Genomic DNA, 231,375 nt, shown 5'->3' on the forward strand with positions numbered 1-231,375 from the left:
CTTCTAAGAAGGGACCTTGAATGGGGACGTGATGATAGCCATTTGATTCTTGATATTTATCTGCAAATGAGGAAAGCATACTGAGCTGTTCACAACTGTTGGTGACTACATTATAATTATTTCATTTGTGTAGAGACTGGCTAAGGCAAGACCTTAGAAGGATCTCAGGGAACAAACCTCAGGTTCAACCTCCCAGGGGCCCAGCTACACTGTGCAGAAAACAGAACTATAATTCACTCATCTGCTATGACATTACATCTCTTAAAATTGCTTCTGTAGGCCGGGCGCGGTGGCTCATGCCTGTAATCCCAGCACTTTGGGAGGCTGAGGCAGGGAGATCCCTCGAGCCCAGGAGTTCAAGACCAGCCTGGCCAACATGGCGAAACTCTGTCTCTACAAAAAAATACAAAAATGAGCCCGGCATGGTAGTGCATGCCTATAATCCCAGCTACTGGGGAGGCTGGGGTGGGAGGATTACTTGAGCCTGGGAGGCGGAGCTTGCAGTGAGTTGAGCTCATGTCACTGTACTCCAACGCTCTCTGGGCAATGGAATGAGACCCTATCTCATAAAAAGAAAAGAAGAATCACTTCTGTTGTCTTGGGGATCTATTTTTTTTTTAATGTGCTTCTCACTACTTTTGTTGTTCTCACCCGATCCCTTCTAACTTTTCGTATTAGGGCTGATATGTTTTGTTAGTAAGAACGATTAGGTGTAATGGGAGATAGTGAGAACAGCATGTATTGAGTGCCTATTATTTACCAGAGACTGCATTTAAAATACATGATTTAGTATTTTCACAATGATTGTGCAAGGTAGTTATGATCACCACTTTGCAGAAGAGGAAACTGAAGCTCAAATAGATTGAATTTACCAAGACAATTCAGCAAGTCACAAAGCCGGGACTTCCTCCCGGACCTCTGAGACTGAGGCCCGGCCTGTCTGCGGCCCTCTTTCTCTCCAGTGCTCCTGGAGGTTGAGTGTGAGGACACCAGCGTATCTGCTTTCCAGCTCCTTTCCTTAGGTTATCAAGGAGTTTTCATACTGAAATAGAAAAATGTAGGACTCTCTATTTTTTGTACATGTATTTATATAGATGGGCATTTTCTTAGAAAAAAAGAAAAATTAAAATCTGACATTGGCCTTTAAAATTATCTACCAATTCCTGTGAAAAAATGGGGTCCTAGTATATTTTGTCCCAAACTGATTTCTTATCTACATTGTTTACCTCCACTTCCCTCATAGATGGAAGCAGCTGAAAAGCACAGGCCTGAAAAAGGAGGCAGAGTCCTGCCCTGGATGTGGCCTGGAGGTTGGACAGAAGCAGTTCTGAGTGCTGGCTCTGACAGTGTGATCTTAGGCAATGCTGTGAAGCCTTCAGAGCCACTGTGTCCTCACATATACACTGGAACCTTTCCTAACACATAGCTCGCACCCAGTACATGTTTGATCTCCTCTTTCCCTTTTTCCTTTGTCAAATTGAATCCTTAAGCCTTCTGGAATCTTGGTAGCCACAGTCCTTGTAAAGAGCCTTATAAAGGTCAGTGCCAGGACCCACAGGACAGACAGGGCAGGGGATTATTACCAGGGCTTCTTCTGCTTATAGCAGAAATGGCTGGAGGCCTGAGCGGCCCACACTCACGGCTGCAATCTCACTGGACCTGTTTGCCTGGGGCAGGGAGAAGAGCCAATTCCAACTTAGACAAGTGGCTCCAGAAAGCACTAGGCAGAGAGAGGGGGCTGCAGAGACCTCTCTGAGGCAGCCAGTGGATGGATAGCACTGATGTAACAGTGAAGCAGGAAAAAAACTAACACAACTAACTCCATTTGTTTAAAGGGCCTGTTCCCATTCCTGCACGCAGCCTAGGATAATTTTAGAGAACTGAGATAAAACACAAAAACAGCAATCATGTAGCTTTTGAAACCAGCTCTGAGATTAAAGGGGAAGTATATATGTACTTTTTAAAAAATAAACCAACTACTTTGGTAAAGGTTTACAGGAGCATTGTGACCTGACCAAGGACCAGGAAGTTCTGAAGCCCCTGGAACCCTTGCTGGCACTCAGATGTCGGCGATTATTGGTCACCTCTTGATCCAAAAAAGTTATGTTGAGGATAACTTTCTTTTTGTTTTGAGACAGAGCCTCCCTCTGTTGTCCAGGCTGGAGTGTGGTGGCACTATCACAGCTCACTGCAGCCTTGATGTCCTGGCTTCAAGTGATCCTACCGCCTCAGCCTCCCAAGAAGCTGGAACTACAGGCACGCACCACCACGCTTCGCTAATTTTTGTATTTTTTGTAGAGACGAAGTTTTGCCGTGTTGCCAGGGCAGGATGCTGATGCCGCTGTTAAGGGAACCACATTTTGAGGTCCTCTTGACCACTTTGAGGTCTGATCATTTGAGTCTACCTCCTGCACCCATTGGGCAGATGAAAAACACAGCCAGGAAAATGGAACCCAAGAAAAACTAGAACCCAAGTATTCTTGTTCGCAGTCCAATTAAAAGCAGCTTGTATTTATTGGCTCCTGGCCAGCTTTCAGACTTTTTATAAAAGAATCACTCAGGGAACCAGTTAAAAGTCTAGCTCCAAGAGCCCACCCTCACAGATGCTGATGCAATATACCCGGGACAGTGGGTTTAGCCTGGGGTGCACATTGGGATAAAAGATTCGAATGCCATTCATCTGGGCATCGGGAGTCTTAAAAGCTCCCCAGGTGATTCATATGGATGGGAACTTTGAGAAACTGGTCTGGGGTGAGGTCCAGGAACTTCCTTGCACAAGCATGCCAGGATTGGGTAGAACTCCTGGCAGGTCCAGACTTTGCAGGCTAGTGCATTCATAACCTTGCTTCCCACTGTAAGAAACACAACCAGGCGCAGTGGCTCACGCCTGTAATCCCAGCACTTTGGGAGGCTGCAGCAGGTGGATTACTTGAGTCAGGAGTTCCAGACCAGCCTGGTAAACATGGTGAAACCCCACCTGTACTAAATATACAAAAATTAGCCAGGCATGGTGCGCGCCTGTAATCCCAACTACTCAGGAGGCTGAGGCAGGAGAATTGCTCGAACCCGGGAGGCAGAGGTTGCAGCAGTGAGCTGAGATTGCTCATTGCACTCCAGCCTGGGAAACAAAGGAAAACTCTGTCTCAAAAAAAAAAAAAAAAAAAAAAAAAAAAAAAAAAAAAAAAAGGCCGGGTGCGGTGGCTCACTCCTCTAATCCCAGCACTTTGGGAGGCCAAGGTGGGTGGATCACGAGGTCAGGAGACCGAGACCATCCTGGGCAACATGGTGAAACCCCGTCTCTACTAGAAATACAAAAATTAGCTGGGCGTGGTGGCATGTGCCTGTAATCCCAGCTACTCGGGCTGGGTAGCTCCCTCCCACAACACCTGGGAATTATAAGCGCTACAATTCAAGATGAGACTTGGGTGAGGAAACAGCCAAACCATATCACAGAGTCTCACTATGTTCATCAGGCTGGTCTTGAACTCCTGGCCTCAAGTGATCCCTCCAGGTTGGCCTCCAAAGCACTGGGATTTCAGGTGTGAGCCACCATGCTTGGGAGAAGCTTTATATTGCTCATAGCTTGAAAGGTGGGGGAGAAATGTATGGGATAACAATGCAGTATGATTATTTAATGTAACTGAATGTTTACAGTCCTGTGGTTTCTTATTACAAGAAGACTTTTAGAAACACTTTTTTCTAGACGAGTTACCAATATCTGATTATCTCTTCAGTATTGTGAACTGTGTTGACAGCCCATCTTCTCCATAAGAGCTCAAAAGGCATTACTTATAATTACACATTTTTTTCAGTCAGAAAATTTCCTATGTAAGTTTATCAATCATATGGATATTCAGATACTCAAAAGAGTATTACAGCTATGAGGGGATGTAAAATAAAATGTTTCAGAGAGCAAGTGAAGAGTGCCCTCTGGTGGTGTCAAGCAACAACTGACGTGCATCATGTTCAATCTTTATTCAGAATTAGTAAATTCCAGTTCTACGGTTTCTTAAAAGTCAGACTTTCACCTTAACCATAAGGAATTTTTACACTTCTAAAGGCCCACTGCACATTGGAGTACATTATGACATGCTTTTTAGATTGTGTTATATAAGACATCTTTTACATAAGCCTTGAAGAAAATTTTAGTAGGGATAGTGTTCCATTAAGAAATAATGTCTTACTAAAAAGAAACACTGCAGGTTGTCAATATGGTCCCTTTAAATGGCATCTCTTTTTAAATTATTTTTTAGTTTCTGTGGGTATGTAGTAGGCGTATATATTTACAGGGTACATGAGATATTTTGGTAGAGCCATGCAATGCGTAATAACCACATCATGGAAAATTGAGTATCCATCTAAATGGGATCTCTTATATAATCTGACATTGGCCCACAGTCTGTTATTACTTATTTTTGTTGTTGTTGTTTACTGATTCCCTTCTAAAGAAACTCGTGGAATCTTCTCCAGCAGATTTTGGAAATTACCATCTAGGATGGTCAGGTATGATCCTAGACGGAGACAGACTACTGAACCAGATGCCAGTCCAGGGTCCCTTCCCACTGTTTGGTTTTATGTTACATTTTCCCCAGCCCCATTAGTGCTGTGCAGTCTCAGCAAACAAAAGCCACCTAAGGAAACAGAGCGTGGGCCGGGCACGTCGTCAGAACACCGCCGCAGGAGCTTCTCACGTGGCAGCCCCTCCCCTGCATTTTCCAAGATTTTTAGTGAGGAAATTGATTATTATCGAAATTAGATTTTTATTAATATTGTTTTAAATGGATTTTTTTGGGCAAGTTTGATTGCTTTTGGGCAGAAGCAGTTTAACATGGGACTAGCGAAACTAATATCTGAACTAGTTAATGAAAGTTGTGGAGAATTAATTTCACGAAGAAATGAGAGAACTTAAGAGCCGATGTGGAGACTGATAAGGGTTTAATATGTGGCCCGATGATCTCAATGAAAGAGTGATAAATGACCAGGCACAGTGGCTCACATCCCTAATCCTAGCACTTTGGGAGGCTGAGGTGGGTGGATTGCCTGAGCCCAGAAGTTCGAGACCAGCCTGGGCAACATGGCAAAACCCTGTCTCTACTAAAAACACAAAACATTAGCTGAGAGCGGTGGTGCGCACCTGGAATCCCAGTTACTTGGGAGGCTGAGACACAAGAATAGCTTGAACCTGGGAGGCAGAGGTTGCAGTGAGCTGAGATCATACCACTGCACTCCAGCCTGGGTAAGAGAGCGAGATTGCGTCAAAAAAAAAAAAAAAAAAAGAGAGAGAGAAAAAGAAAAAGAAAGAAGAAAGAAAAAAGAGAAAGAAAGAGAAAGAAAGAAAAAGAAAAGAAAAACAAAAAGAAAGAAGAAAGAGATAAATAACACTTGAAATATCTGACATACTGGCAGTGAGGGAGAGGCCACACTTCTAGAAGTAAAGGTGAAAAAGCAGCATGAAAGGACAGGTCAACACTATGTCTATTTGCACCAAGTCAGACAGAAATGTGGTTTGATTCTTAAGTGTGAAATAGTCTTTCCCTGGACTTTGACTTTGGGCATTGTCCTTACTTTAACAGGCCTCTTCCTTCTTCTTGACAAAAGAAAACAAATCATGTGATTTGGGATGTAAGCAAAACCTCCAAGGTTGGAGTTTGTGTTTTAAATAACTTTTACAAACTGGAGCAGGCGTATATAGTTACAGATGCTGAGCAGCTCAGAAATCAAGTAGAAATGGAAGCCCTTGGCCTTCAGAAAACAGCCCACATCTTTCAGAAATTTTGAGTAATTTTAGAAACAAAACACACTATAAATATAATAAACTATCCTCTACTGTGTTAAGAAACATGCCTGCTATGCAGCCACAGAAACATTTACCATTTCCCAGGCAGTCCAAACTAATTCAGAAAGAGAGTGTGTGTGTGTGTGTGTGTGTGTGTGTGTGTGTGTGTGTGTGTGTGTGAGGAGACAGGATGAGAAAGGGCAACATACTGATTTCTAAATTGAGGATGACAGAAATTACATTTGAGCAACTGTGAAAGTTTTAAGAATTTTCAATTATTTCTAGAAAGCAAAGCAAACAAGAAACCCCACAGAGTTTTTGAGGAATGTTTTACAAAACTAACAGGCAATCAGGAGCAGAATCGATCACAAAACGGTGGCTATCACACAGCACTGCTTTGATTTAGTAGCCTAGCAAGCAAAAGCTTCATACAAAGGCCCTTACAAAAAGCTTACACGGGAGACACAGACAGGGGCAGGAAACGTAGTACTCTGTACAGAGAAGGGCAGCCTGGAATTCTGGCTGGGTCTTCCTGTTATCCTGAATGTGCCTTACAGCTCTTCTTTATTCAAAAAAACAAACAAACAAAAAGCAACATTAATTATGTAAGCATATTGGACTATTTGTTTTAATGATCACATTCTTCTATGTATCAACTCTGGTAGGGTTTGGTGGTTCACGCCTGTAATCCCAGCACTTTTGGAGGCCAAGGCAGATGGATCACCCGAGGTCAGGAGTTCGAGACCCAGCCTGGCTAACACGGTGAAATCCTCTCTCTACTAAAAATACAAAATCAGCCGGATGCAGTGGCATGCGCCTACAGTCCCATCTGGAGAATTGCTTGAACCCGGAAGGTGGAGGTTGCAGTGAGCCGAGATTGTGCCACTGGTCTCCAGCCTGGTGACAGAGCGAGACTATGTCTCAAAAAAAAACACACTCTCGTGTATATATGTGTGTGTGTGTATACATATATATATAACCAGAAGAAAATTAAAAATGCTAATGGTTATTTCTAGGCAATGGGATTATGTGTATATATATGGCTATATATGTGTATATATATACACACGTCTATATATATTTTATATACATATGTCTATATATATATATATATATATATATATATATATATATTTTTTTTTTTTTTTTTTTTTTTAAGCTTTTCAGCCAGGTGTGGTGGCTCACGCCTGTAATCCCAACACTTTGGGAGGCTGAGGTGGGATCCTTGAAGCCAGGAGTTAAAGATTAGCCTGGCTAACATAGGGAAACAGTCCCTACAAAAAATTTACAAATTGGCCAGCGGCGGGGGTGGTTCATACCTGTAATTCCAGCACTTTGGGAGGCCAAGGCAGAAGGATCAATTGAGCCCAGGAGTTCAAGACCAGCCTGGGCCACAAGATAGTAAATTTTTGTTTTGTGATTTTACCATCTCTACAAAAAATGCAAAAAAATAGCCAGGCATGGTGGTGTAGGCCTATAGTCCCAGCTACTTGGGAGGCTGAGCTGGAAGAATCACTTGAGCCTGGGGAGGTTGAGGCTGCAGTGAGCCGTGGTTGTGCCGCTGCACTCCAGCTTGGGTGACAAAGCAAGACCCTGTCTCACAGAAAGAAAAAAAATTTTTTCCATATACTAAATATAAATAAAAGCTGTTGTTTACTTTCAGATGATGGGATTACATATATTTTTAAGGTTTAAAGGTTTTCCATATTCTCGAAAGCACAAAAAGCCCTTCACATTCAAAAGAAAAGTGAATCATACATGGTTGTACAAGAATGTGAACATACTTAACAATCAAAAATGGTTAAGGCTAGGCATGGTGGCTCACTTGTAATCCCAGTCCTTTGGGAGGCTGAGGAGAGAGGACTGCTTGAAGCCAGGAGTTCAAGACCAGCCTGGGCAGCAAAGCAAGACTCCATCTCTCTTAAAAAAAAAAAAAAAAATTAGCTAGGCATGGTGCGCATCTGTAGTCCAGCTACTCAAGAGGCTGAAGTGGGAGGATCGCTCAAGTCTAGGAATTTGAGCCTGCAGTAAGCTACAATTGCACCACTGCACTCCAGCCTGGGCAACAGAATGAGATCTCATCTTAAAAAAAAAAAAAAAAAAAGGTTAAGACAGTAAATTTCATGTTATGCGATTTTACCAAATTTTAAAATAAAATAAGAAGAGTTATAACAGATCATCAAAAAAAGAAATCATCCAGTTGTAGAGAGGAAAATAAGTTTGATTGTGGAACTGGCCAATTTATAGAACTCAATAGTTTTGCCAAATGGTTTGTTATAGTACATCAATACTGCATTCATGGTTTGATAAATCTACATTCACATTTTAGATATTTGGTACTGATATAATTTGCCTTTTTCTTTTCAAATTCTTTATTAGAAAAAAACCTGTAGAAAAATTCTAAAATGATTTCTTCAATAGGCTTTGAATATTTTGCTTCAAACCACTCTTCCTGCCCATGTGAAGTATGTGCCTTTATTCATTCACAAGCTTGCACAATCTCTGCTGGACAATTCTGAGTGATGGCAGCTTCCACCTTTCCTTCTTCTTTCACTTAGACTACATTTATTCAGCATCTGTATTGTTGGAGTAAGTTCCACGTTAATACTCACCACTGAGGATATGTGAATACCATTTAACTTATGCTCCAGCTGATGTAAAACACCTGCCTAAATGGTCTTTTATCCTTTCACTTAGTAAGAACACACATCATAAAAAATCTCCAAAACCCATCATAAATGCCAACGTTATATGTTTTATTTTTAATCAAGTAACTTTTTAAAACCCCAGCATATCCATAATTGACAGAGTAAGACATTAGGCATGAAATGAGAATATAAAACCCAGAGTGTACAGAAAGGCAAACAGTGCTTCAATCCCTCCAGATGACTGCACGCAAGTGAAATGCATTCCAAACATCTACCCCTTATCTTTTAAAAACATACAGTTCAAGTGTTTTTATTTTCACTTGTAAACAGCATGAATCAAAATGGACAATGAGGTAATCTAAATACTACACAGGATAATTTAAAAACACTAGATAAAACACCATTATTAAAGACATATAAAAATCAGGGTTCACTTTGGTCTCTAGTATGGTTAGAGTTGTTAATACCAAAAAGCAACACATACTAATTGAAGCCAGCTTGGTGGTAGGTGCCAGTGGTTGATAGATGGAAGTGATTCAAGAGGTAGTCAACACCATCATTTTCAAGCTGGTAACTCTCACAAGTGTTAAGCCACAGATGCATTAAATATCATAATACTTTCTCACAGTACAGTACTTTACCATAACTTGCAGCTTTGTTCCAAATATAAAATTTAAAAATGAATCATAGGTCAACTTCTCACTCTAACTGAACAATTATGACACAGATCATACAACCACCACGTCTTAAAGAGGCTGTTGACAGCTATGTAAGACAGAGTTTGATGCTTTTAACAAGATGTTCTTCTCTAAAACAAACAAATCTCATTAAGACATCTAGAAAATTAAAGTCAGTGCAGCTGCACTTGTACATACTTTCCCAAATTTTCTAACCAAAGGGGAAATACACATATATATTTTATGATAAACATTTCTTAGAGAAAACAGATAAATTAATTTAAATTAACTTTAACACTTAATGAGATTTCCCATGTCCTGTATAATTCATCTTACAGTGAATGTTACAAAGTCTATTAACACTTATGGGCTCCTATTCACAAACTAAATACAACCAGCAGTAACTTGGGGCCGCCCTGGTGCAAAATAAAACTGAGCCAGAATAAAAATAATATTGGCAATATTGGAGGTGGACTGATGCTAATAACATGACATTTCTTGATCTTTTTTCTTACATTGCACACTAAACTTCCAAGTTATAAGCAGGTAAAAATCTTTCTAAATCTTTCAACTGCAAAAATACATCCAAGGTCTTCTAGTGAAGACTAGAAATCCAAGTATAAAAATGTTTTCATTATAGTCTGCCATGTAGCAAATGATCAGCTTACAGGGCTGAGACTGGCAATGCATCTTCTTTAGGAATTACATTTGTGTTGACATGAGGGTGAGGTCAAGAGATAACTGAATTCACAGACCTGCTGCCCCACCATTAGTAATCCCTGCAAAGTGATGCTTCACACAGACCCTTTTCCCTCAATAGCTAGTAATGGCATTGCATGTTCATTCCTTGGCAAGCCAGTGCTAGTTAGTTATGTGCCTGGGGCTATAATGCTGCAATACGCTTGGCTTCAGGGCAGCACAGACAGTAAATGAAGGACATTGGCATCTTTTAAACTCTTTGCCTAAGCACGAATACCTGCATAAACCAACCCCTCTCCCTGCTACCCCTTCCAACCTCCGCCTCTGGGTAAAGAGATGCTTCTAAGACTGCTTCCGTGTTCTGTTTTGCTTAAGTTCTTAAGTTGAACAGTGCCCATAATTCTTTAAACTAAATACATGATTATTTTAAGGAGATGTTTGGAGACTTTGCTAACTAAAAGGAGATGCTTCATTATTCACAAGTGTTTGTCAGAAACATGCAGTTGTGGATTGCTGTTTATAATACAGATAAAAAGGTTCTGTACTAGAGAATTATCAGCCACCTGTAAGGCTGGAACAGCATACATACAGGTGTGCTATGCATCAACTATGAGGTAGCCTTTTGCTGTAAACAGAATATTTTACCTATGTAAATGAACAATGTGTTCACATCAGTGATACTCACATATGCATGGAGTTGAGGGAATCTGCTTTAGAGGAGTTTTCACATGAAATAAAAATAGGATAACTGATATCTGATATTCAAAAATGTTGATCTATGTCAAACTCAGAGGTAGTTACTATCATCAGTACATAATACTTATATAAAGGTATAAGTTATTTGGTTTGTTTTGAGTAAGCAGGACTGTAGACTAGTCTGTAAAGAAACAAAAATATTATATGGTATGTTCCCTGAGCAAAGTTCTTTGTCCTGAGTATGTTATGTAATAGTGATAATATTCTCATATAAAAAATAAACCCCAACTTCCAACCATAAGATAGGTTTGGTATGTGCTCTTAGTTCAGTCTGGTAAGATGATGAAAAGGATTTCAAATTGCACCCATAAAGACCATAGTTCTCAAGTGTTTCTATTTTTTACCATGATTTTAGCTCTAAATTTCTTTTTGTAAACAGGAAATGTCCAATTTTCAAGTCCATAATTTCCTATTTCCATAAGGTGAAGGAACTTTGGTTTGAATTTTCAAAGTGACTTATCTATCATGTTTTGCATTTTTACTGTTAACCTGCTTATTATACCTGCTAAAAATTGAGCAATGCTTATCATGTTTTGCATTTTACTGTTAACTTGCTTATTATGCCTGCTAAAAATTAAGCAATGCCACTTTGATTTGTCTACATAATTTAAATAAGCTTGAAATCCTCACATAAGGCAAGGAAGTACTTCTCTACAGCTATATCACATTCAATATCGTCAAAGGTAAGCTTTGCATCACAGCACACCGATATTTCAGTGTATACCACGCAGATTCTCACAATCACTGTTGTGAAATTCAAGCTGAGTTGTAAAGGACTGGCAACCCAACCTGAGGCATTTTCTTCTTATGGTGGCTTGCTGAAACAGCAGCAACTATATACGTCTCCCATGACAGGACAGGAGGGAGAGGAAGTAGAAACTGTTCAGCAGAATATGTCTCATTTGAGTCATGCTATTTTTATTTAATTATCTGAGCTTACACCAACAGGCCCATACATTATAATTATAATGCTTAGTATTATTCCCAATATTAAGCACTATAATTAACTGGTACCTTCTTGCAGATGTTTCAGAAATTTGCCCATAACATCTAGAGCCAGGATGACCCCAAAATAATTTTTTTTCCATGACCGAAACCTAATGGGACCAATACTATGACTGGTCCCTAGCCAGTTTATCACTCTGAGAACCAACCTGAGAAGATTCTCCCTAGCACTGAATGTTCATCCTGTATCCACCATATAGGTTACTTCAGAATAAGCATTGGAGGTAACTTCCATAGGTTCAAAGTTACTGTATAAAATACTTTCAGTTCTCTGGTGGGAGAGGTTTGGTACCTCTGCCCCAGGCTTGTCACTCTTGTTAACTGCCACTGAACACTGCCTTTTTTCATATCATTCACAGGTCATATATATTGGGCAATTGTGAACATCCATTTAATTTTAATTCTCAACCCTGGTATTTCATTCATTTCTGTGCTGCTTGTTTGTTTTAGAAAGAAGTTAGATAACTCTCCAGGAGGAACAAAAAAAAAACAGCCACCAAAAATATACGTCAAACAACTGGAGTTCTCTAAGGTCTTCAGCAGTAAATAAGGAGGGCTACCTGCTCTAAGCAATGGGTAGAAGATTGACTTAGCCAAGGGAAGCTGCTGTTGCCACACAATCCCTTACAACCCTCACAACATGGAAAAGGTTACAAGAAGCTGGTATTAAAATACTACTGAAAACAAGTCACTAAGATTATCCTCCCCTTCATTTCTCTTAATAGGCATCTAATTTTACAATCAAACACAGAATTTAAAACAGTGAAATATCGGCACAAATTACACATTCATTGTCTTTTGTGGAGTTATGTATCCCAGAATCAAAAAAGCTTATGGCAGTTAGAGGCATACGAAGTTAAGGTACTGCCTTCAAAGAGGGGGGGAAAATATCACTCCAGAAATTTCAAGAAAAAGAGGCAATCCCAAATTCAGGAGAACTGGATGTCTTAAAAACCTATAGTGTACCCTATAGTTGGCAGCTCTGAGATCTGAAGTATCCTTTGGTTCACACAAAAAGTAACAGTCATGTTTTTATTTTTATATAATATAAAAGAAGTGGTATTTCAAGAAAACTCCAGTGGGTGAAATTTAAAACTATCTATAATGCTTCACATGGGTTTTCAATTCTTGGAAATATCCAATTACATGAGGGAGGGTGTGTGCTTTGATCTATACACAAATATATAAAGACAAAGGCTCTTTATATATGTGTCTACATTTTTACATAAAATTCTCATGTGCACACAGACTCAGGCTCTCCCCCTCTCATACATGCACATAATGACAGACATAGTATTTTACTCTCTGAATTAACATAAAACATGACACCCTGCTCAAATATAATTTGCCTAGAGTGATTTGTCTGTTTAAAAATTCACAGTTCCCCAATAGTAGTTAAAATCCCAGGTCAGCTACTGCTTGTGAAATACTGTTCCCCTATACTTGCATGAGGTAGACTTTGCAACAGGGTAAAAGGAAAGAACATATGAAGAAGACCTGTTATGTCTTTTTCCTTTTTTGAACTGAAGGCCCCTTTTTGCTTTGCTCTTCTGGTGCTGTAGATGACTTTGTGGAGGAAGCTTCTTGAGGTGACCTGCCTGACCGTTCTGAGATCTCTACCCTAGCCTCCTGAGGTGGTGATGTACAGCCATGCCCGCCTCCCACTTCTCGAGGGAGAGCTGAAGTGCATGGCTGGGATTCTGCTTCCTGTCTTCCCTGAGAACTCACAGGTGGCTGTGCAACATTTTTATGTGGGCAGTTTGCCACCATGTGCATGATGCTCTGACAGTAATGGCACTTCTTTGGCTGAGGAGGTAGACTACATTCCTTAGCATGATGATCAAGGCCACCACAGTTGTAGCATCTGCAAGGCAAAAAGATGAAAATATCTTAGAAGTAGGCAGCATGTATCCAAAAACACATTTTAAAATGTGAAGACACACAAACTATCAATGAGACAAGCTTATTTTAATGTGCCTTCTTAAAAGTATTTATCATTGTTTACACTGGTTACACTGTTGGTTCAAAGACTATCTCCAAAATGTTCTCGTGAGGTTAAAAACTTAGTTGTGTGAGACATAACTAAACACAGTGAAAAACAAGAGTATTAAAACACGAAAGAATATTTAATCACTTCCATATAGAAATGATTCCTTTAAATTTGACACTATCTGGTCATTTTAAAAGAACCATTTAGCCCACTAGAGGGCAGCGAATATTCAACAAAAAACCACCAGCCAGTTTTAAAAACAAGAGTGTAGAAATACAGCTGTTGGTATGATACAAAGTGGCAATTCACTCAGAAATTGGGAAAATTTTAGACCAAATTAAATTTTAAGAGTTTAACACTTCGTTGAATGTTAATTATTTTGACTGCAGAAACCAGCTTAAATGGAAAAAAATGTTTTCCTTTGTATAAAATTAAGTAGTGCAGTGAAATTTGATATTTAAGAAAGTCGGAGTCTAGTCAGAAAGTCAGGATGATATCTGGCAAATTACCAAGCAATTTTAGAGCAATACAGTAAATGTCTGAATCAGAACAGTGCTAAAAAAAGAAAGCTTCTAAATACTTAGATTGAATTAATAAAAGTTCATGCTAGTTCAATGATGAGAAAAGTTTACTTTCTTTTCCTTTTGTAAGAAATTAGCTTTCTTTCAGGGTGATCTCTTTTAGTTAAAATAAATGGAAATCTATCCATAATATGTGAATGCACACTGAAGACATGGCTTTGTATTAGATGTCTGAAAGTTCAGCTTTTAGTTTGGCAAGGAAAAGCTACGCAAGAAAATTTATTCAGAGGTATATTTGTTCAATTTCAATCAGATTTTCTTCTAAAATTTTATATTAAAAATAACAAAAGAGCATAAGTGGAAGAAACTAAGAAAAATTTATATTTACTAAAGGTTTTAAATCTGATTGTTAAACATGGAATTTGTTTAATGACTTGTCTCCAAATGAAGTATTTTAAGAGCTATTTTATTTTCCAAATACATTTATGACTCCATAAATTTCATTTATGAAGCACAAAGAACAACAGGTTATAATTTTTTTTTTTTTTTTTTTTTTTTTTGAGATACAATCTCACTTTGTTGACCAGGCTGGAGTGCAGTGATCTTGGTTCACTGCAACATCCGCCTCCTGGGTTTGGGTGACTCTCCTGCCTCAGCCTCAGGAGTAGCTAGGATTGCAGGCATGTGCCACCATGCCCGGCTAGTTTTTGTATTTTTGGTAGAGACAGGCTTTCACCATGTTTGGCCAGGCTGGTCTCGAACTCCTGACTTCAAGTGATCCGCCTGCCTCTACCTCCCAAAGTGCTGGGATTACAGGCGTAAGCCACGGCACCCAGACAGGTTATAACGTTTTTAAAAAATAATAAAATGTGTTAACTGGTTGGGCGGCGGTGGGTCACGCTTGTAATCCCAGCACTTTGGGAGACCGAGATTGGGAGGCAGATTACGAGGTCAGGAGATCCAGACCATTCTGGCCAACATGGTGAAACCCTGACTCTACTAAAAATACAAAAATTAGCTGGGCGTAGTGGCACACGCTTGTAGTCCCAAGCCACTCGGGAGGCTGAGGCAGGAGAATTGCTTGAACCTGGGAGGCGGAGGTTGCAGTGAGCCGAGATTGCGCCACTGCACTCTAGCCTGGTGACAGAGTGAGACTCCATCTCCAAATAAAAAACAGAAAAACAAAAAACAAACAAACAAAAAATAAAAGGGTTAACTGAGGAAATTGGTTTAAATCCAGACTGACAACAAAAAATGAATTATGATGACTTACATTTGTATGTGTGTGAGAACATCAAACAATAATTTATACTACCTTATATTTCAAAGACAAACTAATGTACTAACAACCTACTAAGCAGTATATATAGGATATTTAGTATTTTATCTTCTGGGATAAATTAAACGGTGAATTTTTTAATTGGCAAAAATTAGGGTAACTATTGCCTGCTTCTCCAGTTAGCAATGTTACCTTATGTAATTTAGAATAATGAATTTATAAGATGGGCTTTTATTCTTTGCAACAATTAACAAGTATTTATCTTAGGACAGACTGAATTATATTTTCAAAAAGGGGGAAAAAAATCACATGTTGTAGTTAAATTATTCATTGTACAATTACATATCTTAATATAATATAGCAGATTTAATAGTTTCAGCCATATGTTCTATGAGAGTGTAAGATTAAATAATCAAGATTACTCGCTAATGCTTAAAATTCAGGTTCTCAACAACACTCAAAAATGACATATTTGAAAGATATAACCACATTATTTATAATAATATATTTTCCCACACAGTTCTCCTCTACAATAGAGAAGTGAATTCTTAAATTAAATTTGCCCATCTATAAAGTATCTTCTTTTGAATTAAATTCACTTCCTTGAGGATACCTTCCACTCAGGAGCTCATTTTCAAAGAGAGAAAAAAGAGGTTAAAGGCTTCAGTAATAGGCTGGCTCTCCGGCGGACACATCGGTTTTATCAGTCACCGTGGTGGGCACTGCGCTATCCAATTCAGGGAACCATTCTGCCTGCTCACTGACCAGGAGCCTGATGTCAGTACTCTGCTTTCACAACTGCGATCTTCAATTACCCTCTATCTGTGCATTCACCATTAGATTTGAGCTATAAAAGTTATTTTTAAGGACGCTATGTAATTTTGGTTTCCTTACATTTTGATCTGCATAGTTAATTCACCCCCTTGGCTTTTCTGATATGTGCTATCATTAGGCCAGACTGTCTTCCGCACTGAAAAGATTTGCATTTAGTGTCTATGTGCTTAGCCTTAAAAGGGGAGGAGTGGTATTTATATTCTCTCCTATTTAATCATTCCGTGTCAATCACTCTTACTAAGAGTAGAGATCACTCTCCATTATGAAACCTCTTCCTTCCCAAGGGACTGACACCAAAATAGAAATGTTCAGCTACGTTGCAGCTCACAAATTATACCACAACTATATACTCCATACAAGCTATACATGATTTTAGTCCCCTTTGTTCACCCTCCATACTTTTCCACATCAGTTTGCCTTTGTAGTCTGAATGAATTTTACACTGTGATGTGAGCATAAAAATAGCATGTGTGTCCATGTTTAGCTACATGCTTAAGAAATATAAGGACATAGTCTCACACAAGCAAAAGACCATACAAAGAAAACTATACTCATACTTTATTATATATTCCCATAGTCCAACATAAAAAATAAAATTATTCATGTTAAGTACTTTATTAAATGCTGAACCAATAGCACAAAGGGTATTTTCTCATGCATTACAAGTAAAGACAAAATAGGCCAGGCGCAGTGGCTCACGCCTGTAATCCCAGCGCTTTTGGGAGGCTGAGGCGGGCAGATCACTTAAGGTCAGGAGTTTGAGACCAGCCTGGTCAACATGGCAAAACCCCATCTCCACTAAAAATACAAAAAATTAGCCAGGTGTGGCAGGGCACACCTGTAGTTCCAGCTACTCAGGAGGCTGGGGCAGGAGAATTGCTTGAACCAGGGAGGCAGAGGTTGCAGTGAGCCAAGATTGCTCCACTGTACTCCAGCCTGGGTAACACGGCTAGACTCTGTTTTAACAAACAAAGATAAAATAAACAAAAATGTTCACTTTAATCTTAGAAAGTTATCAAGTTCTTCATAAAATCATTTTATAAATACTGTTATTCTAATGAGCTAGCACATTCTACAAGTATTATGTCTTATTTAAGGAACATTTAAAGATAGAAGATAAATAACAATCAAATCAAAGCCAACTTTTTTGAGACACTAGCAAAATAAGATTTAAAACTTAATATTTTAAGACCGGGTGCGGTGGCTCACGTCTGTAATCACAGCACTTTGGGAGGCCAAGGCGGGCAGATCACGAGGTCAGGAGATCGAGACTATCCTGGCTAACATGGTGAAACCCTGTCTCTACTAAAAATAACAAAAAATTAGCTGGGCGTGGTGGCAGACGCCTGTAGTCCCAGCTACTCAGGAGGCTGAGGCAGGAGAATGGTGTGAACCTGGGAGGTGGAGTCTGCAGCGAGCTGAGATCGTACCACTGCACTCCAGCCTGCACAACACAGAGAGACTCCGTCTCACAAAAAAGAAAAGATTTTAAATGAAAGAATGGCAACAATAGATAGAATACAGGCACTTATGATGGCCAAATAAATAAAAACAAATTGTTTAGGCCTTTAGAACCATTTAATTATATTCTGAAGTAATTACGAGTTTTTAAAAACCAAGTCCAAACACCTACACTAGTTAATAAGTTAATCAAAACATACCCAAATTTCTGAGGATTTCATCAAAAAATGAAAACTCTGATTCAGAAATCAGAATTCAGATCTGCTACGACCATTAAAAAGTTTGCATTTTTTGATCCAAACAACTGAGTAAGCAGATTATATTTTCAAATGATATCAGCAATAATGGAGCTGAGCACAGCTGACAATCACTAGGTTAAAAGATAGACATTAATTTTTAAATAATATTCCAATAGTGTAAATGAAAATACTCATCAGTTATATATTCCCCCTTGATCCAGAGAGTGATTAAAAAAATTGGGAAGAGGGGCGATACCACAGAGGAAGATCCAGATTTGCTTGTCTAAAAGTATAATGGAAAAAAATCTATCTTAGGGTTCTTCTCAGTACTTGAACATTTTAACTTAGTAAGAATTTATATGTAAACTCAAATCCACATTCTGAGGGTCTGATGCGGGCATTAAGGATAATTTTGACAGTGATCTGTAAGCTTCTGAAGGGGAAGGAACTGTTGAAAGATAGTACGTAAAACAGTATCAGGGACAGAGAAAAGAGTAGTGAAAGAAGTGCGAGCTTTGGGCAGGAAGAAGGTACGAACATAGAAAAGGAATTATGTAAAAATTCTTGGGAAAAACAGACTAAAAAAGGATTAATAAAGTTTCCAAACGGGAGGCAGAGGAGCTAAAGAAAAGTCACAGATTGAAAAAAATTTCAGGAACTAAATTGGAGGAAAAATAATTCTTTGAAGACATCATTTTAAACCTTGGTATAGTTCAACTAAAATCCAGAAATGATACTAATAACATTCCTAAGCTCTATTATTTTTTATTCTAATATGTTTTAATACTTGTTATTTAATTAAAATTGTGTGCCAATCAACTGAACACATGGAAGCCAGCTGGTGGTGGGGAGGTGGGTGGGCAGAAAGGTTATTAGAGAACCACACAGAGCTGACAAGCAAAGGATCCAGAGCATATGATGGAAGCAATCTGCCTACCCTGTACCTCCTGAAGGTAAGAGGGGCAGATCCTGGAACCAGTCTTCCAGAAGAAGGCCCCATTTTGTTCTGACTGATTCTACACAATCTAAATAAACATTTGGGTAACTCCACAGGATCCGCCCCAAAGTACCAAGAGAGAAGTCAGGAAAGTTTGATGAGTCACAGAACTAGTAAGTCTCTTTAATAGTGTACATGTCTTCTGACCTCCATCAACCTATGTGTTAATGAATTAGTTTCTTTTATTTCATTCTTCTCATAACCAAATTCATAAGACTGTAAGCCAGTTAAACAATAACAATTTTAGTAAAGTTAATTTTTATTTAAGTATGTTTTCCATAGTTAAATTTTTATATATTCTAAGTACAGTGGTAAAATACTGAGTTTTCAAAAATAGTTGGTGATAATGATGAATTACGTTCTTTTAAAAAGTTTCCTAGATAATAAATACACATTTAACATCAGAAAAGTTTTCATTTGGATCACATTTAACATCAGAAAAGTTTTCATTTGGATCTTCAGGAATATAGAAGCCAGCATCATACCCCTCTTTTACCTTAATTCATGCTAAAAACAAAATATTCTATATACAGAAGGACTAAACATACTTTAACATACTTTTAAGATAATTAAAATGGTTAATAACAGAAATAATAAACAGGTTCAATTCACTGAGAGCTTACTAAATTCCAGACACTGTGCTAAAGGTTTTTAATGTGTTACATAATTTAATCCTCCCCCAAACCTTATGAATTGGGAACTACAATATCTAAATTGTATGGATGAAGAAATTTAGAGATTACCTAGAAGGGAATTTTAATTGAAAGCAATTAAATTTCACTTTTTTGATTATATAAAAATGTTATACCCAAGAATATTGATGTAATTTTATTATATGTAAGTCTAAAATATCTAGGATCTGGAATTTAAAACACTAATACACACACACACACACACACACACACACACACACACACAAAGAAGTGAAGTAGATTTTTCTTGAGACTTTGTTACTGGGGAGGTCAGCGTCTTTCTTTGAGCATCCCATCTATAAAACAAAAGACTGGGAGTAGTCCAGTCCAGATTTTTTTCACTGCCAAGGCTGGATTTTCTTTTCATCTCTCCTACACTTTACATGTTGAAAAACTTGGTCTAAAAAATGTGTGAATACTTTTTCTATTCTCTTTAATCAATATGTTTAAGATTGTAAATTGGAATTTCAAGCTGACATGCTATATGATCAGTGCTATTAAACTGACTCAATAAAATTCCAGTCAAAAGAGAGAAGATGGAAATTTTAGTTAGCCCATTAAATCATACTGCAGTATGAATGATTTGTTTAGGCTCTGAAATATTGCAATTAGATTCTATTGGTTGGAGTGAATGTAAATTGAGACTGCCTCTCTTGGAGGACAATTTGACAGCATATTTGAAAATATTAATACATATACTATCTGACCTAGTAACTCTCACTCTAGGAATTTGCTCTATAGGAATATTCACTGATAAACACAATGATTCAGGTACTAAGATATTAATAAGAGCATTGGCCATACTGGTAAAAAGTTAGAAAAATTAAATTATAATAACAATGCTAACAATAACCAATTGTTATTATTAAGCTATAAACTTGTTAAAATAAAAAATAAAGCCACATATACCAAAAAACATTTGCAGATAGTAGAATAATGAAATAATTTTTTAAAAATTGAGGTAAATTTATATGTATTGACATGGAAAGATCTCCAAGACAAACTTTTTTTTTTTTTTTTTTTTTTTGAGACGGAGTCTCACTCTGTCGCCCAGGCTGGAGTGCAGTGGCCGGATCTCAGCTCACTGCAAGCTCCGCCTCCCGGGTTCCCGCCATTCTCTTGCCTCAGCCTCTGGAGCAGCTGGGACTACAGGCGCCGCCACCTCGCCCGGCTAGTTTTTTGTATTTTTAGTAGAGACGGGGTTTCACCGTGTTAGCCAGGATGGTCTCGATCTCCTGACCTCGTGATCCGCCCGTCTCGGCCTCCCAAAGTGCTGGGATTACAGGCTTGAGCCACCGCGCCCGGCCAAGACAAACTGTTAAGCAAAAAAAGCGAACCCCGGCATAGTAAGTAAATACAGTATGATCACATTTATGTTTCAAAGACATTAGACACGATTATAAGTAATTGTGTGCATTTTCAAATGCATGTAAAAACCGGCCAGGTGCAGTGGCTCATGCCTGTAATCTCAGCACTTTGGAAGGCCTAGGTGGGCCTTCCTCATCACAAGGTCAGGAGTTTGAGACCAGTCTGGCCAACACAGTGAAACTCCGTCTCTACTAACAACACAAAACTTAGCCAGGCATGGTAGTGCATGCCTATAATTCCAGCTACTCGGGAGGCTGAGGCAGGAGAATCACTTGAACCCAGGAGGCAGAGGTTGCAGTGAGCCGAGATTGCACCACTGCACTCCAGCCTGGGTGACAAGGCAAGACTCCATCAAATGAATGAATGAATGAATGAAAAAACCATTGGGAGGGAAGACAGTGAATTGACAAAGAGTGGCTACATCCAGGGAAAATAGTATAGTGAAAGGGCATTTCATTTTTTTTTTTTTTTTGAGACAAGGTCTAGCTCTGATGCCCAGGCTGGAATGCAGTGGTGTGATAACGGCTCACTGCAGCCCGGACCTCCCAGACTCAATCATCCTCTACCTCAGACTCCCTAGCAGCTGAGACTACAGGTGTACACCACGTGTGTGTGTGTGTGTGTGTCGTTTTATTGGTAGAGATAGAGTTTTGCCATGTTGCCCGGGCTGGTGTCTTAACTCCTGGGCTCAAGCAGTCCCTCCCATCTTGGCCTCCCAATGTGCTAGGATTACAGGCATTAGCCACCATGCCTTGCTGGCATTTCACTTTTTCTCTGTAAATTTTTGTATAATTTCTTTTTTAAATAACAAGAAAGAACTTATATATTACTTATGTAATTAAAAAAGAAAAAGAGCAATTATAATTATAAAACTCCATTGCCATTTTGTAATTGACCTTCATTATTATTGCTAGTTATCTGACAGTGAGCCTGTCTACCAGTGACTCAGAATCATTTTGGAAGCTTTCAAAAAATACTAATGCCTGGGTCCTACTCTAGACCAATTAAATCAGAATCTTTGAGGATGATGCCCTAAGCATAACTACTTTTTAAGTTTCCCAGGAGATGGTGATGTGCAGCTACTTGAGAACTACAGCTATTAACAAACACAAGTGTTGCACTGACAATCTTACCACTACACTTCCCACTACAAGGAATGTGGTTCAAAAGAGAATACATGTCTCATAACAGTTTTCAACAGGTTACTCACTCATGCCTCAGAAAGGAAAAGAGGGGAGGAATGGAAGGAGGGAAGGAGGAAGGGAAAGAGAAGGAAAGAAGGGAGTAAGTGAGGGAGGGAAGAAGTGTGTGTATATATCTCTTATTTCCTTATTGAGAATGGATCCTTGAAATTTCTGGTTGTGATGGCAGAAAAGCTCCTCAACCTTTTACCATCACTGATCCCTGGAAGGTACACACTGCAAAAACCCACTGAATTTAACTTCAGATATGGTTTCTCTGTTCAATTTATAATTTATCAATCAAGAACAGGTTCAATGTATACTTGTGTCATCAAAATGGATGATAACTTACAGCTTTTTTTTTTTTTTTTTTTTTTTTTTGAGACAGGGTCTTGCTCTGTTACCCAGGCTGGACTGCAGTGCCACAATCAGGACTCAGCATCCCTCAGCAGCTGGGACTACAGGTGCGTGCCAACCCGCTTGGCTAATTTTTTTTTTTTTTTTTTTTAATTCTTTTTGTAGAGACGGGCTGGCACTTTGTTACCCAGTCTGGTCTTGAACTCCTGGGCTCAAGTAATCCTCCCACCTTGGTTCTCCAAAGTGCTGGGATTAGAGGCACGAGCCACTGCACCTACCCAATTTACAGCTCCTTAATCAATAACTACTTTCCCTAAATTTCACCATCATTACAAATTAACAATTACTAATTTCCCATAACTCTTTTATTTCTCCATCTTCTATTGCCTACATTTAAAATAATTTTGACCAGCATATAAATTTGTTTAGTATGGACATGCTCTTGCAAACATTTCTCCTCATGGCCAAATTCTGATTTTTTGTTTGTTTTGTTTTTTTGAGATAGGGTCTCACTCTGTCGCCCAGGCTGGAGTGCAGTGGCATGATCTTGGCTCACTGCAACCTCCACCTCCCACGTTCAAATGATTCTCATGCCTCAGCCTCCTAGGTAGCTGGGATTACAGGTGTGCACCACCACACCCAGCTAATTTTTTGTATTTTTAGTAGAGTCAGGGTTTCACTATGTTGGCCAGGCTGGTCTCAAACTCCTGGCCTCAAGTGATCTGCTTGCCTCGGCCTCCCAAAGTGCTGGGATTACAGGTATGAGCCACTGTGTTTGGCCTCTGTTGGCATTTAAATAGAAAATTACTTTCTTGTCAGTATAAATATAATAACAAGATCTCTTTTTTATAAAAATGATTAAGTATGTAATTTTTTAAAACGCTATCTAATGTCTAAACTACATTGTGCTTAAAAGAATGCCATTAATAAGATAACTACTGCTCACTTTGTTTTCTATACCCAAAGAAAAGGAAGTCCATAAAAGATAGTATTTAAACCTATTTAATCAGACCACCCTATGGGTAGGTGCTCAATATTATTAAACAAAAAGCAAAATTCAGTTAGTATAATTGCCATTTGGTTCTTTCTGCTGCATAACAAATCGTGTGTTTGGATAGCTCTGTATTGTCTAGTACTATTCAGTGTAACAAGCAGGGATCAGCCTGTGGTGACATGGCACCAAAGTAAATTCAAACTCTGAACTGCTGGCAGTAGAAATGAATGTCCTATGTCTCCCCTAAAGCTCAGTTTTCAGATCAACTAAACTAATTTTTTAAAAAATTTATCAACTAGTGTTCTAACCTCTTTTATCATCTGATTATATGATGAGAAATTAACTAGATACATTGTTTGCTAGTGGATTCAACTGCTTATAATATTCATTTAATCATTTTCATAGAATCAAATGAAAACCAAATGGACAAAAAAAAAAAACTGAAGAATATCTTCTATGTGCACAACTTTGTATTAGATGCCAATGAAAGGTATGTGAATAGTTAGCTGGATGGTTAAGATTTACACATTTTATCTCATTTAATATCTTCTCCTGACTGGTTTTCGGATTGCCTTAGGTTTATTAGCTTTTGGACACTTTCTCTGATTAATGCCATTAACTATCTCATAACATCAGTGAAAATGCACCGAAGTATACTGAAAACCAGCTAAAATACAGTAATAGCTCTATTCACAAACCTTTCATCATCTTATAAAAACAAGAAGATAAGATGAAAAATGTGGGGAATGGGTATGTAATGAATGGTGGTGCAGGTCACTGAGAAATGGGGATGAAACATGTAGCAGTTTTAAAAGCAAACAAGACATGGAAGGGGAGAGAAATCACTGGAGGCATGGGGGCAAAGGGCAGCATTTTTCATATAAGGGCACTTCAATCAGGCATAGTTATAAACCAGACATTTTTATATATCATTCCATTATGTTTAAAAGTACTTGGTAGATTCTGTGTCAAATCAATGGAACAATACTCATTTGTTGAAAGTTTTCTACTTTGCACTATAACTTGAGAAGGAGCATAATAATGAATTCTAGGTCATAAGTTAAAACTTTATTTCAAATAGAAATGTTATCTCTCTCTTACATGACAAACAACATCTCAGACAGATAATCTGTTCTGGCTAATGGAAAAGTTTAGAAAAAAAAGAGAGAGAGAGAAAGATGTACTCAAACACAGATAACTTCATGCTTTCCAATTTCCTGGGAGTAAAAGCAGTTTGTTATGAAATAGGACCCAATCTCATATGCAGTGGGCACTCGGCCAGTGCTGCTTTCAGAACCCAAGATAACTAAGAAGGAGTGTCCAGTTCAGGAGTAACACATACACACATACACAAATAAATAAAAGCCACATGCATTTTTGCTGTTGTAGTGTTGTAACTATCCTAACTGCAGGTATACATTCATCCTTGTTGGAAGCAAGGTCAGTTTATTGACTCTATTTGGTCTTACTGACCTTTAAGTTAAAGTGTTTTAAAAGGTTAGTACTACTATCAATTATGAAAGGAAGGGAACACGTTCAATGTTTAACTTATCTTGAAATGGTTAAAATTAGCTGCTTGCTTAGATGGAAGAATCAGATTATAATACGCAGTCTGGAAATGTCTGTTCATTTATTATAGCAGCCTTGCCGAAAACTTAAACCACCAGGGCTGCTTGCTTTTTTCACCAGACTATTTCAAATTCACAGTGTCAGAGGTGTGACATCTGCTGTAAATAAGCATCAGCTCAGCCTGAAGAAATACAATTCCACTAGAGCTTTGTGTCAACTCTTATAAAGGTTTTTTCTTCTCATTGCATGATTTCTTTTAGGCTTTGGTTCTGTAGCCAGCATTCTTTTTATCTATTAATATAACATTATTTTGTAAGTCATTCTAAAGTTGTATCTTTCATACGTGTGTGTGTGTGTGTATGTGTGTGTGTGTGTGTGTGTGTATATGTTGAGCCTTTTATTCATATATATATATATATATATATAATGTCTTTACTATTAGGACATTTGACCAGAGCAGAAGAAATTTTAAAAGAAGAATTTCATCATGATTACCTGATAAGTGAGGCAATAATTTGTTATCTAGAGAAGTATATGTAAATGTCCGAACAATATACACAAAAATTTTAATACCATATTAAAAATACCTTAGGTATACAAAATAAGGACTACAAAATAGTGACTAGCACATATTTTATCACATACACTTCTCCATTAAAACACAGAAGAAACAGAGAACATGAGAAATTCCAAAGGAAAGAAAGATGTATAGAAGTCAAGAATCAATTTTGTTGGCATGACTGATGTACTGTACATAGAAGATTAGATAACAGCTTCAAATTTATACTGGTTGTTTGCAAGCCAGGGGCAAAAGGGCGCTAGATTAAAAAATGTTACCCTAGTTTTAGCAAAGTAAATATCTTCTGGGTTACTCAAAACTTTGAAGTTACCTATGACTGAGTTACCTTTGATGCAACTAATAATGCTGGTAGAATCTCAGTTTTTATGAAGACAGAATGTTAAAACACCTCTCTATTGCTGTATGACTGACTTACTACTGAATTACTAGCACTTACTACTAACTACTAGCACTTCCTACTTACTACCTAATTATTTTTTGAGACAGGGTCCTGCTCTGTCACCCAGACTGGAGTGCAATGGCACCATCACAGCTCACTACAGCCTAGAGCTCCTTGGCTCAAGTGATCCTCTTGCCTCAGCCTCCCAAGTAGCTGGGACTACAAGTGTGTGCCACCATGCCTTGGCTAATTTTTGTATTTTTAGTAGAGACGAGGTCTCACTATGTTGCCTAGGCTGGTCTCAAACTTCTAGGCTCGGCTCAAGTGATCCACCTACCTTGGCCTCCCAAAGTGCTGGGATTACAGCTATGAGCCAGAACACTCCCAGCCCCCTGAATTATTACTATATTATTGAATTAGTAAGAAATATTAATAATCTGTCCATTTTGACAATGTTTATATTAATAGCATTAAAAGTATTTATAGAGGGCCAGTGGTCTTAGAACACAGTGCCTGGTATGATTTAACCAAAATGTGTTCTTGGTACGAATTCATGTGCAAGAGTCAAAAGAAGACTGTCCCAAGCCATCACCTGTCTCTACAGCTACACAGCAATCAGAAGCACTTAAAACCATTTTGCTCAAGTCAGAAAGCAAAGGCTTCTAATGATCGATAAGTTTGATCTCCCATTCCAGCACCAGCTACCGCTGAGGAAAATGATGAAGTATAAATGAGAAGTAAACGACCTCTGTCCATTTCTCCCTCCAGTCCAATTGGTCTTCCAGTGACAGACTACATATTGCCTTTTGTCAAGAATCAGCAGTTCTTCAACTGTTTACCATATAAGTAAGTAAAAATTAAACAAGGAAAACTGTTACCAGGTTCAGATAACCTCTGTAAACTGTGTAGGTTTTACTTTAAAATTAGAGCTCAAGACAATGTTCTTTGCCTCATGGCTACTTCCTTTCCTCCTCTTTGCTGATTGAGGATACCTTTCATGTCATAATCTTTCTATGACTAAAGCCTGATGGTCAAGCTGCTAAGACAGCCCTATAGATCTTTTCTCTGATCACAGATCCCTTAAGGGATCTTATCTTCCTATTTGAACATTTCAAGGCTGTGACCCTGTGAATACACAGCCACTAGTGGAGGTAAAATTTGAAGGTAAGTATGGGAAGAGCAGTTGAATCCCCGGATAGAACAGATTGTTTATAAAAGTCCAAATACTCTTCATAACTTCTAATCATTAGGGCTAGATTCTACAAGTTAACAGATTTATTTGCACATATTCTGTAAGCCAAAAAAATGGCTTTGTTATGAGTACAGTTCCTTAAGTATTTGAATGATGAGTTTTCATCTCCTTTGGTCACCCTCTAGATTTAGCTGGAGGAACTTTTCATGAAGAACTTGGCTTATTCTCTTAGTGGAACAAGAGAAACAAAGCCACTGGGTATTTTTTTCTAGATTTTTCTTTAAAAAATATTAAATGATACCCTGACTGGTGTGATAAAAGGAGGTAAATTTGCTTGGGCAATACTTGAGCCTTTTATTCAAAAAATATATTTATTTCAGAAAATAAACATTTGAAAATATGATAGCTACAAATGGCAGTGTTGTTTATCACTCTGAATGTAAAGTTCTCTTTATGTGCTTGACATGTAATTTGAATGAATGCAATATATGTGTGGGGGAAAGCTGTGCTTCAGTGGAAAACATCTGGAACCCAGCTTCTGGATTATCTGATTCTGATTCTAAGAAGGTTATTTTACAGCTCTTTCCATGACTGACAGAAATACAACATCATTTTTCTCTAGAGAGGGGCAAATTCTATCCTGGAGAGTGCAGAGTCAATTGATTTCCCTTGCCCACTGTGGAAGAAGCCAGTTTGGGTTTCATTTGCATATTCATGTCAATATACCTGATCTACAAATATGTCTGTTCTTTGATTCTCCTTTGAACAAATTACAACATTTGGTTCTCTTACTGAACTGAGTTAAATAAATTCTTTAACACTTGTTCATCTGATATTTGCATAAAAACCATAATACTGCGTTTTAAAAAAATTATCCTTTAACATACAGTAAATATGCACCACAGAGCCACTACATGAGATGCAATAAACATTTACAAGCACTTTTAGGCACAAAGACTTCTAGATCACCAACTAGCTTTAACATTGAGTTACTGGACCCAATTCTAGTTTTTTTGTTTCTTCTCAGTGATTTTATTTTTCCTATATCTTGAAATAATCTGACCTTTCATAGTATTGGGACTTATTTCCAACTACACAAAAAGATAAAATAATTATAATATAATTATAACTATTATATTTAATAAGACATATTGGAAAATATTATTTGGAAAAAAAAATTTTTTTAAGACTGAGGCTATGTTGCCCAGGCTGGATTGCAGGGGTTATTCATAGGCGTGACTGTAGCACAGTGTGGCCTCAAACACCTGGCCTCAAATGATCCTTTCAAGTAGACATGTGCCACTGTGCCCAGCAGGTGATGATACAATAGAGAAATAAATCATCGCTATTTTACTATCCTTTACTTTACTTTTCTTACTTTTATTTTGAGATGGAGTCTTGCTCTGTTGCCCAGGCGGGAGTGCAGTGGTGCGATCTTGGCTCACTGCAACCTCCGCCTCCCGGGTTCAAGCAATTCTCATGCCTCAGTTTCTCGAGCAGCTGGGATTACAGGCATGCGCCACCACGCCCAGCTAATTGTTGTATTTTTAGTAGAGATGGGGTTTTACCATGTTGGCCAGGCTGGTCTTATAACTCCTGACCTCAAGTGATCCACCCTTCTCAGCTTTGCTTAAAGTATTGCCTGATGTTCCAAGAATGTACCAAATACATTGGGACAGTGTTTTTTATAATCTTTTTCTTTTTAACCTTACATTGAATGCGGCTGAGAATCAGAAATTTTCATTTCTGTCCATAATAGCAGAGAGAAGATGAATAAGAACATAAATACAAAAAGATAGCTAGCAGTACTCTAGACTCTAATGATAATGATAAAATTGTATAAACTAAATCTCAGAGTATGAGCCTTTATATAAGACAAACAAATAAATATTCACTAAATCAATGAGTAAACAATATTATTTCTAAGGACAAAAAGGTAATTTGCTACCCAGTAAGTCATTCTACAGGATGTCATCATGCAATTATTTTTGGACAAAAATGTTTACTAAAAGAACACGTGACCGTATTTTACCTTTTATGAGGTTTGTACTAAGAAATTTACATAACAAACTGTACATAAGAAATATGGCTCGTAAGTGGACAAATGCTTAAGGCACTGACTGAAAGGAAATAGCATAGAAATGAAAAAAATCAATTGAATATATCATTCTAATCAATGTCTAAAAATGAAAATGTTTTGCTATCATCGGCTAAAGAAAATGACCACCTTCTGACAAAATTACGAGCCATGAAAACTTCCAAAAGTATTTCATTTTGAGGATGTAAATGCAAGAACCATCAGGAGCAATAAGCTGGAACCTCTTAGAAATGTATTTGAAAACTGAATCAGTATTTACAAAATAGGTATGTTCCAGGGTCATCCATGCACAATTACTTGCATTCAACGGAAATCACCCATTATGAAAATGAGTATCTTCATACCAGAAACACATGCAAGAAAAATTTGAGTTTGTTAAATTCTTGCTAATTTCCAATGCAGTTTTTAAAGCAGGCTTTGATTTACATATCTGTAAATTACTTGTAATATCACTTAAAAATATATTTTAAACAGTCCATTGGCTCAAATGGTAACTGTTGCTGACGACTGTTCTTCCTGTATAGCAATAGCTAATAAATGCAGACTTTGTTAAATGCTGTAAGATAGAAAGTGTTACGTCTTTTCCAAAAATGACATAATCAAAAACAAAACAAAACAGAACATAACAATAACACAAGCATAATTACTGAGAGTGAGAGGGATGACTTTGTAAAAGAGTTGGCCTAGCTGCAACATAGTACTTAAAAGTTATTTTAAAATGAGTAAGGTTTGCCGGGTGCGGTGGCTCAAGCCTGTAATCCCAGCACTTTGGGAGGCCGAGACGAGTGGATCACGAGGTCAGGAGATCGAGACCATCCTGGCTAACACGGTGAAACCCCGTCTCTACTAAAAATACAAAAAACTAGCCGGGCGAGGTGGCGGGCGCCTGTAGTCCCAGCTACTCCGAAGGCTGAGGCAGGAGAATGGCGCAAACCCAGGAGGCGGAGCTTGCAGTGAGCTGAGATCTGGCCACCGCACTCCAGCCCGGGCGACAGAGCAAGACTCTGTCTCAAAAAAAAAAAATTTTAAAAAAATAAAATAAAATGAAATAAAATGAGTAAGGTTTAGGCTGACTCTGAGAGCCCTGCCTTGGAGTCAGCCCTGCTTTGCAAGGAGCAGTACCATTTAAGAAAAATTCCTGTCTAAAATAAATAATTACATTAAAATAAAAATAAAAATGAGTAAGGTTTAAACAGATGCAGAGATGGGAAAGAAAATATACCAGGCAAATAAATGGCCTGAGTATGACACCAAAGTAGAAAAGCAGAGGACATGTTTAGGAAGGCAAGTTGGCTGGCTTGGAAAAGAAAATGGAAACAAAGACTACTGAGCAGAATATTAAATATATTTTACAATTTAACATTTTTTAAACTTTGATCTTACAGTAGGAAAAAAACCCTAAGTTTCAAAGTTTATGTACACATTGTTCATGACCTCAAATCTAATATAAAAGGGAATCCAGGATTTCAGCCTGTAACTCAGGTGGTAGTCCATGATAAAACCACCTAATCTCTCTGGGTTTCCTCATCTATAAGTAAGCTTCATACTTCAAGAATTCATTTTTAAAGATGAACATAATTTCCACTTACTTCATTTGGTTGCTGTTGGTCTTAAATGAGATACATATTTTAAAATGTTTTGTGAACTATAAAGCTTCGTATATAAATGGTAGGTGAAATTTCTCTACTAGTGGTAAGACAATTCATGGTAGATGAATTGAAGCCCTCATGAACTGGGGGGTGGGGTGGGGGGAGCGAGAGCAAAAATAACAGAAGCTTAAAATATTTTTCTCTTTACAAGAATCCTACAGAGATCAAACTAAATAGCCCAACAATGATACTACATATGTATATCTTATGAATGCTCTATAATTAATTTCTATTTTCCATTGCTTGTCTACTGGGATTTTCTTGACCATCTCCTACTCTTCCATTTTGATGAGATATTAGTAAATTAATTTGCTTTGTTGCAGATGCCGTGCATTTCTTCCTGTATGTAGTTCACTGTCTAAATATTTAATATTTTTCTGCTTTATCCCTTGGAGTCCCTAAAAATAAAATTGCAGGGTAACTTAGTTTATATAAATTCTATCAGAAAAGTTGCAGATAAAGAAAATGATAAAGTAGACTATCTTTGTGTAGTACAGTTTTAAGTACTGGGAATTTGCTGACTATTCCTATATTCTAGGGACTATTCTTTCATCTGGTTTTCAGAACATTAAATTGGTTTTCTTTCTACCTTACTGATATTATTTTCCTATCTTGTTCTCAGTACCTTTCCAGAGTCACCAAGATCTAGACTTATATTTGTCTACCAACTCCCTTTTGAAAAATTAATCAACTTCCTATATACAAACTACTTTCTTTAGTCTGACACTCACAAATTATTGCCACTTTTATGTTTCCTTGTAATCTCAAACTCAGCTCATCTCTTCCAGTTCATTTAGACCCCCTCCTAGTTTCCAAATCTCTTCCAATAAGTTCTACATTTATCATTGCATTCACAGTGTGTACTGGTATAATGCCTGGTTGGTTCAAAGAAATGGAAAAGGCACTATTGAAAAAGTCACTATATTCTGGGCTTTAAAACATCATGCTTACTGGAAGTTAACTCTTCTAAACCATGAAGTCATCTCAGCTTTCTGTCCATTTGGGAGTAGATTCTTGATCTCTGGCCTTCAAGGCATGTCACAGATCAGTCATGGTAACTGATACTCCAGGTGCATCTATCAGTCTGCTTGTACCACTCAGTCACCAACCACTGTGACCATATTTATATTACTGTGGACAATATAAATGAAACGAACAAACAAAAAATTAATTATAGGTCAAGCACAGTGGCTCACTCTTACAATCTCAACAACTTTGGGAGGCAGAGGTGGGCAGATTGCTTGAGCCCAGTAGGTTGAGGCTGCAGTGAGCCATGATCTGCACTCCAGCCTGGGCAAAAAAGCGAGACCCTATCTCAACAAAGAAACAAAAAAAACGAATTAGCAAATCAGTCATCTTCACCTTGTATTATTAAAAAATAAGAGTAAAAGGTCAGGCACAGTGGCTCACGCCTGTAATCCCAGCACTCTGGGAGGCCGAGGCAGGTGGATCATCTGAGGTCGGGAGTTGGAGACCAGCCTGACTAACATGGAGAAGCCCCATCTCTACTAAAAATACAAAATTAGCCAGCTGTGGTGGTGCATGTCTGTGATCCCAGCTACTCAGGAGGCTGAGGCAGGAGAATCACTTGAACCGGAGAGGCGGAGGTTGCGGTGAGCTGAGATTGCACCATCGCACCCTAGCCTGGGCAACAAGAACGAAACTCTGTCTTAAAAAAAAAAAAAGAAATAGAGTAACATTAGAATAAAAAGAATGAAAAGGGAAAATATTATAAGATGCTGGAATGTAAGGATGAAAAAATAATATTTAGTACTAAAGGACAGCATCATTAAAGTGGAAGAATTGCAAAATGATTAGTGTCAAATGTAATAAAAACATGAATTCCTATTTGCCATACTTTTTGGGCCAAATAGTATTGTCATACATTTTAGTAATATTTTAGAGTAACAGGCACCCACTGAGCTATAATGTAACTCTATGGCAGAAGCTTCATCTTCTGGGCAAAACTACCACACAGTTCAATTTCCCTTCATCTAATCAATTTTTTTGTCAAGTCTTACTAAGCTTCAATTACCACTATAAGGATTTTTCAATAAAATAGTAATGGAAAAACTACAAGTTAACCACATGTGGATGTGCATCTCTGGAGACACAGCGAGTCTGAAGCTTGAAGACAGATGCTAAGGTTGAAGTCACAGACTTGGGAGACATCACTAAAAGAACAGACAGTAGCTAAAGCTCAGAGATCACCTAGCAAAATGTGAAGAGTGAAACAATAACTGCAGCCAAAGCTTTCAGGAAATCCACTATTTAATAACTTTCAGGTGGAGCAACCAGTTAGCAGTTCTAAGAAGGAACAGTCAGAAAAGTAGAAGGAAGACAAGAAAAGAGATATTTCCCTAGTTTAAAAAATATATATATACAGTTTTGCATTCGAGAAAGTGGCTAATAGAGAGATCAAACAAGATGAGGTATTAAAATAGGCTGCTGGATTTAGCAAGTAGGAGATAGTAAGAGGCCACAGATAGAACATAAAATGAATACAAAAGAATTAAGGAACTAAAATTAAACCATAGCACCAGTATCAAACTTCCTCAAAGTCAGACAAGCATATCTTAGGAAACAGATCTTCCTAGGGGACTCATTTCCTCAGAAAAGCAGCCCTTTCCAAAGCCATGTACTATATATTATTTTGAAAATCACCAGAGTCCAACAGAAAAACAGACAATGGACATGAACAGGTAATTCACAAAAAGAGAAAGAAAAATGGCACAAATACTTTAAAAATATCCACAGGAGGAAAAGCGCAAATTTTAAAAGGCAACAGCCACACATTAAAATTACATTATATATAACATAATTACATTACATACAAAAATACACTTCATTTCCTTCAAAGTAGCATATAAAATACTCTGAACAACCACACACACCACTTAAAAACAACTAAATACTGGAAAAAACATTTCTAAAGCATCCTTTGAACTGCTTTGCTGATGGCACTGAAAAGTCAGTGATGCTCAGAAGCCAAAAACAAAGTGAAAGCAGAAAACTAGGGAGGTAAGTGGAGCACTGAAATAGCCTCTCATTCTGGAGACATCTACAAAATACTAGCAACAATCTGAAGCTTTCACCTTGTAAATTGGACGATGCAGCAGAGGAGTTAGAAAACAAAGCCTAAGATCTGTCCAGAATTAGGAGTCTAACAGAAGATCCTGTCCCACAGAAAGCTGGAACCTCCACCCAAAATTATACTCAGAATGTAAAGATCAATGAAAAGTAGTTACCTCAAAGACGGGAAAGGCAAGATAACTTTTCTGCTCCCAACTATGTGGTGGGAGGAAGAGAAAACGATCTCCCCCCTTGAGAACTGATATCACAAGCTAGATGCTATATGGTGTTGCAGCTCATGTGGGGCTACAACTCAAGCTGAGAATTTCTTTTTAAATGGTTCCCAGTTGGTACAAGTACCTCTAGGCACATGATAAAATAAACACATACCCTCCTCAGAGAAAATGCACTTTAAAGCCAGGAGTCAAAAAATTCCTGTAGACACAAGTTCAAGAAGTATGAATTTCTGGTTAAAAAAATCAGAGAAGACAAAATAATTAAATAAATAAGGGACCATGAGCTGCAGCCAGTACAATTAGATCCAAAGTGTTCAGATATTGAATTGCTCAGACTATAAAATAAGTATGTTTTAATTTGTTTAAAGCAACACTTCTTAACACTACTAGATCAATACTTCCTTTTTATAATAAATATTTTTGTAATGCCCCATTCTTATACTGAAATAAATTTAAAGTAATCTCTATATACATACAATTTAAACTATCTATATTCCTTAACCATAATATATAGAAAAAAGTAATTTATAGTAAACCAATACATACTTCAATTTTAAAATGTAGTGGTAAAACTACACAAGAATACAGTAAAATAACAATGCTTGTACTTATCTATGATAAATAAATTGACTTTAAGCCATTCCACGCAAGTAAAAGAAAATGAAAGAAGAGGTACATGGGTATACCAAGATAAAAATTATCCTGAGTAATATACATATATAGAAAGAGGAAGAAAAATCACCTTGATTGAAGCAGCATTAACATGTCACGGCAAATTAAACACTCAACACTGCAAAAATGAGAAATATAACACTCTTCAAATGAGCTACATGTTAGGTATAAGTGTAGGAGCCAAATAATTTCCTATGCTGTCAGATGGCAGATGATAGTGATGATGTGTGGCAGAAAACATACCACATCTATTTTAATTCAACCTCATGCTGAGACATAAATTCGGCGTCACACATATAAAAAGACTTTAGAGACCAGATCCTTTAATAGGTGATGGGGAATAGCTGATGGATTGGAAAACAAAAACTAATACAAGAGGTTATAAATAAATTATCTCTGGAAATGGTACCACAGTCAGGCTGTAAAACAACTTGTAACCCCCAAATAAATTTCTACATGTAGTTTTTACATTACAGATATTTTATCTCTGTATTACAAAAAAGTTATGAATACTGTATATAGGTTCAATGGGCTTCTGAATATGATAGACTTAGACTTACTCTTCTGCAGTCTACAGCTTTAACACTGGGAAAGATATGAGGCAACTGTTTATTGTCACTGGACAGGACACTAGGTAGTAAAAAAACTGTAGTGCTTGATAGAAGGGAAACACTCAAAGTAAGCCCAGATGTTTGCCCTAGCTGTCTGCCTGGGTAGACTTTTGGGACTAAGAGGCAAGAAGACAATGAAACACAAGCACAGCAGTGATCTCAGTGAGCCATAAAGGCATAAATTTCAGCTCAGAGTTTCTAAAGCAGTTGGAATTCATGGGACAGGATACTGGAGAGAAGAGATCTGTACAAATCCTGTACCTTTCCCTCCTTATTCTTAATTAAAGACCAGGTTGCATGTGTACAGGTTGAGACCCTTCAAAACACAGCAGCAGACTTTGTTGTTTGGCAGAGAGATAAGCAAAAATATCCAAGGCCACAAAATGCTGGGAGATACTGGACTGACCTAGCGAGAAGTAAAGAAACCACACTGGATTTTAAATCGAGAAACACAGGCATTTCACTTGAGATCCTAGTAAACTCATGACTTAGGAATGAGGATTATACTCTATGTACCCTATGACTGCATTCTAGGACTAAGCAAATGAAAATAGATCTACCATAATCTAGAATAAAAACAAAACTGGCAGAGCAAAAACTGTCTACCAGAACAAAAGTCAACATCTTGTAGAGAAGACAAATGACTCGGACTCCCTACGATCTATCAGCCCAACATTCTACATACAATAAAAAAATTACTAGGCATGAAAAGCAGCAGTAAAAAGTGACTCATATTTAAGGAAAAAAGTAGTCAAGATCTTAAAAAGACCCAAATGTTAGAAATAGCAGGAAATAACTCAAAATAGCTATCATAAATATGCTCAACAACTTAAAAGAAAAGATGGACATAATGAATGAACAAATGAGGAATAGTCATAGAAAAATAATAAGAACAGCGGCTGGGCACAGTGGCCTATGCTTGTAATCCCAGCACCTTGGGAGGACTGCTTGAGCCCAGGAGTTCAGACCAGCCTGGGCAACATGGTGAAATCCTGTCTCTACCAAAAAAAAAAAAAAAAAAAAAGCCAGGCACGGTGGTGTGCACATACTCAGGAGGCTGAGATGGGAGGACTGCTTGAACCTGGGAGGTTGAGACTGCAGTCAGCCATGATCATGCCACTGCACTCCGGCTGGGGCTGGAAGGAAGACCCTGTCTGAAGGAAGGAGGGAAGGAAGAAAGACAGACTATTAAAACAACAACAACCAGGAATATTAGAACTGAAAACTACAATATCTAAAATGAAAATATTCATGGATTGAATAATAGTAACTTAGAAACTGAAGAAAAACGTAGTGAACTTAAAAAGCAGATTATAAAGAAATAGCACAAACTGAATCAAAGAAAATAAAGAAATTTGAATATAATAAATATGAAGATATTTTTGCTTATCTCTCTGCCAGACAACAAAGCCTGCTGCTGTGCTTTGAAGGGCCTCAACCTGTGCACATGCAACTTGGCCCTTAATCAAGACTAAGGAGGGAGAGGTACAGGAGTTCTCCTTTGCACAGATCTCTTCTCTCCAGCATCCTGTCCCATGAATTCCAACTGCTTTAAAAACCCTGAGTTGAATTTTACAGTTCCAAATATGAATCTATTCATATTTTACAGTTCTTTATTTTCTTTTTAAGATACTGTTATTCATAGTGACATGAGGGACAATATGAAATAGTCTGATATATATATATATGTAATTAGAATCTCAGATGAAGAAGAATGGAGAAGAATAAAAAACACATGAAGAAATGATGGCCAAACATTTCCCCAGTTTTATGAAAAACATTGTGGATCAACAAATCCAAAAAGCTCAGAGAACCCAAAACATAATAAATACAAATAAACCCCCCAAAACCCCACACTTTGGCACATCATAATTCAGCTACTTAAAGCCCAAATAAAGGAGTAAGAAAAAAGATACATTTTATACTATGGAACAAATAAATGAATAATATATAACATCCTCTCAGAAATAATGAAGACCAGCTGACAAGGGGACATCTTAAAAGTAGTTAAAAAAAAACCTTTCAATTGAGAATTCTAAATCTATTAAAAATACCTTTTAAAAACGAGGGCAAAATAAAGATATCTGAGTGAATTTTTGGCCAGCAGACTTCACAAGAAGCAATGCTAAAATAAATAAATCAATAAATAAAATTTTTTAAAAAGATGTTCACATTCAAGAAAAATGTAAACTCATGGAAACTCACTGGTTTGCACCCCGGGTGTATGACTCCCCAATGGGGGGCACCCCAAAGTGGCAAGAAGTCCCCCAGGGCATGGGGATAGGACAAAACGTGATGAATGTCCCTCCATTCCTCAGAGTTCCTAGGACCTAAGTTGATTGCTCTCCAGGTTTCAGGTTGTTACTCTCCCACTCCCTCCACAGAATCAGTCAGTCCCACTCCAGTACCTATGGGTTCACCTTTTTTTCATCATCCCCTAGTGTCTCCAAGACATTTTGTCCATAAAAGCAAGGTGAAATGGGGATAAAGACAGGTCTACAGAAAGTAATAAATAAAACTAGAAATGAGAGAAGTGTACAGGAAATGCTATCTATTTAAAGCAAAAGTAATAACACTGAATTGTGGGACTTATCAATTATGTCAAAATAAAAAATGTATGCCATATGCACCGAGAATGACACCAGGGTGGTGGTGAATGGAATTGAATTTTGGTAGCACTGTTACATTTTATAGCAAATGAAACAATATTAACCAAAAAGATTGCAGAAAAAAAATACAAAAACAATTATAGCATTGTTACATTGTATTATCTTTTTACATTTTATAGCAAATGAAACAATACTGACCAAAAAGATGGCAGAAAACAAATACAAACAAAACCAAAAGAGAAAAAGACAAAACAGAGCAAAATGGCAGACCTGCATCTAACCATATCAATAATTACATTAAGTACAAATGGTCTCAAATCCCAATTAAAAGGTACAGATCATCAGGTTTGATTTAAAAACACACACACTAATTATATCTTGACTGCAAGAGACATATTTTAAATATAAGTCACAGATATGTTGAAATTAAAAGCAAACAAACAGTAGACCGGGTGCAGTGTCTCACGCCTATAATCCCAGTACTTTGGGAGGCTGCGGCGGGTGGATCGCCTGAGATCAGGTGTTTGAGACCAGTGTGGCCAACATGGTGAAACCCTGTCTCTACTAAAAATATAGAAATTAGCCAGGCATGGTGGCAGGTGCCTGTAATCCCAGCCTGTAATCCTGAGTATGGTAGGCTGAGGCAAAATTACTTGAACCTGGGAGGCGGAGGTTGCAGTGAGCTGAGATTGTGCCACTGCACTCCAGCCTGGGCAACAAGAGCGAAACACCATCTCAAAATACAGACACACCCCCCCCCCCCACATATATACACACCCACATACACACCATACAAACAACCATAAAAAGTTGGTGTGGCTGTATCAGTGTCAAACAAAGGATATTACAGGGGAGGTGGGACATTTCATAAACATAAAGGGTCAATTCATCAGGAAGACATAATATTCCCAATATGAATGCAATGAATCTGCTGTTAATGCAATTTCAAAGCACATGAAGCAAACACTGTTAGCACTCAAAGAAGAAACAGATAAATCCACAATCATAGTTGAAATTTAACATTCCTTTCCAGTAACAAGTAAGTTTATGAGTGCGCACACACACACGCACCATAAAGACATAGATTTGGGCTACACTATCAACCACCATTATCTAATTAACACTATAGAACCATGCACTCAACATCGGCTGAATATTCATTCTTTTCAGGTGCACGTGAGCCACTCTCTAGGATAGAACATATCTTGGGACAAAAAAAGTCAGTAAATTTCACAACGTGGAAATCTTACAAAATACACACGTTTTCTGACCACAACAGAATTAAGTTAGAAATAAATAAGACATAGAGAAATTCCAAAATATTTTAATAATACAATATACTTTAAAATAACACTTAGATCAAAGAAGAAATCACAAGGAAAATAAAAATGAAAACAAAATAAATTAAAATTTGCGAAATGCAGCTAAAGCAGTGTTTAGGGGAAAATTTAAAACTTTATCTGTTTATGTTAGAAAAGAAGGTTTAAAAATCAATGGTCTAAGTTTTTACCTAAAGAAGCTAGAAAAAGAGAAAAATAAACCAAAAGTAAATAAATTAAGTAATTAAGAGCAGAAACCAATGAAATAGAAAACAATATAAAAAAATTAACAAAGTCAAAAATTGGCTGGAAAGGATTAATAAAACTGAATAAACTCCTAGTTAGAATGATCAAGAAACAAGAGAGAAGAAATCAATTGCTATTATCAGCAATGAAAAAGTGAATATTGATATGTGTCTTGTAGTCATTAAGAGGACATAAAGGAATATTATAAACAATTTTATGCTAAAGCATTCCACAGCTTACATAAAAAGGACTCGTTTCTTAAAGAAACAAAACATAAGAAAACTGATCTTCAATGCAGCAGTATTGGAAAGCGGGGCCTAATAGGAAGTATTTGGGTCATGGGGGCACTGTCCTTATGAATGGATTAATGTTATTATCCTGGAAATGGGTTCATTCTCATAGGAATGGGTTCCCTGTAAAAGGACAAGTTTGGTATCCTTTTCTCCCTTTGCTCTCTCACCATGACACAGCAAGAGGGCACTTGCCACATGTCTGCCCCTTGATCTTGGACTTCCCAGCCTCCAAAACTGTGAGCCAATACATTTTTTTTTCATTATAAATTACCTAATCAGTGGTATTCTTTTATAGTAGCACAAAATAGACTAAGACACCATCTCACCAAGAATAAAATCAAACTTCATAAACCATGGTCTACATGACCCTGCCAATTTCTCAGCCCTAATCTTGGACCTCTCTTCTCATCAATCAATTCACTCAGTCATACTGGCTGGCCTGCCACTCCTCAAACATGCTCAATTCATTAATGCCTCAGAATCTTTGCACAGGTTTTCCTTTTTAATAAAAATCACTTCCCCCAGATCTTTACAAGGCTTGTTCCCTTACTTCATTCATGTCTCTGCTCAGATGTCACCTCTTCAGGCATTTCCTGATCACTTAATCTAAAACATTCCAACTATTACTTTGTCCTCTTACCCTGCTATAATTTTCTTCACAGCATTTATCACTACCTGACATCATATTATATACATTTATTAATAAATCTGTTTTTACTTATTTGCCTCACATTCTAAAATCTGTGCTACAGGACAGCAAGACCCTTGTATGTCCCATTCTCTGCTCCAACTTCATTGTCTAAAACAGCTCCAACTTCATTGCCTGGTCCATGGCAGGCACTCAAAAAAAATTGGTAAAATGAAAGAATTTACAGATGAGAAACTAGATAGAGGGAAAGATAACTGCCCAGGGTTATTACAACTACTTTAATAAATATTAACTAAGTAGTTACTTTGTACCCATGACACAGTAGTGAATAAGGCAGATCAGGTCCTTGTTCTCATGGTGATTACACTTCAAAAGAACTCGTATTATAGGTCTTTCTATTGCAGACATTTCTTTGAAACTTAAAAAAAAAAATTCCCGGAGAAGGAAAACAAGCTAATATACAACATTCCTCAGCAATTCAATTACAACCAGTTGTCCCAGCTTTTTCTTTTTCTTTCTTTTCTTTTTTTTTTTTTTTTTTTTTTTTTTTTTTTTTTTTTTGAGATGGAGTCTCATTCTGTCGCCCAGGCTGGAGTGCAATGGCATGATCTCAGCTCAATGCAACCTCCACCTCCCAGGTTCAAGTGAGTCTCCTGCCTCACCCTCCTGAATAGCTGGGATTACAGGTGTGCGCCACCATGCCTGGTTAATTTTTGTATTTTTAGTAGAGATAGGGTTTCACCATGTTGGCCAGGCTGGTCTTGATCTCCTGACCTTGTGATCCACCCGACTGGGCCTTTCAAAGTGCTGGGATTACAAGCATGAGCCACTGTGCCTGGCCCTCAGCTTTTTCTTTTACTCATTATTAACTACTTTTTTTTTCTTTTAGATATATTTACTTATTAGTCTACATGAATCCGATGTACCATTTCTTTTCTTTCTTTTTTTTAATCTAAGGTCTTGCTTTGTTGTCTAGGCTGGTCTCAAACTCCTGGTCTCAAGCAATCCTCCCACCTCAGCTTCCCAAACTGCTGGGATTACAGCCACGAGCCACCACTCCTAGCCCTATATACCTTTTAAAGCATCATTTGTAAAACACAGTCTTACATATTTTATATCGTGTCTTGAACTTCCTAATAAAACCAAGTACCGAAATCAACATTTCTCAGAGATTTTGGTGATCTCTATCTAAAAGAAAAAGAATTCTAAAGGAAATTTATGAGGCCATTCATTGTCCTGAAAATATAAAAATATACAGTGATTTAAAAACATTGTAAAATCATTTAGTATTAGTTACAATTACTAACTATAAAAATGCCACATGAAAAAATAGAACAAAAACCATATAGAGATGAAAGAAGAGATGGGTTTTAATTTTTAAAAAGGTGTTATTAGATAAGCACATTATGTACTGATCACTTGGAGAGTCATGGTAAAGTTCACAGCTCTGAGTTCTGGCAAGGTTTTGCTCAGCATCCTACCAACTGGACTTTGAAAAGAAGCCTAACCATGCACTACAGCACACCCAGACTTCCCTCCTAAGGCAAAAAATGAGTAACTGGTTTAGCATTGTCCAAGTGTGTACCGATATGGTTAACTTTTTTAATGTACAGTGAGTGGGTGCTTGCTTTGCCAGCACATATACTAAAGTTGGAACAATACAGAGAAGATTAGTATGGCCCCTATACAAGAATGACATACAGGGCCGGGCATGGTGGCTCACACCTATAATCCCAGCAGTTTGGGAGGCTGAGGCAGGTGGATCACTTGAAGTCAGGAGTTCGACACCAGCCTGGCCAACATGGTGAAACCCCGTCTCTACTAAAAATACAAAAACTAGCTGGGCACAGTGCTGCATGTCTTTATCCCAGCTACTCGGGAGGCTGAGGGAGGAGAATCGCTTGAACCCAGGAGGCAAAGGTTGCAGTGAACCAATATTGTGTCCCTGCACTCCAGTCTGGGTGACAAGAGCGAGACTCCATCTCAAAAAAAAAAAAAAAAAAAAAAAAAAAAAAAAAAGACATACAAATTTATGAAGTATTCCATATTAAATAATAATAGTTATTATTAAATAAATAAAGTGAGTGGATTTAGGAATACTCAGGATTTAAACAGGCTTACCTACATAAGATATACGTAGAATAAAAAGAAAATAGTACCTTCAGGTATTTCTGAAACTTTTATTAATCTATGATGTGATTATTTACCTGCTTCTTCTATTACTGCTCCTAACAGTTTAGCGTTAGACTATTCATGGCACATATACTTGTAGCTATAAATGTCATATGTATTTTTTTTAAGAGATAGGGTTGGCCAGGTGCAGGTGGCTCACACCGGTAATCCCAGCACTTTGGGAGGCCGACACAGGCAGATCACGAGGTCAGGAGATCGAAACCATCCTGGTTAACATGGTGAAACCCCATCTCTACTAAAAATACAAAAGATTAGCTGGGCGTGGTAGTGGGCGCCTGTAGTCCCAGCTACTCGGGAGACTGAGGCAGGAGAATGGTGTGAACCTGGGAGGCGGAGCTTGCAGTGAGCCGAGATCGCGCCACTGCACTCCAGCCTGGGTGACAGAGCGAGACTCCGTCTCAAAAACAAACAAACAAACAACAACAACAACAAAAAAGAGATAGGGTCACACTACATTGCCTGAGCTGGTCTCAAACTCCTGGGCTCAAGTGTTCCTCCCATCTCAGCTTGCCAAGTAGCTGAGATTACATGTGCGAGCCATTGCACTTGATCCAAAAATTCCAACGACTAGAAATACAACTTTAAAATGTTACCATTAAGATCATTTCCATTGGGTATAACGTACACTATTCGGGCAACAGGTACATTAAAGTTAGGCTTCACTACTATACCATCTAACCAAAAGCCACTTGTACCCCTGAAACTACTGAAATGAAAATATTTTGAAAACTAAAATAGTAATTTCCAATGACTATATTAAATCAATTTTTAGAGCATGAAAAAATTAGATCAAGTCATATGAAATAGTTTATCAGCTATCATTAGATTTATATCTCCACTGTGGGAATTGAAATTTCTATTTATAGTACTATACTTTGGATTTACAAACTGCAAAACTGAGATTCCTGTACCACAAGTATTTCATGAATAAAACAATTTGAATTCCTATCAAAATACCAATGAGAGTTGATAATAATGAGAAGAAAGTGATTTTGAAGTTCATCTTTAAAAATAAATGAAAATAGCAATAACACTATCTCAGAACAGTAATAAAGGGAGATTTACTTCTTGAGGAATTAAAAGGTATTACAAAAATACAGAAATTAAAACTAGTGGAAGAAAGAGTAGGACAAGCTGTAAAAGTAGAGAGCCCTGAAACATACATATTAGCAGTAACACAAGGAAGCAATCATCAAATAACAGAAGAACTTTCACTAATCAACAGAGTTCAACAAGAGATGCTGAGTAAGGGGGAATTCAGAACAGAGCTTCTTAATCTTTATATAAAGTAACAAATAAAATTTTTGATGGATTTAAAAATTAATACAAGGAAAACAGGAAAAATGTAATTATTTGATCACTGAACAGGTAAAACACAAAGGCGGAAACAAAATGGAAAAACAATAAAATGGATATACCACAAAGTATCATAGAGGATACAGTTATTATTATTTGTGGGTAAAAATGTGTCATACCTTGAAATCCATGAATATATTGAAAAACTATTAAAAATCAACAAAAGAGCCAGGTGCAACACTTTGGGAGGCTGTAATCCCAGCACTTTGGGAGGCTGAGGAGGGCAGATCGCTCGAACTCAGGAGTTTGAGACTAGCCTAGGCAGCATGGTGAAACCCCATCTCTACTAAAAATACAAAAATTAGCACGGCATGGTGGTGCACACCTGTAATCCCAGCTACATAAGTGGCTCAGGCAGGATAACTGCTTGAACCCAGGAGGGGAGGCTGCAGTAAGCTGAGATCCTGCCACTGCACTCCAGCTTGGGTGACAGAATGAGACCCTGTCTCTAAAAAACAAAAAACAAAAAAATCAACAAAAGAAGTTTTTAAAGTAGCTGGTTAAAAATTATCAATCTTATTAAGTTTATAAAAGAGGAGGGAAGATTTCATTTTTAATAGTATATACACACACACAGACAAACATATCCCAGGGTAGGCTTCATACTGAGCTTAGTTTTACTCATGTTTTCTTTTATACTAACTCTGTATAGTTTTAGTTTTTTTTTTTTTTTTTTCGAGACAGCGTGTTCTCGAGTAGCTGGGACTACAGGCGTGCGCCACCATGCCTGGCTAATTTTTGTAATTTTAGTAAAGATGTGGTTTCACCATGTTTGCCAGGCTGGTCTCGAACTCGTGACAAGGGATCCACCTGCCTCAGCCTCCCAAAGTGCTGGGATTATAGGCGTGAGCCATCGCACCTGGCCAGTTTCAGTTTTCTGCATTTAGATTCTGTGTATCTCTCATTAAGTTTTATTCCTAGGTATTTTCACTCTTTTGTTCCTTTGGCAAATGGAATATATTCTTCCAGTGAGCAGAGGACAGTTCAGAGGTTCTTTCCTTGGTTACCCATCCTTCAGCCCCCATCTCCCAGAGCAGAGGGGCTGGGCTTTGATAGTTTGCTTACTGTCAGCTCACAAGAGCAGAAATCACAAATCACTTCCATAAATCAGAGGTTTGTCTCTGTTTTAAAAGAGGCTAAAAGTTGCCTCTGTACTCATGTTAAGGGAAGAAAAAACACAATGAGAGGGGAGAAAAACTCCAGTATTTCATAGGGACAAAGTAACCTGAGGGAAAGAACTGCATTTTTAGAAAACGTGGCTCCCACTAACATCTGAAGAGAATTTTTAACATAAACCAGTTTAGGACAGAAAAGAAGGCTCTTTGGAACTAAAAACATGATCTCAAATTTTGAAACTAAATAGAAAACAAAACAATGAAAGAAGACAGTCACATCTGAGAAGTCAGTCGATGTTCTAGAAGAACTCAATTAATGTTCAAAATAATGATCTTACAAAAGAAAGCAAGACGATAGATGAAAATGCTGAGAAAAGACATGAAACTTTAGGAGCACTAATAGCTGTATAACCAGATTTTCAGGAGAAAAGGAAAAAAATAAAGAAACATATAAACAAATAACACAGGAAAATTCTAAACACATGAAGAAAGGAATATTTAGTACAGGTGACACTGTTTTTGTAGCAAGGCCTTCCAGTGAAGGAAGTGGTATATTAACTTAGATTATAGTACAAGCTCATTGTCTTCTTGAAAACCAGTAACAGTTTACAGACTGGCTACTCTGTAATCCAGTGCTATTTTACATGTATCAGTTATTTTTGCCTACCCCCTCATTCAGTGCCTCTATTCATAATGGCACTTTTTCTTCTGGAGAATCCTTTTTCCCCTACTTTTAATCCTTGTAGTTTAGATGAGGGTGGGAGTTCACCTGACTCCCCAGCATAGAGCGGGCAAATGATTCATGTCTAGCAAATCAGATTATCACATTCTAGGCTAGATCAACAAAATTAATTCTGAACTTCTGTAAGAATTGCTGGGGATTCTATCCCTCTTGGCAGTAGGATTGAGCACTCAAATCCAGATGTATCTGAACTATTTTAATTCCTGGAATTATAAACTATGTGATTCAACAAATTTCTTCCCACATCACCCTCCCACGCCAAGCCAAGGGATCTCAAACTTAGAGTATATCAAAATTACCCAGAGGTTTGATGGAAAAAAGAAGAAAAAAAAACACAATAGCTGAGCTCAACACCCCAGGTTAAGTCTAGGGTCAGGCCTTGGAGTGCGCATTTTAAACAAGATCCCATGTGATGCTAATGCTGGTCCAAAAATGACACTGAGAACAACTACCTTCAGCCACAGTGAGTTCATTTGTGTAACTTGCACCTGAAAGACTTATGACCAATATACCTCCAGTTAGATGATAAACAACAACCCTTTAACAGCACTGGATTTCAGAGTAGCCAGCACAGTGAAAATCAAAACTAAATATCAAATTATCTAGAAAATAACAAAAACACCTAGAACTTCATACTGAAACCTGTGCAAAACAATTAAATTTTTCCTAAAAGAGTATTTATGGTCTGAAATCCTTATTACCTATAAAAATAAAGATTGAAGATAAATTAAGCATCCAACTTATGAAAATAGAAAAAAAAAACAAAATTAACAAAGAAGACATTATACAAGTGAGATCTGAAAGAAACAAAAAACAGGCAAAATTGGAGATAAAATAAAAGGTAATTATTTGAAAAGGTAAACTCATGAGATGCCTAAATGAGAAAAAAATAAAATAAAAACATAAAACATTAGGAATTATTAAAATCCAATTGTAGGCCAGGTGTGGTGGCTCACACCAGTAATCCCAGCACTCTAGGAGGCTGAGGTGGGAGGATTACTTGAGCCCAGGAGTTCAAGAACAGCCTGGGCAACATGGTGAAACTCTGTATCTACTAAAAAAAAAAAAAAATATTGGTTGTGTTGGTGTGTGCCTGTAATCCAAGCTGTTCAGGAGGCTGAGGTGGGAGAATCACCTGAGCCCAGGAGATCGAGGCTGCAGTGAGCCAAGATTCCACCACTGTGCTCCAGCCTGGGCAACCAGAGTGAGAACCTGTCTCCAAAAAAAAAAATTCCAATTGCATATAAGGAAGAAATTTAAGTAAGAAAATCTTATTTCAAAGTTAGGCACAAATTAGAAAATCCAATGGAAGTAAATAATTTCTTAGTAAAATATACTAAATCTGATCTAAAAGGGAACAGAAAACTCTGATATGAGAAACCGCTAGACAATTTTTTTAACTACAAAATGTGAAGGGCTTTGGTGTTTACAGCTTAGTTCTATTACCTTTTAAAGTTGTAGGGCTTTAAATTATTTTGATCATGCACACCTATTAGTAAGAATTTTTTTTGAACACCTACCCCATTATATGTAGATTTGTGTGTATTTATATATCAGGTACAAACTAGTATACATTACAAAACATAAAAATAAAAGGTATAAAGTAAATAAATATAAACACAAGTTGTGATGTTTTTCCCATGAAAGAAATCTATTATTTATCACTTAAGAGGAGACTACTACTTAAATTCTTATTATGTTAAACTATATAGCAACACAGAGACAGAAAACCCACTAATTCATGAGACTAGAATAATCTTAATATAACTTACTAAAACTTGAAGAGGAAAGTACACAAAAAGTCCTAGTTCATGCATGACTGATAAATATTATGAAACTGAATAATCAAATGACTAAAAAGGGTCTCACTCCCCCACAGAAATGTAAGAATGCTTTAACTTCATAAAATCTAGAGATGTAACTCACTTTATCAATATACTAGAAAATTATATAAATTATGTCAAGAGATGCTGAAAACATTTTTGATATAATAATTTAGCAGCCATCCATGGTAAAAACTCTGAGTAAACGAGAAGAAAAAGAAAGCAATTTAAACATGATTATTTACTGAAAAACAACAGCAAACATCAAACTAAACTTGAAATACTAAAGCCATTTTCATTACATTGGAAGACAGAATGCTTGCTGTCATCAGCATCATTCAACACTGCTTAGGAAGTTCGAGTGTATTCCTAAGAAAATAATAGGTATAACTCTTGGAGAAGAGACAAAACTTTCCCCTAAATCTTTACACAGCTTTTCTCTACAGTAGGCAAGAACCATTTAAAACTGAAGAAAAAAAATTCATTCAAAATAGCATCAAAAACTACAATACCTAAAAATAAATATAATAAGGTATGGAATCTATTGTATATGAATATCCTACTGAAGGATTCAAAATAACTTGAACAAATGGTTAAATATAATCTGTATACTCCCATAATCCCATTCTCTTCTCTGCCTCTTAAGAGTAAGTTCTAGCATGAATTTGGGGTTTATCATGTTTTCACATTTTTTGCCACACATGTAAGTATCCATACATAATACACAATATCATTTGATGGTTTTAAAAAATATAGATGGAGTAATATTTCACACACTGTGTGCAACCTACATTTTTATTCAACAATACAGTGGGGTTTTTAAAAAAGGAGTTATCCTTGAGATATAGCTCTAATATGTTCACTTTAACTGCCATATCATCCTAAGAATACACTATAATTTAAAAATTCTCATTTACAGACATTTAGGTTGTTTCTAGTTTTTTGTTACTACAAACAATGCTATAAGTAACATTTTTGGATAATTCTTTGTGTGAAAATGACCATGACCCACATTGAGAAAACATTTTGAATCTTGATTCAGTACTCACACAAATACACACACCACAACTCGTAAGTTTATGAAACAAGTTACTCTTACTACATGCAATGTACGCTGATGATTTTTATTCTATCTCATTTTTTAAAATTAATAACTCTGGTCATAATCCATCAAATAGATCTCAAGGCCACCAGGGGCTCCCAACCCAGTTTGAAAAACACTGCCATGGAAAAGTCTACCCAGAAGTGGAGTAAAATGATATGAACAATCTTCCACCAGATATTGCCAAATTGCTCTAGAAGTGGTAGTGTCAAGAATCCCATCAGTATTGTGGAACATTCTTTACAATGCTGGTATTGTCAGACTTTGAAATTTCTGCTAGTTCAACGTGAGTGAAATGATGTCTCATTAGGTTAGCAATGCCACACATTTTTTCAGTGAATACTTTTCTTTATAAATTACTGTTTATTTGTTCATTTCTATCAGGCTTTGTTTTTTTCTTTTTGATTTGCAGTGCTTTTTGGATATTAATTCTTTATCAATTACATGCATTGCAAATATCTTTTCCCACTCTGTCTAAGTTTATTTATATTACTGATGCTAGATTGTTTAATATCAGTTTGGTTACGGTTAGCACCTGCATTTCAGAGAATCTCCTTCTCTGGATGGTTCTGAGGTAGAGTCAACCAAAAGAGAAACTTGTACAAGATTTGGAAGTGAAGAAGTCATTATTCTTGGACCTGGCCAGACTTCGTAACAGACACAGACCTGCCCAGCAGGTCCCAGCTGTTCTCTCTGGTGCCCTGTGCTCAGCATGTCTTCCCAACTGTTGGCCCTGCTGACCAACAGCAGCCTGCCACTAGTCCACTCGGTGGCAGTAGCTTCCATAGGCCTCTCCAGAAACTCCCTCTTCCAGTTCCCTTTTCATAATCAGATGTGCCTGGCTTTTGGAATTCCCTGCAAGCTCTGATTTGTATCCCCAGCACAGTGCTTCTGAAGACTGGTTAATGACTATTTCTCTAATCCACTGACTCTTCCATTCCCCTGCAACTCCCACATTATGTATAACGCATACATCCCTAATTTCTATAGATACTTTGAGTGGTTTTATCTGTCTGACTGAAACCTTTGCCTGGTAGATTAAATTTTAGAGCAGCCAATTTTATTAATCTTATCCCTTATGGTTTGTACTGTTTGTACCTTCTTTTAAAAAGATCTTTCCCAAATCTAAGATCACAGGAATATATTCTCCTGTATTTTCTTCTAATATTGCAAAGTTTTGCCTTATGTCTTTAAAAATGGTATAAGGTAGGGATCCAATCTTACTCTTTCTCTACAGACAGACAATTTTCCCAGGACCATTTATATATATATAATGAATTTAATATAAATAAGGTAACCCTATTATTCCAACAAAAAGAAACATCTCTTTATGAGAGCAGTTCAAGTTGTAGCTCTTGGTGGGGTGCAGTAGCTCACATCTGTAATCCCAGCACTTTGGGAGGCCGAGGCAGGCATATCACTTGAGGTCAGGAGTTTGAGACTAGCCTGGGCAACATGGCAAAACCCAGTCTCTAAAAAAAGATTAAAAAATTAGGGCATGGTGGTGCACATGTGTAGTCCCAGCTACTTGGGAGGCTGAGGTGAAAGGATCACTTGAACTTGAGAGGTGGAGGTTGCAGTGAGCTGAGATTGCACCACCGCACTCCAGCCTGGGTAACAGAGTGAGACCCTGTCTCAAAAAAAAAGAAAAGAGAGGGGAGGGGAGAGAAGGGGAGGGGAGGGGACAGAAGGGGAGAGGAGGGGTGAGAAGTGGAGGGGAGGGGGAAAAAGGGGAGGGGAGGGAAGGAGAGAAAAGTTGTAGCTCTTAATCTGTTATTTTAACCAAATTTCAAAAATTTAAATTCCAATGTGAATTTGGAAGAATCTTTACATAAGCTCTTCAAATTTATCAGACCAGAATCTGACTTGCATATCCTTATTATGTAGAATTTAAAAAGTCTAGCTGGAGACTGCTGAAAACTTTGTGATTCCCCTAGATTGTTACTTGGGTTTGGGATGCAGAACTAGTATTTCAGTGGAAGGATTCAGCAGTGCAAGTAACAAAATTTTCTGTTAATCAGTCTTCATCTTGATCAGCTCTTATTCTGTTCACACAGGAACAGATTGGATGTCATAGTTAGCAGATATAAATCATGATAATTTATGTTTAAATTTAAGATATTTAAGCATAATTTTTAAAATTTAAGTGACATTAAAATTCACAAGTGATACTCTGAACAATGTCATAATGTTCATTTAAACATCTACATACTTAATATTAGAGGCTAAATTAATTTCCTTTTTAGAACGGATATCAAATTTCTAAAGTACTACCAAATTATCACAATACCCTTGTACTGAAATCATACAATAAATAAATAATCTGACTTCACCAAGGCTACAGTCTAAAGGAAGAAAGCTAAGTTACTTCTTAAATCCATAATTTCTACTTGAACTATTATTAGACTTGCTTCTGGAACTTTTCTTCTGTAGGCATTATTTTATTATTTATTATGCTGAGACTACAACAGCAATCAGAAAATCAACCTAAAATTCTGATTATTTGCCACTTGGCTTCTGACCATTCCAATAAGGCATCTTGGGAGACCTATGCAGCGCCAAATGAAGCTCAGCTCCACACAATGTCTGGCAGAGGGTGATGAGAATGGCACATTGTCTGCCCGGTCTGAACAGAGGTCACAGCAGGGAGAGCATCTGCTAAGATAATGTGAATGAAGGAAACAACTATAATTGCCTCATTAAGAGATCCCTGGCCAAATAATCACAAGAAGAAAGGACTTGGATAACCATCCTAAAATTAGGCTATAATAAAGAAACTTGGGATAGAATTACAAATACGGAAGAATTAAGAAGACTTGGGTATTCTATCGGTTTTACTAATTTCCTTAGTCACCATATGGATAACTGAAAATTTGGATGCAATAGTTCAGTTATTCAGCCCGAGCCTTTGCCAGTCATTAGTAGGAAGTACAAGATGCAAATTCACAGCTGTCCAGGATACAAACAAATGTAAAATAAAGAGTTGTGGGGAATTTCTTACGGGGATCAAAATAGAGAAACTAAGAAGGGATACCTACTGATCTATGGTTCAGAATTACAATGAAAAAAGGCACACAACTAAAAGACATAAGGAACATTTTAAAGGGGAAAGACAAAATTTAAAAGAGCAGTCTCAAAAAGGCAAAGGAGAAAAATGAATGAATTGTCTCTGCCTAATCAATTTACCTTCTTTGACTTTCTACCTCCATCTTTTAAAACGACTTTTTTCCCAAAAGTCAACATTGTATAATTACAACTAAATCCTCAGTCACTTCATATTACCATATGTATATATTTTATGCAAGTGTTGATAAATTAAATATTTCATAGTAAAAGCTGAAGTAAATATTTTCCCAATTTAAATTTAAATTAAGTATACAAACACACACAAGACTAAAATGTACTGATATTGTGACAAACTATTTTCACATTTCCCGATATTTTGAAGGTAAGCTATGTGAACTTAATTTGTATTATGCAGCTAAAATTTATTACTATATAAATAGTACCTTGAAGTAAATTATAGTTATTAAACTTTTCTAATTCCAACAAACACAATAAAATTAGCTTGTTATAATCATAAGCTAAGTTTAAAATAAGCAAACTGTTTGATGACTTTGATGTTTTGCACCCAAAATGTGCTGGCTAATTTTTCCATTCCATTTGCCATTCCAGTCTTTAAACTGCCTTAATCTTCTGCCCTCAGATGTTGACCTTGTAAGAATAGGGGTCATAGGTCAGAATAGACAGACCTCAAAGGATCTGGACTATCAATTCATGCCTGAAAGATTTCTCTGCCACAATAGGAACCTACTAAACAGCAAATTCCTAAATCTAATCACACAAGTATCAGGGTGAAACAGTTATTTATTGGAATTTGTTGATCTACATTTCAAACATCTCTATCATCTAAAAAGCATTTTTATTTTTATTTTGGGAACAGAATCTGGGATATAATACATATAAAAAGTAAAATCACTGACACAATTTTTAAAGTAAAACAGATATTCTTTAATAAAATGACACCATAAACCTAAACATGGGTTTTTTTCTGTTTTCAGGAATGCTATGGAGATTTCAAAAATATAATACTAGATTTCCCAAGCATAAAGTACCTGGAAAAATGTCAAATTATACCACTGAGATAATGAGTGGAAGAGGTTATATTGCTGTAGAGGTGGGTGGGAGTGGGGCAGAATTACCACTAGTTAGTTTTCAGCTTACTTGCCCTAAAACTGAATGAGGACAATAAATAAATATTTTTCTGTTTAATAAACAAATGTGAATTTACAGCACCTCAATAAGGAAGCCTATACTGATTTTCTTAATCCCCAAAACAAAAACTTCATGGCTACTAAAACTTTCTTGCAAATTTAAAGAATTTAAGGCCACAAAATTATGGCTCTGCAAAAGTAACTTTACTACCACACATCTCCACTTTTTTTAAAAAAAAGGCAAGTTAACTCGTGAGCTAAGAATGAATTAGACATAATTGGTTTCTGTTTCTGTTCACCTTGGTCTTTCTGATCATAAATGATAAACACAGCATGATGTACCATTTTAGTACTGATTACAAGGAATGTTAAATTTCACAATTTTTAAATCTAAATAAGGAGCATCTTAAAAATGATAAATTAATGAATTCTTCTAATATGATCAAAGTAAAGAAATTCTCCATGCTTCCAAGCCAAAAGTAGTAACATCAAACATCTTTTTCTTTTAACAGTCTATTAGCCTTCTTTCTAAACAAAATATATTACCACTTTAACTCATGTAGAAAATCAAAAAGCTTACTCATACTAATGTAGTTATAAAAACTAAATATTGAACAAAATGAAATAAAAGCAGTAGAATGTATTATTTTCTAAGTTATTTTTAAAAACTCAAGTCAACATTATTATGAATAACACTTCTTGGAATATGTGGTTGGGTCAAAATATGTAGAAGGTTAAGAAGAACACAAAAGACAGTCACTACACTAAAAAAATTGGAATTAAAAGAGGAGGTAAAAAAATAAACCATAAACAGTTAAAAAATAAAGCTATATGTATACACCCAATATACACACTACATATCCATGCACTCTGTGTTCTTTAAAATTATACACATTTTTATTCACCAAGTATTAAGGAGTATAAACATTTAAACTATATATAAAAAAGATTTCCAGACCAGTCATTTTAGTCTAAATCCTTTTTACATATTTAACATATCTGTTAATATAAACTAAAATTATATACTTAATTCTGTACTATAGGCTGACATGATTATTTCATATAAATAATAGAAATCAACTGTGGCAAAGAAAATAATTCTACCACCCTCACCCACAATTTCATTATGTTGGAAGTCACTCACTTCTTTTTCTTCATAGTAAATTGTGTTTGTAAAGAGAACAAAAGGTCCCAAGTATAGGCTAGTTTTATAGAAGAAATATAATGTTTCTTAATTTTTTATTAACAATCTTCACTTTATTATAAAGAGAGCTGTATAGAGTTGTTAAGTTTCTTTACTCTTTTTGTAATGAACATAAGAAAAACTAAATAGAAAAAATAAATCTTAAATTATTTCATTTGAAATGTTAAGACAACTTTTCAAATGTGGAGGATTTAAAATAACACAATATTTACTACCTTGAGTAACTAGACAGTAGTAAGTGGACACTAAATTGAGCAGAATTTTAAGAGAGAATAAAATAATCCCATTTCCTTTTATAAACAGTCTACTAATAATTAAAGTGGAATCTTCAAAATTATTTTACATTTTTTTGCCACAGGGAGTAAGTCTTCACAAAACATGATTCTACCTTATATACAAATATTAGAATTGAACAAATAATTTCTCAAGTGATGAAATCATATTTGGAATTTGTTAAACATATTAATTCCATGTAATCAAAACTTCGGAATTTCAATTTTTAACCAAAAATGACAGAAACTAAACTTTCTAATCTAAAAATATTTCAAGAAAAAGGATATTCTTTTCAATAAATGATGTGTGAACAATTCATATTACACATGGCAGAAATGAACCTCTACCTAGGCCTTACACTTTATATAAAAACTAACTCTAAATGGATCACTGATGTAAACAGAAAATGTAAAGATTGATAAATCGTCTTCAAAAACTTTTGTTCTATAAAAGATATTTAAGAGATTGAAACGACAAGCCACAGATGGGGAGAAAACATCTGCAAATCATGTATCTGGCAAAAAACTTTGTATCCACAATATATACAAAGAGTTCTTAAAGTACAGTAAGAGAACACACAACCCACCAAAAAATGCACAAAACATATGAAGAAACAGTTTGTCAGAGAGTATATGAGGATGACACAAAAATAAATATAAAGATGCTTAATATCAGTAGCTATCAGATAAATAAAAATTAAAACCATGATGAGGTATCACCACACGCCTAACAGAATGTTTTGAAAAAAAATTTTCTTTTTTTTTTGAGACAGGGTCTTGCTTTCACCCTGGCTAGAGTGCAGTAGCCTGATCATGGCCCACTGCATCTTTGACCTCTCAGGCTCAAGTGATCCTCCCATCTCAGTACAAGTAGCTGGGACTACAGGGGTGCACCACCATACGCAGCTAATTTTTTTACTTTTTACAGTGACAGGGTTTCTCCATGTTGCCCAGGCTGGGTTCAAACTTCTGGGTTCAAGCAATTCACTGGCCTTGGCCTCCCCAAGTGCTGGAGTTAAAGGCGTGAGCCACCACACGGGGCCAAAATTTTTAAAAACTGGCAATACCAAATGCTGGCAAAGATGGCAGGCAGCTGGAATTCTCACATACCGGTGGTGGGAATGCAAAAGAAAATAATTATTCTGGAAAACAATTTGGCAGTTTTTTATAAAGTTAAACATACATATATGACCTTATTATGCAGCAATCCCACTCCAAAACTGAAAACAAATCTTCACACACCTGTGCATAAATGTTTATGGCTGTTCTATTCAAAATGGTCACAACTGGACACCACTCAAATGTCCTTCAATAGATGAATAAGTAAACAGTGTTATAGCTATAAAATGGAATACTATTCAGCAAAAAAGTGAACTACTGATACACTCAACAGCTTGGATGAATTTCAAAGACATTATGCTGAGTGAAAAAATGCAATTTCAAAAGGTTACACACTGTATGACTCCACTTACATGTCATTCACAAAAACACAAAACTACAGTGAAAGAATAGGTCAGTGGCTGCCAGGGGTTATACGTGGGGAAGGGGTAACCATTATAGATTAGAGGGAGTTTTTTTGGGGCAATAAACCTTCTGAATTTGGATTATGGTACTGACTACAGGGATGTATATGTGTGTTAAAATTCATCTAACTGAATACCAAAAGAAAAAAAGTTAATTTTCACTTTGGGAGGCTGAGGTGGGTGGATTACGAGGTCAGGAGATCGAGACCATCCTGGCTAACATGGTGAAACCCAGTCTCCACTAAAAAAACACAAAAAATTAGCCGAGCGTGGTGGCGGGTGCCTGTGGTCCTGGCTACTCAGGAGGCTGAGGCAGGAGAATGGCACGAACCCGGGAGGCAGAGCTTGCAGTGAGCCGAGATTGCACCACTGCACTCCAGCCTGGGCGACAGAGCCAGACTCCGTCTCAAAAAAAAAAAAACAACAAAAAACAACAACAACAAAAACAGAAAAAAGTCAATTTTACTATATGACAATTTAATATTATGTACATATTTATATACAGAAATATACCAATGCTTACTTCCAAATTTAATGTACATTAACTGGAATTCTAGCTTTTTGGTCATCAGCAGACCAAATCAATTATTTAATTCATTATTTCAAATATTTTGTAGCTATAAGGTCAGTATGAAAGTATCTTACACCAGTAAGAAAGTACTCAAAAAATGATGAGGACCCATCAAAAGGACACAGAAACCAGCCTGAAGGGGCCTCCTACTGGTCACATCTGGGAAATTTGAGCAGTAAAATAAATAATGATGGTTACAGATTATAACTTTCAGAAAAATGCAGAAATCCATGGTTCAGACTAATAATGAAAATTTAAGTTTGATGGTGAGTGGGATATTTACATAGTCTTAAAATATCTCCCCACAAAATGCTTATTAAAAAAGGGAAAAGAAGCCACTTTAAATATATAAGGTGGGCATACATGTTTGGTGGCCATACCATTTTTCCTACCTTTTTGTATTCTAAAAATTTTCGTAATAAAAGTCAAAAATAAAATAAAGTAGAAGGAAATAAAAATAATCACAGGAAGTATTAGGGAAAAAACAGTGTAACAGAAGTTAATCCAAGAGGCAGGGTGCAGTAGTTCACACCTGTAATCCAAGCGCTTTGGGAGGTTGAGGCGGGCGAATCACCTGAGGTCAGGGATTCGAGACCAGCCTGGCCAACATGGTGAAAACCCATCTCTATTAAAAACACAAAATTAGCCAGGCCTAGTGGTGCACACCTGTAGTCCCAGCTACTCGGGAGGCTGAGGCAGGAGAATTGCTTGAACCCAGGAGGCAGAGGTTGCAGTGAGCCTAGATCACACCACTGCACTCCAGACTGGGCGACAAGAGCAAACCTCTGTCTCAAGGAAAAAAAAAAAAAAGAAAGAAAGAAGAAATTAATTCAAGAGCCTGTTCTTTGAAATATAATACATTATCTTATCAAGAAAAAATAGCAATAGGAAGTAACTAGAGAATCAGAATATTTTATAAGATTTTTAAGGCTGCTTCACATAATTGTACTAATAAACATAAAATCTGGATCAAAGCACAATTTTATTCTCATTACTAAAATTGTCTCAGGAAATAACCATGAAATAAATCAAGAAAGTTATCAAAGATCTTCGCAGTTTTTTAAACATTTGGGGAGCAAATCATGCTTTGGTAACTGTTCCAGCCATCAGCTGACAAAGATCCATTTCTTGCTACCACACTGTCAAATCTCGTTTTTTCATGATGTCAGTTTCTATGCAGGAGTCTCTATGTTTATGGAATATTGTATTGTATTGTACGTTGCCTCTACATCATTTTGTAAAAACAAGCAGCACATGCAAAATTGGAATTGCTAATCCTATTGACAAAAATTATGGATACCCTTAGCTTAACAGAAAGTTGGAAATTATTAGATACTAAGTGTATCAAAGCTTTAATCACAGTAAGACACACAGTAAGAGTAAGCGGTTGGAACAGTTATTCACTTCTGACCACCACCACCTCGTACCTTGCCAGATCAGTAACTCAACTACAATTCTTTGACTCTACTGCAACCCACACCCCATGTGCTTACTTATCACCTTTTCAATGTCTTCACTCTTCATACCGTTTATATTCTATCATCCATCATTACATTTGCTGCTCTGCATACATCTCCAGTGCCCTTTGTCATTCTCAACTAGGAAAAACCCCAACTCTAGTTAAATCATTTTAATGACTATTTCACAGCTATAGCCATGAAGTCAACAATGGCTGGAGAAAGAACACAATCTTCATGCCCACTATTCTTATGTGGGTCTTTGGCACAGCCTGAAATTCTACCTCTTTTCTATAATATGTTCATTCTTCTATTTTATACGTCTTTCTTGTTAAATTTCCAAACCTATTCTTCTACCATTACTCTCAGCTGATGACTGTGCTTCAAATTTAAAAAAAAAAAAAAAAAAAACAGCATAAAAAAGAGAAATCTCGCCTTATCCTACCTTTATATCTATCTACCACCTGCATCTGTGTCCATAAGCTATGCCTTTCCTCCAGGTTTGTAAGAATGAACTTTCTGTTATCACATGACCAGCTCCTCCAGTTGTGCTTTAAATCCCAATACTGTCACCCACTCAAGGAAATCACTCCAGTAATTGTTCTCCTCTCTCTTGCATGTTCAATCTTTCCTTTGCACTAGACCATTCCTATGAACATATAAACATGTTATAAATTCTTCCATTTAGCTACTGCTTTGTTTCTCTCCTCTCATTTATTATAGAAACACTTCTCAAAAGATTGTATGTACTTACTGTCTCTGCTTCCTCTGTTTTCATTCTCTGTATTGAATACAACCCACGAAGGCTTTCACCCCCACCAGTCCATTGAGCCCGTTCTTGTCAACTTCAGACCTCAATAATGACTTTCATGTTGCCAAGTGGTCAAGTTTCAATGGTTATCTTCTTACTTGATCATTTCACCATCAGCACCATTTAACACACCTGATACCCTTTCTTGAAATATTTTCTTTCCCTGACTTCTGGGACAATATTCTATCTTGATTTCCCTCCTATCTCTCACCTTCTTACTTAGTGCCCTTTGCTGTTCCTCCCTCTTCTTGACTCTTAAATGCTAGAGTGCCCCAGGGCTTAGTACTCTTCTTGCCTGTGTATACTCACTGTGATGGTGATCTTATTTCCTCTTGTGGCTGTAAATACCATCTTTTTGCTAAATGTTGTCAATTTTTTAACTCCACTGCTGGGACTCTATATAGTGCATCCATCTGCCTAACACACATTTTCACTTGGATGTGCATTATGTATCTCTAATTAAATGTCTGAAACTATACTTTTGATTTCCTGCTCCTTCTATAGGTTTCCCGTCTTGATAAATCTCCATCTTTCCTGTTGAATAGGTCAAAAAACCTTGGAGTCACCCTAGACTCTTCTCCTCTGATAGTCCACATCTAATCAATCCATCAGTAAATTACATGGTCTCTTCCTTCAAAACATATCGGAATTTTCATTCACCACTTCTACTGCTACTACCCTTGTCCAAACCACCACTATCTCTTTTCTGTATTATTGGAACTGCGTCTTTACTGGTCTTTCAGCTTCTATCCTTGCCTCTCCACACTGTGTTGTCATCACAGTTGCCAGAATGATACTCTGAGTAAATCAGATCATGTTACTTTTCGACCTAAAATTTCCCAATGACTTCCTATTTTCTCTAGGATCAAAGTCCTTACAATGGTTGACAAGATCCAATATGAAAAAATGTCCTGCTGTCTTACGCTTCAAATCTCAACCTCCACGATTCTCCCTCTCATATTGATTCTAACCCAGAATTGGAAAGTAAAGCATTCTAGAACTACTTTGTTAAAGATTTTATTTAAAGACATCGAAAAATAAAGGACTGTTTTATTTTACTTTGCTTTACTTGTACATATTTAAGTATGTATACAGGTATTATCTCCATGGGAGCAGAAAACCACTTTAATAGCTAAGTGTATCATTAAACTTTCACACATATTCATGGACTTCCTTTTGTACAAAATGAGCTCCTAAAAATGTCAATGAAAAAATTTATTGTCTCACTGATTTTCAAACCAATAGGAAAATATGAAATAGGCAACAAGTGCTACAGAGATAACTGGTTACCAATTTGGAGAGAAAAGAAAAGCTAGACCTTTACAGTCCTTTCTTCAAGAGCAAATTAGATTACAAAGAGAAGAGACACTTAAGTGTAAAATATAAATTAACTAAAATAATATTTAAAATATAAATGAATGTAGTATATTTTGAATTTTGTAGTTCGGAAAATGAGATAGCAATCAAAGTCAGATAACATCAAGGAGAGAGTCACAGACTTGTCTGTAAAAAATTCAAAACTTCAAAATGCTTTTAAAAAAAACTACTATCATTAAAGCTAAAATATATTTCACAAGCTAAAAAAAATTCTTATTTTTTATTTGAGAAAAAAGATTCATATCCTAAATATATCAAGAGAACTTAGAAATCAATAATAACAAATGAACATCTCAACAGAAAATGGTCAATGGACAAGAAATGTACAATTCTTGGAAGAAAAAATAAAAATGAAAACATATAAAATATATTCAACCTCCAAAGTAATCAAATAATGTAAAAACAAACAAATAATGAGCTGCATCTCTAACCTATGTAACTGGAAAGGGTTTAAAAAACGACAACATTCAATGAGCTGTCTGACTTTCAGAGGTGTTACATACTGGCCCACTAATCATTTCTGGAGAGCAGTTTAGAAATAGGTATCGAAATTTTTAAAATACATATTTTTTTGATCCAGACTTTTCACTATTAAGTATTTACCCTAAAGATACAATCAGACTGGCTGGGCGCGGTGGCTCAAGCCTGTAATCCCAGCACTGTGGGAGGCCGAGGCAGGCGGATCACGAGGTCAGGAGATCAAGACCATCCTGGCTAACATGGTGAAACCCTGTCTCTACTAAAAATACAAAAAAAAAAAAACCAGCCGGGCGAGGTGGCGGGCGCCTGTAGTCTCAGCTACTCGGGAGGCTGAGGCAGGAGAATCGCAAAAACCCAGGAGGCGGAGCCTGCAGTGAGCCGAGAACGCGCCACTGCACTCTAGCCTAGGTGACAGAGTGAGACTCTGTCTCAAAAAATTAAAAAAAAAATAAAAAAAAAGATATAATCAGACAACTTTTCAAAAATGTACATCTGAGTTCCCACAGTGGTATTATTGATCAATTCAAAATACAAGAGGTAGCTTAAATATCCATTAATATATTATTATTTATATTTTGGTACATTCATATAGTAAAATTTATGAAGTGATAACAATTGACATGAAATATTCTATAATATACTATTAGGTGAAAAAAATCAAGTTTCAAAATATGATATATATTATAATCCCTACCTCTAATTAGGATTTCAAGTGATTTTTTCCTCTTTATGGTTTTTTTACATTACTTGGACTTTCTATATGTGAGCTGTCTTCTAAAAACAGACAAAACAATAGGTACATTTTCATTTGAAAAAAGCGGTGAGGTGTTGGCAAATTCTGGGTGTAAAAAGGGACACCTCTGTCTACTGGGAACTTCAACTCCTCAACTGTTGTCTCAGAACAGTCTGGTGGAAAAGGTGGTCAAGGGACTATTCAGTGCTTAATGCTGAAGGCTCAGTTCAGTAATTCTGTAGATAATTCAAATCGCAAGATAATCTATATTTCTGATATTTAATATATTCTACATGATGGTGGTTTCCTTTGGCTAGACAATATAAAATGCAGTAAGATAAAAACATTTTCAGAAATCCTTTCCAAATACAATAAACTGATAAATTAACAAAGTAAAAATGATTACCTATCTCCCTTTGGTTTTCTTTTCTGTAGTGTCTTCCCTTTGGGTCTTCTTTCACTTCCTAAACAGGGGATCCCACCAGGTCCTGTTACCCGTATTGATTCAAGGCCTTTGGAAGATTTTTTAAATGTGAATTCCACTGGTTCTCCTTCTTTTAGGCTTCTAAATCCTTCCATGAATAGTTTGCTCTGTAAAGAGCAGAAGAGGGTAGGGGAGAGAAAGAGAGATCAACATTATTATTGCTTTATAAATTATCTCTATAATTTTAACAAAGAAAGATACTCTGTTATACATTACAAAAATATAAAGTCTTAAGTTCAGTGAAACACATACCATTTTAAAATTTCTTTTTGCAATACTGGCAGTGGGAGAAAAAAATTTTTAAGGCAATTTGGCAATACTTAGAAAAATTTAAATGTGCATATTCTTTGTCCCAGCAATTCCACAATTAATAATTCTACTACAGACATACACAAAGGCTCAAAAAGACACCACAACACTGACTGGTAAAAAATTACATCTATCTGAATGTCTATCAATGGGAAACTGATTAAATAATTAATATAATAGCACCACATAACATTATTAAGCCATTAAGAGAAGTTTTATTAGTTCTACACGTTCTAATGTAGAAAGATAAGCATGTAATACTGTTGAGTTAAAAAAAAAAAAGAGTTAAAGAACTGTGTCTACCATAATGCTATCTATGTAAAATTTTAATTTTGTTTATTTATTTTTGATATGGGACTCACTATGTTGCCCAAGCTGGTCTTGAACTTCTGAGATTTTCTAGCCTCAGCCTTCTGAGTAACTGAGGTAACAGGAACATGCAGAGTCCAGCTAAAGTTTTTAAAAGATGTATGTTTATTATATAGAGACGTGGTCTGTTTAAACAACAGACACTAAAGAGTCGTTTTCTCCAGTCCTATTCTAGAAAGCTAGAAAAGTTTTCTGGTATATACATTACTGCATTGTTTGAGCTTTTTATAATTTGAAAGGAAACCAGATTTCATATTTGAAAGATAGCTGATTTTTTGTAAAAATAACAATGTTCACCAATTACAAAATTGTTAACGTTGGTTTCAAATATTATTTGGCTCTTTCAATCCTCTTTTCATCAAAGTCAATGTGCCAATTCAAAATACACTAAAAATAATTCAATTAGTAGTTTTATTTTTTCAAATCCCTCTGTGTACATTTTACAGGAATAATTGAGAATATCATGTAGTTTTTAAAGACTCTTCTGAATTGCTGGGGCAACAGAAATAAAACGTATGATGGGAGAAATCCTTAGTTCAAGTCCAGTTCTTTAAATAAACTGCTATATTGCTTTGAATAAGCCATTTGCTATCTTTTCTGTTTATTTGTAAATTCAAAAGATTTGAGTTCTGAGTAACAACAAGACCATGAGAAAAAGGTTTTGTGGTCAAGTAAGTTTGTAAAACACTGTATGTTGTTTCTCTGTGAGAGACTCATGTTAGCACATTAAAGTCTCAGAAATGTTCTCACCTCCCCAACTCCCACGAAACTAAGAATCTTGTTTAACTCAGCAGTTTCCTGACCTAATTGATCCCAGAGCCCCTTCTTTAAGTACAGATGATGAACATACTTAGAAAAATACTGAACCAGAAAATCTTCACTTCTCCAAGTTCATGACTCTAAAGGCAACTAAATAATTACATGGAACCAAATTATTACATAGAACAAATAAAAATAAAACTTAAAAAAATTCATTGCAAAACGAGACCATTCATTGTGAAAGCAAGACAGCCCATGAAAACAGGGTTATTAACCTGCTTCTAGTGCAGGTCACCTGACAGAGTGAAATCCTTCATGTGGAAGTCTGCAATTTGGCAGCACCTTTTCTGCTCTCTGATGAAATGTTGGGGGAAAAAAAAATCACAACTGCCTACATTCTTTAAAATAACTAAGTATTATTATTAAAGCTATTTTAACATTTCTAAAGCATCTTCTCATTTTTTTCCTAAGCTTTCTCTTCACTAATTATAAATAGCTATTTTGCTTTCATTTCCTTTCTTCCTCTTCACTCAAGAAAGTACAGATTATTTCTCTTTTATGGATGAAATGGAGCACAGTTCAACTACTGAAATTACAAGAACAAAGAAACAGCATTTTTTATTAGAGCTATCATATGTTCATATGTTTTGTTTCGGTAACAAAAACTATCACTGGGCTAAGCGCGGTAGCTCACACCTGTAATCCCAGCACGTTGGGAGGCCGAGGCAGGCAGATTGCCTGAGGTCAGGAGTTTGAGACAAGCCTGGCCAACGTGGCGAAACCCTGTCTCTACTAAAAAATACAAAAAATTAGCTGGTCTTGGTGGCACCTGCCTATAATCCCAGCTACTTGGGATGCTGAGGCAGAAGAATCGGTTGAACCTGGGAGGTGGAGGTTGCAGCAAGCGAAGATCAACTTCATGTCACTGCACTCTAGCCTGGGCAACGGAGCAAGACCCTGTCTCAAAAAAAACCAACCAACCAACCAAACAAACAAAACTCTATCACTTATCTCCTCATAGCTCTTAGTGCACTTTCCCAGAAGTTGGTGCATAGTTCCTAGTGAACCCAATTAAGCTGGTATACTTTCTCTTAATTTAATTTTCCATTATTAAGGTTTTTGATAGGCATAAGTGAACTGCTTTTCCAAATCTAAAGTAAAATTCCAGCTCTTACAAATCAATAAATTCTAGCTGTTCTTCATGATATTCTGAAAGAATACTTTAAAAAGATCTGTCATATATGTCCCCCTCCCCAAATTAGTACAAAAGGCAATTTAGTTTCATAATACTTCACAAAAAAATATATATATATATACATATTCATAAGAAACTATAATGGCTTTGCAAGAAAAAGACAAGGATTCACAGAGAATATTCTGTCTTTGCTATTATACCAAAATAGCTGCTACATAGATGGGAAAGATTGTTGAAAGGTAAGGAATTAGTTCACTATATTTGTTCCCCCAAAAATCAACTTATCCCCTTAACTTGCCAATTTTTATTAAAGGTTTCTCCATTTTTCCAATTACACTGGTTCCAATGCTTACTTTTACCCAAACCATTTATGGAATCTTGTTTATTTTTGCTTCCTATCTCTCCTCTTTCATCTGCCCCATCTAATTCATTGGATTGCTATGACCCTACTTCAGGTCTTAACTATTGCTGGGATTCAGAAAACAATACAACAAAAAAGAAAACTTTAGAAGCTAAAGTTTTTCTCTGACCTTCTCCAGTCTTCCTGTTTCTCAGTCTCATCTCCCCGCAAGGCTAGTCATAGAAACTGGGGATTCCAGTTTCTATATCCCTCTTCCCCAACGTAGGGTATAGAAACCAGAACCCCCTTTCCCCAAAGCCGCCATAAAACCTAAAAATATTACTCTAATTCCATCCCCACCCTAACCTTTCTGTGCAAAAACTGACCTACCTTGTTTGACTCTAGGTCAATAAGACCTCCAATCAGAGAAGGTCCTGCTCATACCCAGAAGGCAGGAATGCATGCTCAGAGAGGCCAAGAAAAATCTAGATAGACAGACCTTGCTGGGCTTCCCTACTCAGTCTATTAGTATTAGATCATACATAATCTTTTTGTCCAATTATATTTCTTTACAGCTGTCCATACTTTGTTAGACACATGCCTAAAAATGTACAATTCCCTCTGTATTTTTGGATCCTCATTCTGAAGGCTCCTGTGTCACAATAAAACTATGATGAAATAAACTTGTAAGTCTTTTCTCCTATTAATCTGCCTCTTGTCAGTAATTTTTAGTGAATCTTCAGAAGGCAAAGGGAAAGTTTACACTATCTTCTACTAAGGTAAGTGTAATAGTTTCTTCAGTGGCATCTCAGCATCCAAACTGCTTGTTACTCTACATCATCTTCCATACCTGCACATTCTCTCTCAATAAATCTTAGCCTGTTAGTCCCTTGTCTCAAAAATCTACAATTCTGCTTAGGCTGTAGGTGAGATCCGTCATAATCTTACCTTACTTACATTTTCCACTTCCTTTCCCATTACTCTAAAACACAGTCCCTCCATTAGTAAAACTGGATAACATATTTCTCTGAATATTTTCTCATTTCAGTATTCTAGCTTATTCTGGTAGGGGATGTACTCTCCTAGTTATGGCTGTCTATTAAAATCTTGCTTGGTAAGACCTCAACAGCAAGGCAAAAATAGACAAAAAAGACTTAAACTAAAAAGTCTCCTTCTTCACAGCGAAAGGAATAATGAACAGAGTGAACAGACACCCTGTGGAATGGGAGAAAATATTTGCAAATTAGTTATCTGACAGGTGATTAATACCCAAAACATACAAGGAACTCAAACAACTTAACAAAAAATAGTGAGCAAAGAACATGAATAGACATTTTTCAAATAAGACATACAAAAGGCCAACAGGTGTAGGAAAAATACTCAACATCACATCACTAATCATCAGAAAACCACAATGAAATATCATCTTACCACAGTCAGAATGGCTATTATTAAAAAGATGTTAGCAAGGATGTGGGAAAAAGGGAACTCCTATATACTGTTAGTAGGAATGCAAATTAGTACAACCTTTATAGAAAACAGCATGAAGATTTACCAAAGAACTAAAAATGGAATTACTATTTGATTTAGCAATCCCACTACCGGGTATCGACCCAAAGGGAAAGAAATCAATATATCAAAGATAACCACACTTGTATGTTTTGTGCGGCACTATTCACAATAGCAGACATGGAATCAACCTAACTATCTATCAATGGATAAGTGGATAAAGAAAATGTGGTATATACATACACAATGTATATTATTCCACCGTGAAAAAGAACAAAATCGTGTCTTCTGCAGCGTTAATGGACTGGAGGTCGTTATCTTAAGTGAAAAAAGCCAGGCACAGAAAGTCAAATATCACATGCTCTCACTCATAAGTGGATGCTAAAAAATTTGTACACATGGATGTACAGAGTGCAACGATAGGCCAGGCACGGTGGCTCACGCCTGTAATCCCAGCACTTTGGGAGGCTGAGGTGGGTGGATCACGAGGTCAGGAAATCAAGACCATCCTGGCTAACACGGTGAAACCCCGTTTCTACTAAAAATACAAAAAAAAATTAGCCGGGCAGGGTGGCAGGCATCTGCAGTCCCAGCTACTCAGGAGGCTGAGGCAAGAGAACGGTGTGAACCCAGCAGGCAGAGCTTGCAGTGAGCCGAGATCGCGCCACTGCACACCAGCCTGGGCGACAGAGCAAGACTTCGTTTAAAAAAAAAAAGAGTGGAATGATAGACAATAGAGACTCAGAGGGGTGAGGGGTTGGGAGGGAGGCAGATGATGAGAATCCAATTTTTAAAATTCATTCTTGCACATATTTAAGAATTATATAAATATTGGTTTTCAGCCTGGGTGCAGTGGCTCATTCCTGTAATCCCAACACTTTGCGAGGCCGAGGCAGGTGGACTGCTTGAGCTCAGGAGTTCCAGGCCAGCCTGTGCAACGTAGCAAAACCCCATCTCTACAAAAAACACAAAAAATTAGCTGGGCATGGTGGCACACATTTGAGGTCCCAGCTACTAGGGAGGCTGCAGTGAGCTGAGGTTGCAATACTGCACTCCAGCCTGGGTGACAGAGACCCTAACTCGGGGTGGGGGGGAAAAATCCTTGCTACATTTGCTTTCTGCCTCCCAATCAACCATTTCAAAATTACTTTTAAAGAATATTAACAGGGGACAGGTGCAGTGGTTAATGCCTATAATCTCAACACTTTGGAAGGCTAAGGTGGGAGAATTGCTTGAACCGTGGTCAAGGTTGCAGCTCCCCATGATTACGACACTGCACTCCTGCTTGGGCAACAGAACAAAACCCATTCTCAAAAACACTTAAAAGAAAAAAAAAAAAAAAAAAAAAGAATAACATGAATAAGGAGTCAACTGAAAATAGTCCAAATGCTATCATTTATTTGCCAAGTATTTCTACCCAGGGCTCCAGATAGTAATGGGTTACTTCTCTCTCTTGACACAGGCTTTTTCTCTCCAACTAGATTGGGACGTGGCTACAGTTTAATAACTGATTCTCCTTAGAAATAAGAGTAATTTTTTTTCTGTAGGAGGCATAAACTGACTTCCAGTTCAAGACGGCATGCTGGACAACTGAGGTGCCTCACGTTACTGTTTAAAAGCCATCAAAATGACAAACTAGTAGAAAGAAATATTCACAATAAAGAAGGGAATGAGAGAGATGCATCAGCAGAAAACCAAATTCGATAAATTTCTAGAAGTTTGAGTGCTGACTGATAACTGAGTTGAAGGAGCCACACCCAAGAAAATTAACAAAAGGAGCTGCAGCAGAAGTAGGAACCAAGATTCCTAACAGAACACTGAGAAACTCTGCTTACACACATGTATGATGAAGGGCAAGAACGAGCAATGGGCTTGAAAACAGGGAGGTTAATGAGCAGTTTTGTAAGGACCAGATTCCCATTTCATCCTCACATACCTTTCCTACCTACACACGTGAAAACAGGCAAACATGGCCTTAAGGCAAATAACATGAGGCCCTTCTCTAAAGAGACTGAAGGAAATATCCAGGCAAGTGGTAAAATATTGGATCCTGTGCATACACCCCTATTCATTTTGACAATAAGACCACTGGTGTAAAAACTGGCTCTCTCTCCACTGGACCTTAAATCATTCCTATCCCTCTTTCATGTATCTGAAGGGTCAACCAAGAATCATAAAACATACAGCATAATTAAGAAAGACCAGATGGGAGTGGTGGCTCACGCCTGTAATCCCAGCATTTTGGGAGGCTGAGGCGGGTGGACTGCCTAAGGTCAGGAGTTCGAGACCAGCCTGGCCAACATAGTGAAACCTCGTCTCTACTAAAAATACAAAACAATTAGCTGGGTGTGGTGGCGGGCGCTTGTAATCCCAGCTACTAGGGAAGCTGAGGCAGGAGAATCACTTGAACACGTGAGGCAGAGGTTGCAGTGAGCCGAGATCGCACCACTGCACTCCAGCCTTAGTAAGAAGAGAAACGAGAAATACAGAGGATGAATCCAAAAAGACAAATATTTAACTTTAGCTTGATTTCCAGGGAAAGAGAATACATAAAAAAGAGAAAGAAAAATTATGAAATCAATAATAAAAAGTAGGGGTGTATACCATGTAGAAGCATTATAGAAGCTTTACACATGAGGTGTATTTTTGAGTGCATGGAGAGAGAGTAACATTCTAATGGAGACTGGAGACTGAAGACAGTAGTCCAAATTGAGCTAACGGTACCATAAACTTGTGCAGCAGGAATAGTTAATACAATGTTTGAGGATGGCAAGGAGAGTAGTTTAAGTGTATCACTGTGAAGGTAGAAACCAAAAATGAGGTTGAAAAATGCAAGCTAGAGTCATATCACGCAATTTTATTTTTTTTAAGAGGCAGGGTCTCACTCTTTGCCCAGGCTGTAGTGCAGTAGTGTAATCACAGTTCACTGTAGTCTTGACCTCCTGGACTCAATCAAGCAATCCTCCTGCCTCCGCCTCTCAAGTAGCTAGGACCACAAGTGCACCCTACCATGCTTGGCTACTTTGAAAATTTTTCTGTAGAGATGGAGTCTCACTGTGTTGCCAAGACCAGTTTCACTAGGCTGGTGTTGAACTCTGGCCTCAAGTAATCCTCCTGCCTCAGGCACCCAAAGTGTTGGGATTACAGGCATGAACTAGCATACTCAGCCACGGAAATTTTTGATTTACATTTTAAGCACTTTATTATGTCTAACACAAATATTTCTTTCTAAAATTATTTCTCTATTTTCAAATTTCAACTTATTTGAGATTTACGGGGTACATGTGTAGGTCTGTCACATGGGTATACTGCACGATGCTGAGGTTTGGGGTATGATTGATCCCATCACCCAGGTAATGAGCATAGTACCCAACAGTTTTTCAGCCCTGGCCCCCCTTCCTCCCCTCCTTTTCTAGTAGTCCCCAGTGTCTATTGTTGCCATATTTATGTCCATGAGAACCAATGTTTAGTTCCCACTTATAAGTGAGAACATGCAATATTTGGATTTCTGCTCCCTCATTAATTTGCTTAGAATAATGGCCTCCAGCTGCAAAAACTGAAAAAACACCCAGAGCCCCAGTTTCCTTGTCTGTAAACTAGGGATAATACACAAAATATCTCATAAGGTTATTATTGGATCCCAAATAAATGTACAATGCCTAGAACAATGCTCAGTACATTGACCAGGAGTTCAATAAGCACTTTAAACTATTTCTATAAGTATCCCGTCTGCTTCCCTATCTGCTGACACAGTGATGGAAGAGGTGGGAGAAGACAAACATGTATGGAGAATCTAGTCAGTAACAGGTACTGTGCTGAATGCTTTCACCTGCTATCTCATATGCTCAACCCACCCTTTCCCCTCACCCACACTTGGCAAATATCTGTACATTACTGTGTTTCAGTTTAAACATTACCTCATCATCAAAGCCTTTATGATATTCTTAAGCAAATACGGGTACTCCTTTTCCAGTGCTCCAATTATATATGGTATATATCACCATTATAACACACCATACTACATTATAATGTGTTTTCTTTTCCTTTCCTTTTTTTTTTTTTTTTTTTTTTTTTTTTTTTTTTTTTTTTTTTTGACACAGGGTCTTGCTCTGTCACTCAGACTGGAGTATAGCAGCACAATCTTGGCTCACTCCAACCTCCACCACTCAGGTTCAAGGGCTCCTCCCACTTCAGGCTCCTGAGTTGCTGGGACCACAGGTGTGTACCACCACAACCAGTTGGTTTTTTTTGTTTTTGTTTTTTTGATTTTCATCAAAAAAAAATCAAATGGGGTCTCACCAAGTTGCTCAGGCTGGTCTTGAACTACTGAGCTCAGGCGATCCACCCAACCTGGACTCACAAAGGGCTGGGATTATAGGCATGAGCCACCACACTCGGCTAATGTGTCTGTTTTCTTATAAAGCTACTAACTTCTTGAAAGGAAATATCATAATTTTTCATTTACATGTCTAAAACCATCCCTGAAACATAGCAGGTGTTCAGTATATATTTGAAGCAGAGAGGGAGAATCAGGATGGTGGGGAGCAAGGGAAAGAAGGAGGGAGGCAGAAAAAGTAGCTGTGACTTTTTCTCACTTAGATGAGGAAATCACGAGTCCCAAGGTCCTATCTTATGAGAGGCAGAACAAAGACTCAATGCCAGATCATTTGACATAAAAAGCCCTTGTCTATCATGATGCTTAATATAACATTCTCTGGAATATTTCAAATGTCCCTCAACAACATAATCACAATATTAAAGTTTAGAATCTTGAAACTACATGCCACAGGTAGACCACCCTACTCAACCCATGCTCACCTTTTATCCTTTAATTTTCTGAACTTTTAAAAATTTACTATAAAACTTCTTAGCTGACACAATGAATCATAAGAAATGAGTGCTTTTATGATAGAGTATTTTGTTTTATTGCTCCTCTTTGAAAATAAGAGGTATTAAATCGATGATGGCTAAAGAAACTTTTTAAATCCCTATCAAATCTATACTTTTATGGTATTAATGTTGCACTGTTGAAATAATACTATATTTCAAGTAGATCTTACAAAAATATCTCTGATTTTACATGGAGTGGCAGAACAGTATATCTACGTACACTATCTAATTTAAGGATGTATACTATAAGCCTAGAACACTGTTTTTCATTATACTCCCCATAATGAGCTTTGTTTCCTATTTTCCTCTCCATGTAGAATTATAATACCACAGATATACGGAATATTTACTTACGTACTGTAGCTCTGTGGAAGACTACAAACCACTACAGTATCTGGGATGGTACTGCCTCTACGAGAACCAATTTTCATTTCTCTGTTGTGATATCATGCTCTGAGAATGCATGTCCTCAACCACTTAAAAATGCAAAAATGTGTAACTGAAAAGCCAGTGGATAAATTAAAATGGAATTTTAAAAATATCATATTAACACAGCAGCAGAAAGACATAAAAAAGTTACCAAAGAAATGAGATAAACAGAAGAATATCAAAGTGGTAGATCTAAATCCAACCATATGAACAGTTTACATTAGGTGTTAAATGCAGAGATTTATCAAATTGATAAAAAGCAAGACCCGACTATTTGCTGTCTACATCTACAAAAGAGCCACTTTAACTATAAAGATATAAAAAAATTAAAAATCAGAGCATAGAAAAAGACAACCATGTAAACAATAAATAATAAGGCTACAGCTGTGTTATATTACTAAAAGCAGACTTAAAGAGTATTATCAAAAATAAAGAAGGACATTTCCTAAAGGAATTTTTAAAAACTCATTAAGAAGGCATAACAATTATTAATGTGTATGTGCCCAGTAACAGAGCTTTGAGATGCACAAATCAAGAATTGACAGAATTATAAAGAGAATGAGACAAATTCCAAGAATAGCTGGAGATTTTTTTATCAGCCACCCTCTACAGTTAACAGAACAACTGGCGTAAAAATTCATTTAAGACACATTAGCTATTAAAAAATATCAACAAGCAATTTAATCTATTTGAGATTCATTTGTTCTCTGATCAAAAGAGAAGTAAAACAGAAACCATCATGATAAATAAAAAGATAATTATAAATATTTGTAATTACACAGTATACTTTTAATTGATCTGATAATGCAAAAAAAAAAACACAGGAAATTTAAAAATTTTTAAACTGATAATAAAAAATACAACATTTGTGGGATGCAGCTAAAACCATTCATGAAGGAAAATTTAGATTTAAGTTTATTTGTTTATTTATAACAAGGCCAGGTACAGTGGCTCACATCTATAATCCAACACTCTGGGAAGCCCAGGCAGGAGGGCTGCTTGAGGCCAGGTGTTCATGACCGCCTGGGAAACTTAGTAAAACCCTATTTCTATAAAAAAAAATTTAAGGCTGGGCACAGTGGCTCACACCTGTAATTCCAGTGTTTGGGAAGCTGAGGTAGGCAGATCACCTGAGGTCAGGAGTTCAAGACAAACCTGGCCAACATGATGAAACCCCAATCTCTACTAAAAATACAAGAAAAAATTAGCCAGGCATGGTGGTGCATGCCTGTAATCTCAGCTATGCAGGAGGCTAAGGCAGGAGAATTGCTTGCACCCGGGAAACAGAGGTTACAGTGAGCTGAGATCGCGCCATTGCACTCCAGTCTGGGCAACAAGAGTGAAACTCTGTCTCAAAATATATATATATATTTTAAATTGGCTAGGCATAGTGGCACATGCCTGTATTCCCAGATAACCTGGGAGGATCACTTGAGCCTAAGAGGTTAAGGCTATAAGTGAGACGTGATTGTGCCATTGTATTCCAGCCTGGGCAACAGAGTGAGATCCTGTCTTAAAAAAACAAAATAAAATAGAGAGGTTTCAAAGAACATCACAGGGTTTCACATAAAGAAGCTACAGAAAGTGCAAAGGAAACCCAAAGTTTGTAGAAGAAAATAATGAACATAAATTAATAAAAGAGGGTAAAAAACAATAGAGCAAAGTAAAGACAGCTAAAAGTCAGTGTTTTCAACAAAATTGATAAACCCTTAGGTATAAAGACAAGAAAAAAATAAAGAACACAAATTATCAAAATCAGGAATCAAAGAGGGCCTTTCGCCACCAATCCCACAGACATTAAAAGGAGAGCAAAGAAATATTACAAATAAATGATTGCAATAAAATTGATAACTTAGATCATCTCTAGGAACAAAAGGTCACTTAAAAATAGATTAAGTTGTATAAATTCTTTTTTATTAAAGCTAACAAAATGTAAATTCTTTTTTTTTTTTGAGACAGGTTCTGACTGCCATGGCCCAGGCTGAAGTGCAGTGGTGTGACCCCACTCACTGCAGCCTCAACTTCCTGGTAATCCTCCCACCTCAGTCTCTCAAGTAGCTGGGACGATAGGCACAAGCCACCACACTGGGCTTATTTTTTGTAGACACAGGGTTTCGCCATGTTGTCCAGGTTGGTCTCGAACTCCTAGGCTCAAGCAATCCTCCCGCCTCAACCTCCCAAGGTGCTGGGATTATAGGTATATAGAGCCACTGCACTTGGCCAGAATGTAACTTGATTTTTAAAAGTGAGCAAAAGACTTGACTTGATATGCCTACTAAAAAAAGATACGTAAATAGAAAATAAGCACATTAGTAATCAACATCATTAGGCTTCAAAAAAAAAAAAAAAAGGGAATTAAAACCACAATGCAGCCGGGTGCAGTGGCTCATGCCTATAATCCCAGTAGTTTGGGAGGCGGAGGCGGGTGGATCACCTGAGGTCAGGAGTTTACGACCAGCCTGACCAACATGGAGAAACCCCGTCTCTACTAAAAATACAAAATTAGCCAGGCATGGTGGTGCACGCCTGTAATCCCAGCTACTCGGGAGGCTGAGGCAGGAGACAGGATAATCGAACCTGGGCAGCGGAGGTTGCAGTGAGCTGAGATCACGCCACTGCACCCCAGCCTAGGCAATAAGAGCGAAACTCTGTCTCAAAACAAACAAACAAACAACAACAAAAAAAAACCACCATGCAATACACAGTCACTAAAACGGCTTAAAAGTTGGTGAGGATGTGGAACAACTAAAATTCTATACATTGCTGGTAGGAATATAAAATGGTAGATCTACTTTGGAAAAAGTTCTGCAATCTCCTATAGAATTAAACACATACTCATCCTATGACCCCAGTTTCCACAGTTAGGCTTTTATGCAAGACAAATTAAAACACGTGTTCACACAAAGACTTGTGTGCAAATGTATATTAGGGGTTTATCCATAATAGCCCAAACCTGAAAACAGTGTAGATATCCTTCAATGATAGAATAAACAAATTTTGCTATGTACAATACTACTGAGCAATAAAAAGGAATGAATCATCGGGATATACATCATAATCGTTGTCAAAAACTGTGAAGGGTGTTTGGTTTTACCTCAAGTACAGGCTAGCAAATAAATTAGCCTGCCAAAATTTCACAGAAGGTGGTAGAATGTATGATACTACAAGGTCAGGTCAGAAACAAAGGATAGGCTTTTTTTTTGGAGATAGTCTTGCTCTGTCGCCCAAGCTGGAGTGCAATGGTGTGATCTCGGCTCACTGTAACCTCCACCTGCCGGGTTCAAGCGATTCTCCTCCCTCAGCCTCCTGAGTAGCTGGGATTACAGGCACCTGGCACCATGCCCAGCTAATTTTTTTATTTTTCAGTGGAGATGGGGTTTCACCATGTTGGTCAGGCTGGTCTCGAACTCCTGACCTCAGGTGATCCACCCGCCTCGGCCTCCCAAAGTGCTAGGATTACAGGTGTGAGCCACCGCACCTATCCCAAGGTCAGTTTATTTTATTTTTTGTTTGAGACGGAGTCTTGCTCCGTCACCCAGGCTAAAGTGCAATGGCACAATCTCGGCTCACTGCAATCTCTGCCTCCCGGGTTCAAGCAATTCTCCTGCCTTAGCCTCCAGAGTAGCTGGGATTAAAGGCACCTGCCACCACACCCAGCTAATTTTTGTATTTTTAGTACAGATGGGGTTTCACCATTTTGGCCAGGCTGGTCTCTCCTGACCTTGTGATCCACCTGCCTCGGCTTCCTAAAGTGCTAGGATTACAGACATGAGCCACCACGCCTGGCTGACAGTTTGTTTGTTTGTTTGTTTGTTTGTTTATTATTTATTTATTTATTTATGTATTTATTTATTTATTTATTTTTTGGAGATACGGAGTCTTGCTCCTTCACCCAGGCTGGAGTGCAATGGCACGATCTCAGCTAACTGCAACCTCCACCTCCCAGGTTCAAGTGATTCTCCTGCCTCAGCTTCCAGCTGGGATTACAGGCGCGTGCCACTGCAACCTCCACCTCCCAGGTTCAAGCAATTCTCCTGCCTCAGCTTCCAGCTGGGGTTACAGGCGCGTGCCACTGGGCCCGGCTAATTTTTGTATTTTTAGTAGAGATGGGGTTTCTCCATGTTGGCAAGGCTGGTTTTGAACTCCTGACCTAAGGTGATCCGCCTGCCTCGGCCTCCCAAAGGACAGTTTATTTTTAACAAGAGCAGTTGCTTCAATTCCCACAGGGTGATGTAAAGAAGGTCAGAGACAGAGAGTTGCATTAACAAGAGAGGAACATTGCCGGGCAGGCACAGTGGCTCACGCCTATACTAGCACTTTGGGAAGCTGAGGTAGGCAGATCGCTTGGGCCCAGGAATTCAACACCAACCTGGCAACATGGTGAAATCCCATCTCTACAAAAAATACAAAAATTACCTGGGCATTGTGACATGTCTGTAGTCCCGGCTACTCTAGAGGCTGAAGTGTGAGGATCACCAGAGCCTAGGGAGACAGAAGCTGCAGTGAGCCATGATCATGCCACTGCACTACAGCTTGGGCAATAGAGTGAGACTCTATCTTTAAAAAAAAAAAAAAAAAAAAAATGTGGCTGGGCGCAGTGGCTCATGCCTGTAATCCCAGCACTTTGGGAGGCCGAGGCAGGTGGATCACGAGGTCAGGAGATCGAGACCATCCTGGCTAACACGGTGAAACCACGTCTCTACCAAAAATACAAAAAATCAGCCGGGCGTGGTGGTGGGCGCCTGTAGTCTCAGCTACTCAGGAGGCTGAGGCAGGAGAATGGCATTAACCTGGGAGGCGGAGCTTGCAGTGAGCAGAGATCACGCCACTGTACTCCAGCCTGGGTGACAGAGCGAGACTCCGTCTCAAAAAAAAAAAAAAAAAAGCAAAGAAGGAGGAACACTGATGTTAGTTAGGGAACCTGAATTTTTTATAATGGGCAGTAAGCATACTGGCCCTTTATTTTGGAAGGAAACACAATCTCTGTGTTCCAAGGCTGTTAGCATATTATAAACATTTGGGAAAACATAGTCTGGAACAAAGGAAAGTCAGCCTCACTCACAAGAGATGCAGCAATCTGAGAGATGTAGGGAAAGTTATCTCCCAACAATAGGAAGTAAAAACAGCTTTACAAAAAAATGAGTACACTGTAATTCCATTTATTTGAAGTTCTAGAACAGACAATATTAACTTATAGTATGAAAAAAATGAAAATAATTGTTGCCTGTGGGTGGTATGTGAACTGACTAAAGAGGGACATGAAGGATCTTTCTGGAATGAGATAATGTTCCATGTCTTGAGATGGGTTTGAGTTACGAAAGGGTAGCCATGTGTCACAGTTATTGAATGGTGCACTTACAATTTCACTGTGTATCAATTTTACCTCAAAAAAGATAGTGAACTCTAGTTAATGATATGCATGCTGGAAAATTTAGAGATTATATTGATGTCTGCAGCTTCTTTTCAAATATAGCAAAAAGATAAACAGATGGATCCATAGAAGGATAATAGATGCAGAGTTATATAAAGTATACAAAAATGAGTATTGTGCTCCTTGTTAAAATTCTTTCAACCTATGTTTCAAAAATTTGTTTAAAAATATTAGAAAAAATATCTTTGATACAGATACTTTATGGGTGAGAGATATGTTGGTTTGCTTAAATTTAAAAATGAGAAAGTAGTAAGTTGACACTGAAACTGTTATCATTCTAACTTTTTTTTTTTTTTTTTTGAGTCAGCGTCTGGCTCTGTTGCCCAGGCTGGAGTGTAATAGCATAGTCTCAGCTCACTGCAACCTCCACCTCCCAGGCTCAAGTGATCCACCCACCACAGCCTCATGAGTAGCTGGGACTACAGGTACACACCACCATGTCCTGCTAATTTCTGTAAATTTTTTTGTAGAGATGGGGTTTCATCATGTTGCCCAGGCTGGTCTCAAACTCCTGGGTTCAAGCGATCTGTCTGCCTGGCCTATTCTTACTACTATAAAGTATTCAGTAAGAATAGCATGTGCATGGAACTTATATTGGATGCTACCAACAGATTTTAGACAATATTCGAGTGACTGACAATCTGACATTTTATATCGTTCACGTAATTGGAAAATGGGAGAAGGCAGATGAAGAGACAGAGAGATGAACAAGAAGAAATGAATATGAATATGAATGAAACAGAATAAATGAGTATAAGAACTTTGAAGTGAACCTGCGGAATTATTTTCAGACTAGAGTCTTGGCTGCTGAGCTGATGAATGAATTCGAAAGGCAGCAGGAAAGTGATTTAGACATCAACAAATGAGAATACAGATCATGAAACTAAAAAGAACAATTGATATAGAGAAACTGCTTTCCTTTTTAGCATATTTTCTGAGGAGTTATATTTGATTCTTTCCTCCAAGGCAGTTTCAGCCATCCTCATAGAGCTGATCTGGCTTTGAGAACATGTGCTATTCACCCTTTGTTGTAATGATGGTTGATGGGACAGGTAGTACAGAAAATGAACAACAAGAAGTGTGTCTACTTTTCTTTTAGAGCTCAGAAAAATTAGCTGTACTCAATACAACTGTACAGGTAATAGAAAAATTCAAACTTATCTCTGGCTTTACTTAATGTAAAAATAATAACACGCCTCTCCCCTAAAAATGCTAAAACTTTGGCTTTCCACAATCTCCCCACCATCATATGAAACAGTGATTTTGAAACTGTTCTATCTTTAAAACTCTGGAGATCAGGGAAATGCTTCAAAGATTCTAAAACAATTTATTTGAATTTATATTTTTAAATATATTTTTAAAGTATCTTAAAATCTGTGACATATAACATGCACTATTACACACTCAAAACTAAGTCAATGGAATCCCTAACACATAACTTGGTACCACCAGGTTCATACATTTTTTTGGTGCAGATTTCAGAATAGTTTCTACTGGTAGCTTTCAGTGCATATGTTTTGATTTAGAATATTACAGCTCTGTATTTCTCATTCATTAAAGTCCCTGGCTTGTGCATAGCCATTTACACACACAAAAAACATGAAAGAGTAGTTAGTTCTAAAGTTCTTGTGATATTAAATGATGTGGTAAGTCCCAGACACCGAATGTAATCCTCGGTTGTTGATAAACAAGTGAACATAAAACATGCCTTATTATAATAACTTGTTAGTTCCTCGTAGTTGAATGTCACTGTGTATGTGAAGTAAAAATAATTACCCTTAGAGCTAGAAGTGGTTTCTTTTTTTTTTTAACCAAAATCCGGACATTTAAAAAGAAATGTGTCAAGTCTTCGGACACAAAGTAAAACAAATTCCATTAAATTAGCAACATTGTATTCTTCAACTGCTTCCACTATGTAGATAATACACAAAATAACAAAAATAAAGTTGTTATTCAACAGCAAGCAAACATTATGTTACCTGATATTGGCATGCTTTTTTTTTTTTTTTTTTCCTGAGACAGAGTCTCACTCTGTCCCCCAGGCTGGAGTGCAGTGGTGCAATCTTAGCTCACCACAAATGCCACCTCCTGGGGTTCACACCATTCTCCTGCCTCAGCCTTCCGAGTAGGTGGGACCACAGGTGCCCACCACCACACCCAGCTAATTTTTTGTAGTTTTAGTAGAGACGGGGTTTCACTGTGTTAGCCAGGATGGTCTCGATCTCCTGACCTCATGATACACCCACCTCAGCCTCCCCAAGTGCTAGGATTACAGGCGTGAGCCACCGCACCCGGCCTGGCATGCTCTTTTATGAAAATAAAAATTGTCCAAACATACATGAGTTTCAAATAATGAAATTTAGTGAAGAGTTTGTATGGTCACTCTCAAGATACAATGTCATTTTCAAACACAGAATGAAAATAATTCCGTTTATTTATTTTTAGTGTACATTTAATAATTTAGTGGTTTGGAAAGCAATTTTATTGCTTAAAATAACCTACTATATTGAATATGGGGGGGGGAACAGGCATAGACACGGAAGAAGCTCACAGATTTAGCAATGTGGTGGTATAATGTTACTATGTCAGCAATAAAATTAAAGTTTGGACACAAGGCACGAAATTAAACATGACTGAAATTTTATCTGACAGAGGGCATTAACATACTTGAGGTGTTTCTTAATGACAACATAGAACAATTTATGATTTTTAAAGGGGCTGGGTGTGGTGGCTCATGCCTCTAAGGCCAAGGCAAAAGGATTGCCTGAGGCCAGGCGTTAGAGACCAGCGTGGGCAACACAGTGAGACCCTTCTGTCTACAAAATTTTTTTTTAGGGGGCAGGCATCCTGGCTCATGCCCATGATCCCAGCACTTCTAGACCAGCCTGGACCATATTGTGAGACCCCATCTCTACAAAACAAACAAAAATTTGCCAGGTGTGGTAGTATGTATCTGTAGTCCCAGTTACTCAGGAGGCTAAGGTGGGAGGATCTCTTGAGCCCAGAAATTAAAGGCTGTTGTGAGCTATGATCACATTACTGCACTCCAGCCTGGGCAATGGAGTGAGACACTCTTAAAAAAAAAAAAAAGAGGTATATGTAAAAATATACATGGTTTATTTTCAACAAAGAAAGAACATTTAAATTAGCTGAGGAACCTGGTCGTTTAAAATCTCCAAATTGGACATTTATAATTCAAGAATGCAAGCAGTTATTAAATATTGCCAATGATGCAACACAGAAACAAAAATGTCCCACGATTCTTTCAAGCATCTGACTCTGTTTCAATAAAGCTACCACCTCTGAATTATTTATCTTAAACTACTATTGGGGAAAATAGCTCCCAAATGATTTCATTAACTGTACATTTACTTAACACAGTAATTTTTAACAAGTTGTTAGGGTGAATGGCAATTCTCAAGTATTGCAGTCATATAATTTGAAGCTGAAAGAGACTTTAGACATCTCACTCTTAGAAGATATGTGTATTATAAAATCCATTAAAATGGCAAGAGCATATATGAACTATAGAACATGTGTAAGTAGAATGCCATTACAGTTGTTACAAATATTCTGGTCGCCCTTATCTTCAGGACAAAAAGCAGGCTTGCATTTCCCTACTGTCTTTTACATTAGGCATGGCCATGTAACTTACTTTGGCTAATGAAAGGTGAGTAGAAATAGCTTAGGTACTTTTGGGCAAAAACCGTAAGAGCTAGCTAGTGCAAACTCTGCTGTATCCCTTTTCCTGCTTCAAAACTTATGGAAGCAAGTTTCAAGATCCATCATCTGGGTCCTGAAGTGAGAAGACCATGACTAGAGGACCCTGCAGACCACACTAAACATGTAGTGCCAGAGAGATAAAACCTTTATTGTGTTACGGCACTGAAAATGTGGGGTCATATGTTACCAAAACATAATCTAGGCCAGGCGCGGTGGCTCACGCCTGTAATCCCAACACTTTGGGAGGCCGAAGTGGGTGGATCATCTGAGGTCAGGAGTTCGAGACCAGCCTGACCAACATGGTGAAACCTCGTCTCTACTAAAAACACAAAATTAGCCTGGCGTGGTGGCAGGTGCCTGTAGTCCCAGCTACTCAGGAGGCTGAGACAGGAGAATTGCTTGAACCTGGGAGGCAGAGGTTGCAGTGAGCTGAGATTGTGCCACAACACTCCAGCCTGGGCAACAGAGCGAGAGTCTGTCTCAAAAAAAAACAAAAACAAAACAAAATAAACAAACAAAAAACATAATCTAGACTATGCTGAGTGGAACAAAAATTGGAACCTAAAAGTGAATTATGGCCACTTGGTGTTATCTTAGGGTAAGTAAAAAATACACTGGTTGGCAATCCATGCTATGTAGTGTTAGTGTTTAGTAAAAATGTCATACATCAAAAAGCTAGGTCACTCTTAAAAATGGACAGCCAAGAATTACCAATCACTTCAACATGAGAGAAAGGAGCTCAAACAAGCAAACAGAAAAAAGGAACGTAAAAGAAACAGACACAAAGTCAGGAGAATAAAACTTTAACAACTGCAATTAATATTGCTCAGCTGGATGAAAGATTGTAATGCATCTATGAAATGAGTCAGAAGTCTCCTGAAATCAAGAAAGAGCTCTTGAAAATTAAACTATTATTAGAGAAATTTAAAGAATCAACACAAATGTTAGCAAATTGATTAAATCCTCCAAAAAGAACACAGAAAAAATGATGAACAACAAGAGTGTATTAGTCCATTCTCACACTGCTATAAAGAAGTACCTGAGACTGGGTAATTCATGAAGAAAAGATGTTTAATTGACTCACAGTTCCACAGGCTTCACAGGAAGCATGACTGGGAGGCCTTAGGAAACTTACAGTCATGGCAGATGGCAAAGGGGAAGCAAGCACTTTCTTCACATCGCAGCAGGAGAGACAGAGAGAGAGCCAAGGGACAAGTGCCACCCACTTTTATTTAATAAAGCATCATATCTAGTGAGAACTCACTATCATGAGAACAGCAAGGGAGAAATCAATTTGACATGAGACTTGAGCAGGGACACAAATTGAAACCGTATCAAAGAGCAAAAAAGGTTAAAGTAAAACATCCACCAGTAGGAGTTACAAAAAAAGAGAACTAAGAAAGGAGAATACTTTATTGAGAATAGTTCTATGAACAGAAGGATATGAGTTTTCACAATTAAAGGATCAAGTCATAAAAAAATTAATTAAAAACCCTGCAAAATCACTGTGAAACCTCGGAATAACCCAGGGAGGAAGAAAAAAGAAAATCCCTAAAAGCTTCTAGGAAGAGAACAAAAAAGGTAGAGGGGTCTCATAAAAAGAAGTAAGAATCAGAAGGGCACCTGAGTTGTCAACAGTAACAGCAAACACCAGAAGATAAATAAAACAATACTTTGAGAACGTGGGGGGAAAAGTATTTCCACATTAATTCTATACCTGGCCAAACTATCAGACAAATAGAGTCTTTAAAAGTTTGCCTCCTTATTTCCCTTTCTATGAAGGAGTTTAAAGATATGTTCAATCAAAACCTGGGAGAATAAATATGATGAAGACATGTGATCTAAAAGTAGTAAAGAGGAAAGGAAATTCCCCAAGATGAAACTAAAGGAAAGCATGAGACAACAGCTATCAAGCAGGCCTATATAAAACAACAGAGTCTGGATTGGAGCAGGAGTATGGTAAACTATAGGGATGATTTTTCAAGGAACAACAACAACAAAAATTGGCAGATGCCCTGATATGTTTGAAGCTGAGTAGACTTCTAGTTCTGTTAAGATTTTAGAGACATATTAATGATATTTACATGGGAAATTAAGCAAAAGCAAAAAGCACTTATAACCCTAAAAGTTGTTTTTCACACACAAAAAAATAACTATATACTGTGATTCTGCCGCAAACAATATTTATGTAGCTACAACAAAATAAATACTCAATGTTTATCTAACCAAAATATGGGCTAAACTTTATTTTTGGAAGAGTGGTGAAAAGTGGTTTGAAACAGCTAAATTCTCATTTTCTGCAGTAAGAAGTTCATGAATAATATCTGAGGGGAGAAAAAAGATACAGCAGTATGAATACCATATACCAAAAGAGACAGCTACCCAATTTAAACACGGTTGTCTGTACAAAAAAGAAAGAGGGAGTGGAGAGGAAAGGGGCATAAAATTGCTTTTCCTTTTTCCTTCTTAGCTGTGATAGTTAATACTGAGTGTCAACTTGATTGGATTCAAGGATGCAAAGTATGGATCCTGGGTGTGTCTGTGAGGGTGTTGCCAAAGGAGATTAACATTTGAGTCAATGGGCTGGGAAAGGCAGACCCACCCTTAATCTGGGTGGGCACCATCTCATCAGCTGCCAGTGAGGCTAGAATATAATGCAGGCAGAAAAACATGAAAAGATTAGACTGGCCTAGCCTCCCAGCCTACATCTTTCTCCTGTGCTGGATGCTTCCTGCCTTTGAACATCAGACTGCATGTTCTTCAGTTTTGGGACTCGGACTGGCTTTCCTTGCTCCTCAGCATGCAGACTGCCTATTGTGGGACCTTGTGATTGTGTGAGTTAATACTTAATAAACTCCCCTTTATATATCTGTATATTTACATCTATCCTATTTAGTGCTGTCCCTCTAGAGAACTCTGAGAAATAACGTTAGCCTTGTAGAACAATTGATTTTTTTTAAATTATTGCTTTGTAAAATTAAATTGAAAAAACAAAGTCAGGCTGGGTGCAGTGGTTCATGCATATAATAACAGCACTTTGGGAGGCCAAGGTGGGTGGATCACTTGAGGTCAGGCGTTCGAGACCAGCCTGGCTAACATATAGTGAAATCCTGTCCCTACTAAAAATACAAAACTTAGCTGGGCGTAGGTGGCGCACCCCTGTAGTCCCAGCTACTTGGGAAGCTGAGGCAGGAGAATCACTCAAACCAGGGAGTGCTGACCAACAGAACTTTAAACAATCATGGATATGGTCTATATTTGCTCCATCCAAGATGGTAGATACTAACTAGTCATGTGACTATTGCACACTTAAAATACTGTTAGTGCAACTATGGAGTCAAATATTTTATTTAATTTTTATTAATTTCAGTTTAAATAGCCGGAGATGGGCAGGAATTACCATTTTGAATAATGCAGTCCTAGAGTTATATCACAATCTGAGGTAGTCTGCAGAGGAGGACTGAAAATAGATTCCATCTCTACCCTGTTCAACCCTACTAATGTAAAAGAATTATCATAGACAGTGATTATGAGATATCATATTATTTTAAAATGTATTTTCTTAATCCTGAACACCTTCATCTTCCAATCTACGTATCGGAGAGTAGGATCTTATATATCACAGGAAAAAACCTTTATGGCTAATGCAAAGTTGGGTAAAAAATGAACCAACCCTTCTCCTGCAAAAAAAAAAAAAAAAAAAAACAGAGAATCTCTTCAAGTGCTCAGCCTGCTCCAATGATCACAGAAGGGTCAGAAAGCCCCGGGGGATCTTTCCAGGCATAAAACAAGTTCAACAACTCTGCTCTAATTCTTTCACTAAATTCGCTGGATACATGTAAGTCAAGGGCCCAGCTTCACCATAATGCAGTTTTTACATTACTGCAAACTGTTCCAAATAACCAGACACAAAAGAAAAATATGCAATTTTAGACAAGGGCTGCATTAATTTATAATTGTGCTATGTACTTTCTCCCCTCCCCAGTTTCTAATATTTGAATATTTGTCTAAAAATAAATTCTCTTCCAGCTAGAGATCGAGTTTTTTTGTAATATAAAGAAAAACTTGAAGAGCTCATTTTATTCTTAAGGATATCATAACATCTTCTTAATTGGCTCATCATCTTTCAGTAATACTGATTTCATTTCTATGATATTTTCATTAGCACATTTCCCCGTAACTTCTTTCTCCTTGTCTTCCCTACTGATTTGTTCATCGCAGTTCATTGACCTTGCTAATAATTCTTCCATTCTCTTACACATGTCCCTTTTCCCTTAGAATCCTGGTAATATTTTTATTCCTGATACTTATCAAACCTAAACAGTATTTTGGAAATGCACTGACTATCTGCTATAGGAAAAAAGCATATACATAGTGATTATTAGTCTCCAAATGCACTCTGATTTCTCCCAGCTTTCTCACCTAGCTCTGAGAAGACCCACAAGGTCGTAGATAAGAAAATATGTAGATAGATGGTCCAATGCAGTTAGTTACCATCATAAATAAGTCAGGCATAAACATCACTGACAGTCATCTTCAGTATAAAAAAGTGTGATTTATGTATATCCCAAGGCCAAATGATTTATATGTGTTCCACAGGCAGAGCATGTAGACACTGTTCATACCCACATGACTGTGGTAGTCAGCTTGCTTAAAAATATATATAGTAACTCAGGGTCAAAGCTACCACAGACAAAACTTCAAAAATATTTTAAGAAGAAAGGGCATCTGATCAACCTAGAAGATCTACTTGTTTACTATCTGCATATGATGGTAGCAATGACTGAAGCAACAACAGCAGTTGGTCAAAGCCTTCTAACAAGATGATTTTAAAAAAATAAAAATACAAATAACATAAAATATATACATATGTCAATATATATATTTTCATATCTGCCATCGATAAACTATTTTTAAAATTTAAAAGAATTAGTTATCTGAATTGGAGTTCAACAAGGTGAAACTCGGAATACAAAAGTAACATACCAAGGTAGTTTGAATCAGTAGTGTGACCTTAGTCATATTACTTCAGCTTTCTATACATAACAGTAATTCTGAATTAGGGTTGTTGTAAGAATTAGACGAGTTAGGGCCGGACAAGGTGGCTCAAGCCTGTAAACCCAGCACTTTGGGAGGCCGAGACGGGCAGATCACGAGGTCAGGCGATCGAGACCATCCTGGCTAACACGGTGAAACCCCGTCTCTACTAAAAAAAAAAACAAAAAACTAGCCGGGCAAAGTGGCGGGAGCCTGTAGTCCCAGCTACTCGGGAGGCTGAGTCAGGAGAATGGCGTGAACCCAGGAGGCGGAGCTTGCAGTGAGCTGAGATCTGGCCACTGCACTCCAGCCTGGGCTGTACAGAGCGAAACTCCGTCTCAAAAAAAAAAAAAAAAAGAATTAGACGAGTTAATATATGTCAACTGCTTAGAACAACTGGCATATCGTACATCTTATACTTAGTGATTATTATTCTAGGTCAAGAAAGGATTTTCAATTTTTTATTTAATAAATATTTAACATTTTTATTCTCTATTATTTAAATTATTTTACCTATTAAATTAAAACACTAGTGCAACAGAAATCCAGTTACAACATAGCTCTTTTATATATAAAAAGGTCTCTTGAACAATTAGCCTTGAAGGGCAAAACTAGTTCTGACCAGACCAGCATTAAAATAGAATTTTGCATGCAAATGTCCTAACATTTTAAAGATATTTATAAGTGACTGCTATTGCTTTGTTTTCTAATCATCACAAATACTACCCATTCACTTTAGAAAATATAGAAAAGAAAAACAGAAAGTAAAACACACCTCGAAATCTCACCACACTACTGTGACCATTTTATTTTTTTAACACTCTGTTACCACTATATACCCAAAACTTGCATTTTTTCATACACACAGAGAGATGGAGATATAACTGTTTTTTTAAACACGGCTCCTTCTATACCCAATGCTTCATACTATACTTTTTTCATTTAGGAAGGTAACATGCATGGGACTGAACATTTTAAAACCATGGTTTTAGCAGCCAAATATGCCCCCTCCCCCCACCTTTTTGGCACATAAACTCTTATTTGAATCTTCTGTATTAGAAGAATAGAGACAAAACATTCTGGTTGAAGCAGAACGGATATGTGCTCAGCTTTCCCCTTCCCTGGTGGTCCTCAAAAGGAGTGCCAAGGAAATCAAAGGAACTTCTGAATAAAGTTAACAATGTAATCCCAGCACTTTGGGAGGCCGAGGCGGGCGGATCACCTAAGGTTGAGAGTTCGAGACCTGCTTGACCAACATGGAGAAACTCCATCTCTACTAAAAATACAAAATTAGCCAGGTATGGTGGCACATGCCTGCAATCCCAGCTACTCGGGGGCTGAGACATGAGAATCGCTTGAACCCAGGAGGCGGAAGTTGCATTGACCTGAGATAGTGCCAATGCACTCCAGCCTGGGCAAAAAGAACTCTGTCTCCAAAAAAAAAAAAAAAAAAAAAAAAAAAAAAAACTTCCTTTGTTCAGCGCCAGAAGACAGGGTAAAACAACAATAAAAAAACTTCCTTTGCTTAAATTGGCTACACAGTATACACGCCATTACACTGATGTTCATAATTTAATCACCTCATGATGAACATTTCTTTCTAATTCTGTGTTGTAAGTGCTATAATAAATATATTTGTGCATATCCATTCTAATTTACATGCTTTTGATATAGATTACAAATTATTACCTAGAAATTTGTATCAGTATATAAATTTCTGTCCATTTCTCTTCAACCTTGCTAGTATTAGGTATTATCATTAAAACAGGCCGGGTTAGGTGGGTTATGCAACATTTTAGGAGGCTGAGGTGCGATGACTGCCTGAGGCCAGGAGTTCAAGACCAGCCTGGGAATCACAGCAAGATCCTATCTCTACAAAAAATACAAAATCAGTTGGAAGTCGTGTCACAGGCCTGTAGCCCCAGCTGCTCTGGAGGGTGAGGCAGGAGGATCTCCTGAGCCCCAGAGTTCAAGGCTGCAATGAGCTATGAGTATGCCACTGAACTCTAGCCCCCACCTCAAAAAATAAATAAATAAATCAGATAATAACATTGCCAAACTTTCATCTACTAAATGTCATTTTCAAATTTCAATTCTTTAATTTCTATATTTGTATTTTCATGAATGTCCATATTCCTGTCCTTTGCCCATTTTCGATAAGGATGCCTGTTTTTTCTTACTAATTTTCAAGAGTTCTGTACACTGCAAGGATTTTACTCTTTTGTCTGTGCATTATAAATCAGTTTCTTACTTTGCAATTGGACTTTCAATTACCTAAGTTTCTACAAGCTATTTAAGTCTAATAATAAAAATACGGTTAAAATGACAAAGATCCTTAGTCATGCACAGTATCCAAAAAATTACCTGGTTTACCATACACACATATTTAATTTATACATAATTTACTCACTTTAGTTAAATATTTTAGACCCCAATGTGTAAGTAATCTGTCTTTATGACATTAAAATATATTTTGAATAAAATATTTCACTCATTAAATGGCCATCATTACTTTTATAAATAATAGGTTATCTAAATATAAAAATGACTTTAAATGTCAACATCAGTGAATGATAAATGATATCGGATTCTAAGAGGAAATGAATGGCAAGAAGAAATTAATTTTTTATACAGGCAGTTGTAACACAACACAGCTGCCAAGTATGGAGAGAAAAAAGTAGTTAAAAATAAATGGTGACGGTAAACAAATTTTAAAATCACAAATAATTATTATTATCTATATTTTAACAATAAACTACTATATAAATAATACAATTAAACCAGCTAATCCTAAATTATTTTGGAATATGCTCAATGTTAAGTATGTTCTGTTTAACACTGAAAAATCTAAACAAAATGATAATAAAATGTTAACAGATTTACATCCCTCTTTTAGTTGAACTTTATGCTTTATGAATAAAATGTAGTCACAGGACTTCAATTACATAATAGGTTAAATTTTACTGCAATGAACTTCAATTATTTCTGGGTTTTAACCTTGTGGGGTCTTATAACATGAAACACGTCTTAAAAACATGGGTCTTGAATTAGGTGTTTATTTTAATATTCTGTTATTGTATGGTTTGATCAGTATTATACATTTTAGCTGAAACTATTCTAATTATGACTAAAACAAGTTAAATGGATAACAAAAGGACTTAATTTTACAGCATAAAAGAGTTTAAAACAGTATTTCAACAATAAAGCTTTTCCAATAATGAAATCTTTTTCTCCTCAGTTTATTATTGTATTTAAATAAGACAGTCTTTTCAAAAGCGTGTAAAAGAAGACAAGCTTATCAAAAAGGCACAAGGGAATAAATTAAGGATAAAAGACTACTGCTGCTTCCGATGAATGCCACCAACACTAATGGGGATGCTAGGCATATAGATCCAGAAGGGTCAGCCTTAGCTAATGTGCTAAGACTAATTTTTGCGGGATATGAACCCAGCCATGTGCAGATTATCAATTCTGATTTCAGTACAAGTATGAGCTTCTTACCATTAGAAATTCTACCATCATTATTCTCTATCATCATCACCAAATGTCAAACCTCTCAACCTGAAAACATTTTATCATTTTAGAAGTCAGGTCTATATTTCAACTTTCAGGCTATCTCACAGAAATAATGTGTGGATGTGCGGGGGTGTTACATATTTTTGTTGGTACTATATTACATTGGTCAACTGAGAAACTAAACATATAGATACAGTTCAATTTTGTCATCATCAAGGTTCAATTTTTTATTCTTCCTTTCGCTCCATCTTATCTATATATATAAAATACAATATAGATAAATCACAATATTTATATATCAGAACAATAAAATTAAAATTATAACCATGTAAAAATGTTTTATGGACAAACTTTTTTTTTTTTTTTTTTGAGATGGAGTCTGGTTCTGTTGCCCAGGCTGGAGTGCAGTGGCGCGATCTCGGCTCACTGCAAGCTCTGCCTCCCAGGTTCACGCCATTCTCCTGCCTCAGCCTCCCAAGTAGCTGGGACTACAGGCGCCCGCCACCACGCCTGGCTAATTTTTTGTATTTTTAGTACAGACGGGGTTTCATGGTGTTAGCCAGGATGGTCTTAATCTCCTGACCTTATGATCTACCCACTTCGCCCTCCCAAAGTGCTGGGATTACAGGCATGAACCACTGCGCCTGGTCTTTCTTTTCCTTTTAAGAAACAAGGTTTCACTCTGTCACCCAGGTTGAAGTGCAGTGGCTCATTCGTAGCTCATGCAGCCTCAAACTCCTGGGGTGAAGTGAACTTCCTACCTTAGCTTCCCCCAAGTAGCTGGGACCACAGGTGCATGCCCCCTTACCTGGCTTGGACAAACATTTTTAAGAAAAATAAAGTTGGCCAGGCGTGGTGGCTCATGCCTGTAATCCCAGCACTTTGGGAGGCTGAGGCGGGTGGATCACGAGGTCAGGAGATCGAGACCATCCTTGCTAACACGGTGAAACCCCATCTCTACTAAAAATACAAAAAATTAGCCAGGCGTGGTGGCGGGCGCCTGTAGTCCCAGCTACTCGGGAGGCTGAGGCAAGAGAATGGCATGAACCCGGGCGGCGGAGCTTGCAGTGAGCCGAGATCGGGCCACTGCACTCCAGCCTGGGTGACAGAGCAAGACACCATCTTAAAAAAGAAAAAGAAAAGAAAAAGCAAGTTATCTGAAATAGAATTACAGGCAAGGTAAAATGTTCATTAAACGATTAAGGGGGAGTTTTGTCCACAAACACTACTTTCATCATACCTGGTTAAGGAATCTACATGAAGGATATTCCAAAGTTTATCAATTAAAACCATATACTACCTGGTTTTTCCTTACTTTACTACCCCTCTACACCTCCTTAATCACTGTCCTTAGTGTATTCCCAATACAGACTTACTAGAGCACTTCCTAACAACACCAAAAATTTGTCTCTGCCACCAAGACTTTGCTAAATTCTTCTCTTCACTTATCACTGTTATATACTGAGAAAGACAAAAGCAGCCCTTCACAGTCAGGAGCTATCTTGGCACTATCTGTTAGGCCAAGAGTGTTCTGCTGAACATAAACAATTTCAGAGAACACTAACATCAGACAAGAACATTCTGTGACCTTATCTGAACAGAGACAAAAAACAAGAACACTGTCCAAACCAGAAATGATCAAATGCTCCCCTCTTCTGGCTAATAAAGTTGTTTAACAATTTCTAGTTTTGGCCCTGCTATATTCCTCTTTCTAGATAAGAATTATTAAGATACCCAACCACAGAATGACTCCTGCTTTCTGATGAACATCCAATCCAAAGCAAATCCCTGCTTCCTTAACCCTCTGCAAATCCCCTAACATAAACTCAAGTCCCACAAGTCCTTTCTAACACCCTCCTATTGAGATGCTATAAGATTCCACATGATGTGCCATGTGTCTCATTGCTGCAAGTTATAAACCTGATTTTGTTTGATTCACATGTGTTTCTAGTGGGGTATGCATGTGTGTGTGTGTGTGTATATATATATATAGTATATAATAATTTTTAAATATTTTTTAAAACTTACTCAAAAGGCATGGTATCAAAGAAGCTTCCCTTCATTATATAAGCCCAAGCTATTTTTAGTTTGGCTTTAGCTCTTTTTTATTTTTAGTTTATTTATCTTTAGTTTTTCATGTTTTTACAGTTCTTACTACATGTATTTATTTATATGCTGTTGAGAAAAATGTTTCCATTAAACGCACATATATATTTGCCCTCTACTTCCAAAACAGAAGATAAGCTTTTTGTGGATCCAAACATTTATATCTTTCTATCACTATGAAGAAAGTATGTCACTAATCCCTCTTATTTACTGGTACTTTGCAAAGTTCTGTTCTGCAACGTTTAGAGTGGGAAGAAAAGGATCCCTTGGATCCTTTTCTCTAAATTTTCTATTTCACTTCCACTTAAATCTGATGATTCCCATATCTATAACTAGAACCCAGATCTTGACTTCTCAGACCCACATGAATATATCCAACTGGATGGTCACAGGGCCTGCATAGTTACATTTCTAAAATAGATTTCATATCTGGCCCCCCCAAATCTGACGATCCCTCTCCTTCACTATAATTTTCATGCTTCTGTCTATTCCACTCAATCAACTCAAGCTAGAAATGTAATAAGTCATTCATATGCTTGCCTCCTCTCTCACCCTCTACAACCAATAGTTTACCAAATCCTAAGTATTTTCTCATTAAATCTCTAATGTTCCTGTTTGTGTACAGTGTTACTGCTTTGGTTAAGGTCTCCTTCACCCTTTTCCTAGAAATGCAGTTCTCTTACCTTCCTTCAATGCATCCTCAATATACAGGCTGAGTATCCCTTATCCAAAATGCTTGGAACCGGAAGTGTTTCAGATTTTGGATATTTCTGGGATTTTGAAATATTTGCATTATACTTACCAGTTGAGCATCCCTAATCCCCAAAATCCAAAATGCTCCAGTATTTCCTTTGGACACTAAGTTGGTGCTTAAACACTTTTGGATCTTAGAAGATTTTGGATTTGAGATTTTCCAGTCAGGGATAACTCAGTTTGCAAGACAGCAAGAACCATTTATAGTGAAAATCTGTTCAAACTAGTTGCCCACTTAAAATCCTTCAAAGGCTCCTAGTGTCAATCAGTTCAAAGCCAACCTTTCAATAAGTTAAAGGCCAACCTTTCCATCCCTCTTACCTCTTCAACCAACTGTTTCACACCGTCCTCTCATCCTTTGCCCATACTCAACTATTTAAAATGTTCTAAAAATGCCAGGCTCTGAATGTAATGCTGTCTCTGTTGAGAATTACTTCCTGACAAAGACCCTTCTCTTACAAGGTTCAACTTAATAATCACCTCTTATATAATATTTTTAACACCCTGATAAATGAAAAACCTTTCCCTTTGGGATTCCAATATACAAATTTTCCCAACAGGATCTACGTCACTTTTATGAACGCTTTGTAGCTTTCTCTCCTATTCCAAACCACAAGGTCCTTGAAGACAGAGACAATGACTGAATTCATTTTTATATCCTAAATTTCTAACACAATGCCTGGCACAAAACAAAATGGAACGGGTAAGTTAAATAACTGATTTGCTAATTCTTAGTAAAACAATTTTATTTTGTCACAAATCTTCACTTAAGAGTATGGTTAAAAGTTTAAAAATGTTTCTATCGGCCGGGCGCAGTGGCTCATGCCTATAATCCCAGCACTTTGGGAGGCCGAGGTGGGCGGATCACAAGGTCAGGAGATTGAGACCATTCTGGCTAACACAGTGAAACCCCTGTCTCTACTAAAAATACAAAAAATTAGCCGGGCATGGTGGCAGGCGCCTGTAGTCCCAGCTACTTGGGAGGCTGCGGCAGGAGAATGGCGTGAACCCAGGAGGCGGAGCTTGCAGTGAGCCAAGATTGCGCCACTGCACTCCAGCTTGGGTGACAGAGCGAGACTCTGTCTCAAAAAAAAAAAAGTTTTTATCAAGAACTGGTATAGTTTAATGATACCTTTAGAGATAAATATTCTCTGCTCAATGCTATAAGAAAAAGTAACTTTCCAAGATGATCGGTTTATGGCTTTTGGAATTATTATTTGTACTGACGCTCACAAAATTAAGGCTCTTAACTTTTTTTTTTTTTTGAGACAGTCTCACTCTGTCATCCAGGCTGGAGTGCAGTGATGCAATCTCAGCTCACTGCAGCCTCCGCCTCCCAGGTTAAAGGGATTCTTGTGCCTCAGCCTCCCGAGTAGCTGGGACTACAGGTGCATGCCACCACACCTGGCTAGTTTTTGTATTTTGTAGAGACAGGGTTTCACCGTCTTGGCCAGGCTGGTCTTGAACTCCTGGCATCAAGCAATCCACTCACCTCGGCCTCCCAAAGTGTTGGGATTACAGGCTTGAGTCACTGCCCCCAGCCAAAGCTCTTAACTTTAAAATCCTGAAACAAACAAATTAAACAGTGGCCTTTTATTCAACAATAAAATCTTGTTTTGTTTTTTTTGAGAAAGGGTCTTGTTCTGCCACCAAGGCTAGAATGCAGTGGTGTGATCATAGCTCACTGCAGTCTTGAACTCCTGAGCTAAAGTGATCTCCTGCCTCAGCCTCCCAAGTAGCTCAGACTACAGGTCCACTCCACCATGTCCAGCTAATTTTTATTTTTTATTTTGGTAGAAACAGGGTCTTGCTATGTTGCACAGGCTGGTCCTGAACTCGCCTCATGTGATCTTCCCACCTCAGTCTTCCTAAGTGCTGGGATTACATGAGTCACCATGCCGGGCCCCAACAGTAAAACTAATCTTAATACTACCAATAAAAACACATCATTTCAGGGACTTTTAAAAGTTAAAGAAAATATTTTAAAGCTTTAAAACTAAGATGAAAGAAAACAGTTTAATAATCTCAGAATAAGAAAATAATTCTGAAACAAAATACAAAAGGCAAAAGTCATATACGAAGGCTGATAAATTCAACTATATTAAAATAAACAACTCAAGAGACACCATGAGATTCTTGGGAGAATAAAAAAGTAACAATTCAAAGTTGTCTGAAATAAATTGAGGATGCACAGTGTAACCTCCAGTGTCACCACTAAAAAAACAATTGAGAAAAGTAAAAATATAAAACTAATAGAGAAGAAAAACATAGTAGTAAAAAATACTTGATCAGGCCAGACACAATGGCTTGTGCCTATAATCCCACAACTTTGGGAGGCCAAGGTGGGAAGACTATCTGAGCACAGGAGTTCAAAACCAGCCTAGGCACCATAGGGAGATCCCGTCTCTACCAACAAAAATTTTTAATTATCCAGATGTGGTGGTGCATGCCTGTGATCGCAGCTACTCAGGAGGCTGAGGTGGAAGGATCGCTTGAGCCTGGGAAGTTAAGGCTGAAATGAGCCATGATCATGCCACTGCATTCCAGCCTGGGTGACAGAGTGAGACCCTGTTAAAAACAAAAACAAACAAAAAACCCACACACACAACAAAAACTTAATCCAAAAGCAAGCAAGAAGGAATAATGACAAAGAACAGAAAAAACAACTTGAAAACAAATAGCAAGGTTGCAGACCTAAACCAAGTAATATTAATTGTTATATAAGATGTAAACGAGGTCAGGCACAGTGGCTCACGCCTGTAATCCCAGCACTTTGGGAGGCCGATGGGGGCAGATCACCTGAGGTCAGGAGTTCAAGACCAGCCTGACCAACATGGAGAAATCCCTGTCACTACTAAAAATACAAAATTAGCCGGGTGTGGTGATGCATGCCTGTAATCCCAGCTACTTGGGAGGCTGAGGCAGGAGAATCACTTGAACCCGAAGGCGGAGGTTACAGTGAGCTGAGATCGCACCACTGAACTCCAGTCTGGGCAACAAGAGTGAAACTCCGTCTCAAAAAAAAAAAAAAGATGTGAACGAATTAAAGACTCCAATTAAAAGACTAAAATTTTCAAAATAAACAAAGTAGTCTCATATATACGACGTTTACAAGAGGCACACTAAACATAAGGTAACAGAAAAGTTAAATTCAAAAGGATAATAAAATTACACCAGGTGAAACACTCATCCAAAGACAGCCAGTATAACCATATCATTATCAGATGAAATGGACTTTAAAGCAAGAATATTAAGAGAATATAGGACATTTAACAATGAAGTATAATTAAAACAGGAAAATATAACAATCCTAATGTGGATGCACCTAATAACACAGCTTAACAGTTAGGCGGATGTTGATGGAACTAAAGATACATAATCATTGTTGAGAATTTTAAACACATTTCTCTTAGAAATAGACAGAAAAAGCAAACAAAAAAATTAGTAAGGATATAGATTTGAATATGACTAATTAGCTTAACCTAATAAATATATGTAAAATGCTATGCCTGCAAACTGCAGAATATACATTATTTTCAAATGCATATACTATGACCACATTCTGAGCTACATACCAGATCTCAACAAATCCTGAATGGATTAAAATAATACAGAATATATTATCCAATCATTATGGAATTAAATGTGGCTCAATTACAGAAAAGTGACTACCAAAACTCCAAATATTTAGAAACTCAGCAACATACTTTCAAAATGGCCTATGAGCCAAAGAAGAAATCACAATGAAAATTAAAATGTATTTTTCACTGAATGGTAATGAAAACACAACATATCAAACTATGAGAAATGTGGTTAAAGTAGTCTCAGATGGAAATGAATAGCTTTAACTACATTTACAGAAAAGAAGGGTTTAAAATCAATAACCTAAAATTTCATTTCACTGGCTGGGCATGGTGGCTCAAGCCTGTAATCCTAGCACTTTGGGAGGCCGAGGCAGGTGGATCACTTGAAGCCAGGAATTCGTCACCAGCTGGGCCAACATGGCGAAATTCCATCTCTACTAAAAATACAAAAATTAGCCAGACATGGTGGCGCAGGGCCTGTAATCCCAGCTACTCAGGCTGATGCATGAGAACTGCCTGAGACTGGGAGGCGGAGGCTGCAGCAAGCCTAGATCGTGCCACTGCACTCTACCCTGGGCAAGAGACTCTGTCTCAAAAAAAAAAAAAAAAAAAACCAAGTAAAATAAAAATAAAATAAAATTTCAGACAGCTAAGAAAGCACAAAGTAGTGGGACCAGGCATGGTGGCTCAGGCCTGTAATCCCAGCACTTTGGGAGGCCAAGGTGGGCGGATTGCTTGAGGTCAAGAGATTGAGACAAGCCTGGTCAACATGGCACAACCCTGGCTCTACTAAAATTACAAAAATTGGCCAGCCATAGTGGTGCACACCTATAATCAATCTCAGCTTCTCAGGAAGCTGAGGCAGGAGAATCACTTAAACCAAGAGGTGGAGGTTGCAGTAAGCCGAGACTGTACTACTGCACTACTCCGACAGAGAGATATGCTGTCTCAAAAAAATAAAAATAAAATAAGAACAAATTAATCACCAGGAAATTGGATGGAAGGAAATATTCAAGAGCAGAAATCAAGAAATAGAAAGCAGAAATAAAATACAAAAAAAATCAACAAAGTCAAAAATAAAATAAATATATCCCTAGCAAGATTAATCAAGACAGAGAAAACACAAATTTCCAATATAAGGAAAGAAGGCAGGAACATGACCGCAGATCATATAGAAAGTATGAAGAAAATGTGAGGCCATTATGGACTCTTTGATGGTGACAGACTTGAAAATTTACATGAAATATGCAAATTCCCTGAAAAACACAACTTGCAAAGGTTGACATGGGAAGAAAAGAAAATCTAGGTAGTGGCTGGGCACAGTGGATCACGACTATAATCCCAGCACTTTGGGAGGCCAAGGCAGCTAGATCACCTGAGGTCAGAAGTTTGAGACCAGCCTGGCCAACATTGGGAAACCCCATCTCTACTAAAAATACAAAAAAGTTAGCCGGGCATGGTGGCAGGCACCTGTAAGCTCAGCTACTCATGAAGCTGAGGCAGGAGAATCCCTTGAACCTGGGAGGTGTAGGTTGCAGTGAGTTGAGATCGTGCCATTGCACTTCAACCTGGGTAACAGAGTAGACTCTGTCTCAGAAAAAAAAAAAAAAAAAAAAATCTAGGTAGTCCTCCCATATGTAGTTTAAAAACCAAATCGATTAAACTTTCTACAAAGAAAACTACAGGCCACATGGCTGCACTGGTAGACTCTTCCAAACATATAAGGTAAAAAAAAAAAAAATACAAGTCTTACGAAAACTCTTTCAAGGAATAGAAAAAAGATGAAAGGCTTCTCAACAAATCTTATAAATTAGGCTTTATATCTGGATACCAAAACAATTTACCACATTAACAGAATAAAGCCAAATACCATAAGGTCATCTCCATCCATGCAGAAAAGGCATTTGATAAAACATTTGTTCATAATAAAAACTATCAGCAAACTAGGAACGAAAGGCCATAATTTGACATATTTATAAAAACTCTATAGCTAATATCATGCTTAATGATGAGTTATTAAACATATCCCCGAGTTGTGAACAAGAGAAAGATGCCCACTATCATCACTTCTAGTTAATAACCTAGTGAATGAAAAAATTTTAAAAAATAGAAGAATATTGATGGCCAGGAATGGTGGCTCATGCCTGTAATCCCAGCACTTTGGAAAGCCGAGGTGGGCGGATCACTTGAGGTCAGGAGATCAAGACCAGCCTGGCCAACATGGTGAAACCCTGTCTCTATTAAAATTTAAAAATTAGCCAAACATGGTGGTAGGCACCTGTAATCCCAGCTATTCAGAAGGCTGGAGCAGGAGATCACTTGAATCCAGGAGGCGGAGGTGGCAGTGAGCCAAGATGGCACCACTGCACTCCACCCGGGGGGAACAGAGCAAGACTCCATCTTAAAAAAAAAAAAAAAAAGACGAGTATTGAGATGGGAAAACAAGAAACAAAATTATTATTATTTTAAAATGACATGACTGTATACACAGATAAATTTTAAATCTACAGGAAAAAGAGGTATATAAAGTATTTATAATAATTTATAAAATGATTGGGTGCAGTGGCTCACACCTATAATCCCAATACTTTGTGAGGCCAAGGCAGGAGAACTGCTTGAGCCCAGGAGTTCAACAATGCCAGCCTGGGAACAAAGAGAAATAAAAAAAAATTTGTCTTGGCATAGTGGTATGAGCCTGTAGTCCCAGCTACTAAGGAGGCTAAGGTGGGAGGATCCCTTGAGCCCAAGAGTTTGAGGTTGCACCACTGCATTCCAGCCCGAGTGATTGAGCAAGACTCTGTCTCTCCATCCCCACCAAAAACAAGTGTAAAAACTACACAAATCAATAAGAAAATTTAGCAAGGTTGCAAGATGCAAGGGCGATATTAAAAAATCAATTATTCTTATGTAGAGTAAAAAACAAGTGGAAAATAAAATGTGAAAAAAAAACTATTTAAATAAGAGCATCAAAAAATCAAATATACAGGAATAATCTAATTAAAGACTTATAAGACTTCTGTACTAAAAACCGAAAACATCTCTCAGAGAAATTAATGAAGCTTTAAATAAATAAAAGGACAAACATGTTCATGGATTTGTTAAAGTCAAAATAAAAATGTAGAAATGATGAGTCTCTAAATTTAATGTTTTACTTGGGAAAAAAGAACTGCAATTCAGGGTATACATGCTTTGCAATTCAGGGTATACATCTCTTTGTCTGAAGAACAAAGAGAAGGTGAGACGATTTTTAAAAAAAGAAAAGTTAGGTATTGCTCTTTGAGAAAGTTTGTTGACACTAGTGTGTGGGGAGCTGGCAAGCTCAAACTGGTGAGTGGTGAGCCAGGGTAGTGGGCAAAATTAGTCCCAGAGTTGCAGCAAATTATTTCAGAATCTAAAGGTAAAACTGGTTTCGGATTGCAACAAGCAGTTTCAACTGTCAGGCTTACAGAGAATTACATTCTTGGAGCAACGTTTTGTATTCTGAGAGCTTTTTCCCGGTTTCTCAACTCTATTTTAGTTGGGTATGACAAGAATGACCAATTCTTACAACTAGCTTTCACAGATTGAGCACCTCAATATGAAGATGTCATTTCTCCCCTAAAATGAACCACTGATGTAAAGCATTCACAGCCAAAACCCCCACAGAGATTTTTTTTTTTTTTTTTTGGGAGAAATGAACAAGTTGACTATCTAATTTGTAAGAAGAAGAAAAAGACCTAAAATAAAGAGACAATATGGGGAAATATGAGATTGGAGAACTTAAAACTACCAGATGCTGTCTACTATAAAGTAATAATTGGGAGTATAATGCCAGAACAAGGATAGATAAAAAGGCCAGTGAATTAGCAGAACCACTCTATTAGTCCGTTCTTGCACTGCTATAAAGAAATAACCTGAAACTGGGTAATTTATATAGAAAAGAGGTTTAAATGGCTCACGGTTCCTCAAGCCGTACAGGAAGCATAGCTGGGGAGGCCTCAGGAAACTTACAATCATGGCAGAAGGCAAAGGGGAAGCAGGCACATCTTACATGGCCAAAGCAGAGGGAATAGAGCAAAGGGGGAAGTGCTACACACTTTTAAACAACCAGATCTCGTGAGAACTCACCCACTATCACAAGAACAGCAAGTAGAAAATCTGCCCCCAGGCCGGGCGCGGTGGCTCAAGCCTGTAATCCCAGCACTTTGGGAGGCCGAGAAGGGCGGATCACGAGGTCAGGAGATGGAGACCATCCTGGCTAATACAGTGAAACCCCGTCTCTACTAAAAAATACAAAAAACTAGCCGGGTGACGAGGCGGGCGCCTGTAGTCCCAGCTACTCGGGAGGCTGAGACAGGAGAATGGCGTGAACCCGGGAGGCGGAGCTTGCAGTGAGCTGAGATCCAGCCACTGCACTCCAGCCTGGGCGGCAGAGCACGACTCCATCTCAAAAAAAAAAAGAAAAAGAAAATCTGCCCCCATAATCCTATCCACTAGGCCCCTCCCCCAACATTGCAGATTACAATTCAGACATGAGATTTGGGCAGGGACACAAATCCAAACCTTATCACCCACACATATGCAATCACCTGATTTATGACAAAGGTTCCAGTGTAATTCACTGGAGAGAGGATCATATTTTAAATCTAGGGTGTTGGGTCAACTGAATACTCATAAGACAAAACAAGTAAGCCTTGACAGTTACTTGACTAGGTGCTCAAAAATTAACTGTATATGGATCATAGATGTAAATGTAAAGCTAAACCTGTAAAATGTGTGGAAGAAAACACAGGAAAATGTCTTCATGACCATGGGGTAGACAAAGATGTCTTAAACAGGACGTAAGAACACTATCTGTAAAAGAAAATATATAATATGATATATAACATAAAATATAACAAATTGGACTTAATCAAAATTTAATAAAAATTTCTATTTATCCAAAGAAACTATCAAGAAGGTAAAAAAGGCAAGTCACATATTGAGACGATATGTGCTGAACAAGTATATAAAAAACTGTATCATATCAAGATATGTACTATCAAGAATATATAAAGAACTCATACAAATCAATAAAAAAGAACAATCAATTAGAGTATAGGCAAAACACACTTAAACAGGAATTCGAACAAACACACCTTAAGTTCCTCCAGTTTACTATATTTAGCTCATATCCCTTTGTCCTGTCATGTTTTTCAATGACTTTCTACTCCTCATCAAACCTAGTATTAAAAACACTCAGGCTTAACAGTTGCTTCAGGTCTTAATTTAACTATGAATGCTTCTGTGTCACATAAAGCTTATATTAAATAAATGTATATGCTTTTCTTTGTTAATCTCTCATTTGTTAGTCCAATTTACAAGCTCTAGCCTGAGAACCTAGAAGAGTAAGACAAAAATATTTTTTTTCCCTCCCCTACAGTTTGTCACTGTGCATTTTTTCTCAAATCCACATTCAGTGATTTCACACTGGTAGCTTAAAATTGGCCATGGTGGAAGTATTTATACCATGGAAATTAGGAAATGCTACAAATCAGGACTTGATTTGTTTTCTTAATTGTCTAGACACTTAAGAAAGTGATAGAGAAAATGTTAATAAGGCAGATAAAATTTAACAGTGTGTCATGTCTATAGCAGTTACATTGTAAATAGCACAAAAATTTAGGAAACATTCCTACAGTATTCAAAAACTGTTATCTAATTCAGCAAACAAGTCACTCATAACATTCTCCATGAATAAAGTTCTGACATACATCTTTGTCTTTGTTGTTTTACTTTTGTATTACTAACTAATATCAAAAAATATTACTTAACATACATTTAAAAATTATACTACTTTGGGAGGCCAAGGTGGGAGGACTGTTTGAGGCCAGGTGTTCAAGACCAGCCTGGTCAGCATAATGAGACCCTGACTCTACAAAAACTAAAAAATAATTAGCTGGGCATGATGGTGCACAGGCAGAGTCCTAGCTACTTGAGAGGCTCAGGTGGGAGGATCGCTTGGGCCCATGAGTTGGAGACCACAGTGAGCCACTGCACCTCAGCCTGGGTGACAGAGTGAGACCCTGTCTCAAAAAGAAAAAAAAAAGAAAGAAAGAAATATACTCATTCATTAACTGCAAACATAGTCTGGCTAGAGATACAAGAGTTGAGGTAAAGCTAACAAAAGCATTCCAAGACAATCGACTGACTACACAGGATTTATAATGGGTACTGTATGTTTATTATTTACAAATTGTGTGCTATTTTTTAATCAGTAAAATGTGTAACACATACACACAATTATTCCTCTGGAGAAAAAGCTAATTATTAAACATTTAACAAATCACCTATTTTTTTTAAATGCATACTGGGCTACAAAGAAAAATTAAAATCACTTATTCAGAGAAAGTTCTTATATATCTAAATCACTTTTCTTTCTAGTTGCAGAATGAAAGGTGTAGTCTACAGTAGGAAGAATTTTAGGCAGCTGTTACTATAGTCACATTTTCAAATTGCAGCTGGATACTCTAGTACAACGGTAGTGTGGTATGAGGATTGGTGCCAATAAGTAAGCTGTTTGTGATTTACTTGTCATGGTCCATAAGTACATAAATTGAAATAAGCATTTGTATACAAGTATTTGGTGTGTAGTCGATCAGAAAAATTTTTAAAAACACCTGGAGAACTGGCCAGGCATGGTGGCTCACACCTGTGATCCAAGCACTTCGGGAGGCCGAGGTGAGTGGATCACTTGAGGTCAGGAGTTTGAGACCAGCCTGGCCAACATGGTGAAACCCCATCTCTACTAAAAATGCAAAGTTAGCTGGCAGTGGTAGTACGTGCCTGTAATCCCAGCAACTTGGGAGGCTGAGGCAGGGGAATTGCTTAAAACTGGGAGGTGGAGGTTGCAGTGAGCTGAGATAGCACCACTGCACTCCAGCCTGGGCAACAAGAGCGAAACTCCATCTCCAAAAAAAAGAAAAAAAAAAAACAAAACAAAACTTGGAGAATCACTGTGCTAGCACACCAAGATCTGTCCAAGATTTGACAGTAAAACTGACAATAATCTGTTAAGTAACTAAGATAGCTGCCTTTAAGCAAATTTTGCTGCTACTCAAGGAAACGCAGCCAGCTGCTACTGGGCAAAGGCCATTCCCAGAAGCTACTAGTGAAAGAGGAATGTATATCATTTATCATTGTTTTTCTTTCTGTTTTTCCTCACAGAAACTACCCCAGCCAAATTTCAGCTTCCCTACACCATCACCACTACCACCATCTACCAATTTTGAGCTATCTTCACTCCCCTTTTAAGATACCCAGATGCATGGTTGATGCTTTCTAAATATTCACCTGATGTTAGCTCATGTGTTATGCTATTTTTCTATGATGAGCCATCTCCTTGCCAGCTTTTCTGCATACCTTGAATATTACTTATGTGTCTGGCTTTGTAAAATAAAAACATATAATTGAAAATGTTTAGAAAGACCAGGTGTTACGGCCAGCAGTTTGGGAGGTCAAAGAAGGATGATCACTTGAGGTCAGCAGTTCAAAACCAGCCTGGGAAACATAATAAGACCCTGTCTCTACAAAAAAAAAAAAAAAGAAAGAAAAGAAAAAAATTAGCCAGGCATGGTAGTGTACACCTGTAGCCCTAGCTACATGAAAGGCTGAAGGTGGGAAGATCACTTGAGCTCAGAAGCTTGAGGTTACAGCAAGCTATGATCACAACACTGTACTTCGACCTGGACAGCAGAGCGAGACCCTGTCTCTAAAATAAATAAATAAATAAAAATGTTTAGAAGATGTTTTAAAGACTTTAAATTTTTTAACTTAATAATTATAAGATAAACAGTCAAGGTGTTAATATTGATTAATATAAAGATTACTGTCAGCCAAGAATTTCCCAGTACTTGTCTCTATGCAACCACATATGGCCCATGAGATGATTTTTCAAAATGGGAGGGGCGGTCAATGTTCAACAAGTATGGAAAATACTACATCTTATCTTCCTATTATGGAGACTGACAGCATACTATAGTATGATAAAGCACTGATATGTCATATATTAAATAAAAGGATTGAATTTTGTATTGCCAAGAATTTCCCAAACTTACTTAACAACTTTTGCTTTTCTTTCAGGAATTTACAATAACTAATGCACCACAGAACTATTTATTTGTAAAACATGCTTTTGGGGCATTAACTGTCATTCAGTCTCATCACTGAACTGGAGGCCATTCAAATTAGTAATTAATTCCTCCTTCTTTTTTTTTTTTTTTTTTTTTTTTTGAGATGGAGTCTTGCTGTATCACCCAAGCTGGAGTGCAATGGTGTAATCTCAGCTCACCGCAACCTCTGCGTCCCAGGTTCAAGCGATTCTCCTGTCTCAGCCTCCTGAGTAGCTGGGACTACAGGCGTGTGCCATCACGCCCAGCTAGTTTTTCGTATTTTTAGTAGAGACAGGGTTTTGCCTTGTTAGCCAGGATGGTCTCTATCTCCTGACCTCGTGATCTGCCCACCTCAGCCTCCCAAAGTGTTGGGATTACAGGCATGAGCCACCTCGCCCAGGCCCTAATTCCTTCTTATGATAATCCTAGTATATCCATTATCACTATGCACAAACACCTTTATGTAAAGTCTAAAGGATATTCTAAATAAATCTATCTGACCAGTTTGTAAATAGTCTTATCACACAACCTTACTTGTAGGCTAACTTGGCTGCTCAAACTTGTTCATGACCTAATGACTAGCTCTTTTAACTCTGTTTAATTCTAAGATGCTTGCCATGTTTAAATAAATGTACCTATAAAAAGAGCAACAAGTAAACGTCCCTTGTTTTTCTGAGTATCCTGGGATCGATATTAAAATTGCTTTCTCTTCCTTTTTGCTGGAAAGTCAGTAAGAGCTAGGAAATAGATACACTCATTTTGATTTGCAGTCACTGTCTTTTGAATTGGAAGCGGCTTTACAAATCGCCCTGTACAAGTATACACGTCATCTAGAATTGCTGAGGATATATGAATTACAAGAAATTAGCTCTTTACACTCTCCAGTACAAATGAGATAACTGAAAACCAAGAATTAAAAGTTTATAATAAAAGGGCAAAGTAATAGGAACAGAAGAAGAGCAGATGTAAGCAGCCATGGGCAAATGAGTAAAATTTCCGGTTAGTTTTCTTTTGTTAAGAGCAGTTTCTCCTGTAAAGAACAATTGATTAATCAGAGAACTGACAAGGATCACAGGAACCTGGTCAATTTCTGTTAGCAGCCAGCTCCATGTGTTAAAGACTTTGAAGCAGAAAGACATGGATTATCAATTCCCTACAGAAGCTTTTAACACCAGAAAAGAGTAAATGGGGGTAGAAGCTGAGGAAAAAGGGGAGGAAAAAAACCCAAGTGGTGAGAGGGGCAAATATGGGTAGAATGATTTTAAAATAGCAGTGTTTTCAGAAGGATGGGAAATAATAGCACACACACACAAAAAAGGCTAAGGTGAATTATAATGTGAAAAGCTATGTCCTGCATCCTTTATGACACTGTATTTTTACCAGCTAAAATAAAATGTTCCAGAACCTGTTGTGGTGTCCAACCTTAGTTCTGCTTGGCATTATCTTAAGAATGGGCTAAACACCCAGAAGACAAGAGAGAAAATATATAGCATGAAATATACACCAGAATATAACATTTGGCATATATTTTAATATATAGTAGGAATAAAATTAGTAACAGATTAGAAATGGGCTGTTTCTAGTGGCTCTGCTGATAAAATGAGTAGAACAGCCAACAATTTATATGGATATGATATGAAAAGGTTAATTCAGTTTGTGTGCAGAGGAAGTATCCCAGTGTATAGAGAAGATACATGAGTGACCTCCAATAAATATGTGGATAAGCAGATAATGAATCCATCACTGTAGAAAAAGGAACATTTACAAAAAGCATAAAGGCTGTTTCCTTTCATATTGAATGAAAATTCTTCCTTTAACATCAGTTTTAAATATCTGTGATGCAGGACAGAACCTGAAGTACATTTGCCATTTAAATTCAGGTCAGCATATGACCTTCTAATCATAAAAGGAATATATACATTTGTGCATCTCTGAAACCAATCTGGGATGATAAAGTTGAGAGAGGCTCCTGGGAACTCCCCTACATCACACAAAATTTCAAGATCAAAAGACTGTTAACACCTACGTTTTAACACCTGCATCATTTTTGCTACCAGAATGCTTTTCCTCATTGCTGTGGTCAGACAAAACATCTTCCTTTCTCAAAGAAATAAAAACTCATCTCTCTCAACTGCAAATGACACTACAAAGGTACTTTATATACCACGGTTACACACACAGATCCAACAAAACTTGTATAAAGCTATATATTTTAATAACATAATTACTTCATGCATTTTATTAAATTTAGGAAAACTACATTATGGAATTTTAAATACATTTTGGGAGTGAAACTGATCTCTAAGTATAGTTAACAGAATTGAATTCCGTATTAGCTAGGAGTAAAAATATTAACTTGCCTATTAAAGAGGACCTATTAATAAATTTTCATTCAAAAGCACATCAATCCTTTCTATGTTTCTCATGTTAAGATAAAGACATATTACTATAATTTTGTTGTTTTTCTTCTCTAACCAGGTGACAAAATTTCCCAAAGCACTTAAATTTTTAAAAATAATAAATGGCTCACATGTTCAGAATAATGAAATTACAAGTGGACCAAAGTAAGAAATAATAGAGAATATCAGGTTTACTCATTTTTAAAGATGTATACTTCATGAACAAATATAATTTAGAATCTGTCACTCAAATGCAGAGTGTGTGTTTCTCTACATTTTCTTTTTTAATTTCCAAATTCATATATCTGTTTTTCTATATAATTTAATTTTAAACTCATAATTTATAATATGACAAAGTAAATTGAAAGTTAATTTCCCTATTTGTATAAAAAGTCTTAAGCTAATAGCATAAATACCTGATTCAGAAATAGCTTTTTTTTTTTAACAAGAAAAATAAAATATACCAAAGGATAAGCAGTGGTTATCTCTGAGTGATAGAATAATGCATGATTTTAAAAATCATTTTTGGCTGGGCACGGTGTCTCACACCTGTAATCCAGCATTTTGGGAGGCCGAGGCAGGTGGATGACTTGAGGTCAGGAGTTCGAGACTAGCCTGGCCAACATGGTGCAACCCCGTCTCTACTAAAAACAGAAGAATTAGCTGGGTGTGGTGGCGCACACCTGTCATCAGATACTTGGGAGGCCGAGACAGGAGAATCACTTGAGCCTGGGAGGTGGAGATTGTAGTGAGCCAAGATAGAACCACTGCATTCCAGCCTGGGCAACAGAGTGAGATTCTGTATCAAAAAATAATAATAATAAATTAAATTTAAAAATAAAAATAAAAATCATCTTTATATTCTTTTTCTCCAAATATCCTATAATCACATGTACTACACTTATAATCAGCACAATATATAACACCCTAAAAATAAAAATGCTAAAATGTTTCATGTTTAGTCCATATCATTACTTAAATCTTAAATAACTTACTGGTAGTTTCTTATGTCTAATGTTTAGACCCTCTAAAAACTAGTAACTAAAAACTAATAACTGCTCCCTTCAGACTGAATAGGCCAACTTATTCTAGTCTAGGAGAGTGGCCAACTTAGGCCACTCTCCTAGACTTACAATAGTTGCCAAAATAATGCCATATTTACACTAAAAAGTCTATGCCCCTTATACTGGGGGTGGAGCCACTTTTCCCAGTGGCATATGGGGATACAGGTAAATACATGAATAAAATAACCCGGGGTTTTGATCAGAAGGAGGAAGGGAAGAAATGGATATTGGATATGCAACCAACAGTGTTCACTACAAAAGTCTTTGGTGCCAATTTCTTTTATTCTATTAAATTTCACCTTGTGTGGTTAGTCCCACTTATCTGCTACAGGGATTAAGATTTGGCTCTGTCATCCCTTATATCAGATTCACTCTGCATTACAGCAATTGTAGCATATCTACATTTTTTTAATTAAAAAAAAAAGACAGGATACCCTTATTCTCCTTTCAGATACTGGAAGAGACACTTAAAATACATGAACACTAATCCTCACAATCCTATAAAATTAGTATTACTGATTTCTATAAATAAGAAATCTGAGTTAAAGTAATTTGGCAAAATTCAAGCATCTGATAAGCATGAGAGTTGGGATTCAAACACAGATCTCTCCCATTTCAAGGCCTCTACTAGTTACGTTTTATACCATCTCATCTTCCCAGCGAGACTGCCACTTCAAAATATTTATTGAACATCCAGTTCAATGTTTTTTGGACTTAAAAAGAGAATCAGACAGATAGCTCCTCCCCCTCCAATGAACTGCAGATACTTTAGACTTAGCGGTAAACTATAGTAACGAATAGGACACAGAAGCCACCATCTTTTCCACTTAAATAAAGAAGGTGGGGGGCAGTAGCCTAAAAGTATCTTGGATTTCTAGAGTTTACCATATATAACTCAATGCATAATGAACATGTAAGAGTGGTATTAAAAGCAGATGGAATATAGGTTAAACACTTCGTTTTCTTAAACAAGAAGAATTAATATATATTCTCTTGGACACTGAATCCAGTTTATGTTCTAGAAACTCTATCTTTTTACCCAATGGAAGACAGGAAAAAAACTCCTAATGTATTATGCTTTTTTTCATTGTTCAAGAAATGTTCTGCAGTAATCCCAGCACTTTGGGAGGCCAAGGTGGGGGGATCACGAGTCAGGAGTTCAAGATCAGCCTGGCTAACATGGTGAAACCCCATCTCTACTAAAAATACAAAAATTAGCCAGGCATGGTGGCACACGTCTGTACTCCCAGCCATTCAGGAGGCTGAGGCAGGAGAATCACTTGAACCTGGGAGGTGGAGGTTGCAGTGAGCCAAGATCACATCACTGCACTCCAGCCTGGCTGACAGAGTGATAGTCTGTCTCAACAACAACAACAACAACAAAAAGAAAGGCATACACCTAAGTACTGCTAGAATACCAAATTTAATAAAACAATTTCCACGTAGAGTTTACAATTCAGGAGAAAAAAGGAAACAAAATAATAATAATAGAAGACAGTCTATGACAAATGACCCATTATTTACAAAGGGTTTTAAAGTTTATAAGAAGGAAGTAAGCAATTCTGGCTAGAAAGCCCTTGGAGAAAGAAGGTTCTGACTTTGGGGCGAGGTTCTGAAGGATGGCAATGATTTCCAAAAGTGAATGTAGGAAGGAATTTGGGAGAAAATACTGTTTATGCAAAGGAAAACTGGCAAAGTGAAGGGTATGTTTACAAAATGGCAGGCCCTATTTGACAAAGCAAACAATTTAAATAAGAAATATGAGAACAAAGATTTTAAAAGTGGATTCACTCAGGAGGCTGAGGTAGAGGATCACTTGAGTCTCGGAGTACAAGATTATACACAGTGAGCTACAATCATGTCACTGTACTTCAACCTGAAAGACAGAGCAAGACCCCTCCTCAAAAAAGAATAAAAAACAAAAAGTACATTCAATCAGATCATCAAGAGCTTAAATATCTGGCTAAGATGTCTAAATTTTATTCAGAAAACAAATAGGCAATGAAACTTTACGGAGAGTGAATATTTTAAATAAATTCTCCAACAGCAATGTTCAGCATAAGGGCTTATAAAAAGTATAAGCCTGCCCATCACAAGCTGGTCCCAACCTTGGCTTAAGCTTCATCTTCCACCTCCTTCCCCTTTGCCCTTCACCCATCGAGTCCTCATGCTCTAACCAGACATGGGCCTTTCCAAGAGGCTCTTTAACCTCTCCACATCTTTGCTCACTTACAATATGAACTGCCTTCTCAGGCTGACAGTTTCCTAGGTGTTTTCAAGGCCCATCTCAAATGGACTCTTCCTTTGTAAAAGCCTTCCCTGCTACTAAAAGCATTGGCAATTGCTACCATAATGCTCTTACCTTGGCACTTAACACTCTGTGGGAACTGTTGGTCACATGTGCATACACATGACTATAAGCTCTTAAAGGGAGAGACTGGATATTACTGATCTTTGTCATCTCAACACTTTGTAAAGCTAATGTTCAATAAAGTTCCATCGTCCTTCCTGCCACAATTCCTCTGCACACAACTCCTTCTTCTGTTAGAATGCTCTTTTTCTTGTTTTTTGCCTACTCATTCTTCATTCCTCATCACAAATTTACTGCCCCAAAGCAGCCTTTCTTACCCAGAGACTAGGCCAGGCCCCTCACCATTATACACTCAAAGCACCATGTACCTTTGCTTCATCACACTAATTCTACTTTCATTTGTGTGATGTAATTGTCTGATCCCTTAACTGGTCTTTAAGCTACAGGAGGTCAGAAACCCTCTGCTTTTTGCTCATACCTGAATCTCTAGCATCTAGCACAAAGTAAGTAATTAATATAAAATTAAAACAGCTACATGTGGCTAGAACCCAGAGATTTAACAGCTCTATTCTGGGGTGATACTGCTGGCTCAACTGTGTGAAATTAGGCAATTAGCCATTCTATGATCATTTTCTTCATCAGGACACAGCACAATAGGCTAGGCACAGTGGTTCATGCCTGTAATCTTAGCACTTTGGGAGGCCAAGGTGGGGTAATTGGATTGCTTGAGCTTAGGAACTTGAGACCAGCCTGGACAACGTGGTGAAACCCCGAATCTACAAAAAAAAAAAAAAAGAAGAAGAAGAAGAAGAAAACAATTAGCTGAGCATGGTGGCACACACCTGTAGTCCCAGCTATGCAAAAGAGGCTGAGGTGGGAGGTTCACCTGAGCCTGGGGAGGATGAGGCTGCAATGAGCTGTGATCACACCACCACACCACTGTACTCCAGCCTGGGAGACAGAGCAAGGTCTTGTGTCCAAAAAAAAAAAAAAAAAAAAAAAAAAGCATAGTACTTGGCACATGCAAGCACTCTGTAAAAGTTACACTATCATCAATGTGTTGTCACTATGTATATCATAATTTTCATAATTACTATAATACTGTCTTCAGTTTAACAGTTCTCTCAGGTGGCAGAACAGAAGGCTTGGTAGACAGAAGTTAAACCAGTGGCTTTGGATAATCAGTTAAGAAGAAATGGAGGCAAATCGGGGTCTATGCCTAGGGATTGGTAGCAGTGGGGATTTACTGTTAGCAAGCATTTAAAACAAAATATCAATGTTAATCTATAAAACTATATAACTATAAATGTTAATCTGCAGAGGAATTAATATAGGGAGGAACAAATGATTATAATATAACTATTTTTAGATATTATTAAATATTAGATATATCTATTTGATAGAATAATCAAAGATATTACTCTATCTTTTGACAGAATAATCTATTTTTATATTACCTTGAATCTACTTAGCTATTATATGTTTGTATTTATCCTTTAAACAAACAATATTCAAAAATTTCAAAATATCCAGGGCTGGGCACAGTGGCTCACTCCTGTAATCCCAGTACTTTGGGAGGCCAAAGTGGGCAGATCACTTGAGGTCAGGAGTTCAAGACCAGCCTGGCCAACATGGTGAAATCCCATGTCTACTAAAAATACAAAAATTATCTGGGTGTGGTAGCGGGTGCCTGTAATCCCAGCTTAGGAGGCTGAGGCAGGAGAACCACTTGAATTCGGGAGGTAGAGGTTGTAGTGAACAGAGATCATACCAGTACACTCTAGCCTGGGCAAGAATGAGACCCCATCTCAAAAAAAATTCAAAATATCCTTGATTATTCCATAAAACATAGGTTTTATGCAATATTTATTTTTATTATCTTTCAAATATAGATTGTGACTACTAAAATCCTGTTTGAGCTAATTGTGAGATTTATAACCATACTGTGTAAGTTTTTCAAACTAGTCAACAAGTATAAGAGCCTTAAATCCATGTGGAGCTAAGTAAAGAGATTACCCTTTAAGATGAAGAAACGCCAATAGCAATACCTATACCACAATGGAAGAAACTTGGGCCCTTCAGGGAGCTTACACTATGGTTTATAGTGTTTATTCCACTGAATCTGCATTTTCTTTTTCTTTCTTTTTTTTTTTTTTTTTTTTTTTGAGATGGGGTCTCGCTCTGTCGCCCAGGCTGGAGTGCGGTGGCGCGATATTGGCTCACTGCAACCTCTGCCTCCTGGGTTCAAGCGATTCTTCTGCCTCAGCCTCCAGAGTAGAAGGGACTACAGGCACATGCCACCACACCAGGCTAAATTTTGTATTTTTAGCAGAGATGGGGTTTCACCATATTGGCCAGGCTCATCTCGAACTCCTGACCTCGTGATCTGCCCACCTGGTCTCCCAAAGTGCTGGGATTACAGGCATGAGCACTGTGCCTGGCCTGAATCTGCATTTTCTTACTCGTCTTGGAAAACAACCAACTTCTCAGTCTTTTTAAGGAAGTAAGCAATTAAAACATTTCTAGATCTACTGATATCAATTTATTTTCATTATTAGCCTATTTTATGAGTCAGTCTGTGGTTTTAAAAGCTTTCTTCTAGGTAAAAATATGCTAGAAACACAAACACTAGATGACAAATGATATACAGTAAAATACTTCATATATGCTTTCTTTGGAAATTCAGGTAATATCAATAAGTGTGTAGAAATGTTAAAACTACTTAATCATCCAATGCTCTTATTGAGAACTCTCTTTTCTTCCATGTTGGAAAAATCATTAGCCTTTAGAAAAGGTATAAAAGAATTAACCAAACCTAAGTAAAGACAGAAATGTGGTAAAGAACTGGATTTGACTTTGCTAATACCTAAACAGACAGAACAGACATCTTTTTTCATGACAGCAATAGCCAGCTGTATCAAAAATAAATTCTAAAGTAATTTAGGATAAATTCTAAAACTCTATTATCTGTTATTAACTTCTTCTAAACTACACTCTTTGTCAAGGAATGACACTTCTGCTATAGACAGACACTTTCTGCTGAGTGATTGCTTTTTCCTGGTGTCTCTAAAGCCAGGGCCTCAGGCTTCCTTCCCAAAGGGGAGTGGGGGTAGAAGGAAAAAAGAGAGGAGAAGGAGACTATAAAGAAAGAGACCACTTAAGGCTGTAGTATCCTGGTGGCAGATCAAATTATAATGATAGGGCAGGGAATAATTTGGGGAGAGCATAAAGCACCAATAATTTGGGTAATTTCATTTTTCTATTTACACTGAAAATTGAACAATATAAATCAAAATAATGAATGCTATTCTATTAAATTTTCACTCTGAAAACATTCCCATGTTTTAAGAGATTTTGGAGTATATATTCAACACTAAATATCAAAGGAAATTCTGAATTACTATTAGGAATATTAATGGCTTAACAGTGACCAGACATTTTTAAAACTAAAGACAGAGAGGATGGAAAAGTGGTCACTGTCTACAGAGAGGACGGAAAAGTGGTCACTAACAAGACAATTTCCCAAACATCATTTGTTAAGTCTCTCTTTTTTTTTTTTTTTTGAGACAGAGTCTCACTCTATCCCCCAGGCTGGAGTACAGTGGCATGATCACAGCTCGCTGCAACCTCTGACTCCCGAGTTCAAGTGATTCTCCCACCTCAGCCTCTTGAGTAGCTGGGATTACAGGCACCTGCCACTACACCTGGCTAATTTTTGTTTTTTTTTTTTTGAGATGGAGTCTTGCTCTGTCGCCCAGGCTGGAGTGCAGAGGCCAGATCTCAGCTCACTGCAAGCTCTGCCTCCCGGGTTTACGCCATTCTCCTGCCTCAGCCTCCCGAGTAGCTGGGACTACAGGCGCCCGCCACCTCGCCCGGCTAGTTTTTTGTATTTTTTTAGTAGAGACGGGGTTTCACCGTGTTAGCCAGGATGGTCTCGATCTCCTGACCTCGTGATCCACCCGTCTCGGCCTCCCAAAGTGCTGGGATTACAGGCTTGAGCCACCGCGCCCGGTATTTTTAGTAGAGATGGAGTTTTGCCATGTTGGCCAGACAGGTCTCGAACTCCTGACCTCACGTGATCTGCTCACCTCGGCCTCCCAAAGTGCTAGGATTACAGGCATGAGCCACCACACCTGGCCTCATTTGTTAAGATTTTTAAATATCATATCCTTAAAAAATAAATACTGAACTCTAAAAAATATGTACTGAAACAGATATCTGCATCTATTTGGCTGTTCACATATTTCAACTATTTGAAAATTTATTTATTTAGTATTAATTTTATTTTAGAAGAAACAAAATCCAGAAATCAAATAATTCATTAAACTTATACTTACAGTAACCCACATGAAAACAAGTAGCAACACATCTAATGGTGTTACCCCCCTAGCAAACTAACCTTGTATTTTTGACAAAACATGAAGACACTTAAAACCCAAATACATTCATTTTAAAAACTACTTTTCTCCACAGAAGTTAAACAAAAATTTGGAAGGAAGAAAACAGGTGTAAAGGGGAAAACCCTCAACTTTTCACCTTTTGCTTCTAAGTTTTGTTATTAATTAGTACCAAATTTTGTTAGGTTGTTTTTTTTTTTTTAAAGCCTGTGTCACACAAAAAAAATAAGGTAGCACTTCTTTAAAAACAGGCTTTTGTTTACCTTTTTATTTTAAAACTCACAGTAGGCCAGGCATAGTGGCTCACACCTATAATCCTGGCACTTTGGGCGGTCAAGGTGGATTACCTGAGGTCAGGAGTTCCAAGACCAGCCTGGCCAACGAAACTCCAGTCTATTAAAAAATACAAAAATTAGCCAGGTGTGGTGGCACACGCCTGTAGTCCCAGATACTCAGGAGGTTGAAGCATGAGAGACTGAGGCTGCAGTGAGAGACTGTGCCACTGCACTACAGTTTTTGAGACAGAGCAAGACCCTATCACAAACAAACAAACAAACAAACAAATAAATAAATAACACTAATTCTAGGGTACAAATAATTTCAACAATAAATGTTAGTACTAGATTTAAATGCTTAATAATAGTTGTTAGTGTTTTCTGGATAGCTTGCTAATCAAAATAACAAATGAGAGAGGATCATGGATTTGAAAGATTTAGTATTCTAAACCTTTCCAAAAAGCAAAATTTCAGTGACAACTTAAGCATTAATTAAAATATCAATAAAAATTTAAATTTAATTAAGTAAACAGAAGACACATTCAACTGTAGACGACATAAAAAATAAATCAATTGCTGTAAATTTTAATGTCAATGAAAGCACAGACCAATGCATTAATTACAGACTTCATACCTGATCCTAGTTCTTGAAAGGCTGATAACTCACCGTTATCAACAGAAACTTAAGTAGCCTTTCTATGTACCTCAACAAATCTTGTATTTAACTTTTAAAGGTAAAATAAACTTACCACAAAACACTATTAAAAATTAAAAGATGACTTTGTTTCTCTCATTATTCATCCTAAAAGCGGACCAAAAGATTGTATTTATAAATCTGGTTAACTTAAAAGTTATCTTGGATTGATAGGAAGATCATATGACCAAATATCATTGTCTTTTAAGATCTACAAGACTATGAAAATTTAAGGAAGAATTTTTTACATAAACAATAAATACTCATTGAAATAAAATATTTTAAACAAAAATGCCTATTAGATTTTAAAATATAATTACTTATGTCAAGAGTGGTCTATACGGTATTCTTAGAAGTCTTTTAAAAATACTTATTTGCATAAAAATATGCCAATAAATGACATATTTTAAAAATCAATGGCAGAGAGGGTACTATTTTTGAAACTATTGTTGTTTCAAATATTTTAGTTATTATTTGGAGACAGCTATACTATTTACTAAAATAGAATTTAAACATTTAAATACAAGTAGCTTAAGAACAAATTAAAATAACTTTAAAGATGGAATATTTAATGGTTCACAATAAACTAGAACATCATGACTAAGTCACCAAATTAGGAATAAGCATCAAACAGGTATCCTCATTTAACTTTATAAAAACTTATGTAAATATCATAGGAGGTGGATTGGATTTTCTTCCAAACAGCTAGCTACCCTATGCTAACTGTTAGGAGGTAGGTCTGAAGAGCAAGAAGAAATACATCTAATTAATTCCCTCTTGTATTTTACATGTAGTCCTATAATGTATTTCTTTCTTTTGTTCTGCCAGCAATTATTTCTTGCTAATGTCTCCCAACCACCACTTCTACTTTCTCTACACTATGAGTTCTGGGAAACAAGCTACAGTTTAGAAATCTCAAATGATACTAAAAGATAACTGATAGAAAAATAAGTAACTAAGAAACTACCACGGTATAGATTAGAAGGTGCATATTATTTTAAAAATCTATGTAGTAGTAATTTTTTTCAGCTTCCTAAAAAACTACAGCATGGAGGTAATGTAAGGTAAAGCATATGAAATTAAACAAGACACGTATCAATAAATATTTTCTCAAAGTTTTATGCTTCATTCTGAAATTCACTTCAATCCTATCTGTGACCAACTAAAAGGGAAGTCACATGACTTAAGCAATGAAAGAGAAAGTTTTCTTTCCTTTCCTTTCTACAGGAAGAAACAAAAGCTTGGTATTAGCTACCCAAAGCCAATGGGTGGGGCCTGAAAACCAAAAAATTATACTGAATTAAGATTAATCTTAATAGAGGCCCACTTTAACCTTCTGAAAACATCAAAAATGCGAAGATTGCAGCCAGCACTTAAATAAAATAACAAGCATTTAATACAAATTAGGTTTTACAACTAGAAAATTCTTCAGAGATAAAATTCAGTTTATAAACAATGTTGAAGCTTTTATTGGGGTAAAATCACCTAACTGTGATTCCTTATACAGATACACACACCATCCCCCACTGGCACACAGATATTTCACAAGCCTCTTGAATAAATAGGAGTATCCAATGTCCAGGGTGATGGGTGGTCCTGAGGTCCTGAACCAGAGCTGTATACTTTTAAGGGATGCTAAGATAAGAACAAAGTGTTTTGTGTTTGTTTAAACCTGGGTCTAGATGTAGTCTTTGCACCATTATTGGAACAGCTCATAAACTTGTGCTGTTATTAATTCAGAGAAGCTTTAAATGTCTGCATAAATGCTAGAAATTAAGTACATCAAAATAAAATACTTTAGGGCTTTTTATAGCTCTCATTCAAATTAATTCAATTTACTTAAAAGTAATCATTACATTTCAAAAGTGGTAAATCTGAACCTAAGAGAAAAACATCACAGGACCGCACTTTCACTACCAACAGGATACCATACCATATAAAATAACATGCATTTAAAGTATATACATCAAATAAGCTGCAATGCAATGAAAAACTTCTTAAGATAATGAAATTAACCCATGGACAGTCCCAATAAAGAATCAACTACTATGCCCATTTTTATGCTGCAGGCTTTATGTATGTCCAATATAAAGAGTTGTTTGTGGGGCTTTTTGTTGTTGTTGTTTTGTTTTGTTTCCCAGAGCAGAAAGCAGGCTTTACAAGTGGCCCAAGGAAAAGATAAGCAATGAATAGTTCTGACCCTGGCTTCTGTGGCTTGATCAAGTGGGCCTGCAACCTGAGCCAAAGGGCACAAATTCCTCACCATTCAAAATTCTTCAATGGCATGGGGGAGGAAACAGTGAAAGGGGCAAACATGCAAATCCAAGTGTCCTTAGATTGAGTATTCAATGAAAATTTTTAATTAGAGAGCTAAAACATGAGGCCAATACTGTGACTAAATTTCTAACGCTCAGTTTAATCAATCCCTGAAAAGAGAAGCTTTTTTTCTTGTGAAAACTGAAAAAGATGCACTTTAAAAAAAAAATGTATGGCTTACACTGAGCTGTGTTATGTATATGTCTCTAATATCATTTAATCTATTTAAAGGAGCTGTTGAAAAGTGTGACGAATTTGGAAGGATCAGTGCTTATATATCATAAAAAATCATGTATTATTAAAATCACACAGGAAGAAAAGTTGATATAATTCATTCCAAGCTTTACAATATATTAATGATCTATTAAATATTTAAAGTGATAGCTATAACTATGTTGCCAGACTTCTGTTACAGACTGAACTAAGGATAAAGACAATTCATTTGAATGGGAAAAAAAAAAAAAAGCTAAGATAAAATAATTTAAGCATTATAGGATCTGGGAACATTCTATTCACTATATCTAACGGCCTAGGAAATTGATTACAAAAGCTTAAAAAAAAATGATCATTAACAAATCTTGGCCAAAGTAAAAGTAATTTGAAATTTATATGGAGTCTTTGTATCCTATAACACCATAAAATGAAATAGCAATCTTAAGAGTTATTACCAAATTAAACTTACAAGATTTAAAAATAGTCTAACTTTAACAAAAGTAATAAATTAAAGTGGGTTTTGATTTTTTAAAGTGGGCTGTTATGACAAAAGATTTAAAGCAGCTGGTAGAAATTAAGTGTATTATTAATAGCACAATAAATTAATGATTCTAAGCACTGGCAAAAAGTTTCTCCACATGAAATGTGAAAAACATTATTTTAATACTATTGGAAAATCATTGCATTTAGCTCAAAATTTTAAAACTAATATTTGCTTTTTATCTTAGCTATCCCAAAATTAAATTGGTAGAGGCTGTATAGTTAGACTTCATAACAGGAAGTGAATAGAACACAGGAAAAGCGATCCTTTGCTTTTATGTCTTATATACAATTAATGAGAATTAACTGGAAAAAACTTAAAGTTTGCTAAAATGAAAATACCAAACCAACAGTGTTTCACTTAGTAAGTGATCAATAAAAATTAGTTAACTTTACTGAACCACGATTTTTATAATCATTTTTTAAAAGTTAATACTTTTCTATGACGTTAAGCCATCTTGTTGATTCACATTTCTAAAAATGTTTATACAAGCTGAGCAAAGTGGCTCACATCTGTAATCCCAGCACTTAAGGAGGCAGAGGCAGCAGGATCACCTGAAGCCAGGAGTTCTAAACCAGCCTGGTCAACAAGGCAAGCTCCTGTCTCTACAAAAAATTTTAAAAATTCGCCAGGCACAGTGGCATGTGCCAGGCATGGTGGTGCACACCTGTCGTCCCAGCTACTCTAAAGGCTGAGGTGGGAGGATCCCTTGAGCCCAGAAGCTCGAGACCAGACTGTGAAAGAGGGAGACCACATTGCTACAAATATAATAAAAAACATCAGCTCGGCATGGTGGTGCACGCCTGTAGTCCCAGCTACTCAGAAGGCTCAGGTTGGATAATTGCTGGACAGGAGTTTGAAGTGGCAGCAGGCTATAATACCACCACTGCACGCCAGCCTGGGTGACTGAGGAAGACCCTGTTTCTAAAAAATGATAATAATAATAACAATAATAATTAAATAAAAATTTTAAAAATGTTTATACAAAAACCGAGTCGGGATCGAAATTCAATAAATTTCTTTTCTTTTCTTTTTGAGAGGGAGTTTTGCTCTTGTTGCCTGGAGTGCAATGGCATGATCTCGGTTCACTGCAACCTCCGCCTCCGGGGTTGAAGCGATTCTCCTGCCTCAGCCTTCCAAATAGCTGGGATTACAAGCATGCGCCACCAGGCCTTTCTAATTTTTTGTATTCTTAGTAGAGACAGGGTTTTACCATGTTGGCCAGGCTGGTCTCGAATTCCTGACCTCAAGTGATCCACCCCCCTCAGCCTCCCAAAGTGCTGGGATTACAGGCATGAGCCACTACACCTGACCAATTCAATAAATTTCTGACAAGAAACATGAACATCAATAAGCCTAATTATGCACTTTAAGTAAGCAATGAGATTACAGCACATGAAAAATTATCATAATGATAAATGTAATTAATATTATATTGAAGATCAGTAAAATGTATATGAATTAATCTCATTCACAAGCACAGAAACTACTAGGATAAAGGTTAATTTTCAGGCAGAAAAAAACTAGAGAAAATCAAAGTGAGGTCAGGCTTGGTGACTCATGCTGTAAATCTCTGCAACTTTGGCAGGCTGAGGTGGGAGGATCCCTTAAGCCCAGGAGTTAAGAGACCAGCCTGGGCAACATAGGGAGACCCCATCTCTACAAATATAATAAAAAATATCAGCCAGGAATGGTGATGCACACCTATAGTCCCAGCATCTCAGAAGGCTCAGGTGGGATAATTGCTTGAGTCAGGAGTTTGAGGTTGCAGTGAGCCATGATCCCACCACTGCACTCCAGCCTGGGCAAGAGCAATACACTGTCTCAAAACAAAAACCAGAAAAATTCATAATTAAAATGATTAATAAAAACACAGCTCTTGAAAAAAAGATTAAAACTAAAACCTGAGATCGTTAGGGTTTTTAAATTATTTTCATGTGTATTATTTCAATTGACCCTTGCCATAACCCTCTAAAATGAAGAGGAAAATATTATTTATCACATTTTACCCATGAGAACACTGAAGCTCCCAGGAAGTGACCAGCCAAAAGTTATAAACCAACCAAGTGGCAGAGCCGAAGTCAAATACTCATTCCCATAGTTTTTTCTCTCACAATACCACACTACTTCTCCTTTCTAATAATAAGTATGTATAATACACCTTGAGTCCCTACTATCTGCCAAGTTTGTGTTAGGTGCTTTACATATGTAATAACATGTAATCCTCCTAACAGCCCTATACAAAGTGGGTACTATTTTTGTCCTCCCATTTATAGGCCATTGAGACACTGACAAGGTAACTTATTTCCCTCACAGGTATCTAATAAACTGGGATTTGAATACTGATTTGACCAGAATCTTTATCATTCTATACTATCTTACAAAGATTAAATAATTATTAATCAAAAAATGGTATTAAATTATCACAGCAGGCCTATTTAAAACAGTATTTTTCTTTAGCTTATAATGAACACACAAAATACATATCTACACAGGTAAAATCTTAAACAGGTAAAATCTTATGTTACAACAATTATTAAAACCAAAATATCTGTATAACAAAAATATTTCCAAGCTGCAGTTCATATCCTGATATTTTAAACAATATTCTAGGCCTGGCGCAGTTGCTCATGTCTGTAATCCCAGAACGTTGGGAGGCCAAGGCAGGAGGATCACTTGAGCCCAGGAAGTTAAGGCTTCAGTGAGCTATGATCCTGCCACTGCACTCTAGCCTAGGCAACAGAGTGAGACCTCATCTCAAAAAAAATAATTTTAGAGACCGTATTGCTCTGTCATCCAGACTGGAGTGCAGTGGAGCGATCTCAGCTCATTGTGGCCTCTGCTTCCTGGGCTCAAGAAGTGATCCTCTTACCTCAGCCTCCATGACAGCTGGGACCACAGGTGCATGCCATCATGCCTAGCTAATTTTTTTGGTAGGTACGGAGTTTTGCCATGTTACCCAGGCTGGTCTAAAACTCCTGGGCTCAATCCGCCAGCCTCAGCCTCCCAAAGTGCTGGGATTACAGGCATGAGCCACCATGCTCAGACAAAAGAATTATTTTAAATAACAAAAACAATATTCTATACCAGAAAACTATAATAAAAAGCCTTAGCGTCAACTGTAATGGAAATTAAACTATTAATATACAACACATTTTGCCCAATTTGTAAAAAAACACATAAAAGACCAGCTTAATTATCCACCATGAGTATACACCACTGACAATAATTTAACCATGATTCTTTTGGCAAAGACCAGTTTACATTAGTTTATTTTCTCAACAGACACTTAGTAGGCAGTTTATATAACATTACCTCTACTCTTCAAAACAACTTAAAAAGTTAGGTATTATTACTCCAACTAACAGAAAATTATAGAAAAAATTATAAGACTAAATCTATCAATTATTTGTAAATCTTATTTAGCAAATATTTCCAAATTGTCAAATATTTAGATATTGAAAAGGAAGAAGCAATAATCAGACTGTCCTCCAATTTGAGATAAACGATTAGATGTATCCTGATGTATCAAAATGCAACACAGGACTTTCATTACTTGATAAGCTACTCATTAAAAGATCATTTTTAAATGTACCCCACTCACCTGCAATGTACTTTCTTAAACACATTACTGTTATCAACTTTTATGATATTAGAAGATGCTATAATCAAATTATTTTAAGGAGGAATATAAATCAGTTAAGTTTCTTATGCACTGTAAATGGTACAATGCCATCTATTGTAACTATATATTAAATAAGCTGAATTTCCTGTTACTCAAAACTCAGGGGAAATATCTCAAGGTATAAAGAATGATAGTCTTTGATAATGATAAAATATTCCATATTTCATTCCAAATCAAGTATAACATTTAAGATAACTTTCCAGTTTAATTCATCAGAAGTATCTTCACTTTGTTTAGGTTATTCTCAGTTTAGACGTAAAAATACAATACATCAAGCTAGGCATGGTGGTGTATGCCTGTAGTCCCAGCTACTACGGAGGCTGAGGAGCAAGTATCTCTTGAGACTAGCTAGGAGTTCCAGGTCAGCCTGGACAACTTAGTCTCAAAGAAACAAAAACAATACAGTGCATCTTATTTCTAACTAGCAACTTTTAAGTTAATCACAACACCAAAAGAGCTGGTCAGTTAAAGTAGACATAACTATCTGTAATATTTCTAACTATCTCTGAAGAGGAAGAATTCAACCAAATCCAAATAATGTTTTGTTGCTGCCTGAAAGCAACAAAAATTACAGTGAAGGACTCAATTTTTAATCTACCAAGTTGAACGCAGGTAACAAACTTTTAATTTCTCATGAAACCTAAGAACTCTGAGACAAGTTAAAGACATGTTTTAAAAGGTTACACTGAATACTTGTGATTTGACACTCACATTTTTATTTAAAAAATAATTATTTGATTTACTGCATTCATTTGTTGTGAATAGTCTTTTAAAATAAAAGAGGAATCAAAAATTAGCGAGAACATGCAACACCAAAGGCTAGCACTAATGTAAGCTATGGACTCTGTGTGATTATGATGTGTCAATGTACATTCATTAATCGAAACAAATGTGCCACTCTTGGTAAGGGATGTTGATAATGGAGGATGCTGTGCATTTGAAGGGGCAAGGGTACATGGAAAAATCTATGTATTTTCCTCTTAATTTTGCTGTGAACCTAAAACTGCTCTTTAAAAAGGTAGGAGAAAAATATTTAAGAAGTACACCAATAATCTTTAAAATAGGAGGAAGGACTACATCTTCAATATGTACCTAATTCACATTTCACATTTAAATTGAATCCGAATATCTTTGTAGAACTTAAATACATGAAAAAGACTCTAAAAAATGCACCACCACTTGAAAATCAAAAGTATCTTTAGGGCTACATTAATAAATCTTATAAAATTTTGTTTTATAATAAATGCCTTTAAATGTGATGTTACGATTAAACGACCTTAAAGCACTTAGCCTAGGATTCTCTGAAATTGGTGAACTGGGCGAATCATCTTAAAAATCTGGTAGGTTATAAACCATTTTAAAAATATTAAAATGCATAACTCACTATACAAATGAGCTGTAACTGTTTATGGTCACATTTTTAAGTTTCCGAGACTTTTTTTTTTAACTGGCATATTAAGCAGTCCAGAGAATAATAACAATCACACATATTCTTCATGTGAAAAATGATTTTATGCTTAACTATAACAAAACTAAATATGGCTAGTTAATCAGCAATGAAATATTACGAAAAGACCTTAATGAACATACTGAAATAAATTTGTTTTCCTACATTGTATAATTAATTAAATATATAAGAACTCTATATTAGAGCAACTGATTGAACTGTAAGAAATTTTTCATATATTTAAGTACTAGTCATCTCTAAATGTTTTCATATCTCTTACTGTTAATGCTTTAACTCAGTAACAATAACGATTCTTATTTTTTCTATTTCCATTACTCCTTGAGATGTTTTTGAAGCAAAGGAACATAAAATAGATAAAGCCTTTCTAATGTGGGCATTTGAATTATCCATAAACATCTAAATCTAATTCAAAAATAAAGACCATAAGAAGAAAACACAAATATTTGTAAGGTAAATGAAGATGAATAAAGGTAAATTACTAATAAATATTTAGGCCTACTGAGTAATGGTAGCTAAATTGCAGTCATTTTGAAATTACTCTTTTTCCTTGAGAAAAAAAGAGATACAAACATTATGCATACATTATGAAATAAATGAAATACATTTACGTAAACAATTGCATCATATTTGATGGCAAGGAATTCCAAGTATATATACACCCAATTATGTGAAGAAAGTATTATTATGCACATAAGCTGAGGAGACAGCAATAAGGAGAACGTATTCTACACCTCCCTAGAACATAATCAAATTCAAATGATCATTTTATCTTATTAGGCAAGATAACGACTTTGGAAATAAATATTAAAATCTATAGAAAAACCTATATAACAAACATCAATAGGTAGTTATTAGGTTAACACTGCCCTCCTCCAAAAGAGATCTAATATTTAATTACCATTCTATTCTTCTAAAGTACCATCGAACATTTAAGTCTTATTAAGAACTTTTAACATTTCAAAAAACTGCCAGTAACATTCTCCAGGTAATGTAAATGTTATCCTAAATCTAACCGTGATTTTAAAAAATGTAAGAAACTGGTAGGAGTATTAATTACTGGCACTTACTAAATAATCATATTCTAATTTATGAAATCACCTTAGTAAGAATCTATACTTACAGCCGGGCGTGGTGGCTCACGCCTATAATCCCAGCACTTTGGGAGGCGGAGGCAGGCGGATCACGAGGTTAGGAGTTCGAGACCAGCCTGGCCAACACAGTGAAACCCCATCTCTACTAAAAATACAAAAAATTAGCCAGGTGTGGTGGCAGGCACCTGTAATCCCAGTTACTCGGGAGCTGAGGCAGCAGAATCGCTTGAACCCGCGAGGCAGAGGTTGCAGTGCCAAGATCTTACCACTGCACTCCAGCCTGGGTGACAGTGCAAGACTCCACCTCAAAAAAAAAAAAGAATCTAGACTTAACAAATCTGTATTAACCACATATATCCTTACTTCATTTGAAACAAATCTGTGTTTGCATTAGATACTTAAGAAATTCTTAAGAATTTATATTTAAAAATAAAATAATCAAAAATTTCCTATTTTATTAAATATTTTTTAAAAACTTCAACAGTGAGATATGACAAAATTCACAAATATAATACTTATATATTTTGTTAAATATTTAAAAATAAAATATTCATTATTGAACTGTACCAACGTTTCACAATTAACATGGGTCAGAATATATATTTTCACATAATAAAAATAGGAACTAGTTAAATTACAAGTTAACATTAGAAAATCAAATGAATACTGTCATTTTAAACCATCAATGGTTACATACCATCCTCAAACAGCAGAATCTCACAGCATTTATCAACATGTCTAAAGAGAGATAAAGTACAGCACCTAGGCATGTGTTTCTTTTTGAGGATTTGGTGACATCACAGGAACTACAAGAAAGTTTGACTGCATTACTGCCAATAAATTTTAAGTAGAATTATGTAACTATAATTATACATAACTACAAATACACAGCTCAATTTTAAAACACACATATATACATTCTCTTTATTTTGAAGCAACTGAATACGTTTTGATATATGGTTACTTGCAATCACTATTTTTAAGAGAAAAAGTATCCCAGGTGCCTTAGCACAAATTTTTATATATTTATTAAAGACACAAATAATTTGTTTTTTATTTCCCCAAATACACATTATTAAAAATGCTTCAGAATACTTCAAAAGAAAAATCCAGTGACACATGTGCTTCCAAACACTCCAAATAAAACTGTCATATATTTAAAATATTTTGAGTAGATACAGGTACAGTTGAACATTTAAAATTCCTAATCATCTATGATACATATCCTTTCACAACAAAATAGTACATAGATATAAAACCTGGAATGTTTTCAAAAATGCTTATAGAACTAAAATGGCTTCTCAAATAGTAATAAAAATTTTTTTAATTCTATGAAACAGTCTTGAATTGCAACCTTATTCCACAAGGGATGCACACATAATACCTATATCATTTACAACCATCTAACTGTTACTTGTAGTTGCTTGGCTAACATCAGTAGGATTCCTGCCTTCTTCAAAACAATTATTCACACAATTTATATACAATGTATGTAAATTACCATATAAGAAACCTCTTTAACTAGGCATCATTTAATACTGTCCTTTTAATATACACATGAACTGTATGTATATACTGTATGTAACTGAAGATTAAGTCAACTATTTAAAAATCAATGTTTATAGTCTAGAAACAGCTATATATTAAAAAAACTTTAACAGCTATATGTTTTAATTCAGTGAATAGAGGAATGTTTACCAATATATAATCATTAAATAGTGTAAACACAAATGTCTCATGGATCTAAACATTAACACTGGTTAATAAAATATCTTAACATTTGAATATTTTAGAAGGTAAACACAGAAAATCAAATTACAAAAAGGTGTGACCAGACAAAGAAGAAAAGGGCTATTTTTTCATTCATCTATAAAACAAATTTATGAGATCGTAAAAAACAATTTAACAGCCTAAAGAAGGTTCAAAGGGGGAAGAAAGAGCCTGAGAGAAAATGGATTTGTCAATGATTTTTGTCATCCAGTCTTAGAAGGGAAAAAACAGAAAATGTAGCTTCATTTTGCACTATAAAATAGGAAGCATAAAATCCAGTAGTCTGTATGTGGACTCGTACTTGTGTATTTAAACCCTGTTTCAATTCACAGATTATGCTGATCCTTCCACATATAAACAGCCAATAATGATGGCCAGGCCTTCAGGAAAGGAAAACACACACCACACAGCAAGGTCAGGAAGCTACCAAGCACCAAAGGACAACAGATCAAAACAGAATGGTTTCATATGTTTCTATTGTTTATATATTTAATTTGAAGATGATATTCCTTAGGGAAGGGGGTATAAATATTACTAGGAACATGCAACACAGTCCCAAATATATACTTTTCAAGCAAATATACCAAGTATTTCATGCATGTATCTGTCAGTCAGTCTGCAGTATTAACAGTCATTCATTCAATTCTTTTTAACTTAGATATCATGCCAAAATAAACCTCTTTAGTCTTAAACCTCTTTATTTCTAACTATGAATTCGCTACAGAAAATTTATATTTACCTTTTTTTGAGGAAACAATCAGGCTTCCATAAAAGTATCTTTTTTATTATAAAGGGATTAAGCAGTAGAGAGGAGTAAAGGCAGAAGAAGTATTAATTCATTATTTCCTGGATAAAATTTTGAAAATGGGAAGCAATGAAATTCTGTTTGGTATTAAAACATCTTTAAAAATTACAACACAATATAAGCAAAGATTGAATCAGCACATTTTAAACACACAAGCTAGAGCCGCCTCTGGCCACATGTTTTTTTGAGTTCAGTCTCTTAAAGAGACAGTATACTTAGACCACTGACTACATGGAGCACATTTCTAAAATGTTTGTCAAGCATCCCTCTATTGCACGCATTTCTTTAAAATCATACTAGGTCAACAGTGTTCTATTTTATTTTACTATGAAGTCAAATTATTTTTATCTGAGTCTACAAAATGACTACTGGACAGGCAGCGATGAAATAATAAAGGGAGCTACTGTGACTAGAGGTGTCTAAAATAAGGCAATCTATACATTTCTTTCCACAGCAAACTGCTTCACTTTGTTTTTTCAACCTTAAAATGATCATGTTTCTTCATGTTTCTACCCATTCACCAGATACTGGCGACAGAGTATATTGTATAGATAATACCGGAAGCTACATGAACACTAGTTCGCTGTAGAATGAAGCAGGGGGAAATGCTAATAACATCAACCTGAATATATATAGTGAAATTTCAAATATTTTCTTTTCTCTTTAGACAGAAAACCCAGGAAAAGGCCCATACACGTACCCTAAACGCTGCACTACCTAGTGATTTCAGGGAAGATTTTGTCTTTCAGTATATCGAAGGGCATCTTCTTGTACGTCTACTGGCATAACTACTGATCAGCTCCTCCACATGGAAAAAGATGAAGAGGGGGGGGAAAAAAAAGCGTGGCTTACTTGGTGTACAAATACATCGACTGGAATATCCAAGGGGCTTCCCTCTCGGTTTATCATGGAGATGAATCCAAATCCCATGCGCACATTGAACCACTTACAGTGGCCAGATCCGCGCAAAACCTGGGATTCCTCCTCTGCCGGCTCCGGCAGCTTCCCGGGCTCTTCTCCACCACCTTTGCTCGCCCCGCCTGAGAAGGAACAGGACAAAAAAGTCAGTCTGTATTCCCATTCAATGTGCATTCAAAGATTTGAAAAAAAAAAAAAAAAAGTTGCCTGCCTGGGGTTGTAAGGGAAGGGTAACAAAAAAAAAATTTTTTTAAATGGCTTGATTTCTTTTCTCCTACAGAAAATATTTAAAATATAAAGGGTTAAAAGGAAAGCGGGGGAGGGGGAAGCCACACTGTTCTATCGATCACACCAACTTCCACGTTTCTATACATACGTGTACTTTTTCATTTAACTCCATTTTTCAGCCACATTTTACATTACAACATGCGATACTTTACTTGTATATTGCTGATTTAATACTGATCCCATTGACAAAGAGAAATTTTCAGCAAAACTATTCTCTCCGGCGGGCACGAGGAGGAAAGAAATCGTGAAGATGGTTTAGAGCTACTAGTTAAGGCACATGGGGCAGCAGTGAATCCAGTGTTATTTGCAATGTGCATTCCCCTCCCCCCTATAACTTTCAATTAAAGTTGGGGTGGAATGGGGGAGGGGGCAGGTGTATAAAAGTTTTCTTGGGCTCACTAACTGAAACTGCGCTTAATCACACTCACACAATTCAAACAATAGCCCCCTGAAAGCTTTTCAAGTTGTGAATCAGTGTGGGCGGTACAAAACATTTTTGGAGATCTATAACAATAGGTTTGCAGAAAGCCCCACTGCGTGATGGGGGGTTGGGAGGTAATGCCCAGTATTGGGGTAAAAGGGGAAGGGGGGGACGGTCAAAGAAGGGTGGGAGAGGGGGAGGGGGAGGAGAAAAGAAGAAAGAAATTCACAGTAAAACAATAGAAAAGAAAATTAACCTTCGGCCATGTTGCCCCACGGGCCCTCAGCTCCAAACTCGTGAGATGAAAACTTTCCCTTTGGAACGGAGTGATCTTCTGCATCAATCTAACATCTTGATTTTGTGCGATCACAAATTTAGCTCGCATGGTCTAATGTGCTTTCCTTCTTTTGATTTTTTTCTCTCCTCTCTCCAGTTTCTGGCCCCCTGAGCACACGTGACTTTGTCAATTACATGCTTTCTTGCTACTAATTTCACCTCGTATCCTTAAGGGGCTGGCAAGAGGAAGAGATAACCAATCGCCATTTCATCTATGCTGACATCAAAATAATTTATGAATGAACACGAAAAACTCAAACATGCTATCTTAAAGACAATTTGGAACGCTTCTTTAGGGTAAATCAGAATGCTGATTTTGTGCTTCTACTTAAACACAATGGAGGGTCCTTGTGAATCATAGATTTAGAAAAAAAGGCACAGTCATATATGTGCACACGCGTGCCTTACACACAAGCCAGACTAAATAAAATCATGGGAGGGGGTCGTTTAAATAAAACAACCGATGTTAACGCTTTTTTTTCCCCTTAAGAATTCAGCTATTCCATGGCAGTAAACCTGCTTGGAACGCTAATTTCATATTTAATTCAATTCTTAGAGGAAAATATATAATTTATAAAAGATCTAATTAAACCTAATTACATCCCCATGAAACTTTAGATTACGAAAACCTACACCTAGGAAAAGGCAGAGGCACATAAGTTACCTGATTATGCCCGAAATATTTTCAAATTTAAAATAAAATCCTACTAGAAAAATCGTTATCACCTTCATATAGTCAAATTGTGTTTAAGTAAACCATTTTGGAAAATTTTAGAGGGGGTTGGTAAGGAATTGTACTTCACAGGTTTCTCTGCCATCTCTTTCCGGGGGAGGAGATGTGATTAATGACTTCCTAAATAACAGCCCAGTTTTCCAGCCTAACATAGAGTGAACCTCAATCAGTGGCGATTGTTCCCCAAGAGCCGGAGGACATAGGGCAGGAGGGGGAGGGGATCTCCAGGCAGGGGAGGTGAAGAGGAGCCGCCAGGATAGGCGGCAGCAGAGTCAGAGAAAGAGGTGGGAGAGAAAAAAAGCCGGCGCAGGCAGGGGGTGGGGTGGAGAAAGAAGGACAAGTGGGAGAAAAAAGGTAAATTCATATCATATTGACTTGTACCCTGACATTTTAAAAGTCCACTACCAATGGCCAGAAGAGTTGAATAAACGAAAATGTAATAACGGATGAAGCTCCTACTGTCCTTCCTCGACTGACCCCAGCTTCAAAATGCCTACCCCTTTACCTTTCAAACTGGTTCAAACGATTGATTACAAGATGCTGGCAACAGTATTACTGCCCTTATTGAATACAACAATAAATATTATAGATTAAAAATGCTTTTTCTTTTAAAAAATAAAATATTACCTGTTTTAAAACCTTAAAACGCACCACCAGACTTGCCTACCCCACCCCCCATTTTCTTAAACAAGCAGTTTACCAAGAAACTAACTGTTCAGATACCACTTCCTTCGACAAAGCTACTGAGTTGACCCTCCCCCACCATGCCAGCAATCCCCCTCCCAGTCTCTTCAAACAACGTCCACACTCCAGCACAGTTTCACACAAGCTAAAATGTAGGGATTATGAATCCAAGAGCTATAGAAAAAGCTGTATCCACTTATTTATACTCCCTCCCCATATTAAACAACTAAATATAAATTTAATTGGTTCAGATTGGAAAATGGATGTATAAAAAATAGAAGTTATTTTCAGCTGTTTGTGATAAAAGGTTTAATCAAAACTAATCAATTTGGAAAGATTTTTTTTTTGTATGTTACTCCTTTTGTTATTTCTCTTTAGGAAAAAGGGCTACTTTCTCATTTTATTTATTTTGGGAGGAATAATCATGTGCCAGCTGTTAGGGAGAAAAAAAAAGGTGCAAAAATCCAATGACTTTGAAAGTTTAACAAAAGCGCAAGGCTATGAAAAAATTATTTACTAACAAAACATTTACTAGGCATTATTTTGATGGTAGAAATTACTTCTATTATACTGATTACACTGACAAGAAAGCAATCTCAATGATAGCATTACAGGCTAAGTTTGTGACATAATATGAAATCGAGAAAGTAATTTATATGTTTTTCATATTTTAATAATCACTTTAAAAAATCAACATCCGGTATCAGAGGAAAAAATCTCAGAAAGTATTCAGGTAAATTGAGGTGAAGTGCTATTATTTACATAAAAGTAATGATCACAAAATTCACAGGCCAGTATAGTTTAGCTTTGTAAAATATTCATTTAAGTTTGCTTTTAATTAGAAAACAGTTTAGTCATTATAAAACCAAAATCATAATATGTAGGTAGATCCAGAATCTGTTTATTGTTAAATTTGATGAAATTCAAATTTATTTTGAATGTGGATGCAAAGTGTGGAATACCACAACTGAACTACACTGTACAGCAGAGTTATGAGATTCACAGTCTTGCCTGATTGGGGGCCTCCAGTATTAGTGGAATTAAGGTAAGGTTCACTGGAGTGGTCACTGGTGTCAGAGGTTATCGACTCATTCATTTCCTGAGAGGGACATCAGCCTTTCAAGTTGTGTAGAAGGCTTTTTCCAACTGGGAACCCTGAAAAATCCTCTAAAATTCGTTCATGAAGAATTTAAGACAAATGCATTTACATACCTTGGGGGAGGGTAAAAGAAAGGGGAAGAGAAGAGGCGAGGGAAGGGTAGAGGGGAAAAGGAGTAAGAAAGCAAAGAAGTTGGAAAGGGAGAGAAGTAAAAGGAGACACATTGAGAAACACAAAATAATCACTCAGCAATTTAAGAATAGGGCACTGTCTTTTCTGCGCCTTCCCCCCAAACTTTTGAGCCTAAGATCCTTTTAAAATATAAATTGCCCATAAGCTCTTAAAGCTCCTAGAGTGCTTCTTTCACATAAAGTCGTCCTATGAGTTTCCTAGAATGCTTTCCAATTTGTCACTTTCCTGAAGTCTTCTGGTTTTAATTTTTTTCTCATTTCCTACTTGTTTTTAGTCCCTGAAAGACCTGTGTTTGACTCAAAAGGCGTGTTTTATTCCTGCAAAAGCCAAATACTTTATAGCTTGACTTACAGTTCTTTCAAAATGTCTTTAAAATGAGTTCAAGTAGCCACAAAGAATCGTCAATGTACTGGGGGGGAAAAGCCTGTTGGCTATCACAATCTTCCCCATTTAAAAACAAGGTACACGTTTTCCCAGACTTTTTTCCCCCAACAGTACAAGGAGCCGAAAGAGGTGCCAGAGCCCACCGTCGTTGTTTTCAACTATAAGGAATGAGTGACTTCTGTTAAAGCAGAAACAATGCTTCGGTTCTTCTTAAAACTAGGAGGAGGGGCTGTGGCAATGCGGCAAGTGACTCCACCCGTTCTCTCCTCCCCGCAAATAAGGCGGGGTCTGTAGCCCAGCGCTGCCATCGCAACCCGCCTCTCCAGGCAGGTCGCTCCCCAGGCGGCCCAGACCTGAGACCCCAGACCCTGCGCCAGCAGATCTGAGCTTTCCCTCCACCTTCTGCAGCTTCCTCTCACCTTTCTCTCCCCAGTCACTTTTCCCTTTATTCCTCACTTTACCATCTCCTCTCCCTAAGCGGTGTAGATCCAAAGAAGGCTGGTGATTTCTCACTAAGGGACTTTTACATTTGTCATCTTGCCCCAAGAACACCAAACAAAAGAAACCCCTGCCTTCACCACTATGGCAAAACACTATGCACAACCTACTATTTTTACTGAATTTCCAGACGTGTATCATTTATAATTTGATCCCTTTTCCTATGAGATGCCAGAATCTCCTAAAGCTAAGATAACTGCAGTCAAAGAGAGGGAATCCGAATCCAAGAAAATGACCACCCCCACCCCCACCGGGCCATGCCTAAAACTGAGCTGTCTTCCAGCAAACCCGGCGCCGTCCTTTCGGGAAGCCGCGATGGCAAACGTCGCCCTGGGCCTTCGGAGGATCAAGAAAGAACGTCGGCGGGAAGGGGCTGGACGCGCGGCTGGGGGCGATTTTCGGGATCTCTCTCTGCCCCTGGCAAGATCTCCCCTGCCTGAAAGCCGCCGACCCGCCCGTCGGGCAAACTGTCCTGATTCCTTCCACCCCGTTTCGGTAAACCACTTGGCGGTAACTTTCTTGACATTCCTACGACATGGAGTCAAATGCAAGGCGCGCCCGACTGGGTGCGTGGGTCTTGCAGCAAAGGCACTTCAGAATATAGTTGGGTCGCTTTGCTTTTGTTTCCAAAAAGCGAAATTCTATTCTCATTTAATTTCCTTGTCTGGAGGCAAAATGCTCTGGCTTCACACAATTGGTCCAATGTTAGAAATTGAGACTTTCCTTAAATACCTTAACACACTTTCCCCAGAATAATAAAGTAAAATTATGGAAATACAGAAACGGATTAGCATAAATTTTAAGTTTCCCGGACAAATTGCCTTTATATTTCAAAATTTGCCTTTACATTTCAAAATTTGCAAATGCTTCCTTCTCTTTGGTCAGTTATGTTTCAGTAAAACATTGAGAACAAAATCCCGAAAAGGAGCATTATTTTAAGACTGACATTTTGTAGAAAAAGTATTTTTTAACTCTTTTTAAAAATTATACATGATAGCTGTAGAAAGTATCTTTTTAAAAACTTGGAATAGCAAAAATCCTATTACGTTAACATACTTCTCTCCCAATAAGCAGGAAAAATATTTTCCAAACTGTGCTCAACAAATACTTTCTTAAATGACTTTAATTAGAATAGTAACAGGTTAGAAAAATCATTTAGTACTAAGTTTTACATTACTTTGCCCAGAATGGCACAAAAGTAAGCTTCATGTTTTAGCTGCAAAATGAAAGTATTTTTCAACTGTACTACTTGAACATGTATGTTTCCTAATTTAAAGGTCCTTTTTGCAATAAATACCATGAGTCTGTGGAGCAAACACTAAATAATGTTAATGTACTATTCTTTCTTCCTCCCTCAAGCAATTAATAAAAGTATTCTTTTAAGTTCTATTTCATCAAAAGAAGTAATCAACTGAAATAAGAATGTGGACCGTCTCCCAGGTATTTATTTCAATATTTACCCTTTGGGTTTATTTGGAGGGAGAGGGCAAGTATATCAAAAATGAAAGAGGAAAGAAGAGTGGCAGGGTAAAAGATGAGACAAGTTAAAATAAATCTTCAGGCTTTAAAGATGCCTGAAGCAAATCAGCATGTGTGAGAAGCAAATCTGTGGAGAAAAAGCATCAGCTAGAAAATGGAGGCCAGAATTCTGGTCCTATTTACCAATCTGTGGCTTTGGGCTAATCACTAAACTTCTCTGGGACTCAGTTTCTTCATCTGTAAAGTGAGGAAACTGGACCAGCGAATATTCAAAGTCTCTTAAGTTGAAACGTAATCTCTAGAAATAACCATTCTTCTGGTGAAAGTGGTACCTTTCCCCTCCAATCCTTTTTAATCACAAGGAAATACAGACATGAAACTTTATTGCAGTCACTTAACACATTGGTGTTAACATTATTTCCCAACAGAAAAGAAAAAGGTCTCTGAACTGGCCCCAGCGAAAAACCGCAGTCGATAATAAGGGAAAAAAAAAAAAAATAAATAAATGAAAAGAAAACAATAATAAGAGAAAACTAGCTGGTATACTAAAACATTTGTAGCAACTTTTGAGAATCTTCTTTTTCATGATACTAGAGTATCATCTCTATGTCAAGATTCACTCTAAAAAAAGCAGTTTCTCAAATGGAAATCCTATCATGGTTTCCTCATTAAACTTTTTGATCCTTACTGCTTTCCTCTTGCTACTCACAATCCTATATTGAAAAGTTTAATAACAGAATAACATCATTTTACTTGTAGTTATTATTAATATTCATATACTTTGCAATATCACAGCTCCTATGCATGCCTTCAAAGTGGTACTTTGGTCAAGCCAGAGTAATAAATTATTATCAAAATAAGATTGTTACTAAAAAATGGTACTATAACTTTTAAGTTAATTTTAATAATATAAGAAAACATGTCAAAAGTCTGAGTTTAAAATATTAAAGTTTAAATGACTCAGTTTTGCAGTATCAAAACAAGGAGCAAATTCTGATATATGTTCATGAAAAGCAAGACAGAGCTTCCTGGATAAGAAAAATTTCCTCAAAATGTCTAATATATTATATTGTGCTATTTCTGTTATGATAAATTATTTTAAAACAGCACCATGTCTCCATTTTTAATTTAATTCAGCAAATATTTGTTAGTGCCTATTTTACTTTGGGAGTTACAAAAATGACCAAGCCATGAATACTTTTCATTCATCTCCATAAGCATTTAAATATCTATTATCTATGTTGCTTGAGTTACAGCAAAAGATATCACAAAATACAATACTGCTAAAAGTGGGGTTGGGGGAAAGTGGTTAATTAGAAGAGGTTGTCCACATAATTCTTATGGGAATACCAGTTTTTTAGATGGAGTGATCAGGATGGAGTATAAGAGGACTTGGTACCCATCTTGCCAAAGTAGAAAGGATGGAGAATTCCTGAGGGCTGTCAAGTTCTCATATGCCTCTAGTGATCTTGATCTTTTAAAACATTAATTAAACAAAATATTTAAAAAAAAAAAAAAAAAGACTAACCTGGGGCTGATGAAACCTGGTTGAATGACCTCATCCTCTTCTGAAGAACCTAAAATCAGAGAGCTCAAGTCAGTACTACATTAATTGCCTATTTAATTGCCTCTTCTTCATCCTAATGGCCATTAGAAAGCAATAAAATGCCCAGGTTTAGACTCTGTGAAGAGACCTGTAAACTTTTTTTTACAGTTTAAGACTCACCTAGCAAAATTAGATAACCAATTGGCATATACTTGCCTTTTATATCTAGTAGAGGACACTAATTTAAAGAACATTTAAAACATTTAAAACCATTAAGATGCAGTCAAAAGATCCCAATTTCACGAACCATGCAGTTTAAATTTTAATATTTAATTTTACACTGTAATTTTAAAATACTAATATTTTTTCCAAGCACAGTTAAAATCTACTTAACCTAGAATATCATGTTTCTTGAAGAACTAACTTATTTGACTTTTTTCAGATATATTTTAGAAGATAAATCATGAGAATCTAATGATGATACTATAAAATTGATATTGGGGCTGTTGCAGTCAAGTGAATGAAAAATTACATTAATGGTAATACATTTAATCATTAAGTATATTTTAAAATATCTAATACACATTTTAACTCATTTTTAAGTGGATTAATATTTTTTAAAAAGCAAACAGTTCTCATTTTTTAAATATGAGCAAATACTGATGTTTCTAATATATCCATTGGCAGATGCCACAACACAATAAAACTTGCGATAAAGAGGCCACATAGTAATGAAGTATAGTGATTGGAAGAGGAACTCCTGGTGACTACTAAATTATTGTTTTTATCCTTGGGTCAGTTATTAAGGTTTGCAAAACAGATTGATGTGAACATGCATGCACTCACCTGCTACACCAAGAGTTGTCTTTCCTTAACTAAGTTTTACACACTATACCTACTATATCAACTCACACAAAAAAAGTAAAACCATTCTGTGAAAATTCTTTAAGTTGCAATCTCTCTTCTCAAAAGGAAATGGAGAATTTTCCAAGTGCAGAGTTCTACTGAATGTTGACCCAAGGTTCTTTTTACAAAGGATGACCATCCCACTGAGTCAGATTTGAAAAGAATAGAGGAAGAATATGAACAAAAGGCACGTGAACCTCTGTATATTAAATCCTTCAGTTATCCTGTGTTTTCAACCAAAAGACACAAGATAATGACAGATCCTAACTATAACAAAATTCTTTACAGACACTTAATGAAATAGAGCTTTCCTTTACATTGATCCTGTATCAAGTTTTATTTTGCACATACGGCTTATGTCTGAGTATATTTAATTATCGTACATAAATATTTCAGCACAACTGTAGCTTATGCCTTTCTGTTCTAATAGTCCACAGCCTATTCTTAATGCCACCTGCTTATATTTAGAGAAGAATTCAAGCCAACACATTTTAAAGATGTGTAAATACAATAGATAAGGTTAGTAAAAAAAAATAAATAAAATCTTTGCAAATAATTTGGACAAATTACCACACATAGTAGGTTTAATAAAGTCAAAATCAAATAATGCAAGAAAGTTGGCTAAATAATGCTGCTTAATTCAAGAGCTCTAACTGTTAGCTTTTGGGGTTTTCTTTAAAAAGCCAATTTGATAATAACATTCAGATTTTTCACTATTCAAACTTACATATGATGTCCTTGGTTATACTAGTTTTAACAGTAATGTCCACTTCAAAGGAAAAGTAACAGGAAATTATTTCACAGTTAATGTTTTTCACTATTAATAGTTTAAAATCGTTCAAAAACAAGAGTAGAAAAAACAGAATTAAGTTTAAATAGAAATATTATCATGTATCCATCCAATATTGACTGAACAACTATGATAGGAATGAGACAGGTATAAGCTGTAAAATATTTATAATTTTAAATGTTCATATTCTTATTCTAGGTGACTTTTTTGAAATGAAATATCAGGAGTTAAAATAACTCTTCAAATGCATGAATACTCCAAAAACAGCCACTCATATTTTATACATGAGTATTTATATTTAATTTTTTTTTTTTTAGACAGTTTTGCTCCTGTTGCCCAGGCTGGAGTGCAATGACGTGATCTTGGCTCACTGCAACCTTTGCCTCCCAGGTTTAAGCGATTCTCCTGCCTCAGCCTCCCGAGTAGCTGGGATTACAGGCATATGCCACCACGCCTGGCTAATTTTTGTATCTTTAGTAGAGACGGGATTTCATTATGTTGGCCAGGCTGGCCTCAAACTCCTGATCTTGTGATCCACCCACCTCAGCCTCCCAAAGTGCTGGGATTACAGACATGAGCCACCGTGCCCGGCCTTGTATTTAATAAATTTTGGTAAAATATTTTATTTAATAGAGTTAATTACGTTTTCTTAGAAAACAAAAACCTAAACCTGTGAAATCCCAAAATACACTTCTCTGCCCCTATACTAGAATAATCTCCGTTCATCATTTAGATCTCTACTTAGAGCTCTTTTTCATACTGTTCCATACTGAATACAATGTCTCTACCATGTAATAGTGTACTGTGGTTTAACAGTCCATGAAAATGTTCTCTCTCCCCACTGAACTCTATGCTCTGTGATTAGAGAGACTGTGTATATTTAGCTCGTTATCATAATTCTGGCATTATTTTGTGTTCATTATATTTTTTGAACCAATGACAATGAATTCCTGTACCTGGGTTGATTATTCCTAGGTTGGCTTTTACAAAAAAAAAAATGGACTTGTACACAAAATGTTTTGTTAAACTATCTTTTCATAAAAAATAATTGGATAGGCAATTCATCACTTATAAATATAAAATACATATATTATAAATATAAAATACATATATACGAAATAATTCCAATTATTTTATTTTAAATATATGACTTACTGCTATAGGAGTGCCTAACTTATAAGGAGTATCCATCACAAACATTCTTAGATTTCACACTTCTTCCTATTAAAATATATAACAATATTCTTCACAATTATACATTGTTCATTATTAAAATCCACTGTTGTAACTAAATGTAAAGGAAACTGATTGCTATTATGAATTATATATTGTAATTCATTCAAAAATTGCCAGTTGGTGCGGTGGCTCATGCCTGTAATCCTAGCACTTTGGGAGGCCAAGGCAGGTAGATCACCTGAGGTCCAGAGTTCGAGACCAGCCTGGCCAACATGGTGAAGCCCATCTGTACTAAAAATATATGAATTAGCCAGGCATGGTCATGCATGCCTGTAATCCTAGCTACTCAAGAGGCTGAAGCAGGAGAACTGCCTGAACCCGGGAGACAGGGGTTGCAGTGAGCCAAGATCCTGCCACTCCACTCCAGCCTGGGTGACACAGTGAGACTCTGTCTCAAAAAATAAAAATAAAAATTGCCAAGCTGTTAAGTTCAGAGAAATGAAGTGATGAATAAAAATAAAATACTACTACATTTCACATTACTCACAATTTTATTTCAATTCACATCACGCAAACTTTTACTTCTAATACTAACAAATGCAAAAGTTAAAGTTGCAAAAATGATTTAACAATCAGGAGTAGTATTCACCATAATAAGAAAAATTATTTCATTACTTATTCTCATCCCCAGAATTTTTCAACATTTTAAAAAATACTTAAGATAATTTTTAGTTTCTGTTATGGTCAGTATTTTCTAAAATAACATAAGTGTAAATTAGATTATAACTTACTATAATAAATATTCACTTTATGGTTCAAAGAAAAATTAATCTACAGTATGTCTCAACTATCACTAAACTACATTCTTTGGAAGGCAACATAGATTTTTCTTTCCTAGCAAGAGAAAATGTTTTAAAATAACACTACTTAAAATCATATAGCAAACATATTAATATTATACTAACACCAGAGTAAAACCCAAAGTACAATACTGATTTAAATTGACTATAACTTAAAATATAACATACACATCAGATAAAATATTAAACATGAAAGTTCGACACTGAAGTGAATGCCGGTGCTTTATGAAAGTTGTTTCCTTACATTGTCCTTTAAACAAACATTTAATATTATTCGCAATTAGTCAACAGACTAAATTCAAATGCTGCCTCAGTAAAATCAGGATAAATTATTTTGCAATTTAACTGAACATCCTACTTTAATCATAGATGTAGCTGGAAATGTTGCTAATGTACCCTCAATCATACACAGGAACAGAAAATCTAAACAAAATAATCTACTTAAAAGTAAGAGAAATAGTTACACATGACTTTGTACAGTTTAAAAATATTAGGCTACTGGAGTTTGAAAACAAGCTTCACATTCGGTTAAATATTTTTAAAATTACCAAGAGAAGAGAAAATTTTATATTAGGAAAAAAAATCTCAAAGTTGCATTATTTCTTGTATTTATAGAGTATATGATTTAATTTATAATATATCATATGAAACACTCAACCTTAAATTGGAGGGTAGTATTTTGGCACTGCTGAATCATGGAGATAAACTTAATTTTCTCAACCATATTACAATTATAAATTTTATTGGTTTCATATAAGATATGGACAGCTCTATCATTCTCTTCAAATACTGTAATAAAAAGAATTATTTTGGAAAATAAAAACAAATGAATAATAATGAGACGACTGGCATATTTTCAAAATTGTTTAAAGACAATATTATGGCACAGATAGCAGCTGGTAAACACAATTCTTTAGCTTAACTGTAAGCTACCATACAGTTGAGCCACAGCACAGTTAGTTTTGCTAATGTGTTTGTTTGTATTTCCCAATATGAAATAATAGCTTTATGTAATCAAGCTCACAGCCCAGTCATTATTAGATCACATTAAAGAAAAGTAAAAGAAAGCTATAGTGGTTTCAGATCAAAAAGATCAAAATAATGGCAAAATTCCTGCCTTAAAAAAGGTAATCACATATACTTTGAAGGCCCATCATAACTTTAAGACAAAACTTTAAAGTGGCTTTTTGGTATAGTAAACAAAAATGATTCTAGGTAAAACTGAACACTTCTTTTAATTACAATAATAAGAACATTTTATTGACATACATTTTAAGTTTTAATATACAACATTATTAATGGTTCAAAATTTATATCATCACCAGAGATTAACAACTAAATGAGAACTTTTAGTGTATTCTAAATATTTTCAATAAACATTTTAATAAAGATAAAGAGACACTTTACAAGTACTCATCCTTACAACACTGGGTGACCTACTGATGTAATAAATGTAGTATCAAATAAAAAAGGATTTTAACTAACAGAGGAGATTATAACAGACTAATATAAAAGATAAAACATAATTTACAGATTTTTTCTAAAATGTTAAATCCACAAAATATCTATTTTTAACCTATACAGTCTAGAATATTTTAGTTAAAATGTTTTTGTAAAGTCTGAACAACTGACGCAAAGAAAAATGTCTGAAAAACATAAAAGTAGCATTTCAGCTCTTGCCTTTCCAAACAACTCTGTAAAATACTGATTTGAAAATATCTAGAAAATTGTAAACATGTTTTTCCACCATTAGAACTGGCCATTCAACATCAAGTCTTTTTCTCCATATAATTAAGCTTTTGTTCCACTAAGAAAAAACTAGAAACTGATTGCTTGAAAATGAGCTGCATGCCCTTTGTCCTGATTTGTCACCTTTGACCCTTAATTTGATGATCCTGCATATCAACCCATTCTATTTTTAGAAGAATCATGTCAATGTTCTATGCTTAAAATAGTACTTTTTACTGATATATTAAATGTATTACAACATTCCTTTTCAGGTAATTTCTACAATGGTTTCATACTAGTACTCATTTCATATAACGTAGAGCACAGTAATATTGTAAGCAGTGAAAGCCTGGTGCTTGTCCTGTTTCAAACAATGGAAAATTTCCCCCAAATGACAGGTCAATATCACCATAATTTCAAAATTTATATTCTTATTTTAAAAATTATTTAATGTTTTTAAGTGGAATTTTTTTCATGAATGATTTCTAATTTGATTAAGTTTGATATCACATATTTTGATGTTGGTTTTGATCGTGCCAGAATATGAACCTAAATCAAAAACTGCAAATATCAAGTTCATACTCTACCTTACGGGTAGTGTCAATTAAAACTGTACAGTTTTTGAGTTAAATAACTAGTTGCTTAAACGGGTTTTAAGAATCTTGGCATCATCTCCAAGTGGCAGCTTTCAAAGAAAGAGAAAACCTCTAGCATTGATTCTATTGATTTTACTGACATTATTCAAAATCAATGTTACACAGTAAATTAATATACTTCAGGGATAACATTTCTCTATCACAATTTCTGATGATTCCAATTCAACTAGGTGAAAAGCAAAAAAATAAAAGTATTTATGAAATATATATGCATATATTTCCTATAGTCACGATGCTACTTAATCCCTACACAATTTCTGTGTACTGTACAGTTTTCAGTCAGATTTAGCAGGGACCAATATGGCTGTCTTGATTCAGCACTGTGGCCAGCGACTTTGTTGAGCATCATCGTGTCAGAGAAATCCAACACAGTAATGTACATGTATACAAGTACATGGTGGGCAAAGTTCCTCAAAACAATAACATTCTGTATTTCATATATTTCAAGACTTATTCATATAAATCAACCTTAAGTATTTGAATGTAAAGAATTTCCATTGTTCTTGGCAAGCTAGAAATTCCTTACTTTATGGTTCATCAAAAACAGTAGCTATTTGTAAAGAAAATATAGTCCCTTTAAAATGCAAGAAAATAAGATACAGGTTCAAAAGCATTTAAACAAGAAAACTGAGTATTTGAGAATTTTAAAAGAAAATTAAATTCTATTAAAAAATAGTTAATAAGAAAACTCTTTAGTTGTCCAAAAATTTTTAACGCCACTTTCATAATCAATAATTTAATTACTTCTAAATTGATTCATCTCTGTATCCTCATGTTTCATTTTTTAAATCAATTCAACTTTGGATTAAGATAAATGTTTATAGATCATCTCCTGACCTGAACTTGCTAATATAGTCCCCAAATTTAGTAGCTGTGCCTAGCGCTTCAATTATTTTTAAAGAGACATCGGTCTCACACCTGAAGACTGTTATTCATACATGTTTTATTCAATAACTTTTTTCCTTTAATCATGATTTGTAAATTATGACAGCAGTGTGTCACAAATCCCTAATAATGTTACCAGATGAGATACCAAGCATTGTCAAACTTTTAGGCAGTTAAGATCTGTTTAGTCTTCTCTTTCTTCAGAATAAACCGGAAAAAAAAAAGCCAAACTTAAATTCACTGTATTTTGGGATTTACATGTGCAACACACTTAAAAATTATTCTGAAGACTGACTTTGAGCACTACTATTTTAAATCTCGATTTGCTTCCCTTACAAAGCATAAGACTGACATATCTCGCCTCACAACCTAGCGATTTTTAAATTTAAATCCTGACTAATTTCACAACAAACTTTTTATTGTTTCTGAAAGAAGTCTAGCAGAGAATATATATAATAAGACACCATACAGTCTGACAAGGATTAATGAGAATATAATTATTGAATCATTTGGTTCCAGATCTATTAATTGAGAAGCAGCTATAAAGTTACCAAGAACCAATATGCATTACAACCCGATCCAATTCCTTAAATTTTTATGACCCTATATTGTCAAGCAAAGATTAGCTGATCCTACTTGTAAGATGGAAAAGTCAAATAAAACTTTTTTATTCATTGGTAGTATAGCTCCTTCCCCACTAAGTGCTAGAAGAGGCCTTGTGTCAGTTTCATTTCTAAAGCTCTGTAGGAAATTAGGCACACTGCAAAGATAAATAATTTGGGAAGCAAGAACTTTCCCTAAGATGGACAAGGGTGTAATTATTATTGAAAATGGAATACTGATTATTATGTTCACTTTTGTTAATTTATCATATGACTCCTCTATAAAATCTATGCAAATTCACAACAGAAGAAAAAAATGGCATAAATTTCATAGCAAATTTTATATTTTTAAAATCATACGAATTGGCATATATTTCCAAGAATTCACCCTTAAATTTTAAAATTTCCCTGAAAGCTTTCATAAAACTGCGATGTTTTGTACTTATTGTTGGACGTAAAAATGTGCTTTTTAAAAAAGCACTTTTGCATTATCATCTAAGTAAATATGGTAATAACTAGCACCCAAAAAATGAAACATTAAGATTTTCTTGATTAGAGTAAAAATCACTTTACGTCGTATTTTTTCCAGCAATGTTGTAAAACGTTTTAAATTCATTCTAACACTAGTTGTCAGGTGTAATTTTCACTTCCATAGCACTTGTGATCGAGAAATAAAAAACTACAATAGAATAGGAGCATAATTTATTTTTCCCTTGCATTAACAATAATAGGTATAAAAATCTTCAGTGGAGAATTTAGGTCCATGAACAGTAATACTTGGCAACCTTAAAAACCTACGATGAAAACAAATCCACAAAGAACTGAAGGGAACTCAAGGAAACACAGGCACCTAAGATTTCATTCTGTGTTACATGAAACAATTCAAAATGGCGGACTTACTATTACTTACATTTAAGAAATTTCCGCAATAAGGGCACTAAATACATACTGTTAGATTTTACCCAAAAACACTCAATATTTACCAACGTGCAATTTTTAAAAAAAGTTTTTGGAGTACAAATCCTCATAAAGCCCCGCATCCAATGTTCCAGTCAGTAGTCAGTTAATGCTCCTGCAAACGTATCATTTCTTCTTTGGTTTTTCCTTTTCAAAAACAACCTAAATCCAAGTGCGTTGTTCCCCGTTCTTTTCAAAATCCTTAATTTTAATTCATGAATTTACATCACCGACACCGAAGCAAAAACGATCCCCGACGCCTGCCCGGTACAAAGCAGCTCGGTTTGCGGAGCGCGAAAGGGAGGTGCGCACGCCCCCTGGCGGCGCGGCCCCGTGCGTCCCAGAGGAGCCCGCACCGGCCGCGAGGACCAGCCGCCGGGACCCCAGCCCGCGCCGCACCCTCGCGCCCGAGTGGCCTGCGCCCCCGCCCTGCCCCGCCCCGCCCTCCCGCTCCAAGCCGGCTTTGGCCGCCCGGCAGCATCCGCAGCGGCGAGTCCGGGCGGCCGCTCTGGCAGCGCGGTGCCCATACCGGGCGCCGACCCAGCAGCACGGAGCGGGGAGAGAAAGGTGTGAACCCGGAAGTACATCGACTGCCCGCGTCTTAGTGGCAGCACCGGGGCAATAAATCAGGGCCAGCGAAGGAAAGACGCTGCGCGCCGGCTCCCGAACCGCAACTTGTTGCGAGACCTGTCACTTCCCCGCGGTGCCCAGTCCTCGCCCCTCCCAGGCGCTCGCGCCTCCTCTTTTCTTCCTGCTCCTCAGCACGGAGCTCCCCTCGACGTTGCTCACGTGCCAGACTCGGGACCGCGAACGGCGTCCGCACCCGCACGCACACCCGGCCACGCTCGCACTCGCGCGGCCGCGGGGCCGGCTGCTTACCTCCGGGGCCTCATGGTCGCGTCGCTAGCCTGGGTGTGAAAGGGGGAGAGGGTGTGAGGACGTGTGTGGCGTTCAGTCCCGGAGGACTGGGCGGAGGAAGGGGCCTGGAGTCTGTCACTTCCTGAGGGAGCGCGGAGGTCGAGAGACCTGTGAGGCGCGCGGCGTGGCCGGGAGGGTCAGCACATTGTGAGCCGGCAAGGGGACGCGGAACAGCGGGGCCGCGCGCGGCCACCGGGCGGAGAATCCGCTGTCGCCACCGCTCCGCCGCCGCAGCCCGGCGAGTGGCGGGGCGCGGGGAGGAGGGGGCTGAGCCGGGTTGGGGAGCGCGGGGCGCGGCGGCGGCACCAGGCGGTTCGACTGGAGCCCTGCGTCAGCCGGCGGCACGCGCACACCTGCCCGCCGCCGTTCCCGGCCGCGTCATTGGCTGCCGGCGCCGAGCGCGCGAGATTGAACCTTCCATTCATTCCAGGGCCGGGCGGGCGCGCGCGGCCGCGCTGGAGCTTTACCGCGGGCGCCCCCGAACCCCCGAGGCGCGTTCCCGCGCAGGCTCGGGCGCGCACGGCCGCTGCCGCCGTTTGTTCTGGTGGAGGCTGCGAGTGCCTGGGCCTGTGACTCCCGGCTCTCCGCGCGCAGCGTCGGTCCGGGAGGGAAGCTCACATGGCCGTCCCTGGGGTGTGACTGGAGGGAGGCGGGACGATGCTACTACTTGCTCCCCAACCTGACACCCTGGTGCGGTAAAAATGTAAGAAGGTAACAAAATCATATCTGAAGCCCAGGTCTTTTCTTTTACTACAGATGCCCTGGACATCATTCCGAACAGCACAATTCAAGGTAATAATAGTCATGTATTTTAGAATCCAGTGAGCATCATAGACAATGCCAGAAGTTTGGGGAACCTACTGTCAGCTGTTCCTATTCCTAAACAATAAGATACTCAACATCAAATTGGATGATACAAACAATAATCATCACTCAAAGAGCCACAAGATCTGGGGCCCAAAATACTGTGATATACACACAGTGTTGGTATTTTGGTATATGTTCACGAAATATCACTGCTTTCTCTCCTGTAATTTTCCACCTGATAATTTTATAGTTCTTTTTTATACTTTGGTTAGTTTCTCATCAGACTTTCGGAACTAAACAGTACTAGTCAATCATTATCTGACCAGCTACAAAAATCGAATATAGCCTTGTAATCTGGACTGTTCTGTGGAACTGATTAAAGGGATTAAATATTTCAGCAAACTAAAAATGTGTTCAAAAATTTAAAATATAGGACATAAAAACAAAAGTGGAAAACTTTTCAAATGAAAACAGTTTCATTTGAAAATAACTAATAAAGGCCAGTTCACTGGCTACTATTGTATAACTAAAAGGCAAATCTGCAAACCGTTGCTGTGTGATGATACATTTCTCCCTTTCAATTTCTGGATTAGGATTAAGAAACCAATTTATCTATCAAGGGTAACCACAGTCTAGAAAAAAGCATCTCTGGCCTGGGAGTGAGATCAATGCAGACAGACTGATCAGAAGCAAAATCCTGTTGTGACCCCTCCTAAGAATTTTCCACATGGGCTACCACCTTCAGCAGATTCCCTGGATGGCTGCTCAACTTTCCATTGGGTTAGTGGAGTGAATACCACTTACTTTAAAGATGCTTTTTCACTGGCAAGTATGTAAAGTATCTCTTACATTACTTTGCTAAGTAGTACAGAGGATTCTTTCAGATACAATTCTTAGTTATAATCATTGTATCAATTTACACTATGATTCCAAATATAATTTAGAGGAAAAAGATGTGGACATAGATTACTGGAAATGAAAAACAGCAATTAATTATCACCATCTGAAATGTGATATGCTTTGACTTTAAAGCATTATAGTAGGTTTTTACTTTTGAGTAGAGCTTACAAATGCACTTATAGAATGAGCTCTTTTTTTTAATAGCTATGTTTTTAGGTATTTTGTAAGCCTTTCAGCATTTAAGTGTGATGCATATTTATGCAGTACCTATTTAAAGTCCTGAGAAAAATTGTAAACAGAAAATAAAAAATTAAAACACCACCCAGGGTTAGTATCCCAGCACTCAAGAGGTCATCCTTCTTTTCGATTTCAAACTAGTTATCATCATGCCGTCATGCTGCTGTGACACAAGTAAGAAAATGGGACATTATAATATTTAATGTATTATTTTATATAAGGTACCTGAAAGGGGTGATGATGAACATTGATGGGCTAAGTAAGCATTTATTAAGGAGTATGTTAGCATGATTAGAGATGAATGAAAAGCCATAAGAACAAAGGAATTTATCGTTTATGTATGGCTCTTGGCAATTTCTTTTTCTTTTCGCATGTTTTTTTTTTTTTTTCTTTAGGTAGGGTCTCACTATGTCCCCCAGGCTTGAGTGCAGTAGTGCAATCTTGGCTCACTGCAGCCTCCACCTTCTGGGTTCAAGGGATTCTCATGCCTAAGTCTCCTAAGTAGCTGGAATTACAGGCCTGCGCTACCACACCCAGCTAATTTTTGTATTTTTAGTAGAGACGGAGTTTCGCCATGTTGCCCACGCTGGTCTGAAACTTCTGGCCTCAAGCAGTCTGCCCATCTGGCCCTTCAAAGTGCTGGGATTACAAGTGTGAGCCACCATGCCTGACCGGGGCAATTTCCTTCTAAAAGTGAAACTTGGCAATTTCTTTCTAAAAGTGAATCCTTCTACCTGGGACCATGGTGATAATTTATTTTACTTTATTTCCAACCTCCCCTTTTTTAGAGACGCGGTCTCACTCTGTTGTGAAGGCCGGTGTACAGTAACACCTTCCTAGCTCACTGCAGCTTCGACCTCCTGGGCACAAGTGAGAATCCATCTTCAACCTCCTGAGTGGCGGGGACTACAAGTGCCTAAGTTTTTTGGGTTTTTTTTTTGTTTTTTTTTTAATGCCTTTTTTTTTTTTTTTTTTTTTTTGTAGAGACAGGTTCTTGCTGTTGCCCAGGCTATTCTCAAACTTCTGGTGGCAAGATATCCTTGTGGCTTTGGCCTCCCAAAGCACTGGGATTACAGGCATGAACCACTGTGCTCGGCCTGCTTTACTTTTAGAATATATCTAATAATTATTCCCAAAGAGAACAGGCTCTTACTCTTAATATCTCCAATGCCTACAACGGTTCCTAGAATATGGTAGTGTCTGAACGCACCCTGATTATAGTTTCAAGGAAATACTTAGCAAGACCTTTAGAAAACATAAAATGCAGTGATTCATATTTCTCTTGCCCTCTATTTTTTTATGATTGGAGTATATGGAAGCAAACCCCAGGCATCATGTCATTTTACTTATGAATTACAAGTATTGAGTGTTATAATGTTGAAAAACTAGGCTTATATATTTATTATACCACATTAAAACAATTTGAAAAATAGAGTTGGCCTGGCGCGGTGGCTCACGCCTGTAATCCCAGCACTTTGGGAGGCCGAGGCGGGCGGATCACTTGAGCCCAAGAGTTGGGGACCAGACTGACCAGCATGGTGAAACCGTCTCTACAACAAATCAGGCAGGCTTGGTGGCGGGCGCCTGTAGTCCCTGCTGCTGGTACTCAGGAGACAGCCGGGAGGCGGAGGCTGCAGCGAGCAGACACTGTGGCCCTGCACCGCAGCCTGGGCAAAATGGTCACCGCTTCTCTACAAAATATTAGCTGGGCGTGGTGGCGCGCGCCCGCGGTTGTGGCTATTGGGGAGGCTGAGGTCGCCCGCCCGCCCGACCCGTAGGCAGAGGTTCCAGAAAGCTAAGATCGCGCCTCTGAACTCCAGCCTGGGCGACAGAGTGAGATCCTATCTCAAAAAAAAGAAAGAAAGAAAGAAATAGAGAGTTTAAAAATAAACTTACCTGGCGGCGGTGGCTCATGCTTGTAATCCCAGCACCTTCCTCAGAGGCTGACGTGGCGAATCGCTTGAGCCCAGGAGTTCAAGACCAGCCTGCGGAAAATGGCGACCTGGCTCGCTACAAAATATTCGCTGGGCGTGGTCCGCGTGCCTGTAGTCCCAGCTATTGGGGAGGCTGAGGTGGGAGGATCGCTCCAGCACGGGGGCGGAGGTTGCAGTGAGCCAAGATTGCGCCACTGCACTTCAGCCTGGGCAACAGTGCGATCCCGTCCTAAAATGGAAGAAAGAAAAAGAGAGATTTAAAAAGGTTGGCCGGGTGCAGTGGGGCACGCCTGTAATCCCAGCACTTAAGGAGACCGAGATGGGCAGATCGCTTGAGCACAGAAGTTCCACACCAGCCTGGGCAACACGGTGAATAGCATTGTATTTGCTTTCTAGGGTAGCTGAAACAACAAAAATCAACATCTCACAGATCTGAAGGCTTCCGTGTCGATTCTGGACTGTGATGAGAATCTGTGCCATGCCTCTCTCCTGGCTTCTGGTAGACTCGGGCATTCCTTAGCTTGTAAATGGCTGCTGCTTGTGTCATCACATTGTCTTCCCTCTCTACTTATCTGTCCCCATGCCCCAATTTTTCCTTTTCAGGCGCCAGTCAGATTAGGACCCACCCTAATGATCTCATCTTAACTTGATTAACTACAAGGACCCTATTTTTAAGTCAGTCCACATTTACAGAGACTGGGGGGTAGGGCTTCGACATCTTTTTGGAGGGACGCAGTTCAACCCATAACAAGAATCGTTGTTAGAAGTGGATGATTTTGCTTCTTCACTGAAAAATTAGTATCATTCTGCAGAGAACTGACTTGCTGCACATGGCACAGATTTTTCGCATTTATCATAGTAAAAGAAATCAGTCACGAAAGCTTGTTTTAGACTGCTACATACCTATCACAAGTATAAACTATTTTCAACATTAAAAGTTAATAAAGCAAGCACTGTCACCCAAATTATATGATATCTATTGAGCACTCCCTTGTGTACAGAAGAGGAAAATGAAAAATGAACAGGAAGTTTAACATTCATAAAAACTGTTGGCTGCGTGCGGTGGCTCACTCCTGTAATCCCAGCACTTTGGGAGACCAAGGTGGGTGGATGACCTGAGGTCAGGAGTTTGATACCAGCTGGCCAACATGGTGAAACCCCATCTCTACTAAAAATACAAACATTAGCCGGGCGTGGTGGCGGGCTTCTGTAATCCCAGCTACTCCAGGGGCTGAGGCGGGAAAATCGCTTGAACCGGGGAGGCAAAGATTGCAGTGAGCCGAGATTGCGCCACTGCATTCCAGCCCGGCGACAGAGCAAGACTGCATCTCAAGAAAAATAATAATAACTCATAAAAATTGTGACAAATTTGTGTTTGCCTATTGAACTGGCAAAAATCCTAAAGTTTGACGACACACTGTGTTAAAATACAGATTTAAAGTTTTAAAATAATTTTTTGGTGAGGCTCTAGGTAAACCCATACTTTGATACATTGCTGGTGGGAGTACCAAGGGGGCACAACATTTAGAGAGGAAAATTTGGTGAAATCGAAATCTCTCAGAATTTAAAATATACTCTATGACTTAGCAATCCCTTTCCTGGGAAATTATCCTACAGATTCGAGCGCATCTTATACACATAATAGGAAATGATGTGTATACCTGGATTGATTTTTATAATAGCAAAAGAATGGAAATAACCTACGTGTCCACCTACAAGGGCTGAATAAATAAACAATGGTACATTGAGATGTAAAATCCTTCTGTGTATTTATATGGGAAGAGCTCCACAATACATTGTTACGTACAGGAAGCTGCATGCCAAACATCACATATGCTGCTTTTGTGTGAGAAAGGAAGGGGATAATCAGAATATATGTTATACTTATTTATATACTTGTAATAATTATGTAATATATTTATATACAGAAACACTCAGAAAGATATATAAGAAACTAAACGATTGCCTATTGTGGGCAGATAGGGAGATCAGAATGGATGGAAGTAGGTGTGGGAGCAGTATGTTACATAGTTTTGATTTTTCAGCCATGTGAATGTACAACTTATTTTTAAAAATTTAGTAAGAACAGTAAGGTTATGAAAAACTATTGATGCTACTTCTAGGAACAATGCCTTTAAAAACCTGTATTTTGAAAACTCAATTGCTAGAATAGATAACCTCAAAAACAATGGATAGATAAAGCAAATATGGCAAAATCTTGATAACTGTTATCTGGGTAATGGATATGTGGCATTGTACTAGTCTCTCTAGTTTTATCTATATTTGCACATTTTCACATTTAAATGTTCTCTCAATAATCAAAATTTATGAAATTTCATAAGAGGTATCCTTAAAGTGTTATTTTAAAATTGTTAATGACTAAATATTCTAGGCTCTGGGAAGAATCTATGTAATTCAGAGCTTTAAGGTAGGTGCTAGAAACAGCCAGTAAAGCCTCCTTTGAATAGATGGTCTTGCCAAGTATGTGGACCGGAAAAAAAGAATGCTTGGCAGAAAGACTATTTATGATTACAGTTCAGTCATATATGAATCTACAAAACCCAGCTTTTTAAAATAAAACTTCTTTATCCACCTCCAACTTCTGAAAAAAATCATTGTTCATTTTTTAATTTTTATTTAAAATTGTTAAAGCTGTATTTTAAATTATTAGAGCCATGGTGTAAAGGTTTTTATCTTACACCACTATCAGTTTTTTTTAAAAAAGTGCTATGCCCACACCTCTGTAGAGGAGACAAAATATCTTATCCTTCCATCCTTCTTAGGTTCATTAGCCAGGGCCCTGTAAATTAGACTAACAAATGTTGCAGGAGCCTTGTAAGATAATGAAGAACTGGAGAAATAATTCCACCTAAGCATTTTTATAGTAGGTTTGTTGAAGAGTGGAGAGTCTTGGGAAAATGTGATAGGACAAAAAGATCTGAGCTAACAGTGGTAAACTGGGAGAAATTTCGTGTGTTCTGTTTGTTTGGATTCCCCTGAGGGTGCCTCCATCTTCAGAGATAAAGATGCCCCCTTCCTCCGTGTATAGGAAGGGCACCTCTCATGTGAGGGTCTTATGACCTGCCTCAGGGAAGCAGGGCAAGGTCAGACAGTTCTAACATCTGCATTTCTCAAATTCCTTCAGCTTAAAATATTCAGTTGCACCAACGCACCATACTTTAGGGTAGAATGCTGTGAACCCCATCACCTCCAATTATGTATATTTATTTATAGATTGTATACAAACATGTACAAGTAGAAATTTAAAAGAATGAGATTTTTTAAATTGTAATTATGTGTCTCCCATTCTTCATTGGATTATCTTCTATGCTTATCCCATTTGGAGGCTTTGGCCATCCTATCACTGTGGCCACAAACATAGGCTGGAGGTCAGGGACAGTGAGCAGCCCTAATCCTGCTCTGCTATTGCTTAAGGCATAGTCAGAACAGAAAAAGTACAAATTCATAGGATGTTTTTCCCCACTTCTGGACAATTAAGATCCAATACTTAATGTAGGTACATTAGTATCATTTTTGTATATTACAATATAATAATAATTTAGCCCCATGAGGGCAGTTGTTTTCCTTATTTTCTCTGGCAACAATAAATAATTGTAGAATAGATTAAATATTTGCATGGCTTTCATCAAATTATCTCAGGCCTTCAAGGCATAAAATGATTTATTAGCCCCATTTTATAGATGTGAAAACTGGTAATCTTAAGTGAGATAAGTGGGCTTTTAAGTAAAAGAACTAGTGTTCAAATTCAAATCACCTGATGTTCAATGCAGTATTCTTTGTGCTCTAGCGCTTCTTCAGTCTGACATATTTTTGTTTCAGGTTTTTAATTCACAAGTAAAGGAACACCTCAACAACCATTTTTTCATTTATACCTATAAAAAATTTACATATTCTTACAGCTGGGCGCAGCAGCTCATACCTGTAATCCTAGCACTTTGGGAGGCTGAGGCGGGTGGATCACCTGGGGTCAGGAGTTCAAGACCAGCCTGGCCAACATGGTGAAACCCCGTCTCTACTAAAAAAAAAATAAATAAATACAAATAAAATTAGCCGGGCATAGTGGCTGGCGCCTGTAATCCCAGCTACTTGGGAGACTGAGGCAGAAGAATTGCTTGAACCCAGGAGACAGAGGTTGCAGTGGGCCGAGATCATGCCATTGCACTCCAGCCTGGGCAACAAGGGGGAAACTCCGTCTAAAATATATATATATATATAAATATATATATAGTTCTTATATATATATTCATATGTATATGTATTCTTACTTTTACTCTTACATATTCTTCCTCCATTCCACAGATCTCTTAAATCCTCAGATTTTAATCTTAACCTTGCTTATAATATCTCTTTCTTTATTCCTAGATTTTGCTAAAATTTTGAAATTTAAAAAAGTATACTGTTATTCAAACTTTTCATTAATTTCATAATTAAATAATTCTAACACTTATTAAATGGTTTATTTAAATTAGTGCTCTCATGGCCCTTTTCTATTTTAAAAACATTTCATCCTGGCCAGGTGCAGTGGCTCACACATGTAATCCCAGCACTCTGGGAGGCCAAGGCAGGAAGATCAGTTGAGGCCAGGAGTTTGAGATCAGCCTGGGCAACATAGTGAGACCCCATGTTTACGAAACAAAAAATATTTAATCAGCTGGGTGAGGTGGTGCGCACATACATCCCTAGTTACTTTGGAGGCTGAGGCAGGAGGATTGCTTGAGCCCAGGAGTTCAAGGCTGCAGCGAGCTAGGCATGTGCCACTGCCCTCCAACCTCAGCAACAGAGCAAAACTCTTTCTCTTAAAAAAAGAAAAAATTTATTCCATCATCAGTCATTGACATGCAATTTAAAAAATGAGATTTTAAAAATAAAATTGTAATTATATGTTTCCTTTTTCTCATTGGATTGTCTTCTGCACTCATCCCACTTCTTGGAGGCTTCTGGCTTTGAGCCTCCTATCAGTATGGCCACAGACACATACTGGATGCCAGGGACAGTAAGCAGCCTTAATCTTCCTTTGCTATTGCTTATGAGCATAATAAGAACAGAAAGAGTACAGGGTAAAATTATATTGATACAAGCATTCTGCTGCCATAAACAATAATTCAATAGAAATAGAATTAAAATAATAATGTTGGGCCAGGCATGGTAGCTTACGCCTGTAATCCCAGCACTTTGGGAGGCCAACGCGGGTGGATCACGAGGTCAAGAGAGTGAGACCATCCTGGCCAACATAGTGAAACCCTGTCTCTACTAAAAATACAAAAATTAGCTGGGCGTGGTGGCACATGCCTGTAGTCCCATCTACTCGGGAGGCTGAGGCGGGAAAATCACTTGAACCTGGGAGGCGGAGGTTGCAGTGAGCCGAGATCATGCCACTGCACTCCAGCCTGGCAACAGAGTGAGACTCTGTCTCAAAAATAATTAAATAATGTCACTAATAATATCTAACATTTATATAATTCCTATCTGAAGTCTGATACAAGTGCTTCACGTGTGTTCTTTTATTTAATGATCACAACAAACATCTTAGTACCTAAACTCTTCTACAGGTGAGGCTCTTCCAAATTATGCAGCTGTTAAGAGGCAGGAAAGAAGCAGGGATGATCATGATCTCAGGTTGTACTTCTTGATTAATTGCTTCTACTCAATGCTGAGATTCTTGAGGCTTGATTCCCACACAGGAATTACAAATTTAAGAGTGCACCAAATGCTGGCTTTTGGTCTGGTAGGGAAGTTGAGACTTTCCCTCTGAAGATTCAGGTCTAAGTCTGCTGAAATGAATTGACAAAAGACAGATTAACAAGAGAAAAACCAATCAAAATGTATTACGTGCATAGGCACAGGAACCACATGAAGTATGAGACTCACGGAAGAGCCAGATGATTGAAGTCTCTGTAGCATACAGAAAGGAATAGAGGCTTGGAGTATGGCAACAGCTTATGGGAGGGAGAGGGGAGGAAAGGCATGGTGAGCAAAGGCTGTCTTGTTTTGCAGATGAAGCCTCAAAAGTAGCAGCCTTTAGAAAGAAAAAAATGGTAGTCTGTGGTGAAAAATTTTTCTGTTAGGCATTTAAAAATGTTAGGACATTTGGTCTCCTTTTCCTGGAGTCAATCTTTCCTAGGTCTGGATAAGGGGACCCCTGAGAAAGACTCTGTAGCTGCTGTTTATTTCACTAATGTAGATTTCCCCACAGAATGACAGCTTTTAGGGAGCTATTTCTGTGGTCTGTAGCCCCTCTGAATAGCCATCTTAAAATATGCCATAGAAGTATATTTTGGGGTGGCATATTTTGGTTTCCTTCTGTCTCTGAATATATCTTCTGTCTAATCTTCCTCTTTTAAGATTCCATGAAGGGAAGATGACATGCACAAAAGTTTTTAACTAGATCCAAAGATACCAAGTTTAGAAATGGTCTTCAAGGGACTTCTTACTCCAAATGTTGTAAGTGTGTTTGAGTGTACACTTTTACTGGGATGAGAGTTCACAACCTTCATCACACTCTCAAAGAGATCCATAACCCACAGGAGGTTAAGAACCACTGACTTAGAGGATGTGTGAGGATCAGGTAACAACTCTCCTCTAGGAGTGCCAGTGCTCACATCAATGGTAAACTGCACTTCTAAAAAAAGAGGCAGAGGGAATTGTGTGATTATGAATGGCTTGGCCTTCGTGGCCTTCCTACTTGAGATTGACTGATTGCTGTAGAAATCGGGGGTAGAGCAATCTGGAGAAGACAATAGCTATGAAAAAATATTCAGAACTTTCTTTAAAGCAGCAACACAACAATCAATGAAAGTTATTCTAGAGTTGGGCTGGTATGGAACTCCTGGCCTCAAGCAATCCTCCTGCCTTCATCTCCCAAGTAGCAGGGTCTACAGGCCTGAGCCACCAAACCTACTACTAGTAGGTCTCTTTAAAGACACTTTGTAGCAGCTCTTCACACTATTCTAATGTTTATTCTGGAAACTACCCAAGGGCTGTATTTGGCCACTCTACATTTTAATGTAAATGTTCCTGTGCTAAACTTAAAATGTAGAAATAAGGTGACTGGTATCTGTATTTAAAAGCCACAAAGTTTCTTCACTTTCTCAAGTTGTCATCTCAATAACATGTTTTTTTTTTTTTTTTTTTTTTTTTTTTTTAACTCTGACTTGGACTGGTCATAACAGTGCATTAACCAATTGTTACTTGCACTGAATTGGATTATGTTGGCTCTTCACCATATTATTGCCTGGTTATGTCAAAAAGCCTTAGAGACTTTGAAATGCTGCAGAATATAGTTTAAAGATCCCTGATTTCACAGACAGACTTAGATTTGAGTCTTGGCTTGGTTATATAATATGGCCAGTGACCTTTAGCAAATCATTTCACCTCTTCAGATCTCAACATTCACATGTATAAAATGGGCAGATGCTTGGCATATATTAATAGTAAGCTCTCAACACACATTGGTTGCTGTTTTTATTTCAGGGTGAAGACATGCAATGCACATAGTGCTCGGACAGATTCTAAATCCAAGAGTCAAACTTAAGTTCTGCATCATCATTGTGGCTTGCAGTCAGCCCTGTGCTAGTGTTCCTGTGTTCCTTTTACCAGTCATCTTTTTTTTTTTCTTTTGGTTTTGGAGATGAGTTTCGCTCTTGTGGCCCAGGCTGGAGTGCAATGGTGCCATCTCAGCTCACCGCAACCTCCACCTCCCAGGTTCAAGTGATTCTCTTGCCTCAGCCTCCCGAGTAGCTAGGATTACAGGAATGCGCTATCACACCCAACTAATTTTTGTATTTTTAGTAGAGATGGGGTTTCTCTACGTTGGTCAGACTGGTCTTGAACTCCCGACCTCAGGTGATCCACCCACCTCAGCCTCCCAAAGTGCTGGGATTACAGACGTGAGCCACCACGCCTGACCAGTCATCTTAAGATTTTAGCATTTTAATATAAAGTGCTACGGATAATCAGATGGCTTTTTTCACAAATATACCTGAATTTGTTCATCAGAATAAATGTGGTCTACTTCTTAATACATTTATTCTAGCACTATCTGCTTTGAACATCTCTGACACTCTTTTTTTGGACTAGCTTTCAGAGCTGCCTTTGCATCCTAAGAAACCTGTCATACTGCTTTGCAGTTACAGGATATTCCCTCTTATCTGACATTTCATTTATCTGTCTCTCCTAGGCTCAATTTCTCTTATGTCCATGCTTTTCCTCATCTACTTCTGTCAGTACTCTGGAGTCAATGTCTAAGAATTCTCCGAGTAGGGCTGTGATAACTGATTGGTTAGGAGTCTATACGTATGTCAGCACCTGTCTGTGTTAGGAGTACGGAGAGACTAAGGGATTTGGAGAGGTGGCCAGGCAGAGCTAAGACAGAGCTAGGAGCCAGGGAGATTTATAGGGAGGGGAACTAATCAAAACCAAAATAAACTATGGATGTTATTAATGGCACATGGAGCCAGTAACTAGTTTGTTATCATATAGGAAAAACAAAACAAAACCTATATTTGGGGAGAGTTAATACTGCCAGAGAAATTACTAGTTGGTCTAAAATTGTATGAAGCTGCTCTAGACTTAGAACCACTCTTAGGCTCATAAGAGTCTTTGGGCAGGAAAAGGCTTGAGAAACATGTGCAGCTTCCAGGGAAGGCATATTTTCCAACAACCACTTCAGGCGTCACTAAAGAGGTAACAGAAAAGGAAGAATCTGGGGCGGTTGAGTTGGGAATGGGGAGGAGCAAAGGCTGTGGAGAACAACAAACAAAGGAGCTCCTCTTAAAGAGCAAAGTCATGACCTAATCATGGAAGATTTCCCACACCTTGGTCAGGAGGGCCTCACAACATCTATCTAGCAGGATTCCAGAATTGCTTTAGACCAGTGACTACTGTGTGTCTCCCATTTTTCTCCCTTTCAGAATGGGAGAGTTGATTACAGTCCCAGTTCTGCAATTATATATTGGATGTGGTTCAGAAAGTGGCAAGCAGATATTTCATCCTGTTGGGCGATACGTAGTGGAATCAAGGGAATTCACATTTGCGCCTGATGAGAGGATCACTGTGAATCACTAAGAAGTCCAGAATTTTGAGCTCCATGCTATAGCTAGTTGAGATTTTTAGATTATCTTTTTTGGGGAAGTGGTTATTGATTCTACATCTGAGAAGAAGAGACATGGCCTTGTGGCGACAAGAATGGTGGACTATAGAAGATACTTCTGATGCTCACATCCACATCTCTTCTGATAAACAGAAATCTCATGTGCAGTTGGGCAGGGCCGTGTACCAGTTCTACCCAATGGGTTATAGATAGAAGTGGCACATGCTTCTTGTGGGCCAGAACATATTGCCAGTGTAAGAACCCTCAGTATCTTCCCTGATGCAGTGACCAGCAACTTTCCAGATGGTGGCCTCCATCAGCCTGAGTCTTGAGGACTATACAGAGTCCCCGGTCAACATAAAACTGACATGTAATAAGAACAAGATTTGGCCAGGCACAGTAGCTCATATCTGTAATCCCAACACTTTGGGAGGCCAAGGCGGGCAGATCACCTGAGGTCAGGAGTTCAAGACGAGCCTGGCTAACATGCTGAAATCTTGGCTCTACTAAAAATACAAAAATTAGCCAGGTGTGGTGGTGTGCACCTATAGTATCAGCTGCTTGGGAGGCTGAGGCAGGAGAATTGCTTGAACCTGGGAGGCAGAGGTTGCAGTGAGCCGAGGTTATGCCACTGCACTCCAGCCTGGGTGACAGAGCGAGACTCCATCTCAAAAAAAAAAAAAAAAAAAATGTGATTTAAAATTTGTTGTTCATACTACTGATGTATTTATTATTATATATTATTACTACAGCACAGCCTCATTTACTGGTGACTGCTATAGTGTTGAATATGGTAATTGATTATGCCAATATGTTCATTAATGATTCCTACTTGAAATATGTGCAGTGTACCTTAATAGCTGTTAGATTCAGACAAGACGCTGTGTTCCTGAAATTAACAGGAATATAAAAAATTAAAATATATTATTTATTTATTTATTTATTTATTTTTATTATACTTCAAGTTCTAGGGTACATGTGCATAACGTGCAGGTTTGTTACATATGTATACTTGTGCCATGTTGGTGTGCTGCACCCATCAACTCGTCAGCACCCATCAATTCATCATTTATATCATGTATAACTCCCCAATGCAATCCCTCCCCCCTCCCCCCCCCCCATGATAGGCCCCAGTGTGTGATGTTCCCCTTCCCGAGTCCAAGTGATCTCATTGTTCAGTTCCCACCTATGAGTGAGAACATGCGGTGTTTGGTTTTCTGTTCTTGTGATAGTTTGCTAAGAATGATGGTTTCCAGCTGCATCCATGTCCCTACAAAGGACGCAAACTCATCCTTTTTTATGGCTGCATAGTATTCCATGGTGTATATGTGCCACATTTTCTTAATCCAGTCTGTCACAGATGGACATTTGGGTTGATTCCAAGTCTTTGCTATTGTGAATAGTGCCGCAATAAACATACGTGTGCATGTGTCTTTGTAGTAGAATAATTTATGATCCTTTGGGTATATACCCAGTAGTGGGATGGCTGGGTCATATGGTACATCTAGTTCTAGATCCTTGAGGAATTGCCATACTGTTTTCCATAATGGTTGAACTAGTTTACAATCTCACCAACAGTGTAAAAGTGTTCCTATTTCTCCACATCCTCTCCAACACCTGTTGTTTCCTGATTTTTTAATGATTGCCGTTCTAACTGGTGTGAGATGGTATCTCATTATGGTTTTGATTTGCATTTCTCTGATGGCGAGTGATGATGAGCATTTTTTCATGTGTCTGTTGGCTGTATGAATGTCTTCTTTTGAGAAATGTCTGTTCATATCCTTTGCCCACTTTTTGATGGGGTTGTTTGTTTTTTTCTTGTATATTTGTTTGAGTTCTTTGTAGATTCTGGATATTAGCCCTTTGTCAGATGAGTAGATTGCAAAAATTTTCTCCCATTCTGTAGGTTGCCTGTTCACTCTGATGGTAGTTTCTTTTGCTGTGCAGAAGCTCTTTAGTTTAATTAGATCCCATTTGTCAATTTTGGCTTTTGCTGCCGTTGCTTTTGGTGTTTTAGACATGAAGTCCTTGCCCATGCCTATGTCCTGAATGGTACTACCTAGATTTTCTTCTAGGGTGTTTATGGTATTAGGTCTAACATTTAAGTCTCTAATCCATCTTGAATTAATCTTCGTATAAGGAGTAAGGAAAGGATCCAGTTTCAGCTTTCTACTTATGGCTAGCCAATTTTCCCAGCACCATTTATTAAATAGGGAATCCTTTCCCCATTTCTTGTTTCTCTCAGGTTTGTCAAAGATCAGATGGCTGTAGATGTGTGGTATTATTTCTGAGGACTCTGTTCTGTTCCATTGGTCTATATCTCTGTTTTGGTACCAGTACCATGCTGTTTTGGTTACTGTAGCCTTGTAGTATAGTTTGAAGTCAGGTAGCGTGACACCTCCAGCTTTGTCCTTTTGACTTAGGATTGTCTTGGCAATGCGGGCTCTTTTTTGGTTCCATATGAACTTTAAAGCCGTTTTTTCCAATTCTGTGAAGAAACTCATTGGTAGCTTGATGGGGATGGTGTTGAATCTATAAATAACCTTGGGCAGTATGGCCATTTTCACGATATTGATTCTTCCTATCCATGAGCATAGTATGTTCTTCCATTTGTTTGTGTCCTCTTTGATTTCACTGAGCAGTGGTTTGTAGTTCTCCTTGAAGAGGTCCTTGACATCCCTTGTAAGTTGGATTCCTAGGTATTTTATTCTCTTTGAAGCAATTGTGAATGGAAGTTCATTCATGATTTGGCTCTCTGTTTGTCTGTTACTGGTGTATAAGAATGCTTGTGATTTTTGCACATTAATTTTGTATCCTGAGACTTTGCTTATCAGCTTAAGGAGATTCTGGGCTGAGACGATGGGGTTTTCTAAATATACAATCATGTCATCTGCAAACAGGGACAATTTGACTTCTTCTTTTCCTAACTGAATACCCTTGATTTCTTTCTCTTGCCTGATTGCCCTAGCCAGAACTTCCAACAGTATGTTGAATAGGAGTGGTGAGAGAGGGCATCCCTGTCTTGTGCCAGTTTTCAAAGGGAATTTTTCCAGTTTTTGCCCATTCACTATATTAGCTGTGGGTTTGTCATAAATAGCTCTTATTATTTTGAGGTACGTTCCATCAATACCGAATTTATTGAGTGTTTTTAGCATGAAGGGCTGTTGAATTTTGTGAAAGGCCTTTTCTGCATCTATTGAGATAATCATGTGGTTCTTGTCTTTGGTTCTGTTTATATGCTGGATGACGTTCATTCATTTGTGAATGTTGAACCAGCCTTGCATCCCAGGGATGAAGCCCACTTGATCATGGTGGATAAGCTTTTTGATGTGCTGCTGTATCCGGTTGGCCAGTATTTTATTGAGGATTTTTGCATCGATGTTCATCAGGGATATTGGTCTAAAATTCTCTTTTTTTGTTGTGTCTCTGCCAGGCTTTGGTATCAGGATGATGCTGGCCTCATAAAATGAGTTAGGGAGGATTCCCTCTTTTTCTGTTGATTGGAATAGTTTCAGAAGGAATGGTACCAGCTCCTCCTTGTACCTCTGGTAGAATTCAGCTGTGAATCCATCTGGTCCTGGACTTTTTTTGGTGGGTAGGCTATTAATTGTTGCCTCAATTTCAGAGCCTGCTATTGGTCTATTCAGGGATTCAACTTCTTCCTGGTTTAGTCTTGGGAGAGTGTAAGTGTCCAGGAAATTATCCATGTCTTCTAGATTTTCTAGTTGATTTGCGTAGAGGTGTTTATAGTATTCTCTGATGGTAGTTTGTATTTCTGTGGGGTCAGTGGTGATATCCCCTTTATCATTTTTTATTGCGTCTATTTGATTCCTCTCTCTTTTCTTCTTTATTAGTCTTGCTAGCGGTCTGTCAATTTTGTTGATCTTTTCAAAACACCAACTCCTGGATTCATTGATTTTTTTGGAGGGTTTTTTGTGTCTCTATCTCCTTCAGTTCTGCTCTGATCTTAGTCATTTCTTGCCTTCTGCTAGCTTTTGAATGTGTTTGCTCTTGCCTCTCTAGTTCTTTTAATTGTGATGTTAGAGTGTCCATTTTAGATCTTTCCTGCTTTCTCTTGTGGGCATTTAGTGCTATAAATTTCCCTCTACACACTGCTTTAAATGTGTCCCAGAGATTCTGGTATGTTGTATCTTTGTTCTCATTGATTTCAAAGAACATCTTTATTTCTGCTTTCATTTCGTTATGTACCCAGTAGTCATTCAGGAGCAGGTTGTTCAGTTTCCATGTAGTTGAGCAGTTTTGATTGAGTTTCTTAGTCCTGAGTTCTGGTTTGATTGCACTGTGGTCTGAGAGACAGTTTGTTATAATTTCTGTTCTTTTACATTTGCTGAGGAGTGCTTTACTTCCAATTATGTGGTCAATTTTGGAATAAGTGCGATGTGGTGCTGAGAAGAATGTATATTCTGTTGATTTGGGGTGGAGAGTTCTATAGATGTCTATTAGGTCCGCTTGGTGCAGAGATGAGTTCAATTCCTGGATATCCTTGTTAACTTTCTGTCTCGTTGATCTGTCTAATGTTGACAGTGGAGTGTTGAAGTCTCCCATTATTATTGTATGGGAGTCTAAGTCTCTTTGTAAGTCTCTAAGGACTTGCTTTATGAATCTGGGTGCTCCTGTATTGGGTGCATATATATTTAGGATAGTTAGCTCTTCCTGTTGAATTGATCCCTTTACCATTATGTAATGGCCTTCTTTGTCTCTTTTGATCTTTGATGGTTTAAAGTCTGTTTTATCAGAGACTAGGATTGCAACCCCTGGTTTTTTTTTTGTTCTCCATTTGCTTGGTAGATCTTCCTCCGTCCCTTTATTTTGAGCCTATGTGTGTCTCTGCATGTGAGATGGGTCTCCTGAATACAGCAGACTGATGGGTCTTGACTCTTTATCCAGTTTGCCAGTCTGTGTCTTTTAATTGGAGCATTTAGTCCATTAACATTTAAGGTTAATATTTTTATGTGTGAACTTGATCCTGCCATTATGATATTAACTGGTTATTTTGCTCGTTAGTTGATGCAGTTTCTTCCTAGCCTCGATGGTCTTTACATTTTGGCATGTTTTTGCAATGGCTGGTACTGGTTGTTCCTTTCCACGTTTAGGGCTTCCTTCAGGGTCTCTTGTAAGGCAGGCCTGGTGGTGACAAAATCTCTAAGCATTTGCTTATCTGTAAAGGATTTTATTTCTCCTTCACTTATGAAACTTAGTTTGGCTGGATATGAAATTCTGGGTTGAAAATTCTTTTCTTTAAGAACGTTGAATATTGGTCCCCACTCTCTTCTGGCTTGTAGAGTTTCTGCCGAGAGATCTGCTGTTAGTCTGATGGGCTTCCCTTTGTGGGTAACCCGACCTTTCTCTCTGGATGCCCTTAAGATTTTTTCCTTCATTTCAACTTTGGTGAATCTGGCAATTATGTGTCTTGGAGTTGCTCTTCTGGAGGAGTATCTTTGTGGCGTTCTCTGTATTTCCTGAATTTGAATGTTGGCCTGCCCTACTAGGTTGGGGAAGTTCTCCTGGATGATATCCTGAAGAGTGTTTTCCAAGTTGCTTCCATTTTCCCCCTCACTTTCAGGCACCCCAATCAGACGTAGATTTGGTCTTTTTACATAATCCCATACTTCTTGCAGGCTTTGTTCATTTCTTTTTCTTCTTTTTTCTTTAGATTTCTCTTCTGGCTTCATTTCATTCATTTGATCCTCAATCGCTGATACTCTTTCTTCCAGTTGATCAAGTCGGTTACTGAAGCTTGTGCATTTGTCACGTATTTCTTGTGTCATGGTTTTCATCTCTGTCATTTCGTTTATGACCTTCTCTGCATTAATTATTCTAGCTATCAATTCTTCCACTCTTTTTTCAAGATTTTTAGTTTCTTTGCGCTGGGTACGTAATTCCTCCTTTAGCTCTGAGAAGTTTGATGGACTGAAGCCTTCTTCTCTCATTTCGTCAAAGTCATTCTCTGACCAGCTTTGATCCGTTGCTGGTGATGGGCTGCGCTCCTTTGCAGGGGGAGATGCGCTCTTATTTTTTGAATTTCCAGCTTTTCTGCCCTGCTTTTTCCCCGTCTTTGTGGTTTTATCTGTCTCTGGTCTTTGATGATGGTGACGTACTGATGGGGTTTTGGTATAGGTGTCCTTCCTGTTTGATAGTTTTCCTTCTGACAGTCAGGAACCTCAGCTATAGGTCTGTTGGAGATTGCTTGAGGTCCACTCCAGACCCTGTTTGCCTGGGTATCAGCAGCAGAGGTTGCAGAAGATAGAATATTGCTGAACAGTGAGTGTACCTGTCTGATTCTTACTTTGGAAGCTTCCTCTCAGGGGTGTACTCCACCCTGTGAGGTATGGGGTGTCAGACTGCCCCTAGTGGGGGATGTCTCCCAGGTAGGCTACTCAGGGGTCAGGGACCCACTTGAGCAGGCAGTCTGTCCGTTCTCAGATCTCAACCTCCGTGTTGGGAGATCCACTGCTCTCTTCAAAGCTGTCAGACAGAGTCGTTCGTGTCTGCACAGGCCTCTGCTGCTTCCCCTGTTGTTGTTTAGCTGTGCCCTGTCCCCAGAGGTGGAGTCTACAGAGACAGGCAGGTTTCCTTGAGCTGCTGTGAGCTCCACCCAGTTCGAGCTTCCCAGCGGCTTTGTTTACCTACTTAAGCCTCAGCAATGGCGGGCGCCCCTCCCCCAGCCTCGCTGCTGCCTTGCGGTTAGATCGCCGCAGACTGCTGTGTTAGCAATGAGGGAGGCTCTGTGGGCGTGGGACCCTCCCGGCCAGTTGAGGGATATATTCTTCTGGTATGCCCGTTTGCTTAAAGCGCGATATTGGGGTGGGAGTTACCCGATTTTCCAGGTGTTGTGTGTCTCAGTTCCCCTGGCTAGGAAAAGGGATTCCCTTCCCCCTTGCGCTTCCCAGGTGAGGCGATGCCTCGCCCTGCTTCAGCTCTCGCTGGTCCGGCTGCAGCAGCTGACCAGCACCGATTGTCCGGCACTCCCCAGTGAGATGACCCCAGTACCTCAGTTGAAAATGCAGAAATCACTGGTCTTCTGTGTCACTCGTGCTGGGAGTTGGAGACTGGAGCTGTTCCTATTCGGCCATCTTGCTCTGCCCCCGCCGAGTCCTTCAAAAATTAAAATATTTACCTCTACGAGAAGCCTTAACTTTTCAGTAATCTTACAACTTTAATACAATTTGAAAGTTGAAGAAACAGCATACAAGAAAATGACAAACCTGATAACTAGAGACAATCCTAGATACAACTGTAATGAAAGTAAATTCATCTCCCGAGTCTAGGGTAGATTCTATGCAAAATTGGTTGCGATAATTCCTCTGCTTGCTTCCAGGCTCTTGGGTAACCTCCTCCCACACCAACTCTGAGGTTGTCTGTGGCTTGTTTTGGACAATAGGACATTAGCAAATGAGATATAAGTACGGGCTTGAGAAGTACATGGGTACTGGGGCTTGCTTGCTGGCTGCTGTGTAGAACCTGAGACTACCACGTGAAGAAGTTCGAAGTACTAGAGGATGAGAGAACACGTGCACCAAAGATGAAGCATCCCAGCTGAGATTCCCCTAGACCAATCAGCTTGCCAACTGCCACAAAAGCGAATAAAGCCGTCCAAGAGCATCCAGTTATAAGGTGAGCCAGTCCAGACTGGAAGAATCACCTGACAAACTGAAAGATGTATGTGAAATAATAAATGTTTGAGGTTTTAAATTTTAAGAGGTACAGAGGCAATATGGTTGATGGTTCTGTTGTATAATCATTGTTTAATCTGGAAAGAATCACTTGGAGTCATCTGCTTTTAACTTTTGTCATAAACACAACATATGAGATAACATATTTGAAAACATTTTTAAAAATTTTATTTTGTTTTGTTTTGGTTTTGAGATGGAGTCTCACTCTGTCACCCAGGCTGGAGTACAATAGTAAGATCTCAGCTCACTCCAACCTCCGCCTCCCAGGTTCAAGTGATTCTCCTGCCTCAGCCTTCTGAGTAGCTGCGATTATAGGCGTCTGCGACCATGCCTGTCTAATTTTTGTATTTTTTGCGGAGCCAGGGTTTCACCATGTTGGCCAGGCTGGTCTTGAACTCCTGACCTCAGGTGATCTGCCCGCCTCGGCCTCCCAAAGTGTTGGGATTATAGGCGTGAGCCACCGCGCCCAACCAAAAATGTTTTTTTAAACTATCGAAACCCCCCTTAGGTTTGTAGCTGATATTGGACATGAAGATGTCTGTGCTTTTAGAGCCCATTTTCAAGTTTTAGATACTAGATTCTCCCCAAAAAAATTCACGGAAGTTTCAAGGATTGCCCATAAGAATATATCGCTCAAGAAAGGCATTGGATTTACTTCATTATACTATATTTTGAAATGTCAAGGACAAAGGAAGATGGCCTCAAAACATTGCCAAATTCACACAGCTTTTCTTCATTTTTAGCATTAACATAAATTACATTAAACTCTTGATTTTTAAAAATCATTGTACAGTTAATTAGTGAAGAATTCTTAAGTGATTATCTGCCCAGGGTCATTTCTTCCATTAGTCTTCCCTTAGTACTTAACTGAAATTGCTGTGCTTTCAGACCTAAAGATTAAGTCATGGGAGGTTGGTGTTGAAGTACAAAGGGTGTTTGGTATTTTAGATACATGATACATAAGGCATGAATGAGTTAGCTCAAATTATGGGACAGAATTAAAATATGATAGTAATCTTGATTTCCATGTATTAGGACACAGTATAATGGACCTGGGGCAAGTGGCAAATGCATTTTGAGCAGTTGGCAAAGCTTTTCATAAGTAAACCTAGCTGCATATCAGACTGTATTGTAGTCCCAGCTACTTGGGGGGTAGGGTAACTGAAGCAGAGAATAGCTTGAGCCCAGGAATTCAAGGCTGCAGTGAACCATAATCCCACCACTACAATCCAGCCTGGGCAACAGAACTAGATTTTGGCTCTAAAAATAAATTAATAAATAAAAAGTAATTCAGCAGTTTTCTTTCTTGGATACTAAAAAATATCTCCTAAAATAGGAAGAGGTGTAGGGTGAAGAATTAACATATGTTGAATCCTTACCAGGTGGCAGATTCTATTCTTAGCATCTATGTACATGATCTCATTTATATCTCATAATAAACCTATAAATTGAGCATAGTCATTTCCATTTACAAAGGAGGAGTCTAAGACTATTCACTGTATGTTTCTCAAAGTGTATCCCACAGACCACTCACACCACATAACCTAGGGAACTTGATAGAAGTTTATCTTTCTTGTCCTCAAGTCAGATTTCCCTGACTCATAATTTCTGGGGCACTTTTAAGAAAACCAATATAAGGCCGGGCGCAGTGGCTCAAGTCTGTAATCTCAGCACTTTGGGAGGCCGAGACGGGCGGATCACAAGGTCAGGAGATCGAGACCATCCTGGCTAACACGGTGAAACCCCGTCTCTACTAAAAAATACACAAAACTAGCCGGGCGAGGTGGCGGGCGCCTGTAGTCCCAGCTACTCGGGAGGCTGAGGCAGGAGAATGGCGTAAACCCGGGAGGCGGAGCTTGCAGTGAGCTGAGATCCGGCCACTGCACTCCAGCCTGGGCGACAGAGCGAGACTCCGTCTCAAAAAAAAAAAAAAGAAAAGAAAACCAATATATTAAATTATACAAAAGCGGCTGGGCACAGTGGCTCATGCCTGTAATCCCAGCACTTTGGGAGGTCAAGGTGGGCAGATCACGAGGTCAAGAGATTGAGACCATCCTGGCCAACATGGTGAAACCCTGTCTCTACTAAAAATACAAAAATTAACCAGGCATCGTGGCGCACGCCTGTAGCCACAGCTACTCAGGAGGCTGAAGCAGGAGAATCGCTTAAACCCGGGAGGCGGAGGTTGCAGTAAGCTGAGATCGGGCCACTGCACTCCAGCCTGGCGACACAGCGAGACTGTCTCAAAAAAATAAATATGTGTGTGTGTGTATATATATATATATATATATACACACACACACACAAAATTTACAAAATACAGCTGGCACAGGAGCTCGCGCCTATTATCTCAGCACATTGGAAGGCCAAGGCAGGCAGATCCCTTGAGGCCAGGAGTTCCAGACGAGCCTGGCCAACATGGTAAAACCTGTCTCTACTAAAAATACAGAAAATTAGCCAAGCGTGTGCCGCCGCAACTACTGGGGAGGCTGAGGCACTAGAATCATTTGAACCTGGAGGTAGAAGGTTGCAGTGAACCAAGACTGTACCACTGCATCCCAGCCTGGGCAAAAGATCAAGACTCTGTCTCAAAAAAAAAAAAGTTATAAAATCCATGAAAGTTTTAGTTTGGGTGGGTGGATGTTATAGTCATTAGTTAATCCACCTCTGTTCATGACAGTTTCTTAATGATCTGTATCTATAATTACATTTCTGTGTTATAAAAGGTCAATCATTTTTATCTGCAAATAAAAGCAGCATAAGGAAGAAAGAGATCAACATTTTAGACATTAGTGTCTATCCAGTCTCTTCCTCAGTATCTTGTCTGAAATGGCACAAAAAACAATTGTTAGTACTGTTTTTATCACTTGTAGTGTTTAAAAATATATATATCCTTCTTTTCTATTTATTTTGTTATCCTTATTTCAGTCTCTCTTTTTTACTACTTTCTTATTCTACACCAATTTTTCTTCTTCCCTTACTAGCTAGCCTTGGGTTTGTCACTAGTTCCTGGTGATATTTGTTGAGGTGTTAAATAATGCTCCCCTTTCCCAGTTCTGAACCAATTAATATCCTGTATACAGAAAATCAAGACAGATGGAGATTAAAACCAAAAAGCTAGATTGAAAACTAGGGCTTAGATCAACAACTAATCAAGCTTCCTAATACTTCTCACTAAGTGTAGACCTTAGGATGACCCACTTATCTGAAATCACTGCTTCAAACCTGTCAAACCCAGAGAGTAGCAACAGGGACAAGCTGCCTCCAGCTATGTTTCTAGAAGACAGTTTTAAGTTGGGTATTGGTATTAATGCATATGTATTTGTATATGTATCATGAATACATTTATTCGTATGTATTAATATTATATGAAAAGGTAAATATTTCTACAAAATGCAAACCTAAATTAAAATCAGTCAATCTCAGTTTCAGGGGCAGAGTGTTGGCCTGGCAGAATATGTAAATGTGGAAGAAGCATGTGCCTCTGATGACTGCCTTACAACCATGCCCTCCCTCCCAACAATAATATACAGGAACAGAGATAAAATGATGCCATAGCAGATTCCCTATCATGTTCACCTTGCTTACAAGTTCACCTTGCTTGAAGAGATTCAGTAAATCATGTAGAATTGTAGCTTCATGACTAATTATGTGAATTAATTATGTGAAATCATCCGGTGGGAATTAAGATATGGTTCAGTAAGTTACATGTTGGCTGTAGAAATGAAGATTACCAGGCCCCAATGTCAATTCGCTGTGACAAGTATGGGGTTTTCCCAAAGTTAGAAGGCTGTTGTTACTGATTTTAATACACCATGTAGCAAGGAGACCCAACTGGAGGAGTATAACAGAGTGTACAGCAATGGGGATGATAGTGGTGGCAATAGCAGCCATGACCCAGAGTCAATTAGCTTCAGGTGAAGCTTCCTAAAATGATATACACAGATGAATAAGACTGCCCTGTCCTCACAGAATTTATACTTTGGCAGATAGAGAAGATAGGAACAAACTTATTTCAATAATATAAATAAGAGTGACAACAGCTAACCTTTACTGAGTCCCTATTATATTCCAGGCACTGTGTCACACAGTTGATCCTTGCTATAGAATCATGATGTAGGTATTAATATAATTATTATTTTAAGCCTGGATAACATGATGAGACACCATCTCTACAAAAAATTTAAAGATTAGTGGGCATGGTGGCACTCCCCTGTAGTGCCAGCTACTCAGGAGGCTGAGGTGGGAGGATTGCTTGAGCCCAGAAGGTCAAGGCAGCAATGAGCCATTATCACACCCCTGCACTCCTGCCTGGGTGACAGCACAGGACCCTGTCTTGCTCACAAAAAAAAAAAAAAAAAAAAAAATCTTATTTTATAGATGGAGAAGCTGAGACTTGGGTGGAGTGGGGGTATTAAGCAGTTTGCTCATGAATGTGCAGGAAGTAGATCCTTAAGTTAGACTTTAAACTCAGGGAAAAATGTGTAAGATACTGTGAACACAAAACCCATAGGTCAGGTGAGAAGAAAGACTTGGGGAGATGCCTAAGGGAAGTTGCTGTTAAGGCCATTTTCTAAATAGATTAGCAGCTTGCCTAAAATACTGTTAAGTACTTTTTAAAATTTTTATGTGTGAATAGTCATAATGAACTTACGTGTTTAGGGGAAGGAAGTGGCAAGAATCATACTTTATGTTGAAATCCATGTTTTCCTCTATTTTTTTCTTGGTTTGAAGAGAGACAGGAGGGAGAGGCTTTAGCAGCCAGGCTTAAGAACAGAGGGAAGCCAAATCTGCCAAGTGAGGGACGTGCCAAGAATTCAGGTCCTAGAGATTATGGTGGATTCGGGCATAGATAGCTAGGGCAATTAGAATATGCAAGTAATCAGCCAGAGCTAATTAGTTAACAACAGACTTCTGGTTTAAGCTCTGAAAACCTAAAGTTGCAAAGCAGCTGAAACAGCTAAAGTAAGGTTTTAGGTGTCAAAACTATTCCTAGAGTAGAATATACAAATTGAGGCAGCAAATGTAATTTTGAATAGGTCTAAAATATCAGAAGTGGAAGATTTCAAATTTTCTTAAAGGTAGCAAAGAAAACTAAAGATGAAAGAGTTGTTAATAAATGTTAAGATTTATTCTGACAGGAATGTGATTTGTACCTAAAAGATACGTTTCTTTTATAACACTTTTTGTATATTTTTTACTTGTATAATGAATAATTTATAGTATTATTTTAATAAAGGGTTACATATTTAGATTTAAACATTTACTTCTCAACAGAGCTAACTTATAGAGCTCAAAGGATTGCCATAAACAGACTCTAGCTAGGAAGCTATGCTTCTGAGTCCTGATAGGGCAGCTCAACGTTGTCTTATATAAGAAACCATAAGAAGTATCTGAAGGCGGCCAGGCACGGTGGCTCACGCCTGTAATCCCAGCACTTTGGGAGGCCAAGGCAGGCAGATCATGAAGTCAGAAGATCGAGACCATCCTGGCCAACATGGTGAAACCCCATCTCTACTAAAAATACAAAAATTAGCCAGGCGTGGTGGTGCGTGCCTATAGTCCCAGCTACTCGGGAGGCTGAGGCAGCAGAATCACTTAAACTGGGGAGGCAGAGGTTGCAGTGAGCCGAAGATGGTGCCATTGCACTCCAGCCTGGGTGACAGAGCAAGACTCCATCTCAAAAAAAAAAAAAGAAAAAAGAAATATCTGATGGATGGAAGATGGAAGGATGGAGAGCATGGCATTGGTTATTAATATACCCAATTCAAAGCTCAAAAGCAGGTTACAAAACTTCCTTTTTGCTTAGAGTCCCAGGATCCCTTGGAGAAAGCTTTGGGACTGACAGTGATATTGAAACTGGGACAAAGAGGGGAGACAAAATCCACCCAACTTCTATGCAGGATGAGGCTGGGGGTTAATACATCAGGAAAGGAAACAATTTACCATATAGTAAAAGATTCTTATTGGTTAACAGAGAAAGCATTTTTTTCAGTTGTTCAGATGGGATGAATAATACTTATCTGTCCTCGAGTTCACTGCTTTTATCTTGTCATCTCCACTCTATGACTGGAGATTCTATGAGCCGATCTAGTTTTGTGTTGTGTTGTGTTGTGTTGTTTGAGACAAGGTCTCGCTCTGTCACCCAGGCTGGAGTGCAGCGACACAGTACAGTCACATCTCACTGCAGACTCGATCTGCTGGGCTCAACCGATTCTCCTGCCTTAACCACCACCACCCCTACCTGCCACCACTGACCCCCAGTAGTTGGTGGCATGTGCCACTACACCCAGCTAATTTTTGTAGAAACAGAGTTTCACCATGTTTCCCAGACTGGTCTTGAACTCCTGAGCTCAAGCGATCCAACCACCTCAGCCTCCCAAAGTGCTGGGATTACAGGCGTGAGCCACTGCACCCCACCTTCAGTGGGTTTTTAATTTTGGTTATTGTATTTTTCAGTTTTCTATTTTCCACTTGATTTTTTTAACTTGTATTCTTTGCTGAGATTTTCTATATTTTTATTCATTTCAAGTGAAATCATAATTGCTTGTTGATGCATTTTTATAATGGCTGCTATAAAATCCGTGTCAGATAATTCCAACATCTGATTCATTTCACTGTTGGTGTAATGTAATTGTCTTGTCTCATCTAAGTTATGATTGTCCTGGCTACTAGTATGATAGGTGACTTTCTATTGTATCCTGGACATTTGGGCTGTTGTGTTAGGAAATTCTGGGTCCTATGTAAATCTTCTATTTTAGCAAGCAGTCACTTTGCACATGTTCAGCTTGCAGGTCCTGGTCTAATTGTAGACTGCAGTTCCAATGACAATTTAATTTAGTTTTCAGGGCCTTTGCTGTGCTATTTTGATCTGCTTCATTCCTCTGATGACACCAGGGTTCCCACTGATCCCTGCAGTTACCTCATGTGGGGACAAAAGGCACTTCCCCAGTCCAGGCCACCTGTGCCTCTACATGGGAGAGGGAAGTCTCCAGCACCCTGGAAGGAAAAGTAGTTTCCCAGGGTGACTTGTCAAAAGAGCTTCTACTGTATTCCTCTTGTCAATGGAAGTCCTTTTAAATCCAGGGGAGGAATAACCCTACCTAGGCCATCTTCTGCTACTAGATTAGAGTACAGAGACTGGGCTGTCTTCTGCTGCTGAGTGGGGAGAATCATAAGATACCTGGCCACTGTGCTGCTCCTCCCCTCTGATATTCCTAGCCATCCTGCCTTCCACTTTTTAACTTCAGAGTGCTCCTGTGGTTGCCTCATGCAACCAGGGTTATTTCCAGGGTTTATAGTTGTACTTGGCAGCAACAAAGAGGTACAAGTCTATGCCATCTTATCTGGAAAGGAAGACTACTAGAAGGATTTTTATTTTATTTTATTTATTTATTTTTGCCACATAAGGGATTTTGCTCTGTTGCCCAGGCTGGAGTGCATTGGCATAATAATAGCTCACTGCAACCTTGAACTCCTGGGCTTAAGCAATTCCGCCTGCCTCAACCTCCTGAGTAGCTGGGGTTATAGATGCAAGCCACTGGCACAGCTCAGAAAGAATATTTTTAAAGGTAATACAGTGTTGTCATTTAAATACACTCTAACCAATCTTGGAGGGACTTGAAATGATTGAACAAATATTATTGAACACTTACTGGGTGGCAGATAGTGTGCCAGAGATATGGAAATAAACAAGATGGATATGGTTTCTGCCCTCATTTTGAGGGGAACAGGTGGAGAGATCAGTAGAATGTGGAATTAATATTAGTAGGAAGAATTATATTTGGAGGCCAAAAGGGTATCACAGAAAAGAACACCTTATCATTTCTCAGCCTTCCATGGTGGTGGCAATACAGCAGAGACCAGAAGCACACTATGACTGGAGATATAAAGAAATATGCCAACACCGTGATGATAGTGAAAGCAGTAGAACAGAAAGCACTATTAAAAAATAGAATGCTGTGATGTTTAGCCACATTGACCAGTCAAGGGAACTGATAGTGGGTAGAGACTCAGGCTAATTGTCATTGCCTCCCAGAACCACATTGAACAGAGATGTAGGAAATGGTATGACTATCAGAAGGATTATTTGGACAATAATAGGAAACATGAACACAAGATAACTAGGGCTGCATTTCACACAACTAATGAAAACCAAGGTTAAAAAGAACAAAGCTGGTGGCATCACATTACCCAATCTCAAACTATACTATAAGGCTACAGTAACCAAAACAGCATGGTGCAAGTACAAAAAACAGACACATAGACCAATGAAACAGAATGGAGAACCCAGAAGTAAAGCTGCACACCTACAGCCATCACTACAAAACTTTGATGTAGTCAACAAAAATAAACAGCAGGGAAAGGACTCCCTATTCAATAAATGGTGCTGGAATTGCTGGTTAGCCATATGTGAAAGGATGAAATTGGATGCCTACCTTTCACCATATACAAAAATTAACTCAAGATGGATTAAAGATTTCACTTTCTTTTTGAGACAGGTCTTGCTCTGTCACCCAGGCTGGAGTGCAGTGGCGCAATCTCAGCTCACTGCAACATTCGCCTCCCAGGTTCAAGCCTACCCCTCACCTTAGCCTTTTGAGGAGCTGGGACTACAGGTGCATGCCACCACACCTCTCGAATTTTTGTAATTTTTTGTAGAGATGGGGTTTACTTTGTTGCCCAGGCTGGTCTTGAACTCAGGGTTCAAGTGATCCTCCTGTTTTGGCCTCCCAAAGCCCTGAGATTACAGGCATGAGCCACTGCACGGATTAAAGATTTAAATGTAAGACCTCAAACTATAAAAGTCCGCTAAGAAAACCTAGGAAATAACATTCCAGACATCAGCTTTGGGAAAGAATTTATGAATAAGTCCTCTAAAGCAATAGCAACAACAATCTTTAAAAAAATGACAAGTGGGACCTAATTAAACTAAAGAGCTTCTGCACAGAAAAAAAAGAAAAACCCACCCTCTGTCAACATAGTAAACAAACAACTTATAGAATGGAAGAAAATATTCCCCAAGCTATGCATCCAACAAAGTTCTAATATCCAGAATCTATAAGGAACTGAAACAATTCAACAAGCAAAAAATAAATAACCCCATTAAGAAACAGGCAAAAGATATGAACAGACACTTCTTGAAAGAAGATATACAAGCTGCCAACCATAGGAAAAATGCTCAACATCACTAGTCATCAGAAAAATACAAATCAAAACCACAATGAGATAACATCTCACACCAGTCAGATTAGCTACTATTAAAAGTTTTTTAAAATAACAGATGTGGCAAGGCTGAAGGAAAGGTAATGCTTATATACTGGTGGTGGGAATGTAAATTAGTTCAGCCATTGTGTCTCAAAGAACTTAAAACAATGACCATTCACCCCAGTAATCCCATTACTGGTTGTATACACAAAGGAAAATAAGCCATTCTACCAAAAAGACACATGCACGCATATGTTAATTGCAGTGCTATTCACAATAGGAAAGACGTGGCCTCAACCTAGGTGCTCATACAGAAAATGTGATACATATAAACCATGGAATACTATGCAGCCGTAAAAAGAACAAAATCATGTCCATTGAAACAATATGGATGCAACTAGAGGTCGTTATCTTAAGTGAATTAACAGGAACAGAAAACCAAATACCACATGTTCTCACATATAAGTGGGAGCTAACCATTGAGTACTCATGGACATACAGATTGGAATAGACACTGGAGACTACTAAAGCAGGGAAAGAGGGAGGTGCAAGGGTTGAAAAACTACCTATTTGGGTACTTTGCCCACTACCTGGGTGATGGGATCATTCATACCCCAAACCTCAGAATCATGCAAAATACCCATGTAACAAATCTGCACATGCACCCCCTGCATCAAAAATAAAAGTTAAAATTAAAAAAACAATTAAAAAGAAACAGACATTCAACAGACAATGAGAGGTAAGAGGTAGATATTCTCTTAGCATGAAATTCAGTGCTGGATTGTTTCATATTTATGGTTTTATGATAATCAGTGTGCAAAAGACCTGATGATGTATTTTCATTGATAACTCATTCGTCTATTTATAAATGAACAAGCATGCATGGTCATTTCTATTATTTTTTAATTTTTAATTTTTATGGGTACATAGTAAATATATGTATTTATGGGGTACAGGAAACAGTTTGATATAAACACAATGCGTAGTAATCATATCAGGGTAAACGATTTATCCGTAACTTCGATCACATCCTTTCTTTGTGTTAGAGACAATCCAATTATACTCTTAGTTATATTTAAATGTACAATAAATTACTGTTGACTGCAGTCACCCCATTGTGTTTTCAAATACTAGATCGCATTCATTCTATGTATGTTTTTGTACCCGTTAACTGTCCCCACTTCTCCCAGCCCACTACCCTTCCCAGCCTCTGGTAACCATCATTCTGCTCTCTCTTTCCATGAGTTCAGTTCTTTTAATTTTTAGCTCCCACAAATGAGTAAGAATATGTGATGCTTGTCTTTCTTTGCCTGGCTTATTTCACGTTACATAATGACCTGCAGTTCTTTTCATATTGGTGCAAATGACAAGATCTCATTCTTTTTTATGGCTGAATAGTACTCCATTGTGTACATGTACCACATATTCTTTATCCACTCATCTGTTGATGGATACTTGGGGTGCTTCCAAATCTTGACTATTGTGAATAGTGCTGCAATAAACATGGGAGTTCAGATGTCTCTTCTATATACTGATTTATTTTCTTTTGAATGTATACCTAGCAGTGAAATTGCTGGATGATGTGGTAGTTCTATTTTTAGTTTTTTGAGGAACCTCCAAACTGTTGTCCATGGTGGTTATACTAATTTACATTCCCACCAACAGTGTGCAAGGGTTTCCTTTCTCCTCATCCTCATCAGCATTTATTGCTGCCTGTTTTTTGGATATAAGTCATTTTAACAAGGGTGAGATGATATCTCATTGTAGTTTTGATTTGCATTTCTCTGATCAGTGATACTGAGCACCTTTTCATATACCTGTTTTCCATGTGTATGTCTTGTTTTTGAGAAGTGTCTACTCAGATCGTTTGCCCATTTTTAAATCAGATTATTAGATTTTTTTCCTATAGAGTTGTTGGAGCTCCTTATACATTCTGGTTATAAATCCCTTGTCAGATAGATAGTTTGCAAATATTTTCTCCCATTCTGTGGGTTGTCTCTTCACTTTGTTGATTGTTTTCTTTGCTGTGCAGAAGCTTTTAACTTGATATGATCCCGTCTGTCCTTTTTTGCTTGGATAGCTTGTGCTTGTGGGATATTACTCAAGAAACGTTCCCCATCTAGTGTCCTGGAGGTTTCCCCAATGTTTTATTTTAATAGTTTCATAGTTTGAAGTCTTATAATTAAACATTTAATCCATTTTGGTTTGATTTTGTATGTGGCAAGAGAGAGGGGTCTAACTTCATTCTTCTGCATATGGATATTCAGTTTTACCAGCACCATTTATTTAAGAGATCATCCTTGCCCCAATGTATGTTTTTGGCACTTTTGTAGAAAATGAATTCACTGTAGATGTATGGATTTATTTCTGGGTTCTCTCTGCTGTTCCGTGGGTCTATGTATCTGTTTTCATGCCAGTACCAGGCTGTTTTGGTTACTATGGCTCTGTAGTATACTTTGAAATTAGGGGCCAGGCGTGGTGTCTCATGCCTGTAATCCCAGCACTTTGGGAGGCCTAGGGGAATGGATCATGAGGTCAGGAGATAGAGACCATCCTGGCCCACATGGTGAAACCCCATCTCTACTAAAAATACAAAAATTAGCTGGCTGTGGTAGCACACACCTGTAGTCCCAGCTACTCGGGAGGCTGAGGCAGGAGAATTGCTTGAACCCGGGAGGCAGAGGTTGCAGTGAGCCAAGATCGCGCCACTGCACTCCAGACTGGCAACAGAGCAAGATTCCGTCTCAAACGAAAAAAAAAAAAAAAGAAAAGAAAAGAAAAGAAAAGAAAAGAAAAAAGAAAATTAGCTAATGTTATTCCAGTTTTGTTCTTTTTCCTTAAGATTAGCTTTGGCTATTCTGGGTCTTTTGTGATTCTATATAAATTTTGGGGTGTACGTGTGTGTGTGTGTGTGTGTGTATAGAATGTCATTGGTATTTTGATAGGGATTACATTGAATCTGTAAACTGCTTTGGGTAGTATGGACATTTTAACAATATTGATTCTTCCAATCCATGAACATGGAATATTTTTTCCATTTTTTCATGTCCACTGTAATTTTTTTAAATCAACGTTTTATAGTTATCATTGTAGAGATCTTTCACATCTTTGGTTAATTTGTAGATATTTAATTTCATTTGTAGCTACTGTAAATGGGATTACTTTCTTAATTTTTTTTTACCATTTGTTTGCTGTTAGCACATAGAAATGCTACTGATTTTTGTATGTTGATTTTTGTATCCTGCAATTTTACTAAATTTGTATATTGGTTCTATTTTTTTTTTTTTTTTGGTGGAGTCTTCAGGTTTTTCCAAATATAAGATTATATCATTTGCAATCAAGGATAAGTTGACTTCTTCCTTTCCAGTTTTGATGCCTTTTATTTCTGTCTCTTGTCTGATTTCTCTAGCTAGGACTTCCAGTGCTATGTTAAATAACAGTGGTGAAAGTGGGCATCCGTGTCATGCTCCAGATCTTAGAGGAAAGTCTCTCAGTTTTTCCCCATTCAGTATGATATTATCTGCAGGCCTGTCATATATGGCTTTTATTATGTTGAGGTATGTTTCTTCTAGCCCCAGTTTTTTGAGGGTTTTTATATTAAAGGTGTTTAATTTTATCAAATGCTTTTTCAGCATCAATTGAAATGGTCATATGGTTTTTGTCCTTCAGTCTGTTGATATAATGTATCACATTGATTGATTTGCATATGTCAAACCATCCTTGCATCCCTGGAATAAATCCCACTTCATTATGATGAATGATCTTATTGAATTTGGTTTGCTAGTATTTTGTTGAGGATTTTTGAATCAATGTTCATCAGGGATATTGGCCTGTAGTTTTCTTTTATCGATGCATCTTTTTCTGGTTTGCTATCAGGGTGATATTGGTCTCTTAGAATGAGTTTGAAAGTATTCTTTCCTCTATTTTTTCAGAATAGTTTGAGAAGGATTGGTCTTAGTTCTTCTTTAAATGTTTGGTAAAATTCAGCAGGGAAGCCATCAGGTCCCAGGTTTTTCTTTGCTCGGAGACTTATTACAGCTTTGATCTCACTATTTGTCACAGGTTTGTTCAGGTTTAGGATTTCTTCATAGTTCAATCTTAGTAGGTGGTATATATCTAGGAATGTATCCATTTCCTCTAGGTTTTCTAATTTATTAGCATATAGTTGCTCATCGTAGCCTCTAATGATCATTTGAATTTCTGCAGTATTGGTTGTAACGTCTTGTTCATCTCTGGTTTTATTTATTTGGGTTTTTACTCTTTTTTTCTTACATAATCTCGCTAATTTTGTTTATCTTTTCAAAAAATGAACTTTTTATTTCATTACTCTTTTCTGTTCTTTTTGATTTATTTCTGCTCTGATCTTTATTATTTGTTTCCTTCTACTAACTTTGGGTTTGGTCTGCTCTTGCTTTTCTAGGCCTTTAAGATACATCATTAGGTTATTTGAAATTTTTCTTCCTTTTTTTCTTTGATTTTTTTTTTTTTTTTTTGAGACAGAGTTTCACTCTTATCGCCCAGGCTGGAGTGCAATTGTGCAATATTGGCTCACTGCAACCTCTGCCTCCTGGGTTCAAGCAATTCTCCTGCCTCAGCCTCCTGAGTAGCAGGGATTACAGGCACCTGCCACCATGCCCAGCTATTTTTTGTATTTTTAATTGAGATGGGGTTTCATATTTTTAATTGAGATGTTTTGTATTTTTAATTGAGATGTAGGCCAGGCTGGTCTCAAACTCCTGACCTCAAGCGATCCACCCACCTCGGTCTCCCAAAGTGCTGGGACTACAGGCGTGAGCCACCATGCCTGGCCTCTTCTTTTTTAATGTAGGCACTTGTAGACATAAACTTCTCTCTTAATACTGCTTTTGCTGTATCCCATAGGTTTTTGTATGTTATGTTTCCATTATCATTTGTTTTGAGAAAGTTTTCAATTTTCTTTTTAATCTCTTCATTGGCCCACTGCTCATTCAGGAGCGTATTATTTAAATTCCGTGTGTTTGTATCATTTCCAAAATTCCTCTTGTTTTTAATTTCTAGTTTTATTCCATTGTGGTCAGAGAAGATGCTTGATATTATTTCAATTTTTTTTTTCAATGATTTAAGACCAGTTTTTGGATCTAACATGTGGTCTAAGCTTGAGAATGATCTGTGTGTTCAGGAGAAGAATGTGTATTCTACAGCCATTGGATGAGATGTTCTGTAAATATCTACTAGGTCCATTTGGTCTATAGTGAAGATTAAATCCAATAATTCTGTGTTGACTTTCTGTCTGGATGATCTATCCAATGCTGAAAGTGGGGTGTCGAAATCTCCAGCTATTATTGTATTGGGGTCTAGCTCGCTCTTTCTCTCTAATATTTACTTTATATATCTGAGTGCTCCAGTTTTGGGTGCATATATATTTAAAATTATTGCTTAATTGACCCCTTTATCATCATGTAATGACCCTCTTTGTCTGTTTCTATAGTTTTTGTCTTGAAATCTATTTTGTCTGATGTAAGTGTAGCTACTCCTGCTCTTTTTAGGTTTCCATTTGCATGGAATATCTTTTTCTATCCCTAATTTTTAGTCTATATGTGTCTTTATAGGTGGAACTGTGTTTCTTGTAGGCAGTAGATAATTGAGTCTTGTTTTTTCATCCATTTGGCCACTCTGTGTCTTTTGATTGGAGAGTTTAGCTCATTTACATTCAATGTTATTATTGATAAGTAAGGACTTAACTCCTGCCATTTTGTGATTTGTTTTCTGGCTGTTTTGTGGTCTCCTCTTCCTTCTTTCCTTCCTTCCTGTTTTCCTTTTAGTGAAGGTGATTTTCTCTGGTTATATGTTTTTTTCTTGTTGTTTTGTTTGTTTTTGTTGTTGCTGAGACAGAGTCTCGCTCTGTCACCCAGGCTGGAGTGCAGTGGTACAATCTCAGCTCAAAGCAACCTCCGCCTCCTAAGTTCAAGCAATTCTCCTGCCTCAGTCTCACACGTAGCTGGGACCACAGGCATGCGCCACATTGCCTGGCTACTTTTTTTGTGTATTTTTAGTAGAGACTGAGTTTTACCATGTTGGCCAGGCTGGTCTCCAACCCCTGACCTCAAGGTGCTGGGATTACAGGCGTGAGCCACTGCGCCCGGCCTGGTTGTATGTTTTAATGTCTTATTTTTTCTTACAGTTTTATTGAGGTATATTTGACAAATGAAAATTGTATATATTTGGCCGAGCATGGTGGCTCACACCTGTAATCCCAGCACTTTGGGAGGCTGAGGTGGGCAGATCACTTGAGGTCCGGAGTTGAGACTAGCCTTGCCAACTTGGTGAAACCCCGTCTCTACTAAAAATACAAAAATTAGCTGGGTGTGGTGGTGCATGCCTCTAATCCCAGCTACTCAGGAGGCTGAGGTAGGGGAATCACTTGAACCTGGGAGGCGGAAGTTACAGTGAGCTGAGATCACGCCATCGCACTCCAGCGTGGGTGACAAGACCGAAACTCCATCTCAAAAAAAAAAAAAATTGTATATATTCAAGATGTACAACATGATTATTTGATATACATATACATTGTGAAATGATTGCCACAGTCAAGTGAACACATCTATCATCACACTTACCATGTTTTCGGGGCGGGGAGGCAGCAATGAGGACACTTAAGATCTACTCTCTTAGCAAATTCAAGTATACAATACATTATTAGTAACTGTAGTCACCATGCCATACGTTAGACCCCCAGAACTTATTCATTTTATAACTGAAAGTTTGTACCCTTTGACCAACATCACTTTATTTCCCTGCACCCCAGCCCCTGGCAATTAGTATTCTGCTCTGTGCTTCTATGAATTCATCTTTTTTAAGATTCGACATGGAAGTGAGATCATATAGTATATGTCTTGCTGTGTCTAGTTTATTTCACTTAGCATAATGTCCTCCAGTTTTATCTATGTTGTTGCAAAAGGCAGGATTTTCTTCCTTTTTATGGTTGAATAATATTCCATTGTATGTACATATATGTGTGTGTATATAGCATATATATGTATATACACTAATTTCTTGCTTTATATTTTTTATGCATTCATTATATGATTTTAGATTTGAGGTTACCATGAGACTTGCAAATAATATAAACCATTATTTTAAACTGATGACAATTCTAATTGCATAAACTAACAAGCAAAAAGAAAACTAATAAAGACTCTGCACTTTAACTTTGTTTCCCCACTTTTAAACTTTTTGTTGTTTCTATTTATATCTTGTTGTACTATCTATGTCTTGAAAAGTTGTCATATTTATTATTTTTGGTCAGTACATCTTTTAGTCTTTTCTACTTAAGATATGAGTTGTTTACACACGACAATTACAGTGTTATAATATTCTGTACCTTCAGACGATTTCTTATTACTCATTAAATATCCTTTCCTTTCAGATTGAAGAACTCCCTATAGCATTTCTTGTAGAGATTTGTAGAAGAATAGGTCTGGTGTTGAAACCCCTCAGCTTTTGTTTGTCTGGGAAAGTCTTTATTTCTCCTTTATGTTTGAAGGATATTTTCACCAGATATGCTATTCTAGGATAAAAGTTTTTCCTTTAGCACTTTAAATACGGCATGACACTGTCTCCTGGCCTATAAAGTTTCCATTGAAAAGTTTGCTGCCAGATGTATTGGAGCTCCATTGTATGTTCTTTGTTTCTTTTCTCTTGCTGCTTTTAAGATCCTTTCTTTATCCTTGACTTTGGGGAATTTGTTGATTAAATGCCTCGAGGTAGTCTTCTTTGGGTTAAATCTGCTTGATGTTCTATAATCTTCTAGTATTTGTATGCTGATCTCATTCTCTAGGTTCGGGAAGTTCCCTGTTATTTCTTTGAGTAAACTTTCTACCCCTATCTCTCCACCTCCTTTTAAGGCCAATAACTCTCAGATTTGCCCTTTTGAGGCCATTTGCTAGGTCTTGTAGGTGTGCTTCATTCTTTTTTATTCTTTTTTCTTTTGTCTGTTTTTAAGAGACTCTGTTGCATTCTTCAGTATGTCAATTACATTTTCAACTCCAGAAATTCAGCTTCTTTTTAGTTGTTTCAATTTCTTTGTTAAATTTATCTGATAGAATTCTGAATTGCTTCTCTGTGTTATCTTCGGAATTTCTATCGGCACTTCACTGAGTTTCCTCAAAACAGCTATTTTGCATTATCTGTCTGAAAGGTCACATATTTCTGTCACTCTGTGATTGGTCACTGTTGCTTTATTTAGTTCACGTTAGGTAGTCATTTTAGTCTTCACAGTCTGGGCTTGTTTGTACCTGTCCTTGGGAAGGCTTTCCAGGTATTTGAAGTTACTTGGGTTTTGTGATCTAAGTTTTTGGTCACTGCAGTCATATCTGCATTATGGGGCACCCCAATCTCAGTAACACTGTGGCTTTTGCACACTTGTAGAGGTACTGCCTCGCTGGTTTTTGATACGATCCAGTAGAATTCCCTGGATTACCAGGTATAGACTTTTGTGCTCTTCCCTTACTTTCTCCCAGAGTCTCTTTCTCTGTCCTGAGCTGCCTAGAGCTCAAGGAGAGGTGACAAACACCCCTGTGGCTGCCAGCACTGGGACTATGCCGGGTCAGACCTGAAGCCAGCACAGAGTCTTGCCCAAGGCCCACAGTAACTACTCTCATCTGCCACCCGAGTTCACTCAAGACCCTAGGGCCATACAATTAGTGGGTGGCAAAACCAGCTAGGCTTGTTTCCTTCCCTTCAGGGTAGTGAGGTCCCCCTGCCCTGGGAGGATCTAGAGATGCCATTGAGGAGCCAGGGCTTGGAGTTAGAAACTTTAGGAATCTACCATATGCTCCACTACTCTGACCTAGCTGGCATCTAACGCATAATACAAAGTCCTTCCCACTCTTCCCTCCCCTTTCCACAAGCAGAGAAGTCCCTCCCTAAGACCACCACTCCCAAGGGCCATTTGCCTGATTATTGTCAATGTTCACTCAAAGGCTCTTCAGTCAGTTTGTGGTGAATGCTATCAGACCAGGGACTATGAACTCCCCTCTGGCCCAAGACAGGTGCAGAAATGCTGTTCAAGAACCAAGGCCTAGAAGCAGGCAGTCCAAGAGCCTACTTGGTGGTCTACCCCACTGTGGCTGAGCTGGTATCTAGGTTGCAAGACAAAGTCTCCTTTACTCTTCCCTCTTCTTTTCTTAAGCAGACAGAGCTTCTTCCTTTAACCACCCCAGCTAGGAATTTGCTGGGTCACACTTGAAGCTAGCATGTCTCTGAGTCTCACCCAATGCCCACAGCAAGTACTGCCTGGCTATATTATTCAGGGCCTAAGGGCCCTGTAGTCAGCAGATAATGAATCCTGCCAGTACTAAATTAAAGCCAGCAGGTTCCTTCCTGCCTCAAGATATGTTTAGAAATGTTACCTGGGCTCTAAGGCCTGGATGGGGGCCTCAGGATTCTACCCAGTGTCCCTATCCTACCAGTGTCCCTATCCTACCAGTGTCCCTATCCTACTGTGGCTGAGCTGGTATTCAAGTTGCAAAACAAAGTCCTCTTTACTCTTCCCTCTTTTTCCTCAAGTAGAAGAAGGAGTCTCTCCCAGTGCTGTGAGCTGTGCTGCCTGAGGTTTGGGGAGGTATGGCTTAAGCACTTGCTTGGCTGCCCTGACTAGTATCTCACTGAGCCGTGTACCCCACAAGTTCAATGGCTCCCAGCCCACAACAGCACCAGGACATGCTTAGAAATTGCAGTCCTTGTAGCCTAGACAGCCTTTCAAGTTTATTTAGGATCTTAGAGCACTTTAGCCCACATTGGTGAGGCTTATCAGAACTCAGGTTCTGACTGCTGGGATGGGCAGTTCCCCTCTAGTTAAAATTGGTCTAAATGCTCCCTCCATGGGCACTGCTTGAGTTCTGCCCAGTGTTGCTTTCTGCTATGCCAGGGCAGCTCTAAGTTCCAATGCAAAATCCCACAATCACTGTGCTTTCCGTCTCCCAAATGCACAGATTCTCTCTTCATGCCATGCAACTGCTACGGGAGAATGGGGGAGAGGTGGCGACAGCAGTTTAACACTGTCTTTCCTACCCTCTTCAATGCCTCCTTCAGTGATATAAAGTTAAACCAGGTACTGTGAATGCTCATCTAATTTTTGGTTCTTATGAATATGATTTTTTTGTGTGTGTGGATAGTTGTTTAATTTGGTGTTCCTGCAGGGAGGATAATCAGTGGAGACTTCTATTCAGTCATCTTGCTCTGCCTCTCCATGTTTCTGTTACTAAAAGCTTCATGTTCTTTTTTTTCTCCCCCAGCTCAATTATAAATATATTGTCTACCTGTTAAAATAATAATAATTTTAAAATAAGGCTGATAGTAAAGTATCTATGGTGATATGCAGTGAAAGCAGTGCTTACAGAAAAATTTATAGCATATATATTAAAAAGAAGATTAAAATTAACCATCGAACTTTCCATCTTAGGACACTAGAAAAATAAGAGCAAATGATATCCAAAGTAAGCAGGGAAAAAATTTAGAGCAGAAACCACAGAAGTTGAAAATAGGAAGTAGAGAAAATCAGCAAAACCAAAATATGTTTCTTTTATTTATTTATTTTTTATTTTTATTTTATTATTTTTGAGACAGAGTCTCATTCTGTCGCCAGGCTGGAGTGCAGTGCCAAGATCTCTGCTGTCTACAACCTCTGACTCCCCAGTTCAAGTAATCCACCTGCCTCGGCCTCCCAAAGTGCTGGGATTATAGGTGTGAGCCACAGTGCCTGGCCAGGATTTTTCTTTTAAAAGATCAATAAAGTCAACAAATCTTTAAAAAAAAAAAAAAGTGAGAGAGAAGAAAAAAGAAAGAGGACACAAATTAGTAATGTCAGAAATGAAAAAAGGGCATCACCACAGATCCCATGGATGTTAAAAGATAATAAAGGATTATTATAAACAACTCTATGCCCACTAATTTAGATGAAACAGACCGATTCCTTGAAAGATACAATCTGCCAAACTCACACAAGAAAAAAATGGACAATTTGAATAAGTTTATATCTGTTAAACAAATTGAATCAATGGCCAGGCACGGTAGCTCACGCCTGTAATCCCAGCACTTCGGGAGGCCGAGGCAGGCGGATCATGAGGTCAGGAGATCGAGACCATCCTGGCTAACACGGTGAAACCCCGTCTCTACTGAAAATACAAAAAATTAGCCGGGCGTGGTGGCGGGCGCCTGTAGTCCCAGCTACTCAGGAGGCTGAGTCAGGAGAATGGCATGAACACAGGAGGCGGAGCTTGCAGCGAGCTGAGATCGTGCCACTGCACTCCAGCCTGGGTGACAGAGCGAGACTCTGTCTCAAGAAAAAGAAATTGAATCAATAATAGCCTTTCAAAACAGAAAGCACTAGGCCCGCATGGGTTCACCTATGAATTTTACCAAACATTTAAGGAAGATATTATGCCAATTATCTTCAGTCTCTTTCAGAGGATAGAAACAGAGGGAATACTGTCTGACTCATTCTGTGAATCCAGGATTACACTAGGATTTTCTTGTAATACCAGACAAAGGTATTACAAGAAAACTACAGACCAATATCCTCTCATAAGTATAAATGCAAAAACCCTTAACAAAATATTAGCAAATGGAATCCAGCAATGTATAAGAGTTATACACATGACCAACTGTGATTTATTCCAGGTGTTAAGGCTGATTCAACATTTTCAGAATGCATTAATGTAATACATCACACCAAAAGACTTTTAAAAAGAAAAATTATGCCGGGTACGGAGGTTCACACCTGTAATCCCAGCACTTTGGGAGGCCAAGGTGGGTGGATCACCTGAGGTCAGGAGTTCCAGACCAGCCTGGCTAACCTGGTGAAACCCCATCTCTACTAAGAATACAAAAGTCAGCTGGGCATGGTGGCAGGCGCCTGTAATCCCAGCTACTCGGGAGGCTGAGGCAGGAGAATCACTTGAACCCGGGAGGGGTAGGTTGCAGTGAGCTGAGATTGCACCATTGCACTCCAGCCTGGGCGACAGAGCGAGTCTCCGTCTCAAAAAAAAAAGGAAAAAAAAGAGAAACATTATATGATTATATAAATAGATGTAGAAAGCATTTGACAAATTCAGCAACCACCGATAATAAAAACTCTTGGCCGGGCACAGTGGCTCACGCCTGTAATCCCAGCACTTTGGGAGACAAAGGCGGGTGGATCAACTGAGGTCAGGAGTTCAAGACCAGCCTGGCCAACATAATGAAACACTGTCTCTACTAAAAATACAAAAATTAGCAGGGCGTGGTGGTGGGCGCCTGTAATCCCAGCTACTTGGGAGGCTGAGGCAGGAGAATGACTTGAACCCGGGAGGCGGAGGTTGCAGTGAGCCGAGATGGTGTCATTGCACATTCCAGCCTGGGCAACAAGAACGAAACTCTGTCTCAAAAAAAAAAAAACAAAAAAACACCTCTCAGTAAATAGGAATACAAGTGAGTGTCCTTGACTTGATAAAGAATATCTATAAAATCCACAGCTAACATCATACCTAATAGTGAGAAACTCAAAGCTTTCCCATTAAGATCATAAACAAGATGAGGATGTCCCCTCTCACCACTCCTTTTCAATATTTTGCAATATTTTACTGGAAGTACTAGTTAATTCAATACAACAAGAAAATTAAATAAAAGGTATGCAGATTGGGAAGAAATAAGTAAAACAGTCTTTGTTTGCGGTTGATATGATCATCTATGTAGAAAATTCAAAAGAATAGACAAAAGAAAACTCCTTGAACTAACAAGCAATTACAGCAAGGTTGCAGGATTCAAAGTTAATATCAAAAGTCAACCACTTTTCTATATGCCAACAATGAACAAGTGGAATTCAAAATTAAACACAAATACCATTTATATTAGCATTAATGTACATTATTAGCATGGTGAAATGAAATACTTAGGTATAAATCTAACAAAATATGTAAAAGATCTTTATGAGGAAAACTACAAAACTCTGAAGAATGAAATCAAAGAAGAACTAAATAAATGGAGAAATATCCGATGTCCATGGTTAGGAAGACACAATATTTTCAATATCCCAGTTTCCCCCAACTAAATTTATAGATTCAATACAATCCCAATCAAAATCATAGCAAGTTATTTTGTGTATATTGACAAAGTTATTTTAAATTTTATTTATTTATTTGTTTGTTTGCTTATTTGAGACAGGGACTCACTAGGCTGGAGTGAAGTGGTGCAATCATGGCTCACTGCAGCCTTGACCTCCCAGGTTCAAGCGATCCCCCCACCTCACCCTCCCACATAGCTGGGTCTACAGGCACATGCAACCATGCCTGGCTAAGTTTTTTATTTTTTGTAGAGATAGGGTTTAGCTGTGTTGCACAGACTGGGTTCGAACTCCTAGACTCAAGCAATCTGCCTACCTTGGCCTCCCAAAGTGCTGGGATTACAGGCATTAGCCACCACACCCAGTTGATTTTAAATTTTATACAGAAAGGCAAAAGAACCAGAATAACCAACACCATATTAAAGAAGAACAAAGTTGGAGGATTGCAACTACCTGACTTCAAGACTTTCCATAAAGCTACTGTTATCAAGACAGTGTGGTGCTGGTGAAAAAAATAGAGAAATAGATGATCCACGAGCAAAAACATGAATCCAGACACAGATCTTTCACCCTTTACAAAATTTAACTAAAAATGGATCATAGAGGCTGGACACAGTGGCTCATGCCTGTAATCCCAGCACTTTGGGAGGCTGAGGTGAGCGGATCACCTGAGGTCAGGAGTTTGAGACCAGCCTGACCAATATGGTGAAATCCTGTCTCTACTAAAAGTATAAAAACTAGCCGGGCATGGTGGCAGGCACCTGTAATTCCAGCTACTTGGGGGGCTGAGGCAGGAGAACTGATTGAACCTGGGAGGTGGAGGTTGCAGTGAGCTGTGATCACGCCATTGCACTCCAGCCAAGGTGACAAGAGAGAAACTCCATCTAAAAAGAAAAAGGATCATAATGGATCATAGACCTAAATATAAAAGGCAAATTTTTTAAACTCGTAGAAGATAGCATAAGAGAAAATCTAGATGAACTAGGATATGGCGATGACTTTTTAGGGACAACACTGAAGACATGATCCATGGAAGAACTAATTGATTAGCTGGACTTAGTTAACAATCAAAACTTCTGCCCCAAAAATACAATGTCAAGAGATTGAGAAGATAAGCCATAGATGGGGAGAAAATATTTGCATAGACACATCTGACAAAGGGCTGCTATCCAAAATATACAAACACTTCTTAAAACTCAACAGTAAGAGAAAAAATAACCCAGTTTAAAAAATTGGGTGGCCAGGGGTGGTGGCTCGTGCCTATAATCCCAGCACGTTGGGAGGCTGAGGCAGACGGATCACTTGAGGTCAGGAGTTCAAGATCAGCTTGGCCAAGATAGTGAAACCCCGTCTCTACTGAAAACAGAAAAATTATCCAGGCATGGTGGCGCATGCCTGTAATCCCAGCTACTTGGGAGGCTGAGGCAGGAGAATCACTTGAACCCAGGAGGCAGAGGTTGCAGTGAGCCGAGGTTACGCCACTGCACTCTAGCCTGGGTAACAGAGTAAGACTCTGTCTTTAAAAAATAAAAAATGGGCTGGGCGCGGTGGCTCATGCCTGTAATCCCATCACTTTGGGAGGCCGAGGCAGGAGGCCCAGCTACAGGCACCCACCACCTGAGGTAGGAGAATGGCATAAACCCAGGAGGCAGAGCTTGCCGTGAGCCAAGATCGCGCCACTGCACTCCAGCCTGGGTGACAGAAGGAGACTCCATCTTAAAAAAAAAAAGAAAAAAGCCAAAGACCTGAAGAGAGACTTCACCAAAACATACATATAGATGGCAAATAAGCATATGAAAAGATGCTCCACATCACATGTCATCTGAGAAATTAAAAATAAAACAACAATAAGAGATACTACCATACTCCTATTATAATGACCAAAATTTGGAACACTGACACCACCAAATGCTAGTGAGGATGTGGAGCAACAGGAATCCTCATTCATTGCTGGTGGGAATGCAAAATGGTACAGTCACTTTAGAAGACTATTTGGCTGTATTTTACAAAACTAAACATAATCTTACTATATTGTCCAGAAATCATGCTCCTTGGCATTTACCTAAAGGAGTTGAAAACTTATATGCACCCACATTTACTGCATTTTTTATTCATAATTGTCAAAACTTGGAAGCAACCAACATATTCTTTAGTAGGTGAATGGATAAACTGTAGTTTTGTAGACAATGGAATATTACTAAACACTAAAATTAAATGAGTTACCAAGCCATGAAAAGACATGGAGGGTCTTTAAATGCATATTACTAAGTGAAAGAAGCCAATCTGAAAATGTTGATATATAATTCCAACCATACCTCATAGAATGTATGATGTATGTATGTCTATATGGATGAATGAATGGATGGATGATTCCAACTATAGGGCATTCTAGAAAAGGCAAAACTCGAGACACTAAAAAGATCAGTGGTTGGCAGGCGTTAATGAGGGAGGAAAGGTTGAATAGGTGGAGCACAGAAAATTTTGGGACTGTGAAAATACTGTGTTTGATACAAATGATGGATACATGACATTAAGCATTTTTCCAAGGCGTAGAATGTAAAATACAAGAGCTAAGCCTGATGTAAACTATGGATTTTGGGTGATTATCATGTGTCAACAGTTTCATCAGTTGTGACAAATATGTCACTCTGTGGTGGATATTGATAATGGAGGAGTCTATGCATTTGTAGGGTGAGGGGATATATGGGAAATCTCTATACCTTCATCTTTTTTATTTTTCTCTCTTTTTTTTTTTTTTTTGAGGTGGAGTTTCCCTCAGTTACCCGGGCTAGAGTGCAATGACGCAGTCTCGGCTTACTGCAACCTCTGCCTCTCGGATTCAAGTGATTCTTCTGCCTCAGCCTCCCAGGTAGCTGGGATTACAGGCACCTGCCATCATGCCCATATCAAAACATTGTATTTTTGATAGAGACAAGGTTTTACCATGTTGGTCAGGCTGGTCTTGAACTCCTGACCTCAGGTGATCCACCCACCTCAGCCTCCCAAAGTGCTGGAATTACAGGTGTGAGCCACTGCACTGGGCCTATACCTTCATCTTAATTTTGTTGTGAAACCAAAAGTGCTCTAAAAATAGTCTTTTTTTAAAAGGTGGCAAGAAATTTAAAAATATATTATCTATAATATTGGTTCATAGAACAGTGGGTTTTTTTTTCTTTTTTCTTTTTTCTTTTTTTTAGAGACAGGATCTCTGTTGCCCAGGCTGGAGTGCAGTGGTGCAATCATGGCTCAGTGACGCTTCTACCTCCTTGACTCAAGTGATTTGCCTGCCTCAGCCTCCCAAGTAGCTGGGACCACAGGCATGAGCCACTGTGCCCAGCAGAACAGTATGTTTTTTTTTTTTTTTTTTAACAATTCACTCTGCTATAGTGATAGTCTGTCTTCAAAGTAAACCTGTGGGGCACTTAGCCATACGATAAATAGTTTATTCAGAGTGGTGTGGAGATACTCAAGTTTCCTACTCTCAGATTTCTGCAGGTTTCCCTAAGGGCTTGAAACACAGCCACACTTAGTTGAATTGGTGACATGGAAGGGGTTTAGATAATAATTAGTGCATTATGAGGAAACTGCCTGGTTCAAATTACAGTATCCATGTGTGTGTGTGAGAGAGTGTCAATAATGTAACCATCATTTCATTGAAATACCTGTCATTTTGTTTCAAGTGCTTATGATGGATGCCTGTGATCTACTGGGCTGAAATAGTTTTCATTGATAACTGGGAAAATCAGAGCATGCTCATAAAGCAAAAAAAACTCCAGCATCCTCAAATGTTTGAAAATTTCTAAAGTAAATCAATTAACTCAATAATAACCTCTAGCCTCCCTTTCCTTCAGTATTTTTCAATTTTATATTGATATTGAATCCAATTTTCAGTACATTTCAATACAATTAGTGCCTGTCCTTTGTCTATGTACTTGCTCTAGTATATTTATCTTCATTTGGGATAATGTTCATTACTGCTACTTCTTCAATCGTAATTCTATCCAATTTTTTTTGCAAAGTATTGGGATAGCTATTCTACATTTAAATTTCCAGTGTACTAAATTTTTATCTGCAGTAATATTAAAGTTGATTATTTTTTAAACTTGAATCTTAAGCCAGGTACAGTGATGTGTGCATGTAGCCCCAACTACTGAAGAGGCTGAGGTGGGTGGATCCCTTGAATCCAGGATTTCAAAGCCATCCTGGGCAATATAGCAAGAGCTCATTTCTTAAAAAAAAATTTTTTTTTTAACCTTTGATCTTAAAACTATTGAAATGAGGCCGGGCGCGGTGGCTCAAGCCTGTAATCCCAGCACTTTGGGAGGCCGAGACAGGCAGATCACGAGGTCAGGAGATCGAGACCATCCTGGCTAACACTGTGAAACCCCGTCTCTACTAAAAAATACAAAAAACTAGCCGGGTGAGGTGGCGGGCGCCTGTAGTCCCAGCTACTCGGGAGGCTGAGGCAGGAGAACGGTGTAAACCCGGGAGGCGGAGCTTGCAGTGAGCTGAGATCCAGCCACTGCACTCCAGCCTGGGCGACAGAGCGAGACTCCGTCTCAAAAAAAAAAAAAAAAAAAAAAACTATTGAAATGAAATAAGTTTACTGAAAATCATTAGAACATGATGGAGTATATAAAGTAATAAGTAGAATTCACAGGGTTAAGGGTTTGTTTTGGTATGTGCTTTTTCCAAAGCATTATGCTACCTGACGTCATTTTGTAGTGTTGTAGGACTACAAGGTAATAAAGCACCCGCTGTGATCCCCTATTTTGAAGATGAAAGGCTGAAAGCCTGGAGAGGCAACAAGAAAGGCAAAGACAAGCCACTTGGAGCCCATTCCCCCCAGTGCAGCTGGTCAGTTGTAATAGACTTTGTGATGACTAGCTACCTTATTAAACACTTTCTAATCTGACTCCTTAATCACAATGAGAGCTCTAGAGGGGAAAAGACAAGGGATTCTATATTAGGATCCACATTTGCTGCAAAGGAGCAAAAATGATTAGATGGAGAAAAGATAAGTTGGCCCACTCAATGAAAAAGAAAGAAAAAAAAAGGGAAAGCTAAAGGGGAAAAAAAAAGAAAAAGAAAGTGGCTAATAAATCATGGGATGTCACACTAACCTGATTTTTCACAAAACTGTATAACTCATTCTGAAGCTAAAGAATAAACCAACACCTAAGGACATCCCACTGAATAGGAAAGATACAAATGATACTTTTCATAATTTGGCATAACTGGGCAGTGGTAGATGTTTTTAACGTAAAGTCCTAATACCGTGATTACCTATAACCCCAGATATTTTACCTAATCCTCTTAGGTAATGAGGGGACTAAAGAATAAAAAGGATTAAAATGAAACCTCTAGCTTATATTATAAGGTAAGAATTAAAATGGTCCCCCCACCCCCCCAAAAAAAAAACCGTCAAGATGATTCTATGGAAAAATAGCAAGATATGGCCGACTGTGGTGGTTCACGCCTGTAATCCCAGCACTTTGGGAGGCCAAGGTGGGTGGATCACGAGGTCAGGAGTTCAAGACCAGCCTGGCCAAGATAGTGAAACCCCATCTCTACTAAAACTACAAAAATTAGCCAGGCATGATGGCGGGAGCCTGTAATCCCAGGTACTTAGGAGGCTGAGGCAGGAGAATTGCTTGAACCCGGGAGGTGGAGGTTGCAGTGAGCTGAGATCATGCCACTGCACTCTAGCCTGGGCGACAGAGTGAGACTCCATCTCAAAAAAATTAAAAAAAAAAAAAGTAAATAAAAAATAAAAATAGAAAGATAATTATATCTTGATATTTTTTGACAAAAACCAAGAAACACCCACATAGGACTTATACAGAAATGCTGAAACAAAACCAGAATGGAATAAAGGATGCAATTTGCAGGTGAAGTGCACTCTTGGGAAGAAGAAAATTTTACATAATTGCTTTGATCCTGAGGTAGATTAAAGAAAACATGGGCTCTACAAAAACAGGAAAAAATGGCCAATAACCCTAACTCTATCTCTAATTATCCACATAACTTTTACTAAAACAAATGAACAAAAAATGCACTTTAATAATTTTTTTCATCATCTTTCAGGGATAAATAAAAATAAATGTTCATGCTATGTAGGAAAGGACTAGTGATATATATTGAATCTTTTTAAACACAGAATTAAACTTACATAACTGGTAACTGGTGAGAGAGAAGAATGTAAATCTTGTAACTATTAAAGAAGAATCTTAGTGTATAATGACAATCATTTAACTGTAATAATCTAGGACAAAATTCTCAGAGCATGCAAACAAAAATTGCAAGTTGGAAAGCTGGGAGCCGTATTCCCTGTCATAAAACACACAATAGAATAGAATAGAAATACTAATTCAGTGATGTGATTTTACTATAATTTTATTTTTAAATATGAGCAAAATATGAACAAAACCACTTTCATTTTCTAAAACTAAGTTCAGGCGGTACTAGAAAGTGGGGCTTCTTAGCTTCAGGGTGTTATAGAACCTCAGCTATGGAAGAAATCTCTGAGGCTATCTATGAAAATATTTAGTGGATTAACACATTCTATTGTTTCATTTCAGACTGATCCAAATAATGCCAGTCAGCTGAGCCAAGTGTATACATTCCTCACTCAGCCCCAGACAGCTTCATAATGGTTCATTAAGCAGCTAATTAGACTTGTATTACTCTCAGTCACAGACTCACAGATCCCACCCAATGGACACACCTTTGGCATGATCCTTACTCTTGGTGCATCTCACTTCATTTTGCTATTCAGAGGCAGCTCAAGAGAGATTTTTGTGTCCTAGAAAAAAAAAAAAAAAAGTATTTTAAGCAGCCTTGTCCATGCACTAATTTTGATTTGTTTTGTTGAATATGTTCAAAAGAGTAGTGCTAGGGAATTTAGTGATTCCACAGCTTAAACTTAAAAGGAGAAACTCAAGTCAATTGTTGGGTAGGTGGCAAGGAGTTACCTAGAGAGCATACTTCGGAACTATAACATGTGGCTCTTTTGTGAAGAGGAGTATCTTGCTCTTGTGACCTGAAGAAAATCCTGAATACATAGATTCAAGTCCACTTATTCAGCTCTTGAGATGACAGGGTATTACCTATGGAAAATCCTTGTATGTAGAATTTTGCTTTGGTCCTGTGTTGTCAAAGTACCAGTTTGTGGAGCTCCAGGGCTTGCAAAATGGTCATTTTAAATGAGATTTTAACTGAGTTTATTATTTTTTAAATATATTATATATTTCAAGCAAACATTTTGTATTATTTATTTATTTATTTATTTATTATTATTATTTTGAGGCAGAGCCTCACTCTGTCGCCAGGCTGGACTGCAGTGGCGCGATCTTGGCTCACCGCAACCTCCGCTTCCTGCGTTCACACCATTCTCCTGCCTCAGCCTCCCAAGTAGCTGGGTCTACAGGTGCCCACCACCATGCCTGGCTAATTTTTTGTATTTTTAGTAGAGACGGGGTTTCACCATGTTGGTCAGGATGGTCTCAATCTCTTGACCTAGTGATCTGCCCGCCTTGGCCTCCCAAAGTGCTGGGATTACAGACATGAGCCACTGCGCCTGGCCTTGTATTTATTTTCTAATGATCTTTTATTATAAATCATAATCTTAAAAATAAGGAAAAAATTAAACCATTGGAGTATTTGGCTGGATTACAATTCATAAGTGCTGACATCTACTGGTTGTTACTATTCTTTGATAAAGTACTATTCAGGTAGTACATATTATGATGCTGGCTACATCATAATACTTGATTTAAAAGTGTTTACTTCAAAATTTAGATCATACTATTTCTCTTTATAAAACTGATGCATTTGAAATACTTTGGTTAAGAAGAATCATTCTGAAACTCCGGAATTAAACACAGTTTTCAAACTTTTTTCCCCTGCAAGTATGCAATTCACAAGTACAGTACTTTTCCATGATAACATCCTGCTGCATGCAATGGTTTTCAACAAGGGCCTGGAAGAGAGATGAGAATTCCTAAGAGATGAGTAAGAAGTTTTCCAAACCCCTTGAAACTTGCTATTTTTAAGTTTTTCTTTTGTGTCTGCTTAGGAAGGCAGGTAGAATCACTGGATAGTCATCATGCTTAAATTCATTGGGATTTCCTGGAAGCTTAGCTTTGGTACAATTTGATAATCACAAAGAGCATTTAGAATGAAAAGATACAGGCCAGGCATAGTGGCTCACACCTGTAACCCCAATACCTTGGGATGCTGAGGGAGGATTGCTTGAGCCCTGAAGTTTGAGACCAGCCTGGGCAACAAAGTGAAGTGAAGCCCTGTCTCTGAGAAAAAAGAAAAAAAAAAAAGAAAAGAGAAAAGAATTAGCCAAGTGTGGTGGTGTGTGTGCCTGTGATCCCAGCTACATGGGAGGCTGTCAGGAGGATCACTTGATCTGAAGAGGTTGAGGCTGCAGTGAACCATGAGCCAAGGTTGTGTCATTGCATTCCAGCCTGAGTGACAGAGCAAGAACCTAAAAAAGAATGAAAACATACTTATAGGCATGTGCCATTCCTAGCCTTGCCCTAGGGACACAAGATGAATTCGTGTGAACCTTGTTGTTGACCAATTTTAAGGTAAGAAAAACAAATGTCATGAAATAATTGCAATTTATTACGACAGGCAGAATAGGTGAACTATGGTAAGGAAATGTAAAACATATAGGAAGAAATTGGAGGGATGAAGAAAAAACTTCACATAGGAGCGATCTCTAAACCAGGTCTTGAAGATCATGAATTACCAAGGTGACAAAAGATAGGCCTTCTAGACAGTCACTTATTCATTAGCCACTCAATAAGTATTTATTGAGCACCTACCATATGCCTAAGGGGGTACAGAATGTGCAAAGGCTAGAGATATAAATGATATTTTAGAGCATATTATCGCTAAAGCGGCAAATAGAAGAAATTGGGGGAGCAGTAGGAAGTGAAGCTATGCAGTGGAGAAAGACAAATCTGATATCAAATCTAGTATCTACCACACTTACTTGCTATATAACTTAAGAAAGTAACATAGGCTTACAAAATATTGTTTACCCCATCTGTACAACGCAAGACTGTTTCACAAGTTATTGTGAAAGTTAAATGAGCTAATATATGTTAAAGTTCCTTGTGTGGATTGAAGACTAAAATGTTAGTTGTATCCATCAGCTTTTGCTACTTGATAAACAACCACAAAAGTATTTGTGGTATGATTTTCTTGCTCATCGATTTGCAGGCCAACTGCAGAGCTAGGCTAGGGTTGGCTAGGCTAGAGGATTCTGCTTTAGGTTGTGGGTCTAGCCCACTTATCTCATTCTGGGCTCAGACTGTAGGGATAGAGACTACCAGGGTATGTTTTTCTCATGGTAATGGCAGAAGCAAAAGGTCTAATCATGCAAGTTCCTTTCAAGTCTTCGCTCATGTCACATCCCTAACATCCCATTGGTCAAAGCAACCGTATGATCGATTGAGTTCAAAGTCAAAGGGCCAGGAAGCGCTCTGTGCCTCCCTAGAGCCATCACATGGTGTAGACTTATACAGTGCTACCAAGGGGAATAAGATTTTGGAATGATTTATTTTGTAATGTGTCTTTTATCACAACAGCTTTATGTATCATCCTAAGGAGCTTGGACTTCATTCCACAGGCAATGGGGAAAGACCTGACCAAATCTGTGATTTCAGAAAGCTGGTTCTCCTGATACCATGAAAGGCAGAATTGACAGGGAAAGAGACTAGAAGCAAAAAGATCAGTTGCAGTAATTTATTAGTCTATAGGTGACAAAAGTCTGAACTGGAAATGTCCCCTGCCCACCATATATGCATAGATGCAGGAGACTCTATTAAAAAAAGAGGAGATAGCCTGGGTGTGGTGGCTTATGCCTGTACTCCTAGCATTTTGGGAGGCTGAGGTGGGTGGATCACCTGAGGTCAGGAATTCGAGACCAACCTGGTCAAGATGGTGAAACCCCATCTCTACTAAAAATACAAAAATTAGCTGAGCATGGTGGTGAGTGTCCATAATCCCAGCTACTCAGGAGGCTGAGGCAGGAGAATCACTTGAACCCACAAGGCAGGGGTTGCAGTGAGCCGAGATCATGCCACTTCACTCCAGCCTGTGTGAAAGAGCGAAACTCCATCTCAAAAAATAAAAAGTAAAAATAAATAAATGAAAATAAAAATAAAAAAGAAGAGATAGCGATACAATAAAGTTTTGGGTCTGAATCCTTAAGGATTTATTAGTTTTATTTTATTTGCTTTGTGTTTTAAAATTATTGAATGTATCTGATCAGAACAGTTTTTCCTAAGGCCGCAAATTTAGACTTGATAAACTAAACATAAACCTAAATCACATAAACCAACTTCTTTGTCTTACAAATGTAAAAAGTGAAGCTCTAGCAGAGGCCTGCTAGAGGTGGCTCATATTGGCTTGTGAGTGCCAATTGTTAAATTTCAGGAGTCTTATGAGCCAGTTGATTTGCACAGCCATCGTTAAAAATTCAATTACATAAATTTATGATGAAATAAGTTCTACTAAAACTAAAAGTAATTGCTTCTGCTTCCAATAACAGAAACTGGATTTACTTGCCCACCTGAAAGAAATCAGAAACTCAGATAAAACATAAGAAAGAACAGTTTTCTAGACCCTGGGTATCTGATAACAAAAGACAGTGATCCCTAAGAGATGAGAAATAAATGAGACAAGCCTGGTAACTGCCCAAGCTTAATGCCTTGAGAAGGGTTTCAGGCCATGAAGCAAAGAGGGAGAACCCAGACAGAGTCCAGAACTCTGAGAATTGAGGAGATAAAGCTGAGAGCCCATGAAGACCAACACAAGAGTTCTCAGGACAAAGCACCACAGAGGAGAGATTTGCACTGAGAGAGAACCTCCGAGCTCTGCAAAAAGCTTCTCTGGAGTATTTAGCAGGGCACTGATCAGCACATGCATATAAAGAAATTACTTGAGGCTGGCAAAACAACTATCTGAAAGGATTAGAGGGAATAGTATTCTATACCCACAGGGACTGAAATAGTGCCAGTCATCACCAGCCAGACAGGAAAAAATTCATAATTTGGGTAGAATATTCAGAAGGGTCTTGCCTCAGTAGTGGAGAATAATTAACCCTAAACTAAATGCTGCTTTGGCCCCACCTTTAAAAAATCTTAAAATGGAGACCCAAAAGAACAAACTGTTTTCAAGTAAACTGTGTCTCAGAAAAAGCTCAAGAAAGTTTATAGAAATGAAAACAAACGCAACATTCAACAAGGTAAAATATATAGTATTCAGTCTAACTATGAGGAATATAAAGCAGACAAATAAGAAAAATCAGTCAATTAAAACTAACTCAGAACACATGTAGAGTTTACAACTAGCAGAAAAAGATAGGAAAACAGTTATTTTAGGCCAGGCATGGTGGCTCACGCCTGTAATCCCAGCACTTTGGGAGGCTGAGGCGGGCGGATCACCTGAGGTCGGGAGTTCAAGACCAGCCTGACCAACGTGGAGAAACCCCATCTCTACTAAAAATACAAAATTAGTCGGGCGCGGTGGCGCATGCCTGTAATCCCAGCTACTCAGGAGGGTGAGGCAGGCTGATATCGCGCCTGCCTTATGCTTGAACCCATGAGACGGAGGTTGCGGTGGGCTGATATCGCGCCACTGCACTCCAGCCTGGGCAACAAGAGCAAAGCTGTCTCAAAAACAAACAAACAAAAACAGTTATTTTAACGATATCCCATGTTAAGCACCAACATAGAAGGTATAAAAATACCCAAATAGAATTTCTAAATATGAGAACTGCAGTGTCTAAGATGAAAAAATACACTAGATTGGATTAATAATTAATTAGACATTGAAGAAGAAAAGATTGATGAACTTGACAACGTAGCAATAGAAAGTATTGACAATGAAACCCAAAAAGAATTTTTTTTTTCTTTTTTGAGACAGGTTCTCACTTTGTTACACAGGCTGGAGTACAGCAGTGTGAGCACAGCTCACTACATCTTTGAACTCCTAGACTCAAGTGATCCTCCTGCCTCAGCCTCCCAGATGGCTGGGATTGCAGGTGCACACCACCACATCAGGATAATTTTTAAAATTTTTGTAGAGACAGGGGTCTGGCTCTGTTGCCCAGGCTAGTTTCAAATTCCTGGCCTTAAGCGATCCTCCCACCTCGGCCTCCCAAAGAGCTGCGATTATAGGGTGTGAGCCACTGTGCCTGGCCTAGATTTTTTTTTTTTTATGGAAAGAACATCAGTGAATTTTGGGATTGTAACAGCCCAAATATCTATCAATAGATGGATGGGTAAACAAATTATCAAATTATTTCCATGGGTGTAGATGGGTGTATATCTTATTTGCTTGACCAATGATAAAATATATAATTAATTATATATAAATTCTAAATTCCATTAAACTATTAAATAGTATACCAATGTGTTTAGTTCATATTCTTTCTGATAATGGAACTGAATCTAGTATTTCTATTTTTGTGGGTCTGAGGTAAAGATTGAGATGGATAGGCCCGGTGCGGTGGCTCAGGCCTGTAATCCCAGCACTTTGGGAGGCCGAGGCGGGAGGATCACGAGGTTGGAGAATCACGAGGTCAGGAGATCGAGACTATCCTGGCTAACATGGTGAAACTCCATCTCTACTAAAAAAAAAATACAAAAAATTAGCTGGGCATGGTGGCGGGCGCCTGTAGTCCCAGCTACTCAGGAGGCTGAGGCAGGAGAGTGGCGTGAACCCGGGAGGCAGAGCTTGCAGTGAGCCAAGATGGCGCCACTACAGTTCAGCCTGGGTGACAGAGTGAGACTCCATCTCAAAAAAAAATAAAAAAAGATTGAGATGGTACATTTGAAAGGCAGGGAGAAGGCCAGGCATGGTGGCGCACGCCTGTAATCCCAGCACTTTGGGAGGCAGAGGCGGGCGGAGCATATGGAGTCAGGAGTTCAAGATCAGCTTGATCAACATGGTGAAACCCCGTCTCTACTAAAAAGACGAAAAAATTAGCTGGGCCTGGTGGCGCATGCCTGTTAATCCCTCTACTCCAGAGGCTGAGACAGGAGAATTGCTTGAACCCAGGAGGTGGAGGTTGCAGTGGGCTGAGATGGCGCCATTGCATTCCAGCCTGGGGAACAAGAGTAGAAAGAGAAGAAGGGAGGAAGGGAGAGAGGAAGGAAGGAAGGAAAGGAGGAAGGAAGAGAGGGAGGGAGGTAGGGTAAGAGAGAAAGGAAGGGAGAATGCAACATAAAGAACCCTCTTTTCCTTGTTTTAGATAACTTTAGTGTTAACTAAGATACAGATACTAGCATCTGAAATCAGTTTTATAAAAGGAGAAAAATGAGGTGCTGAGGGGTTAAATGTCTTCATACAGCCCCTTAAGACAAAAACGAACTGAGTCTGTGTCCTTTGATTCCTGGATCAACAAACCCTCTATCTTGACTCCTTAACTTATGACCTTGCATTATCCATTCAAATCACAAAATCCAATCTCTTGATAAATGTTATGGCTGAACTTTTTTTTTCTTTTTTCTTTCTTTGTTTTTTTGAGACAGGGTCTCATTCTGTTGCCTAGGCTGGAGTGCAGTGACACAATCTCAGCTCACTGCAGTCTAGACCTTCAGGGCTCAAACGATCCTCCGACCTTAGCCTCCCAAAGTGCTAGGATTACAGGCGTCAGCACTGAGCCCAGCTGGAAGAACATATTTATATTACTTTTGGTATTTATTCATGACTGCAGTCCGTGCAGTTGATGGAGATTTTCATGTTCAGAGCCTTTTTACAAAAGGTATTATTAGGGAAATTATGAAAGCCTTACAAGATGATAGAGAATCTTTTGACAAATCATAAACTTCTAGAAATGTAGTTTTGTGAAAGAGTATGTTTTTGCATCTCTTATAGTTCTCTAGAGACAGAAGACTGGCAAAAATATGAAAATTTAAAACGCTGAAGATTTAAAACATACTTGAATTTCTAAAGCTGCAGAAGCAACTGAATAATTTAGTCCAGTCAGGGGTTTTATAGGGCTCACTTCTAATATTAGACAAATCAGTTCACTCATCTCTAGCTGACCTATTTGTTCATCCATCCAAGTCATTACCCTAATCTCTCTATAGCTTCTGTGTTCTGTAAGGTAATTAGCACATATGAGATCCATTCATAGCAGGCAGTGTTACTTCCTTGACAATAAGTTTAATCCAAATATATACATTCATAAAAAAAAACTTCCTTCCCCAAAAGGAATAGCTGATTGATTACAGGCAACGGGTAAGGTATACCTTGGTGATGATGGTCAGACAAATGCAGAGCCCCTTTCACTCCAGACATGAGTACTGCTCTATAAGTAACCTTTTGGTTACATCACCGGGTATGTCCAGTACCTTATGGAGGTGTACCCAGATGGCTGTTCCCACTTATCCATTATACTATATTAGCACCCTTATATATCTTTTGAAATTATGTATGAGACCAGGCATGGTGGCTCATGCGCCTGTAATCCCAGCACTTGGAGGGGCCGAGGTGTGTGGATAACTTGAGCCCAGGAGTTTGAGACCAGCTTGGACGACATGGTGAAACCCTGTCTCTACAAAAAAAAATTTAAAAAAAAATTAAAAAGCCAGGCATAGTGACACAGGCCTGTAGCTGTAGGAACTATAATCTACAGGAAATATATGTGTTTATATATGATTATATATACATATTTTCTATATCATTAACATACACAAACACATATTTTACATATTTCACATATATAAAAACACATACATGTGTATTTTACAACATAATATAGAAGGAAAGTTTTCTTCTCTTGGATTGTTGCTTACATAGCTCTCATGTCAGGAAATAAGATCAAGAAGGATGGTGAATACTCCACTTGACTTTGTCAGCAGTCTGTTAGTTTACTCCTTCAAACATCATTGCCTATATGGAAAGGACAAATCATATACTCTTCTAAGGGACAAAATAATTTTAGTTGTCAAATAAACCAATATACAGATGGTATGGCCATACCATTCCTTCGAGAAAAGGAGTATCATATCTTCTTTAGAAAGTTATTTCTATTTCCCTGAATTCAGTGATGTATCCTCACCCCAGTAGTTCCTTTGGGCCAACCTACTTTAATCTTCCCCTAATCTTTTTCCTTGCAAGGTTTGGCAGACTATGCCCTGTGGACCAAATCTGGTTTGTGGTCTGTTTTTTGACAGACCATAAACTGAGAATGCTTTTTTACATTTTAAAATAGTTGTTTAAAAGAATTTTTAAAAGAATAATATGTGACAGAGAAGAATATGTAGCCCACAAAGCCTATTTAGTATCTGGCCCTTTACAGGAAAAGTTTGCTGATCTCTATTCTAGGAGTTGACTCAAAGCCCCTAATCATAGCATCTACAGAAGAAAAATGGTCTAGGCTTGCCTCCTATTATTCCTAGAAATTAGGCAAGACCTGAATATGATTTCAGAAGAAGTATATTTTTCAGTATATCACTAACCAGCAAATGATACTCTTATCTAGGAAGATATTTTATAACCAACAAAACACAAATTTGAGGAACACATGGAGCATCAAAGAAGTTTGAGGACATCCACATACTTAGGTCATACCAATTCCATCGTAGAGGTAGATAAAGAGACTTATGCTAGTACCAGAAGATATTTGCATGTGTGATAATTGTGCCAGTTATGCAGCAAAATGAAGTGGGTATATGGTCCTTGGCTACTTCTGCTTGCTAATTTGCCAGACTCTTGTACTTCTGTTTACCATCTCTTCCCACTAGATTGGCAGCATTGTTAATCTCTGAGAAAGGATTCTCTGATGTTAAGAATCTTATCTACAGTACTCTTGGTTTGCTTCTACTAAGGAGACTGTCTTTTCTGTAAAATATTTAGAAAGAAAGTGCAAAGATTCTCTTCTTACCCTAAGTAATTTTATTCCTGAATAGAAAAACTTTTCTCTATACACCATGCTTACTTGTTCTTTCTTCCAACTGTGTTGGCACCCCTTTATCCATTTTGGATAAAATCAAAACAAAAGTTTCTCTCAACATATATGCACATGTACACACACACACACACACACACACATATTTGTAGTTTTCTCCCTAAACCAGTTTCACATAAAGCCATTTTTAGGTCTTGAGAGAGTTTTGAAATGTTAAAGGGAAAGAACTAAGATGAGGGTGAGAATAATCATGTCAGTACTCATCAGTTTTCCCTTTCCCAACCACCTCACTCTTATTCTCATTCAGCTTTCTTTATCGTCTCTGGGTTAGTGCAAAAGAATTGGTAGTGAATTAAGATATCTGCTTCCAAATGTCAATATCATGAGGGCTCCAAAGGACACAGGCCACAAGTATAATCAATAGCATCTATGCAATCCTGTTATGCCTGTGAGCACTGCAAATCTGTTAGCTCTTATCTGTCCACACCGGGATTACTGCTTAACATCATGATCTCCCTATTATTGACATGCATTGAGTGCTTGTGGATTTGAATCACTTTAAATGGAATTAAATTCAGATCAAAGGGCAGGAAGACCTTACTCTGGTTGCACTGTTGTGTGGACCTGCTTGCCTGCTGCTGCACTTGAAAGTGCTGTTTCTAGTCCTTAAGTCTGAATGCCTTCCTTTTTGTTTTATTCAGCATTAGCTTCTATCCCAGTCCTTCCTTTTGTTCTCAGATTTGATTTTTCTTTTCCTCGAGTGTGACCCTGGATATCAATTTTTGGATTTTATGAGCTTTATCATGCCTCTGCCTGAGTTTTGTGGATTCAACACTGGCCTCTACAGTTGGCCTCTGAACCTTGCCTGTGTCTTGCTCAAGCTGTTACCAGAACGCTAGGGGTTTGGCCTGGGTCCTGCTGCTTATCACACAGAGAACCAATGACTGAGACAATAAGTATTGCCAGGGAAGAAGGCTTTAATCGGGTGCTGCAGCCAGTGATATGGGATATCAGTCTCAAATCCATCTCCCTGACCAACTAAAATTAGGGGTTTATGTAGCAGGGAGGAAATGTAACAATGTGTTGGAAAACAGGAACTAGGGAGGGATAAGGAAACAAAATGAGCAGTCTGGCATCTCATTGTCTAGTTGCTGTGATCTGGTCAGTTTCAGTTCTCCAGTACTTTTTGAGAGGTCTGGGGGTCCTTTCTGAGGAAGCAACTCAGATAAACAAATGTAAGTTTCAAGCTTTAATATCAGAAGGGTCAATTTCTATGTTTCTTTAAAATAATTTTCAGGCCAGGCCAGTGAGGTGGTGCATGCCTGTAATTCCAGTACTTTGTTTGGGAGGCCAAGTCCGGCGGATTACCAGGTCCAGAGTTCATCTTGCCAACATGCTGAAACCCCATCTCTACTAAAAATACAAAAATTAGCTGAGTGTGGTGGCACGTGCCTGTAGCCCCAGCTACTCGGGAGGCTGAGGCAGGAGAATCACTTGAACCCGGGAGAGACAGGTTGCAGTGAGCCGAGATCGTGCAGAGTGAGACTCTGTCTCAAAAAAAAAAAAAAAGAAAAATAATTTTCAATGTGTCAATTGAATGAGTTTCACAGACACTCCAGATACACAGTAACAGACTGTATGAGCAAATTATGCACAGGGAAGTGATAAGAGAGGTGAGGGCCGTGCATTACTGTCCATGGTCCTGAATTTGCTATAACACTGCAGCGGTGTTGGCTTTTCTGATCTGCCTACACTCCAATCATCTTGTTTTCCAGGCTGGTTCATGTTCCTGGCCTCTGAGTTCTACTGTGCCACACATTGAGCAAGAACACTATTTCAAGTTGTAAAGCACTTCAGGAAGATACTATGTGAAGACATTGTAATAGTGACCTGGGCCTACATCTGCCACTTGAGTTATTTTCATTTGACCAAAAGATGCTTAGAATGCAAAGAAAAATTTTAAGTGTGGACACAACTTTTAAGTCTTTTTTCCAAATTTTATTTTCTGATCCTATCTGTTTTATGCAATTCTTTAACTATCTGTCGCACCCTGACAGCTTTATATATATGACTATCATTGTAATTCTTTGCCCAGGAATTTTATATTTTTGAATTGTTACAGGGACAGAGAAAATCTTAGGAGACTTGGATTTTAAGTAAGTTTGCCACAATGATTGAAAAAGCCTGGTAAATAACCCTGTTATTAATGGAAGGAGAATTTTCTTCTTTTCGCTCTCTCTTTTTCTTTCTTTCTTTCTTTTTTTCGAGACAGAGTTTCATTCTTGTGGCCCAGACTGGAATGCAATGGCACGATCTCAGCTTACTGCAACCTCCACCTCCCAGGTTCAAGCGATTCCCCTGCCTCAGCCTCCCGAGTAGCTGGGATTACAGGCACCTGCCACCTCATCCAGCTAAATTTTTTGCATTTTAAGTAAAGACGGGGTATCCTCATGTTGGCCAGGGTGGTCTCAAACTCCTGACTTCAGGTGATCCACCCGCCTCAGCCTCCCAAAGTGCTGGGACTACAGGCGTGAGCCACTGCTCCCAGCCTGTGTGTATCAATTTTATAAAACCTGGACAATTTTTCCTGAGGAGCTGAGTCGACTTCTACCAGTAAGAGCCTCAGTGGAGAGAAGACCTGAGGGGGGAAGCTCCTACCTGCAGGAAGGTTGTCCCAACGAGTGCACAGCTCTCAGAGGATAGGAGACCTACAGTGGGGTAGCTTTTCTCCTCAGGCGGGGCATTCCATCGTCTGCCTGAGTCTGGCTGAGTTCGCGGGTTTTTATGGTCTTCAGACGGGAGGAAGTGCATGCTGATTGGTCCCTGGGCAGACATGGGCAGGCCTGGTAAAAGCATCGTAAGTTCCCACTCTGGTCTGCAGAACTAGCAGCCTGGCCCCCTGGCCTCAGGCCATCCCTGGCTTGAAGGTGGGGTTTCACCGGGACTCGCACCTACCTCCTGCTGCCATTCATGGTGTCCAGGCTGTTTGTGCTGACGGGCACCTGCAGACCTGTGTTGAGCTGCCCTCAGCCCCACCTTGGCCTCCCTCTTCTGCGTGTCGGTGCCCAAAATCTGAAGGGCTCTGAGGCAGCAGGTGGCTGGTGTGTCACTGCCACTCCGAAGGCAGCTCACCCAGCCGGGTCATGACAGCACCGGGGCTCAGCCACAACCTTGCTCCAAAATCGGAGCAGGCACCGGGAGTGGGGTGAGGCCAGGCAGCGGGAGCAGGCACTGCGGAACCTGCGGGGGCAGCAGGGATACTTGGGTCCACAGCTGCAGATGGTTGGTTACAACTGTGCCCAGGAGCATGGGGCTCCTGCCCCACCAACTCGGAATGGGTAGGGTCTCCCATCTGTTCCCGGCCCCTGCTGGCTCCATAAAGCATACAGCTCCATAAAGCGTGCAGCTCCATAAAGTGTGCAGCCCGGGGCACGCCTTCCCCGCTGTAGCCGGCATCTTTGCAGCAGCCACTCCAAATGGGCGGCTGCTGCCATCAGAATAGGCTACACCCCCCAAATCCTCCGGGAGTAGCATGAGTTGAGTCTTGAAAAAAGAGTAGGAGTTGTGCACATATGTGAGGATGCAGGGACATTCCAGGGAGAGGCAATAACAGCACATGCATAGATGTGATGTGTGAGAGAGGATTATAAATTTAGAGAACAAGTATTTGTTTCACTATGAGAATGATGGGCTCATATAGTAGAATATTGAAGGAAGATGAAGCTGAAAGAAGAGTGGATCAAAATCATGTTGTGTGCCATTCCAATCATCTGAATTCTGTTCTTAATGTGATGAAGACAATTACTCACAAGTAGGAGAACAATATGATCTGAAGACAATCACTAACAAAGTAGGAAAACAATAAGATCAAATATTAGACATCTGTGTGAGAGCAGTGTGGAAGATTGATTGCAGGGGATGAGGGCTGGCTCAGGGGAACAAAGTAGGATACGATAGCAATTATCCAAGGAGAAAATGATAAAGGCCAATTGTGGTCATAGTAATGGGGACAGAGATAAAAAATAGATAAAATAAATGCTTAGGGGGGCCAATGGAAGCAAGAGAACTGTGAGACCTATTGTATGTAGGGGTGAAGAATGCAATGATGATGCCATGATTTCTGGCTTATACATTTGGATGGATGTAGATGAAGACTGAGATAAGGAATACAGATAGGGTAGCAAGAATAACAAAAGGAACATTTGTTATTTTTATGGCTACTCGTCATCTTAAATCGCTCCTTTTTTTTTTTTTCTTCTTTTTTTTGGCCTGCTCTCCATAGTATATATAAGTCTTAGCTATAGTCAGAGTTCATTTCCCACTGTAGAAACTAAAAAGACAGTCTCACTCTCCTGGCCTCCTATGCAGGTAGGGCACAAGCATGTGTCCTAGGCCCAACCAATCAAATTCTCTAGTCTCAGAGTTTACACTGAAAACCAATGATATAAAGGATGGATTATCTAATCCCTTCTTGTGATGGCAGTAGCAGTAGTAGAAGTTCTGCTATAGCACCCAGGGTTGCTGCCAGCAGGTAATAGCTAATAGCTGCCTTGTGGCTCTGGTAGCTGGCATTCATTGTCAGTCCCATCAGACACTTGCTGTGGAGTAATCCTCATTGTAACCCTAGCTGCTGTCCAAGTTTCCTGGGACATGCCTGGTTCTCCTGCCTGGCTGTCTAGACTTCCCTGTAACTCTTCTTCAGCTTAAGTCAGAGTAAGTTTCCATTGCATGCAATGAAGTCGTTAACAGATACTAGAAAACTTGGAGAGTAAATGATAAGGGGCTGCAGAGAAAATATTTTTGTTTTTGCACAATGAGGGCACAGCAAATATCACTGAAGCTTGGTTCTAACAAACTTGAAAAGTAATTTATGGCTAATTAAATAGAGAATTCCGTGGGATGACACAGTAAGAATGACACCAGATGCTAGTATCTTGATGTTGGACTTTCCAGCCTTCAGAACTGTGAGAAATACATTTCTTTTCTCTTTTTTTTTTTTTTTAGCAAAAGTCCAGAATTTTATTAATTCTCCCTGGGCCCGCCCCCACCCCATGGGATGCTTGCAAGGTCACCAGGCCTCGGGGCCAGGGTCTGAAGTGCCACAGGAGCTGCTCCTGGTCCTCCAGGTCCTTCCGCACCTTCTTGCGCATGTAGAAGATGGGGCAGTCCCGGCTGGTGCGGATGACATCCTCGTGCAGTCCATACATTTCTTTTCTTTGTAAGTCACCCAGTCTTTAGTATTCTGTTATAGCAACACAAAATGGACTAAAACTGATATTAAGAATTTGGGGTGGTAATAAACTAGAAGAAATAAGATCAAAGTTGTGCTAAGAAAAAAGTTGTACTGGTTGAGGACTGATAGCTGGGGAGAAACGGGAGCAAAGAACTGAGAGTTCAACAGCTGGGGAATACATATCCTTAAGGACAGGTTCTAATCCAGTAACCAGGAAATTAGACGATGAACACTTTTCCTCTTGAACCTCATTCACACCAACAAATACTTGTGTTCCTGCAGTTGCCAGGTACTATGTTACGTTTTGAAGACATAGCAGTGAACAAAAATAAACAAATGTCCTGCTCTCAAAGATCATACATTTCAGTGGGAGGTGAGAGATATACAACTATATGTGTCAAGTAGAGATAAATATAATTGGAAAAAATAAAACAGGATGAAAGGTCCAGAAAATGACAGGAGGAGTCAGATGGAAGAAAGAGCACTATTTTTTTTTTTTTTTTTTTTTTTTTTTGAGACGGAGTCTCGCTCTGTCGCCCAGGCTGGAGTGCAGTGGCCGGATCTCAGCTCACTGCAAGCTCCGCCTCCAGGGTTTACGCCATTCTCCTGCCTCAGCCTCCCGAGCAGCTGGGACTATAGGCGCCCGCCACCTCGCCCGGCTAGTTTTTTGTATTTTTTTTTTTTTTTTTTTTTAGTAGAGACGGGGTTTCACCGTGTTAGCCAGGATGGTCTACGATCTCCTGACCTCGTGATCCGCCTGTCTCGGCCTCCCAAAGTGCTGGGATTACAGGCTTGAGACACCGTGCCCGGCCAGAAAGAGTACTATTAATTTATATAGGATAGTGGTCCAGAAACATCTATCATTGAGACAAAAAGTAGGCCAGGTGCGGTAGCTCACGCTTGTAATCCCAGCACTTTGGAAGGCTGAGGCAGGAGGATCACTTGAGGTCAGGAGTTCAAGGTCAGCCTGGCCAACGTGGTGAAACCCTGTCTCTACTAAAAATATGAAAAAAACGTAGCCAGGCATCATGGCGGGCGCCTGTAATCCCAGTTTGGGAGACCAAGGGAGGAGAATCGCTTGAACCCAGGAGAGGGAGGTTGCCGTGAACCAAGATTATGCCACGGCACTCCAGCCTGGGCAACAGAGGGAGTTTCCATCTCAAAAAAATAAATAAATAAAAGGCTGGGTGTGGTGGCTCACACCTGTAATCCCAGCACTTTGGGAGGCCAAGGCGGGTGGATCACGAGGTCAGGAGATAGAGACCATCCTGGCTAACATGGTGAAACTCTGTCTCTACTAAAAACACAAAAAATTAGCTGGGCGTGGTGGTGGACGCCTGTCGTCCCAGCTACTCGGGAGGCTGAGGCAGGAGAATGGCATGAACCTGGGAGGCGGAGCTTGCAGTGAGCCGAGATTGCACCTCTGCACTCCAGCCTGGGCAACAGAGTGAGACTCCATCTCAAAAAACAAAACAAAAAAAAAAGGTAGAAGGGAAGTTGCCAGGGACTAGAGGTAGGGGGAAATGAAGGAGTTAGTATGTAATAGGTAAATTTCAGTTTTGCAGGATGAAAGAAACTCTGGAAATGAATGGTGGTGATGGTTGTACAACAAGTGTGTATGTGCTTAATACCACTTATCTGCACACTTAAAATGGTTAAGGTGGTCAGTGTTATGTAAATTTTGACACAATTTTTTAAAAAGAGAGAAAGAAAGATCTCTCTGATAAGGAGATATCTGAGCAGAAACCTGAGGGAAGTGAGAAAGTAAGCTGTGTGAACATCTGGGGCAAAGCAAGAAGAGATTGACAGGATAATAGTAGCTCTCAGCACCATTTGGGAGCATAGCGTGAACCCCAACTGAAAGCTTCAGAAAAATGAAAAAAAAAAACAAAAAACAAAAAACACTTGTTCACAACTTTTTTGATACCTCTGCTCCAATTAAACATCAGGGGTGTGATTTGAGTTCCTCCAATGTATGTCATCATTCTTTTGTCTGTGCTGGGAGACATCCTCTCTGCACGCAGGACAGAAAAGAAACTTATCTGCCATTTAAAGTCTGAGAAGAGAAGAGAATGAGTCTGTTTTCTGGGATCTGTGCTCATCACCCAGGCTGGCTGCTGATGGGATTCTCTCTCTTACTCAGCACACATATGTGCTCTTGTAGCCTGGGCTGCTAAGGCAAACAGTAAACTCCGGTATATGAGAGCTGAGAGGACACCTTGAAGAATGCAAAGTTAATGTATCTTTGACCTTAATCTTATTTTGTTTCCTAGTCAGGAGTCTCAGGGCTGTTTGTGCTGGGGACAATGAACACATTTAACATATGTTGGCTGCTTTTTTGTAGTACACGAGCCACAATACTTACATTCAATGTTGTATGTGTAAATATGGGGGAGATGGTGGAGAAAAAAGGAAGAGGATTACACCGTTAACAGAAAGGAATACCCAAGTTAACCAGCAGACATGTGTATTTTGTTTTGTTTTGTTTTCTTGAGACAAAGTCTTGCTCTGTCACCCAAGCTGGAGTGCAGTGGGACAATCTCAACTCACTGCAACCTCTGCTTCCTGGGTTCAAGTGATTCTCCTGCCTCAGCCTCCCGAGTAGCTGGGACTACAGGTGTGTGTCACCACACCTGGCTAATTTTTGTATTTTTAGTAGAGGCAGGGTTTCACTATGTTGGCCAGGCTGGTTTCAAACTCCTGACCTCATGATCCGCCAGCCTCCGCCTCCCAAAGTGCTGGGATTACAGGTGTGAGCCATTGTGCCTGGCTGACACGTGAATTTTGTGATTCCGTTTGGGTCAATATGACTACTAAAAATTGCACCAAGTCCTGTTTCTCACCGAGTATGCTTTCCACTGAAGACAGTCCAAACATACAGCAACCAAACAATTTCAGAAGGAGCCTCATGCTTCCAAAGAATGTGGAGCAACACAAGTAACTAGTTCAGTTCAGTTCCTTTAACCTTAGTCTTGCTTGGGTTCTGACCCTTGTATGTGGTTCATGGACCAACCAGAGATATGAGCAGAATTTAAACACAAATTGGGGCTCTCCTGCGCTGGCTCATCCTTTCCAGAGTATCCCTACTAACTTTCTAGCAGCTGAGCTTGTCTGTAATCTGTTTTCTGGTTCTTCAAGCTGGTAAGGCAGTGATTTTCTACTTTAGTTTTAGCTCTCGTTGCCAGTTGGAACCTGCTTCAGTTCCTTCAAGAGCAGGAAATTCACTTTTTGATATCTTCTTCCAAATGTTGACTCCCTTTCAATTTCTTCCTGGTTTATTCCCTTTCTAGTGCCTTTAGGTAGCTCTTTTTATATATATTTTCCAGCATTTTCTGTAGGAATGTTGGTTTGGTGGGAGCTAGACAGCCAAGCTCCTTATTTGGTTTTGATTCTTTGATTCATCACTGTAGATACTCCCTTGCACCTATTTTGAACTTCTTTGCCCCTCTCCTCCCTCATCATTCTCACCAGCAATACCTGAGGCTTGATTAAATACAACTTTCCACCCGCTCTGAAATTATACCCAAGCAGCTGAATTTGATAAAAATACAACCCTATGCTGACTAGTCTCACATTAAATGTATGTCCTAACAGAACTAGTACACTTCCTTAGTTTATTCCTGCTCTTATTCTCCTAAGCAACTATCTCCATACTGTCTTCTCTTTCTGCTAACCCCAACATCTGTTTACTGCACTCCAATTTCAGCTTGCTATTTATTTAATGATATAATAGAAGTAATAAGAGAATATCTGCATGTTCCCACTATCACATCTACTAGCTGCTGTTTACTGTGCTCTACTTTCAGCTTGCTGTTTATTCAATGATATAATAGAAGCAATAAGAAGAAAATAGCTGCCTGTTCCCAACATCACATCTACTAACTGTCTGCTCCTATACTGATGAATTTTGCACCCTCTCCCTCCTGTTACATATGGTATATGTTCATGTTCCTAACTGAGGCCTCTCTTAAGCACTGGGTTCCATCCTCACTTCCCTATTCACAAAGGGTAACTGTCTTTTCTCTGGTATTATCCACTTTTTTTCCTCTAAATTTATTATTTCTATCAGTATACAAACATGTTATAATATTGTCCAACTTGAAAAAAACTACCTGCCACTGCCTCCTCCCCACATTGAGCCTACCTGCTATCCCCATTTCTCTAGTCCCTTTTAAAATAAAACTAATTGGATTGGGCACGGTTGCTCATGCCTATAATCCAGCACTTTGGGAGGCCACAGCGGGCAGATTATTTGGGCCCAGGAGTTCGAGACCAGCCTGCAACATGGTGAAACGCTGTGTCTACAAAAAATACAAAAATTACCCAGGCATGGTGGTGCGTCCCTGTAGTCAGGTACTTGGGAGGGACAGGTAGGACCACCTAAACACGGGGAGGTCGAGGTTGCTGTGAGCCAAGATCGTGACACTGCACTCCAGTCTGGGCGACAGAGGAGACCCTGTCTCAAGTAAAATAAAATAAAACTAATTGTGAAAGAATTATTTATTCTGGGCCCGGCACAGTGGCTCATGCCTATAATCCCAGAACTTTGGGAGGCCAAGGCAGGCAGAACACCAGGTCAAGGGATCGAGACCATCTTGGCCAACATGGTGAAACCTTGTCTGTACTAAAATACAAAAAGTTAGCCAAGCGTGGTGGTGTGCACATGTAGTCCCAGCTACTTGGGAGGCTGAGGCAGGAGAGTCACTTGAACCCAGGAGGCAGAGGTTGCAGTGAGCCGAGATTGCTCCACTGCACTCCAGCCTGGTGACAGAGCAAGACTCCGTCTCAAAAAAAAAAAGAATTATTTATTCTCTCTGTCACTACTTCACCTCTCACCCTGTCTTTCTATTTGAAAAGTCATTAGGCAATATTTTTTAAAAATTAATTAATTATTATTATTTATTTTTCAGACGAAGTTTTGCTCTTTTGCCCAGGCTGGAGGGCAATGGTGCAATCTCGGCTCATTGCAACCTCCGCCTCTTGGGTTCAAGCGATTCTCCTGCCTCAGCCTCCCAAGTAACTGAAATTATAGGCCACCACACCTGGCTAATTTTTATATTTTTAGTAGAGACGGGGTTTCACCATGTTGACCAGGCTGGTCTTGAACTCCTGACCTCAGGTGATCCACCTGCCTCGGCCTCCCAAAGTGCTGGGATTACAGGCGTGAGCCACTGCACCCAACCCCGGCAATACATTTATATAAGTTCACAAATCAGAAGCTAAAAGAGTGCACACAGTGTTTCTGTCTCTCAAGCAATTCATCTGTCAATCTAGAGACAACTAATGTCAGTCAGCAGTTGTGCAGGCATATACAAGCAAATATGTAGTCTTATCCTTATTTTCTTTTCTCTTTTTTTTTTTTTTGAGGCAGAGTCTTGCTCTGTTGCCCAGGCTGGAGTGCAGTGGCCCAATCTCAGCTCACTGCAACCTCCACCTCCCAGGTTCAAGTGATTCTCCTGCCTCAGCCTCCCGAGTAGCTGGGTTTACAGGCGCATGCCACCATGCCTGACTAATTTTTCGTATTTTAGTAGAGACGGGGTTTCACCGTGTTGCCCAGGCTGGTCTTGAACTCCTGACCTCATGATTCACCCACCTCGGCCTCCCAAAGTGTTAGGATTATAGGCGTGAGCCACTGTGCCTGGCCCTTATTTTCTTTTAATGTGAACATATTCTAAATTATCTTCTGCACCTTGATTTTTTTCTTACTTAATCCATCTTGGAAATTATTTTGGATCAGTGAAGAGTTCTATGTCATATAAAGAAATAGCTTCCTCATTGTTTTTATGACACATGGAAGCATATTATATAGCACTATTTAACTAGTTACAGTACATTTGAGTAGCTAAAATTATTTATTTTTATTTGTCTGTTTTCTGTACTACAATGTAAACCCAGGAGGAAAGGGATATTGTCTTTTTTTTTTTTTTTTAAACAAGGTCTCACTCTGTCACCCAGGCTGGAGTGCAGTGGTACTATCATGGCTCACTGTAGCTTTGACCTCTTAGGCTCAAGTGACTCTTTTGCTTCAGCCTCCCGAGTAGCTGGAACAAGAGGTGCCACCTTGCCTGGCTAGTTTTTTAATATTTTTTTTGTATACATGGGTTTTTGCCATGTTGCCCGGGCTGGTCTCGAACTCCTGGGCTCAAGCGATTTGCATGCCTCAGTCTCTCAAAGTGCTGAGATTACAAGCATGAGCCACCATGCCCAGCCATCTGTCTTATTTAATACTATATTCTCAATAACTAGAACAGTGTCTGGAATGAAATACACAATAAATATGTGTTCAGTGAATAAAAATGTACATGTCTTAACTGTTTTTGTGGTATCTTTTCGCCTCTTTCCCATCTGTACCACCAGCTCTGATTTGTTATTTGCTTGTGGACAAGGACAGTACCTTATATGTATCAGAATCTCCTTCGGCCTGAAACACAGGCTTTGCACCTGTTTCATTCATTGACTACATGGTAATAAAGCGGCATCAACAGGGTGAAACCCCATTTCTTTTAGTCTCACAGTCCGATTATATCTTCCAAAAATATTTAAAGTTATAATCAATATGAGTATAAAAAGCTGTTCAGAAATAGAATAACTATGCAGTAGCCCTAAGCCCATGCGCTAGCCTAATAGCACTTCTCTGAGAATCAGGGTATATGCAGTACATGGCCTTGTGGTCCCTGAGTGAGAATCAGACCTCTTTCCACCCTCAATGCTCCTGGGTACATTTCCTTCCAGAAACAGGGCAGTCAGGATCATAGAATCCTCTAACAGAAAGCTCTTCCAAGCAGCAGTAGATCTGAACACAGGAGTGCAGCTGATTATTACTCCTGCTGTTGCATAGGCATTTGATCTAGAGCATCCACTTCTCTATTCATCTGTCCTCCTATCCCCATCCTCACCTAAACTCTCCTCACAGTGACTCAGGAAGTATAATTGGATCTATTGTGTTGAAATTCAGGGAGAGAGAATCTAAAGATTCTGTATAGATTATTGAGGAAGATGAGAGAAAAATCACTTATCTTTAGTGCTCAACCAGGAAAGTACCATGAAGCATCAAAGCTTTGCTAAATTCTACTTATAAATCTGTGTAATTGCAGTACCAGGCATACATGTTACAAGTAGTTATAGAGAAAAGAGATCCAGCTATCTCTGTTGTCTTTCTACATGGATTTGCATAGGAAGTTGAGCCCCTGCCTTTGTAAATGCTGTAGGCATAGTAAGTCATAGGTGAAATTTTAAAGAGCAAGTGTCCTAAATGTTGAAATGTCAGGGTTAAACTTGAAGTGTAGGATTAGGCAGGGAGCAGGTTAAGGAACAGAAGTCAATGATTAATTATGGTAGAGCTGAGATTAAATAAGGATTTTGGAATAGTGAGATATGTGTAGCTGAAACAAAGCTGTTAAGGAAGTTTCTCCATTTTTGATCACCTGAAATTTACCACCTCCAAGGCTCAGAGTGGGGAGGCTGATCAAGTAGTCTTGACTTTGTCTGAAATGGCCAATTTGGATCAAGACAGTTGTGGGGAAGCATAGCCTTCTATAGTGGCTGTTGCAGAGGAAGAGAGACAGCAACTTCTGTTATATCAGCTTATTTTTTCCTAAAAGCAACAAGTGCTAAGATATTCAATTAACTGAGACTTTCTGGGAGCTAAAAATGAAGGATTCAGGGAATAAATGCAAGGCTAGAAGGATACATAAAAGAAGCAAAAAATATTAGCAGATGATTTCAAAATGATGGATGTCATGGATGTGCCAAATATGTCAAGGCTGGGTGAGATGGCTCATGCCTGTGATCCCAGAACTTTGGGAGGCCAAGGTAGGAGGATCACTTGAGGCCAGGAGTTTGAGACCAGCCTTTACAGCACAGTGAGAGTCTCATCTCTACAAAAATAAATAAATAAATAAATAAATAAATAAATAAATAAATAAATAAATAAATAATTAAAAATTAGCTGGGTTTGAGAGCCCATGTCAGTAATCCTAGTTGTTTGAGAGAATGAGGCAGGAGGATCGCTTGAGCCCAGCAGTTCAAGGTTACAGTGAGCTATGACTGTGCCACTGCACTCCAGCCTGGGTGACAGTGAGACCCTGTCTTAAGAAAAGGAAAAAGAAGAAGAATGTGCCAAATACGGATGTTATTTTCTAGACACAGACTTTTAGAATTGAATAAATAAGTGCATATCCTCTGCATTAGCCAAATTATTTTACAAGTCTAGGCTCCCACCCTTTGAGGAATTGCATCTCTCATGCATATGTTTCCTAAGAGAGGAGCTTATTTAAATAGTTTGATCTTGCACTCTGGTTCAAGAATGGGTAATGACGAAAAGATATGCACACACCTGTAATCCCAGCACTTTGGGAGGCCAAAGCAGGCAGATCATGAGGTCAAGAGATCGAGACCATCCTGGCTAACATGGTGAAACCCTGTCTCTGCTAAAAATACAAAAACTAGTTGGACGTGGTGGTGCGTGCCTGTAATCCCAGCCACTTGGGAGGCTGAAGCAGGAGAATCACTTGAACCCAAGAGTCAGAGGTTGCAGTGAGCTGAGATGGCACCACTGCACTCCACTGTGGGCAACAGAGCAAGACTCTGTCAAGAAAGAAAGAAAGAGAGAGAGAGAGAGAAAGAAGGAAGGAAGGAAGGAAGGAAGGAAGGAAGGAAGGAAGGAAGGAAGGTAGGAAGGAAGGAAGGAAGGAAGGAAGGAAGGAAGGAAGGAAGGAAGGAAGGAAGGAAAGAAAGAGAAAGAAAGAAAAAAGGAAGGAAGGAAGGAAAGGAAGGAAGGAAGGAAGGAAGGAAGGGAAAGAGAGCAGGGAGGGAGGGAAGGAGGGAGGGAAGGAAGGAAGGAAAAGAAAAGATCTACAATGCGAGACTGTGTGTGTCACCATGAAATAAAAAATGAAATAAGGGAATTAAGACAGATTATGTTATTATTCCCATTTAGCAAATGACAAAAATGGAAGCTTCCAGGGATTAAGGAAGTTTTTCCACAGTACAAGGTTAGTAGGGGCAGAACCAGGAATTCTAACCCAGGTTGTTTTCCTCTGAAACCAAAAGGGCTCAATTAATTGGCAATTATAAGACTGAAAAGGTTTGTTGAAAATAGACAATGTCAGACTTTGAATAGCATTCTCCGGAGTTTAGATTTTTAAATGTTGGAGAAAAGGGGACAGCTGCAGAGATTCTGAGGTGGGAAATGAAATGTTTCAAGTTGTTCTATAGGAAGATAACTCTGACAGAGACCAGAGAGTTGTGAAGGTTTCCCCTGCCCTTGGCATTCGTGAGCCATCTTACTATATTAATAAATTCCTTATTTAACATAAGCTAGCTGACATTGCATTCCTGTCAGTTAAAGCTGAAAAAACTCCTGTTTAATAAATCTCAGTTTGCAGAGGAGGAAACTTAAAACCAGAGAGTATAAATGAAACACATTTTTTTGGTGTCAAGGTCAGCACTAGACTGTCCATGTCCCCACTCCCCTAAACCGCTGTACCCTGGGCAGTTAGACCTTTCACTTTTTCACTGCACTATTGTCTTGAAGAAAAAGTGAACAAATCAATTCTTCATGGGCAATTGAAAGTGATGATTTTATGTAAATTAATTCCATACTAATAGATGTGGAAAACCAGTATTCAGATGACAGATGCATTTATTAAATGAATCTAGTATAGAACCATCCCATGCTTCAGATCAGACTTGACAAGACTCCTCAGAAATCTGCTACCTAATGATTTGGAGTTAGAAACGTAGCATGTTGGCCAGGTGCGGTGGCTCACGCCTGTAATCCCAACACTTTGGGAGGCTGAGACGGGCGGATCACGAGGTCAGGAGATCGAGACCATCCCGGCTAACAAGGTGAAACCCCGTCTCTACTGAAAATACAAAAAATTAGCCGGGAGTGGTGGTGGGCGCCTATAGTCCCAGCTACTCAGGAGGCTGAGGCAGGAGAATGGCGTGAACCCGGGAGGCGGAGCTTGCAGTGAGCCGAGATCCCACCACTGCACTCCAGCCTGGGTGACAGAGCAAGACTCCATCTCAAAAAAAAGAAACATAACATGTTCACATAAATAGTGAAATACACAGTAACACACATTCATGAATAAGTCTACTGCACCAAAGTAGAGGAAAGACAGAATCAAACATATATAATACTAATTTCAAGCCTATAACCTAGCTTTATGAAAAATGGATGACTTCAAGTTAAAATAATTGTCTTTCTCCATAAAAATCTGTTAAAAAGTGTCTTAACAACTTCTGAACTAACCTTTCTCCCTCAAAAGAACCACTCTACTCCTGTTACTGACTTCGGAGTCATCCCAAATCACTCTAACCCATTTATCCCATTGATCAACTGGACTCCAGATTCTGCATCCTGCCAATCTACAGTATCTTCATATACGTCTTTCTTTTTCACCCTCACCTTAATACAATGTCTTGTATCCACTCACTTGTATAATTGCAATAGCCTCTTAAATCATCCAGCTGTTGCCACTCTCTCCCACTGCCACCTAATTATGTTGCTCCTCACTGCTTATAGAACTGGCTTCAAGCTGCTAAGCATGTCATTCAAGGCTAACTGAAATCTGACTGTTAGCCTTAATTCCCCAATTACCCATAAACCTCAGCTAAATCAGCTATTAATGCTCAACAAGTATCAGCTGTTATTATTTGTCATTAATCAGATTGTCCTGCTTGTTTCTATTCCCCATATATAAATGTGACCTCTTTCAGGCATGAAATCTCCCTGATTCTACTCCCTCACTACACCGAAGTGGTGATTCTCTTTCTCACCTCCTCAGGGATTTTGGTACAACTTGAAGGACTCTGCATAGTTTGCTGTGTATTATTGTCATATTTGTCCATGTCTTAACTCTCTTTTTAGAAGTTGAACTTCTTGAGCATAAGAAAAAAAAGTCTTTATTCTGGGGGTGCATGTGCAGGTTTTTATTCTTTAGTGTACTTCTACCTTGCATTTTGCACATAAATGTATGTATTGAATTTGAAACTAAGTTACTGATGATGGAATGAACTCACTAACACCTTTTATCTAATTTAAACGGAATGTTTAAAGAAGGCAGCATTTCACTGAAATGAAAAAAAAAACTCGATACAAATTAAAATATTTTTAAATACACAAGCTAAATGATCCTTCCTTCCTTCCTTCTTTCCCTCCCTCCTTCCCTCCCTCCCTCCTTCTTTCCTTCCCTCCCTCCCTCCCTCCCTCCCTCCCTCCCTCCCTCCCTCCCTCCTCCTCCTTCCTTCCTTCCTTCCTTCCTTCCTTCCTTCCTTCCTTCCTTTTTCTCTTTCTTTCAACTGAGTCTGTCTTTTTCCCCCACGCCGGAGTGCAGTGGCGCAATCTCAGCTCACTGCAATCTCTGCTTCCTGGGTTCAAGTGATTCTCCTGCCTCAGTCCTTGAGGAGCTGGGATCACAGGCGCATTCTATACGCCTGGCTAATTTTTGTATTTTTAGTAGAGACGGGGTTTCACCATGTTGGCCAGGCTGGTCTCAAACTCCTGACCTCAAGTGATCCACCCGCTGTAGCCTCCCAAAGTGCTAGGATTACAGGCATGAGCCACTGCGCCCTGCCCATACTGTTTTTCTTGACACTATTACTTTTTTTGTAGGAAACATGATCTTTCACGCTGCTCTCTGAAGTGATTACTAAGGTCATTGAACTTACTACAAAATTCAGAAAACACTTTCATAGGACTAATTACTGATTTCGTTTCATTTATTATGAAGTCACAGACTTCTACAAATGTTTTAATGGTTTAAAATGTGTAACTTCTCAGTATGAGTTGCATTTTGGATGTTGTCTGTCTATTGATACCCTAATGCCTCACTTTGGGAAACATAGGGCTACTTTTAATATTAGCATAAAACATAAAACTTTTGCAATAGATATATGAAAATTTGAAAGATCAAACTTATTTAGGCATAGCCAAAAGCTTCTACTTTATGCAATCACAATTTATGACTTTTGATTCATGGAAATCCCAAAATTTACATTTCTCCTGAGAACTAATACACTTTAAATCCTAACATAAGATGCATGTAGGCTTGCAATAATCTACTCCTGAGAAAGTTCTGGTGGCTTGCAATTTATAGCCATGAGGACCAGCTGCCGTTAGTTATCATGTACTTCTTCCCATTGTTTTTGTTTATTTGTTTGTTTGTTTGTTTTTTGAGACGGAGTCTCGCTCCATTGCCCAGGCTGGAGTGCAGTGGCATGGTCTCAGCTCACTGCAAGCTCTGCCTCCCCAGTTCATGCCACTCTTCTGCCTCAGCCTCTCGAGTAGCTGGGACTACAGGCGCCCGCCACCACACCTGGCTTTTTATTTTTTAGCAGAGATGGAGTTTCACTGTGTTATCCACGATGGTCTCGATTTCCTGATGTTGTGATTCTCCCGCCTCCGCCTCCCGAAGTGCTGGGATTACAGGCGTGAGCCACCACGCCCAGCTCCCATTGTTGATATACGGGGAAGAAGATTGACATCTATCATGCTCTAAATACATAGAGTTAGATATGGATTTTTAATTTATTTGTCCTCAGTATTTGTAGCATGTTTTCTCAGGACTCGAGAAAACAGAACATTTTAGTGCAGTGAGATTTCTCCAGTATGAAATCTCTCCTACATATTAAGCAATATGTGAATTCTGCAAGGGTGAACATCTTCCATTCTATCCCTGTATATTATTTCATCATGGTCTCAGAGAAGAAACTTTGCATTGATAAAATATGCACTTATTAACTTTGCGTGTCATGAGAGGTGTTCAGATGTCTTTCTGTTCAGAGACTATATTTACTGAGTACTGTAGCATGAACATCTTCAATTTACTAGGTTGTTTTTGAGTGACAGGAATCCTTTTTATGCAAATTCTTTATGAGATACGTGTTTTCTGAATATTTTCTCTCCTAGAGAATTTACCTATTAATTTTCATAATGGTATATTTTGCTAAGAAGTTTTTAAGATGAATATAAAGTTTTTGCTTTTTTTTTTTTTTCTGAGACGGAGTCTTGCTCTGCCGCCCAGGCTGGAGTGCAGTGGCCGGCTCTCAGCTCACTGCAAGCTCCGCCTCCCGGGTTCACGCCATTCTCCTGTCTCAGCCTCCCGAGTAGCTGGGACTACAGGCGCCCGCCTCGTCGCCCGGCTAGTTTTTTGTATTTTTTAGTAGAGACGGGGTTTCACCGTATTAGCCAGCATGGTCTCGATCTCCTGACCTCGTGATCCGCCCGTCTCGGCCTCCCAAAGTGCTGGGATTACAGGCTTGAGCCACCGCGCCCGGCCAAGTTTTTGCTTTTATGCTTTTTTACTTTCTGTGTCCTGTAAGAAGTCTTTGACTTCTCCCAGATCATGAAAATAGCATCCTATGCTTTATTCTAGAAGCTTTATAGTTAGGTCTTATGTTCCGATTTGTGATCCTTTTTGAATTAATTTGTGTGTGATGTGATGTAGGAATTGAGGTGTTTTCTTCTCCCAAATGAATATACGACTACTCCAGAATCATTTTCTCTCGGTAGGTCTTCCAGTACAATGTTGTATAGAAGTAACGAAAACAGATATTGTTGCCTTATTCCTGGTTTTAGAAGGAAAGCAATCGATATTTTACCATAAATACAATGCACAGAGAGACAGGGGATTGAGAGAGAGAGAGAAAGAGAGAGGGAGATTGAGGTTCTGGTCCTCAGAAGAGTAAGAAAGCTTTTTTCCAGAAGGTTCTCAGCAACTTCTCCCCATTTCTCATTGATCTGAATTCTGAACTATAGTGGCCTGGGATGAGATTACACCTTAGCCACGTGCCCCTATACCTAGGGTTAGAGTCAGCATATGGGCAGTGCAGAAGTGTAGACACCTGAATGAAACTAGGACTTATAAACATATGTAAAGAGGGTTAGGGAAGGAGAGAGTTATTTTATAGAATAAAAGAGGCTTTGCAATCATAACAGCAAAATGTGATATGTGAGTGTTATTTGGATTCTGATTCAAATAAACCAGTTGTTAAAAATGTCTAAGACAATTGGGAAAATTTGAACATTCTCTGGATATCTGACAATATCATTAAGTCTTTTTAAGTATTTTGTGTGTAATGATAGTATTGTAGTTATTTTTTGGACTCATCTTACAGAGATACATAAGAAATGGTAACAAATGACATGCTATGATGTTTGGGAATTACATTAAAGTAACCCAGTGTGAGAGTATTGGGATATGGGCAAAATAAGATTGGTTGGGTGATGAATATATCAGATTTCATTTTTGCTATTTTGTTTACTTTTTGTTTTTGAGACGGAGTCTTGCTGTGTCACCCACGCTGGAGTGCAGTGGCACGTTCTCGGCTAACTGCAAGCTCTGCCTCCTGGGTTCACACCATTCTCCTGCCTCAGCCTCCGGAGTAGCTGGGACTACAGGTGCCCACCACCACGTCCAGCTAATTTTTTGTATTTTTAGTGGAGACAGGGTTTCACCATGTTAGCCGGGATGGTCTCGATCTCCTGACCTCGTGATTCGCCCACCTCGGCCTCCCAAAGTGCTGGGATTACAGGTGTGAGCCACCGCGCCAGGCCTTGTTTACTTTTACTTAGAAAATTCCTTAATAAAATTTAAAAGCCCCTACTTAAAAAAATGAAAAATAGGGATTGTCACCAAAAATAGGGAGACGATGTTTTGGAGGCAACCACAATTCCCACTCTATTAATCCTTTTCATTTATATTACTGTTTCTGATTATTTAAAATTATTTTATTTATTTTTACATATTCGAATAAGCAATGAATTTACAGAGGTAAAAATTAGAAAGATCTCAAAAGATACACAGCAAGAAGTCTCCCTCTCATGCTGGGCCCTTGTTACTTCGTTTTCCGTCCCCATAGCTGCCCTCTCCATTTCCCTTGTAATCAGTGCTATCCTTTTATCATATATACCATTTTTAGTGGCTGCAAAATATTGCATATATAAACATACCACAACTTATTGAGCAATTTTCTTATTGTTAAACTTATGTTGTTCTTATTTAGAGAGCTTTCTGTACTTTAGATCTTACACTATCAATAATTTCTCCTCGGAAATATTCAATTGATTAAAATATCCTTGGCTGGGCGAGGTGACTCACGCCTGTAATCCCAGCACTTTGGGAGTCCAAGGTGGGCAGATCACCTGAGGTCAGGAGTTGGAGATGACCCTGGCCAACATGATGAAACCTTGTCTCTACTAAACATACCAAAATTAGCTGGGCGTAGTGGCACACACTTGTACTCCCAGCTGCTCAGGAGGCTGCGGCAGGAGAATGGCATGAACCTGGGAGGCAGAGCTTGCAGTGAGCCGAGATTGCGCCACTGCACTCCAGCCTAGGCGACAGGGCGAGACTCCGTCTCAAAAAAAAAAAAAAAAAACTCCTCAATTACTTGGTAACTTGAAAAAAAAAAATAAAACCCCAAAACTTTCAACCCCAGTCCCACTCCAGCTACCTTTCTATTGCTCTTTTTACTCCACAGCCTGGTCCAACATATCAATATTTTAGCAGGACAGACTGCCTGAACCATTGAGTCGTTCAGGAAGCGAACTCCCTTTGGGAGGTCAACCTGCAGGGATTAGTCTTGAACAAGTTGATGCTTCTTTTCTACTTTATGTTTTCTCTTTAGTTTCCAAACACTATCTGTAGAGTTATATCTCCAAATGTATATTGTAAGCCCAGAATAGCCATGTATGTCAAGTCATCTACTTGATATCTCCACTTCAGTACCTCAAAGGCACCTCAAACTTTCCATGACACAATCTCCTTTTCCAAACCTGGTTCTATTCAGTGTTCTCTTTTCCCAGGAATGGTGCTGTCCTACACAGAATTGCATAAGCCATTTTCTGTTTCCCATTTCCTATATGCAATCCATCATTAGGTGTTACTGATTTTATTACAAAAACATTTCTCAATGTTATTACGAAAACATTTCTCTCTACTGACATAACCACTATGCTGTCCAAAAGACAATCATCTTTTGGACTATATAGTAAGTAGCCCACAAACTATTTTTTCCTTATCTATTCAACTGTCAATCTAATTCATTCTTCATCCTTCAGGTGGAGTAAACGTTTTCCTTCCCAACACAAATCTGATCATATTATTCCCACTTGCTTAAGATCCTTTAATACCTTTCCACTGTTCTTATGCTAAAGGCCCTATCACGGCCAGCAAAGCCCCGCATGGACTGCTTCCTCTCTCACCATTTCATAGTGTACTCCCTTTTACTACTTGACTGTCAATGACATAACCAAAATACAACTTTCTTTACATTTCTTGAACATTTCATGCACCACAGGATCTTTGCAAATTCCCTTCTCTCCATTGACCTTTTTTTTTTTTTTTTTTTGAGACGGAGTCTCGCTCTGTCACCCAGGCTGTAGTGCAGTGGCGCAATCTTGGTTCACTCCAACCTCCGCCTCCCAGGTTCAAGCGATTCTCCTGCCCCAGCCTCCTGAGTAGCTGGAGTTATAGGCACGTGCAACCATGTCTGGCGAATTTTTGTCTTTTTAGTAGAGACAGGATTTCACCATGTTAGCTAGGCTGGTCTTGAACTATTGATCTCAAGTGATCCACCTGCCTCAGGCTCCCAACGTGCTGGGATTATAGGCATGAGCCACCGCACCTGGCCTCCTTTTTTTTTTTTAAGACAGGGTTTCACTCTGTCACCCATGCTGGAGTGCAGTGGCACAAACATGGCTCACTGCATTCTCATTCTCTTAGGCTTGAGTGATCCTCCTGCCTCAGCCTCTGGAGTAGCTGGGACTACAGGGGCATGCTACCATGCCTGGCTAATTTTTAAATTTGTTTGTGGAGAAAGGGTCTTGCCATGTTGCTCAGGCTGGTATTAAACTCCCGGACTCAAGCGATCCTCTTGCCTCAGCCTGCCAAAGTGCTGGGGTTACAGACATGAGCTACTGCGCCCCACCAAGAATATTCTTTATCACCCTATCTCCTTTGCCTGGATACCCTCTATTCATCTTTTGGTTCTTAGGTGAAGTGTCTGTTTTTTTGAAATCCTTTCTAGATGTTCTTAGTCTTTCACAGCATGGTTTTTCCAGCCTTTCAGAACACTTATCTCTATTTATAATTATATATCCATGAGCATAATTATATGAAAAACATTATCTAAGAAATATCTCTATTCCCCTCCTACAGACAGTATTTTTTTTGTGTACTAGGAATTTAATAATAGTTCTGTATAAATAAATACTATATTTATCTATACATCTTTGTTTTTATTTCAGGTTGTTTCTTTGGACTATATGCCCAGAGGTGAAATGAATGAATCAAAAGGTACACAACAATTATTATTATTTTTTTTTTTTGAGACAGAGTGTCTGGGTCTGTCGCCCAGACTGGAGTGCAGTGGCGCGATCTCAGCTCACTGCAACCTCTGCCTCCCAGGTTCAAGCAATTCTCCTGCCTCAGGCTCCTGAGTAGCTGGGATTACAGGCATGTGCCACCACACTCGGCTAATTTTTAGTAGAGACGGGGTTTCACCATGTTGGTCGGGCTGGTCTCCAACTCCTGACCTTGTGATCCACCCGCCTTGGCCTCCCAAAGTGTTGGGATTACAGGCATGAACCACCGTAATCAGCCTGCAGACATTTCTAATGGCTTTTAGTACATAGACAGTTAGATGTGTTGATAGTCGATGACGTGTTCTCCCCTAAAGAACCCATTAATGAATCAAAGATAATCTGGGAAAGTTTTAGGTTGTAATTTCAGTGAGTTTTTTTTTTTCACCTTCTTTTGTTTCAGCATTTTGATCTGTGACTTGAATCTCTATATAGAGAGGGAGCTTGTCAAGTCTACATGATATACAGCACAGACATGATATACCAGACAAGTGATTAATAGATGCAGGACCCAACAATGTCTTTTCAGGTTATACTAGTGACCTCAGGCCGGGTGTGGTGGCTCACGCCTGTAATCCCAGCACTTTGGGAGGCTGAGGTGGGTGGATCACCAGAGGCAAGGAGTTTGAGACCAGCCTGGCCAACACGGTGAAACCCCGTCTCTACTAAAAATACAAAAAATAGCCAGGCATGGTGGTGCTCACCTGTAGTCCCAGCTACTTGGAGGCTGAGACACAAGAATTGCTTGAACCCGGGAGGCGGAGGTTGCAGTGGGGGTTGCAGTGAGTGGAGATCACACCACTGCGCTCCAGCCTGGGCAACAGAGCAAGACCCAATCTCAAAACAACAACAACAACAACAACAACAACAACAACAACAACAACAACAAAACCTAATTAAGATGAAATCCAGCAGGACAAATGTAGGATCCTTCACTTTGATTAAGAAATTCTGTAGCATGAGTACTGGACAAGAGTGTAGTTTAGTGAGACCCGTGGCTGCCTCTCACTGCTAACTCCAAAGTCCCTTCTATTGGCTTATGTGTCCCCTGCATTTCCTGCCTCTACTTCCAGACCTACAGTCTGCTTTGTTTTTCTTTGATAGCTTCCTTTGTCCACTCCATTTCTTGGGATTTTCATCCTACCCTACCCTGGCTTTGGCCATAGTCTTCCTAGTTGCCACCTCATTGACACTACTCTGAAGAGGGGCACTCGGATGCATTGTATTTTTGTAACTGTAAAATATGTGCTTTAAAAGGATGTGTATTCTCTCTTCATTAGTAGAGAAATGAATGTTCACCCTTGCCCTTTAATGAGACTTGTAGTCGAAGTTTTTGAATCTTCTGTATCTTTGTCTTCTCCAGCTAACTTTATTCATTTCAGAGCGAAGGGTGTGAAAAATCTAGCACCATGGTGTGGAACTTATACTTGTAATTCTGTCAAGTGTAGCTTTTTTTAGTCTGTGTTTTTAGGTGTAGGTTCAGGACTAGTATAAACTTTCTGGTGAATCTCTTTGACTCTAATAATGTTTTTACCTTTAAAATTTATTTTGCTGATATTAATATTGTTCATGATAGTTAACTTTCTGCATCAACTTGGAGGGTGTTTTTGGAAGAGATATACATTTAAATTGGTAAACTTTGGTTAAAGCAGATTGCTCTCCATAATATGGGTGGGCTTCATCCAATCAGCTGAAGGCCTGAATAGAAGAAACAGCAAGAAGGAATTTTTTAGCAGACTGCCTCCAGACTTCATCTGCCTTACTAGCTGCCCTGGCCTTTAACTGGAACTGCATCATCAGTTCTCTTGGGTATTGAGCCCGCTGGTCCAAACTGTAGATTTTGGATTTGCTAGCTTCCATAATCATGTGAGTCAATTCCTGATAATAGATCTCTTTCTCTCTCTCTCTCTCTATATATACACACACATTCTACTGGTTCTGTTTCTCTAGAGAACCCTGATATATTGTTGTATCACATTTATTTGGCTAATATTTTCTATGGTATCCTTTTTTCCATTTCCTTTTGGAAATGGTGGTCCCTTAGAAACAGCAAATAGCTGTTTTGTTTGATCTTTTCAGATGTAAGAAATAAATCAGATCAAGTACAAATTGTGATCCAAGAGATTTTGAATCAGTGGCGAGAAGCTTGCCTTACTGCAGTTCCAGTACAGCTTATAAAGCATAAAGATGAAGTACTTTGACGTTTTTTCATGATTGGCTGTTATACATTAATTTTTTTAGGGCAACTATTTAAGCTGATTTGTCTATAGCTGATTGACTTAGTTTCACTGACTCATGCTCACAAGGATGTAAACTTTGTGTTTTGTGTTTATTATTACAGATGGTATTTTGGGGAAATGAGGATGATGAGTTTTGGTTTGTGGTTATAAGCAATTGGACTTGGGTATATCTAAACTGTGGCCTCCATTTTTATTTTTCTTTAATACACTATCTAAGACCTCTGTGTTTTAGAGTAAACATTGAGTTTACTCTGTTTATATTTTCTGTGACCATGGGTATATTTAGATTTATTTCTACCGTTACTTCATGTTTTGTTTTTATGACTATTTTTCTTTGCTTCCCACCCATTTCCTGCCTTTTGTTGAACAGATTGTTTTTCTCTTCTCCTTCCCTTAAAGCTTGGGAATCTTCAATAAAACCAATTTCCAGGAAGAAAAAAATACCAGATATACAAAAAAGAAAGTTAAAACTGTCTGGACCACAGAATAACCTGTATTATCATTAGTGAAAAACTCTACGCTTTTGTTAATGGAACTTATGATACCAAGTGTCCTTTTGAAATCTCTGCTTGATGTTTTTGGTGTTGGTGACAGGTGACAAAATCTTCTACTCTTTAGCTAATAATAATCTATAAGAAGTTGTTTAGCTGTTTTGGTGTTCTCCTGGGCAGCTTTCTTCTTGATTTGATAAGTTGCCCCGTCTAATACGGTAACCACAAGGCACATACAGCTATTTAACTTAATTAATTTCATTAATTGTACTTTAATACAAATTTAAAATTCAGTTGCACCAGCCACATTTCAAGCACCCTGTAACCCCATTTGGTTAGTGGATGCTATTTTGGACATTGTAGATTACAGAATATTTCTATCATTGTAGAAAGTTCTATTGGACGGGAGGTGATAAGCTGATAGTAGTGCTGCAGCTTTATACGTTTTGAAGCAGACCTATTTGGGAGACTGCATCATATTACAGAATTTGGAAATGACAGTTTACATCAGCATTCTGTGATGTTCTTCCATTATCTTCTGCTCCTGTGGTGAAGAGTGACCAGCATGAGGTGCAATGCCCACCATCGAGGCTGCTGGAGGCTCCTGCCCCTGCCCACAAACTCCAGGCTTGGTCCTCACAGGACAGTGGAGGTTTATATAAAGCAACAGCCTAGACAGCAATGGTGATAACAGCAGCTGAGAGCAGCTGAGGGGCCAACTTCTGTACAGCAGTGGGAATCCTGACTTTCTGAATAGTATAAGAGGCCAAGCAAGACTGGAACATTTTTAGTTGAAGCCAGGTTGCAAACGGTTAAGCCTGGGCTAGACTGGTATTTCTTTCTTCCTTTCCTTTTTTTTGAAACAGGGTCTTGCTCTGTCAGCCAGGCTGGTGTACAATGGCAGGATCTCAGCTCACTGCAGCCTCCACCTCTCGGGTTCAAGTGATTCTCTTGCCTAAGCCTCCCGAGTAGCTGGGACTACAGATCCACCATGCCCGGCTAATTTTTGTATATATATATTTTTTAGTAGAGACGGGGTTTCACCATGAAGACCAGGCTGGTCTCAAACTCCTGACCTCAAGTCATCCGCCTGCCTTGGCCTCACAAAGTGCTGGGATTATAGGCATGAGCCACCGTGCCCAGCCTTTGGTATTCTTTTGAAACTTTGACCTCTACCACCTTGTGGCCAGACTGATTTAGGTGTCATCTGATTAGGTGAAGATTACAGAGGTCTTTCCCGAGCCTGTGGCACCACTGGCACAAATGGTCACTAGCTGGAACTGATTTAGGACGGCACTGGCAGGGAAAACACATGCCAATCACCACCTGCCCCTTCATATCCTGAATGGGCAGGTGAGACTCTGTTTCTCTTGGCCAGCCAACATACATCATCAACGTACATGTGCCCATTCATTACAGGAACAGCTTTGCCTCTTTGAGGAAAGAGGAGCTGAAAAAGACAAGCCTTCTGCTTCTCCCTCACTCCAGCATCATCTTGGCACTGGTAATATATCCAAGATATTTATTCATAGTCAGTGGCGTTAGCCAGGCTCATATTTACCGCTTTGATTGGGTTAATTTTTTTTCAAGTTCCAACTTCTGTTGTTTCAATTTTCAAGTGTGCAACTTCTGTGCACAGCTTACGAATATGATTTTTTGCCACTGAGTTCATTTCTTCCACAATGTAGGTATCCAAGATTTTGTAACTTACAAAGTCATATCCTTTGGATTTCCCACTAGGCTCTGTCATCACATTGACATTTTAGCATTGTACCAAATAAATGAAAAAATTTTTTCAGGTTGTCATCATCCATATCTTCCCCAGAGCTTTAACTTTGTGCCAGGTGCCTTGTTAAGTACAG

At 38.4% G+C, this 231,375-nt stretch overlaps 1 protein-coding gene, 1 long non-coding RNA gene and 1 other non-coding gene across 4 annotated transcripts; 2 read left to right on the plus strand and 1 right to left on the minus strand.

Moving 5' to 3' along the window:
• Window positions 1–8,511: 8,511 nt before the first annotated feature.
• LIN28B (lin-28 homolog B) lies at window positions 8,512–149,227 on the minus strand. 2 transcript variants are annotated; one of them, XM_010352513.2, is made up of 5 exons: window positions 149,110–149,227; window positions 135,774–135,822; window positions 128,066–128,253; window positions 62,028–62,212; window positions 8,512–13,425 (listed from the first exon to the last, which is right to left on the minus strand). In XM_010352513.2, the coding sequence occupies exons 1-5, from the start codon at window positions 149,125–149,127 to the stop codon at window positions 13,062–13,064; spliced, it is 804 nt and encodes a 267-aa protein (XP_010350815.1). In that variant the 5' UTR covers window positions 149,128–149,227; the 3' UTR covers window positions 8,512–13,061. The 2 variants fall into 2 exon arrangements, with proteins under 2 accessions (XP_010350815.1, XP_010350816.1); XM_010352514.2 differs by lacking the exons at window positions 135,774–135,822; window positions 149,110–149,227 and adding an exon at window positions 129,097–129,309.
• LOC115897115 lies at window positions 42,269–42,375 on the plus strand. The gene has a single exon (XR_004057059.1). It is a non-coding gene; the product is annotated as a U6 spliceosomal RNA (small nuclear RNA).
• LOC104653511 lies at window positions 145,716–149,938 on the plus strand. The gene is made up of 3 exons (XR_746693.1): window positions 145,716–145,864; window positions 146,026–146,061; window positions 149,544–149,938. It is a non-coding gene; the product is annotated as an uncharacterized LOC104653511 (long non-coding RNA).
• Window positions 149,939–231,375: the final 81,437 nt, after the last annotated feature.

The sequence above is a fragment of the Rhinopithecus roxellana genome, chromosome 4 (assembly GCF_007565055.1).
Source record: "Rhinopithecus roxellana isolate Shanxi Qingling chromosome 4, ASM756505v1, whole genome shotgun sequence".
Lineage (NCBI taxonomy): Eukaryota > Metazoa > Chordata > Mammalia > Primates > Cercopithecidae > Rhinopithecus > Rhinopithecus roxellana.

Excerpts from the sequence above, each read along its gene's own strand:
- LIN28B (XM_010352513.2), bottom strand. Across the intron at positions 62,213-128,065 it reads TCGATGTATTTGTACACCAA|AGCAAACTATTCATGGAAGG; the intron begins GTAAGCCACGCT and ends TGCTCTTTACAG. Across the intron at positions 13,426-62,027 it reads AGAAAACCAAAGGGAGATAG|ATGCTACAACTGTGGTGGCC; the intron begins GTAATCATTTTT and ends TTTGCCTTGCAG.